The sequence below is a fragment of the Rhamphochromis longiceps genome, linkage group LG17, assembly GCF_057381845.1.
Source record: "Rhamphochromis longiceps isolate RC_006_pf linkage group LG17, R_longiceps_female_GT1.1, whole genome shotgun sequence".
NCBI lineage: Eukaryota > Metazoa > Chordata > Actinopteri > Cichliformes > Cichlidae > Rhamphochromis > Rhamphochromis longiceps.
Window position 1 is genome coordinate 8,056,310 of NC_140573.1, and position 288,358 is coordinate 8,344,667.

General features: G+C 41.3%; 2 protein-coding genes and 1 long non-coding RNA gene across 26 annotated transcripts; 1 reads left to right on the forward strand and 2 right to left on the reverse strand.

Moving 5' to 3' along the window:
• Positions 1-10,216: 10,216 nt before the first annotated feature.
• Positions 10,217-16,817, forward strand: LOC146649252 (uncharacterized). Of its 20 annotated transcripts, none has more exons than XR_014908155.1 (9): positions 10,843-11,109; positions 11,757-11,859; positions 12,503-12,583; positions 13,300-13,375; positions 14,288-15,059; positions 15,540-15,665; positions 15,917-15,955; positions 16,131-16,252; positions 16,395-16,817. XR_014908155.1 is itself a non-coding variant. In XM_085386677.1 (8 exons), the coding sequence occupies exons 1-4, from the start codon at positions 10,845-10,847 to the stop codon at positions 14,426-14,428; spliced, it is 543 nt and encodes a 180-aa protein (XP_085242803.1). In that variant the 5' UTR covers positions 10,702-10,844; the 3' UTR covers positions 14,429-15,059; positions 15,540-15,665; positions 15,917-15,955; positions 16,131-16,252; positions 16,395-16,817. The 20 variants fall into 20 exon arrangements, 4 of the variants coding, with proteins under 4 accessions (XP_085242803.1, XP_085242805.1, XP_085242806.1 ...); XR_014908152.1 differs by having other exon boundaries at positions 10,844-11,109; positions 13,315-13,375; XR_014908158.1 differs by lacking the exons at positions 10,843-11,109; positions 11,757-11,859 and adding an exon at positions 10,217-10,315.
• A 31,923-nt stretch (positions 16,818-48,740) lies between these two features.
• lrp8 (low density lipoprotein receptor-related protein 8, apolipoprotein e receptor) lies at positions 48,741-223,274 on the reverse strand. Of its 4 annotated transcripts, XM_085386766.1 has the most exons (19): positions 222,695-223,264; positions 221,790-221,915; positions 138,346-138,468; positions 117,631-117,759; positions 94,610-94,984; positions 91,137-91,259; positions 89,858-89,977; positions 87,528-87,647; positions 85,240-85,365; positions 77,593-77,764; positions 74,115-74,339; positions 72,418-72,536; positions 70,924-71,063; positions 64,034-64,175; positions 61,575-61,727; positions 59,038-59,412; positions 55,372-55,440; positions 52,666-52,856; positions 48,741-50,976 (listed from the first exon to the last, which is right to left on the reverse strand). In XM_085386766.1, exons 1-19 carry the CDS (start codon positions 222,759-222,761, stop codon positions 50,938-50,940), a joined length of 2,934 nt encoding a protein of 977 aa, XP_085242892.1. In that variant the 5' UTR covers positions 222,762-223,264; the 3' UTR covers positions 48,741-50,937. The 4 variants fall into 4 exon arrangements, with proteins under 4 accessions (XP_085242892.1, XP_085242891.1, XP_085242890.1 ...); XM_085386765.1 differs by having other exon boundaries at positions 48,741-52,838; positions 222,695-223,270; XM_085386764.1 differs by having other exon boundaries at positions 48,741-52,856; positions 222,695-223,267.
• Positions 168,570-173,669, reverse strand: LOC146649254 (uncharacterized). 2 transcript variants are annotated; one of them, XR_014908177.1, is made up of 4 exons: positions 170,865-173,669; positions 169,905-170,060; positions 169,728-169,820; positions 168,570-168,936 (listed from the first exon to the last, which is right to left on the reverse strand). It is a non-coding gene; the product is annotated as an uncharacterized LOC146649254 (long non-coding RNA). The 2 variants fall into 2 exon arrangements; XR_014908176.1 differs by lacking the exon at positions 170,865-173,669 and having other exon boundaries at positions 169,905-170,265.
• Positions 223,275-288,358: the final 65,084 nt, after the last annotated feature.

Here is a 288,358-nt window from a genome sequence, read left to right on the forward strand (position 1 = left end):
CCTGTTTGAAAGAGACAAATACACACAAACACACACAACAACAGACGAGAAACAAACACAGAGAGAGGAAAAAGTGGTTATACAGAACTTGAGGACATTACCTACATGTAAATATATAAAAATAATTATAAATTTGTTGGTTTTTTTTTAACAATGTCAGAAGGAGAGAGGCACTGAGGCACCGTCTTCCGCCCCCCGACGCTCCTGCTGTGCCTCCTCCTTCTGACAGGAACTGCCTACAGAACAAGTATGAATGATGCCTGAGTGGACACACACAACTCACAAGTTCCTGGCTCTGTCAGCTCCTCTGCAGAGGGTTTCCCTAAGAAGGTGGACCTAGCAGGGTCACCGGGGGACGGGGAGCTGTGCCTCACGGCCCTCACTTCGTCGGAGAAACCCTCATGCAGAGTTCAGAAACTTGTGTGTTGAGTATGTCTTTGTGAGCCTCCACCATTTACTGGCGGGTGCAGTCTGAACTGTCTAGAGACAGACCAGACCAGCTGCACAACACAGACACTTCAAACCTGAGGACAAATCTAAGAGAACAGAAAAAGGAAAGGAAACTTAGCTTAGAACCATGCAGCGCTACAGGAGACGGCAGCACTGCAGAGGTGAGGACCGGCACCTGTTTGAAAGAGACAAATACACACAAACACACACAACAACAGACGAGAAACAAACACAGAGAGAGGAAAAAGTAGTTATACAGAACTTGAGGACATTACCTACATGTAAATATATAAAAATAATTATAAATTTGTTGGTTTTTTTTTAACAATGTCAGAAGGAGAGAGGCACTGAGGCACCGTCTTCCGCCCCCCGACGCTCCTGCTGTGCCTCCTCCTTCTGACAGGAACTGCCTACAGAACAAGTATGAATGATGCCTGAGTGGACACACACAACTCACAAGTTCCTGGCTCTGTCGGCTCCTCTGCAGAGGGTTTCCCTAAGAAGGTGGACCTAGCAGGGTCACCGGGGGACGGGGAGCTGTGCCTCACGGCCCTCACTTCGTCGGAGAAACCCTCATGCAGAGTTCAGAAACTTGTGTGTTGAGTATGTCGCTGTGAGCCTCCACCATTTACTGGCGGGTGCAGTCTGAACTGTCTAGAGACAGACCAGACCAGCTGCACAACACAGACACTTCAAACCTGAGGACAAAAACTAAGAGAACAGAAAAAGGAAAGGAAACTTAGCTTAGAACCATGCAGCGCTACAGGAGACGGCAGCACTGCAGAGGTGAGGACCGGCACCTGTTTGAAAGAGACAAATACACACAAACACACACAACAACAGACGAGAAACAAACACAGAGAGAGGAAAAAGTGGTTATACAGAACTTGAGGACATTACCTACATGTAAATATATAAAAATAATTATAAATTTGTTGGGTTTTTTTTAACAATGTCAGAAGGAGAGAGGCACTGAGGCACCGTCTTCCGCCCCCCGACGCTCCTGCTGTGCCTCCTCCTTCTGACAGGAACTGCCTACAGAACAAGTATGAATGATGCCTGAGTGGACACACACAACTCACAAGTTCCTGGCTCTGTCGGCTCCTCTGCAGAGGGTTTCCCTAAGAAGGTGGACCTAGCAGGGTCACCGGGGGACGGGGAGCTGTGCCTCACGGCCCTCACTTCGTCGGAGAAACCCTCATGCAGAGTTCAGAAACTTGTGTGTTGAGTATGTCTTTGTGAGCCTCCACCATTTACTGGCGGGTGCAGTCTGAACTGTCTAGAGACAGACCAGACCAGCTGCACAACACAGACACTTCAAACCTGAGGACAAAAACTAAGAGAACAGAAAAAGGAAAGGAAACTTAGCTTAGAACCATGCAGCGCTACAGGAGACGGCAGCACTGCAGAGGTGAGGACCGGCACCTGTTTGAAAGAGACAAATACACACAAACACACACAACAACAGACGAGAAACAAACACAGAGAGAGGAAAAAGTGGTTATACAGAACTTGAGGACATTACCTACATGTAAATATATAAAAATAATTATAAATTTGTTGGTTTTTTTTTTAACAATGTCAGAAGGAGAGAGGCACTGAGGCACCGTCTTCCGCCCCCCGACGCTCCTGCTGTGCCTCCTCCTTCTGACAGGAACTGCCTACAGAACAAGTATGAATGATGCCTGAGTGGACACACACAACTCACAAGTTCCTGGCTCTGTCGGCTCCTCTGCAGAGGGTTTCCCTAAGAAGGTGGACCTAGCAGGGTCACCGGGGGACGGGGAGCTGTGCCTCACGGCCCTCACTTCGTCGGAGAAACCCTCATGCAGAGTTCAGAAACTTGTGTGTTGAGTATGTCGCTGTGAGCCTCCACCATTTACTAGTGGGTGCAGTCTGAACTGTCTAGAGACAGACCAGACCAGCTGCACAACACAGACACTTCAAACCTGAGGACAAATCTAAGAGAACAGAAAAAGGAAAGGAAACTTAGCTTAGAACCATGCAGCGCTACAGGAGACGGCAGCACTGCAGAGGTGAGGACCGGCACCTGTTTGAAAGAGACAAATACACACAAACACACACAACAACAGACGAGAAACAAACACAGAGAGAGGAAAAAGTGGTTATACAGAACTTGAGGACATTACCTACATGTAAATATATAAAAATAATTATAAATTTGTTGGGGTTTTTTTTAACAATGTCAGAAGGAGAGAGGCACTGAGGCACCGTCTTCCGCCCCCCGACGCTCCTGCTGTGCCTCCTCCTTCTGACAGGAACTGCCTACAGAACAAGTATGAATGATGCCTGAGTGGACACACACAACTCACAAGTTCCTGGCTCTGTCAGCTCCTCTGCAGAGGGTTTCCCTAAGAAGGTGGACCTAGCAGGGTCACCGGGGGACGGGGAGCTGTGCCTCACGGCCCTCACTTCGTCGGAGAAACCCTCATGCAGAGTTCAGAAACTTGTGTGTTGAGTATGTCTTTGTGAGCCTCCACCATTTACTGGCGGGTGCAGTCTGAACTGTCTAGAGACAGACCAGACCAGCTGCACAACACAGACACTTCAAACCTGAGGACAAATCTAAGAGAACAGAAAAAGGAAAGGAAACTTAGCTTAGAACCATGCAGCGCTACAGGAGACGGCAGCACTGCAGAGGTGAGGACCGGCACCTGTTTGAAAGAGACAAATACACACAAACACACACAACAACAGACGAGAAACAAACACAGAGAGAGGAAAAAGTGGTTATACAGAACTTGAGGACATTACCTACATGTAAATATATAAAAATAATTATAAATTTGTTGGTTTTTTTTTAACAATGTCAGAAGGAGAGAGGCACTGAGGCACCGTCTTCCGCCCCCCGACGCTCCTGCTGTGCCTCCTCCTTCTGACAGGAACTGCCTACAGAACAAGTATGAATGATGCCTGAGTGGACACACACAACTCACAAGTTCCTGGCTCTGTCAGCTCCTCTGCAGAGGGTTTCCCTAAGAAGGTGGACCTAGCAGGGTCACCGGGGGACGGGGAGCTGTGCCTCACGGCCCTCACTTCGTCGGAGAAACCCTCATGCAGAGTTCAGAAACTTGTGTGTTGAGTATGTCTTTGTGAGCCTCCACCATTTACTGGCGGGTGCAGTCTGAACTGTCTAGAGACAGACCAGACCAGCTGCACAACACAGACACTTCAAACCTGAGGACAAATCTAAGAGAACAGAAAAAGGAAAGGAAACTTAGCTTAGAACCATGCAGCGCTACAGGAGACGGCAGCACTGCAGAGGTGAGGACCGGCACCTGTTTGAAAGAGACAAATACACACAAACACACACAACAACAGACGAGAAACAAACACAGAGAGAGGAAAAAGTGGTTATACAGAACTTGAGGACATTACCTACATGTAAATATATAAAAATAATTATAAATTTGTTGGGTTTTTTTTAACAATGTCAGAAGGAGAGAGGCACTGAGGCACCGTCTTCCGCCCCCCGACGCTCCTGCTGTGCCTCCTCCTTCTGACAGGAACTGCCTACAGAACAAGTATGAATGATGCCTGAGTGGACACACACAACTCACAAGTTCCTGGCTCTGTCGGCTCCTCTGCAGAGGGTTTCCCTAAGAAGGTGGACCTAGCAGGGTCACCGGGGGACGGGGAGCTGTGCCTCACGGCCCTCACTTCGTCGGAGAAACCCTCATGCAGAGTTCAGAAACTTGTGTGTTGAGTATGTCGCTGTGAGCCTCCACCATTTACTGGCGGGTGCAGTCTGAACTGTCTAGAGACAGACCAGACCAGCTGCACAACACAGACACTTCAAACCTGAGGACAAAAACTAAGAGAACAGAAAAAGGAAAGGAAACTTAGCTTAGAACCATGCAGCGCTACAGGAGACGGCAGCACTGCAGAGGTGAGGACCGGCACCTGTTTGAAAGAGACAAATACACACAAACACACACAACAACAGACGAGAAACAAACACAGAGAGAGGAAAAAGTGGTTATACAGAACTTGAGGACATTACCTACATGTAAATATATAAAAATAATTATAAATTTGTTGGTTTTTTTTTAACAATGTCAGAAGGAGAGAGGCACTGAGGCACCGTCTTCCGCCCCCCGACGCTCCTGCTGTGCCTCCTCCTTCTGACAGGAACTGCCTACAGAACAAGTATGAATGATGCCTGAGTGGACACACACAACTCACAAGTTCCTGGCTCTGTCGGCTCCTCTGCAGAGGGTTTCCCTAAGAAGGTGGACCTAGCAGGGTCACCGGGGGACGGGGAGCTGTGCCTCACGGCCCTCACTTCGTCGGAGAAACCCTCATGCAGAGTTCAGAAACTTGCGTGTTGAGTATGTCGCTGTGAGCCTCCACCATTTACTAGTGGGTGCAGTCTGAACTGTCTAGAGACAGACCAGACCAGCTGCACAACACAGACACTTCAAACCTGAAGACAAAAACTAAGAGAACAGAAAAAGGAAAGGAAACTTAGCTTAGAACCATGCAGCGCTACAGGAGACGGCAGCACTGCAGAGGTGAGGACCGGCACCTGTTTGAAAGAGACAAATACACACAAACACACACAACAACAGACGAGAAACAAACACAGAGAGAGGAAAAAGTGGTTATACAGAACTTGAGGACATTACCTACATGTAAATATATAAAAATAATTATAAATTTGTTGGGTTTTTTTTTAACAATGTCAGAAGGAGAGAGGCACTGAGGCACCGTCTTCCGCCCCCCGACGCTCCTGCTGTGCCTCCTCCTTCTGACAGGAACTGCCTACAGAACAAGTATGAATGATGCCTGAGTGGACACACACAACTCACAAGTTCCTGGCTCTGTCGGCTCCTCTGCAGAGGGTTTCCCTAAGAAGGTGGACCTAGCAGGGTCACCGGGGGACGGGGAGCTGTGCCTCACGGCCCTCACTTCGTCGGAGAAACCCTCATGCAGAGTTCAGAAACTTGTGTGTTGAGTATGTCGCTGTGAGCCTCCACCATTTACTGGCGGGTGCAGTCTGAACTGTCTAGAGACAGACCAGACCAGCTGCACAACACAGACACTTCAAACCTGAGGACAAATCTAAGAGAACAGAAAAAGGAAAGGAAACTTAGCTTAGAACCATGCAGCGCTACAGGAGACGGCAGCACTGCAGAGGTGAGGACCGGCACCTGTTTGAAAGAGACAAATACACACAAACACACACAACAACAGACGAGAAACAAACACAGAGAGAGGAAAAAGTGGTTATACAGAACTTGAGGACATTACCTACATGTAAATATATAAAAATAATTATAAATTTGTTGGGTTTTTTTTTAACAATGTCAGAAGGAGAGAGGCACTGAGGCACCGTCTTCCGCCCCCCGACGCTCCTGCTGTGCCTCCTCCTTCTGACAGGAACTGCCTACAGAACAAGTATGAATGATGCCTGAGTGGACACACACAACTCACAAGTTCCTGGCTCTGTCGGCTCCTCTGCAGAGGGTTTCCCTAAGAAGGTGGACCTAGCAGGGTCACCGGGGGACGGGGAGCTGTGCCTCACGGCCCTCACTTCGTCGGAGAAACCCTCATGCAGAGTTCAGAAACTTGCGTGTTGAGTATGTCGCTGTGAGCCTCCACCATTTACTAGTGGGTGCAGTCTGAACTGTCTAGAGACAGACCAGACCAGCTGCACAAGACAGACACTTCAAACCTGAAGACAAAAACTAAGAGAACAGAAAAAGGAAAGGAAACTTAGCTTAGAACCATGCAGCGCTACAGGAGACGGCAGCACTGCAGAGGTGAGGACCGGCACCTGTTTGAAAGAGACAAATACACACAAACACACACAACAACAGACGAGAAACAAACACAGAGAGAGGAAAAAGTGGTTATACAGAACTTGAGGACATTACCTACATGTAAATATATAAAAATAATTATAAATTTGTTGGGTTTTTTTTAACAATTTCAGAAGGAGAGAGGCACTGAGGCACCGTCTTCCGCCCCCCGACGCTCCTGCTGTGCCTCCTCCTTCTGACAGGAACTGCCTACAGAACAAGTATGAATGATGCCTGAGTGGACACACACAACTCACAAGTTCCTGGCTCTGTCGGCTCCTCTGCAGAGGGTTTCCCTAAGAAGGTGGACCTAGCAGGGTCACCGGGGGACGGGGAGCTGTGCCTCACGGCCCTCACTTCGTCGGAGAAACCCTCGTGCAGAGTTCAGAAACTTGCGTGTTGAGTATGTCGCTGTGAGCCTCCACCATTTACTAGTGGGTGCAGTCTGAACTGTCTAGAGACAGACCAGACCAGCTGCACAACACAGACACTTCAAACCTGAGGACAAATCTAAGAGAACAGAAAAAGGAAAGGAAACTTAGCTTAGAACCATGCAGCGCTACAGGAGACGGCAGCACTGCAGAGGTGAGGACCGGCACCTGTTTGAAAGAGACAAATACACACAAACACACACAACAACAGACGAGAAACAAACACAGAGAGAGGAAAAAGTGGTTATACAGAACTTGAGGACATTACCTACATGTAAATATATAAAAATAATTATAAATTTGTTGGGTTTTTTTTAACAATGTCAGAAGGAGAGAGGCACTGAGGCACCGTCTTCCGCCCCCCGACGCTCCTGCTGTGCCTCCTCCTTCTGACAGGAACTGCCTACAGAACAAGTATGAATGATGCCTGAGTGGACACACACAACTCACAAGTTCCTGGCTCTGTCGGCTCCTCTGCAGAGGGTTTCCCTAAGAAGGTGGACCTAGCAGGGTCACCGGGGGACGGGGAGCTGTGCCTCACGGCCCTCACTTCGTCGGAGAAACCCTCATGCAGAGTTCAGAAACTTGTGTGTTGAGTATGTCGCTGTGAGCCTCCACCATTTACTGGCGGGTGCAGTCTGAACTGTCTAGAGACAGACCAGACCAGCTGCACAACACAGACACTTCAAACCTGAGGACAAAAACTAAGAGAACAGAAAAAGGAAAGGAAACTTAGCTTAGAACCATGCAGCGCTACAGGAGACGGCAGCACTGCAGAGGTGAGGACCGGCACCTGTTTGAAAGAGACAAATACACACAAACACACACAACAACAGACGAGAAACAAACACAGAGAGAGGAAAAAGTGGTTATACAGAACTTGAGGACATTACCTACATGTAAATATATAAAAATAATTATAAATTTGTTGGTTTTTTTTTAACAATGTCAGAAGGAGAGAGGCACTGAGGCACCGTCTTCCGCCCCCCGACGCTCCTGCTGTGCCTCCTCCTTCTGACAGGAACTGCCTACAGAACAAGTATGAATGATGCCTGAGTGGACACACACAACTCACAAGTTCCTGGCTCTGTCGGCTCCTCTGCAGAGGGTTTCCCTAAGAAGGTGGACCTAGCAGGGTCACCGGGGGACGGGGAGCTGTGCCTCACGGCCCTCACTTCGTCGGAGAAACCCTCATGCAGAGTTCAGAAACTTGCGTGTTGAGTATGTCGCTGTGAGCCTCCACCATTTACTAGTGGGTGCAGTCTGAACTGTCTAGAGACAGACCAGACCAGCTGCACAACACAGACACTTCAAACCTGAAGACAAAAACTAAGAGAACAGAAAAAGGAAAGGAAACTTAGCTTAGAACCATGCAGCGCTACAGGAGACGGCAGCACTGCAGAGGTGAGGACCGGCACCTGTTTGAAAGAGACAAATACACACAAACACACACAACAACAGACGAGAAACAAACACAGAGAGAGGAAAAAGTGGTTATACAGAACTTGAGGACATTACCTACATGTAAATATATAAAAATAATTATAAATTTGTTGGGTTTTTTTTTAACAATGTCAGAAGGAGAGAGGCACTGAGGCACCGTCTTCCGCCCCCCGACGCTCCTGCTGTGCCTCCTCCTTCTGACAGGAACTGCCTACAGAACAAGTATGAATGATGCCTGAGTGGACACACACAACTCACAAGTTCCTGGCTCTGTCGGCTCCTCTGCAGAGGGTTTCCCTAAGAAGGTGGACCTAGCAGGGTCACCGGGGGACGGGGAGCTGTGCCTCACGGCCCTCACTTCGTCGGAGAAACCCTCATGCAGAGTTCAGAAACTTGTGTGTTGAGTATGTCGCTGTGAGCCTCCACCATTTACTGGCGGGTGCAGTCTGAACTGTCTAGAGACAGACCAGACCAGCTGCACAACACAGACACTTCAAACCTGAGGACAAATCTAAGAGAACAGAAAAAGGAAAGGAAACTTAGCTTAGAACCATGCAGCGCTACAGGAGACGGCAGCACTGCAGAGGTGAGGACCGGCACCTGTTTGAAAGAGACAAATACACACAAACACACACAACAACAGACGAGAAACAAACACAGAGAGAGGAAAAAGTGGTTATACAGAACTTGAGGACATTACCTACATGTAAATATATAAAAATAATTATAAATTTGTTGGTTTTTTTTTTAACAATGTCAGAAGGAGAGAGGCACTGAGGCACCGTCTTCCGCCCCCCGACGCTCCTGCTGTGCCTCCTCCTTCTGACAGGAACTGCCTACAGAACAAGTATGAATGATGCCTGAGTGGACACACACAACTCACAAGTTCCTGGCTCTGTCGGCTCCTCTGCAGAGGGTTTCCCTAAGAAGGTGGACCTAGCAGGGTCACCGGGGGACGGGGAGCTGTGCCTCACGGCCCTCACTTCGTCGGAGAAACCCTCATGCAGAGTTCAGAAACTTGCGTGTTGAGTATGTCGCTGTGAGCCTCCACCATTTACTAGTGGGTGCAGTCTGAACTGTCTAGAGACAGACCAGACCAGCTGCACAAGACAGACACTTCAAACCTGAAGACAAAAACTAAGAGAACAGAAAAAGGAAAGGAAACTTAGCTTAGAACCATGCAGCGCTACAGGAGACGGCAGCACTGCAGAGGTGAGGACCGGCACCTGTTTGAAAGAGACAAATACACACAAACACACACAACAACAGACGAGAAACAAACACAGAGAGAGGAAAAAGTGGTTATACAGAACTTGAGGACATTACCTACATGTAAATATATAAAAATAATTATAAATTTGTTGGGTTTTTTTTAACAATTTCAGAAGGAGAGAGGCACTGAGGCACCGTCTTCCGCCCCCCGACGCTCCTGCTGTGCCTCCTCCTTCTGACAGGAACTGCCTACAGAACAAGTATGAATGATGCCTGAGTGGACACACACAACTCACAAGTTCCTGGCTCTGTCGGCTCCTCTGCAGAGGGTTTCCCTAAGAAGGTGGACCTAGCAGGGTCACCGGGGGACGGGGAGCTGTGCCTCACGGCCCTCACTTCGTCGGAGAAACCCTCGTGCAGAGTTCAGAAACTTGCGTGTTGAGTATGTCGCTGTGAGCCTCCACCATTTACTAGTGGGTGCAGTCTGAACTGTCTAGAGACAGACCAGACCAGCTGCACAACACAGACACTTCAAACCTGAGGACAAATCTAAGAGAACAGAAAAAGGAAAGGAAACTTAGCTTAGAACCATGCAGCGCTACAGGAGACGGCAGCACTGCAGAGGTGAGGACCGGCACCTGTTTGAAAGAGACAAATACACACAAACACACACAACAACAGACGAGAAACAAACACAGAGAGAGGAAAAAGTGGTTATACAGAACTTGAGGACATTACCTACATGTAAATATATAAAAATAATTATAAATTTGTTGGGGTTTTTTTTAACAATGTCAGAAGGAGAGAGGCACTGTCTTCCGCCCCCCGACGCTCCTGCTGTGCCTCCTCCTTCTGACAGGAACTGCCTACAGAACAAGCATGAATGATGCCTGAGTGGACACACACAACTCACAAGTTCCTGGCTCTCTCGGCCCAGGCAGAAATCTTCTTACCGTAAGGACAAAGTTTTGCAACTTCGTTGGCCGCCGTAGCCATGGTTAGCTAGAGGGTTGCGCATGTTAGCGAGACTGACACAGAGTGCGGAGAATATTGCTATTCCTCGCTAACGTGGGGTGAAAAGTGTTGCTACAGTTGTCTAGAGGTGAGCTTGTGTGATTCTTAATCTGTCAGTGAACAACCTAAAAACAGAAAAAAAGAAAGAAAACTTACCTTTAGAAATCTGTAGGGTTGTTTCCTCTGAGACATGTTGGAATCTGTAAACAGCTACTCCAAAAAGGATCCAGGTGTTTCAAAATACCTCTTTGGTGGACGTTTCAATTCTGCTAACATAAATGCTGCAATTAATTAACTAAAAGTCATTGCTCTTCACCCCTATTTATAGACTTTTGCGGATCAACGGATTTAAGCATCATAGGACCAAATTTGTTGTAAGATTCTAAATATATGTGACGTCGTCATCCTGTAAGCCGAATAGGGCTTTGGACCTTGATGTCACAGGAGGTGGGCCACGCCCCCCGCCGCCATGACAGTAGGCCAGACAATGGATACAGCTTCAGCTATGGTTCGTACGTGTTTTGTAGTTGGTTGCAACGTTAGATCTCACGATCGTGAAGGCAAGAACCTGGATAATGGGCTATCTTTTCATCGTTTTCCATCCTGGCGGCAACGTGTATCCGATATCACCAAACAAAGACGCCAGGCATGGATTGCAGCGGTGAGACGAGCAGATATCGAGTTCCGTGCAATCCCCAGCTTTTTGTTGATTTGCTCGCGGCATTTTCTCTCCGGTGAGTTCTAAATTAATTCATGAAAGGCATCCATGAAAACGGAATTTATGACATTTAACGGAGTTAGAAGTTAGCAGGGAGTTAGCTCGCTAGCTTCTATCTAAATACAATATAGCATGTCTTGACTGCGGGGTTTTGGAAACAAATTAAAACGTACAACTCTGTTATCACTTCCAGCATAAATGAAGACAGAAAACTAAACAGCAGTGACGTTTGTAGGGTTACTGAAGTTGGGCTAGCTGGTATATAATGATGTGCTACGTGACCGCTAGCGACACAGCTATGTTAGCATAATATAAACAAGCTAACTTTTTCCCCACTCGATAAAAGTTAATGTGAGTGTTCTCGGTGGTCAGGAACAAATGTAATCGCATGGCAGGATGCTGTAAAACATAGGTGTCAAACTCTGGCCCGCGGGCCTAATTACATTTGGCCCGTGAAGCCATACCAAATTACTATTAGAGCTGGCCTACTGGTATTATACAGCTAATATATATATTGTTTAGTATTAAGCTTTGCTTGTTCCATATTCAGTTTTCCAGTAAAACTTATTTGAGTCCATAAGAAAAGATTCATTCTTATATCTGGAGGAAGATTTTTTTTATTTTTTTAATAAATATTAATGTTAGCCCGCGACTTTGTTCCAGTTTTGAATTTTGGCCCACTGTGTATTTGAGTTTGACACCCCTGCTGTAAAAGGACCAAACTTCAGCCAGGAGAACAACTGAGATAATCCATCCACAATACGAGGTTAGTCATTCATATACTGCTGCATGGGCTGGGTTGTAGTTACATCCTAAGGTTTTAAAAACTGAGCTTAAATAAATGATAAGTGGTAATAAAAGCCGAGGGAGGTCAACAGTGATCACTGACTGTTTTAGGAGCTTTTTGAGATCAAATAGAAGAAAATACATAACATTAAACCAACACGTTCTCACTCCCAACTCGTCAAACGTGTGACGCATGGTCAGGCTCCGTCTGCTTCACTTATGGACGCGCAGGGTACCCCCCTCGCGTCGGGAATTGACGTGAAGGGTCCTCCGATTGAAGAGATTGCCGCGGAAGTGCCTGTTGTCGGTATATTTAGACATTTTCCAAATCACATTGTAGTGACGTATATAGAACACAATAAATTATATAATGTAAACAACTACCTGAGAAACAGCAGATACAGCAGAGGAATTAATTATAGGCTATTACTTTTGTATCGGTTATTGCATTTATGGAGGGAGTGATGTATGCTGGGTAATGGCACAGCTAGCTACTGGGTGACTTTATTCACCCGCTTCGGCTGTTATCAGTCCATACAATGGGCGTTATTAGCACAAATCAGTCCCATAGATATGGGCCATCTCCTGCTAGATTGTTCAGAAGGTTGTTCTCATCCATCCAGATGGAGGATCACTAACAGGAGCGTGGGAAGACTCCAGAATCCACTCTGGCTGGAATCCGGTGGATACAGCAGTGTTTACAGGTAAGACCATTTAAACGGACAGCATTTATAGAATGACTATTAAAAGTCAGCGAGTGTCAGTAATGTTAATGTGGTTATGTTAGTAATACACCGAGTGCTAATATAACAGCTTTAAGATGCATTTGTAGATATTATTACGTGTTTTACCGTCTTTATGGTGCTAGCTTAAAGTTACGGTGTAAACGTTAGCTTATATTGGAGTAAAGCTGTTACTGTTTAAACGATGTTAGCACAGAAATATTAGCTTCTGTCATGACTGATGAAGTTACTAGTTGATAAAGTTTCCAGTAAAGTGTTTAATCGCAGCCACAGATTGACAGCAAATATCTCGATTAGCTTCAGTGCATCTATAATAAATATGTGCAAGTTTCAGTGCTTTGTTTAAACTGTATGATACTTATACTGACCCAGGGTCAGTGTAAAATACAATCCTAGCTGTGTGAACAAAGCCTGGCTTCTTTAATCCTGCATGACAAACCTCAGGATGCAGGTTATTATTACTCTTTCCTGCTGGCACACCTGTCACACCTGAGAGTCAGCTAGAAACTTACAGTGACGTGGACATCATGCAAAGACTGCCAGACTCTGTAATACTGCAAATGATCAGTGACTCAGGTTAACACTAAACTTTAAACGGTACCTCTGTGTCTCTGTGTGCTGAACATTTAGGATTGAGTCAGGCTGCATGAGCTGAAGCTCTTATTTGTATATATCAGTATTTTTTTATTCAGGTGTGGGGAAAATACGTAAGACTGCAGTGAAGCGATGCACCAGAGTAATCCCTGGCCAAAGGTATCGTACTCAAATCAGACTACTGATCTAGCCACATCAGCCTTTTGTGAGGTCTGTTTAAAGTAGACTTAAAGTGAACTGCAGGTTCCTGAGTGGTGGACTGTGAGCACAGAAACACATCTTCATACACACAGCTGCAGCAAACTTACATTAATTTTAAATAGATTTGTTACTCTGGTGTCTGTCTCTGTGTTAGTCCTCTGACAGACTGGTGACCTGTCCAGGTGTGCTCTACCTATGACTACTGGGACAGGCTCTAGCCTCTGTAATAGAAATTTTCTGTTATTCTCATTTAAAGTATTTAAGTGCTTATGCATATGCTTAGTTGTGACACTGTTACTGTTCAGTGAAAGTTTCTAAAACTAGATTAACTTACTTCAGCGTCAGCAGTTTGAGAGAACAACTCCCTTTACAGGTGCTGATAAGGCCACAAAACAGCATAACCATTGATCCGTTGAAGTGTGGTAGGATCCGTTTGTAACTTCCTCCCTCTTCCTTGGAATGCATAAAGGAGCAGGAGCACCACTTCTGTGGCAGCGCTGACATGACTGAACTGTGATGTTTGATGTGTGTTGGCGCAGTAATAAATAGCTTGAGCACAGCTCTTTCTGTGTTGCAGACTTTATTTAAAAAATTCCACAACACCTCCCACTGTGAACCTGAATTGAATATTCAGAAGACATTTGTTTAAATAGTTCTACAAATCGGAGCTGTTGGTGTGTCCTTGGATTGTGTGGTAATAATATTAGAGCCTGCAATCTTTCTTACTGAATCTCTACTATGAGTCATGTTACCTGAGATTAATTCTATGTTTACCTGTCAGCCTGGACGAATGTGCTGTGTGAATTAAATTAAATCAGATCTGAACTGCTGCTACTTTTTGTTATTTTAATTCTCTTCTCTGTTTTCCAGAACAGTTCTCCACAGTCGCTGTCCACATGGGTCAGTGGGACCAAGAAGCACTCTGCTAATGTGTGGACTCTGACCAGCAACATCCAGCAGGACCCAGACAGCGTTTTCTATCTCCCAGCTGGAGTTTTTGTTTGTCTGTGACTGGAGAGTCAGATTTTTGTTGAGCTTCACACTTGCAGACCTAAGTCAGTTTGCAGAGATCCCTCCCACCCTGGCTTTTATGTCCTAGATTTCTTATCTGAAACAGTAATATTTAAGTGACTGCTGCTTGTACCACAGGTTAATACACGCTACTGATCCCTGATAGGAGAATCATCAATTTTGGCAACAAAGAAGCCTGGTGGATGTTTGTTTACAGTCTGATGATGGGACATCATGCTCTGCATCGTCAAAGTTTGCCTCCTCATTATTATTCATACCCAGTAATGTGAAGTATGCTTATATCTACTATAACTGAACCAACCTGGTGCTCTTCATTTATGGAGGCTGCTGAGTCTGAATGTTGGATGTTGTGTATCTCGTGTTCTCTGGGTTTTGTTGTCCTCAGTCTTTTCGCAGGATCAGAAAACAAAACCAGGAGGCGCGTAAATGTTTCTTCTCCATGATGTTTCTTCAAATGTTTCTTCTGGATGATGATAAGACTATGACACAGGATGCCACCTTTGGTCTTATGGTGAAGCAAAGCTCAGGAAGAAGTGGGATTAAATGGTACCCACATGTGTGCTGCTGAGAAGGATGTACAGGGGCACCTGCAGCCAAATCCAAGCCTCAGGTTAGTTGTAGTTGCAGAACGCTATAGGACTGAGACAGCTGAGGCATCAAATGTTTGATTAAACGGATGAAAAAGAGAAGTTTCTTCCCTATAATTATCACTTCTTAAAATCTGTAGCAACTTCAAGTCTGTCAGCATGCTGAGCATGCTCAGAATGTGACAATATATTTTTGTTCAATATTTAATTTCTTTTAGTTGCAATTGTTAAATGAAAAAAATATATATATCCTTATAATTTAGCAAACTAATTTATCAAAAAAATATACATATATCTGTATTAGTTTTAATAAATTAATTTGACACCTGTATTGAAAATACCATATTGTATTCATACAGAATCAGTTTGGTATCATTGGTTGTCTGTTCACTGATTGTTGAAACTAAGAGCTACTTTGATCTGTTTAGATCTAAAGTATCCTAAGTTGAGCTCTGATGTTTCTTCACCCCTGTGTGTGATATGTGATTCCTACATGCTGGCAGAGCGGCAGTTTGTGCTCACAGATGGTGACGGTGTGGAGAGACGGTGGTGTTTCCTCAGAAGAACCAGCAGAGTCACTCGCTGACTGATGCTCATCTGCACTGCACAGAGGAAATCAACTGACCGAGGTTTGTCCAGTGACGTGTTATGAATGTATATTTGTTTTATGCTTACAGATGTGTTTTTCTTGACAGAGGCTCTGCAGAGGTTAGACAAAGCAGAGAAAACATGTGCTTTACATTTTACTGTGATTTATTGAGATATTTGTTGCCTGATGTTCAGCAGGAATGGAGAAATAGAATCAAAGGGAGATGTTTTTGATGTTTTTGTAATGATGTAAGTAAATCTTCAATATTATTTATTTGCTTGGTTATATTAGGAGTGTTTCTGAGTGAGGCGGAGAGGAGTCATCATCCAGGTAAAGTGACGTAGATCAGTGGATACACTTGTCTCCCCTTTAAAGGAGACGATCCAAGTCATCCTTAAATGTTAGTGCTTTCAAATACACAAACATTTTTAAAGGACAAAAATGAACATCCAACTTTGACTGTAACACAAAATAAATCTTTGCATGTGTGTTTTCAAACTCTCAGATGGGCAGCATATCAGTCTTGGACTGTCTAACCTGCCGGAGCAGCACTGAATGACCACCACACATGAGCATGTTCCTGCAACATTCAGCATCTGATCCTTCATCTGTGTGCTTCTGCTTTTGGTAAGTAGAGTTACCCAACTCCAGTAACTCTAAACACATGCCATCCATTTCTGACGGCCTGGTTACTTCCTGTCAGTTACTTTAGAAACCATGTGGTCACCTGACCTAACACTGTTTCTTCTTCTTCCCCTTAATGTTCAAGTGTCACATGTCAAACAGCTGGAGAGGAAACTACACCAGCGTACTGGGATGTTTCAGCAACACGTGCCAGATGCTGTTCCTTCATGGTGACATCACCAGAGACAGCCCCACCCACCTCAGGACCTCGCCATTGATCATGATGATTATAATGATGACAGCGAGCGGAACTAAGACTGTAAAAATCCACGACCAGAATTTTTCTTTCTAATTATTAATGAATACTGAGAGCCTCTTTCTGTGTTTTGTATGTTTTGGGGTTGTTTTTTTTTACCTCATTTGTTACTAACAAAGTTCACCAAACTCACACAGTTTACATTCTGTATGTTTCCATCTTTACCAGCCACACTCTAATTGCATTTAAGAAAATAATCCTTAGAAATTGTCGTTTTTCTCTTTTGTAATTGATGATAATTCAGTGAATATACTGCACTGCTTCCTTCTATTGCGTCACACATTGCTTTAAGTTTTTCAGTGTCCAGTTATTTTTTACTGCTGTTTGAATTCTCTGTATGTTTGACCCTGTAGACTGTTTGATGGACTGCTTGTCTGCCTGTTTGTAACCGCCGCCTGTTTTTTAATAAAGATTTGGATTTCTGACTTCAACACAGCCTCTGCGTGTCCTCCCTTTGTGTCCTCTTCCTCTGTGAACGTGTTGCATGTGTCACAGATTCATTTTATCAACAGCTTTCCCACAGTGAGTTGCATCAGCATTCATTCACAGCACATTTCAGAAGGATTCAGATTAATACAGTGATCTTATAGTCAGAATGATCCTGACAGTGCCACTGTAAACTCTTTCATCAGGTAAACTTTAAAGTTCAGTATTTCAAAGCAGGAGTTATGAAGACTTATACTGGCATTAGAACTAATAATATGTACTTACAAAGTCAAAGTTTTTTAATTATGCTAGAATATTGGAAGACAATCAACTTTGTGTTTTCCGCATATTAATTATTCTGAAATAGAGACGTGACCCTAACTGTACAGAAGCACTAAACAACTGACAATCTAAAAGACATCATTGGCCCGAGCTGTCATGCACAGTGAGTCTGATCCTTTGCTGTGAGAGTCTGACAAGCATGTTTCTGGTCAGTTTGGAACAAATAATATCACAATGTTGATCTTTTTTTCAATATTCCTTCTCTTTTACAACATAAACTGTGATCAAAGGTACTTATGTTCACAGCATGTAATAATACTGACAGTCCAGGGCATTGTGGTCTGTTGAGCTAGGGTTAGGGTTAGCAATTCAGACATATGTAATCAATATTAAACGTCTCTGACGTGGGCCACTGTCCACAGTGTTGGGAAATCCATACCAGGCTGGAATGAGTCAAGGTAGGTGAGCATCCACGAGAAGACACAGCAGATGCATCCTACTAATACTGACAGGACCAGGAGACTCCAGAAACTGAGCATCTTCTCTTCAGTGCCATCCTCGCCTGTCACCCTCTCTGCCCGCAGCTGAGTATGGAGTAGATAAGGGCGCAGAGAAACCCTTATTACTAATTTGTATTATAATTCAATTTTCATGAAATATTCATATTCAGTATTGGTCCTTTTATATTAATAACCACGTATCCACCCAGGCTCATGGTGGGGCAGGGCTCTGTCCTGGGATACAGTGGTGTGTCCAGCGGGGTGGCCTGGGGGGGCACAGGCCACCCCCCCAACCAGACTGGCCACCCCAGGTGCCACCCCAAAGGCAAAACAATAAAATTCAATCAAATATCAAATGTCCGATTATGTTTTCACGGTGAAGCTCAGATATCCGAGTGTAAGTGAATGCAGCATCGGCTTCTGCGCTATGCGCTTCACGTTAGCAAAGGTAGGAGAGCCAAGCACGAAAGACGGCACTGCAGGAAACAATTTTTCGGTGAAAGAAAATGAGGACAGAATCAGTGGCGTGTCTAGAAAATTTTTGTTGGGGGGGCCAGGTAGGGGCACAGATTTGGAGAAGGGTGGCAGATGTAATTGGCAGATAAAGTTTAAAAAAATTCTACCAACCGTTAACCATAATTCAATAATCCTGTAAACCTAATAACCGAATGCGCTTTTAACTCTTATTAGAATGAGATTTTAACCACTACGGTGCAAAGTTTTTAGATACTGCGTTGATAAAGTACCAGAGATACAATCAGTGCTTTGTCAGTGTTTACTCAGCATTCAAGGACAGCAATATTTGCATAGTATTTTTACTGACATATAGTGCACATATGTTTTGGGCAAAAACATTTTTGAATAAATACGAACATTTGTAACAAACAATTGACAAATTAGCCAATGCCAATGTAAAACTTTATCTGCCTGTTAAAAAAAGAAGATAATCTTCTCACAAACTGGTGTTTGATTTTGAAACAGGAAAAAAGTGGGGAAACAACTGAAAAGACTAACATTTGAATAAAACCTGAAAGCAAGTAAATACTTTCTATGCTGCCTTATGGTAAACTTTGGTAATATTGATGTATAAAGAGCAACACTGGCTGATGATGAAATACAGTCAGCTGGCATGGTGACACTGCCAGTATTAACCTGCAGGGCTGGACTGGGACAGAAAATCGGGCATTTTGACTACAGACCGGCCCACCAGGTATTAAAGCCATAAAGACTTTGAATGAAAACAAATGCTGTTGTTGTGACAGTCCCATATGGAAAAGAAATAGTAAAAACTTACATGATTTACTCATGAAAGTGGCCACTTTCTCATTACTTTCATATATTGTTTTAGTATCCAAAACATACAAGATTCATTATATAATCTTTCAAGGGATCTTATATCTGTTTTTACTCTTGTATGCTTTTCATACAAGTTTCACACAAGACAGATACAAACTTTATAAGATTTATTTATATCTTTTCCATATGCACACTGTCTTGTTGGTATATGTATGATTTCTATACATTTTACGTCAGATAAAAACTTTGGTTGTAAGATTTAGATAATTATTTAATAAAAGCTAGACATTTTAAATGAGAATAAGAAAGAAAAGTATTTCTTTGTGCCCACCTTTCCCTGTTAATGCCCTACCTGGCCCCCTGGCAAAACTTTCCTAGATCCGCCCCTGCACAGTTACCAGCTGTCAGATACCTAAAAAAGGATCCTGGTGTTATTTGTCTCTCAGAAACAGTTCATAACTTCAACTTATTCATGTCACCTAAAAGGTAAACCTGTTTCTCCATCACCTGTTCAGCTCTGATGATTCAGTAAGGACATCTCCTGGTTTCATCTTCATGTTTCCCTCTCACCACATATCCAAACCGACATCATGACCAGCAGCTTTACAGCTGTTGCTCCAGCCAACATCAGCTGATACTAGAAATTAATATTAAATAAATTCTAACAACAGCTGATCAAGCTTAAACGTGCTGCTGTTGTTTAGCGCGACATCCGCTGGTTTCCTCTTTCTGGCACAAAGTGGGCGATAAACAAGAGAGAAAAGCCGATCAGCTGATCATTGATCAGTTTCATGATTGAAGTAGCAACAGGAGAGGCAGGGGGAGAGAATGAGAGAAGAGGCAGCTGTGCAGCGTAAAGACAGAATAAATCCAGCTTTGTGTCTTTTTCCATTCTAGCTAAAGGAAGCTTTAAAGCTTTAAGGAGTCGTTGGCAAGTCTACTAACTAATCTTATGAATAAAAAAAAGTTCACTATCAGTAACATCATAGCACCCACCCAGCTGTATAAAAACTCTGTCAAGCTGGCTAGAACGCAGTATGAGTTATTGCAACTGACAGTAAAAAGTCAGCATAACGAAAATAAACTCCACCTAAACTTGGTTTATATCTGACCCAGATAGACTGCAGGTCATAACTTCTTACCTGAAGTTCAGTTCACCTGACACTCGGCGGCTGCCTCGAGGCTCTCCTCCTGCCTCCCCTTCCCTCATCCACCTGTTGCCTCTGTGGAAGCCCCGCCATAGCGCCATAGCCACCACCAAACAACTGAGTTATTTTTACACATCGACCTGCATCTGGCCAATCCACCACCTCTCATTGTTCATGCCATTACAAAAATAAATAAATAAAAATAAGTCACCGGGCATATGCTCAGGGTATACTTACTCAGAGTTTGCACTAAACCGGCTTCCTGAAATAGGGCCCTGGGCCGGCTTCCTGAAATAGGGCCCTGGGCCCTGTTTCAGGAAGCCGGTTTAGTGCAAACTCTGAGTAAGTATACCCTGAGTTAACGAAAACTCTGGGTTTTCGGTTTCACAAAGCGAGTTTAGATTAATTCTGAGTGAGTTACTATGACGACACACACACAGCTAACCTGCCCCCTAGCAGGTTTACTTCAACTAACCCTGACCTTCTCCGCCTCTTTGTCAGAAACCTGACTGTAGGAAGTGTCAGACATGGCGTGTTCCTTCAGGTCAGTAGAAGTGTCAGTAGATGTTGAAGCCCAAATTCTCCACAGAGCTCTCCGCCGGGAGAGAGTGATTAGAGCGCGTTTGGACATTTTATCATTTCCTGATGATTTCCTGTGTGAACGTTACCGTTTTTCAGCACAATCTATAATTGATTTGAATAACATCCTCAGGCCTAATATTGCTCATGTGACACATCGCGGACATCCTCTCAGTTCTGTACATATTATTTGTATTGCACTTCGGTTTTTTGCAAACGGGAGCTTTCTGTATAATATTGGTGACGCTGAGCACGTTTCCAAGGCTACCGTCTGTCGGGCAGTCAGGAATGTTACAGTTGCACTGAAACGTCTCCTGTACTCGTTTGTGGTGTTCCCCGGTCATAGACCCACAAGATTTATCAAAGAGGGATGCCACCCTTCTCCAAATCTGTGCCCCTACCTGGCCCCCCCAACAAAAATTTTCTAGACACGCCACTGTATATATACCCGTCTAGCGGTTAATTGCATAAGTGCATGGAGGCAGGACCTCACAGCAGAAGCATACTCCATAATGTGTTGTACATTATCATATGTATATTATATGTAATGTGGTATTTTTCAATTATTGTATTTACCAACATCAAGAAGTCACAAGCAAAGAAAGACCACACAATGGTGCATGTTTAAACAAGAAGAGTTTACTGGTCAAAATTATTTATTAAACAAATAAACCACATTTTTTTAACCACCAAAAAATACACGTTCAAAGCAACACAACGGCGGCCCAATATCAGACAGAATTCCACTCTGTACAGTGGGCAATCTTAATGAAGCAGTTGGTTCTATTTTGTGGATTCAAGCGGCTCTTCATATTTTTGGCCACCAGATGTCACCAGAGAGGACTGTGTTGAAAAGCTTCGAGTAACGAACCGTTTTTCAATACAAGCTTCAGTGCTTCAGAAAGCTTCATTTGGCCATCACTAACACAAAGCAAACTGAGAATCAAACAGAAAAGACTCAACACAGAAAAAGCCCTCACAGATTGAAAACCTCCACCAATCCAGCGCACTGTCTGTGCAGTATTGTCAGGCTCCTGGGTCTGAGCGACCCAGGGACCCTGAGCAGTTATGAACTAGTATTACAATATATGTGTTTTGGAATTGCTGTCCCTCGTTCTCCCTGCTTGTAGATATATGTGTGTGGATGCAGGTGTTTCTGTAAGCACTGTTTACAGGCATGTTCAGGCCTGGTGGGTGTGGCCCTGGGAGGTGGTTTGCCACACCTAAAGACCGTGACACACCTGTAGCTGATCAAGCCTCGTCGGAGGAGCTACTTGAGAGTGTGGTGGAGCTTTCTCTGACGTGGGATTATTGTGTGGCTTCATGTTAGTCTCTCGACCAGTTCCTAGTTTAAAGTCTGCTGCATTATGGTGTGTTTGACGGCTGCCTCTCTCTTATGTTCCCAGGAGTAGCGGGGAGACGAGAGGACAGCGAGCACGGGGTGCTCATCACGGAGAAGCGGAGACAGAAACACTAGCACTGGGAAGAGGACACGTCACGGGAGTCGGGAGAGCACGGGGATTTATTGTCATGTTTTTCCATCACTGTAAATAAACGCACTGCTAAGCACACAGAACTCTGGCTGATTGGGACCCACACCCAGTTTCACACCTTGGCTCAGGCAATTAGAGGATCATCAGGGGGTCCTTTTGTCCCTTTGTGGGGGGATACTCCCACTAGGTTTATATCTGGGACTCTCCACCATTTGACCTTAGAACTGAAGAAGCTTCTCGGATGAGAGGTGAAACGTCTTCAAGTAACTTAAAGAAGTCCAGACGCTTTTCTTTGCAAGCTCCTTTGACTAAACACACAGAGCTCCGCGCCTGGGTCCTCCTTCCCTACCACTTAAACCCCCGCGGAGCCATCATTTTGCGTTTCTACCTTTAAAAGCCGGAGAGCAGTCAAATGCTGGAAGTGGAAGCTAAATTGGCTAGTCATTCATATGTATATTAGGTTGTTACCTAGGAATTTTGGAGGGAGGGGAGTGGGGGTGTGTGAGCTAAAAGCTGTGAACTTCCCTTTTGTGTTTCATCTTGATGCATTCTCAATCATCCAGGGAAATAAATCTCCAAAAGTCACCAACTTGGAGTGTTTCAGTTTGCCATCTTAGGGAGAAATCAACACACATGGGTGTATTTCCTTTGTTGCTGAGATTTATTGATAAAAACAGTACAAAAAACCAACCATTTGTACACATATTTACAAATAATAATAAAAAGCGAGTGAGTACATTACAACATTTTCAGCAATCACTCACAATCCTGGCATCCATCACATCCACGCCACACTTTGTTTTGTTGTAAAGGGTGACAGTGTTTGGCTTCCTTTTGGTAGTGTTATCAGTCTGAACCACGCTGTGCATGCTGCTTGACCTTCCCATTGCTCACAATTTGAATTTGTTCACACTGCAGATGAGGAGACTGCTTCTCCACCGAAAAAGAGAGCTTGTTTGGGGACTGAGACAGCGAAAGATGGCACAGTGTGGCGTGAAGAACAGGTGATTTCTCCCTAAGATGGCAAACTGAAACACTCCAAGTTGGTGACTTTTGGAGATTTATTTCCCTGGATGATTGAGAATGCATCAAGATGAAACACAGAAGGGAAGTTCACAGCTTTTAGCAGCTCCCCCACCCCCTCAATCACACACCCCCACTCCCCTCCCTCCAGAATTCCTAGGTAACAACCTAATATACATATCTTCCACTTCCAGCATTTGACTGCTCTCCGGCTTTTAAAGGTAGAACGGTAGAAGCCTGGGACTCCAGGTGCTACACCCCCACAGTTTGCCCTGCCAAACCGTGACAAGTATTTACTTTTAATATTGTATATTATATAATATTGTATTTTGTATCATCACAACACAGCTGTATGTGATATAAAGAGGGAGATGACACACAGGCTGCATTTAAATAAAATAAAATAAAGAAACCCAAATAGTATAAACAGTTGTCAGCATATCAGTATTCAGCCATGGCTGAATGCTATATATTGCGCCTGGCCTGCTCAGGTGTGCTGCAGCTACTCCCAGAAAGAGACACAGGCAATTATGAAGATAATCTATAATCATCTGGTCTAGATGACTTACCTATTTGCTCTTCCCATGGTTTGGTTTTTCAGCCCATTTAACTTTTTATGGGCTGAAAAAATATTTTCAATCAACTGAGAAAACAGCTCCAACACTTTGGTTGCTATTTAACTAAAATATGTATCTGTTCGTGATTTAAAAATAATAATTGAACAGTGCATAAAAACTTTAAAATAGGATTTTTAAGATATGCATATTTTAGTGGTACACCCATTCTTATTTTTTCCCCCTTTTTCCCGAAACACAATGTGCTCATATTCCCGTCTGTTTTTCGAATGTAGGGGCTCAGCACCAACAGCGTTGGACTGTGAAATAAAAGCAGTGGCCAGCAGATGGCGGTATAACCCCACAGTACACTCACACAGGACGAAGAAGAGCAAGCTGAGACGTTCATTTCCCAGTGTTTCATTGCTCAGCCACAAACAGTTTTTCTTATTGATCTCTTAAAGATAATTTGCATCTCATTTTTCAAAAATATGATTGGCTTTTTTAATTAATTAATTAATTTGGTGTTCGATGTCTGAATTAGTTAGCTTTCTTATGACCTTCATGATTGAAAATTACGTCATATTTCCCTTGCAGTTTTAGTGTTAGCATAGTATTATTACTACCTGCTGCCCACACCTTATGTTTGTGAGGTGCAGCCAATCAGAGGAAAATGTTGGATGGTTTTAGACAGTGGACAACATCAGGGGCTTCACAAATGATTTGAAGAAGCTAAATAATGAATATGTTTTAACTGTGTGTTACATCCTGTGAGGCTGTGGGAGTGTGTGGGCGTGGTGTTGTCTTCTCCCTCTCCTCCTCCTTCTTTCTTGCCCCTCCCCTTGTCTCTCTCTGCCCCTGCCTTCTCCTTTAGGACACACCTGCTGCTCATCTGCCCTCGTTTACCACCAATTACCCTCAGAGGTGATATAAGCTGGAGAAGAGCAGTGTGGAGGTGTGGGAGAGGCTTCTGGTGGAGTTCTTTTGTGCTGGTCAGTGTGTGATATTGGTTTAGGTATGGAAAAGGTCTGCTGTGTGTGACCAGCCCCACCGTGCGTGGCTCTTTGTGAGTAGTTCTTAGCTGAGTGGTGTTTTCCCTTAAGTGACGGCGACCTCCATTAGTTTGTTTGGCCTGCTTGGGTATTGTTACTAGCAGTGTTGCTGTCTTTTTCTGTTGAAGCCTTGTTGTTTTCTTTTGTCGAAGTGGTCACTATCTCTTTGGGTTGACCTGTCTGATTTATCATTAAAGCAGCGGTGTTGTCTCTTTTTGTTGTTACTATTTATATGATTGTTGAGTTAATTGATTATAATAAAGATATATTTTGTGTTAACTACCTCTGCCTGGTGTTCTTTTTGTTTCACCCGGATCCAACTGTTACTGTCCCCCACCCTCTTCGCCTAGCTTTCATGTGGGGACGTAACAAAGTGGGGGCTCATCCGAGATCGGAATGAAAGGAATTGAGTTTATTACGAGTGTGAACAGGTGTTTGTGTGTTGTGTGAGGGTCATTTGACTAGCTGCTGCTCTCCCCGGCTAGCACAGGGAGTGTCTAGCTGAGCATTTGCTCTTTCAATTCAATTCAATTTTATTTATATAGCGCCAAATCACAACAAAAGTCGCCTCAAGGCGCTTCATAGATACAGAGAAAACCCCAACAATCATATGGCCCCCTATGAGCAAGCACTTTGGCGACAGTGGGAAGGAAAAACTCCCTTTTAACAGGAAGAAACCTCTGGCAGAACCAGGCTCAGGGAGGGGCGGCCATCTGCTGCGACCGGTTGGGGTGAGAGAAGGAAGACAGGATAAAAGACATGCTGTGGAAGAGAGACAGAGGTTTTTTTGTTTTTTTTTGTTTTTTTTTTTTTTTTGGCCTGTCCCGTTTGGCTCTTTTGCCATCAGAATTGTTGTCTAAAGGCAAAGAAAGATGCCCAACGGATTTACTTTACCAAACTGACCATCCCAGCCTTGCCGTAATGGTCCATTTGATTCACCTTTTATTGTTTATTTTATTTTCACTTACTGAATACGGGACAGACTTGACTGGGGGAAAGAAGGGGAGAAAGAAAGAGGGAAAGAGAAACAGCTGAGAAGAGGGATGGGGGAGAAGGGCAAAAGACAAAAACCAACAGAACGGGCAGAGAAAAAAAATGCATATATCAATCACCTGGATCACCTGCTGAGAAAGAAAAAAGAAAGCAAGCAGAAGAGAACAAGAGTAATAGAATAAACAACATCACAATGATATATGGGAATATGACAGTAAATACTAAATGTTAAACATTATTGTGCAGCACATAAGATCAACAGAACACAGTGTGCTTTGAGGTAGGAGCCAAAAAGGGTGTAGTTTGTGGGTGTGATCACCCGTGTGTACACCTGTGAGCATGGACGCGCTTGTTTTTTGTTTTTTTTTAAAAGGTTCCTTCATGTAATAATCTGCTAGAGGGTGTGGGGGGGCCACAGCCCCGTCCTCCAGGGCGTGAAGCAGGTGTGGAGGAGATCAAAACTCCAGACATCCAGAGGCCCCCAGAACACAAGAGACCAAGGAAGACCAACAGAGGGGCAGCTGCGCCACTGTCCCGGAAAGAGCTGAGGAGAGTCCCAGATGAGGGCTCACTCAGCAGCCGCGGAGCAGAAGCCAGGGGGAGTTGCAGTGACGCGCCCGTGAGCTCCGCCGGCAGCCAGCTGCGCCTGAGTGACCGAGCCCCAGGCCGAGAGGCCGGGGGCACCCCACCTCCGAAGTGGCCCGAGCGAGCCCCAGGCTCCAGGCCCCGATAAGCGGCCGCCAAGGAGTGAGCCGGTGTGTACCTGGACGCCCATCCCCGGACACAAAGAACCACCAACGCACCGATGTCTGAGGGGGTCCGCCACTGGCAGGGGAAGTGGTGGTAGGGGGAGATAGGCCTCCAAACCTTGGAGGGCCTGAGATGTCCCCAGAGAGGTGGCGCCTGACACCCAACCTGACATATAGACACAGACATACAGGCACACACAGATACAAACATCCATTCCCACCCTCATGCTCTCATATGCACTTACTCCACACTCAACCAACGTGGAGACAGACATAAAGAGACGCTGTACACACGATCACACTCCCCAAGCGTACTCTACAAACCGGGTCTAGGTGCCCCCGCCCCTGGAGGGGGGAACTGCACCCAGACCCAGGTGGTGTTTCCCTTTTCCCTGCGGTGGGGGGAGGCAGACCGCCCCGACTCCGCAGCAGCAGGAAGGCTCCACACTCCAGACCGCAGTCGGACGGCCAACTCCTCCTCCTAGTCCTAGCCCCCCTGCTCCAGCAGGTCGCAGAGAACGGGGGTGAGAGAAGACTCCGAACCTCCCTCCACCCGCTCATTGTAATGTTGATGCATGTGTGTTCTAAGGTGCATTTAAAACCCAGGAGGGCTTGGAGCTACCTGCCAGAGAGCAGCAGGTAAGCGCATGGTCCCTCCTGCTAGCCCTCAATGTCTACGTGTATTTAAAATTGAGAGGTGGGCAACGATGCCAGGGGTGGGGTGTACACCCTGATGGTACTTTGGACTCCGTGTATCGTGCCCACCCCCAAGATCCTATATGTATGTGTAATGAGAGTGTGAGTAATGTGAATGTCTAAGTTGTGGGATAAAATTGAGGCAGAGGCAGCCAGAAGGGGACAGAGGGGGGGGTAGCCTCCTCTGCACCCTGGTGACATACCCCTACTCCAAGGCCCTGCATGTGTGGGTGGTTGTGGTGGAGCGGGAAGAGGGAGGCAGCTGGAGATGGGGAGGGAAGGACAGAGAGACAGAGGTTAATAACAGATATGATTCAATGCAGAGTGGTCTATTAATACATAGTGAGTGAGAAAGGTGACTGGAAAGGAAAAACTCAATGCATCATGGGAATCCCCCGGCAGCCTACGTCTATTGCAGCATAACTAAGGGAGGATTCAGGATCACCTGGTCCAGCCCTAACTATATGCTTTAGCAAAAAGGAAAGTTTTAAGCCTAATCTTGAAAGTAGAGATAGTGTCTGTCTCCCGAATCCAAACTGGAAGCTGGTTCCACAGAAGAGGGGCCTGAAAACTGAAGGCTCTCCCTCCCATTCTACTTTTAAATACTCTAGGAACAACAAGTAGGCCTGCAGAGCGAGAGCGAAGTGCTCTAATAGGGTGATATGGTACTACAAGGTCATTAAGATAAGATGGGGCCTGATTATTTAAGACCTTGTATGTGAGGAGCAGGATTTTGAATTCAATTCTGGATTTAACAGGAAGCCAATGAAGGGAAGCCAAAACAGGAGAAATATGCTCTCTCTTTCTAGTCCCTGTCAGGACTCTTGCTGCAGCATTTTGGATTAGTTGAAGGCTTTTCAGCGAGTTTTTTGGACATCCTGATAATAATGAGTTACAGTAGTCCAGCCTGGAAGTAATAAATGCATGAACTAGTTTTTCAGCGTCACTCTGAGACAGGATATTTCTAATTTTAGAGATGTTGCGCAAATGGAAGAAAGCAGTCTTACATATTTGTTTAATATGTGCGTTGAAGGACATGTCCTGGTCAAAAATGACTCCAAGGTTCCTCACAGTGTTACTGGAGGCCAAGGTAATGCCATCCAGAGTAAGAATCTGGTTAGATACCATATTTCTAAGATTTTCAGGGCCGAGTACAATAACCTCAGTTTCATCTGAATTAAGAAGCAGAAAGTTAGCGGCCATCCAGGTCTTTATGTCTTTAAGACATTCCTGCAGTCTAACTAATTGGTGTGTGCTATCTGGCTTCATGGACAGATAGAGCTGGGTGTCATCGGCATAACAGTGAAAATGTATGCTATGTCTTCTAATGATGCTGCCTAAGGGAAGCATGTATAATGTAAACAGAATTGGTCCTAGCACTGAACCCTGTGGAACTCCATAATTAACCTCAGTGTGTGAAGAGGACTCTCCATTTACATGCACAAATTGGAGTCTATTAGATAGATATGATACAAACCACTGCAGTGCAGTACCTGTAATACCTACAGCATGTTCTAATCGCTCTAATAGGATATTATGGTCAACAGTATCGAACGCTGCACTGAGGTCTAGCAGGACAAGCACAGAGATGAGTCCACTGTCAGAGGCCATAAGAAGATCATTTGTAACCTTCACTAAAGCTGTTTCTGTGCTGTGATGAGCTCTGAAACCTGACTGAAACTCTTCAAATAAACCATTCCTCTGCAGATGATCTGTTAGCTGTTTGACAACTACTCTTTCAAGGATTTTTGATATGAAAGGAAGGTTGGAGATTGGCCTATAATTAGCTAAGACTGCTGGGTCTAGAGATGGCTTTTTGAGTAAAGGTTTAACTACAGCCAGCTTGAAGGCCTGTGGTACATAGCCGATTATTAGAGATAGGTTGATCATATTTAAGATTGAAGAATTAATTAATGGCAGGACTTCTTTGAGCAGTTTTGTAGGAATGGGGTCTAAAAGACACGTTGAAGGTTTGGAGGAAGTAATTATTGAAGTTAACTCAGAAAGATCAATTGGAGAAAAAGAGTCTAACTTAACATCAATGGTACTAAGAGTAGCTGTAGATAATATTACATCTGTGGGATGATTACTGGTAATTTTTTCTCTAATGATAAAAATTTTATTTGTGAAGAAGTTCATGAAGTCATTACTAGTTAACGTTAAAGGGATGGTTGGCTCAAAAGAGCTCTGACTTTTTGTCAGCCTGGCTACATTGCTGAAGAGAAACCTGGGGTTGTTCTTATTTTCTTCAATCAGTGATGAATAGTAAGATGTTCTGGCTTTGCGGAGGGCTTTCTTATAAAGCAGCAAACTTTTTCTCCAGGCTAAATGATGATCCTCTAAATTTGTGACACGCCATTTCCTCTCCAGATTACGAGTCATCTGCTTTAGGCTACGTGTTTGAGAATTATACCACGGAGTCAGGTACTTCTGATTAGAGACCTTAGTTTTCACAGGAGCTACAGTATCCAGAGTCGTACGTAGTGAGGAGGTGAAATTATTAACAAGATAATCGACCTCTGTTGGGGTAGCGTTCAGATAGCTGCTCTGCTCTGTGTTGGTACAGGGCATTGAAGATGATAACAGTGGGTGGATTATATTCTTAAACTTAGTTACAGCGCTTTCAGAAAGACATCTACTTTGATAAAGTCTACTCTCCACCGCTGTGTAATCAATTATTGTAAATGTAAATGTTATCAGGAAATGATCAGACAGGAGAGGGTTTTTAGGAAACACTGTTAAATGTTCAGTTTCTATGCCATATGTTAAAACAAGATCTAGAGTGTGATTAAAGTGGTGGGTGGGTTCTTTTACATTTTGAGAGAAGCCAATTGAGTCTAATAACAGATTAAATGCCATGTTGAGGCTGTCATTTTTAGCATCTACATGGATGTTAAAATCACCCACAATAATTATTTTATCTGAGCTCAGAACTAAATTAGATATAAAGTCTGAGAAATCAGACAGAAACTCTGTGTAAGGCCCAGGTGGACGATAGATGATAACAAGTAAGACTGGTTTCTGAGTTTCACAGCTGGGGTGGAGAATGTTAAGCATCAGGCTTTCAAATGAATTAAAAGTCTGTCTTGGTCTTTCATTAATTAACAGGCTGGTGTGAAAAATTGGCCTGTGCTTCGAGGTTTCTGGTAGTTAGAATGACTCGGGGGTGTTGATTCATTTAAACTAACATAATCATCCTGCTGCAACCAGGTTTCTGTAAGGCAGAGTAAATCAATTTGTTGATCAATTATTAAGTCATGTACTAACAGAGACTTGGAGGAGAGAGACCTAATATTTAATAATCCACATTTCACTGTTTTACTCTTTGGTTCAGATGTGGATACTTTATTGTTCTTTCTTTGTAATTGTTTATGTTTAAGTTGTTTGTTGCTGGTTTTTAGTTTGTTTTTTGTCTGTTTGGGAGCTGACACAGTCTCTATGGAGATGGGTTTTTGGGGGGGTAGCAGAAGGAGAGAAGCTGCAGAGAGGCGTGTAAGACTGCAAGTCTGCTTCCTGGTCCCAACTCTGGATAGTCATATTTTGGGGGGTTTAATAAATTTGTCCATATTTCTAGAAATGAGAGCTGCTCCATCCAAAGTGGGATGGATGCCGTCTCTCCTAACAAGACCAGGTTTCCTCCAGAAGGTTTGCCAATTATCTATGAAGCCCACATCATTTCTGGGACACCACTCAGACAGCCAGCAATTTAAGGAGAACATGCGGCTAAACATGTCACTCCTGGTCTGATTGGGGAGGGGACCAGAGAAAACTACAGAGTCCGACATTGTTTTAGCAAAGTTGCACACCGATTCAATATTGATTTTAGTGACCTCCGATTGGCGTAACCGGGTGTCATTACTGCCGACGTGAATTATGATTTTACAGAATTTACGTTTACCCTTAGCCAGCAGTTTTAAATTTCCTTCAATGTCGCCTGCTCTGGCCCCTGGAAGACAATTGACTATGGTTGCCGGTGTCTCTAGCTTCACATGTCTGAGAACAGAATCACCAATTACCAGAGTTTGACCCCCGGCGGGTGTGTCACCGAGTGGGGAAAAACGGTTAGACACATGAACGGGTTGGTGGTGTACCTGGGGCTTCTGTTTAGGACTATGCTTCCTCCTCACCGTGACCCAGCCGCCCTCTTTCCCCAGCTGCTTGGGGTCTGCCGGGGAACAGCTAGCGGGGCCTATGCTATCTTCGGCTGTGTTGTGATATTTTGATACCACGGTAGCATTTACAGGATATTGCTTTGTAGTGAAAACTGTTACTCAATAAGGCCCATTTACTAGTTGTTTTTCTCTTTCTCTCTGACCCAAGAATTGATGTGTAAGACTCACAGGCTGGTACCCCAAGGTCGAAAATACCACAGAGACGAGACCACTTCCTTACTCCCATCCTCCCTTCTTTATCTCTTAGAAAAAGGCTCGTTAAAGGCCAGGTGGTTTGTTTCAGAATTCACTAATGAAAGAACTCTGTATTCTATGTCTAGGAGTGTATTTTGCTGGGATGATCATAAATTGTAGCTGAACTGATAAACTACACACAGGATACTTCTTTGCTCACAAGGCAGGAAGACGTTTCCTTATTTGGTCTGTACCGGTTTGAACTGAGAACTTGCTGACACACGAACCTTTTTTTCCTCTATATAAGCTGTTATGTACTAAATAAACCTTTGAGTCGATTGGGAAGGCAACCTAAAGCAGTCTCTGTTTTCTTGTTCTCCCAAGCTGCTCCCGAGCTCGTACTAACACGCTGAATGGCATACCTGAGTGTTACTTTAAATAATTAGGAATCTTAGAAGGAAAGGACAGAACTCTGCTTATCGCTCGTGCCTTGGAGGGAAAACCGGGATGGACATTTTTTTCCTTCAGGCTGCACCAGCTACAGGGGCCTGGCTAGCTACAGGTGAATGAAGGGTGCGAAGCCGAGTCTCCAATTCAGTAATCCTGGCCTCCAGAGCTGCAAATATGCTACATTTGTTACAGATATCATTACTGCTAAAGGAGGCCGAGGAGTAACTAAACATCTGACACAATGAGCAAGAAAGTGCAGGAGGGACAGGTGAAGTAGCCATGGTGCTAACGAGTCGGCTACAAGCTAAGCTAAGCCAGCGAAACAGTACAGAGACTGTGAGTGAATACTTTGGCTATAAATTAGGTAGTGAGTACACAGAAAGTGTGCTTCGGATGAAGCACGTGAAAATTATACTATGAAAGAAGAATGTATTTAAAAGTTGTTAATTAAATTGCTAAGCAAATAAGCTACTCAGAAACACCACTGTGTTTGAGCAGGAACAGGAAGTGATACTCTACCGCAGAGCGCTTCCTTCGGACATTCGTTTTTTTGTTTTGCCTTTGTTATTTTCGGAGCAAACCCGGGTGGGGATTAATTCTCTGAGGGTAGGCTTTTCGGTGCCTTTGACACTTGATGATTTGCCTTTAAAGTGGCCTCGAGCCTGGTACGCTCCAGAAGCTAGGTCAGGCTAAATTCTGAGTAGGCAGGACTGGGGGGAGTGTGGGCAGAATTTTAGTTAATGGTTGACTTGACACAACACATTTTATTTTGCCTGTTTTTGGTTCTGTGGTGAAGGTGTTGTGTGGCCCTTTAGTGGTTAGCTTGTGTTTTGCAGGTTGTTTTGAGTTTTCATGGCCACTTTTGATATTTCTGGGTTTACGGCAGAGCCGTCGCTTGCCCTGCTGGATGTTTGTAGGAAGAGGGATCCACATGAGGTGGCAACATATTACGGGATCAGTGTCTCCACTGGTCTACGCAAAGCGGAGCTGAAGGCCGCTCTGGTGTCTGGGTTGTTGGAGAAGGTGGTTGTAAGGCGAGAACCCCCGAGCGCACCTGGTCCGGCTGGACAGGTGCGCTCCTTCCTGGATTTCGCGAGGGAAAAGAGTGTCCTCTTTGACCGATGGTGTATGGCCTGTAAAGCTGCAGACCTAGTTTCGGTACGGGAGTTAATTCTCATTGAGGAATTTAAAAACTGCATCTCCGAGCGATGGCAGTATATCTGAACGAACAGAAGGTCTCCACGTTGCAGCAGGCCGCGACACTGGCTGACGAGTTCGCACTCGTCCATGTTAAGCATGAGCGATGCGACACACTAGTGAAGGCTAGTGGTGAGCAAGACACAAGGGGAGAGGTACCTGTGCCTCGTCCCAGGTCAGACCGGAAATGTTTCTACTGTTTTAAATCTGGCGCTTCAATAGCAGACTGCGAGGCCTACAGGCGAAGACAGCCAGCTTTAACACCACGTAAGCCAAAAGGGATAGGGCTGATTAAAATCACTTCTCCTGTTAGCAGACCCCTTAGCACTGAAACTCCTGATGAATGTTTTAAACCCTTCATTTTCAAAGGAGCGGTGTCACTCTCTGGTGAGCCTGAAGATGAGCGTATTGTGACCATTTTACGTGACACAGGTGGCTCACAGTCCCTCATACTGGCCAGTGCACTTGCCTTTGATGAAAAGACTGCCAGCGGCACTGATGTTGTTGTTAGAGGCGTTGGAATGACTTATGTGCCTGCCCCCCTCCATCGAATTTGGGTGCAGAGTGACCTAGTAAGTGGTATTTTTCCTGTAGCTGTGTGTCCTTGCTTCCCAATTGATGGTGTGGATTTCATAATAGGCAATGACATTGCAGGCGGGAAGGTTTATCCTACCCCAGAGGTCACAAAGACTCCTGACCCAAGTCCTTTGTCAGATGTTTTAAGCCGGCAGCACCCGGATGTATTTCCTGTAGGTGTTCTTACCCGGTCACACGCCCATCGGCAGGGAGAAGTGGTTGACTTGTCAGAGTCAGTGGTCGGCTCTATTTTGGAAAAGGATGTGATGCCCTCCGAGGAGGAGGTGGGTCCTGACGCCAAGGAACTGGCTCAAGAAGTAGCTGAGCCTGCTCCTGAACCCGCAGCCCCCCTCTCCTCACACGGGAGGCCCTTATTATCGCTCAGAAAGAGTACCCGTCGTTAGCCAAATGTTTTGCCGCCATAGATGAGAGTGATTGTCCGACAGGAGACAGGAAGCAGACGTTTGTTGTTTGTGATGGATTGTTAATGCGCAGGTGGACCTCAAGTCCAGGGGAGGACTGGAGTGTAGCCCAACAAATAGTGGTCCCGGCTAGTTTGCGTCAGCACGTGCTACAATTAGCCCATGACCATTCATGGTCAGGACATTTGGGGATAACTAAAACATATCACCGTATTCTGCAGCACTTCTTCTGGCCGGCAATGAAGGAAGATGTTGCGAAGTATTGTAATACTTGTCATACGTGTCAACTGGTGGGCAAACCAAACTGTGCCCCCCGCCCCACTATGTCCAATACCTGCTGTTGGTGAGCCATTTGAACACGTTTTGGTCGATTGTGTTGGTCCGTTGCCAAGAACACGGGCAGGTAATCAGTTTTTATTGACCATAATGTGCTTGTCCACGCGGTTCCCCGAAGCAATTCCTCTTCAGAGGATCACCACTGCAAACATCACTAAGGCGCTAATCAAGTTTTTTATCACCTTTGGTCTCCCAAAAACAGTGCAAACAGACCAGGGAACTATCTTCTTATCCCGAGCATTTAAACAGACTTTAATCTCTCTTGGTATTTCTCATTCTGTGTCCAGTGCTTATCACCCAGAGTCGCAGGGCCTGCTGTGTGTGACCAGCCCCACCGTGCGTGGCTCTTTGTGAGTAGTTCTTAGCTGAGTGGTGTTTTCCCTTAAGTGACGGCGGCCTCCATTAGTTTGTTTGGCCTGCCTGGGTATTGTTACTAGCAGCGTTGCTGTCTTTTTCCGTTGAAGCCTTGTTGTTTTCTTTTGTCGAAGTGGTCACTATCTCTTTGGGTTGACCTGTCTGATTTATCATTAAAGCAGCGGTGCTGTCTCCTTTTGTTGTTACTATTTATATGATTGTTGAGTTAATTGATTATAATAAAGATATATTTTGTGTTAACTACCTCTGCCTGGTGTTCTTTTTGTTTCACCCGGATCCAACTGTTACTGTCCCCCACCCTCTTCGCCTAGCTTTCATGTGGGGACGTAACAAAGTGAATGATGCAAAGCTACTTTAATAGAGTCTAGAAATAAATAAAGGAATAGCCATGACTGTTAAAACTAATATTCACATCGGAACTTCAGCTGCAGCATTATTACAGCACAGCAACAGTGCAGTAGATGCGCTGTTTATAACAGGCAACACAAATTTCTGATATTAATCCTGTGCATCCGTCAGAGTAAGATCAGCTGATGATTTTGATGGGACAAAATGTCAAATGCTTCAGGATATTCCACAGCAATCAGTCTCCTCTGAAGAGCGGAGTTCTTTTCTTCCACTTGTGGAAGCAAACATAATGAACAATTAGGAGTGCCAATCATCGGATAACCTTGATGATAAGCCATGTTAACCACTTGATTTCCTCAGGGGCAACGCCTGTGTGAAAACACCTGCTATCAATCAGCATTGTATTCTTCTTTTCTTAAAAAAAATAAAAATTCCTTTGTTCGCGCTGTTGCCTGAGATTACTGTAGACTCGGTTTTCCCTCGTCTTTGATTCCATTAATGCTGTAAATGTTCTCCCTTATTGATTCGTTAGATTATCAAGTCACTCTAGGCAAAACATTTTTATGAAAAATACAGCTATTATAATCACTCTATATTACAAGTGAGGGCACAGTACAGAAAATGATCTAATTTGTACTAATGGAGGAAGCAGTGTGCTCTTTTAAAGTGTCGGTTTCATGGATATTAAAAGAAATGAAAATCAAACAAGTGATAAACTCATTTAAAGTGCATTTCCCTTCGATGGCTTAATGTTGACATTAAAACAAGGCAGCTACAAAGCATAATAAATTAAAGACTGACTTTCAAACCCTAAAAGCTCTTTATTTCATCTTCTTTACCGTTCACATTCACCCAAATACAGCTGCAGCAAACAAACAATGAGACAGCAAGTGAATAAAGCTGAGCTGGACCGACTATTATATGCTAGTGTAAAAATTACATCAAATCTATTGCTATTAGTTTTCTTATCATACCAACAATTGACACATGAAAAAAAAATCACATCAATAAAAATACTTAGTTGGGTTGATTTGATTACATCAGGCTGGAGATTGGTTTTTACAGGAGACAAATGGCTGTTTTACAAACAGAGAGGCGGGGAGTGATGAAGCTTTTAGCTGTAGTGGATGATGTACTGTTGTGTTTGAGTTGTTCCGCTTGCAATCATTTTACACAAACATCTTTTGCCCGTGTGCACAAATATACGCACAATAGTCCACGATTTTAAAGAACATTATATTAATTTAGTTTCATTTCCTGCTGACTTATTCTAACCCTAACCCTAGCATAACCATAACATCACCCTTAATCCCGTCCCCATACATCAATCCGTCCATCCATCCTCTTCCGGTTGTCTGGGACCTGGTCTTAGACTAGCAGCCTAAGCAGAGAAGTCCAGACCTTCCTTTCCCCAGGCTAACGGAGGGACGTAATCTCTCCAGCATGTCCTAGGTCTGCCCTGGAGCCTCCTCCTGGTGGGACATGCCCAGAACATCTCACCCAGGAGGTGCCTAGGAGGCATCCTACTCAGAAGCCCAAACTACCTCAAGTGGCTTCTTTTGATGTGGAGGAGCAGTGGCTCTAATCTAAGCCGCCATTGAATGACTGAACTCATCACCCTATCTCTAGGGGACATACTGCATTGTGCCATATGTCCATATTTTAACACCTGCTAAAGATTAGATCAGTGGTTCTCAAACTTTTCACGACGAGTACCACCTCATAAAATATATGGCTCTTAATGTACCACCCTTATGACCGACATTAAAGTACAGTAGTATAGGCCTGTTTAACAACATATAGTTTATATGAGGCAATTTTATTTCTTATATAAATGTTATCTATTTTAACTGTCATAAACAGGATGTGACAAGTTATAATAATAACAATTGTACTGCACTAAAACATTCACAGCAGGTGGGAAATCTGGTCTTTAAGTGGTGACGTATGAACAAACTACTCTGTGTTTATTAAGGCTGTTGTGTTTTTAACATGTTTTAATGCTTTGTATCTTGTTCTAGTTAATCTAAACAAGAAAATAAAAAAGGCATTGATCACTGTCACCCTCTCTCGGTTTTTATTACCACTTTTCATTTTAAAACTCAGTTTTTCAAACATTACGATGTAACTACAGCCCAGCCCATGCAGCAGTAAGTTAATGACTAACCTCATATTGTGGATGGATCTCAGTTGTTCTCCTGACTGAAGTTTGGTCCGTTTACAGCATCCTGCGATTGCATTTATCCCTAAGCCTTGGGAACCCTCACGTTAACGTTTACTGAGTGGAAAAGTTAGTGTTCATCCTCCAGCTTCACTGTGTTTATGTTATGCTAACATAGCTGTGTAGCTAGCCACCACATTGCACATCATTATATACCAGCTAGCCCAACTCCAGTAACCCTACAAACGTCACTGCTGTTTAGTTTTCCGTCTTAATTTATGTTGGAAGTGATAGCAGAGCTGTACATTTTAATTTTTCATAAAAAAAAAAGTTCCCTCAGTCCGAACATGGTATATTATTTAATCTGGAGACTTCCCGCGTACCACTAGAAGGAGCCCAAGTACCACCAGTGGTACGCGTACCACAGTTTGTGAACCACTGGAGTAGTAATAAAGGATAATAAAGGATAATGAATAAAAACAATCATCAGCAACTATTTAGAGGTCTGTGGATTGCAAAGATAAGGCTTAAGAGATAAACCTTTGTTATCAGGATCTGAACCTCCTCGCCTTTCCCAGCAGGCAAAAAATAATAATTAGATTAATTTTTCACAATTATGCAAAATATAATATCTGTAGGACAAAAGGGTAAAATATTAGCTTTGTTCTTTTTATGTACCCCCATCTTACACATGCGCTTGTTCCTGCTGCTGACTGCGGGTGTGCACCACAGATCACATTTAGGAGGAGGATAAGCCCCTCACAGAGAGTGAAGAGTGAGCCCATTACAGACATCGCTGTGTAGAGTAAGGATGCCCTCAAACTCAACTCACACAGAGGCCCCTTACCAGCCAATTAAACTGATGTACAATGTTCATATTTGTGTGTGTGTGCACCCTCACACATGCAAATGCTCTCTAAGAGGCTGTTTTTTTTCCTTTCTTTTTTAAATTTCAAATGTGAATCTGTCGCATGGACAGGACAAGAGGAAGAGAGGAACAACAAGGGAGGCACATAGTGAATGCACACACATAAAGCGAACATGCAAGTGCTCCTAATCTGAATTGCAGATGTTTTTTGTGGCCTCTCTGTCTGCCAGCACCATAATGATGAGCCGTCCTCGTTAGAGACTTTTAGCTGTAATTATCTGGTAATGGCACTTAGCCCATCAACTCCTCCTCTCGCGTGTCCCACTGCAGGCACGGTAGCTCTCTCTTCTCTCTCTCTCTCTCTCACACACACACACACACACACACGCACACACACACACACACACACACGCACACACACACGCACACTCACATTCACACTCAGACAGAAACACACATACTTGCATGTAGTTAGACAGAGAGACACATGTACACATCCAGCTGGGAGGACATCCATGAACACAGAGATGGAAAAGACAAATACTGAGAGCTGCACAAGCGGTTAATCAGAAATCCACAAATACAATCACAAAAAACACACACACAAATGCACACACGTGCTATGCCATATCCCCGCTCCCCTGTCTGCCCGCATGGCTAATCTGTGCAACTTATTGTCCGGGAGATAATAGAAACTGTCATCCATGAGGCAGAGGGAGGAGGGAGACAGTGGCAGAGGGGCGGCTGTGTGTTCACTGCATTTTTAAACAGAGACAGACTTCATCGCAACAACTTTATGAGGCCAGATGTGGCATATTAAAAGCAAGCTTCCCAAAGCAGAAACACCTTACCACTGCAACAAATGATGCCACGGCGGGAAAGTAGGAAGCAGCAAAAACGCTGATGGAGGTAAAATGAAATGGACCAAGAGAGACCAGGGTGAAAGACGGTGCAAGAGGGAAAGCATGGGGAAGGATATGAGGGGATAAACTGAAGCAAATTGAAAGGGCTGAAAAGCATGATTCTTTACAATTAAGTTTTAATGCGATGGCTGTGAAACACTTCAATTGTTAATCCTGTGAAATTATTCTCACGCAGGAGCACCATAAACCTGCTTCTCAGTGGCAGAAACAATGGAAGACAGGATGATAATTAGAGGAGAAGAAATAAGGGAGCTGAGCAAGAGCAGGCAGTAACGTAGAATAATCAAAAGAGAGTTACTAGTGAAATGTAAGCACACAGATCCAGCAGTGTGTCACTATGTTTCCAAGTGTGTGATCTGAAAATAAAAGAGCAGATTAGTTGGTCTTTGGTTGGAAAGAGGCAATCAGATTAGCAGCCTGGGTCTTGTTGTGTTCCTGCCATCTGTGCCAGATGCTGCTGTTGAGTCAAAACCTTAGCCAAAGTATGCACAGGGTACCTTTTGGGGTCAGACATTAGCAGAGTGCCAGTAGGGGCAGCAAAGCATACAGCCTGCCTAAAGAAATAATGGCTAACTTAAGCTCATAAACATGCTTTTTCTTGCTGTCATACTTATACAGGTTGTTTTGTCTGTCCAAAGAAAGCAGGTCCAGGGTTTTAAAGATGTTTCTGGGATTTTAATTCGTGAAGCCTTTGAAGACTTGTTGTTGTTGTGAACCCTCTTTATTTGCACTTCTTCACTGAGTCTTCTCTTCATTGAAGATATAGATAATGCTATGACTAACTGCTGGAGAGAAAAAGGATTTCTTTGCATCTTCCATGGATGTCTAGGTCTTTATGACAAGGTGTGCGTTTCATTTTGTCGCGTATGTGCTCATTCAGACACTCCAAATGTTTCCACTGTCTCTCTGATGTTTTGTTTTTGCAGTATATCTTTGTCATTTACATTAACAGGTCCTTTGACTGCCTCATATGGTTTAACAGCTGCAGTTTCAAATCTGGAATTGACTCCACAATCAGATTCATTGTATTTGTCTGCAATAATTCATAAACAGTCACTAAGTGGGGCACTCCCGTTCATAAAAGCATCTTTTGACTGAACTGTCCTCAGTGTGGAAACATGGCTGTAATTCCTCACCAGTTAGCAATGAAATTAAGGTGGAACATTTAAAAAATATCGTCATTGTTTCATTTTAAATGTACTGTGCAGGCACACAGAGTACTAGCACAACTACATAATGATTTGATGTTAAAGAATTCAGTTTGAAAAGATACTTCAGGAAATCTGTACCTAAAATTTTGCCAAAATTTCAGACAAAACAGTTTTCCAGAGAGAGCAAGGGAGGTTAGACATTGAGGTCAGCTGTGCTACTTCATTTTCATAAGTACAGGTGTCACTCCAGGCACCCCAAATATTTTATTCATTTTAAGTGACAGGTGGAGAGAGGAGATTTTTGCACTCAGACACCTGGATGCCCTACTAACTCCGAATGGTAGCTAATAGAGTCCGACATGAGCTCCATTTAGCAGAGGAGAGGGAAATAGTTGAAGAGAGAGAGAGGGAAAATGAGAGCGGTAGCTTGCAGGTGTGGAGTGAGGCTGGATTGCCACCACAGTGCTGTGAAAGTCGACTGCTCGAGGGATTCTAGCAGGTCAAACAGAGAAAATTAATATGTTCTTTAGTAGTGTGGATAGTGTTGAAAAATCTGGATTTTCTACCTCTTTCCACCATGAAAGTAGACGGACTGCTTTTAGGTGGATGAATATAAAAGGTTTAAATTTCCCACATGCATTAATGTGTCAATTTGTGACAGACTGGCTAATTGTTTGAGGCTTCTTCCCACTTTCTGGCCCTTACTGGAATCAGCGCCAATCCCCAGGGGACCACAGAAAGCTTTAGCTGTGTAATGATTGTTTTATCTTAGCAATGCGCCTCTGGAATTTTATATAATAAAATAAAGGCCTTAGAGACACCAGGTGCATTAGTAACAAAAAGATCAATGGAAAAATCCTGTTTGTGTTCCTGGATCAGTTTTGCGTGGCCTCTTCTCTCTTTATTTAAGAGTGTGAGAATTTTGAGATAAACTAATGAGAAGCAAAGACAGCGCCCACTCCAGCAAGGGGAGTAATCACAAAACCCAAAGAAGGGAAAGCAGGAAAGTCATAATGTTACTGTTTCCTGCCAAATTGATATCTAGCCATGGAAAGTCTCAGCATGTTGTGGTTTTCAAGGTGGCGGTCAACAATCCTGACTAATGTTATGCCAAGGACACTTGTTTTTAAATCAAAGTCTTCTCGAGGCCAAGAGCTGATTTAAAACACACATTTCAAACACAGGTTGAATCCTCAATGAAGAGCAACAGCAATGCCGGAACAACTCTTAGGCCAAATAGTGCCAACTCTTTTTGCTGGCTCATCCATCAAACTCCGAGTGAAATGTCACTCCACAAATGTCTCCATAGACTAGAAAAGTCCCCTATCTCCTTTCCTTCCCCCCATTACACAGTCAAGTCCATTTTACCCGATCATTCCTGCTAACCTTTAGAAAAACTTGTCTTTTTCTTTTCTCTGTGAGCCCGACAACATGGACAAAGAGCAAGTATCTCCAGTGTCCATGTATCATATATATTTTAGCACATAGAAAAGAAAGGAGAAAAAAGATGTTTGGAGGTTTTAACACCCTTTAGGACACACAAAACCCCTTCTTTCAAGCTTATTTCATTTTGTTTTATTTTAGGTGGCCATAGGCAATACTATTTATCTCTAAACATTCCTTTTTGCTAAAGCATATAGTGCTGGATCAGGAGACTGAATCCTCTCTTAGTTATGCTGCAATAGGTGTAGAGTGCCGGGGGGATTCCCATGATGCACTGAGTGTTTCTTCTTCATTCACCTTTCTCACTCACTATGTGTTAACAGACCACTCTGCATTGAATCATACTTGTTATGAATCTCTGTCTCTCTTCCACAGCATGTCTTTATCCTGTCTTCCTTCTCTCACCCCATCAGGTCACAGCAGATGGCCCCGCCCCTCCCTGAGCCTGGTTCTGCCGGAGGTTTCTTCCTATTAAAAGGGAATTTTTCCTTCCCACTGTCGCCAAAGTGCTTGCTCATAGGGGGTCATATGATTGTTGGGGTTTTCTCTGTATGTATTATTGTAGGGTCTACCTTACAATATAAAGCGCCTTGAGGCGACTGTTGTTGTGATTTGGTGCTGTATAAATGATATTGAATTAATCACTAACTCATACCTATGCTGGAAGTGAAGTGGTCTTTGATATCAAAGGCATCCTGATGGGAGTGCTGGTTAGACAACAAAAGAAGTGAAGTGAAAGAGCATGGAATTCATTTCTCAAATGAGTTTTCAAAGTAAATATATCAAATGCAAAGCATCTGCACTGAGTGAACTCAATGCCCTAAAAGAAAACGCCAAAAACACAAAACGTCTCATTGCTTTTGGCTCAGTTTGAGACAACATGTTTTGACCATAAAGGTCTGCACATAATCGTTGATCACAGCGCATTATTTTCTGTTCTGGACAATAAAATTTAATAGAAGTCATAAAAGCACACCCTGAGGACACTGATGTAAACCCTTTCTAAAGAATCTGCTTATTTAGCTCAGAATTGCATTCAATTTTATTCAATTCAGTCGACCAAATTTCTGTCTTTGACTTATACAACTCCTGGTGTACACTGTACACTCTTTATGTGAATGAAGAATAAATGTTACTTAGCACAGTTAAAAAAACCTCACTACTCAGTTTTCCTGAACAAGCTGGCAGGAGCCAGAAACACATTTTGGGTGGGCGGGTTGGGGAGTTCTGCCATGACTCAAAGCTGTAACTTCTTTACTACACCCGTACTGTATAATCAACAGAGTACATCCAAATGACCTGTGTATGTGAATTCACTGTAGTGTCTGTCTATATACTCTCGCAGTCCTACTATACCTGGTGGTTAGAAAAACATCTTTGATTATAAGCACTTAAATTTTCTGGCAAGTGCTGTTTTTGCAGAAAGATGATTTATTGTCCTAAAACCACAGGGTCATTTTAAAATTTGTTTCAGTTGCTTTGTTGTTATTGAAATTAAAAACAGGTGCACTAGAGGGGCAACAATGAGACAACCCCCAAAACAGGAATTGTTTTACAGGTGGAGGTCACTGAGATTTTGTCCCTAATGATTGTTTCTGGCTGTTTTTTCACAAGTTTTGCATTTGGCTAGGGTCACTGTCTCTGTTGGGAGGATGAGGCAATATCTGAACCCTGCTGAGGTTGCACACGTAGTCCGACTCCCAACATAGTCTCAAGAGCATGGAGGAGATTCCAGGAGACAGACAGTTACTCTAGGAGAGCTGGAACAGGCTTCAGAAGATCCTTAACCCCTTAGCAGGAGCGGTATTTGGACCTTTGTTCAAGGAGGAACAAAATGAGCACTACTAGTGTGACAAAATGACCTCCAGCAGGTCACTGGTGTGAAAAAAAAAAGTTTTAGGAGGCCCTGTGCAGAATTGTCAGGTCTACCACTGACGCCCTGTACTATTCAAACACTACTCTGTTCCAATTGATTCCTCCTGTACAACAATACCTGTCCCCGTGTGGCGAGAGCATGCATGCAGTTACTGCAGGAAGGGTATTAATACCACTGACTGGGATGTTTCGATCCATCCAACATTGCCAGGTTGCACTGCGGACTATCCAAGAGGTTGGCGATACCCTGGTCACGATCTGGGAGGAGATCCTCCAGGACACCAGCATTGTCAGGCATGCATACAAGCATGTGAGGGCCAAAAAACCCACAAAAACCAAAAAAGAATCACCTGGGATGCCATTAAACCATGTGGCATCCTTTGATTCCTAACACATTACGCAGTTCACGTCAGTATAGACATCCAGCATGATCTGATGTGTTTCTAAGTGTTCCTTTATTTACTTTTTGGAGCTGCACATTAATCCTCAGTAAAGTTTTCTAATCCTAGAGTCAAGATGTTTTAAGACATTTACTTTTGAATGAGTGAATGTGAGTGCGAATGGTTGCCTGTCTCTGTGTGTTAGCCCTGCGACAGACCGGCGACCTGTCCAGGGAGTACTCCGCCTCTCGCCCTATGACAGCTGGGATAAGCTCCAGCGCCCCCCGCGATCCTGAGAAGGATAAGCGGAAGCGAATGGATGGATGAAACTAGTGTTAGGAAAAGTTGCAAAGAAGAGTGAGAGTAATAAATTTGATTAATAAATTATGCTGCAACCTACAGTAGCTTTCACAGCCTGCACAAGTTGTCAGCCCATACAGAAAGACAAACAAATACAAATGAAAACAGTATTCACACTAAAGGGTTGGACAGTTTTTATAAATTTAATATATCAATATATAGAGATATTTATCAACAGCTTGATTTCATAGAAACGTGAGTGAGACCATTTTGGCATACAGTACAGATATTCAATGTAAGTACAGAAGTTGCTAAGTTGTCAACACTCCCCCCCCCCTCAACAACCCGCCCCAGTTAACCACCCAGCCCCCACCCCCTCCCTCAAACAGACACAGAAGACAGAAAAACAGAGTAGAAGTTTACAGGAGCACAAAACAAGGCACCAATAAATTAAAATGATTCCTCCTCCTTCCCCCCCCACCCCCACTTTAAAAAACCCCAAAATACCCCCCCCCCCCAAAAAAAAAAAAAAACTAACTAACAATGACGAATTAAATTTAAACAGAATTAAATACAGTGGAAACTCTAAAAATCCGCATTGCTGTTAAAAAGCAGGAGAGTAAAACAGAAACGAACAAATGGAAGTGAAAGTAATACAGGAACACTTTGGCAGATTATTAAATTTTAGTTACAATCAAGTAGTAAAGAAATCCAGTGCTCGTGTGTACAAATAAATTCATACATCGTCTACACTCCTTTTACCCCAGAAGTTTATGTACATCTTTTTTCTCCGTTTTTTTGCCGCTGTTGTTGTTTTTACAGATACATTTAAAACATTATCAAAAGATTTCTGCAGTATGAAAACGTATTATTTACAAGTCAGGATTCAAAACCACTGGACTGTACCACTCACTGGACACCCCCCTTGAGCCCCAACCCCACCACACTTTTATTTCCTCCCTTACAAAGAACGTTATTTCTTTACACAGTGCAGAAGGCTTTTTGAAAAGTTTTGTGCAACAAACAGCATAAAGAAAAAATGCCTGTCTTATGGCTGAGGAATGGTTAGAGGCCCGAATGTTTTTTTTTCCCTTTTCTTTTTCTTTTTTTTTTTTTTTATCTTTCCTTGCAGACAAAGACATATCAGCAAGATTTCTGAGAAAATGTAGGTGGACAGTTTTGCAAAAAAAAAAAAAAAAAAATCTGGAGCCTTAGATTTTATTTCAATTTCTTCATCTTGTTTGACTGTGGAAGGACCATAAAAACGTATCAAAACATTCCCCCTGTACATATCATCATCATCATCATCCCGAGCCATGAAAAGATTTACACAAAGATCACCTTCTTTCCCGAAAGCCTTCATTTTACACAGAGTGCTCGAAAAATCTAGGCAACTGAACGCTGCCCCTTCAAGTAATCAAACATCAAGTAGATTACACATGAAACTAGAAATAGTCTGATGAGGAGATAGAGAGGGAGAGACAGAGAAAGGAGGAGAGCAACAACTACAACTCACTTACACAGTCCAAAAAAAACCTCCCCACATAACAAAAAGAGGAGTCAGTGTATCGAGGAAAGTCACTGGGTCAACAAAAGCTAAGTGCCATCCAAGTAGAGTCACTGAGGGTTCCTTCCACAGTCCAAAACTGTAGCTCAAGGGGGAGGCCGCTTCTCCAAGCTGAGTGTGATTGTTCACCGGTTTGCTGGTTCACATTTTTCTTTCTATCTCTGGGGACTTCCTTATTATTTTTGTTGTTGTTTCAGGTTATTTCCTCCAGTGTTTTCTTTTTCTTTAATTCTTCCACTGTGTGCCTGTCTACCCAAAGACTGAGAGCCCTTGCCAAAGGAAAGATGTTCATGGGTGAGATGAAGATGAGAGGGTTGCAAGCGAATGAGAGTGCACAGAAACAACAGCGTGGACTTTGCCCTCGAAGCTAAAATTCAACAGTGCGACAGCCAAAGAAACACTTTAAAACTCACAGTTGGAATTACATTTGATACAGTGCTCGAGGAGATGAAGCGGTGGAGCGATGTGAGAAGAGCATTGTGGTTAAAGCAACGTAAGGTCTCCGCTCAGAAAAGGAAAAGACAAGCAACAGTACGATAAAATGGAGAGCACAGATCAGGAAGACTGTATCGGGGTTATCAGGACTGTTAGTATTTACTATTTACGCTGATAACAAGCAACAACTTCCTCCCTCGATTTAGTAACAATTTGCACAGTTTATGCACTTAAGATGTCCATTGGGATTGTTCTGAATATTTGTTTTCTCAATCAGTGAACGAGTTAAATAGAGTTAAATATCAAGGAGTTAAATATTATAAATATGCCTATACATATGCTTTTGCTGGTGTAAACAGTATGCATTCTACATAGTTAAAATAACAACATATATTTATTTCAATCCTGTCACCTAGAAACTACACTGAAGCAAAACACAGTCTCTAGCAACACATTTTATATGTAGTAGCTGTAGGCGTCTATACATATAAAGGGACCATATTAGTCCTTTTATATAGTTCTGATATGATATATGTAAATATTAGCTCTGGTTTCTATTTGGACTGTAGGTGAGAGCTGTTTGAGCAGCAGTCAACTAAAAGCTCTAAAACAGAAAGGAAAATAGCTCTTCTGTTGTTTTGTATGCCATCTGTTCACCTTGAACATCTGATTGCCAATTCTAGTATATAACCATAATGTATTCTCCTTCAAAGACAAACAAAACAAAAAGACAAAACAACCTAGCATCTACAAGCGTCTGAACGATATAGAATTCTTAATTCTTAAAACCAATAGTCAAAATTGCTGATTTAAATTTGATAAACTCATATCAGCTGATATGTAGTTGTTTACTCATTTACACACTGCCTGATGTTGTTTGGATCTGCTGCTTGTTGCGTGTGTGGCAGTACCGCCAACAGGGAAGTTGCGACGCGCCCTCTAGTGGACAAACTATGCAACATCAACCAATAAAATCGGCCTTTCAGATAACATTTTAGTATTAAGTACCATATAAATGTCATTTCTAGGTGACAGCATTGATTCTGTGTTAAAAGTAAAATAGCAAAGCGTTCACTTCACCAGAACAAATGTACCCTGTTTTCTTCCTTCAACAAAAGGTAGTGAGTTCCAGTAACTCAGAAATCCATACAACACAACAATGCCAAGACCAACTCATTTAATTAACTCATTTTTCTCAAAGATTTCAAGTTTACTAGCAAGACATTTTTAGACGTACATCAACATTTTCAATTCAGTAAACACAGTCTACAAGGAAAAAGTTCATTTTAGTGCAGTATATTTCCCCATTAATTGTTAAAGAACTCACAGTATCGTTTATAATGTTGCACTTTGTTCTCTAAAGCAGCGATTACTAGATCAACACTGAACTAAAAAACAAATAGTGACCCAGTGCACTCTAAGCTTATCTGACCTAGAGGAAAAAAGCTGTTATAGCCGACATCACACCAGTGGTTAGTCCCTTAATAGTCTTGTAAATATGGAACAACAGTGAAGCAGATGTCTAGAGAGCCTATGGTCACAGTAAGCCCTCCATTGCCACTACAATTACTACCTTGAATAGTTACAGACAAAGAACTGTTCCGGACTTCTTTCAATGTCCTTCAGAATAGACGAATGTTCTTGAGGTGACCACACAGTGGACCAGCCAATCTGTCTTCACACTGTAGCCATAATAAGTTTCCTACACCTCAATAAATAAGCAATTTATTCTCCTACCTGCACCCCCCACCTCCAGCATGGAACTCGATTAGACCTGAAGCAAACATGGACATGAAGGAAAGTGTTGGCACGCAGAGCTGACTCAGCTCAGGGAGCTGTGATTTATTTAATCTTAAATTCACAAAGATAGCTTACATCCAGATTTTTCCATCACTACCTAATCTCTCCTTTGGGAACTGGATCCTATACGCATGAAAACTGCAGTGGCTAATCTACATCATTGTTTTCAGTGTTTAGTCAAATCTGTTCAATATATGTCAATTCTTAAAGGCCTAAAAAGCAGTCACTGGTGGAAACTAACAAACCAGTCTAACGTCATGCTGAGTGGAGTCCCAATCTTCCCCACTGTGCAGTGCATTACATTTTTCTTCATCTGTACAAGGTGAAGATGAAGGGAGATGGCCTCCCCCTTGCGCTCGATCCTCCTCCGTTAGATGGATGTAGGGGGAGCGCGCTGCTGGAGAGGACTACGATTTACCTGTCTAGCTTGCTACTTGTCACACACAGTTCACACAACTGTGCTTCATAAACTGAGAGGAGAGAGTGCCATCCTTTCGAGGGAGGCGAGAGGAGCGACTGTCAGAATACGGCGATGCCAACACTGGCAGAAATCCGGGAAAACAAACGACCCACCGTTCATCTTCCAAGTACAAACCTGCTCACATATGGCGGCGTATAAATTCTGGCAGTCAAGCCCTACACCACCTTTCATCTTTGTTTTCCTTGCCTTTCTGTTCCTCCCTCGTGGTTATCTGAGCTTCTACGCTGAAGCTAAGCCTTCCAAGAAATAGTGAAATCCATGAATAATAACCGTCATTAATCAACTGTTGCATGAATACATAATCTGAGACCGTACTGAGTCTAGGATGGAAGACTTTAACATTTGCATTGGGAACTTGTGTGTGTGTGTGTTATTTAGTCATATTGGATTTACTAGTCCAATATGTAGGATCTTACATGCAGCATTGATCAGATTCATTAGGCAAGAATGGAAGACGAGTGTTTCATGTATTTATAGTTTAGACCATCCAAAACTGCCTTACAGAGTATATAATGTGTTTTAACTGTGCTTAAAACTGTCAAATTTTCAATTAGGACACTAAACGATGTCCTGAATAAGAACGCTGGCAATTTGCCTCGACTACTTGTAACAGTTCTGCTATTCTGTCATCGCGGCCTCTAGTGATTCCCTATTCCAGCACAAGATGAGCAATTATTACAATATTCATTGGCATGAATCGCAACTGATTCAATAGGCTGGAAGCTGGTTCGAAGCAAGCCAAGGAAGATCAGGTCCCATTTTTCAAATCAGCGCTCAGCTCAGTCGGCCTCGGTGTGTTACTCATCTGCGCACCGCACAGAGACTGTGACAAGACATAAGAAATACAGCATCACATCCAGAAAACACACAGCTGCATTGTTAAAAAGGGGGAGTAAAGGTAGCCCCCCACCCCACCTCATCCCAAAAAACAAACAAACAAAAAACTCCAGCTGGGACTGATGTTTAAGGGGTCACTCAAAGTCAAACACCTCTGTGTTTTCTTGCTGTGATGAGCTTGTCATCTCACTCTTCATTTCCTCCAGGATTCCCATACAGCAAGTGCAGCATGCACTTACATGTTTTTAAATCCGATCACTAAACAACTATTTAACATCCAATTCCCTGCATCAATTCAAAAGAATATGTTCTCGCTGCTAGAATATTGACGCTGGCAGATGCAAATGAAGACTCAGAAACACATGTGGGATTCTTGCTACTCAGTGCAAACAGGAAAACAATCCCAAGTTCATTATTGACTGTATGTACACCTCTGATGGCAGAGGCCAGGGGATTACCCATAATCCTTTGCCTTTTCTACCCTGCTGCTTTCAGCCTTGAGGCACTACCCTCTGGTAGCACAAACCCTCCAATTGCAAAGGGGAAAAAAAAAAGAAAGAAAAAAGTCTCCTTTATCCCCAAAATCACCTCTAAATGTACGACGACCCCATCAGTTTTCCTCTCCTTGGCTATATTTAGCTTTACAGTAAGTGAAAGGGCAAATTTGAGGGACTAGGTGTGAAAAAGGATGACACCCCCCTGCAACAAACCCCTTCAAAAAGGTCTCTTTACATGACAATGAAGAAATACAGCGTCCTTGCTTGCCACTGTACTGCACCATCCTTCCAAACTTGTCTTTCGTGCTGTGCACTGAGAGGTGCTGGTCACATATTTACAACAGCAAACGCAACAGAAATAAATACAGTGAAAGCACGAGGAATTTAAAATGATGCACGCCGCCTTCTCCTGCTTGCACGGCAGCCAGAAATCCTTTTATTTACAAAGTGCACTGAGACAGCTGAATGAGGTTAGTATGGACAATATCATCATCAAGCAGCATTTTGAGTAGCACTGGTGCTAACAAGAGGCAGAGAGAAGAGAGGAGTGGAGCAGAGGCTACTAAACTAATAGTAGTAGTAGTAGCTAATAATGGTAGTAGTGTTACTCCAGTGGAGACGGTAGGAGATGGAGGTGGGCTTTAACAGGTGTACATGTCATCCCTGCTCTTTAAAAACAGGGAGGCAAAATGAGGTCTCCTTTTCTTTTCTCCTCTGCGTTGTACTGGCCTCATTGTAGTGGTCTAGAGGCTGTGGTGAGAGGAGGGGGCCAGTATGGGAGCGCAGGGGTGCAGGCTGCATCCCCCTCCTCCCTCAGGGATAGCCATCATCCTCCAGACTGAGTGCCACGCGCTGCAAACAGCAGATAAAAAGACCGTTACCACAACAGGCTGGTTAAGGAGAAGGAAGTGAGATAGAACAGCGGGGAATGAAAATAGAGAAGCTCAGTGGAAAAAGAGGAGAAAGGGAGACAAGATTCCAGTCTAGGTGGAACCCAGAAGAAAAATGGCAGCTTTGTTATGTGATGCCCTCTCACTATTCTGCCTCCTCTCCCCAACCTTCGTCTTCGTTTCTTTCCAATTCAGCCCCCCCCAACGTGTTGTTTGTCCCCTCCTTCCCTGGCTGCTCGTAGCGAGGAATGCAGGCTGCCTGCCTACGGTTGCGAAAGTCTGGCCCACATAATGCAAGCCTGATTTCTCTGGCTGCCCGAGCTGCCACACTGAGACAAAGGGCAAGAAAAAGTTAGGACGAGAAAAGAAGAGGAAGAAAACCACTAAAGAGATAAAAGGCAATACATAAGATTTGTACAAATGTTTGTAATAAAACTGGGAAAACGAGAGAGAAGGAGTAAAGCCCCCTCTCTCGTTCCGCGAGGGTAGGTTGTTACTTCGACAGGTGCACGACTCAGTCGTGCACCTGTTTCAGTGTCTGTCTGAGCGTGCTTCCCGCCTGTCATCATGCCAGTGATACCCAGAATTCTTTGCCTTCTTTCTCTCCGGGGTGACACAAAGAAATCTGTGTTACCATGCCAACAGATCAAAGCGCTAGACTCCCGTCTCACCCTCCCTCCTTTATGCTTTTTGGCTGCCCTTCGCCGCTTGCTCTCTGACACCCAAAACAAGAAGCATATTCGGTAAATGTCATAAACTCCTAATGACGCACAGTCTGGATTTAAGGGCATTTTACTTTACTGCTACGTGTTGCAGCTGCCACTGTATCCAGGGTTTGTAGAAAATGCCGCTTCCAGTGACTTTTAAAACTGCATATACATCAATGGGAAGTCATCAGGGTAATCCTGAAATTGCGTTGCTGAGATTTATGGTTTCTGCAAGATAAATTGTATTTCGAGAGAGTCCTTCATCCTGATTTGTGCTCCTTTTTTCAAATTTTGTGTGACCTCAAAACAAAATCGCATTAGTTCAATGCTATGACGCAACTATCTACTCTACATGTCCAATTTATTTGTGAGCAGTGGCTATAGAGCAACTCCTCTTTCACCTCTCTTTTTTTGCATCTCATCTGCACTAATCATGATTTCTTGGCTGCTGAACCTTTCTGAAGCAAAGGAATAATGCTTTGCCTGTGCACAAGGGTTTTGTCAGGAAATGGGGATCACTCACTTCAACAACCAAAAACACTAACACGATGCACAAATAAATGGGATGGCGGGTCGGCAGCAGGGATGTATCGCATGAATATGGTCGCTGAAGGTGAACGAAATGTGTGTCGAGGGTTTACGTGTACGCGTGACAGGTGTGTTCGGTAATTACTTCAAAAACATAAAGAAATAAAATGATATGTGAACGTGTGCGAGCCTGTTCTTTCTTTCCACCAGGCTGACATGTACAAGAAAACGGGCTTTTCCAAACCCTCGTGCCAACTCCCATTTTCCAAATATTTCACACCTCTTCCTTTCCTCCGCAGTACCTCTCACTTAGCGTTCGAGAGCATCGGCGCCCCCGAATACCAGTGAGAGTTGTTGTCTGTGACGCCGCCCCCTAGAGGAAGCGCTATGAATGGCTGACTGTGGCTGCCACTCACTGCTGGGTAGACGTGACCGATGGACTCGCTCTGACGCCCGATGTGGATTTCGTCGTCGTCATCCTCTGTGGTTTTGCGGTACACTGGGTTGTCGAAGTTCATGCTCTTGGTGTTCTTGCGCCGCCAGTTGCGCCAGACCAGGTATCCACCGGTGCAGAGCAATCCGATGACCACTGTGGCAAGGATAGGGACTGCATGTGTTTAACACACACACAACAACAACACACGGCGGGAGCGTTAACACAGCCCGGGGGACACAGAGCGGCGCTTTAAGCACTCACGCACAAACACACGTTGCACTGTTCACCTGAAGGCTCATTATTTTTCAGTTTTGGTTTTTGAAATGTTGTTTGCATAACAGCTTCTCAAAAATTTTAAAAACAAAACAAAACAAACAACAAAAAAAACATGGAAATATTCGCCTTCTGGAAAACGTCCAGAGGTGCACAAGGAGATGAACCTGAAGGGGAAGCAGTCCACTTTTCTGAAACTGTTAGAAAAACTGGTGGCACTTTATGCATCTGTTTCTATAAATTTAGTGGGCTGAGCTTTTTATGTTTCATCCCCCGTATGTCTTCTGTATCTGCATTTTAAAAAAATCTAAGCATTTATTAGAGAAACAATGAGCCTTCAAAGAGGAACTAATCATTCATTGCATTATATCCCCCCCTCAGTGTCACGAAACAATCAAAAACATGCACACACAATATGCAACATAAATGTCTGCATGGTACACATGCACATAAACATCATTCCAACACACACACACACGTGGGCACACTGAACCAAACTGGCATTTTATATTAAATCTGTAACCATTCAAGCCCTGAAGACACTGATTATGACCTTGTTTTTGAATAAAAGCCCCACAAGGTTGCTTAATTGTCATCAGCATATAATCCTGGTGCGCATTGCTCAAAAAACAGAATTTTGGGCAATGATTTATAATTTTGTATTTTATTGCACCGAAAAATTAATATCTGGAGTGTCCGGATGGGGTTATGGGAGGAGAATAAGAAGAGGGTAAGAGGAGGAGAGAAGACGGGGAAAGGGTTGGGATTTGGAGGATTTGAGATAAGCGCCGTCTCTCCTCTTTCATTACCATATCAGCATAACTGCCCTGCAAGGACCTGTGTGTGTGTGTACAGTGCATGCTTTAGAGTTTTTGTATAATGAAAGCGCAAACACCCAAATCAGAGGTAAGTCAAGGAGGTTTGGATATGTGTGCCTGCATTCATAGATGTGTTTTCCTACGCTACAGTACGCCTGTCTAATTGCGACTTTATTAGATAGACACTTGAGATTCCTTCGTGGCTGGGTTGGAAACCCCAGCTCCTCCTTTGTTCTTCTCTAAATGCTCAATGGTTTAAAGGGAAAAAAACCAAAAAAACCCATCAGCTTTCCTCTCATTTAGAAAATTTATCTCCAATGAGCGAGTGGCAAAACAGCCTGTCTTTGGCTAAAACTGATAATCACTGCTGGGCTGCTTCCCCTTATGGAGCTGTGGGTGGGTGTGGTGCATTGCTGGGTATGAGCGGAGAGCTGGGGTGCAGAAATCCAGCCCGTGTGGACCTCCAACATTAATGTTTCAAAGCTGCTAAAAAAAAAAAGATTTGTGGTGGCAATAAATGGGAGAAGGACAAAAAAAGGATAAAGCGGAAAGGGTTAATAGTCTCCAGGGTTATTTTAATGAGCTGATATTTCAACTATAGAGACTGGAAAGAGAAAAAAAAATAGCTTTACAATCTTTTAGCGCTCCCCTGAATTATCAAACTTGTTAATATTAGGGATGAAAGAGATCTCAATTAGTGGCATATGCTGCCACTATAAGGCCATTTGCACATTCAGCTGATTTCCCAGTCACGTTGGGCATGAAAGTATGAAATATTTCCATAAAATTCGATTTTCATTTTAATCGGAGCTAATAGAGTAGATTAACTTTTCTAAGCCGGTTTGATTGAAAGAACTACAATTGCCTTTTTCTGCCTTTTAAGAGGCAGCTTGATGGTTTTCTCTTTATGTTTCATTGCCTAAACAGACAACAGCATTATGTCTGAGGTCATTAGCTTCCTGCTCCAGGCCAAAAACACAATTTCATGGCATTAATCCACTTTTCTCTCCCCTCGTCTCCCGTATAACCCACTCTTAGTCCGCTCGGTCACAGAAATAGGTCAGAACATTGGCCTGATTGATACGATCTGATCAGAGCGGTGAACACGAGCAAAATGTACTAACAGCTGGTCGTGTGATGACAAAACCTGAATTGAATTTCACATTTGCTCAAATGTCATTAATAATGACATAATGTGCATATTACAGCGACCTGGCCATTTACTGACAGAGGGGCTCACTTCCATGTAATGGCTTTTTCTAGCCATAGGCCACGAGGATGTTGCTGGATAATACCATACCTCAGTACATTTTTTCAATAGATGCGATACAATTTTATGCCTGAATCTCACTATTGAACCAGATATAATGTGTTGAATTGTTATTATTTTAATGAGAATGTTTTAGATTTAATCAGCCAGGTGGAAACGCAAACATCCTAAAACCCAGGCACACGCACACAAACACATAACCTCATACTCACATTAACAACAAAACGCACGCAACATGCAGTTAAGCAGACTTGAAGGAGCGAGGAGGGAGAGGCAGGCAAGCAGAAAGCAAAGACAACACAGTGAGGGAGTCAACAGTACTCACCGATAGGAATGACTATCCCCAGAACAGCTACTGTGATGTTGTTACCTATGAGGTAGTGATCACTCGCAGCTGAGATGAACAGAAAGATGGAAGACAAGAAAAAAAGAGAATCAAACCAAGAAAAAGTTTTGCTTCAAACCCCACCAAGTGCCCTCCTAGAGAGCAAGAGAGATTTCAACACGGGAACATCAAAAGAAAGGCTGGAAAAGGATATTTGCATAATATAAGGGCAGAGAATCCATCTGATTTCAGTTTGGACTGCTGACTTTGTCTTCCCCAGCAGCATGTGTAAATGAAAAAGCCAATGAATCACACAGGGATGGCATAAAAATGCAGTGAGATGCCTTTTAATACACGAAGGAAGAAATGCGTTTCCAGAAACCAATGCATCAGAATTTGTATGAATATAAGCAACGAGCACATGATCTCGCATTACTCCATTCTTTTTCTACAAGACGTTTCAAAACTGTGTCACAATGCAATGCAGAAGACATTTATTCTGGACATGCTTTGCATCCTTACTCCCCTTCAGCTCTCACCCCAACAGGTCGGCGGGGGAGCTTTTGACATTAATCTCGCTCCCAACCCTCGTATTAGCAGCAGGCTAGCTGTTAGCCAAAAGTGTGATCAGATGGCTATAATGAAGTCTGGTAAGGAAGATTAACACAAGAGAGCACAGTGCTGGCCCTGCATACTGATTGGCTCATTCGACAAAGTGACTGTTCCAGTTCTATGGCTGGCAAAAAGAGACAGATGGCATGTGATGGATGTGACAGACAATGCAGATGCAAATCATTCTTCATAAATTAAATCATATAGTGAATGAAATGCAAATAAATGCACACACGTGCGCACACACGAGAGCCACAAAAGGTGAAGCGACTTCAGACAGCGAGTTCTGAGTCAGCAGAAGCGAATTTTGGCTTTTCTTAAGTGTGAGTGACGTCCAGTGGGTCCTACAGTAAGACTCAAAAAGGCAGATTAACTGAATCTCATTAAAGAAACTGCTCTGGAAGGAGGCTGTTCTGGAAAGGGAGGGCACTGAGAAAGGGAGAAGAAGAAGAAAAGGGGACAAAAGTCTCAATTTCATGAGGGTCATTCTTACTGGAGGGATTTTAATATCAAAACGTTTACTGCCACTTATTATTTAAATATAACTGTCAGGGTTAGAATGCTATATCCAGTACAATTAACAATGATTAATAAAACAGTATATCGTAAATATACTGCTCAAAAATATACTTTAAAAACACATCAGATCAATATCTGTACTGATATGGACTGGGTAATGTGTTAGGAATGAGAAGATGCCACATCGAAATGAAAATGATCAACCCACAGACGGCTGAATTCAAAGAGACCCTGAAAATCAAAGTGAAAAATGATGCAGCATGCTATTGCTGTTTTGTGGAAATTTCATTGCAGCATCTCAAAATGGTATGTGCTTGTACACATCCCTGACCAAGATGGGGCACACTCGTAACAGGACGACGGATGGCGTCCTGGGAGATCTGAACCAGGGCTTCACTGAACTCCTGGACAGTCTGAGGTGTGACCATACAGGATCGGATGAACCAAAACATAACATCCCAGAGGTCTTTTAGTGGATTTGGAACTGCCTGCACACTTTTATCACATGAGGTCAGGCACTGTCGCACACCAGAAGGAACCCAGGAACAAGAGCACCAGTGTAGGGTCTGACATTGGCTCCAAGGATTTCATCCTGGGAGCTAATAGCAGTCAGGGTGCCATTGCCTAGCCTGTAGAGGTCTGTGCCCCCCAGACCATTACTAACCCACCACCAAACCTGTCATCTGGACGTTGTTACGGGCAGCATCATGGCTTCTACAGACTCTTTCATATCTGTCACACGTCTGTTTTTTTTGTTTTTTTCCCCCAAAATCTTGAAATTAATTTTCTTTAATGTCGCTGAAAGATGTGCAAAATTACTACCGATATCAAAAGAAAACATTGGTTACCAGCTGTGTTTAATCTTTGCCCTCCCCAATCAGACTCCTGGTTCTCCCTCGCCCCACCATGCCCTCCCTCCCTCCCCCCAGCAGCGCACATGTGTAACAGCTGATGCCGGCAAACTTGACAGTGTGCACTGAGTTGAAAATTATAACACATGGCCCGTGGGTTTGGAGACTCGTCTTGTTCATGCCCCATTTTTCTCATCTGTGTCTGCTCCACCTCTCATCTGGAGCACTTGTGGTGTGCTGAGGAGGGCTGACAACTTCAGAGACCGGAAGAAACGTGCCTCTCGCCTCTTAGTAACTCTGAAGTACCGCGACCCCTAAAGTAATACAGCAGGCAACCTCTTTAATTCCCAGAAAATCACTTTCTCTCCCGCCTCTTTTTCCATCCCGTCGTTTCATATCCATGTAAATGCCGCCTTTCCTCCCAACAGTGTGTCATCTACAACTCCCATCCTCCCCGTTAAAGTGCTGGACTGTCATGTTCTTTTTCGCTCTCTGTTCACTCTTCGTTCTCTGTGGCTTTACTGTCTCACACTGCACGTTTTTGTTTTTTTCATTTAACATTCCTTCGTTTTACTCCTTGCTCCGTTTCTCATTCATTTCCCTGTCCTCCAACTCCCACTTAAAACTTTCATCATCTTTCCCTGTTTCTCTCCATCTGTACAGCTTTTTTTCATCCTCAACACCTGCTCTTTTAATTCTTTTTTTCTCTCCTCTAAATTACTTGTTAGAATGACATAAAGATATACAAGTATTACGATAAGTGTTTTAGTGTTAATCTTTCTTTTAGGGCATTTAAATAGTGCACAGGCCCATTATCTGACATAAATATATATTCATCTAAAGAGTCAGTATTAAAAAGGGAACCTTTTTCATTTTCTTAGAAACAAAAGACAAAATAAAAAGCTGCCTCGGCAGGTTGACTGTCTCAATTTAATATTGCCATGCAGTAAAAAAGCTAAGAAGACTTTCAAAACAACTGCTGAAAAATACTGATCTCACAATTTGGTGGCTTCATCAATTTTGCTGCGTGGTGCTATCAAGGATTCTCGTCCGCTTCCAAGTACAATTTAATTCTTAGCGTGGCTTTGTAAACCATTGTTACGGCTGTTAGTCTGCTGTCACTGTTTGTCTGGGCTGCAAAGTGGTATTTTTCTTGCGAGCCAGTGAAGCGTGATTGGCGCGAGAATGAAGAACACTGCCAGTTATAGAAAGAGAGCGAGCGAGAGCTAAAGAGAGAAGGGGAGAGAGGTACAGAGGGAGAGACCAAGACAGAGATAAAGACAAAGAGAGTAAGAGAGAGGCTGTCAGAAAGTGAGGATGAGTGATGAGTAGTTTTATGCGAGAATGGAGGGGACTGTCATTTCTTAGCTCTGACACTTCTGTTAAGACGCTGGTCGCGAGGGATCAACAGTAAGCAGACCGAGACATAGTGCAGGCCTGTGAAGCGTTCGGACGGGTGTGTGAGCAGATGAGAAAAGGAATAGAGGAGGAGGTCGTAGGGCCAGTAAAGCAAATGATCAGAGGGAAAAGTGGAGGGGAGGAGAAGCTAGAGAAAGGAGGGATAAAAGTATTGGTTTTTAGCTTCCTGCTGATTTAATGATGGTGGTAACAGCAGTGATGGTAGCAGAGCAGAAGAAAACACTCGCTTTACACACATCCACATTCCTGTCATCATGTCACTTACCTCTGTGGGAGAGGTTGGCATTGCTCTCTTTCTGAATGCTGTTGGGAGCCACGGCAGCCAATAAGGGGGTGTGTGTGGACGTGGACTTCTGACTAGTGCTGCTCAAACTGGTCGTCTCTGTACTGGTAGCGGCGGGAGTCCGAGGGTGCTCTGTGATTCTGCCGCTCCTGGTGGTCTGAGGAGGGGCTGGTGTTGTAGTCTTGGCTGTGGGTGGTAATGTGGTAGTAGCAGAGGTGGTGGTGGTGGTGGTGGTGGTAGAGGGCGTTGTGGTCGTGGCAACGGTTGTGGGAGTTGTTGTTGTTGTGCTTGTTGTGGTGGTCGTCGTGGAAGTTGTGGTTGCGGTGGAGGCAGATGTCGTGGTTGCTCGGGGTCGAACTGCGCAACAGAAAAACAACCAGTAGGATTTGAGATTTCTCTCCAGACTGCTCAGCTGTTGCAGCCATTTCCACTTGTAAGCTCTGCATCAATATTCAGCATACAACTGCAGTCAACAGCAATGCCTCCATTGTCTTATAAGATGAGATCTATAATCTCTTCTGAGGGTTCTGGGTCTACCATGGGGTCTCCTACCAGGAGCGCGCCTGCAAAACCTCCAAAAGGAGGCATCCATGAGGCATCCAAAATAGATGCTCAGCTGGTGTGTTTGATACGCAGGAGCAGCGGCTCTACTCTAAGGTCCCTCCAGAAGTCCAAGCTCCTCAGTGTCTCATCTCTAAAGCTGAGCCCAACCACCTTATAGAGGAAATTCATTTTAGGTGCTTGTATTCATGATCTTACTCAGATTTCATGACCATAATCTCATAATTATTTATTTATAGGCTTTGAACTGAAGTCTGTAGATCTTACATCACACCACAGGTTTGGATTGAGACATAAATGGATCAGTAAATGAAAAGCTTCACGTTTCAGCTTTCAGCTGCACCACAGCAGTCCGGTATAACACCTGTGTTACTGCTAATCAGAAGTGTGACACTTTAAAGTCCTGTACAGCACCACATAGGTACCGTGACAGGTACTGTGATATTTCTATGTACATACTGTGCTAAAGTGCATTCACACATTCATAAGTAACAAGTTGCCAGATGGATAAGTTGCACAAGCGCATAATAAGCAGAATTTAGTGCAAGCGTTGCAGTCAGTTGTTGCAAACATCATATCACATCACAAGAAATGATCTGAGAAAACACTACGTTGTTAAAGCAGATGTACTACACCAGTACGTTTGGTTCATAGTGTACTACATGTACTAAAAGAAGTATTCAAGTCAGGGATTTTAGCTGAAGCTAAATTACACCACATGTCACCCCAGGCTCTTCCTCTGATCACTGTTTTTTTTTTTTTTTGGTGTATCAGATTTACACAAATCCCAGTGCACACACTGCTGCTGATATAACATTCGGGTTTGTGTTTTCTAAACATTATTTTTAATATAAGTGATATGCGTTTCTTTGTGGTTGTAAAACTGAAATTTTGATCCAATACAGTCACAATTAAACCAGTGAGTTTTTCCACCAGAAATGTTTGTGTTACAGTAAGAATCCAAAAAGCTTTGGTACAAATGCACTCACTGCCCCTGCACCTACTCCCAGCCTCTCTCACAGGGATTCTTTGAAATATTGCCTCAATACATCTTCATCGTCTCTTTCCCCCCGTTTCTCTGTGTCAGCTCCTCCTAGCTCACCTATATAGACATTAGGTGTAGGTCTAGTAAAAATAGCAACGTTACAAATGTAGTGACTCTATAAGGGCAGGGGGACAAGCTGACTGATGAAATAAGGTCAGCGAGGTAGGTTAGAAGTGCAGGGAAGAGTCCCTGACCTAGTTCCCAAGATAGTTTTACACAACACTTAAGGTTCAGATTCTCTGAAGGATCCAGGGCACTTTTAGCTTTGTAAACATTGTACTGTTAAATTGCAGACATTGAAAAATACTGTATTTGGAGTATCCAAAGTATTATGACTTAAAACAAATAGAAACAGTATAAATAGAAACGCTTTATATTTAGAATTTTAAATATTTGTGCTTAAATATGACCTAAAAGATGATCAGACTTTAACACTAGTCACACAGACGAACATAACTCAAATAAATAAATGAGACAAAAATATTCTTGGTAATTTAATCCAGTATTACACGGCTTGCATGTTTGTGGGTTTATTCAAATGAACTTCAGGTCTTTCCAAAATATTTCTGTCAGGTTAAGTTTGACTTAGAAACAAGCTCATTCCAAATAATTTTACTTATACATAGAATGACTTGTGTGCTTCGTTCTTGCAGCCTTGCTGTGCACCACTGCTGTTCTATGTTGTACTGATGGAGTAGCTGAGAAGTTAGCCTGGATTCTTTGTGCTTGTAAAAGAATTTAGGAACCGGAGAAAATTCAGGCCTTACTATTGGACTGATCACTGTTAGCCAATGACCCCTGAGAATGGCAACAATGCTCCTGAATTTCACTGTGATCCTAGCAGCGTGAATCTCATGTGACATTTATCCACACGAATCATTCATTCAGGTGTGCCTGTGGAATGTAGACTTACTGATCGCGCAGCGTCTCATGTCTGGTCCTAGCTCCATGCCGTCAGGACAGGCGCAGGTGTACTTGGGGGAGTGGTCTGTGATCTGAGGCGCCTTCAGGCAGAGGTACTCGCAGCCACCATTAGGCAGTGTGCCCATATTACAGGTATCAGGACCTTTGGGAACACAGGCAGAAATGTAAAAATATTAAAAAAGACTTTTGGCAACACATTTATCTCTTGGAAAACAATAAAACCCCAAATGTTTTATTAACGAGCTGTACTGGAAAAGGAAAAAAAAACTTGCACAAAGCCCAAATCTCAACAGCCCAAATTTTATTCAAATTAGAACAAAGAAAATATATCAAAGGTTTAAAATTACAGAATGTACAATTGTAACAAAAAAATAAGGCCACTTTGAATTTGATGGCAATAACTAGTCTTAAAAAAAGTTGGGACACGGGTAAGAAAAGGCTGCAAAAGTAAGTGCTAATGAAAAAGAACCAGCTGGAGAAACATTTTGCAACTAATTATGTTAACTGGAAACATGTCAGTAACACGACTGGGGATAATCATGTTATATTATATCATCTCGCAGATGCTGAGGTTCATCAATCTGCAGAAAAAAACACATGAAAAACTGGATGAACCTAAGAAAAAGAAAAACCAGCATCAAATTTGACACGTAGGCGCCGGTATCTCATCAGTAAAAAGTTTCTGCTGCCATCAAACTATTAACTAGTTTGATGCTAGATTTAGGAATCTAATCTTTATTCCACACACTTCCTCTTGCTGACTTTAGAGATGCGTAGGTGAATGCAGGAGAGTCTCAACTGCTTTTAATCTCTGTAACCCAAATAAAAAATTTACATGTAGTTTCTTAAGCACAGTTGCAGACTCATGGAAAAACACTGCAGTTTTGTGTCATGTGGGGAAGCGCGAGAATTAGGTCAGGTCGCAATCTTTCCTGATTTCTTATGTAGCTTTGGAGAGCAGCACGCCATCAGCTGTCAGGAAAAACAGCAATATCACTTGCTACACAGAGTGAGATTTTAATAAGCTGGGAATACATTTATACTTGATGTACAGTATCTCAGCATAATGACTATGTAATGAGAACAGCTGTCTAAGTTCTCAAAGCTCCAAATGTGGTAAAAGGTTTGGGAAGGAGTCATCAAACTGGGGAGGATGGGAAAAAAAGGTTAAGGAAGAGTGTAGGAAGGAAAGACGAAAACAGAGGAGGAGAGAGAGGGAGGCAAGAGAAAAGTGAACGAAAATGATGAGGATGAGGATGAAGAAGGAAAAAAGAAGGACCGAGATGATAACAACAACAAAATTATGTTGGTTTTAAGCCATAAAAGCGTCACTTTCTCCTCCTGCGCTGCCTCTCTTTGGTCTCCAACTAAGAAGAGTGAACCTAGGCTTCAAAGACCCACTGAGCGCACAAAAAATTAATAATAAAACAGACACAACTTGGGAAGGATCGGACGAAAGCCTCTTTTAAGGAAGTGTGTCGATAAACATGAAAGACATCTGAGCGTCTCGCAATATGTGGAGACGCACAGTACTGTACCAAACCACACTTACAGATAATATTCCTCACTGGGGTTTTCCTTAGGTGCAGTACACTAACAAATAAGAAATGATACAAAAATGCAAGAGAAACAAAGATAAATCGGTAAAAGACAGGGCAGAGAGGAGTCTGAACTCACCAAGCGTTGCAGTCGAGGTCACATTTTACCAAATACTTTGCTTATCAATGCTACTCGTGTGCTTGGGGGGGCTACTCGGTGCACCTTCACTTAGCCTTGCAGTGTTTTGTCTTGCTTTTGTTGGCATTTGGGAGAAAACATTTTCCAATTCTGTGATTTCTTTTTTTGACCAGGACTCTTGATTTATTAATGAGGGAATGCAATTAGCTGCCTGCTGGCGCACAGACAAGATTGCTTCTGAGCGCTCAGTGAGTGAGGAGAGAAAACAAAGCATGAAAACACTCGCACAAACACATTTCTGGCACGCAGTGTCAAACACACCCAGGTATTCACAAGCAGAGGTGTTGACAGGCACACACGCGTGCGTGCAGTCACACACATCGAGAGTGCAAAAAAAAAAAAAAAAGACAAACACATCGTTTTGACGTGCCCGTCACATCCACAGGTCTAATCACACTCATCAGATTATCTGTTTATTGTTTCAGACCGTTTCACTAAGTGGATCCTCGTGTCTATGTGCTGATAATGCAATGCTTTGTACTCAGGAAGGAGGTTAGATTTTGTGTATCCTGTGTGCACATACGCCCCAAAATCCTGCTCATTATACCGAACAAGATCCTGCACGCTTACGAGTGGCAAACAGCACCTAGACAGAGACTGGGCAGTATGACAGACTGAAAACGAAACGGACATTTTGACTTATTTGAGGTCATCTGGGACAGCCCCACTTAGATCACCTGTGCTAAGCTTCTATAAGTTTCTTCTTCTTACCCTTGGGCTGCCTCTGTTCATGAAACACCACCAGGTCCAGGGGGTTGTTAAGGTCCTCTGCGACCTTGGCCACATCGTGTCCCGTCAGTCGGTTGGCGCTGTATATCGCTTCATCTTCCAAGTCTGTCCAATACACGCGATCCTGGGTTAAAATAAAGCAAAGTCAGCTTGAGAAATACACAAATAAATAAAAAGCCCTAAACCAGCCTTGATGATTAACGATCAACCTATTAAAAAAAAAAGAAGAATAAATGAAAGATATCTCAGCTAATGCCACAGATAATGTTATAAAGCCACATGCATGTTGCAGATCCAGAACTGCTTGCGCTGTACCACTTGAGATCGGACACTTTCCTAATCAAATGGCAGTGATGACGAGATATATTTCATATTTCAGTAACAGAACACTTACAAAAATGTTTTCTCTAAAGAGGGCGTCATTCTAGGGTTTTATAAAGCTGTTGTTGCTTATCATTTTCAGAGTCCAGTGATTCTGTAATTCAGAACCGTGAGACCTCAAGTATGGAGCAAACATGCTGCAAATGAGCATAATCTGCATACAACTTTAGAATAAATGGCTTTTCATAAACACCATTTGTCTCTGCTTAGAAGCTGTGCACTGATATTCATTGTAGTCACCGTTCATTTAAAAAAAAAAAAAAAAAGGAAGAAAAAAAGCCAGTCTGCTGCAAAGAAATGTCCTCATCCCAACAATGGCTATTTGATTAAATTTACGATTACATTTGAGGATGTGTTGTGGTTTACTTGAATAGAGAGGTGTTTTATATCCAAGGTAACTGGTTAATTTTTCAAAAATGCAATAAACCCCCCCCCCAAAACATGCCATTTAGCCCCCATTCTACCATCTTTACCCTCCAGCACTCCAGGTATTTAAAATTATAGCCAGTCTCTCTCTTCTCTGGTAAAAATAATCAGCCCCAAATAAACTTAAAAACAGAGTCACATTACTCCAATTTGCCAGAGAAGAAAGCCCAGGTGGCACTCTTTGCTAATTTCTATTTTTAACCACCCTAATTATAACAGCTACTTAACAAATACAAGGACACAGAGGAGGCGTGGCATCTCTTGGAGACGGTTTAGTTCAAATAAGCCACCTACTCTGTGCTCGGTGGGTGAAAAGGGGAGCAGTGTTTACTTAAAAAAAACAACAAAAAACAGTAAAAACACAGTTTTAAGTCTGTAAGGAAGTTGCATGCTTGATAAGAAAAAAACAGCCCCGGTGTTTTATTGGAAAAACGTCTGTACCTTTGACTCTCTGTTTAAGCTTTGTGCCAAAGCAGAAGGTAGTGACTGCTTTGGCGGAGCGTACGGTGTCTTTGTAGTCCTAGCTCAGCTTCCTTCTCAATTTCCCTTCCGCTCTTTCACACCTGCTCATTATTCTCTTTAATGATACTACACGATATAACCGCACAAGTGCTCACGGCACTTGGTTTCCACAGCAACCCCAGACGGCTTTGTCTTTGCAAGCACACATCAATTAAGAAAAAACAGAAAAATAGAGCAAATGACTGCACGAGAAAACACAGACAGGCTGATATCATGGAAAGCTCGATAAAACAATGAAGAGACGATTTAGGAGGTGAGTGTGAGACGGAGAGACCAATCAGGAAGAGTGTCTGCAGGTTTTTTCGTCGTTACAGGGAGGATGTATTTTTATCATCTTTTTAAAGGCAAAGACCTGCAAGACTTGTATGGTGTGCGGGTATGTGTGTGTCCGTGTGTGTCCGTGTGTGGGGCTTAGTCACAGCAGCCATCCATGCTTTTTGTGCCGTATTATCAGTGGACTTGACCTCTCTCTCACCTTCCCCCCCCCATCTTTCAGTGAGCTCTCTATCACTCAATCTCTCCCTCACTTAGGTTCTGATAACCTTTACTCATATGACAGTAGTTCTGAAACAATGAAAGACAAATATCAGCCACGCTGATAAAACACTACTCAAATCTATTATTCCATCTCTTCTTTTTGCTTCTCTCGCTCTCTGTCTTGATTTCCACCTCAGCAGTCAGTCTCTGACATTGTTTTCCCCTTTTTACTTTCTCCACTGTCAATCTTTCCGCGCGCCGCTTGTGACCTTGAAGCTTCAAACAGCAGCACAAAACCTGAGAAGGGCAGTGCTCTTCAATTGTAGGATCAAGGTACATCTTTTATGTTTTGAAGGATAGGCCAGAAGTTATACACAAAGCGCACGCAGACTTGCTCCCATGAACACATGGCGCCACGTCACATCAGATGGAGCTGCAACTCGGGGGGAGTGAGAGCACGTCTAAATTTATATGGAGCCATTTTTGAGTCGAGGGAAAGCAGCCCTTTATGATTTTGCTGCGATTCTATCCCAGAAGAATATGCGTCGGGGCTGTCTGACACATCTGTCTGATGAGCTTCAGGTGCCTACTGGATACCTGGATGTTATGCATGAAAACTACAAATGAAAGCTCAAACAAAGCCAACCCACTCGCCTGTTGAGGATTTGATTTGATTTTTTTTTTTATGGGTTTGATCTGCATTCTTTGGCATAATTAGCCAAGTTCTGAAAAAATAATGTGGGGGCTTTTTCGGTAAATCATTTAATCTCCAATAAGCTGCAAAAGAGAATTTTTTCTCATGTGCACGTTACAACGTGTCTCTAGTTATGTGAGCTGACTAGTTTTCTTATTTGGGCTGTAGATGTGGACAGAGAGGGCCTGACGGACGTCTTTGTCAGGTTTTTAGAAATTAAAGCTTTGATCACGTCATTTGACTGCCCCTGTTTTCACATAGAGCCTTTAAAATTTAAATCTTTACATATTACTCCAGTTTTTATTTCTTTCAACCACTACTTCTCTTCTCAATCCCATCCCACCTTCTCTTCTATCTCCTTCCTGTCAAGAGCTGAAAAAGAGACAACATTACTCTCTGCAAGCTTCTGCGATCTACATCTCCTCAGGGCTTGGCATGTAGGCAGGCGGTCGGCACTAACTGGTAGAGTTTACATGCGTGTGTCTGTTCAGGATTTGATACAGAGGCCCCGCATCTTTCTCTGCAGTGCTGAGAAAACCCGTTCGCTCATCAGCATCAAAACGAAGTCTGCAGATGACACACTCGAGTGTAATGACTTGTAGCGTTCACTGTATCGCTCAGGAATATGAGGAGCTGGAATAAACCGTACGCCGCACATGAGTTGACAACTCATATCTCACATGCTCAGAAGAGCAGCTATATGGATGTGCATGTGAAAGAAATGGATGCTTAAGAGCTGTGGGCTTGTGGTTTTTGTTATGCTTGTGCATAATCAAATGTGGCTAAATGTCAGAAACATTTTCTCTGCATGCGAGAAAACATGTGAGGATGACTGATTTGGGGTTACACAGTCCCCACAACAATTCCCGCTCACAATAAGTTTCTACAGTTTTCACAAAGTTTTACATGTGATCCCCCAGGTCTTATTATTGTGGATTTGTCTTAACTGAAACTTACCGAACAGTGTATGAGCTAAATGTGAACATTTTACAGTTACTTTGTTTTTAACTAAAGAATAGGAAGAGTTAAACTAACGTTTGCTTAATTTATACTATTTAAGAATCAGCTGCAACACAAGTAAGTGCACTCTTTGTTAGCATGGCTCCAATATTTGATTCACCAGTCCACTTTCTTCCACTCAGGGACAGACACTATGGGCAGAGAACCATTCGTGCTCACATTCACACCTACAACCAATTAAAATCACCAACCTAAGCTTCACCCAACCCCATACATGACTGTGAACTGTGGGAGGAAGCTGGAGTATGTGGAGGGAATCGACACAGCCACAGGTAGATCGTGCAAATTCCACACAGAAAGGCCTCAGCCTAGATTTAAACCCAAGACCAACTAAAGCGAGGCGACAGTCCTACCACAGCAACACCGTGCAACTCGTGCATGCTGTAATATTTTTTACTCTCTCTTCTTTTACGTTTAATAAAACTCAAACTTCCTGGGCATGGATGACACCAGTTTTAAATATTTTGCATGAGTGACTCTGTGGAAATGTGTTCTGCCATTCTCGACACAGATGATTCTTTGCAGGTGCTCTTTGCTGGAGGTGTTGTTTTTCTTGCTCCACAGTCCACCTTAAAATACTCCAACTGTTCTGCTGAATTTGAGGCAGGACACACAGGCCACAGCTTTCACTTTTTTCATTCTATAAAAACTTGTGTTTGAAATTGCTATGTTTCGGCTGGAGAAAATGTTGTCCCTGCAAAGCATCTTCACACTAGGAGTCTGTTCATTCAGTGTAAACTTGGGTATAGACTTGCCTTTGCTATCCATCTACAAATGGCTACAAATGGTAGATTCATTTTAAAGAGAGCGACGTAACATCAACCAAAAATACAGAAAAAACACATCACATAAAAGTTCTAAACTGATTAGTATGTAATTGAGTATTTGATCCCCAAGCAAAACATGACTTAGTTCCTGTCTTGTTGTTTCATGGAGTTGGTTTGCACACATCTCAGGAGGGATTTTGGCCAGAAACTCTCTAAAGTCTTTAGGCTTCTTGGGAACTTTTCTATAGGACTTTATTCTGTCTCTCTCCATTAAAATGAATTATATCAGTACACTGCACTCCATATTTTCTGCACTGTGCAGTAAGTGTGCTTGTCCTGGTCAGGTCTATGCTGCAGGCTTACCTTGTATCACATCTGCAGGACGGGCACTGTGCCTTCTGTTATTGGGAGTATGCCCCATCCTGTCCCTCCTTACTGATGCTGCAAGCGTGTTTCTGTTTCTGTTCAGTAGCCTAGAACAGTAGCTCTTTTATCCTATCCTATCTTTATGAAGTATCACAGCTGGTGCCTTACTTGTTAGAGCATTTCCTTAAAGCCAGAATGATCAAAAACGTTCAGTGTTTTAGTTCAAAATTTGAACGATGCAATTCTAAAAGTAACAAACTTCCCATTATCGGTCTGTAGGCACCGTGACATCCTCCTGTGCTGCTAAAGGTTTTTAATTTGGTCTATATCATAACCAGAGCAGAAGAAAGACCAGAAGAGCCGAGAGCTATTAATCTCCTGGGGTGAACTTTCACTGCTGCTCGAAACATCGGTTTTCTTTCTCTCTTTTGCACGCAAACACACAGACGCGCACACACTCACGCGCTCTCAGCTGGGCATGATGGATGTCCCTTCTTCCCTTTGCTTTCCCATCATCACACACAGTGTGTGCAGCAAAGAGGGGAATGGAGCAAAAACTACTTACTGATCACATTTTCACCTACCACTTTCCCCACCTTCATCCTTGCTCTCTCCTCCCTCCTCCAGTTGTTTTCCACCTTCCACACCATCATCTATGCTTGATGGGCCCTAACGTACCGATTCACTCCCACCTCAATAAATACACCCAAATTAGTTTTATTGATTGATGCACTCTATTGTGACTCTACACTCGTCAGCAAACAAACAACAATTCCTTCTCTGGATTTATCCTGCTTCTATACTTCTATAACATCTCCATTTCTTTTCAGTCAGTCAGCCATGTCCCTGCACTGACTCATCTCTCCCCCTCTAGTTCTCGCACGTCTTTTACCGCTAGTACACTTTGAAAATGTGTGTCAGTCCTCCACTTATGACGATGAACAAGCATAGTAATAAATGGCATCAAAACAGTATACTTAAAAACCCACTGCTAAAATTTTGCTCACTGCAAGTCTAGAAATACGCAACCATGTTGGGAATCAACAGACAAGATATGATTGTCACTTACAAGGCAGCGATAACTGATCTGAGACCCCTTTGGTGTGTGTGTGTGTGTTTACATTTATTTTGGGAGTGAAATAAGAACTTCTGGATCTTGTTTACCTTCCAGGTAAAGCCTCCCACTAACTCTATTAGGAAATAAAGAAAAAGCGTGCTGTGTATGTCCATATATACTTAAAAAGAGTTCTGCATTCTTCACATTTATTTAAGAAACTTTAAGCAAACTGATTTCAAATTAAACCCAACCCTAAACCAAAATTATATAAGACATACACTGAGAAATTTAATCTAACCAAGGACATTAACCAAGACAGAAACCCTACGCATGAACATATTTTACTGTCAGCTAAGAACAGGAAACTGAGGCTACAGCGTACACAGGCTCACCAAAACTGGACAACACAAGATTAGGATAATGATCCCCGATCTGATGAGTCTTAGTTTCTGCTGCTACATTCGGATTGTAAAGTCAGAATTTGGCATAAATAAAATGAAAGCAAGAATCCATCCCGCCTTATATCAACAGTTCAGTCTGGTGGTGATGAAATAGTGCAGGGGAAAGTTCTTGGCATTCGTTGGTCCCTACCCTCTACTAACTTATGAGTATTGTTGGTGACCATATCCATCCCTTTACGACCACAGTGTACTCATCTTCTGATGGCTGCTTCCAGCAGCATAATTCTCCATACCATGCCACTCAAATAATCTCAAACTGGTTTCTTGAAAATGACAGGGAGTTCGCCATACAAAAATGGCTTCCACGGTCACCAGACCAAAAAAGGACCTTTGGGATGTGGTAGCACAAAAGATTCACATCTAACTGTTTGATGCCTTCATGCCAATATGGACCAAAATCGTAGGAATGTTTCCAGCTCCAACCCTTAGTGGCAAGGTGTACCTAATAAACTGTTCAGCATATATTTCAATAGGTATACAGCTAGAGCAGAAACTATATCCCTGTATGATGATATAGTCTAATGATGAATTATTACATTAGCATAAACTAAAATTTGCCCAAAAGGTTGGAAACGAAACAAAACACTGCACACTTTCAAAAATGCATATTACAGAAACAGCTGTATGCACCAGACCAGAGCTCTGGCATTACCGCCTGGTCTGATTCTTTGCATTTGAATCTCAATTCTCAACTGCTGTACCTCAAAGACAGTGAGGGCAAAGGGATGGCCCAGGTGGTGATGCGAGGAGAGCAGCACTTTGCGGTTGTCACCATTGAAATCCACACTGGACAGCAGGTGCAGCTTGGAGTCCACCCAGTAAAGTCGTCTGTTGGACAAGTCTGAGAACATGCAGGGAAGGGGGGAGAGCGAGAGAGAACAAAATCAAGAGGGGGTAGGGGAGAAGGTGAATGGAGAGAGAGAGAGGTCACTCAGAGTGAAACGGCCCAGGGTGAGGGGTATATGGATGTAATGGCCCAGTAGCTACACAATCAATCTTCTTTGACATGACGACCTCAGCCCCGTACTAAGAAAACACAGATGTGATTGTAATATTGCCGCTTGACTTCTTTGCTGGAGAAAATATATATGCCCTTGAACAGATTCATTAGTCTTGCTGGACCTATTTTAAAGACAAACTTTGCTGTTTCGCAAATCTCAAATAACTCCACATTTCAGCCACTGCTATATTATTTATATTAGGCCCAAATCATTGTTGTGTCCTTGCTACGAGCGGCAAAGTGTTGTGGTGTTTACTTTGAAATCGAAACACCACATTGAATTTAAACAGCAAAGGAAATAATCCCTGTATTACTCTTTTTTTCACCAGACTCTAAGATTATGCTTTTAAGAAAAACATTTAAAAAACAGAAAGCAAGAATTTAATTAGTAATTAATAAAGAATTAAGCTTTTGTGTGCAATAAGCAATTCGAAATTGGTAAAACACTGGAAGTATATGAAAAAAAAGCATCCAATAAAAGCACCAAAGTAAACTGAAGGGGGAAGAGAATTAACACGATTCTCTGTCCCCATTCACCTCTCCTGACTCAATCACCTGCACTGTTCGGTGGTCTCTATGAAATCAATGACCAGGGGAACACAATTCACCCTTTCTCCCACAGCCGCCTGGCGCCAAACCTCTCATTCGCCTTATTCCAAAAAATAATTTGTTTTCATACAGATGCGGCGACACCTCAATTCCACAGAGTGTGGCGACTGTGTGCTTCTATTTCTCCTCAGGCAAGGGCAGCTGAGAGGAATTGGCTGGTGCTTCGGAGGGAGTTGAAAGGGATGAGGGGAGGTATCGACAGCAGAGCGTCTGGCTTATTAATTCGGAGCCTCATACTCACTGGCTTGATTGATGAGAGCCAGACACAAACTGAGGTATATAACAATAAGAGCTACTTGGGTTTCAGCACCCATAGACTATTTTCTTCTCTCAACTTGTGCTGTTTGTCTCTCTCTGGCTTTCCTCCATGTGTTGTTTTTTTTCTTTGTGTTGAATTCACTCGAGACACTTTTTTCTCTCTCTCTCTAAAAGCAATGTCAGCATAATAACCTTTTTTTTTTAAATTTTTTTTTAACAAAACTGCTGTCAGAACTGATTGATTTTTTCTATCTGGGCATCATCTTCTAGCTTTTCATCCTTCTTCCGTGGGCTTTGAATGTTCAAAGCTACATGTTTTTTTCCTTACCTAGAGTTATTCCATTGGGCCATTCAATGTGTTCAGACACCAAAATTTGTCTATCCACTCCATTCATCCCAGCCTTCTCAATTTTGGCCTGACCTCCCCAGTCTGACCAGTACATAAACCTGCGGGAAGATACACAAGTTAGATTAAATTGAAGCAGCAACCTCGGAGGCTGAGAAATCAAGCCAACGTGACCTGCCTGCATTCTCTCTGAGGGCCACCAGATGGTGATAGCTGTGGTTGTAAAAGAGACCTGAAGTCTTACAGAAGGCTACGAGAAATGGCTTTCTGATTTTACTCATTTGTTTTGGGTTATACTGAATAAAATATCAACTGAAATATTTTGTAACCATGTTACAAAATGATATAAAAACCGCACACTTGATGGCTAATAGCTGTCCATCAGAAGTCATTAGCCAATGATTGTGCGGTTTCACACTTGACTTCTTGTCAACTCGGGTTTTTTGCCAACCAAGCTGGTGATGGCAAAAGCTTCAATACAATATGGCACTTCAGAAACCAATGTGTGGCTATCTGTGGCTGAGTGCCTAGCTTTAGAGCAGGGGTGAAAAAAGTTTCTAGCTTGGTATAAAAAGTAATTTTCCACCTTTGTGACATCTTTACATTTCATCCCTTTATAGGGGCTTAAAGTATTAATACTTAAAGTTGTGAATTATTAGTGCTGTGGAGCGTGACGCTTGAATGCAGGCGGTTGTAGCACCAACTCGCGGCAAGGCTTCAACTTCCGCTACTTCAAGTCATTGAACTGGACCTTTTTGTTTCTGCGTTTGTGACCTTTTGAACTTTTAATACAATCATCTAACAAATAATATGGCTTCCTGTGTGCTCTACTTTTGGTGAGTGAAAGCTAGTATTTTATTTGTCTGTTACTTAATAACTAGCAGCTTATCTGTGTGTCTAGCTAGCATTAGCTGATAACTTAACATACAGCTTATCACCCAAATACAGTCCAAAACCAGTGAGAGATGCCATTGTTCATCTTTATATACATGTTGTATCATTAAGGCACGGCCAGTTCAGTGTCAGAAATGAAAGGAGTAACTTTGCTAGGACCAGTGAAGAGAGGTTAATATGCAATGTCAATTGTTCTGAAAAACTCTTAACTGACAAAATCAACTGTACTCCGTCACACGATGTTCCACAGACATCTTCTCTCATTTTCTTTGCAAAATGACTGTATTATTAGTAAGACAGGCATTGAAAACATAAAAGGGAAAGCACTGTGCAAAACAACAGGTACTGGAAACTTGGACCTTATCTGAATATGTGTGTCCATGATAAAACTGAAATCGTGGCTTCATTTGCATGTATTTCATGCTAGTCTAGCTTTGTAGAGCTGTGAAAAGACGTCTTTGGGGAGCTCAAGGCACCCGAGACAAATGGAAAGAGTTAGAAAGGGAAGACAAAGTGTTACATCCCATCTCAAGAAAACTGTTAAAGTGCTTAATCTAACAGATGGGCTCAGTGCTACAAATAGCCTTTACTGACTTTAGGCCAACTTCTACACCCAATCTCTTTCTACTATAACAACACTGGCTTTTACAGACACACACACAATGACAGTAGGACCTCTTACTCGCCCTCCCTCCTTCCTGCCTTTTTGCTCAACTCCTTTGCAATCTTTTGCTCCTTTGTGCATCTTTTCAAAATCCCTTTACCCTAAAACTAACCCAACTCACCCTTGGTGCGGATCCACAGCGATGGCTCGTGGCTCGTTCAGCTCGGTGGTTATGAGCATTTTCCTTTTCCTGCCATCTCCCGTAGCGACAGATATGCTCTTATTGCCTGAGTCCGTCCAGTAGATGTTCTTGTGGACCCAGTCGACAGCAAGGCCCTCCGGGGAGTGGAGCGAATCGATGAGCGTCACCTGCTGTGATGAGTCACTGGCCTTGTTGATGTAAGCGCTGGTGGGCGGATGGAAAGGAAATGTATCAGTAAGTAATCTGGAAATTATAAAAGCCTAATCCATCACAGAGGTGCTGGCACGATGGATTTACTACCGTCTGGCTTCCTTTCCTTGGGAGGAATGACTTGATTGTGAGTGGCTTAGATATCTTGTTGGGAACATAGATTCTTCACTCTATTCAGGTGTGAGGGGCACCCAATCCTGACACCTTTATAACAACTTCAGCCTTCACACCAAACACAGCCTCCCAGGGAGAATGAGTCTGTCTTTTTCTATCAGCACCACATGCCTATATCTCCCCTTTAACCGAGTGTCCCTTTCTTGTCTTCAGTTTCTTTGATTTTCCTCCTCCGTCCACTTACTCTGTCAACTCTTCTATCCCCATTCCCCACTGACATTTCCTTTACTGGTGAAAAATGTTAAAACTTAATAGATTACTGCCTCGACAATATATGAATGCAAGAGCAAGATGGAAGAAAAAATGCTTGATAAAAGGTTGGGACAAGCAATGTCCCAAGTTGCACAGTGCCTTCACATTTTAGCAACGCCTACAGGAGTAAGAGGAGACGGGAGGTGCATCTTAACTAAAGAAGAAGGTTGACTGGTAGTCAGAGCTTGGAGATGCTCACTGTTACATTTTGCCAACCCAAATGTCTTCATCTTTACAGTCAGGTGAGTGTGGGATGTTATTGTGTGTGTGATAGATAATCTATGGGTTCTCAAGAGTGCCTCAGGGTTTGCAACATGGATCCAACGCCACACTGTTTCACCCTCGAGGGTAAAACGGCTCAAGCATTGTGGACATGAAGGAAACCCATCGTGTTATTGATGCAGCATGCAGCTACTGAACTCTACTGAAAACGCCAGAACAAAAATTACATTTGACACAAATTCAATTTGAAACAATTTTCTTTTGCATTACATTCTGTTCTTTGATACTGAGTAATCGCGAGTTCCACTAAAACATATTTTCTGTTTAATCTCTTGTTCAATTTCTCCAATATTTAATTTTTTACGAACACAGCAGATATAAAAATTCAACACGTCAGGTTTTCATGATGTATAAAAATGAAGAAAATGAGATCAAGGTAAACGATTTAAGAAAATCATTTCCACCTTTAAAGTTTAACCTGCACAATTCACAGTCACTCTTCAATTCTATTTGGGTGGGGGACAATCACTGAAAAACTTACTATTACCTGGCTGCACAAATGTGCGCAGCCTTAGACTAAAATACTGTTAAATACCTCTTTTGATTTTACTACACCGTTCAGTCTTTTTGGCTAGGAGTTTGCCACAGCACTGAGTCTCTTGATTTGGCAATACTTAACAGTCTTCTTTGCAAAAGTACCACAAATCATCGTCAGGTCACCCCACAGGTTTTGATTTGGATTCAGGTCTAAGTCTTTCCAAAACTTTAATCATCAGGTGAAGACATTCTTTTGTAGAATTGGATGATTTGGGTCATTGTTGTGCTAAAGGGTGAAATTCCTCATCATTTTCATCTAGCAGCTGCTTTAAGTTTTTGTGCCAAATTGGTATCAGTATTGGAACTGCTCATATTTCCGTCCATTTTGAGTAAAACACAATGTATTTTATGGTATATTTTACAGCTTGGACATTCTTGTGTACCCTTCTCCTGACTGATACCTTTAAATCATGAGATCTCTTTAACGCTTTATAAGCTCTTTCTGGACCATGGCTTTTAATTTATGCATGTCACATTAAAAATGGACAAAGTTCTGAAGTCATTTTTCTTGGGGTCATATTTTCTCAACATCACAAATCCAGATATTTTGACAGTGCTATGAAGATGTTTTATATCCACTTTATATTCTTTTACTCACTCTAATTTCACTATGTCCTTAATTTGAGTTAGAAAATCTTCACATAGACTTAGGTTGAACAGGTTGGTGGGCTGAACAGAGGCTTCGGGCACAGTGAAGAATAAGACAGAGACAGATGAGTCCAAGTCCACTGAGCAGATTGCATGTTTAATTGGTTGAACCATTGTTTGCAACAGACATCTCCATCATTGGGAGAAGGTAACAAGTCATCGACCCGTGGCATGCTAATCACTATGAATTAGTCTGGAAAACCACATTATCACATTGAGGGTGAATGAGTAGTGCAGACTTTAATAAGCCTAACTATTTCGTATATCACCTTATCAGGGAACAAAACAAAATAAATAAAAAAAAACCCACAATTTACTGATAGTAGTCCAACCTAATAAGCTCCGATTTCTAATTTCATCTCTACCTGGGGTTAAGATCTGTCACCAAGGCAACTTGGACAATTTGCTTACATATATTCTACTGTGGCGTTACAGGAGAAAAGAAAACATATGGTAATGTCAAAAAGAGCAGATATTCTAAACAGCAGGAAAACTTGATTCTGATGCTATGCACTTGGGTGCAAGTGCAGAAGATTTTGCTTTGAAAGATTAGAGAAAAGAAAACACCATCAAGGACAACGCCAAGTAGATTAAGCTGTATAACTTCCCTTGCTGTTTGCTACTTAAAGCAACTTTTGATATGTGAGTTTATTTACGGCATCGAAAAATAGGCTTCGCTGTGAAAAATGAGTTCATTTGTCCGTTCCCTGTCACAAGCCCTTGACTGTGTTACCAAGTTTGTGTGGGAGAATGTCTGCGTGTGAATGTGTGTGTATGGAGATGAATAATGGCAGCGATTATTGAGGCAGTGAAATTAGTGAGAGCATATGGCTCAGCTGAGATGATAGAAAGCCCCTCCCACAACCTGTCAGCCATCAGGGTGACACAAACACACACACAAATGTATGTGCAAAGCTATGATATGTGCACACACACAGACTCACACAGTGTGTGTGAAGGACAAACAGGTGCGGCTGACTCACTACCAGAAGGTGTGACAGGTTGAAGCACACAAGATGGATGGATAGAGGAGAAAGATAATGAACATGTTGGCTGAAGAATGACAAAAGTGAGTTATCTAACTTTAAGGTCCTGCGTCTATACAGTGGCTTTCATCGTTTTATATGGGCTTCCTCTGCCTTTATAGACAGAATATATACACATCATTAACAGCATTTCAATAATTACACTGAAATATACAATTATAGATCATTTTTCTGTCGATTAAACAGAATGATCCAGCAAAATCTAGTGCGTTTTCAGTTCTGTGTAGCAGTACCTGATAGGGTTAAATAAATAATTTAAAAAATAAATATAACTTGTCATTGTGTGTGCGTGCTGTATGTGTGTGTACCTGTATATTTTCTGATGATACAGATCACACCAGAACATCTTGTTGGTGGACACGTCCACATCCAGGGCCACGGCATTCTTCAGTGTAGGGACCACTTGTGTGTACTCACTCTTCAGCAGGTGAATACGACGGATTTCATGACGGTTAGTGAACAGCAGGTACGGACTCTTTCCTGTTGGAAAAGGAAAGATGTTTATGTTACCATCAATGAAACCACTGGACAGAGAAGTTATACAGAACAGCTCATCTGCCCTGTAACCCACTGCTGTGACTCTAAATTAGGAACCTACCAAATATGGGCCGTTTGTACTGCTTTTGCTCTTGGTATGTCACAGGGAAATATTTGTTACCCTTGCAAAATACCTGTACGTGAAAGCTGAACTTGTGAATCTGTACTGTTATAGGCATTTGCAGCTAGACTGCTGACTAGAACCGAAAGTATGAGCACATCACTCCAGTCCTGGCCTCTCTGCATTGGCATCGTGCCTCATTTTAGAATTCAGTTTATGATTGTTTGATCAAGGCTCTTAATGGGCGGCCCCTAGCTTGTATTACCAGTCTTATTCATTTATATTCACCAATATTTCCCAGTCTCACAGACCCACTGGTGAAGGCCTCTTACTGTACATGTCTCAAGGTCATGCCTCAAGCAAAGAGGTGACAGAGCCTTTGCAGTCGTTGCTCCACAGTTTTCAAATCTACACAATCACACGAAAGCCGAAGTTCTGATAGGACTCTATGCAGTCCTCTGAGAAACTAAGTACTCTTCATGATTCAGTAGCTTGTAGAATCACCTTCGCAATAACTTGAAGCTACTGAAGAACTTTGGTTGACTGTTCACAACGTTGGTTGAGTTTTGGCAGGATGATGCATAACTCGGGTGTAGGTCTGGATGACCTTAATTGGACCTTTGCAACACCTTCATTCTTTTCTTTTTCATTCTGTTATAGATTTGCTGCTGTGTTTGACATCATTGTCTTGTAGCATGACTGAATTTGGGTAAAGCTTTAGCTGTCAGTCAGATGGCCTCATATTTGATTCTAAAATACTTTGGTATACAGCATCGTGCTTGACAGTTGGTATGAAGTGTTTGTGTTGATTATGTCGTGTTTGGGTTTTGCCAAACGTGGGGCTGTGCATTATGGCCAAACATTTCCACTTTGTTCTCATCTGTCCACAGGACATGGTTCCAGAAGTCTTGTGGTTTCCTCAGATGAACTCTGTAAAGCTAAGGTGTGTTTGCCGCTGTCTTTCTTAAGAGAAGAGGCTATCGCCACACTTGTTCAATCTTTTTGTGGCATCATGAACTGTCATGAACTTTGACATTTAACACCCTAATAGGGTTTTTTAAAGTCTGAGATGTAGCTCTTGGGGTTTTAAGCAATTTCTCTGGGCATTGCATGGCCTGACCTTAAGAGGAATTTATTGGGACGCCCATTCCTGGGAACATTGTGACATTTTGTTAACACACATACATACAAAATAGGCTGTTCTAGTGTTTCCCTTTGCTATTCTTCACCAGTCTAATAACCTACATACTGTTGTGTACAAAGATACCGTGGGTAGTGCTGAGTGTTTAGCCTTATTCCCAAAAGGGAACATAATGTAAGCCAACTGTACTCTTGTTTTGCATTTGTACTATTTAGGTCTTTAAAGCATGTATTTTTGATGATGTGAACATAAATTATGTATCCAAACAACCCCTTTAAAATAATAATGTTTCCCATCTACACACAGATTTTAGAACAACATCATATTATTGAGTGAGTTTTTCACACAATTATGCACAACAGGGAAAATGATGTATGTGGTATGATTCAGTCCACATGGAAAACACACACCCCTTTTTAAAGACTATTGTTTTGGAATAAACATGCAAGTGTGGTGTCCTACTGTTGGAAAAAGTTACATTACTCTTGTTAGTGAAGTGACCCAACAAGAGCCATGCCACAGTCTATTTTAAGTACAACAGTGCATTGCTGGGGTTTTTTTTCAGGGGCATTCAGGATGTGGCGTTCGCTGGCACATTAGTTACCTGGTAGCGGACACACTTCAGCTGACTGAAGGTGAGGATGGCTCAAGCATTTGAATAATTCTAGGTAGGTGACAAGGTCAACTCTAGCACACAGAGATACCTTAGTTTGTGAGCATGGGAGCATTGCTGTGACATCTATATTTTTGTCATCAAGCACTTTCAACCTAAAATACAAGAAATGTAGTCCTGGACTCTCACTACAGTGCAGCTAATAAGACATCAATGTTTCTTTTAATTTAGCAGCACTGATGTGTCCTGGATTGCCACTCCCATTACATTTTCCAGCACGTTTTTTCACGTTTGTTCTCTGTCCTAGCTGTCACGTCATCTTTATTCTCCACTGTCCACAAAAATCAAAACAGCATTCAAACAAGACAAAGCCGGCCGGAAGCAACGTTCGAGCGTGCACAGACAGCACAAACTCCTACTTTCACACAGACTCAACCGTGCTTTGACAGGTTTCCTCAGCCCTGGTTTATTACAGGCCACTGCACAAGGAGAAAATATTACAGTTCTACTACTGCTAGGATCCAATCATTTTTCTCTTACTGCTGGTTTGTAATCATCAATTTCCCCTGCTGAGAGGGCGAGTGAGCGAGAAAGCGAGAGAGAGACAAAGGAACAGGCAAGCGCAAGTAAATCTGACAAATGCAGGTAAAGTCAGGGAGAAAAGATCATTAAGAGGATGTAATTAAGGAAGGACGAAGGAAAAAGCCATCAACAAAACAAGTGAAAACATGGGAAAGTGGGAAAAAGAGAGAGAAAAGTAAGAACATTTTGAAGCCTGTATAATGAGGACATGGATAACTCCGACATGTCTTTCATCAATCCCCACAGACTCACTTTTTCACGACAATATCTCTTATCCCTCATCGGTGTTGTCACAGCAATATGTCCTTCTGAAGTTTATTTTTTTTAAAAAGAAAAAAAGAAGCTGAGTCACTGTTTTCCAAAAGGCCCCAGCACTACAGATGTCATCAAAAAGTGCAAGATTATCTCTTCTACAAGATACTGCAAAGCTACAGTCAGCTATCTGAACAGCAACATGGTTCCGTAAATATATTTTAATCTGCAGTGCTCGTTCAGGGCTGCTCTGCCCCATCAGCCAATTAAGATAAAGCTGCAAAAGGATAAGTGCAGCCTGGGAAACACTGTTAGATGCTGCAGGAGCACTGATTTCCAGGTGTTTATGTTGTGAGCTTCACAAAGTAAGAGGTAAATAAAAAAAGAAATCCCCCCCAAAAAAAGACAGACAGAAAGGTCAGAAATAATGGTGAGAAATTCTGCAGGCTGACAACGATGTTTAGCTGCAGCTTTTGTGAACTGGCCAGCACTAGAGGAGGTAAATAGGATGATGGTATGTCTGGAAAAATGCACGCACGTCAAGGTCAGAAGTGCTTGTTAAGACTTGTTGTTAAGACTTACAAACCGTGCTACATAATGACGAACAGATGCGACAGCGGAGAACAGAAATGAACTTCCCATCGACAGCTGTGTCAAAAGTCATTCAACTTTCCTGTCATTCGTTAACACAAAGCCGCTTACATAACACTTTGTTATTCTTGTGGTTAAAGGCCACATGTGCTTATATTTTATATTTTATTTATATTTTATATATAAAAAATTGTCGGTGCCTGGACTTTCATGATGAGAACACTGATGTGCTTAATAGATCAGTTAAAGTAGGAGAATAAAGATGTGTAAATTTGAACCTTAATTCTGGTTTAATTTGACCAGTTTTCTTCCAGACAAACAGAATTAAATGCTAAATAACATCATAATTGAAGACAAGACACAACTTTTGATGAGTTTTGACATTATTCAGCAACATTTTTGGTCCTGTGGCAAAATCTTCTGACAATGGGGGGAAAAAGAATTTGTCCAGTCCTTTAAAACCTTTCTGAGAAGTGTGTAATCAAACTGTCAAGAAAGGTACAAATTGTTCTCAGCTCTGAGGTGAAGCCTGCAGTACACTACAGATGAGAGAGATGACGAGACACAAGTGAACGAAACAAGAGAACAGAAAAATAACACAACACTTTGGACCAAAGGCAGTTTGTAACTTTCCTCTGCATCACTGCCGCAGCCTGTCGTGCATTTATCGAGTGTACCTGTTATGTAGTCCCACAGCTGTTACACCCTTCGCCATTGTATTCATTTATATTTCTTTTAATTTCACAGACTTTAATTGAAGTATTTTAAATAGGGTTTTTTTTAATACAGCCAATAAGCCTGTGTTAATTAGTACGAAGTTAATTTTATTGTTACAACTTAGATTTGCTAATTGTAGTGAACAAGTGACAAACTCCGGAGGATAAAATATCAAATTCAATTCAGTTTTATTTATAGCTCCGGCAGAACCAGGGAGGGACAGCCGTCTGCCATGACTGGCCTAATTTGCAAGTATGCACGCATGTATGGTTCACCCCGTCAGTGTGTACATCCTGCTTTGCTGCCATTAGCTAAAAACGTGACTATCTGGTCAATTTCCTGGATTCTGCCATATAATGCTCACACACACAGAGCTGAGAAAAGAAGTCACATCATGACTCCAGCCTGAGATGTTACTTTGAATTAGCACTGCTGGTGTAACACTTGTGTATTACTCTGAAATGAATCTGCAGAGACAGAAAGCGCATTCTAGGATTATAAATGAAACGCAGTTACTGTACACCAAACACATCGTAGCGTTTTCACAATTACCTACACAGACTCAACTCACAGCAACAGCATATCTAAAAATGGACTTATATGCAACTTTAATAACCTTCAGATGATATGAGTATGACAGCTTCTGAACTTCAATATGTGCATATGATATTGGCACCGGGTTCGTTTCCTATCTCATCGCAGAACGTGACATTCCTCCTAACCAGTCAGTCGCAGGGGAATTGCATTTGTGTAGAAATCATGACGTGACTCCTCAAAATAACTACTTATGCGCTGTGTACATGTACGGTGATTTCTGTTGCTGCGCACGTGCGAGTCTAGAAATGAGTTCATAAGCAAAATGAAGCTTCATTAAATCCAAATTACCTCAGCTTCACAAAACAGGCATCCCTGTACTTATGGTCCCAACCCGATTTGTTCCTCTGAATAAACAATCCTCAACTTAAACAGGAATCCATCCAGTCACATTTCAGACTTCTTTTTTTGTCTCCTTTGGCTATGCTATGTAATGATGAACAGTATGTATACACGAGCAGAGAAATAAGTCATATACCGCGTAAGTATCTATCTCATTTCTCTTCTGCTTCTCCATGCTGCCATCTTATAAATGGCCTGGCCTCCAATAAGGATGTTTGGTCTACCTAACAGTAATAAAGATTCCCACACAGAGACACAAAGCAATCAATGCTGTTTTTTATGCCACTTAGGTTAGAAGTGAAGGTCTGTTTTCTGCTTTAAGCACTCATTATCAGACCAGTTTACCCTGTAATGACTTAACCTCAGACCGTAATTACTAATAACACTCCTTTCTCTCTCGCCGAAAAGTAATTTGCTGTGTAAGTCAATCAGTTAAAAGTTCCATTCTCAATGTATGTAAATAGAGAGTAGAAAGGAATTAACATCACCAGAACATGAGGTAATTTCTAGCCTAGAAATATAATGTATACATATTTTAAATCGTTAGCACATGTAGCAAGATAGCAGGTACCTATCCGTAAAAGTTAAAATTGAAAACTAAAATTGCATATTTAGAAGTTTGTTTGTTTTTTTGTAAAGGCAATCCCTTAATGTCTTCATATGGCTCAGATGTACGGTGGCCCTGAGAGGCAAAACAGACTGCAACTTAAGAAAACACCAGCAATAAGAAAAACGCTGCAAAGGCACACAAAACACAACAGAAATAGGAAACATGAAAACAGAAATAGGAAAAAGCTGATTTCCAAACGCACAAGAGAAGTGTTTCTGTGATCTTGCCTCCAGTATTGGGAAGTGTTTCTGGGGAGACAATACCCCGACGGACCAGTTGCAGGAACCCAAAACATGGTAGGCGTGTTTTATCATGATTCATATAATACTGATGACGGATTATTAGGCTAATAGTTAGACTAACACACTTACCTCTCATCTTTTCTTTCCTCACAAAACCAATAGATCCTCCACTTCTGTCTCCCAGCGCAGTTCTTAGCATATTTTGGTTCCTGCAACTGGTCCGTCGGGTTATTGTCTCCCCAGAAACACTTCCCTTGTGTTTTTTCCTATTTCCGTTGTGTTTTGTGTGCTTTTGCAACGTTTTTCTTACTGCTGGTGTTTTCTTAAGTTGTAGTCCGTTTGACTCTCAGGGCCACCGTACAGATGCAACTTTGCATGTTCACTTCTTTGAATATTCATGCATATATAAGAGATGCATACTAGCCACCCACGTCTGCTTCTGTGTCTCTACTCTAAATAAGTTGCAATATTGGACTAATTCGGCCATGCCTCAGCCATCCGTGTTTGAGCTGTTAACTGATTTTGGAAAATAGGAAGAAGAAGAAAAGTGAACTTTACAGTGGCAACATAGGCAACATGTTGTTCTGGTTTGTTCAGTCAGGCTAGTCACCTACTGTGTTGCCTGCTTATTTCACCGATATGTCTTCGAACACAGAAACAACACATCGTAGGGACATGCTAATAAGGTTAAAAACTTGAAAGCATGCACTGTTAACACATTCTAGACCAGGGGTCGGCAACTCCAGGCCTTGAGTAACGGTGTCCTGCAGGACTAGATGTGTCCTTAGTCAATTACAGCTGATTCAAATTGCTAAATGACCTCCTCAACATGTCTTGAAGTTCTCCAGAGGCCTGGTTATGAACTAACCATTTAATTCAGGTGTGCTGACCCAGGGTGATATCTAAAGTGCAGGACAACAGCACTTGAGGCCTGGAGTTGCCTACCCCTGTTCTAGACCGTCTGTTTCCTGTACTTCTTAAAGTAAAATATATAGAAACATTATCTGCAGGTACTTAAAGGCTTGGTAACCACAGGATTGTTATCTTTAAGGTCAGCTCTAACAGACTGAAAACTGTGCGAACTGATTAGAAGAACCCAAATTGTGCTTTCAAACAAGTCTCATGTATACCTAATGGGCTCATGTACAGTTGTGTTTTGAATAGCATTAAGGAAGACTTCTTTTCAGTTGCAAACTTGCCAAGTGCAGCTTAGAGGACAAGATTTTATTTTCATTCAAACTGCTGTTCAGTGTATTTGCTGTAGCCAACAATGGGTAGAGACCCTGCCTGTGTCCTGCATTGAGTGGGCAGACCTTTTCCCCAAATAACACCCTTCCCTTAACACTCTGGGGAGAGCAAAAGCAGCTGGCTGCAAACTTTCATTAGTGAGAGCTGCAGAAAAAAGATGGCAAATATTTATCTTTGCACAGATTGCTGTGCAAGAACTGCACACAAAGCAATACTCTCCTTTCACGGAGTGCCACTGTGTGAGAACTGCGTAGGATGTGACTGGGTAGTCGGCGCTAGAGTCGGAGCGCCGTTGCTGAATATGTGAGAGTTGGTTTCTATGTGTGATTCCTCATATGTATGTGCGACTGTATTTTGGTGGGAGCTTCCATCAATGACAGTGTGTGTATTCACTTCCAAAAATGTGTGTGTGATAAATGCCCTACCTACGGCTTTGCAGGTCTTAGAGGCAGGGTCCATCTCATAACCTTCATAGCACTCACACTTGTAATCCCCTTTGTAGTTGATGCAGATCTGACTGCAGGCATCTGGGTTCTCACATTCGTCTATGTCTGCAGAGAGAAACATGGCACAAAGACATAAAGATCAAGACACACACAGTCCTATTTGTCTGGAGACTGAGACATAAAAGAGCTAATATTTTCTGTTTCTAGCATGTTAACAACCTTTCTCAGCAGGATCCTCACTTCAAAAAAAAAGAGAGATCTTTTGTTGAGAAATTTGAATGTTGTAACACTAATATTTTTGAGAAACAGACTAACACTGTTTTAACTGGATAATAGAAATGATGTTAAACACGTTTGTATATGGAAACAGCTTAAACCAAATAAATTAGGAAAAATGGAAAATCTGACATTTCTGAACGCATTCAGGGTCATATTTAAAGCTACAGGTCAAGGTCCTCCAAGGTCAGCGTAACCAGAATCTGGGGACAAAGGGGATGAACCTCCCAATACTGGAGGCAAGATCACTGAAGTAGTTAAACAACTCCACGGTGGAAGGTCCCCAGGGTGGATGAGACTGGACTCGAGTTTGTAAGCCTCTGGATGTTCTGAACTGTTTCAACTGACATACCTCTGCAAAATTGGATAGAACTTGGGGAGAGTGCCTCTAGACTGCCCTCTAGGATGGTGGTTCCCCTCTTCAAGAAAGGGCACCAGAGGGTATGTTACAACTTCAGGGGGATCCGATTTTCTCAGCCTACCTAGGATGGTCTGTGCTGGGATACTGGAGAGGAGAGTCCATCCAGTAGTCGGCCCCTAACTTAAGGAGAAACAATGCAGCTTTTGTCCTGGTTGTGGAACACGGGACAAGCTCTGCATCCCATTAAGCATATTTAAGGGGACGTGGGATTTTGCTCAACTATTGTCTTATTAACTTAGAGAGGGCATTCAATGGCATTGCTTGCTGTGTCCGCAGGGGCTGCTTCTGGAGTATGTGGTATTAGCCCCTTTGTTAAGGGCTATCTGGTCCCTGTACAACTGTAATGAGAGCTTGAGTCACATAGCTAGCAGTAAGTTGAACTGATTCTCGGTTTCTAGAGCTGAACTTTGTTTCCGCATCATTTCACAAGCCATTTACAAGCAAAATAATCAGAAACCAAATGCTAACAATTCCAAAACTCCCATTTTCAGCGATCCCGGACAAGCCCCCTCTTGGTCCCCTAAAAAGGTCCAGTGGTTGAGGGAAAGTAACAAAGGTGTCCGGGTTGAAAAAAGGAGGCAGAGAGGCAAAATGATTACATTAACAGATTTTATTAATGTTTCTATTAATAACTAAACTAAAAGAGACAGACCAGCCACTATTACCTTTTGAAGAAAGAAAACAACAAAACTCAGGTGATCATCACTAAACTAAAAATAAGTCAAAGGGGGTTAGTACCAAAACACACTCCTCTCCACAGAGTAGGAGCAATAGACCACCATACTCACAGCTCACCAGCAACAACCCAACAAAGCTCTCTCTGGCCCTAGAGCTCAATTTTCTCTGGATTTAAGCATTCTTAATTGCTGATGGGAGTCAGCCGTACAAAAACGGTGGCACCAAAGGCAGGAGATATGGCAGGACACATCCAAACAAGAACGATTTCAGGAGGAGGTCCTGCTAGGGCTGTAACAATGGGTGGGCGGACCCATTAGGTAATCAGTGAAAATGTAATTAGTACTGAATAGGGAGTAGCAGTTTTTGTGAACTGATGTTTTGTTGTTTTGTTCTTCTGTACATCATTTATCTGTTTTTTATGGTGGAACACTTTCTGATCATCAGCATCCCAACATTTTACAAATGCCTCATCTTACATTCTGGACCTGGCAACCTCGCTAAGGAGACTGGTTGTTAAAATAACTTATTCATGCTCCCAAATCCAGAATGTCTGCATGCAATTAATAACTTGCAACATGCATAAAAGACAAGCTTTAGATGAGGCAGTTTACTCCAGAGTGCTAACCCCATTTTTTGCATTTAAGTTAGTTATCATACTAGATTTTTGTCTCAACCGGGTAAAGCAAATGCAACTAATCTTAAACAGCAGTGTTTAATGAATCATGTTAATGTTTTCCTTGGACCTGAAAATGGCCATAGTTAAAAGTACCCTCGAACAAAACAACCACAGAATAGCACAGATAAAGTTCAGCTGATTAATGTCACTGCCCTTTGGTCGTGCTTCTCTGGACCAAGGTATGAGGAGCTCTGCTGCACTTTTTTTTCTCTTTACCTCCACACGTCTTTTTATCCAGGAGTTTGTAGCCAGAGGGGCAGTCACACTCATAACCAATTCTCTGGTCCTTGCAGATGTGGGAGCAGCCACCGTTGTTGTCTGCACACTCATTCAGGCCTGCAGAGACAGAGTGGCAGCAGAGGAAAGGGCAGGGATGGCAGAGAGGAAACAGTGAAAAATAAAACAAAGAGTTGAGTATTGTTCCAATAAATTCCAGCAGGTTTTTAGACAGAATAACTTTGGCAACACAAGAACAAGATGGACAGGAAGACAATCCCACGGGTTGGTCTGTATGGACAGTTTAAATCATCCTGCCAGTAAAGATATTTTTGTCCTGTCTGTATACATCAACAATTCAAGTTTGTGTGTGATTCTTGTGTGCTCTACTACCGGTAGTCTTAGCTAGTAGTTCCTGGAACGGATCCATTTTCCAACAGGAACCTTTGCTTATCCCAGGTGCTACTGCACTATATTGCCTATTGTAACACAAGCACGTGCTCTCCTTCATCCTCTAATCCAATTCTCTCCATTTCCTCTGTTTTTTTTTTCCTTTTAACAGAACATATTGGACTGAGTCATCCTTCCTTTCCCTTTTGTATCAGTTTCTGTGCCTCCATTTATCCCTTTTTTTCTTTCAACTACCCTCCAGGGAGTGAAGAGGGATCTCTGCAGAAAGCTAAAGCTGGTACTTCATTACCGGTTTACATTAAAGATTTAAGCTTCAAGGCTACAGGTACTGCTGTGAGACTAAGACACTACTAGAGATAGAAAAAGAGAGGCAGCAAGACATTAAGGGAGACTCACAGGAAGAGGAAAAGAGTAGTATGGACTTTCACAGATTTGCATTTAATCAAAATTAGACTGGTAATTTATAGTAGAACGGAACAGCAACTGAGTATCAGCCTTATTTTAAACTAAAATAAGGCAAAAACATGAAAACCTGCTTAAAGCAGTTTAAGCAGGTTGTAGCAGAAGCACTAGAAAACAAAAAACAAAGTATGTGGACACTCATATCCATATTTCTATTCTCTTGTAATGTTGTATAGTTTGTACTGAGGTTTAGTTAAAATCTTTGAAAATCACATAAACTATAATGACTATAGCATGGGTAAAACATGCAGGTGGCTGGCAGGAGGTTCTTTTCAGATACCAATAAACTCTTTCTAACATCTTAATTCTAGCGCCAGACAGACACTGAACTGTATGAGATGATGTCTGCAGCAATGTTGGAGTAAAATTCTTATATTTCTGTGTCTATACACATCGATTTATGGATCAATTTGTGGATCGATGTACATAGACACACATATACACAGAATGAGTGAGTAAGATTCAGAGTTTTACTAAATACCAAAAATAATCCGGCAATGTCATTCACAAATAAGATAAAGCTATATTACTGCTAATAAGTGATATTACTGTGTAGGCTCGGCTTAACTCAGCGCCATCTTCTTGGCTGTGATGTGTGCTAACTTCCAGTTCACAGATCATCATATTTAATTCTTATCATGGGAATCATGGCAGATTCTTCTCTCACCCCAACCGGTCGCGGCAGATGGCCGCCCCTCCCTGAGCCAGGTTCTGCCGGAGGTTTCTTCCAGTTTTCCTTCCCACTGTCGCCAAAGTGCTTGCTCGTAAGGGGTCATATGACTGTTGGGTTTTTATCTGTATGTATTATTTGTAGGGTCTACCTTACAATATAAAGCCTTGACTGTTGCTGTGATTTTGCGCCGTAAAAATAAAATCGAATTGAATATATCCATCAGCTGTGAGGTTAGAGGAGGATGCAAAGGCAGTGCGCACACATATAATTTTATACTGACACAACAGATGTCAGCCCACTCCAATTCAGAGAGGCTATGGGTCAAGTGCAGCGTCTCTTAATAACCTCAGACACTTTAACGTGTACATAAAGTAAAATCTCAGGCTTCAATTCCCTTTGTTTCATTAATTTGATACGATTCTATTAATAAGTATACTTTTCTCAGCCGCTTACATCTGATTGCGGATGAACTGCACTGCTTGTGGTGTCAAATGTGTGACCAAAGCTGAGGAAGCAGTAATTATCTGTGCTGTTTGGATAATCTCTGTGGATAATCTACGTTATGGGTAACGTAGTCGTGTCACGCTCTCTCGGCTAAGATCGCACCGGAGGGCAGAGTCGTTTGGGTCTTTCATCATAACAAGGTAGTTGAGAAATATCCTGATTTACTCAGCCTTGATCAAATGAATCTCCTTTACATAGAGAAGAGTGACCACCCACATTTGAACAAGCTAATGTTCTCACATTAATGTGTGTGTGTGTAAAGAAACACGAAGAATCTTACCACACTCCACAGGTTCATCTGACCAGTCCTTGCAGTCTTTCACGTTATCGCACACCTTGCTGCTGTCGATACACTCCCCGTTCTTACAGCGGAACTTTTTGGGCCCGTCGCATTTTGTAACTGTAGTGAAGACATCAGATGACTTAAAAGCCTAGACTCTTAGCAAGTGTTTTAATCACATTGAGCACCAAATTAGTGTTTGGCAACACAATAATTCAACCCTACTGTGATGAAAGCCTCTGGCGCGTCAGATTTTGTAGAGTACAAGATTCTAATGCAGATACAGTAAATGTCAGCAAAGCAATGCTGTCGATGTTTCTTGTGGTCTGTGGAGATAATTAGCCCAAAGGTTGACTCTTTTGACTCTCAGTGAGAAGCTTTAGGCAAAGCTTGATCATTAAATTGCTTAGTTCTATAAATAAGACAGGCTACAGGGAGTTAAGTGGAGGTTAACAAATGTTTGTCGCTATTCTAATTAGGGAAGCTTACTGAGAAAGACATATCATATGTATGGTAACTAATAGTAAACACAAGCTCAAAAAAAGAGAAAGGCTTCATGGATAACATATGCATTATACGGTTTGAACTACAGATGAGCCAGAGGCAGCTGAGCTCCCATCAAAGAGGCCCTTTAACTCTCTTGAAAGTAGAAGCTAAATAAAATGTAGAAGAGTAGCAGATGTGACATCCAGTGCCTATTAAATGCACGAAGCAACTCAGCTGCTACATATCTGTTCTGTGCAAGTTATACGCAGCTGAGTTGTTACAGTAAATAAAAATATCGCTGTAGCTTCTTTGCAATTCTTTGAATCATCACCTCCGTCTTCGACCACTCAGGAGATTTAAGTGGAGGGAACACAGGGGAGATTTAAGGCAGTGGAGATTCACAGCCTCTTATCCTCCCATGCCTCTAAGCCTATCTTTTGGTGGACATTTTTCTGATTAAAGTTTCTCATGGGGCCGAACTCACCAGAGAGGCCAACTGTGCTACTCTTCGTTATAGCTCCTGTGAAGCTAGTTCAAAGTATTAAAGTTGTAATTGGCCACTTTTTTTTTTGAGTAAATGAAGTTAAAGAAAGGAGGCAGAAGCGAGAAGCAGAAGTCCTGAAAACATAAACTGAAACTTTAAATAAAATCTGGAATTTTGACTCTGCATTTAGAAGAAAAGCCAACATTATTGGGAGGAAAACAAAATAGAACAATATGTTCTTCTAATAATAATCGGGATGTTTGCTTGTTTCATGGCCGTCCTCCTTTTCCGTACTCGCGAGACGCTTACCGTTGACACAACCTGCTTCATCACTGTAGTCCGGACAGTCGTGAACTTTATTACACTGCTTGGTGCCGTGAATACAGGAGCCATCGCCACACTGGAACTCATCAGGTCTGCACGTAAGCAGTGCTGAGGAACACAAAACACACAGAGTTAAGAATTAGCTGAGTATTCCCATTAGTCTAATCCACGAAAAGACAATGATAAAGTTCCACAATGAAAATTCAGAGCATTTTAAATTGTTCACAAAGTCAAATTCAGCCCTTTTCCTCTCAAATTGCATTCCAGTATTCAGCTCTAATCTATCATACGCACCTCTTGATAGGGCATAAATCCTCATAAACTGCTATGCCGAAAAGAAAAGCATTCATGTATTCATCCAGCATCTGAAGCAAACCCACATCTAGTGACCTATTGAGAAGGTGTGTGCATGTAAATGTGCATATAGACATTTGTGCTTGCTCTAACGTGGAGGGACGGTTTATTTAACTCATTTGTCTTTTTAACTGGCTATTTAATTATTCATGTGTTGTGTTTTGGACTGGCTCCGCCAACGGAGCAGAGGCAGACATGATCAATGACTGTGGAGCCGATAAAAAACACACGGCAGACAATCTTCGCATCAGGAAATATGGTATTAACACAGCCACACACAACGGTTTGGGCACATTTGGGTTTTCGGGCTCACAGAGGCATTATTAAATGAGCAAAATTAAATGCAAGCTTGCAGCAGGACATGTGAATGCCAGGAAAAGGGGAAGCTGAGACATACTTTGAAACACTCAGACAAAAAATAAATAAAATAAAGACAAACAGATGTTCATGCTAAAGCCTGGACCATCGCAAAATGTGCCGATTCCTTCATCCAAATTATTGGGATGTTAGCTCAGCTAATAATGATAAATCCCCGGGATGAATAGTTATAATAATGGATTGCCATCTGCGGAAACGTTGACAGGACGGAAAGAAGGAAAGTTGCGATACGATGTGACCATTTCAAATCAAATCAAATCAAATCACTTTTTATTGTCACATCACATGTGCAGGCACACTGGCACAGCACATGCGAGTGAAATTCTTGTGTGCGAGCCCCACAAGCAACAGAGATGTGCAAACACAACAACACAAACGAGCAAAATACAAGAATGGCCAACCTGAAACTAATAAATATATGTACAATATATAATAGTGTATGCATTTCTGGATGTGTATACTAAATATTTTCCTACGTGTGTGTGTGTGTGTGTGTGTGTGTGTGTATACACATTTTTACAAATTAAATAGTAAAAAAATAAAATAATAATAATAATAATAATAAAATATATAAAATATACAGAGTTGAATATGTGCAAAACAAGTGGCATTTATATACAGTGTGGAGTGCATAATGTCTCATTTCCATTAACCTTCTGTCACTCTGCTCACAGTCGCTTGTCTCGGTGTGTCCGCGAAGAAGCTCGAGGTTATTGAGACAGATGTTTCGAATAAGATGGCAAATGATACGTAAGGAGCGCGTGTGTGGGAATGAGCAGAGCCTGATGGAAACGAGGCGAACGAGGAAAGAACAAACTGGAGGTATAGTATGCAGTTATTGTCACAATCCTCATTTACACTGAAACGGTGCTAAGCTGTCTTCTATGTTCTCGTTTAAATTGCCATCCCTCCATTCTCTTCTGCTTAACCTTATCACGGTCGCTGTGGGGGCTTCAGCCTATCCCAGTTATCACGGGGTGAGATGCAGGGTACACCCAGGACAGATTCCCTTTTTTTTTTTGGTTAATAGAGAGATTTTTGGTCTATTTTTAAATGTTTTTTAGGCAGTTAGCAACCGTTTGAAATGTTTTGGAAAAGATATCAGTTGGTAGCAAGGATATTTACGTTAATTATTTTAGGAAAATAGTCTGTTTTAATAAAATATACTCTAAGCTGTCGGCTGTTCTGTTTACATGTTTAGTGAATTTTATTTTCAGCTTCCAATTCTCCAAGCTAGCAGTTAATAACTCAGTGAATAATGCATTGAACTTCCAAACAAAGCCGGTGTTAGCATTAGCTAATCAAGTCAAAGCTCTCATTAAAACATGCTCAGGTCCAGTCAAAGAGACTAAAGTGGGTCTGATTGAAACACCAATATCAAGGTCATAGTTCTCAAACCAATACATGACATATCATCGTCCATGTTTGACTTTTATTTACATTTATGGCTGAGACAAGTCATGATTATACTCCGCTGTGGAGACATGAAGGGTTAGTAGTCATTTCCTGTTATATATATTTCCTTTAGGTCTTTTGTGGTGCATGCATAGTTGGTGCACACTCGTGTCAATTCTCCACAGACAACTCTGCACAATAACACGCACAGGCAGGCACACGGGCATCCTCAAAGATCGATGCTCAAAGTCTGATAATGAAATTTGTGTCATTCAGACCTGAGTGGATTTTAGCATACCTGCAGAAAGCAGATTCGAGGCTTTAGAGTGAAGTTTCGACCATGTCACAGATTTAGACATTGTTGTCAAAATATAACCACATAAAAGTGACCAATCGTGTAGTGCTTACCTACATAATTATTCCAATCTCGTAAAAGACGACTCCACAGACCCATGTAATTCTGTCTGGAGTGCAGCAGCCATTAATTTAAGGATAAGGAGGGTGTGTACTGTGATAAAGGGCAAGCCGTGATCTAAACACTGAAACAACATGTACTCTGTGATTTCTGCTTTATTTTTTGTACTAACACCTTATTATTGTGGGTGCATGTGTGTGTTAGAGCTTGCACCTGGCTGCGCGTGCGGCTGCGCACTGTGCTTGTATCATGTCTTATGTGTGAAGTTGCTGTCATCTCTCTAAGTGGTGTGTGGGCATGTGAAGAGGAGACCACATGGGGGTCACGCTTGATGAAGGACCTTCACCTTACACAGGCTCAGATGGGTTTGTCTCTTCTTGCACAGGTCACATGGTTGCATGGCAACACATTTGTGGATCGTCACGATAAAATTAGAATTGATCTTCCTTTAGTCATTTGGTGACACATTTGTCACACAGTCTTTGTTCAGAGCAGAGCCGGTCTTCAAAGCATAGTCCTCCAGTACATTTAAGCTGCTGCTCTACAAAACAACTGATTACTTTTTGGTATCCATCCGTAACTTTCATTAAAGGCGATAGTTGGCATTAGCTTCAAGTAAAGATAAATGACACAATATCCAAAAGTACTAATACAAACCATTCATCCTAATTTCTAAAATTAATAAAACTGGATTCTTTAGGCTGATCAGTTACTTCACTACCACTCTCCTCAGACTGATCAGAGTTGAATTGTGCCCGTTGTTATGGAATAATCAAAGATAATTTAAAAAGATGTTTTGATTAAGGAGCATGCCAGTGGTGTGACTCGTTCCTATGTTTTCTAATTGCTTTGAACAACAATAAAGCGAACGGCACAGGGGGAGCACATGGTGGCAAAAAGAAAAAAGCTGACTTACGACAGTTTGCTTCATCTGATTTATCCTTGCAGTCGGGGTCGCCGTCACACTTCCAGTTCAAATGGACACACTCGCCGCTCCCGCACTGGAACTCGCTCACCAGACAGCGGGGTTTCTGGGGCTCCGTCCTCCGGCTGCAGCGCTCCATGGACTCGTCTGACTTGTCCTTGCAGTCGGGGTCGCCGTCACAGCTCCACAGGGCAGGGATGCACTCCGAGTCGTTGCAGCGGAATTCATGCTGCCCACAGGTGGGAGCCGAACATTTCTCCTCATCGCTGGCGTCCCCGCAGTCGTCGTCTCCGTCACACACAAAGATCGGTGCCACACATTTCCCGTTACGACACTGGAAGTCTTTGGAGGGGCAGGCCTTGCCATCTGCAGGAGGAAAAGTACATTAAATTATAATTGTATATGTATTTTATTTAATTCTCATTGATTATTATAACCTGTAATATTTAGCAAATTAATATCAGTCTAATAATTACAGAATATCTTTAGTAAATAGCCATTTTTCAAGTCATTAAGAAACATCCATTCAGAGTGGGAGTAGATCAGGGGAAATACGAGTTAAAGGACGGCTATAGTTCAACTTATCTCTGCATTTAATCAAACCCAATCAGAGGTGGGAATATGCACACCAATATGTCTTTTTACGCCTTCTCAACAGATGGTAGTAATGTTAATGTTAAAATTTAGAGTTAACAAGAAGAGAGTCGTTCCACAGTTTCCTTTTTAGCCCTGGAGCTTTTAGTGATTGGCAAGAATAAAAGGAAAGATTGATCAAACTGTCGACAGTTGCGTGGCGCTGAAGAATACCAGCACAGCTTCCTTGAAAGTCTGACAAGACAAAATGCGGCAGGTGCAAGAACAAAGCGAAGGGATAAAGAACCAGGAAGAAAACATAAACTTGCCCTGTAGAAAAAGTATAAATGATGAAATATTTAAAAAACGTAAACACCACCTCAAGAGACTCCAAATACTTTCAACATATAAAGATGCTGCTGACCATGTATGGGACGAGGTCGAGGGCAGCAGAAGTCCAGCGTATATGGATGGCTGTATGATGAGCACAGCTGTAGAAATGTCACTCCTAGAGTGTGTGTGTGTTTATACATGTGTGTGAATGTTTGGACAGAAACACCTGTCAGGAATGAATATTCATGTCCATGTCTGCATTTAGATTTTTTCCAGGCTGGTAACTAAAGACCTGCGACGAAAAGTATGATGCCATTTCAGCTTTTAATGTGTTGTATTTCAGTGTGGATGTGGTTGTTCTGTTGGTGTTGTTTTATATTACTGTGCTTATGTTTCCTTTCAGCTGTGGCATTATCAAATTCCAGACAGGGTGGACAAATCAATTTGAATCATATAATCTCCTCAAAAAAAGGGGGGGAAAAATCAAAACAAACCACTTCACTGATGCAACGCTCCTCTCTGGGCGACCGGCATAACTTCTTCATTTTCTCTCTCTCTTTTTTTTTTACCAACCCACACAGTACGCCAAAGGGACTCATTATGATAATAGGCTATCGGATTCCCTGTTAGCTATTACTACTAGCATGCTAATCATCCCCACTCAGATCTAAGTAATTAACATGAGCACAAAAACAACATCAGCAGTACCCCAGCAGAAAGTACGGTTGCGCAAGATGCATAAAGTTACAAACGGACTGTTTTCAAACTTTCTGCATCAACAGCGAGACACACTTTCTTTATGAACATTTCAAACAGATTTTTGCTAGATCCCCGAGGACGATTATGTGTTTCTAGTTAGATTAAACACCTTTTATGCTCTAAAGAGTCCATCATTATAGCAGAAGGCTTGGTCAGCCAGGTGTGTGGGATATAAACAGCAAGGCTGGGATAAGAAGCTTGTTAGTATGGTTCCCACTGGGAGACTGAATGACAAAAGACACAGTTGGCTCATAATAGTTCTTCCTTCTACTACAAAAATAAGTAGGCAGTTTTTTTTGTCTTAACACTATAATGAAGTTTAGGTTTTCCCTAGCATTTTTCCCTAGATGCTAAAGTGACATCAAAACAATAGAAGCTATTTTGTAAGGACTAATGAGTCGCAATATACACCCGCACCTAAAGTACACTGTGTATATGAGCTACCCCTTGTTTTTCTGTAAGTGCAAACATATCTGAAAATACAGTAAGGCAAACATTTAGTTTCTACAATTCTAAAAAGTTTGAAAATCAACATTTGGTTTTTGACCACCTTTATTCTTCAACACGACCTGAACTTTCTTGGGTAAATTTTACTTGTAATTCTTTAATTAGCCTTCAGGAACAGTTCTCCAGGCTTCTTGAAGGACATTCAAAGCTTCTCTGTGGAAGTTGGCTACCGTTTGTTCTGTTCTCTGTCGAGATGATCAAACATTGCTTAAATCAGAGGCTCCCAAAGTGTGGGGCAGAGCCATTGCAGGGGGGGCGTGGTATGAAAAGAAAGAGAAAAAAAAGGATGCTTGGACGCTGTTGGCATAATTGACAGGTTTTTGACGGGGCTTCCACACAAACGCAAAGCAGGAGATGAAGCATCGCCAAATATGTTTCCAAACCAACTTCATTCTAAGCCAAAGACTAGAAAATATGGTGAAGCAAATCTTCCCTTTGGCTTCATCTGCACAAGTGCCGAGGTAGGTCTCCCCCGCAGAATTGGTTTTCCCTGTGTTGGGAGCAGCGCTGGGCTCTCCAAATCATGGACAAACAGTATCCCACATTCTTGATTTTTAGTTCACAAACACTTCTTGTAGTAACTAACTACTCCTGACATTTTGGCGATGTTAGCTCTTTATACAGTAAAGTTACTGGGGAAAGATTTTTCTTGTAATTGATGATTTGAACCAAAAATACTACTACTACTTCTTTTATTCTTGTTTTGATCCTTATTAACGACTTCTTGAACAGTAGTTTGGCGGGATGCATTTCTTAGGTCACGTGTCAGGTCTTTGCTAGATTTCTTCCCATTTCTGTCAGACATTACATTCAAATACTGTTCATCTGCTCAAAGTCTTTAAGGATGCACTGCACACCATGCCCTAATGTGCCAGGTTTTTAGCCAATAGCTATTTGAGTGATGGCACCTTTGGAGGGAAACTATTAGGAGGTGGCTCAAGACTTCTGCACAGTACCGTACGACACAAGCAGCAATAACTATCTGGCAGCACTGCTGCATATCAGGGCCTGGGATATAAACTGGAAATTAAATATAGAAAATAAACAGCCTATTCTCACAGTCAGCCACCCAAGTGACTCTGACATTCTTGTGTCTCACACCTCAAAAAAGTGATAAACCATGAATCTGTTATTTTCAAAGGAGTCCTGTCCTCAGGGAGTTTGGAGCCCTGTCAATATGTGAAGGACCAACAGTACATTAGGCAGGGTTGGTCATATGTAATGAGTATATAGATATGATCAGTCGCATAAATTCAATAACGTCATATTTGGATTCCACATTGGTAGAGCACAAATGATCCAAATTGACACTGCGTAACATTAAAACCATTTTTGTCCCTTTTCCTTTTTTTAAACCACACCAGTTAACACAGAAAAAGAATTTCATCTTTCAAACCTTTAAATAGGTGCACAGTTCTTTCCAAAGAGGGAATTAAAGTATTCAAACACAGGCGTTCTTAAAAGCACTTCAAACAAATTAGCTTATAAAATTAGACTCTTGCAAAGCCATTTTCTTTTGCCTCTTAGGTCACAGGAATTGTAAGTGAAAATGTCGCCTAATATGACCAAAACTACTGAAGTAGAAAGTAGCAGGTTTGTCTCAGATAACCCCAGTTCTATCTCTGTTTCTTCTGGCTTCACATAACCAGCTCTAAGAACACCCTACAGAGATCTTTAGACTGTTATTTTTTGCATCACTGACTGCCCACTCTGTGAATGACAATTTAAAGTTATTGCACTTATAATTAACACAATTTGCTGATGCTGAAAAGCCATATTTGCCCGTGTCAGCGTGATGCAGTGATTAGTGCTGTCAATAACAGCAAGACTAAAAGTTCGAACCTTTTGGCCGGCCTTTCTCTGACGAGTTTGAATAATAATAATTAAGGAAGAAGGACGGTATGACCTGCACAGAGCTTTCATCTCAACATCATCCACCGAGGCTGGAAGTACATGATAAGATATCGAGGCATCCTACATTCACAACGGAACATTGACGAGTTGCTCTAAACAACCCTTTTGAAGTGTTTTGCTTTGGTGTTCTTTGCATGAAGGAAATTTTCAAAAACAAAAAAAATGGTAGTGATTAACTTACTAACCTAGCAGGCAAAACACGTTACTCCATCCTGACGTCCGACGCTGGACGTTGGTATTACTGCAGGACAAAAGTGTTGTTTTGTTTACCTGTGTTGGGCCAAGACTACTTAGATAATCTATCAATGGGAGAAAAGTGAAGATATGAAGAGACATTTTGCAATGAGTTTTACAATGTAACACCAGAAAAATTTTGGTATTCTAATTAATTTGTCACATAAATTGTGTCATTACAAAAAGCTGATCTACAGCTGAAATGAGCCGACACAGACAGTCTGGGTTTCTGCGGAGAAGCAGGGACTGGGAGGCAGGGTTAGGAGAGGCGTGCTCACATGTTGGTGTCATAATCTCAAAGATTAGTGTACCCGGTGATTATTGTACCCGATAGCAGAGCAGAAGACCTCAGTACTGTTTTTGCCCACCAGGTGGGTGTGTCCCGGTAGCTCGAACATCAGATGAAAACTATAGATTGCTGTCAGTTTTAAAACTTGATAAATTCCCAAAATCACTTTGGTCTTTGGTTGATTACTGTTGGTGGCCTCTGCATTCATTCAGGCTTAAACGAACCCTTAGAAATGGATACACTGATAGATCTGAGAATAGAAATATTGGATGTTGTAGTCTGAAAGAGTTAAGACTCCTGACTGTTAATTAAACACACCCATCGAACAGATTAGTGGACCAATTACAATTTTAAAAAGGTAATCAGTAAGCTGTACTCAATTCCATCTTGACGGTTACTTTCCCCTGTAGGTGACTGTGCTTAACATGGGGTCAAAGCTTTTACTCCATCCATCCATAGACCCACCAGTTAACAGCTAATAGATGAACCAATAAGATAGGGCACAGCTCGTTGACCTTGATCTAAAGGACAACTGAACTCTCTTTCAGCATGGAGCAGAACATAGCAAACAGCTATGCATACACGCACACGCAGAGATTAAAAGATAAAGAATCTTTAATAAAACACAAACAGCCACAAATATACAAATGGACAATAAAAGAGCCCAAAAAAATATTGGGCACACACCCACACACACACACACACACACACACATCTCTCAGCTTTTGTCCACGAGTCAGTGAGTTTAATGTTTCTGGAGCGAGGAATCCAATCAGACTGCGGTCTAACATGTCAGGCACTGAGCCGCGGTGTGTATGCACATACGTGCACGCACACATACACACGATCTTGTCCACATACGTACATTTGTCTGATCACTTCAGTTCACCAGGTGCACTAGCAGTAAAGCAAGCTGAAGATCACAGATCAGCTCCTAACAACCAGAAATGGAGATAAAATATTTACTTCACAGTGATGTGTAAAATGCTGCATTTAACTAAACTGCAGCTCTGCTGGAACAAAAAAAGAAGAAAACAGCAACACCTGAAAGCATTTTAACACTGAGCAGACTTAATGGGCCGTATAGAAGACAAGCAACATGATCATCTTCTCTATGGAATATCAATATGTATGGCTTATCTTTCACACGAGAGCGTCAATAAAAAAAACACATCCGTGTCAATTCAAGCATACCTTGTACCATCAGATACACGAGGGTAATTGTAAACAAACTGCCATCTATATTCATGAGGATTGATGCTAGGGGAGCAAAAAAAAAAACAAAAAACCTCAAACAGCAGGATTTTTTTTTTTGGCTTAATTATTCAATATTTATTAAAAAGTTAGAAAGTGCAGATGAAACTAAAACAAAGGCATTCTTATCCAACATCAGAAAAGCATTTTGATAGGTCCAAAATGTAATCTCTGCTTTGGACTTTGGACCGATGTTGCATGAACTGTCACTTTGCCTACAGTCTTCACTGCTGAAAACCTAACCTGCAAAAGCAGGAATCCCCCTCACCAAAACAAAGGCAAATGTCATATACTCAGGAAAAAAAAAAGCAAATGCCCTTTTCAAAGAAACGGTGCTTTATAATAAAGGGACCGCAGAGGAGTGATGGTAATGCATCGCACACTATACTTACCATATTTGTACAAATGACACCAAGAGAGAGCAAAAGAGCTCTCCCTCCATCTCTCACTGACATATCTGACCTACTTTTACTGGAGCTCAGGAGAAAGTACAGTATTAAAAGTTAAAATCAGTGTGGAATTACATGACCTCTGTTTTTTTTTTTTTTTTTTGGGGGGGGGGGGGGGGGTTTGGCCCACCAATAAGAAAATTCACGAATTTCACAGTTTTCTTGCTCTCCACAACTTAAAAGCATTCAAGAAATATCTTCAAACATTGTGTGAGAACATTTCTGAGAACAGGTACCTAATGTACCATTTGCTGTGTGTCAGGGAACATTACCCTTGGAATCATTAAAACAGCAAACTGTCAGAGAAAGAACAAGCCAGAGGCGTCGACTTCCCAGCATCGCCCTGCAACAACATGGCTGCGTGTCACCGGCGTTTTGAAACGTTAACCTGATGCCACTCTGAATCTAAACACTGAGAAGTAGACAGAGGGAGAGGCAGCTTTTGATCATAATTTTAAATTACGCAGTTTAATGTCTCCTTGCACTTTGAAATGAAAGCATAGTACAAATTAAGTAATTGGAGTTAAAAAAAGAAATCATGGAATGATATATTATAGACCAAAATGTATTCTAAATTTTTGACTCATCTTTCTCCAACAGAAATCAAATATTCTTCAGAAAGTTCTTCGCACAGTGGTTGCAGAAGTTTGCATAAATGTTCAGCACTTTAAGTCTAGAGTGTAAATGTTACACCCCTGGAAATGGGGGAAAGAATCATAAGAGTGCTTTTCAGTTGCTTCTCATGTAATAGTTTAATGCAATCAAAATTGAACATAAGTATTTTACATTCTGCACCGCTCAATGTGAGGGAAAGAGCTAATTAATAAACCAAAATAATAATAAACTGCTGACTATTTGTATGTTTTCTAGATACAGATATGTTTACTAGCTCCTGCTGTTAGGTACTATATAATTGCTGTTAAGCTAACTGAAGTTCGTTATGTCCAAGTATTCAAAACTATCATAAAATGCTGATGGTGTCCTGGGGCATCTCCTCCCCGATCTGGACCAGGATATCACTGAGCTCCTGGACAGTATGAAGTGCATCCCAATTGCTAAATTGAAAACCTTACCAAGTTTGAGTTTGACATAGCAAACCTGGCACTGACAAGTATTGATGTCCCATGCTGGAGGAGTTGAACTACCTGTGCAACCTCTGTAGGGTATCAGTAGTAGCATTGACCCTACTAGCGAAAAAACAGTCTGAAAAGATGAGGAGGGAAAGCTGCTATTAGCCTCCACCTAGTGTGTCTCATTGTTGCCCCTCTGGTGCATCTGTTGTTAATTTCATTAACACCAAAATAGCTGAATTAACAACCTCCCAATTCTACTTGACTGACCAGATCAATATTCCAGGAATTGACTTGATGGTACACTTTAATTAAAAAGTTTTCCTTTCAGCTTAAGATTTCTCCAGTAATTGGACAAAAATGTTACATGTTTAAATACAGCTATATTGAAAACAAACACAGAGGTTCTGTAGTGTAGTCAGACTAAGTTCCACGAGGAGACCCAAAACCAGGTGGTGTAATAATCCACCAAATCAAACATGCGGAGCTACCTGCTGTGGTGAATAAGGCAAGGCAAGGCAAGTTTATTTGTATAGCACAATTCAACAACAAGGTGATTCAAAGTGCTTTACAGAGACATTAGAAACAAGAACAAATAAAAAGCATGATTTAAAATTGATTAAAACAAGCAAATAAACTAACTAACTAATTAACAAACAAACAAACAAACAACAGTATATAAAATCAAAACAGATAAAATCAGAACAGTAGATAAAATCAGTAGTTAAATGTAAGTTTTGAAATTTAAGCTTAAAGTGTGGATTTGGTGCTTTATTCAAATGCAGCTGAGAACAGGTGAGTCTTCAACCTGGATTTAAATAAACTGAGTGTTTCAGCTGATCTGAGGCTTTCTGGGAGTTTGTTCCAGATATAAGGAGCATAAAAGCTGAATGCAGCTTCTCCGTGTCTGGTTCTGACTCTGGGAACTGATAAAAGACCGGATCCAGATGACCTGAGGGATCTGGATGGTTCATACTGGGTCAGGAGGTCATTGATGTATTTTGGTCCTAAACCATTCAGAGCTTTATAGGCCAGCATCAGAACTTTAAAGTCTATCCTCTGACGGACAGGCAGCCAGTGTAAGGACCTCAGAGCTGGACTGATGTGGTCCACTTTTTTGGTCTTAGTGAGGACTCGAGCAGCAGAGTTCTGAATGAGCTGTAGTTGTCTGACTGATTTTTTAGGTAGACCTGTAAAGATGCTGTTACAGTAATCAAGCCTACTAAAGATGAATGCATGGACTAGTTTTTCCAGGTCCTGTTGAGACATCAGATCTTTTATCCTTGATATATTCTTGAGGTGATAGTAAGCTGACTTTGTTATTGTCTTAATGTGTTTTTCTAAGTTTAGGTCTGCATCCATCACTACACCCAAATTTCTCGCCTGGTTTGTGGTTTTTAGATGTATAGATTGAAGTTCTCTGGTGACCTGTAATCGTTTTTCTTTGGCGCCAAAGACTATTACCTCAGTTTTGTTTTTGTTTAGCTGGAGAAAATTGTGGCACAACCAGTCATTGATTTCCTCAATGCATTTACCAAGAGCCTGTACAGGGCCTCGGTCTCCTGGTGACATTGTGATATATATTTGTGTGTCATCTGCATAGCTGTGATAGTTTATTTTGTTGTTGTTTATAATCTGTGCCAGTGGGAGCATGTAGATGTTAAACAGAAGGGGTCCCAAGATGGAACCTTGGGGAACTCCACATGTGATACTTGTCTGCTCAGATGTGAAGTTACCTATTGATACAAAGTATTTCCTGTTTTCTACGTATGTTTTGAACCAGTTTAGTACAGTTCCTGAAAGACCTGTCCAGTTCTCCAGTCGTTTGAGTAATATGTTGTGGTCAACTGTATCAAATGCTGCACTGAGATCCAGTAAAACTAGGACTGACATTTTTCCACTGTCTGTATTCAGACATATGTCATTAAACACTTTGGTCAGAGCGGTTTCAGTGCTGTGGTTCTGTCTAAAACCTGACTGGAAGGCATCGTAGCAATTATTCTGTTTTAAGAAGTAACTGAGCTGTTGAGAAACTGCTTTTTCAATGATCTTACTTAAAAACGGGAGATTTGAGATCGGCCTGTAGTTGTTCATTTGTGTCTTGTCAAGATTGTCCTTTTTCAGTATAGGTTTGATTACAGCAGTTTTTAGTGATTCTGGAAACACACCTGATAATAAAGAAAAGTTGACGATCTGTAACAGGTCTGACTCTAAAGTCTTTGAGACCTTTTTGAAAAAACTTGTTGGCAGGACATCTAAACAGCAGGGGGAGGAGTTCAGTTGACCTAAGATGTCCTCCAGGTCTTTGCTGTTAATAGGTTGAAACTGTTTCATGGTGTTTAAACAGTTTTTTGGTGGACACAGTACATATCCTGGATCTGCTGTTGATGTACCAATTGCTTGTCTAATTTTTTGGATTTTTTCAGTGAAGAATTTGGCAAAGTCATTGCAGGCCATGGTCGAATGAAGTTCAGCTGCCACTGACACAGGAGGGTTTGTTAGCCTGTCAACTGTAGAAAATAAGACCCGAGCATTATGGCTGTTTTTAGTGATAATGTCAGAGAAGTAGGACCTCCTTGCATTCCTCAGTTGTAAATTATAATTGTGAAGTTTCTCTTTATAAATGTCATAATGAACCTGGAGGTTTGTTTTTCTCCATCTGCGCTCAGCTTTCCTACACTCTCTTTTTTCATTTTTCACCAGTGTGGAGTTTCTCCATGGAGGCTTTTTCCTTCCAGAGATAACCTTCACCTTAATGGGAGCAATAGTGTCCATTACATTTAACATGTTAGCATTGAAGCTATTGACGAGCTCATTGACTGACCCTCTGGGCAGGTCAGGTGTTAATGGGAAGACCTGGTTAAAAATTGCACTACTGTGGAATAAGGAAGCTGACAGTGGCCTTCATGTTGACAACAAACACAAATGAGTCTAATTAAAACACAATCTGATCAATTCGTATCAAAATCAGTTCTATACCATTTAATACAGTGAAGCAACAAATGCAATCGATTTTTTTAAAATCACAAAATAAATGTAAGCATTCCAATTTTGGCTTCCTTGCTCTGCCTTTCAAAGCTTTCAATCACCTGGGGTTAGACTGTCATTGCTCAGAGTAAAAACATGTCAAACTAAGTGTGAAAAGCCAGTGAGAATAAAGCCTTGATGCAGCGTGGCAGCTGAGCCTGAGGAATCCGACTGAAATGGCAGCTTAGACGAAGAGAAAAATGGCACAAAACTTATTGAGACTCTGAAAGTCTCTAAGCAACCTGATTAGCATACTCTAGGGAAAGACTTCTCTTAACCACCTTCATGATGAGCTGGGACTATAGGGACTGTGCGCACACACACACTGAACACAAACGCAGCCCAACACGGCCGGTATACTGAATAGAACAGGATATTTCAACAGCTCAATCATTATGCCATCTGACAGCAGCTTAGAACTGAATATTAACAGCCTCACAAGCAATCACTGCAGACTGAAAATATGTGTGTATGTCTGTATACAGCTCCTGTATGATGAATGTCCCGGTGGTCTAGATATACAGTACACATAGACGTCCATTTGCACAAAGAGCACTCTGGGCATGTAAGATTTCAGCCACTGAACGTTAAAACTGACATGCCCGTTACTCCCTTCTCTTCCTCAGTGTTAACTCTTATCACTGTCGTCAAAGGAGCTTGCAAAGAAAAGCGTCTGGACTTCTTTAAGTTACTTGAAGACGTTTCACCTCTCATCCGAGAAGCTTCTTCAGTTTTAAGGTCAAATGGTGGAGAGTCCCAGATATAAACCTAGTGGGAGTATCCCCCCACAGAGGGACAAAAGGACCCCTGATGATCCTCTAATCGCCTGAGCCAAGGTGTGAAACTGGGTGTGGGTCCCAATCAGCCAGAGTTTCGGGTGAGTTCATTGTGAAACCTGGCCCCACCTTATCATGCGAATTCCTGAGATCAGATGGCCCAGGATGTGAGTGGGCGTTAAGGCGTCTGGGAAGGGATCTCAAAACTGGATTATAGATGGCAGAGAGTTGGTGTCGTAAATTATTCCTTCTCTCAGCTACATAGTGTGTAAGCCACATAGCCATGCTCGTCTGCTTGCCTGTCCGAAAATAATTGTATTATTATTGTCAGAAGATTGAATTTATTATAGGCTGGTCATTAATTGTGGTGCTTGACATGACAGCACAATGACCAAATTACAATTTTGGATGACTTGAATTATATGACTGTCATGGTGCTGGGTCTTTGACCCAGTATTTAGAGTTGTGGTTCTGGACTTGTTATTGGTTGATAGTTTATGTTCTAGCTCATGAATGTTATTTTCCAATGCCTCCTAGTTTGTTATTTATAAGTCTTGATTTCTGGTTTGTTTATGTTTGTTTCCCTTCGTGCCCAGTCTGTCTCTGAGTCCTGTCATCAATGTCCCCACGTTTGTGTACCTTTGATTATTCCTTCTTAGTGTCCGGTCTCTCTGGGCTCTGTCTCCGTGAATATGTTTGGATATCCCCAGTATATCGTGTCATAGTGGCCTTGCCCCGAGTCCCAGTTTTGAGGTCACGTCTCTGAATCTGAGTGTCTGTGTGTGTTACTTCTTGTTTTATTGTCTCCTCTCTCGTCTGTGTGATGTTCAGTTTTAGACGCTCTCAGAATTGCTGTAATGCAACATTGTGTAGCACTGGACATGATCCTGGCTGAGAAAGGAGGATTGTGTGTCTTATTCAACACCACACGCTGCACCTACATGCCAGATAATGTACATTCTTTAAACATGGCTTCAGATTCTAAAGAGACTGTTGATCGGCGTTGGAGTTTTCCTGGTTTTATTTTATTTTTCTTTACTTGTGTTATTCCTTGTTTAAAAGCTGTAATTTCACAGATGTACCGAAAACGATGAAGATCATGAAGACTTCTTTTCCTATTTGTAAGATGAAGATGAAGTGCAACTAATGATGTAGTAACTAATAATGTGAAAGACAAGTAGTTACTTACTGATAACATGTACATTTCATTTTGTGATAAACAGGAGGGAATGTCAGAAGAAAATTGTATATAGTGTGATCAGCTACATGAAATGTATTCTCTTATTGATCACTAAGCAAATGTCTACGTGACTTTTGACATGTACTTTTGAGTGATAAACAACTAACAGCTACCTCTTTCTGTAAGAACATACAGATTTAGAAAAAGGGGAACCTGTACACACACACACACACACACACACAGACACACACACACACACACACACACACAGAAAAGTATAAATAAAGCACGCGGACAGTGATGAGACGCAGGTCGTGCGTCCATGACGGGCGATCGTGGCTCAAGAGTTGGGCGTTCGCCTTGTAATCGGAAGGTTGCCTGTTCGAGCCCCGGCTTTGACAGTCTCGGTCGTTGTGTCCTTGGGCAAGACACTTCACCCGTTGCCTACTGGTGGTGGTCAGAGGGCCCGGTGGCGCCAGTGTCCAGCAGCCTCACCTCTGTCAGTGCGCCCCAGGGTGGCTGTGGCTACAATGTAGCTGCCATCACCAGTGTGTGAATGTGTGTGTGAATGGGTGGATGACTGGATATGTAAAGCGCTTTGGGGTCCTTAGGGACTAGTAAAGCGCTATATAAATACAGGCAATTTACCATTTACCATGACTGCCCTCGCGAGTGAAAGACAACTGCAGTGTTTGTGTTTTCTAACTCAGGTGTCTCAAGCTGAAGAACTACGGGGTGATTTAAAGACATCCCCTGTCAGCTACCCTTGTCTCGTTAGTTATGATTCTCTTCAGCTGTGTTCCCCAGGTGTGTCCACTTCCCTTAATCACCCTCTTGTGTATATGTTGTCTGCATCGCTCTCTATTTGTTGACACATACTCTGTCATTGACGGTGACGTTTTCTAAATGTCAAGTTAGCTTGTTGTCAGTTAGTCAATTCATAGTATGCCCTGTTATTGCAGAGTTGTTTTTTTTGGGATTTTTTGCTTTTTTCCCCCCCATTAAAAAAGTCTGTAGTTAAGAGTTTAGTTTGCCAAGTCCACTCTGTTCACCTCATACCTGCTCACATGACAACCATTGACTTTACTTAGTGCCTGGTTTTAGTCTGACAAAAACTATTAAGTCATAACTGCTTTAATAATTTGAATGTGGCTCATTGTTGCTTTAAATTCTTTGCTAATGGCTTTTAGTAGAGCAAGACAATCACATAATGTGATTATGTATTAGCAAATTACTGACCACTGCGTTAGCAGCAGCCATTTAGGTGACAAATAAATCATTAAGTTAAAAATAAAAATAGCAATAGGGCTTTGAAAACATTTGCTTGCCTGGAAAGTGTGGTGGGTCCTTCAGCTGTCTAGAGCTCGCTGGGCAGGAAAAGCAGTAAAGTGAAAAGATCCTAGATCTGACTCGAGCTAAGCGGTGTTTGCACCTTGATCGATTTTCAGACAAACAGGCTTCACTGTCATCTCCAAGTAATACTGAGAGGGTGTGTGTGTGTGTGTGCTTGGCTGGAGTTGGGGGGTGAAAGAGGAATTGAGTAATGTTCTTAAAACCATCAATGGAAGAAAACAGTCTGCTCGAAACTGAAGTGCAACCGCCTCTGGGTGCCTAGTGAGCCTGTTTGTGTGCTGGCGCTCCATTACATTACACCTACGCGCACAGTGAGAGCAGTCAAAGGATTATAAATGAAGGAGAACATAATGGGAAGAAACTCTGAGACAACTGCTAACACTCTGTATCTATGCAGCCACCTCTTGTAGTGTAAATGTGGGTGAAGCAAGATTAAAGAGGGAAAAATGCATTACGACGACTAGACTTTTTTTTTTATGTCAGTGCACTCTTCTTCGTCTTCTTTGATCTGTTATCAAATAATGGAGTCCATGTTTTCTTCTATAGCTTCCTATAATAAAGAAGCTACATATTGCATGTGTGTAGATGCATAGGAAAAGGGGATGTGCAGGAATATGTTTTCATTTGTGTAGTTTTTATCTGTGTTTTTCATTAGGATACTTACTCTGTGCAGAAAGCACCTGAGCTTTCTGATAAACGTGTTTATTAAGATGTGCAACTTTTCCCCCCCACTTGCTTCTTTTTATTTTCCATCAGAAAAACACACATCTACAGTACACAATAATCTCTCCCTCTGCTCGGCTCCTCTCTGCCCTGCTATAAAACACCATCTAACATATCCCTGGGCATCCATTCGGCAGCAACTTGCTGTAATGTAACGCAGCAGCACTGGCTGATGTGAAAAGAGCAACAGGTCCTCGGGGCCTGCGGGAGCTTTCACACTACTGTCTTTCTCCCTTTCTGCAGATGAGGACAGAGAGGGGAACAACACACAGAGAAACAGTCTGCTGGAAATATCTGGAGCGAGTATTAGCATTGCAGAGAGATGAAACTAAAGCAAAGACAAAAAGAGGCATATGCACTGGGCATAGATAGAGATGCCTTCACTGACTGGAGACTATAAAACCATCACATTAGAGTGTGAAGAGGAGAACTAAAAACACCAAAGATGTGGTAATGCTATGTTTAAGTGGAAAACTTTAAGGTTCAAAAATAAAGCAAATGCAGATTTCCTCAAATGGCCAAAAGACAAAAACATGTTCAGGACCATGTTTTCCCAAGGAAAATGGGAAATAACTGCACTAATTTACTGAAATGTGTGCAAACATACATGGAATTCCATCACAAGGGAAAGGACTGGGTTTGTACAATTCTATTAAGCTTGAATTTTAAAAACAATTGGTATGACCACCTTTATTCTTCAACAAATCTCTTTGCGAAGCTTTCTTTAAGTAGTCTTCAGGAACAATTAAGCCTACATGAAGGACATATAAAGCTCTTTCTTGGATGATGGCTGCCTTTTTTGGTCCTCTCTGTCAAGATGATCCCACACTCCTTCAACAATGTTGAGGTCTCTGGGGAGGCCAGTCAATGACTGACAGTGTTTCATTGTGTTCTTATCCAGTTATGATTTTTATTGCATTGGCATTGCCTTCGGGATCATTGTTATACTAAAAAATAAAGATGTTGCCAATTGGACATTTCCATAAAGCACTGGTGGATCAAAACCTAATGGTACTTTCCTGCTGTCACAATTCCATCAAATCTGAAAAGAGCGCCAACATCCCTGGCTAAAATGAAGCCCAAAACCATGACAGAGCATCCACCGTGTTTTACAGATGGCTAGAGGCACTCACTGTACCTCTATCCTGACCTCCTCTGCACATTTCGATGATTTGAGATAGGTTTTGATGAAACTTGAACAAGAAATCCTTGTTATAAGCAAGCACACAATGTCTTTGAGGTACATGAAATAAGACTAATCAGGATAGCCTACTTCTACATAGACTTGCTCCTTGACAATTTTAAATGACAAAAATACAGAACAATCAAGAATAAGAGTGTGACAGGCCCAACTGGACAAGCTTATCATTCCCAATAGACTAGGTGTGGGTTAGGGTGTCTGTATGAAAAGGCTTATGTTGGAGCTATGTAACTGTAATCTTTTTGTTTGTTTGTTTGTTTGAATACATACATTAGCATGAATGCAGCATTTTTATTGCTGTAAAGATAAAGTAGCCTGGCTCACTGTGATACAGTTGTGCTGCTTCTACAGAAGGGTTAGTACACTTAGAAGAAAGTAACAGAGAGGAAGAGGATGTGTCAAGCAAGATGGATTTAAAAAAAGATCTTTTACAAAAATCGACTTTCTACTTTCTCCAGGTAGAAACGACAGAAGCACATTCAGTCACTCAACTGATATGTTGAAGAATTCAAAATGTCAGTTTATTGTTGTACGAGGAAATTAGGACCAGTGTGTAAGATTGAACTGCCTCTATTAGCATAAATATCATATGTTATTCATAATTCTGTTTTCATTTGGGTATTGTTGACTACACATGGTATATGAATCATGTTATTGTTAGGTCGGAATGAGCCCCTTGTATCTAGAGCTCTAGAGAACAGCTCAATGTATTAAAATTATAAGTTGAGGTAGCAAAGGACACTTTTCTGGCATTTGTTGGTTGAATTCTTCACCTAATAAAACAGAAATTGGAAAAAAGGGAGTTCATCCATCTTGAAAATACTCTATCAGTGTTGAAAAACCCCCAAAACGTTTTAGCATCTGCACACTATGAAGCATGCAAACACATAGCTTGCAGCAGATGTGTGCCTAAACACATGCAATTTCACATTAACATAAATTAAAGGCTTATAAACTTTCTTCAGAGGCCTCCTCTTAATGTAACAGATATCCTCTCTTCCTGGACCCATGTTTTATTCAACATTTGGATATGCTCAATTAGCGGCCCAAATTAACATTAGCTGTACAACTGTAGCTGCTGACGGAGGGCGGGAAAGAGAGATGGGAGATCAAAGGTGCAGGAGGTGGTGACGGCAGCAGTAAGGATAGGGGATAGGGCTGTGTGATATGACCAAAATCTCATATCCCGATATAAGACATCTATCGTCTGATAACGATATAAATCACAAAAATGTAACATTTTCTGTAAATTCTGTTGCGTTAAGTGTTTCCAGCTGCGCGTCATGTAGCTGGAGTCGAGTGTTTTAACCGATGCATGAAACGATACATTTTTAGACATAGGTTGTAATGGCGTGAGTATTTATCACACGGCGTGCTGCGGGGAAAAGCCTGTTCTAACGTTTGAGTCTAAGGTTTATTTTTTAGCACCTGGCGGCTCTTTTTTGCTTCTCATCCGTAAACACTCTGCATCTTACACGTGATTTAGTTTATTTTGAAGTCTCAACAGGATCTTGAGCTTTATTGTGAAAGGTTTATGTGGAACATAAACAAGCGGACACACGATGGTTTTACCGTCGTTGTTGCTAACGACAACGCATAAAAACAAATGTTTGTTTGTCTGTAGTCTGGTTATATTGAATATAAGAGAAAGAGAGAACTTTAAGAAATAAATATAGCCACTACAGTGACCATCAAAACGATGAAAAAATATTACCGTAAACGGTTTATTTTACGACATCACGAAACAAACGATTGCGTAAAATGAAATGATAGACGTTTTTATATCGTCATCCGATATATATCGTTATATCGAACAGCCCTAATAGGGGATGGATGAAAGTAACAGATTTCAAAAAGGAACTATGTTTTCAGACACACCATCGATGAACTAATTTGTGTTTGTGGGTGGTATAGCGCTCTCTCTCTCTGTGCAGCCATTTCTATAGTTTTACCAAAGATCTTGATGAGTACGCTCCCACAAGCATAACATTGTAAGAAAGTCAGGCAGGGCTATTGGTCCGTTATTCTGCTTCCAAATGTTTATCACGTAACTGAACTTCATTGTTTGTGTGGCAAACACTCATTTGATGTTCCAGCTGTGTCTGGTACATCAATTAAAGATTATTTTTCCAAGAACAACAAATGGAAGAGCGGGAAAAAATTAGGTTACCAGATACCCAAAGGGAGTGCTGGTCTCATTAGTCTTTGCAAATGTTTTATCTTTATCTGTTTAAAGGACGAGAAGGAGGTGGGCTGACACATGCATATACTTTTATTTTTTTTTTTGTGCTGCAGCACCAGTGACAGTATTGAGATACTCGCTTAGTAATAGGTAAATAATGACACCAACAACGCATCGCTTTCCCCCCTCTCATACCTGTGTGCATTCAAGGTGCAGATGTAAATAAAGTTCACTGTACTTAATAGCATCTAGCCAGCGCTACAAACGAAGAGTGCACAGAAATGGACTAGTACTTCTTTTTTTTTTTTTTGTGGTTGGTAATTTTAAATGTAGCTCCACAAACATCAAACACACAAACTGTTTCTGTGAAATCTTTCACAAAATGTGTCTGCTACATGAATGAACAGTTAGTGCATTTCCCAGGGAGGGAAAAAAACCTAAATGCATGATGGAAAAAGATGTAAGAAAGAGAGAGGGCAGATGAGAGATCATTTTAATATAACTGCTCTGCAGATGAAATTTAAATCTTATATGTAATGTCCTAATTCATTTTAGAGTTTTTAAATCAACAAACTGTGAGTATACCAATTTTGTTTTATTCCCAGTTTTCATGAAACTACTGTGCAGTTTAGTCTAGTCTAAACTGGTTAGTTTGTTGTGAACATTACAGTGATGTTGCACTGCTGTAGAGCGGCTGTGGTGTTCATGGTTAAAGTTAGTTAACATCAAATTAAATTCACTTGCTCAATTCTACATTTCATACAAGCTTTATTAGGTTTAGAAAAATCAGCTATCGAGTCATTTGCTTATATCTTACTGAATTTAACTGACTAAATCTCCCAAGAGCAGTGATTTTCTGAGAAGCAGTGCTGGTCACAGCCTGCACACAAAGAAATCCCTTCTGTCGCTCACAAAACAAGTTACTGTGTGAAGCATTTCTAAGCGATACTTTTCCCCACATTACACTACTACGCTCCATCTTAGGGTTCTCCCACCTGCCAAATCCCACTTCGACCCCTGCATGGACTACAGCAGCATTAAGCTACGGTAACATTATATTATATAATATATATATTCTGTAAAGTCTACTCAGACAGAAACCCTCTTCAGAGATGTTATATGACTTGCCCCATAAACACACAAGGGTGTGTGTATGTGTGCGTGTGTGTTATAGGGGCAAATGCAAACTTCAATCTTGTGCCACACTGAAAGTGACACATGAGTATTGCTAGATATGACCTGCAAATATTTCCATCACAGATTTCATGACAAAGTAATGAGAGTGCTTATTTAGACATGAAACCGATATGATCACATGTCCTCAGATTAATGGAAAGGAGTGTTTGTAGAGGAGGTGTATTCAGGAACATGCATTCCCACGATGATGCACACAGACTCAGAATGTAGAAACAGTACCTGTTTTGCTGCTACTACCACACTGTGACTAAAGTGACAGAGTAAGCTGAGGAGTCTTTGTGACTACAGCTCTTTTAATACTTTAACCAACAATGAATCCTCTTTTGTGACTTCCCACATAATATGATGAAGAGCTGACATTTTCTATTAAAAAAATAAAAATAAAATGTCAAATCTCGGCAGACCTGCAAGTAAACTGTACCTTCAGAGGCTGGTGGAGGTGTAAAACTGCAAGGTGGTGCTTTTAAACGCTGTAATGTTCTTAATTTGTGTTCCTCCACTTATTGAATTTGTTATCTGCATCTGTAATAAGGCGATATCTGCACTCTGTGTTTAACTGATGGATATGAAATTTGAATTTCAGATACTCTGAATGGTTTTGTGAAATTTTGTGTTTTGGAAAAAGAGTTAAGTTTTCATGAAAATAAAGACTAGCGTTAATGGATCCATTGTGCTGTTGGGCTTTAAGTCAGCTTTAATGTGTGATCTCTAAATGTCCGGTCAACTTTTTAATATTCATCAAAGGCTGATCTCTGCAGCAGAACGCCTATAACACCCACCTATATAATCAAACCACTTCAGACAGTAAATCAATTACCATCAAGGGCCCTATGAATTTCTTTTTTTTTTTTTTTTTCCCCACAGGCGCATTAACCACTTTATTTTCTACTGAAAAAGGTGATGAAGAGTTGGCCAGGCCAGGCAGATGAAAGGCAATGGAAGACTATCAATACACAGAAATACAATGGAAAATTACAGGTGCTAAGTAAGCATGGGAAGAAAACTTATACACGAGATACAGACGGTATGTGAACAGTGCAGCTTGGGTTACATGACTAAATCAACAGTGCCTGCTGTTTTCATTAGGTCATGGTCATAGACGCCCTATAGAGATCTCCGTGTGCTACCGTCAACCTAAAGCGCACACACAAAATAAAAACAGATGAACTGGGACAAACACAGAAAAGACTAGAAGGAAGGTGTGGGAAAGAAGATGAGTTAGGACATCCTGCTAACCATGAGAAAAACAAACAAACCCCAAACAGTTATCACAACTTCTAAAATGTGGAAAAATTGTAACAAATTCCAGATTTCATGTGTTTTACACTAAGAAAATTCTGGATTAGCACGCAGCTGATGTGTGAAAGCTTTTTTTTCTCCATATAGACAATAGAGAGGTGGGAATCAGCAGACGGCCCACAATATGGTATTTTCACAATACTTCACTCATGATGCGATATTGTTACGATTTTTAACATTTTGCAATATGCTGTGCAATAACAAATCAGAGTTTATCACCTTATGATGCAATCTGTTTCTCATAAAACAACAGTTAAGTGTGATAAAGACAAGAATTCACATTTAAATTCACACTTGCTATAAGGCGACCCTGCAGTCCCTCTTGTTCACAAAATTCACAGAGTACTTGAATTTATGTAATAAAGCATCAATATTTGGGTCTCTATATCAATAAAATATCGGCATGCAAAGTATCACTATACTATGCTATATCGATTTTTTTGTGGATGGCAATTAACGTGAATTATTACACTGAACAAAAAAGAAGATGCGCACAGAACACAAAGAAATCAAAGAGGAGAGTTCGCAGAAGAGACTTTAAGGAGAAAGAGATTCATGCTGGTGCAAACCACAGGATCACTCTGTGGAAGCAAACAATAGCTGCAAACCGATACTTTTAACTGTGATGAAGAGGCATGTGATGCACTCGCAGTGTGCAGATGCCCCCGTGACTTATGTGGTGAGACAATATCCATGGTTTGAAGGCAGCATGTTACAGCTAACAGCAACACTGTATTAATAATAATACATGAGGAGGCATTTGTAGAGTTTTGTTGACTGCCAAATTGGGGAGTCTGCACATCTTTGCGCCTCATCTTCAGCATGAGAATATATGAATGTCAAAGTTTCTGAAGGACAATGCCAGCATTATGGGAATAATCTGAAATGCATCACGCAGATAATCTTGTAGTTTCCTAGTGAGGACACTTGGTACATACTCTCTCTGCTTTAGGCCCCTGCATACAAAAACTGGTCTAAAATGACCCCACTTTGTCTCCATTAAAACATAATGACTGTGACAGTAAAAAAGCCATTTTTCATTTGGACAAAGGCACCAACATTATATTAGAGATATTAGAGAAATTCAGAACATAAAGGGCAAACTGTACATGCAATCTATAGTCTTCAAAAAAATATGCTGTGGGTGCATGTGTTTGTTTCAGGTTTAAAATCAATAATGCTGCAGGCCAGATGTTTATGCTGATGAAAATCAATACCCCTTTTTCCTACAGCTTTGATATCAGCTGGGAGGATGTATGCTACAAAGTGTGACAGCAGTCAATGTATGCGTAATTACTAAAAACATGTGAGGGCATTGCTGATCAAACAAGTGTGTGCTTTCTGAAGAGACAGACTTGGGCTTGATTTCCATCATGACTGTAAAGTAGATGACAAGAAATTTAGCAGTCAATTCCAAAAGCGTTAGGATGCTTTGAAGTAACGATGGGCAGAGGTTCAACAATCTGCAAAAAAAAGTGCATTTACAAATTGTGGAACGATTTCAGAATAATGTTCCTCAACATAAAATTTCAAAGACTTTGGGTGTCTTATCATTTACGCTTTATAATATAAAGGCTGAAAGTCAATATTGGATGCCTGTGATCTCTAGCACTGCGTTAACAACAGGCATGATTCTGTCATGGAAAGTGCATGGACTCAGTGCCATTCACAAATGCAGGTTAAAGCTCTATCAGACAAACAAGATGCAAGCATGAGATGAAAGCATGCATAAATGCTGCCATCTTTGCTGAGTAACATCTGAATTAAAATGAACTATGGTAAAATGACTAAAGATGGCTAAAAGATGGACGCCGCACAATCTGGACTAAAGAGGAGAGGGACAGTCGGGCTTGTTATCAGCCCTACAGTTTTGGCAGATTACACATCTGGAAAGGAACCATGAATACAGGTATACATACAGGTTTTAGAGCAACATATGTTTCCATCAAGATGATGTCTTTTTCACGACACTATACTAAACTGCATCCTGTGTCTATTGCAACATCTGGATGCTCCACTGGCCTAAGTGTAGTCCAGACTTTCACCGACTGAAAACATTGGGAGCATTGCAAAAAGAAAAACATCACAAGAAAGATTCAGGACTGTTGAGCAGCCAGAATCTTATATGAGACAAGATAGAGACAGTCATTTTCTTCCACCAGTCCAGCAGCTGCTCTCCTCAGTTCCCAGATGTTTACAGACAGTTGTTAAAAGAACAGCAGATGCTACACAGTGGAAACCACGGCCCTGCCCCAACTTTTTTGAGACATCAAAGTCAAAGCGCGCCGCAAGATGGCGGCGCGCACAGACGCAGCGGCCCGGAGCGGCCCGGAGCTCCTACACTTTTGCACTTTTTATTATTTTCTTCTTTTTTTTTTTGGGTTGTATGGAAGCCCCAAACGCAATTTCATTGTTCTTGACAATGACAATAAATAAATAAATACTAAATACTAAAAAAAAAGAGACAATATTTTTCTTAGAATGGTGCATTTGATGTGTTCTATTATAAGTAAAATAACTGCATTCAGTTTATATTTATGTTTTACACAGTGTCCCCACTTTTATGGAATTGGGGTTACACGTTACATTATTCCCAACTGGAATACAACAGACTGACTGCACTGTAACATGAAAAGTGTGCCGCGTGTTTAACTATGTGCTTCTTCCTTCACCATTTCCACCACAAACTTACCCGCGGCGCACTGCTCCTCATCTGCCCCGTTCTCGCAGTCCCTCTCTCCGTCGCATCGCCATGACAATGAAACACATTTGCTGGCAGCCCCTCCGCAATCAAACTTCTCTGGAGGACAGGTCTGTCGGCCTGTGGTTGCAGGGCAAGGGTGAAAGACAGCAAAGGAGAAAAGGCGGAGGGTGGGGGATGGGAAGAAGAGGAATGAGTGGAAGAAAATTGGCGTAAAAAGGGGGGAGAGAATGAAGTCAGGGAGAGTAAGATGGGACAAGAAAGGGAAGGAGGCAAAAAGATGGAGAGAGAAAAGAGAGCCAGTCAATGAAGCAGTTTGATAACTTAGTTATCTTCTCTCTCAAATCGATCCCTCTTCAAAGGTCTGCAATTAAATTAGACACACAGCTACAGTGGAACAAAGGAGTGGGAACACTGTCACACAAGACACAGAGCTGGGGGAAAAACAATGTAGACAAACAAACAAATAAAGAAACAGAAGGAAGCCAAACAAGAAAAAAGTGCCCAAGTCTGTGTGTGAACAACTGTTTCAACCAGGGCTCGTTTTTCCATGAATATTTAGCCTTAAGCGCTAGATAACAATGTGCCAATATAAATGTTAAAAAGCCCAAGTCAAGACCCCACAGCTCATTTCCAAATTATTTATAAATGGAGCTACTCAACATCTTTCCAAAATGCGCCTAATTCACCTCTTAGCTTAAACTCGGACACATATCGCAACAAACTGCCGTGAAAAAGGACACTTGGTGTATAGAATACTATATTGGTTGTTATTTTGAGTGTAAATCAGAGAAAGCAAAAGAAGTGGAAAGCTGCACATCGCAGACAGTGAAACACACTCCTTTACACACTGTGTGTGACTGAGAAAGTAGTCCCTCTAGATAAAAGCCTATTACAGTAGTCAAGGCCATTGTTCCTGCGTGTGTAACCCATGAGGTTGCTAGAGGGAGGAGGAGGGAAACACTCCGTTCTAATACATCAAATTTACACAGCCCACAGTCCCTGCAGCAAATCCCCGTGCCTTTTTCCGGCAACCCACTATACACCCTCACCCTGCCTCATTTTCCCCTCACCTCTCTCTTTAATGTCTCTCACTCCCACTCTAACGCCACAGAGACTCGAGCCCCAGATTACATTACAGCACTGTGTCAAACTCAACTCCATCAATTACACACATCTGACCACCAGCATGCTCGCTGGCAACAAGCCTATGTTTGTTGCAGCCGCAGATCAATAGTACCTATGGGATTCGCCCATTCCGGCTTCACTCTCCATTTTATTCTTCTCACATTCCGCCTCCTTGTTTTGATTTTTTTTAAACAACACTCTGATATTCAAACACTGCCCCTGATGGTGGGACGTTGGGACTAGTTTAGCCAAGAGCGACTGCAAGAATCCTCTCCAGCTGTGCACTTTTGGTTGATGTGATCACCTTTGAAGTCATCCACTTGAATTTTCAGTCTTCTCTAAAACTGGGTTTAAGGTTAGACTTGGGCCCTGGTGCCGGGCTGGATCTTTTGGGTGACCACTTTCCTCTCACCTCCATCTTTCTTCCTCTCACTGAATATCGAGCTCTTGCGCGAGCATCTTTTCAAACCGTCATCCCCTAAATGAGGTTTCTCCTTCCCTTTAAAGAAATAAAAAGCCTCCTGCAAATCCGCTTTAAAAGACCCAACGAGTAAGCGCCATATCAGCGCAGTGTAGCTATTACTGCCAAAAGGGACTGAATGGTCTGCGTGTACAATAAGAGCGCGTGCGGGTGAGTGCACGTGCCCATGTTCTTGTGCCTTTGATGCAAAGAACGCAGCTCTTCTGGATGATGTGAAGGTGTGAATGTGATGTGGGTTATGTGGAGGTGTCTTAATATGTGAATTGTCTCAGCAATCTAAATGTGGGCCTCAGAGATCTGGTACTATACAGACAATAGTGTTCCTGGCCTCCACATTATCTGGCTTTTCTAAGAGAGTGTGTGTGTATATTAGTGTGTGTGTGTGTGGCAGTGTAATACTACTGTGGGAGACTTCGTCAGTTTCATACAAAGCCTAACATGGAAACATCACCTAAGGGCTTCAGTCCACCAAGTGTCTGACTGACAGTTGGGTTAAAAGGATGTAATTTGTCTGACTGACCATTTCTGGCCCCTGAGAGCCAGAATGGTCGTCTCACGGATAAACTGCCAATCACGAGGCTGAATACAGATGAGCAAGGGGAAAAAAAAAAAAAAAAAAGAGCTAACACTGATTATGACAAAACGAATTAGAGGATTCTCACCCCAAGGGTAATCATTTTCCATAAATACAAAGAAGTACGATTCCTGCTGATGTACAATCAAACAGTAACCTATAACTATTAAAAAGTCAATTCTTCTGCTCTCTATTAGAATTTGATAGACCATAATAACAGTTTCATCCCCACCAATAGCTTCTACATAAGGTCTCTCTATTTGCTGCCTCAGTTACTGTGCAGCCCATTCCCAGACAAAATTGGGTTGTGCAAGCTAAGAAATCTGTTTTTACGCTGCATGCGGAAGCAACAGGAGTTTGTGTGGACTAAGCTGAAGCGGGTAGCACATGGAGCAATTGGCATGATCAACATCGGTCGCCGTGCCTGTACAGGCCAAAATAAGAAAAACAAAAACATGCCTGCTCTATCAAGTCTGCATCTCAGATTGCGTCAACTAAAGGACATGGAAACACGAGCGTGGAACAATCTGATCAGCATGTAATCAAAAGGAAAACAAACATCGTATCATGTATTTTTTAATCTAGGGTGTATTTTTGTTTTTTCCTTTGCCAGTCCAGATGGTGTTGATAATGAAGTCACAGTTAAAGTTGCTTTCCCCTGTCTTTCAAAAAATTGGTGCTGAGAGCAAATTTGCCCTCTGTCTATCTCTCCTTGTTCCTTCTCTCACTAAATGCTGACAAGGTGGACAAAAGTGGTAAAGCAGGCACTAAAGAGAACTGCAGGACTTCCTGAGGGAGAGATACTGCAGACTCTGATCGTGTTACATGCAGAGTGCAATATCTGACTCCTGCTCCCACCTTCTCAGGAAAAAGATGTACACAAGTCCATAAAAGCATCCTAATGCAAATAAAGACGCACGTAACTCTAAACTACAAATGCAGTGTTTGTGGAGACCGCATGTACACCAAAACAGCTGTGAATCATCGCCTCAGCTGCCAGTCAAAGGCATGTAAGTGAATTCACCTTTGTACTGAATGAATATTTCAAGAGCTGTGAAACTGCTGTGGCACAGATATAAACACTTGGCCGTTAGCTCCCAGTTACCTTTGCTTATTGCCAAGGCTTAGAGCAAATAATAGGCGAGGCACTGATACTAGCCATGCTCCAGTGGAGCTGCTTGGTGATGAGCAGTAAGACACTGAGGGCTCAATACAGCAGCTCCCTGGTGGGTGTAGGCATTATCGAATAAGTGTAAAAACGGGTTGGGAAACAAGCATGTACTCTTAGTGAATATAACAGGATACATCAGTGTAAAGGAAACAAACAAGTGCAAATTGGCTGGATGACCAGGTCAGAGCCTTTCCCTCAACTTTCATTTCTGTGACACAAACAAAGCACGCGAGGCTCAACAGATTCAGCCTTGAGCCTCTCTATTCACACCGTAACCCCATTTATACATTTATTCACAGGCCGACTCCGGGTAAGGGGTAATTTTACTTTGAGAGCATGAGCCTGATTTCATTAATATGGCAGTGCTATTAGAGAATAGCAGGTACTATGAGAAAACACAGGAAATTATGATGAGGGAAAACCAATGTACCCAGTTAAATTCCTTAACAGTCTTGTGTGCGTAGAATAAGTTAAAAATTCACTGCTTAGTGTTAGCAATACAGCCTGTGAAGGGATGCAGTAGCGAAATGCTGCAAGCCAAACTAAATTTATGAGTGACCTCTGTGGCCTCCTGTGCAGATTGCATTAATAGAAGCTTGCGCTGCAGTGTGAAAGTGAACTAGGACGAGATAGCTGGCTCCAGGAGGAAAAAAAAAATATTTACACAGCAGCTCTAGCTTTGTGAATTTATTGGTAGGAAGCATATTATCACATGAGAAAATATTCAATGAATGTTTGACTTATTAGGATAGACTGGGATTTTGATGATTGGAAGAAATGCATTCAGTGTCAACTTTATTTTAACTACATAAATCCACTGTATATTTTAAGGGAAAAATGGCTTTAATCATTTTTAATGTGTTGGTTTAGTATTTTGTACATTCTGGATATGAAATAGGTTTTTGCTCATCCTGGGGTCAGAAAACTCATTTGGCACACAGAACACGATGCAGTCTTTTAATTCAAACACGTCCACAACCAGAAGTAGTACACACTTGTTATTCTCCTCACATGGCCCGTCTAAGTGTCTATTATGAGGAGGGTATAGGGGTGGATGGAGCAAGGAGCTGTATGCTAATGAACTTTTGATGAACTACCTTTTTAATTTCCCTTCACAAGGAGGGAGGGATTGGAGCATTGTGGCGCGGCACCACGTCCACTATACAGCTCCATGCTTAGCATCGAGGCGAGCCTCGTAGTTGATTGATGTAGAAGTCCCCAAGCCCCGTAGGCTAATGCTAAGATAATTATTTATTACGAGTTGCGTGTGTGAGGCCAGGTAATAGAAGCAGTCCTTAAGTCACTGTCCATCACAATGAGACACAACGTCAAAACAAAAGCCACTTGGGAGAGTATGTGGTAATATGGCACATGATAAATGAGGAGGAACGGAGGCTTGTAGATGATTTACCCTGTATCGACACGAAGCATTGTACCTGCATGAATTTAAAATGCTTTAAGGTACACCGCAGACGGCACAGCATTGATTGATGAGGTACCCCGTTTTAATGTCTTTTTATGCAAAAAACACAGAAGAAACATGACATGTCTCACTACATTGGTGGCATATTATGAATGCCCAGATACTCTGCAATGCTTTGAATGTCAATTGAGTCAGCAAGCAAGCAGTACAAAGCAAAAAACAAAACAAAACTGTGTGCCATATGAAAGGCATTAAGTTCTTTGTAGCCACTTGCTTTTTATTGTGTCACTTTATTTTTCCTGGTCTTTTTTAACTTTAGAGGACACAACATAGTTTGTAGTTCCTTCTGGTACCTATGTTCATCAGAGCTGTGAAAAAAGAGAAAATAAACATATTTCTTGCATGTGTTTGACAGATCATTGATTGATTGATTGATTGAATCTTTATTTTGAACATGTTGAAAAAGTATTAAAAAAAATAGAATTAAAAGAGACAAATGAACAAAGCAAACAAAAGGAAAACGAGCAACCACAACTCCAAATAACGTCCATGTTCAAAAAGGAGCAGGAAGAAGCATAAGCTTATTTAATCCCACCCCTTTTCCACTATCTAGTATCAATAGACTACAGAAATACCTCCTTGCAATTACATTATAATCATCAATTGAGTCCAGCAGGAGGGAGTCCATAACAGTTGATCGTCTGTGAAACTGAATCATTAAACTCAAGTTTCAGCCGTGAGGTGGCATCATAAATTGGCGACTGCCTGCTTGAGAACAGTAAACCTTTACTGCTTGGCTACTCTGTGTGGTATAAAATCTGGGCCGAAGCATGTCTTGAATCAATACACAGTGAGGTACTGCACCTTACTGGAAAGCTTGGTCTGTATATTTAAAGGTCATATTAAATTTTATCCATGTATTTTGAGACCATTAAGTACACGCCACACCACAAACACTTAAATGTCTCTGCCTAATGTCTTTATATTTATCTTCAAGTATACAAGACAAGAAATAAGGGCGAAAAGAAGGGAGGTGGGATGTAAGGTGGGAGAAAGCGGTCAGATATTGGTCACAACATTGGAGAACATCAATACAAGGACAAACTGGAATCGAGGCAATTAGAGGAAGCTACTAGAAAGAAAGAGAAAGGCATCGAGCTGGAATTGGATCGGAATGGGGCTTCTTGTGAGTGCAGGGCCAAATTTACACAGATAAGAAATAAATAAATAAATCTTTGGCCACTCACTCATTTACGCTGGAAACATTTTTACAAGATAACACTCTACAAATTGATCGACCTGCACATTAAGACCCAATCACAAATGTAAAATTCCACTCCACGCTGCGTTTCAAGCCGAATTACATCTTAATGTAGAATCGAATTGGAGAAGCAGTCCATGACGCAGTATGGAATAGGGCTGGGCCATATTATACCGTTCACGGTAATACCGGTATAATGTTAGGCAACGATAGGAAAATGAAATATCGCGATAGAATGGGAGTAAAACGCGCATGCGCAGTGCCTTTGTTTTCATACGCACATGGCCGATTGTTGAGTGAAACAGATGAACCAGAATTGGTTTGTAAAAATGGTGCAACTTCCGTGATGTGGAACTGGTTTGGTGTTTGTCCGTCAGATACACGACAAAGCACATTTTTTTTGCAGAACATGCAAGCGGCCGTTGTTATTGTCATATTTGTCGGACTAAGATGCTCTTAAATCTGGGAGTAATCTGGGTCCTAAACTCCGTATTCTTCAGGTCAAACAACACTGCAGCGTCACTTAGAGTTAAAAACTGTCTAAATTCTTTCATCTTTAATAAAACGATCAGCATTGCTGCTTTACCAGGTGTAACTATAAAGTTTAACTTCCAGGCATCCATGAAAACAAAAGTTATTACATTTAACGGAGTTAGACGTTAGCAGGAAGCTAGCGGAAGTTAGCTCGCTAGTTTCGCTAGTTACCTAAGCATGATATAGCATGTTCTGACTGAGAGATTTCTGAAAAAAAATCAAACGTACAGTTCTGCTATCACTTCCAACATAAATGAAGACGGGAAACTAAACAGCAGTGACGTTTGTAGGGTTACTGAAGTTGGGCTAGCTGGTATATAATGATGTGCTACGTGATCGCTAGCGACACAGCTATGTTAGCATAACATAAACAGTGAAGCTGGAGGACGAACACTAACACTTTTCCACTTATAAAAGTTAACGTGAAGGTTCTTCATGGTTAGAGACAAATGCAATCGCATGGCAGGATGCTGTAAACGGACCAAACTTCAGTCAGGAGAACAACTGAGATAATCCATCCACAATACGAGGTTAGTCATTAATATACTGCAACAACATGGGAATAGAGCAGCTGCCAGAGAATTCAACATTAATGAATCAATGGTACAGAAGTGGTGGAAGCAAGAAGAATGAGTTTAATAAAGTTTGATTTATCTGACTGCTTTGTTTCGCTTAATGTGCCTTATAATCCCGTGCACCTTATGGTCCGAAAAATACATACTGCACACTGCAGTTTAATGTTGCAAAGCACCTCTTTTTAACTTCAGTGGATATTATACATGGTTATGCTCAGGATATGTCAGCCCATTTCTACTGGAAATGCCTTTTGGTTAAACTTTCAGCAAGGAATTTGCATTTGCACTGTTACATTTTTATAAAGCTTTAATGTACATAAAAACCAGCTTCTTGTTTAAGTGAAAATAAATGGAAGGTTGTCTTTTTGCGCTAGTAATGTTGTGGAGTTGTATTTTGTCTCGCATCAATTATATCGTCGGTTATATCGTTATCGCAAATTTTCAAATATATATCGTGATAAATATTTTTGGCCATATCGCCCTGCTCTAGTATGGAATAATTACTTTTGTTTTAAAGCTGTAACCTTAGTGAGAGGAGAAGAGCGGCAGTCGACAAAGGACGGGAAGGCGAGACCTCGCAGATGATCAATGATTCATTCAAGACCTGGGATGTAGGGATCAGCCAATTATTCGGCGTGTAAGGACTTTTTAAATCTAATGGTTTGATCGTTTGTAGTGGGTCGTGTCATCGTGTGGACACTCATTAACCTCATTCCAAGCAGCAGTCTTTTTTGTCCTCCCTGAGGCGCCCAATGCTTTCATTAGTGGCGCGTAAGGTGCCTCCAAGGGGCAGACACTTTGAACTGCAGGTACCATTTATCTTTGTTTCGTAACCATTGACTAAAGCTTTCAGCTAGTACCTGCTCAGGTCTGAGCAGTGATATTTAATGTGGTTATTAGAGGCAAAACAATTAGTCAGTTCATTAACTGCATGATTGACAGGAAGATAGCTTATTGAAAAAAAAGGTGGGGGAAAAGTGAGATATTCTTTGGCTGCACATCCCAAATGTGGTTTTCTGTCTCATATGTCACTTTTAACTAAATATTATTAGGTTTTGGACTTTTGTTTTGGACAAGATATTTGAATAAGTCAGCTTGAGCTCTGGGAAGTTGTGACAGCATTTTTTCACTATTTGTCTGGCATTTCATAGACTTTAGATCAATCTATGATGAAAAGGCTGGCAACCTGTCCATGGTGTGTCATGTGTCTATGGTAGGCTAGGCTCCAGCTCCCCCCCCCCCCCAACCCTGAAATGGAAAAGTATGGGTGGATGGATGAATCAGTGCATGCATTATATCCTTGCGGTCAGTTTTTTTTCTCCCCCCTTTCGCATCATACAGAAATTTAGTAAATATACAGAATTTGTCCTGCATATTTACTCACATTTGTGCAAATTTGACAGACAAGATCAGCAAAAGAATTGAAGGATTCAAATGACATGTAAATCTTACTTCAGGTTCAGTGACAGTTAGCTTTGTTCGTGGTGTTGAATTAGCCTACAAAGCACTGCATTACTCACAGAAGAAAATCATGCTTTATCGGGCACGAATAGCTCACATGGATTATTTTGTAGACAGATTAAGTGTGCCTAGGCATGTACAACAGGCAGAATTACTACATGTACGAGTTAAAAAGGGGTTGCATGTGCTCTAAATATATGGACTGTTACATATATTTGTTAATGCATGACTGAGTACATCTTTGGTTACCTTTATATATCTTTCCATGTATGTGTGAATGCTTGAGCATGAAGAACACTGCACATTGAGAACTGGAGCATAATATTTCATGGCAATGGGGAATTGTATTTGGCAAAAATGACAATGGAAAGACAACGGAGCTCGATTTAGAAATCAAACAAGAGCGTCACGTTAGAATTTTTACTAAGGTCATCTAATTTCACAATTTAACGTCCTTAACTAAGTGAGACCATAAACTGGAGATTTTAGCATAGGAGTACACAGGAATTGACCCGTATTTTGAAGCTTTACATGAGCGTATACGCCATTGCCATCTGGGTTACCAAAAAATAGATGCGATGGGGAGTAATGAGTATGACTATGTTTCATTCCATAATTATATAATCCCCTATTTTCAGACATAGTATGGTCAAGATTTACAAAATACTTATTTTTTTCTTTTTTGGCCCCAAATCAAAGACCGAGGCCATAAACAGCAGAAAAGTGCTTACAGAGTTCAAGAAATAAAGTTATTTTCCGGACGTCTCTTTGTAACGACAGCTATTGCCATTTTGTGGTCTTTGGATAGAAACCAAGTTAAAGGCACTTCAATATTGGCTTCATTTTTCTAACCTGTAAGCTACAACCATGTTTTATACAGTCTATGATTTCATGCAAGTTTCAAGCGGTGTTCCGGGGTACTGCTAGTAGCTAGTAACAATTAAACGTTAAATGTTTGGATGGATCCAACATAACAGATGTCTCCTTTCACAAATTTTGTTTACCTATCAACTCAAGTTTGGTTGAGTTGGTTGACCCTTTGGTGCGGAATGTAAATGACGTAGAGTTTGGAAGCAGTGGGAAAAGCCAGCCCAGCTAAGTATGTATCGCCAACTCCACCGGCCATTGTCCTTCAGATGTGAAATCCAATTTAGGGAAAGGGCGTATGCAGTTAATATCAGATTACATTGTAAATGAAGGTTAGTGTTGATTAGTGCCTTTCATTGGAACGTTGATCTCCAATTATTGTAGCCCTGATGTAAGGAGTGGAGGGAGAATGTTGGAGAGAGAAAGATCAAAGTCAAGGGAAAGAAGAGGGGGAAAAAAAAACTGATCAGAGAGAGCAGGTGCAGAGAAAGGAGAAAGAAGCGGGATTCCAATAATACAGGAAAACAAGGGGGGCTGGGAGGTCATGCAGTGAGAACAACAAAACAAAACTGTGAACCTATGACAATAACAAAACAGTAGGGGTGCAACCATACTCGTATTGATATTTAACGTTCGATACAGTGCTTTCGGTTTGGTACGCATATGTATCAAACAATACAAAATTTTTAATTTATTTTATCAACTTTTCTTCTGACGATGCTGTCTGTGTTGAGCGCTCAGTGGATCTGAGTTTGACTACTCCGCCTAGGCTGCACTGTCGAGTGCAGATCCACTGAGCGCAGCACAAGCTAGCAAGACAGAAGCTAAGCTCGTTGCAACATGGCAACTGCCTCAACGCTACCAAACTGAGCCTCCCCCACCCTCATTCAGATCTGGCGTTTGGAACTATTTTGGTTTTCATGTGACGTATGACCCTGATGGTAAGCGCGTCATGGACAAAAGTAAAACAGTATGTCCGATGTGCCACGCAACGCTCAATTGATGGGAACTAGTGCGTTAACGCAGTTAGCTTGTTAACGTGTTGACGCCGTCCAGCCCCACGCACGGGGCGATCCGCGGTAACTCGTTAACGGAGATTTGCGGCATTATGGTGTTAAAGTCATTTTAACGAGAGTGGGAACACAACGAATATGACTGCACATTTACGCCGACATCATCCTAGTGCAAAGACAAGTGGAAGCAGACAAAAACAATCGTTGCACACCTATAAAACAGCCACAAGTCCAAAGTAAGATCTGAAAAGCCTATGGGGATAGATAACCAACAGCGGCCCCCGCCATCAGGATGCGAACCAGTGTCACTGCAGCTATATACAACCATGGCAACAAAGTTTCTCTAGATGTGAATTTTTGAGCTGTGTGTTTGAAAGCATGTAACAGTGAGTGACAACATGCCTAATAGAATTCAAAAGTCTTGCACTCAGTTCTGTGCAAACCTCTTAAATTCCCAGCCGAACTATTTAATTTTTTTCTGCAAATGAAAATGTGAATAAGGGCGGGTAGATTTCTCCTGCGGGTTTAGCTCACATGTATTTCTCGTAGGTGACGCTGAAAGTTTCCACTGAAAATTGTTCTCTCTCCCTCGTGCTCCCTCTCTCTATTTTTCCCCTAACTCTATCCGGTGTGAAGGAGCAGGAGAACACGGTTGTTAAATGTGGAACCATTAGCACAGTCTAGACCTATGTGTCTGGCAGTGCCATGGGGGGAAGAAATACAGCGCAACACCAGCGCTTTCATAGGAAATTGCCACTTTCTTCCAACGGGGCCCTCTAAATTGTTGTTTAGTAGACGACGCATTGGGAATTAAAAATATTGCCAGTGGCTAGTGCCACATCTCTCAGCTGATGACAGAATGCAGGAAAGGGAGGTACACAAAAAGGAAGGCAAACGAGGGAAAAAAGGCAGTCAGGACTCTATTGAGGGATGCAGAGCGTCGCGCTGAACTTGATGGGGAAACTGAGCTCATTTCCTCCGAGGCACTTTATTGAAATGCAAGGGCAATGCACAAAAACAGATCTATAAAGAGAAACAAAGGCAGGTAAAATTACTTCTAAAGACTTCTCTGTGGAATTTTGAAAGAAAAATATTTCTGGCTCTGTGAAACTGCCTCTCGCACGCGCCCACACACACACGCACACGCACACGCACACACTCTAAATCTAGGCAATGGAAAACGGGTTCGGTCGAATTATAAATTTAACCAATTTTTGTGGTCTTAAAAACAAGAGAAATAAATAAATAATTTCCTGGATAATTAATTTGAGTCACAACGAGAAAATGGAACCCCACGGAGAATGTTTGAAAACGACAGCTCTGCGGGTATCATCCCCAAAGAACATCTGCATGAATCACACTTTATTACTGTAATTATCAAATGCAAAAAAAGGCAAGCTTTATATCCAGTCGCGCTTCTGCCATGTCGGCAAATTGTTATGTCCACACGCTCACGTTATACTGTTACCACACAGCTATTTAAGTCACAAAACACCAGTTAAGTTATGCTGTATCAGCTTTAAGATTACTTGTGTTATGCATGCTTTGGTCATGGAGACGGCAGCTTCTCTTTATTTGCTGTTCTTCTTCTAGCTCCTATCACTAATTTTTCCACTGTAGACATTTTTGACAAATCAAAATTAGATGCATTTAAATATCTATATGAAACTCATCTTTAAAAAAAAAAAATCACTATTATCACTTCCTACATGCAAACCTATCATGAACTCCTCTGTATACCAAAGTATTCAAGAGTCAAATGTGAGGCCACCTCCCTGAAATCCTAAAGACTGGCCACAAATTGGGTCATGCAACAGCACAATAATCTCAAACACAGCAGCCAATCTATAACAGAATGGCTGAAAAAAGAAAACAATCAAGGTGTTGCAATGGTCCGAAGTCCAAACCTCAACCCAGCTGGAATGCTGTGGAAAGATCTCAGAGCTCTGCGTAAACGAATTCCCGCAAACCTCAATGAATTAAGCAACGCTTTAAAGAACGTGAACAATGTAAAGACTGATTCTAAATGTAAAATCAGGTGGTTCTAGAAGCTACTGAATCAATGGGTGTGCTTGATTTCTCACAGAACTGCATAGAGTCCCTCTTTCATAAACCCCGCCCCATGGAATAAGTCAGCTTAAAGCCCTTTTCCACTAGTACCTACCTAGATTGGCTTGACGTGACTCGACTCGGATCACCTAATGTGTGTGGGGTCATTATAGCAACACGGTTGAACGTCCTGTGACGTCATTGGTATGCAACATATATACATCACAACAAAGGAGGACGTCGAGGCGATGGTATACCAGCTGCTCGGCAACGAAGAACATGGCTGGATAAAAACAGCACTGTGTCTGACCAAAAGCCACAGACCAAGTTAAAAAAAAAAAAAAAAATGGCGGTTTTCATTTTTCGTGAAGGAGCTCTCCTCCGATTGCTTGGAACCACGGCCAAGTAGGTACCTAGTACCAGGTACTACAACCTAATGGAAAACCCTAAAAGCGTTGTCATACCGTCCCGAGCCGACCTGAGTAGGTACCAGTGGAACAACGCTATTACTGTATAGACATGACATGGGGAGTGCTCAATTTTGTAAGCTCATCCTTGGGTTATGCATATATCCTCCTGAGAAGCAGCCGATTCAATGATATCCTCTTTAAGTGATATTTGTTTTTTGTCTATATCTTGTGACTTATTTGAGCTACCCTACTAAGTCCTGACGAACTAAATAAAGGACATCCTGGGCTTTCCACTGATATCTCATGTGTTTGGATAGCCTTTCTACAAAAAAAAGATTCTTTTTTGCTTGGTTCTTTGGAGGATGAATCTCATTTTTACTGATAAATGTGTTATTCAGACCTGAAGTGTGGTACAATAGAGTCACAAAACTCATGTTAGTCTTCTGTGGTTACATAATGGTGGGTTGTAGATTCAATCACAATAAACACAGCGATAGGCAAAAAGAAAGTGGTGAACTTTGGTGGCATTTAATTTTTTGCATGTTGCAGTCTGTGAATGACATTGAGCTCATAGCAACTAAAAGAACATGCAGCAAGACACTAGACTTCATCGTCTCTGAAGTAGCTAGGTGACCTAACATTCACTCATATATTTCCAGTGTTCATAACCATATAACAGCTTTTGATTTTCTTTTGCACAGTTCTTAAATTTGCATGTTATTAGTGTGTCCTTTAATGACAGGTCACTTGCTTTCTCCCAGACTGAAAGAACAAGGAAGGCAGACAGGTAGAGAGAGTTGGATAAAAGAGAGGGAGAGGCCACCTGGGAAATTATGGCAGGTGCTGCCGCCGCCTCAAGCATGAAAGTGAAGCTGTCCGACAGTGCAACTGACTGGATCCTTCCCTTCCACGTTCCAAAATAATTAACTCGCACAACCGCCTGCCTCCTCGCTATAATACGCTAACCTGCCTATTGTCTCAGCACACAGAGACAAGGCAAAGCCTACCTCATGACACAGAAGGAGGTGAAACTGATGACAGAGAGGACAGAGACGATGACCGAATAGGAGAAGCTGGCAATTAGGGCAATGCTGTATAGTTAAACATTAGATGACACTTATTGTATTTTCACCTGAGACATTGTGAGTGTCAGTTTTGAATTCAAAATTCTCAATGTCTTCATCTTGACTTAATATCACTGAGATATTATGATCAGCTCTTCATCGTGACCGATAAAGACTCTAAACTTCCTCTTTAATATAAAAGCATTGCAACTTTAGCCAACTAAATATCTATTAGAGTAAGAAAAATAGCACCCGTCCTCCATCTGCCTTGCCCGACAATTTCAATATTTTTTGCTAAAGTTGTTTCCTCAGACGTGCCATAATTACCAGGTCAAAAAAAAAAAAAAAAAAAAGAATCTGAAGAGTGGCGACTGGATATAAGCGCTATAAATCATCGCTACTAGAAATTGGGAAAGACGTCCTGCTGTGATGAGAGACTCTGCTTTGACAGTTTGTGTCTTTAGATGTATGAGTTTCATCAGATGGAATGAAATCATGGCACTTTTAAAGCCCGGTGGGGTTGGGTAAGTTGATAAAAAAATGATCTAATGAGATTATAAATATAAAAAAAGGACTAAACAGAGACACAGTTTTCAAAGTGTGACCCTATATTCATGGCCTTTAATGACACATTGGAACTCAATATTGTAATCTTGAGAAGAATTTTAGGGAAAATATCCCGAGTTCAAGGCCCTGGAATGGAGTTGTATTTGAAGCAAAGAAACAAATGCTGCCAAATCCTTTATAGTTTCTTCTGAGTAAATTAAGGAATAATTGCTTTCTTATCATATCAAAGAGCTAAAGGGAATAATAAGACTGTTGCTTTCTCGGTTTTATCCCGCTGTGTTTATCCTATCCTATCATGAATGATGATTTGAGATGACTCGACTTATAAAGTTATCACAATTCTCGTTTCTGTTTGTCTAATTTTCTCTCATTATGCTTCACAATAAGAGGCTTTTCAGAACACTCTTTATCATCATGCCTCCGAGTGTGAAAAATGCCTGAGTAGACTTAGACTACTTCTACTGATAATAAGTCTTTTGTACTATGAATATAAAATATCCTCCACAACTTCCAAAACACACAAAGCCTAAGCACTCTTGAACAGTTTTTTGCTTTTTATACAAAGTTTTCAAGCATCACTTGGACTGACGGGGCCACTGGAAAGGTTAGACGTTGCTCCATATGCAATTAAATAAGGGGTGCAGAGTGTCTCGTGTTTGGTAACTTATCTACATGGGGACACTTAAACGGTGAGGAGTCCTCACTTTCATCCCAGAACTATAGATATGCACCAGCAGAGACAGAATGCACATACAGATGGGGTTTTAAATAATACTTGAGAGACACTACACAGCTCCTTTAATCAGCCCTGATTGTCAAACTGCAGGATCTTGTTGATGCCACTCAGTAAATGGATGCTGTAATGTCTAGACCCCAGAAATTCAGGGCTTTGATGTCTAGTAAATGGACTGGGTTCCCAGTAGCATGGAACATTATGAAAATTTAAAAGAGAGGTCATCTGTCTGGTCATTTTCACATGACTGTAGTGCATAATGAGTCTATTTTTCTAAACTGGTAACTGCAGTTGATGCAGGAACCCTAACATGGTGCCAAAATGCAATAAAGATGCTTAAGGTATTTATCTAGTATTTCAAGGCTAATTACCTCAAGAGTTTTTCTGTTATACTTACATCAGACTCATAATAATAATATTAATAATAATAATTGAGTAAAACAACTTAAAATAAAACTATTAAAACAGAAAATCATTACTTTTATTTTATTGCCTTCATGTGTTATTCTACATCTGTTCTTCTTGATTTCTTCCTCACCACCAGCTGGTTGCAGCAGGTGACTGTCCTTCCCTGAGCCTGTTTCTGCAGGAGGTTCCATCCTGTTAAAAGGGAGTTTTTCCTTCTTTTAGTTTGTGCCTTGTGAGCAAAATATAATATGAACATATTTAAGAAATTAAATTAAAAACACTTTTTACTAAACTTTATGTTTCAGTATGTAGGATGATCATTGAGAATCATGTAAATCAACTGGTATTGGTACTACTTGATTTCTGGTATTGTGACCTCCTTCATTTCTTGTGTGGACTACAAAGTGCAGCAACGTTTGCAGCAAAAATGCATGTAAAACTAATTTATATTTAGAAATGTATTTAAACATGGTTCTTAAACACTGAAGTATTTAGCTTAGTTTGTTACACCAATTTGCATAACTAATTATTAAAAAGGTGTTTTTGTTAAAGTGCCACTTTGATTAAACTTTTCAAGCGCTTTAAGTGGAAAGCAACTGATTCAAATATATATGTTGTAGTTTGATGTTTGATGTTACTTTAAATAAATGTTGCTGTTGAGCAATGTGAATTTATGATACTTCAATCACAATTTATGATGCAGCTATTAAACAAAAATGTGTGCACGGTAATAAATGGTTAGCACGGTCTCTGTTTGAATTTGCTTGGACCTGGCGTGTCCTCCGTATGCCTGTGTAGGTTTTCTCTGGAGAAAACGTTCAGTGCAGAACACTGTGCACACTCTTTCATGCATCAACCAGCACTCGTCTGATTGAACATTTTCTCCAGAATCCCCTCCAGGCCCAGGTTCATTTTCAGACGTATAATTACAGACAGCTACAGAGAGGCCTGCCTGCCTGTGTGTGTGTGTGTGTGTGTGTGTGTGTGTGTGTGTGTGTGTGTGTGTGTGTGTGTGTGTGTGTGTGTGTGTGTGTGTGCGTGTGTGGAGAGAGAGTGTGAGAGTGTGCGTGTGTGGTTTCAGAGGCGTCATCGGAGATCCATAGTTAATCAGCAGGCGACCTGAAGTCTCGGGGATCAACTCATCGATTCCCTCCTGGGGCAATCAATTCTATCAAAGGCATTACTTAAACTGAACTCAGATCAGAAAGTGGGAGACAAACTGCCCAGAAGAAGTCACAAGGACAAAGTAAAGAATGTGACACAAGGCGGTAGAAGGCTGTAAGAAAGGGGGGTATATTCAGTCTATACTTTAGGACAAAGACAAGTGTTCTGAGTGAGAGACAGAAAAAAAAGGAAGATCTTAGTGAAGGAAGATCTTGTTTCTATAGACTGTATCACTCAATTAATGGTAGATCTTTTCGAGATTTTTTTAATTGTCATATTAAATGCTTTTCTCCAAGACTATCTTCAAAACAGTACGTGAAGTAGATTCATGTATGAAATAGAGTAGGGCGATATGACCAAAAATATTTATCACGATATACATTTGAAAATTTGCGATAACGATATAACTGACGATATAATTGACACTAGACAAAATACTTTACAACTCCACAACTTTATTGGTGCAAAAAAACCCCAAAACAGCTGCTTGTTTAAATGAAAATACGTTGATGTTTTTTATGTGCATTAAAGTTATATAAAAATTTAACAGTGCAAATGCAAATTCCTTGCTGACAGTTTAACCAAAAAGCATTTCCAGTGGGAATTGGCCGACATATCCTCAGCATAACCATGTATAATATCCACAAAACTTAAAAAGAGGTTATACACACACAATACGGTAATATTATGTTGAAGCACAGTACGCATCACTCCGCGAGGCTCTTGCCTACAACAGCCGTGATGCTCCAACAATCCATCAAGCGGTGCGGCTTTGTAGCTTAACAAAGTCGTACTAAAACATTTGACAGATTTTCCAGCGCCGTGTACGACATAAAATCGTTTCCAGGTCAGTAAACGCAACCAGAATTCATACATAAGGCACACGGGATTATAAGGGGCACTGGCGATTTTCAGAAAAATCAAAGGATTGATTTTAAGTGTGCCGTATTTTCCAAAAAACACAGTAATAACGACGGCCTGCTAGCATGTGCTACCAAAAATAGTGCTTTGTTGTGTATCTAACGGAAGAAAGCTAAACCAGTTCCACACCACTGAAGTTGCAGCATTTTTACAAACCAATTCTGGTTCATCCGTTTTATTTAATGATCTGCTTTCGCCGCCATGCGTATGAAAACAAAGGCACTGCGCATGCGCGTTTTACCCATATTCTATCGCGATATTTCCTTTTTCTATCGTTGCCCAACATTAAACCGGTATTACCGTGAACGGTATGATATGGCCCAGCCCTAGTATGAAATATGGTTGCTTGTGTAGTCAAGCACTAAAAGAAAACTAGATTAGTCAGAAACACACATTAACGTTTCCAGAAAAATGTTAATACTATTCTGATGTTTGCAAGAAAGCGTATACAGCAAACTTAGACGTTCTATTACTTGCACATAAACTCATCTGGACACACACAGCCATGAGGATCAATGGCTGGGAAAGTTACAGAAGCTCTGACAGTGTCTGACCTTGATTGGATGTAATGAGACTTAACCACAAGTCCACTAATCTGATGAAATGACCTACCGATTCACCTCGTGATGAATACTAAATAAGAGCATCGACGCTAGTTTTGTTCACATGCTTATGCCAGTGCGTGCACTTGGATCACTCATAGGCACGTGCATGAATGCACGCACCCACACACATGTCCTTGGCCTATCCCAATCATACTTATTACTTTAAGGATCTTCAAAGAGTCCTTTGATCACCTCTTTGAAAATCATCTTTTAAAAAAAACTGCAAATAGGTGTTAGCCTTTTTGAAAAAGAAGGAAGTGGGAAGTCAAGGCACCACTAGCTAAGATGAATTTCTGTAAAATGCCAGTGATCGCTACTAATAAACAGATAATTCATCTACGTCAAAACTGAAAGCCATCATGCTTTCATGTTGACTACACCCCTTATGCTCTTTTCTTCCAAAACTATCTTAGAGCACGCTTACTATAATAATTTGATACAAATATTTCTCAAGTTTATTTTTTCCCCCACAGATTTATTGAAAGTTACTGACAACTCCAAGACTCAATCTTTGAGGACTCCTGGTCTGTGTTATAAACAACAAATTTCCCACACGTGGGACTAATAAAGGTTATCTTATCTTAAACAGCTTGAACATGTAGTTAACAAACAAGAAAAAGAAAAGTATTCATAAAGTTTAAAGCTATATATAGTAAAAGCCTCTTATATCAAAGAAGTACTTTAACGTCTACCAATTTTACCACAGGCCATTAGCCTCCCATCCAAAAACAAAAAGTAAAGTCTTTAAACACTTGAGCTTCAGTGAGCTTCTGTTTCCACCACACTAACACATACACTATGTAAAGTACTGTGGCTTGTTGGAGGTTGCTGAAGTAACTCTCTTTTTAGGTGTGAAATTGAAGCACACTGTGTTGTTCTCAGACATGCCCGGATTAGTGTTGTTGTTCCGGACAATATGATTTGGCACAAGCATTCCCACTACTATCTTGACGACATCTAGCTTTAGATATACTGAGCCCAGCCCCAGTACTCATGAAGCTCCTTAAGTTTTGGAATCAATGTTTTCAGACATTTACTCTCAGGATTTTTCCTACCATGCTTTTCCCTTCTAGTCAAATTTCCATTGATATGTTTCAATACAGCACTTTGTGAACAACCAGCCTTTCTGGAATTAACTTCTATGGTTTACCCCACACGTCATTTGAACAAGTTTCAAGTTAACGGTCTTGTCCATGATTGAGGTCACATGTACTGAACTAAACTGAGTGATACTCTGTATTTACGTTGTATGAATAGCTGTTTATGCAAACCCAAATTAGATCATTTGAGACACTTGATTACTGATTTTCAGGAATCTGTTATTTTGGCTATATTGATATATATGATGAATATGATGAATGGAGAACTGATGATAGTTTACATTTTTTAATTCAAAGAAACGTATTACTTTTTTAAAAATTGACAATATTCAAACTTTTGAGATGTACTAATTTGTGCAGAGGAACATTTCTCATTATGTTTATTATTATGTGTATTATAAGCATGTTTTGCAACATTATGGCATCACTAATTTGAAGTGAGAAACAAAAATGTTGACATGGACAGCTTATGGTTAACAGTTAAAAAACCTTTGAAATAATATAACATGTATTAAGGAGAGAAGTACAGAATAATGTATTTCATTGTTTATGAGCTGCTGCATTTCCAGAACAGACTCAAATTCAACTGTAGTCATTTTAATAATTACAGGAACACTAATAAAACCTTACATTACATTTGTCTGTGTAAAATATAACTACATTAGCTGCAATGCACCGTAACTATCAAACAGCTTTACAGTTTCCATTAGGGTTAAAGTGATAATATGTGAACTTGGACAAGATGGGAAAAAAAAGTTTCTAAAATGCACTGCGTGACTGAATATGTAATTTAGAGAAATTTTCTCTCGTGTCATGAGCTACTTAATGAGAACGAGATGAATTTAGGGCTCAGTAATTATTTCTAATTCTCCCTTTGAGGATGCTCAGCAGACATCTTGTCCACTCTTCTGCCATCGAGGGCCTTGATCAAACCTTGTACAAAGGTTCTGAGTCTGCTGCTGAAGCAGACAACAAAAAAGCCACTAAAAGCTATTTTCTGAGGCAATGTGCGAGAAACAGAAGGTTAGCACGGCGGCGTGCAGCAAAATATGACACACTGAAAATGAGTGACCTTGGGAGTATTTTATGCGTGTGTGTGTGTGTGTGTGTGCGCGCGCGCGTGTGTGTGCATATGTGCTGACAAAACTGACTTTGCTCACAGTTTTGCCCAGTCAGTGTGGCTGTGCTGCTACTTACTGCAGATTGAATCGGCTTCATCTGAACCGTCTGCGCACTCTACTTCTCCGTCACAGCGCCACCTAGCAGGAAGACACTGTCCATTCTTACAGGTGAAGTCTGTGGCTGCGCACGTCTTCTTCGCTGTGTAGAGAAGAGAAACATTCAACATTATCATATGGCCTCAAGAAAGCATTGTGTCTGCTGATACTCTGATAGTCATCACCACAGTGAATGATTGAACCATCCATTTTCTTAACTGCTTATCCAATTCAGGGTTGCAGGCAAGAGACAGGGTACACTCTGGACAGGTTACCAGTATAACACAGGGCTAAGAGGGAGACAACCATTCATACCTACAGCAAAGTCTGAATAAGCAGTTAACCAAACAATCAAGTCTTTGGACTGTGGGAGGAAGACCGAATATCTGCAGAGAACAAACTCTACACAGAAAGCCCCAGTCACCCGGCAGATCCGATACCACTATTAGACAATATAATTGATATTTATTTGGACATAGTCTCTTAAGCACAGCAAACAATATCTGATTAAAGCTAAAAAAAAAGGGAAAAAAAAAACAATACTTTAGGAAAGATGTGATGTAGAAGTACGCACCAAGAAAACATGTCAAATGTTTTCACTTAACAAGTCAACAAGGTAATTAAAATTGAACTTTAGTTGAGAGCAATTCTGAGCACCAACTTGAAACCAATTTTCCAGTCCAATTTTAATTTAACCTACAGCAGGCAATGTTTCTACTTAGGCAGTCAGAGCATCAAAGGTGTGTTCAAGTGCAACTTACACATCCCGGTTTACACTGGATACAGGTTTTTTTTTTTTTTTTTTAACCCCCCCACAAAGAAATGTGTTTTGTAGAGAATACTGGACATTTTAATTGTTCTGGGGGAAGAAAGTCAGCAACTAATCTTCAGAAAGGGGTTGTGAAAACATAGAAACTTCAATAAAATATATCATAACTAGACAATACCATTCATCTTGACATTTAAGGTTCTAAATAAAATTTCACACGCACAGGTCTACGGCAGAACAGTCAGAAAACTGTAACAAAATAAAAATTCAAATTAAAAACTCCGTTTTCAGCAACAGGCTCAAAAACTGACACTAAGAATAAAAAAATACCACTACACATCAAAAAGACTTTTGAATTTCACTTCTTCCATTACACACAGTAGAACTCCTTTAGTTAATGACTATGGAAGGAGCTTAATAGCTGTAAAAGCATGCATATATTATTTTAGAACCAACTAGGAAAACATCTACACATCCTCCTAAGAGTTGCTGATACACACACAAACTGCTGCTTACATTTACATTCTGATGCGCCAAGACCTGTCATATACAGATGCCATCCATATGGAACAGCCTAAACCTGCCTTATGATAAGGTTATTTTGAGAGAGTGAATAATGTGCAGTGGAAAACTACTACAGACATATTATGCAAATATACCCATGCATACCTACCAACAAACCCTCATCCTAGATGTCAAAAATCTGATTTTAGTTTACTGTCAAAAACAAAAACACACCAATAACTCACACATAATAGGATTTAATTAAAAAACTATAAATACATCAAGGATGTTCTATGTTGTATCAACATACTGCTTTTGGGAACAACTTTTTAATCCTCTGAGATCCCCCAAAAATGTATGGTGTGAAGTAAAAACCTATTAACATTGAACGGTCACACTTGAATGATCAGTATTAGGAGGCCTTACATTAATACTGTTAGAGCCCAACCAATACAGGATTTTGAAATTGTTGAGCAGTAAAGACTCCAACAACCCCTTCCCTTGTTATTTTGGTTCCCACATTTAAGAGAGCAATGGTGAATGAATGTGCAATTTCCACACTGAAGTAAGGCGGTTAGGGCAGTGATCTTATAAAGAAACTAGAGTTTCTTCATAATGACAGTAGACTAGTAAATGAATGCCAATTAATTGAGACATATTTCAGAAAACACATGTATGTTTCTTAAGACCTCTCAGGCTAACCATTTCCTTTTTTTGTGGAGAAAAAGAAAAAAGGTGTTTCTGATTTTACTGGGCTGGCCTCATCCACATTTAACCTGGGTACATGTGTCCCATAACTTAAATTACTTGGACGCCCCAATGTACATGGTACCAGAAAAACTGCTCAAGGATGCAGCTACTGCACAAGCTATGGCATTCAACTAACGGCACACTCTGGAGACCTCCATGATCAATGAGTGACTAAGCTGCCCTATCGACATTCATACAGTCTACATTCTGTCCATACAAAGCACATACAACGGATTCCTCTCCATATACTCCTGACAACATGGTTTGAGACACTATAGTTTGCCCTGAGAAAAGGTAAAGGTCAGCTCCTGCCTTGAAGTAATTCAAATAACAGACTCCATTACACACACACAAACACAAAGAGGGACAGCAGAATGTAAATTAAACATCCAGCAGCTACAACAGAGGCATAGCTGTGTCACCTCTAATAAGGACCTGTTGACTCCATCCCTGAAATGTTGATTTGCAATGGCAACAATGGCATGAAACAGACAACAGCGCTGTGGTGAGATAACTTTCCATCCTTTAATTAGAGGTAGTGACAGTTTTGAATCGGGTTTTAAGCACCCTGAATAAACTAGCTTTGGACTTCTACACTGCTTTGCCATTCGGTAGTCCTTAAAGTTAAAGCTTCAGTCTTTAAAAATGTGAAGCAATTTTCACGTTACTATTTTTTTATTGCTATAAATGAAGCTTTTTTTTTTTTTTTTTTTTTAAATTCTCCCTCATGAACACGTGCTCATGATTAGAAAGATACCAATGTCATGATAGCAGAAATTTGTAGTTGGCAACAATATCAGTAGAATTTTTTATTATCATGAATTTGTTTTGTTTTTTTATTTAAAATGATTGTGTATTTAAATTGTTAACTTGATATTTTGTTGATAGGACACAAACGAAAATATGAAGGACGGTTGCCAAGTAACCTACAAGCTATAACCTTATTACAGTACATGCTAGCATAAGCATTTGTACAACTTTAGACAAACAAATAAATTAACCTATGGGACATAGCTGGTTTTGCAGTGGCAGTGCCAGCTGTCTCAAAAAACCTGCAACTTGCATTTCACGATAAAATAAGATACTTTAGATACATTTAATTGAAACTCATTCACCTTTAATTCTTTAAAACGATCTGGATGCCGGTCTCCCTAACCCTTGTCACAATCTTCCACATCTAATTTCTGTTGTGCCGTGTACAGTTCTTCCAGCGTATTACAAGCATCGGTTCTGTTGACTTCCCTACACATTACAAATGGACCAAGCAAGCAACTGCACTATTTCCAATGGACATCTATATCATGACTATTAATCCTGCAGATTATTTTAAAGAATGATACGAAGAACTGGCTTCATTGTTTAGAGTCAGATATGTCCCTTTTTTTTTTTACGCTGATGCCTATGGTTATTTCATAAAGTTGGGATAATAATGTGTTTGAAAGTAGCAACCATCTGGATTGGCCCTGCGAGTTGCAGTAAATTAACTGATATTAGTGAATCATTAGGTATCTCCAGTACCAGGGTCAATATCGGTATAGCAGTGCACTCATGGAGGGACCTTTCTTTGGTTTTAGGGCTCAGCATCAGCCTAACATGGGTTTCTACTGGCTTAGCTACACTTTTCCTTTCCTCCAAGGCTATTTGTGTGGAGTGCACAGTATTTCATCACACATTAAGCAGCTCATTCAGAGAACCGTCGTTGGGAAAATTTTCCAGAAAGAAGTTCCTGCAGGTAATCTCTTTTGATCTCTTTTTTTATGCATAAAGTCACACAACACAGTCTTTGCCCTGCACCTTGTGCCTGAGCTTTCTCCAAATCCTGCTTTTATTTAGCTGGACCTGATATTTAAGCTAGTGCTTAATTATGTGAACAAATAAATAAATAAATTACATTTGATGTTGAGACAAATTCGGTTTAAAATATCCCAGTAAGAATTTACCAAACCCACTCAGTCTGTTCTTCTAGCGAGGAAGGCCAGACTAAATACCAGGGTAACCATGTTGCATCATCAGTCATTCTATTACAGAGACTCAGCTCAAACTGTGTGCAGATAATTTGCATGTTACACAAAAGCTCATTTGAATAACTAAACCGACAAGAAATGTGTGACAGACGTAGACACAGAACTTCACCACTAAGTGTTTGAAGCAGCTTGTGCAGTCATCGCAGCAGTGTAAAAGAAAAATCCTGGGAAACGTCGAACAAAGAACGGCTGTGTAAACTGATGATTAGCCTATGAAAATTAACTCGCTTCCCCCGCAACCTGTTAGTTGGAGTTAATTTCTTGCTCACTGTATTTACTTGCCACATTATTCATTTTCTTAACTTAAAATTCTACAATAGGAAAGTTTCTGCCCGCCCCTGTTTTTTTTCCCTTTCTTTTTTTTAATCCCTGGCTGTCCCAGAGATAATCTTAAAGCACAACCTATGTACTACGCAGTAGAGTACAAACCCTCTTGTAAAAGGACAGAAGGGAGGAAAAAAAATTAGAGACAAAAGGAGCAAGAGGAGCGAGATGAAGTGTGGGAGAAAGAGGAGAGGAAATGGATGGTCCTCTACATTGTTGTGATCGGCTAAAGAGCTAAAGAACGGAGCATGTCAGGAGAGCGAGAGAGGCTCTAAATCAGTGAGCGGAGGTGAAAACCACAAACGTAAGGGAGCGCACATTACTCAAAGAAATATATGTGAGTGTGTGAGCAAGAAACAAAGACGGCAATGGAGTAAAGCAGAAAAATGTTGGTCTTTTGAGGAGATTAAAGGCCTATCAAGCTTCCCTAAGCTGCAGACAGAGATGTAGCGGCGAAAATACCAGGATAAAATGGCAACCATTTTTAAATTATCCTACTTATTAAAAACTAAAAAGGAAACTCAACTGGAAGCAACACCTTTAGGTATAACTGCAAAATTGAAGTATTGAAAAAGTATATCAATGCTAAACCACATTAACTCTAGTTTCAAACAGCAGCCACAATTTGCAGCAATCATCACCGTTACCAAAAATGCTGCGAGTGTAACACTCTAAAGCCTAAAGGCAAGGCCAATAATCTAAGGAAGTGCGCTTGCATGTGTGCATGTGTGTGTGTACATGGCCATGAGACTGATGCACGCACTACAAAGGCCAGAGATGTGAAGAGAACTCATGGACAGGCAACTCAGACAGCTGGCCAGATCAAATACACCATATATTATGCTCCTCTCACCACATCAAATACCACCTACCAGTTGAAAGAAGCTTGTTACAATTTTTATGATCTCCCTCTCTGGACACAGGAGAGTCGGGCCTATAGGGCAAGACGTTGGCTCTGGATTTATTTATTTTTTTTGGGGGGGTACAAAAACAAGAGAATAAATAATGCAGAACACCAGAGGTGAGAAGAGTTGGGCAGGGTACCTGGGTGACACTTGCACTGTGTGGTATTAAGAAAGCCTCTGAAGTTGAGCGTGGTAAAGATGAAAGAGACCGCTGCAGCAGCGGACAGTTGGAGAGCATTTCCCAGTGACCTGAGGTGCATGCATGCGCTGTTATCTTCATCATATGCAACACCTAGCTGCTTCTCTGTAAAACAGGTTTATATATGTAGGTGAACATATTTTTAAAATGAAATGAAAAAAGAAAGAGGCACACCTAACTACCCAGACCTCTTATGAGATTTTAACAGATAGTTTCTATTTTACCCTGCACAACTTTTCTGATATTTACGGTAAGGTTATTTTAACCTGGGCTGCCTTTTCCTTTGTCTTTACGGTAGTCCAAGTATGTACACAGGACGCACAGTTGTTTGCATTGTAACTTTACACGTCAAATGTAGCTGAGGAAAAACAAGAAGAGGAGAAACTCAAACTACACCATTTTCAAAAGCTCTATTTTTTATTTTACTTTTTAGATTTTATTATTTAAATGTATAATAAACATTGTTGAATTACTGCTGAATTGTACTTTCTTTGTTTTATTTGACAGCCAGCTGTTGACTATATACAGACACTGATACAAATTCAAGATGTAGTGCATATTGTGTGAGGTTTTCTTTGTTTGTTTGTTTTTTTTTAACTGGACATCATATTTTAGTTGAATACCTCTGCCGCTGCTTGTAATGTAGCCTAGAAATTACACTATAAATATATATTAGTGTCACAAGCATCATATAGGATATGTTCAAGGACCAATTCCAAAATAGGAAGCAATAATGTCAGGAAAGCTAAGGCGCATTATAGAAGAAACGCCAGTGCAGTTTCCCCTCATATTCAACTGCTTCCCAGAGGTTAATCTCTCATCGGTGTTTGTCTGCATGAGCGTGTGTGCCCATGAATCTGTTTATACCTCTACTTAAGGCTGTACCTGTGTACTTATTTTAAGACAAAAGCTTGGACCGCATTCTCTCTGTTCAAAGCTTCCAGAGAAATATGAAGAGTCTTTTATGAGAATCGCTTTGCTGTGACGAGGATTAGCATTAAAAGGAGCTCATGAAGAGAGGCTGTGGTGCGGAATAATGACGCAACTTTTACTATTTAGTTTTAAGGCAGTGTGAAAGCAGAATTACCTTAGTGTGAACAAATGCACAAAGCATCGCCACAGGAAACACACTCTCACACGCGCACACACTTCAAGGATCCTCTTTGTCTAGTAGCGGTCTCTTTGCTTACATTGACAAGCACAATTAAAGTTGTGTTTTTGGCATTGAGCATGTTTGCCTAACATCTTCAGCAAATATTAATGCTATCAAATTACTACTAAAGTCCAGTTTCTGTTTTTCCACCCGTTTGACATTGAGTGAAAATGTTGCATATAAACAGGTCTTTAAACTCAAGAAACCAATTATAAGAATTCTCTTACTGACTGGTTTTATGCGTCCACTTTATTTGATCTAACAGAGTAATCCTTCCTCCTTGTATGCACAACACAAGCCTGTGTCTCCCATCTAGAAAAAAGCAGCAACTTTATCACGTTTTCTCCCGTCTCCCTGCTACTTGACCTTGGCTAACGCTAATGCGTGCCTGAGCCAATAAGTGTGTTAATATGCATACAGGTGTGTGGTCCACTTTAGTCTTAAATCATGCTAAAATGATGCTAGTGGCCACTCCAGCCCCAAGATGTCTAGCTCAACTTTTACTCTCCCCCAAATAGAGGGACTATGTAATCAGTTCCTTTGTTTGTTAGCAGTCTAGTGTCCATAGTTTTCAACATATCACTTTTTAAATTTTGTGTGATTGTAGACACCGTTAACCACAAAACTGTACAACAAATGTTTACATTTTTTCCAATACAATGCACTACAGCAGCACAACGATGCCTTAAAGTTTGGCAAAAATCACACACTACAGGACACACTATGGCTTATAAAAGCCAAAGATTTCAGCCCATTCTGCTACAATCATATGGGTAAAGATAATAAAATACATCCTTTTAATATGGAAGGCTTCAAGGTCATAGGTCAAAGGTCAGGGTCACTTGAATTAGGAAAAAGCTTTACTTTCCATTAGATCATCTCCTAACTTTAAAGCAATATATTAGTCACTGGGGCAACATAACATTGAGCTCTTTGTAACATTTTTTGTTTCGATAAAAATTTGAGGACACAAAAAGAATACACTACACTCGATCTGAAACTGAGGGTCCTTACTCTGATATTATCCAGTATTGTGTGCCTAAAATGGTAGACATCACACACACTTTTACAGCATTACAGCTTTAACAATTACCAATCATCTGGTCTGTATTTTCTCCATCTGGCTAAAGAGAAGGAAAAAAAAATATCTGTGTTTTATGTTGTTTTTGTCATTGTGGCTCTGTGTTGTTCTCAGATCCTGGGATTTAACTCCCAGAACACCAGCCTTATGCCAAAACCCAAGACCTCCCAAATTCTGTCACATCCTAGCCCCCCCCCCCCCCTTCCCTTACATAAGTGGGGCATTACAGCTCTGCAAAGCAGCTTAGAAGTGAAGGGCATGAAGCAAGACAACAAAAAGAAAATGGGAAAAAAAAGAAAAGAATTAAAGACGCAAGATCTGATGGGATGACATTACAGGAAAAGTATCGGTCTACTTTATGCTGTGCTTCTCTACGCACATACTGTCGTGTTTTTCTAACCTTTCCCCCTCCTCTCCAAACCTCATCCTTTTTTTTCTTTTTTTCTTTTTTTGGGGGGGTCATATGTCCAAAAGACTTTTTTGCTTCCTCTTTGAGACGAACAAATCCAAGTGTTTTTGTCGTTGTGCCGGTGAGTGGAGCATCTTGTATGAGCGACCTGAGAGCGGTGGCTTTGTGCGCCGCACTGTTTTATGTTCAGAGACTGCTAATTAAGTAGGATCACAAAAGGGGCCACTGTGGGAGCGCACGGTGAGAAACAAACGAGGCCGCGCTTGTTTTTGTTTTGTTTACGCCACGATGCCCCGCTAGTCCTTCAAACCATTATGCGGGATGAGAGGCGTGAGCAGCGCATCATCACCAGATCTGTCGAGCACGAGGAAGCAGAAGAGGTCGCGAAAAGTGTGTGTGAGCAGAGGCCTTTAACAGGTGTGAGTAAACATTGTGTGTGTGTGTGTGTGTGTGTGTGTGTGTGTGTGTGTGTGTGTGTGTGTGTGTGTGTGTGTGTGTAGAGAGACGGTACTCTTTTCCAAGAAGTCAGGAGACTATGAGGTCATATCTTTGTGTTCTAATACCGCTCATTAGAAATGACATATGCATAGAGCAACCTCGCTGCTCCTGTATTCTCAACTACCTCTATATCGGTGACATCGAGCTCTCAGACTTGACCTGCATTGATTTATTAAACACAGGCACTGATACCGACCCCGTTACTCGCATACATACTAGCATTCATGCACACGCACAGACACACATGCTTGCACACACTTCCTCCCCTCTACCTCCACACGCCAATCTCATCAGAATATCAGGCGATCAATTGTTGAGACAGTGCCATCGAGTCAATATAAAACCCCATAAGGCTTTGCATTCATGAAGGATCCATATTCAACACACTGTATCATAATGTGAAACTATGAAGATGCCATTGCAAATACAACTTTTTATTTCCCCCCCCTCAAAAACTCAAATATTGTATTTTCAAAGGGAAGATCTGTCCTGCTGTGTTAGTCAAGAAACAGTTTCAATCACGCCAGCTTCCAGCCGGACTCCAGAGGTCAGAACACATGCGCACATACATGCAAACACACACACACACACACACACACACACACACACACACACACACACACACACACACACACACAAGCCTACTCACTTGTTCACTCAGACGTATAGTGTAAATCCCCCACTGGGGCCATAAAATTGTTGTGATGCATGGGGGGAGGATGGGATGTACAGTGCTATATGAAACCCTAGTTTGTCAAGCAAACACACACATAGTCACACACAATACACAATAGTGTTTGCTCTTTATGCGCACTCCTATACTGCTTATATTTGCACAACCCAACAGGAAGAGCAGTAAACTCCGACCTCTGCGTTTTAAGCCTATATCTGCCCGCTGACGTGCTGAATAGTCAAATATTCATCAGCTCTCTTTATCGATGCATAATTGCTAAATAATGAATAACCTTGATGACTTATAGCAATTAAATTTTCAATTGCAAAATAGTGGAAACCCCAAATTTAAAAGCCAAACTGCCACGTGTGTGACAGCCACAGTCGAGTGGCAAAATAAAAATTGATAAAAGCTCTCCTGTAATTACTCTTCGAGCGAGCGACTGACTGACAAGCAGGAACGGGTGAGGTTTCAGCAGCCCGATCCCCAAAAACGAAAAAGAAAAGCCTTGTACCAACAAACAATGTCCCCGCTGGCTCTATGAATCGACGCTCGCTGTGAGCCTCGTAATTTCCCTCTCGCGGCCCTGCACTTCCAACCATTGCCATTCAAGTCCCAAACCGCTCACATGCCGCGCGCTGCTGGTCGGGCCACATGACAAATTACTGCTGGGCTTATTATCAAAAATCAGCACTCGCCAGAGGGAGTGGCCGGGGAGGAGGAGGGTTACAACGGAGGGGGGATTCCAATAAAGCCTACTGAGCGTCCACAGACAAAGGAGAGGGACGAATTCCTCCTCCTCCTGCTGCTGCTGCTGCTGCTGCTGACGACAAGCAAGAAGAATTCATTTCAATTACAAATGGCCGCTTTTTGGAGGGGAAAAAAAACTCATAAAAAGGTCAACAGGAATTGCAGCATGTGTGCATCTGTTTGTACAGCACCATACATTATCTGCATTCCTATCTATTTATGGTTCAAAAAAGAAGCTGGAAGAACAGAGCGTCAACCTGCAGAGCGATGGAGGACGGCGATTGTTTTGTTGTCGTGTGCGTCTGTGACACGCTGACCCGCCTCCATGTTGTGCTGCGCTCTCAGCAAAACAAAACCACTGTACACAGCCTCCCATCCTTTGTCTTTCTCGCCACACTTATTCGTTTTGCATTACTTATGCCCTTCTTCTCCACCCTTCCCCTCCTTCCTCCGCCCCCACCCCCTACATTTATTTTTTTTTTCCCCTTTGGCAAACAGCCAGTTGTCTTTTCTCCTTTGTCTGCTCTGTTTGTGATCGCTGATTAGAAAAATAAATGATTTTGTAAAATGCAGATCAGCTGCAGGGATGTCCTGCGAGATGCGACGAAACACCTGCATGTGAAATATTTCACAATGAACGATGTCTGTGTGTCTACAACTGTATGTCCTTAATTACTCTCATTAAACCGAAGGAACCCAGAATCGCCACTATTGCTGAGCACAGTTAGCACATTTAAAATGTTCCCGGGTAAGAACCCTCTGCTTACCCTCCCAGGACCTGGCATCCACATGTGTGGACATCACATTTTGGCTTGTCTAGAACACAATACTAAATTTTGCTCTACAAGGGCCTGATATCCACTTATTATATTATGCCGCCACTGTTCTATCGAAATTTAAAACGAATGTCCTCATATGTGGATATCAGGCCCCTGTAGAGCATAATCAAGTAAAAAGATAATTCTTTGCTTTACATTCATCAGGTCACAATCAGCCCAAATAGCAAAGAGAAATTAAAAATGCATACCATGAAAGAGTTTGGGTCTTAGGAGGTTAAACTACACCATCACCACCCACCCTACCTGCCCGCTGCTGTGGGGGCTGATCTAAACTGCACAAAGTTTGTTGCCTACCAGTTTTAAGGGTCAGTTTATAGCCATCATTGCAGTTTGTTCAACACTCCACGAGCGTCACATCCATTTCTATTTCCTGTCATAGCTACTGCCATTTTAATTTTAAAATTCACTTTTAGGTTTGTTTTTCCTCCTTTAATACACATACCTACAACTTGCTTATAGTAAGGAATTTCAAGCTAATGAGGAGACTTGTCCACACAGCGGCCAAAGGAAGCTCGGTCAGTGCCATGACTCGCTAACTTCCTCTTTAGAGTGCCGAGACTGTCTCGAGCAAGTTAAAAAACTTAAAGTAAGCATGTATTCTACGCTAATCCCTTTAAGGCCTACATGTCCCATCATCATCAGCTGCATGAATGAAACTGCACAATGACTAAGCTCTTTTTGTTGGCCCCCTCAAAGCTTCTTGATTTGGGAACATTAGGAGGGGAAGAAAAGAAAAGCATGCGGTGGGAACCATTTGGCACAGCCTTTGTTGCAGCTTATGAATCATCCCGCTCCGTAAGCCGACCAAATGAGCTCGTCTGTCTGGTGTAATCTCGTGACATCTCAACTTTAAATGGAGGAGCTGCCGGGAGCCGTGTTGACATTTCGTAATGACGACAACTGATCACTGTGACTAAATTTTCATTTAAGTCGGTTAAGAGGTGACCTCATCCGAGTTCGCTTTTAAAGCTGGGAACACACTAAGACACTGGGATTTTTTGATAATCTTAAACAACATGGGACGTGTTTTAATTGGCCAGAAAACCCTCCCTCAGCTACGCTGCTGACAAAGTACTGCTTAACTGGCCCACAATCAGATGAGGCTTACACTGAACTTAAGCCCAAATCCTCCAGTCTATGTAGCCCACTGACATATCTATTAAAGTTTGTTTCAACTGCAGAGCAGCATTACTGTTACAATTATGTTAAATGATTTTACATAATATATTCATTCAAGTTTTATTTCAGTTATCTTATACAGTCTTCTTGCTTTCTGCTATTCAACGGTTGTTTTTTGGCTTGTTTATTGTTACAGTGACTTGGAAGTGCTTTGCAACTGCTGTGAATTGCAGCCAGCGAATGACAATCAACTGCTTAAATTTCCCAAAATGGCAAAAACTGACGTCTCTTTTTACATACATCTACTATACAGGCAAAAGTATTGAGGCACACCTTTTAATCTTTGACTTTGTGCTGTTTCAGTCCCACAGCCACAGGTGTATGAAGTCAACCACCTTACAGTATGAAAGAATGAGCGGTCCTAAAGAGCTCACTGATTCACAGTGAGTTCTTCCTTTCTAGATATTCCACAATCAACTGTAAGTGTTATTACTGTGTTATTACAACTCAGACATGAAGTGGTAGACCACACAAAGTTACAGAGGGAGGTTTGGAGACACCAACGCTCCGCTGATTCAATAAGTTCAAAACGTCTTCTGGCATTAATAACAGCTCAAAAACTGCTCTGGGAGCTTCGTCACTGCATGGGTTTCTATGGCTGAGCAGCTCCAGTAATTTTGCTGTAATTTTGAGTTTAATACAAGGCAACCAGACAAATTCCTCAAACCTTGGTTCCACACTTCTTGTTTAATGAGTATCACGTTCAGTATTTCATATACTGCATGTATTCAATCACTGCATGAAAAAGGTGTCAAACAAAAGTTCTTTCAAATCATTTTGCAATGGGTAACGTTTTTTTTTTTTTTCCCCCTGCATATTCATCTCAATATTCTGTTAAAATTGGCAATATCATGGTTCAGCAAATATAGTACCAACTGTGCCTCTGTACTCAATTGCTACTTAAACAGTGGTTTGCTGGTGCTTTGGAGACAGTAACCGTGTCCCGACACCTTCCTTTTTTGTCCTACTCACAAAATCATCTGCAATCAGTCACGGTCAAATGAAATAAATAAGTGAGGATGTGGCCACAGATGAGCATGTTTTCCAAAGGAATGACCTAAAGTTACCTCACACTGTGTGGCTCTTTTTAATCATCGTGGGTATCAGAGGCACGTTGGAGAAATAACTGCTCTCCCACTTCCTCCTTCTGCATGCTTCCCAGTCACCTAGGTGTATCCACGGATACCCTGGGCCACTGGAATACAAATACAACCCAAACGCTCGCCTCTCAGCCCCATTACCACGCGCACACACACACACACACACACAAATCCCAAACCACCCCGTCTTCACTCCTGTTCCACTGTCTCTCACACCATCCCCCTTCATTAACCGTTCTTCTGTTTCGAGACGGGCACAGGGGACTATTTGTTCAGTTTTAATAAACGGGACAGTGGGGAACCGCTCTTTCATTTGCTCTTCAGAGATTATGCAAAATTTAAAGTGGGATGCATTATGTACCTTTGAACTAAAGAAAGGGAGGTTTACTTTTAGCCTTTTACCCACTTTCCCTATTTACGCACATGGGTTAGAAGACTGATTGTGCAGTCAGCGTAACACAACTACCTTAGTCTCACATGAATGCAAATTTGCATCTGTACCTCCACCTCTCTGTCTGATTTCAGTCATGTGCAGAGGTTGTGGGGGTGCCCTTGGATCACTTTGAAAAAAAAAAAAAAATCCCATGGAAGGACGATGAACAGACTCCCAGCAGGTGCTCTTGGCCACACAACACAATACTAGAATAGCCACTGGCCGAAGTGGCAGGAAAGCGGTGCCAGGAGGGCTGATGGTGAAGGGCAGAGGGTGGGTGCCGTTGGGCGATAGGGTGGGCAGATTTTTTGGAGCCAGCAGTGCGCGGGCCCCGGCTTTTTCGGTGGCCCCGAACAAAGCAGACCTCTTCACAGCCATCCAGAGATGTAAATTGCTCTTCATCAAAGTTTCACACTCCGTTTCCAGCGAACAAAATGAAAATGCTGGCTCCTTGGCTAGAACTGTCAGTAACGCCCCCTCAGTCCTCTGTCCTCTTTCAGTGTTTGTAACTGGCAGTTCTTAGACGAACAGCCAGGTGAGTACACACATGCACTCGCACACTCACTACACAGTCACATTTACACACACGCACTGGGCATCAACAATAAAACTCTCATAGACACACAGACACACACACACACCCCTCCAGGCCCAGCTTGCTTTCCACTGGCTGTGTTTTGATCCAGTATCCCAATGGGAGGCTTACGATGAGCCCTGCTTCAAATTAGGCTGGGCAACAGCCATCAAAGACATCCCTGCCGGAGGGGTATTTAGACCCTGATCAGCCTCACCCAGAGGCACCTACAGGTAAGGGAGAAAAGTGTGTCTGTGTGGGAAAAGCAGACAAAGAGAAAAGGCAGTTTCATCGCTACATGTGCATATATATATGTCCAAGAAGGTGCCTTTAATATTTCAGGATAGTCTCCTCCGTCACTCCTTATTCTCTTTTTCCCCCTCATCTTCTCCTCTCTTTTTGCCGCCAGCTAAGGGGAAGATGACCTCAACTCCTGGCTTAATGTGATAACAGCAGCGCTTTAACCTAATGCAGAACTGTCTTCCAATATTCTGTTGAAGTCTGAATGCCTTTAAAAAATGTAGGCTGAGCAAACAGGTCAAATACGCCACATTAGCATTTTTGGAAAGAATCCCTGGATGGCAATGATGTTTTCTAATTCCTTTGTGTGTGTTTGTGTCAGTATGTGTGCGCTCTGTACAGCTTGTGCCAGGCACTTGGGGGGTGGGGGTTGAACCCGTATGACCACCCAAATCCACAGCTAGCCGGTAAGCTGATCTAAGCTTTACACATGGTTTCCGTCAGTGGTGAAGGAGAAAGTGCGCAGAATAAAAGTATCCTTACGCTACAAATTTATGTCGATTTTAAATAAAGGCTCTTTATTTCAAAATCTTAAAAATGCTTATGTTGAATATATGACAGATTGGTATGCAGTATAGTCCAGGTCACTAACATGAATCAGGTACTCTAAGATATTATAGTGGGAGTTTGACTGAGGGGATATTTTAGAAATGGACAAAAGAGTGGACAAATGGAGGCTCGGAAGCTAGGCGCATAGAGCTCTTAGGTTCTTAGAAGCTCACACGTGTGTAACTAATGGACCTTTTTCAATCAAACGGGCACAGCTTGAGTTTTGCCTGTAATTAAGCAACACTTTAAACAAAAGAATGCAGAAGCCAACCTGCGAGTTTCCTGATGTACTTTGGTAAATACTGAGGCTGATCATGAAAAAGCTTTAACCATTATAAAAGAAAAACAGCACAGAATTAACACGAAGGTTCTTCACGTTGTTTTCTTCCTTTGTATCCTAGTTCTGTGCGATACTCCAAATCGATCTGAAATCAATACCGTATTGGTATTTTGGTATTGATTTGAGATACTTTTAACTTATAACGACAGCTTATGTGAGGGGGAGAGCGTTTTGTCATGAATTATAAGATGAATCATTATAAACGTGCAAATATTGTACATACTTTAATGTCTCAGTGTGCTTTTTATTTTCCACAATAATTAGTTAACACAATAAAATACACATTTCAGCTTTTCATGCGTCTTAAACCTCCATTTTTAGAATCTTTTTTTGGAGACCTGAAATGCAACTGTACCTCTCTCTAAAGCATTTTGTGTCACCTTCTGTTGTTTACCTGTGTTACAGGATATAAATAAAATAGACGTGACAGTCTACACAAAACGGTTCAGACATTTTTCACGTTTTGTGGTATTTTTTTCTTTTTCCAAAGTAAATCATTTTTAATTGAACACAATTTATTGAGCTACATACTGAACTTAGTGGCTAGAAACAAAGTATTGATCACATAGTGCCAGCATTGATATGACACCAATACCAGTGATATTGAGCCACTCCGCTGTATGCTTTGGATCATTACATAGATATAAATAGCGCATAATGTCAAATTTCAAGTTTCCCAGTCACAGTTTTCTCTCTTTTTGTGCAGTTATTTGGTCTCCCTCTCTCTTTAGGCTTACACAAAAGGTAAACCAAACTCAGCCACACTCTTGACATTGACAGAACAATCTGCACAATCATTATACTGCTAATACTCGTCTTCCCCAGCGTTTCCACCGATTTTGAATAGGCAACACAGGAAAAGAAAGGCTGTGATGATTAAATTCCATGCAATCCAGTTTTAAAGAGCACTAGGTTCACCGGTAAGGCACCAAACCGTGTACGTAACAAAAGAGGTGCTGTAGCATTAAGTATTAGTAGTGTTGTGCGTGTGGCTCTCGGGACTTAAAAAAATAAATAAAAGCAACTATAAGAACAGCCATTTACTATACATCCCCTGTTATTTTCTACCATCGCCGAATGAATAGAGTTTGCTTTAGAGGCGGAGAAGGCCCTTCTGATTAGTATTCTTTAGAGTCTGTAAGAACAGACAGTCCCACGATCAGAATGCAAGGAAGTCCTCTTTCAGGCAGCGAAGGAGTGAGGGTGAGGGGGACGAGACAGCAGAGGCTTGTCTACCATGTAAACAAAGCTTTAAAGATCGCATTTACAATGCAGTACAGTCTTAAGCAAAGGAAAAAGCCTTCGTCGTCTTTAAGGTGTCTTTAAAGATCTTTGCAAATGGTTTTGGCGAGCAGAAATTAGTTTAAGGTACAGAATATCGAGTCAGCGTGTGCCTCGAGTACCCATTTTCCCCAAAACACCACGGCATCTGAACATGTCGGATAAAAGGACAGTGTTGTGACAAGAGGAACAAAGCGTGTGCAGCCATGAAAAAAAAAAAAAAAAAAGTGCTGCCAAAAAAGAAAAGAAATGCAGACGCTGGAGTCCTTGCAAGCTGAAACATTAGGATTCCTGAATAATCACAGACTGATCAAGGTGACACCTTCTTTCCCCCCTTTATTTGTCATGAATTAATGAATCATTTCAAATTCTTAAACACTTTGTTTTTTTTCTTTCTGACTATTAATAAATGTCTTAACAAACGTCCGACTCTAACCTCTGAGATTAATGTCTGAGTTATAGTGTTGAATTCACTCACTGAAGCCTCGAGTTTAAATGCAGCGCGTCTTGATTTTTGATTCCTTCAATCCAAAGAAACACCGCGAGCATAAAATGCCATCAAATATATAATGATAGAGTTGTTAACATTTTGAAAAGACAGATATATTTCAAAGAAAAAGACACAAAAACAAAACGTTTGATTTCATTGTGGGAATTAAATGATTCTGATTCTTCTCATCGCTGCCACTCCAACACCGTTAATTAGACTTAACACATAATAGCTCCACGATCCCACCAGGATATCTCTCCTCCCCCATCCTCTCTCACTGTTTTTCTATCCTTCTGTCCATCTTCTCTCTCTCACACACACAGCACACTAAACAACCTCTTTTTGTGGTCCGTGTCATTGATATTGCTTGGCTGGGGCCTTTCAGCCCTGACGGATAAGGAGCCCATAGGAACCGACTGAACTCTGATAAAGGTATAGCGAACGGAAGCGAGAGTGGGTTCAGGCCCCTTTAGCCCTCCAGAGGAATAATTTACAGCTCTGCCACAGTTGATTTCCCTCACTACGGCCAAAGGCAGTCAGAGACTGGCCATAGCGACATAGCTCACTTGCAGATAGCTGAGCATAGCAACATACAATCATACACAAAGGAGCTAGGAGGCGGCAAAGACGGGAGAGAATGGTTTGAATTATTAAAGAGAAGAAAAAATAACATCACTAATGACACAAGTGGGGATATCGGTCATGTGCGAATGTGCAACATTCCCATTTTGTTTGTTTGCAGTACTGAACAACCGTATAGTACTTTTTAGTTCACCTTTTAGTGTCCTTTCCTTCCTAAATCCTTGATTTATCGACTGTGTCAAAGAGAAATCAAAGTTATTGACTGAAAACAAAGAGGAACAAATTCACAAGGTTGATTCTCAGTATCGTCTTGCACCGTGCTTCGAGTCCACTTTGTTGTCATCGAGATACTTCAGTTGAACCATACAACCTCGGCGAAATGAAATACAGGAGAGGTGGCAAAGAGTACACATTTGCGACTTAAATAGAAATAGATATGCTTGTGTTAAAAAAAACACTGAAGCACTGATTCAGCTTCTTTACTCAAGTGACAGTGAAAAAGTACAGCCTCTGAAATGTACTCTTTCAAAAAAATTAGCTCTTTGAAGGACAATTCTACCTGCTGATTTTGTACTAAGCTGACCGGACATCCCACGGCAACAATTTACTGACATCTACACCTTGAACACCGTTCCAGATCATTGTGGCGCACTTTAACCCCTGAGTAAAGTGCAATAAAGGATCTATAAATTACATGTTTGTGTCTCTTTCATGTGTGTCATGTGTGATAAGAAACAATGATGAACCCCCCCCAATAGGATTGTCTATAAGGCTTTGTTGTTCCTTCCACTGAAGTTCAAATCAGTATAAAGTATAAATTAGAGATATCTGTGGAAAAAATGCAGGAAATAAAAGAAAAGTACTTGAAAATCCTCTTAAGTGCAGTACTTCCCACTTTTGATATACAGGCAATATAATGGTGGGTTCACACAAAAATGTCACCCTTAGTCAAATTGGAAACCCATGCATCAGTTTGTAGGCAATCACGAGTCTTCTATAAAGACTTGTGTGGAAGATGATATGTAAATCAATAACCATTTATTATTTTATTACGTAAAATGTGTTATTAGATTAAAAGTTTCACATTCAGTTCGGTTTTTTTCCTCTAAGTAGTTACTTTTTTCCTCAAATTGCTTTTTTTAATTTCAAAGATGAACTTTAAAACAAATCCACCTGATTGTCCAGAGAATACAAAAACCCTTTCAGCAGTGAGAAATCAGGAAAAAGCAATAAAACACAAAGGAGGGTGGAGCAACTTAGAGATCAGTACTTTAGCTTCATCAATCACAGTTTTTGTAGACGTATCTGTTTATTCAGCCCCTTTGGGTATGTGCATGTAACATTTGCTTCTGTGCCTGCCAGCAAATGCAAGTGGTCAGAAGTGTGCAATCAAGCTGCTTTTATTTATTTATTTTTATCTGTATGCAGCTGCAATACACTTAACACCCTCTGACTTTTTCATTTGTTCCACGTAAAAGAAGATCCAACTCTCTCAGCAGAGTACACAAACCTCTGAGCCGCACAGACACACATTCCCTCTGGTTAGGCCAAAAGAAGAGATTGGCTTTGACATCTGCCTCAGTGTGTATTGTCCTGTTCTCATTTGTATGGGGCCTAATATCGCCCTAACCTTTCCGCCACACAGCGGTTCAATTGCATCAGCATAAAACTGCTTCAGTGAAAAGCCAATTATCGTCTCAATTGCGCCACAATACAGCTTAGGCACTGCCCACGCCACTGCTGAACGTACAAAACAGCCAACAATGCTGGCAAAGTGACAAAACTGGGGCAGGGCATGCAACAGTGACAGAAAGGAGGAAAACTCGATTGCATTCCTAATCAAAAACTCATTGTGCAGAGGTTTTTTAACGCATCTTCTAACAACCTCTTAACCGCATTAATTTATGATCTTTAAGGCATAAGCTGCATCTTGCTTTATTTTTTTCCCTCATAATGTATGGAAACAAGGCAGAGGATGATGAAAATTGTGGCTGTAATCTAGTTTGCTTTAGGTGAGATATACAGTTGGAAAATATATAGTGTTATACAGAAATTATATTGCTTAGGTGCCAGTGTTTACATCTCTCTGTATAGATGCTATGACACTAAATGAAATACAGGGAATCTGTTTTAATCATAAAACCTAAAACGTAAAAAAAACAAATAGAGCAGGCACTACAGGTGGTAATAAATGCACAATTAAGATCTGAAACGGTAATTTGCCTGTAGCACTTGAATGTGAAAAGGCATCAAATGATTCTCTTAATTTCGTGAGCAAGCTACAGCGAGAAGATTGTGTAAAGGTAAAATATGAATGCATGAGATGAGGCATCTGACGCTATCTGTAAACCCCTCTCCCTACTGATTCATGTTCAATTACCACAAAATGCAGTGGAATACTCAGCTTAGGGTAAAACATGAGCAAACAGCACACTGCCGATCTGCAACAAACATGCTTAACATGCTTAATGTGTTTTTGCTTTTCTTTTTTTGCTTAAATAAGTAACAAGTAATCTGCTGCACTGGCAGCAATGGCCGCTTTGAAATGGCTGGGAGAGAAAAGCTTGAATGGTTCAAGTTTTGTTCAAAAAGTCACGCCGACACTATGGTGACACAATAGAATTTCATTGGGAATGGAGGTAACAAAGGGAGAGAAATGACTGCTTCCATCCCGTGCGCGTGTGTTTGTGCATGCGCGCGCTCGATTGGGGCGAATACAACTCCAAGCCTTTCTCCATGTCTGTTAGTGGGAAACAGTTGAATGGCATGGAGCAGGGATACAATGTTATTACCTTCTGTAGCTCCACCCCTCTATCAATCCATCTTTGCAAACACACAGATTTGCCCAACTTCAGTGAAGCATGGAACAATCCGTCTTTCAGTGCCTTTATTCCTGGGAAAAGCTTATAGACCCTAATTGCATTACTGGGAGGCGTAAAGGGCTAGAGGGAGCGTCCAAACCCGGTGAAGGAAACCAGAAATGGAATTCTGATTTAAGTGAAAGATAAATAATCCGTTGCCGACACTCTAGAGGTGTTCTTTGCCTTTTTCTTTCACTTTATGACTCTGACGCAACCACAACTGTTTTTTATTCTCCCCATCAGAACTTACACATCTCTAACAGCACCACTGTGCAAATTACACCAAATCATAATGGTTAGATATAAACAACAAATCTGATTAAATTGCTCCCGAACTGACACATTTATACTCTCCTGAAGTGGAAAATCTTTTAGTCAATGAAGAAATTATACGAAAAATGGGAGTGGAAGTGAATTTTATTTAATTAATAATGACCCAAATGGAATGAAATTGAAACTTAATAATAAATCCAATCATTTCTGTATGTGTATTATAGAGTGGGTGTGTCTGTTCTTTACCTAACTTGACAGTAAGAAATAAGTAAGTGCAATGCCAAGTTTGGATGAGAGTTGAGCCCAACTGATTTATTAGGAAGCTGATTTTCCCCATTTGCCAATCTTTAGGCTTTGGCATTTATTTAAAAGATGAGAGAAACACCCTTCGACAATGTAAAAAAAAATGTTGATGTTGCACAGTTTGCTCACCAGAGGGCACTCTGCAACATTCTTGTTGGGAACAAGTCCTGCAAACACAACAACTATCTGATCCAAGCACACATATCAAATGTTAAGAAAATCTGCTTGTTTCATGTATCTGAATAGTACAGAAAAATATATATTTCTCAATCACGAAATATCAATATCGCTCCATCTGTTTTATTTGCCTTCCAATAACAATTAAGATTTTTGAGTACTCCTGTTAAACTCTATATAGGAGTCCTGTACTGTACGACATTCCTATGCACAAAAACAAATCTGTGTTGGTAGGGAAACATGACTCTTTTATTCACATTGTAAATTTGAGGCTACACTTTATACACAGCTTCCAACTTTATTTACATTTTTGTGGCTTTTTAAAATGTCACTTTCAGTCTTTTAAAAAAAGCTGGCTCTTTCAGTAAAACAATGTTGTGTTGCTCAGAAATTGGCCCCATGCGTTGAAGCTGCCAATGTCATATTTCATCTGTTTTTTGTTTGTCGTCCCCCCCATCAGCGTTACATATCAAGCTGTCAGCCTGCCAAAGCTGATTTGCTTGCGCGTCGAGGCAGCTTATTCAAACATGGCATCTAAACAGAATACTTGCTATGAAACACAGAAAAGGCTGCATGTGTGAAAAAGTCCTCTGTAAGAGAAGAGATGTGAAAAACCGAGTGAGAGAACAGCATGTGCCATTAGAGGAATGGAAAAAAGAAAAGGCATAAAAGGCAGATTGGGAATTAAAAAAAAAGAAAAAAAGTTGACAGTTTGAACTTTAAACTTTTCGCTTTCTCTCTGCCAAAACACAAGGTATCTATAGTTCAAACTAAAGGCCCTAAAGTCAGTGTCAGGGCCTTCCGAGCCCACACGAGGGTGACAACTATAGGCTTGAACTCTTAGATTAATGCTGTCCCCCTTTCTGTCTCCAACATGGACCCTAGACTTCTATAAATGCCTCCTCCCCATCATTTAGACTAGACATCCACACATACACCACCTCCACCCCCAACAACTCTTTGGCAGGCTAGCACAAACAAGGGCGTGAGGAATGTGGCTTCAATCGCTGGACGGGCCATGAAGGAACATTAACTGCAGACGCCGAACAAAAGCTGCTTTTCCAGACTACTCAGAAATTTCTAAATATCTAAAGGTGTATAAACCTCTGCACAAAACAAGTTTGTGGAACAAAACGATTTTTTCCCCTCAAGAGAAGTCTCCTTGGTTAAGGCATTATCCAATTACCTGCAGATCAGATGTGAACAGCAACAGGGCAATTTGCACAGCAGGAGGAGAGGACAATGAAACTCTTCATCCATGCATTTGTCCTGACCTCAACCACTAAAAGGGCGGGAGACTGTTGTGAAACGACAGTTAAGAGGACGAAATCGAAAAAGCAAGAAGAGACGAGGACAAGTCAGAAGCAGATCACACATGAACATCAATTTAGACATTGCGGTGAAAGCGTCTGCTTGATATCAATTATTGAGAGCCTTCATGCAAGCAAAGTGGCCGGGCCACCTTTTGATTTACCCTCCCTCACAATGTAAAGAAAAAGAGCAGAGTGGCAGTCACCAAAACTTTGTATAGCTGTGCGACAAGTATTAATGATAGTGTACTAATGATAGCTGGCTGTTCTTGGGGCAATAAGCACCTCTAATGGCAAACACAGAGATAAGCTCTATTCCTATGCAGCACTGTGAGACAGATGGTCTCATTACTCCTGATTGAGAATAGGGAGAGTAGTTTATCCCGAGAAATGGGCAAGAAGAATCGCAGTAGAGACGAGGAAAAAAAGAGCTACAGTAAGTCAATAAATTCATTTGTTTCCAGATTCCAGAGAGCATTTTGATACACTTTTTGTTTTAATCCTTTCAGAATTTATTTTGGATTAGGCTTTCGCCGACGCTGCTGTTCAAATATACATAATCTAGTCTGTATATATAACTCGTGGAGGAATCCAGGGTAGCCAGCTGAGCTGGTCGGATGTTTCGGTATAGCTGCTCGAATAGCTTGTTTTGCTTTGTAAATATATTTGTGCAATTAAATCGATCGAGGGGCAAACAGAGACGGTGGAATGCGAATGCCCGAGGCAGCTGAAGAAGTATCTGCCCATACTGTACACAAACAAAATACACAGTACACAAAAGCTGAGAGGCAAAGACAAATATTACCAACGTCTCGTCAAACACTCGAGAGATAAACACTTCGTGCCGCAGATATAAAACACTCAAGTGGAAAATTGATTTAAACTTTAAGATTAAAAAGGAATCGAGGCGAGAGAGTGTATAGATTGGTCTAAATGGAGACCAATCAAATGTCACCTGCAAACTTCGGATGCAATGCATGCAGTCCTGCTTTTAGTCGATACCCCTAACCCTTTATCTGTCACCAGTATTGCAGAAGGCCAGACTTGCTGCGTTAAACTGACATTGACACATTGCAACAAAAGGAGGAACTGTCTTCATCTACATTGGTTCAAATCAAAGATGATAGCTTTAACACTGCGAGTCAACTGAAGCTGGTTGGGGTTGTTTCCGTCCAAGGCCACTAAAAATTACTGAGTTTAAACTGCTGTCAAACCCCTGTCAGCTGGGGTATAGAACATCATCTTTATGACAGCATGTAATGAATTTTATATCACTACCAATTTTTTCCCACATTGGACCACTCTAGATGGCTCCAATTTAAATCAGTTAAAAGTTTTCAAATTTCATATGTAGAAACAACGTTAAGGAAAGATCCAGCTGATTGCATTTGTCTGTAACAAGTTTTTATAAAGAAGATTTGTTTCTTTTTTTGGCTCAAAAGGGAAACTAAATTCTTCTATGTCCATCCAGAATCTCATATTCTGTGGATCCCACTGACTTACTAATTGCTGAACGGGTTTGATGTGTATCCATAAATATTTCATTATTACTATACCTTTTGTGTGTAATATTGGTCCACTCCTTCAGCCTCACTACAAAGAGCTCTAACCACCTTAAACATCAATGAATTTGAGAAAAAAAAAAAAACACAGCTCTGTTCAGTATAGCAGTCTCTTAGAAAATGTACTGCTTTGCTTCTTGAATGCATGTTATCTTATTACAGAATATTGCTTTATTATGAGTATTAATCAGAGGTCTGGAGTGATTTCAGAAAAACAGCAGTGCCACTTTACCATAAGGAAACAGTGTTTCCATGCAAATAATTTTCTTCTACAAGTGCTCACTTCTGAGCGCTTGTACTTTGAAGCACTTCATTGTTTGTTTCTTTCCACTTTGCATTTTTGATGTTTCGTATTTAATCCTATGAAGTTTAAATGCATTTGTCATAAGCTGCTTCAGGCAAAGCAGTCTGTCAGATGAATGCAAAGTAACGCGAGGCATCATCATCAATTTTAAAATGAGGAAAATCAAATCTGCAAGCATAGATCAGTTGTGACTTTGAAACACCTGGTGGAAATCTTTAAAAGTCCTCTGAGACACTAGTTTCTAGATCTAAGGCTTGTTTGGGGCAAATTTTAATTAGTCCTCTGTATAATGGATTGCTATTATCAACTGATTTTATCAGTTCAAAAAAGTATCTAACAATCCAAAAAAAAAAAAAAAAAAAAAAAAAAAAAAGAGGTAGCAGATGTGGCTGTGGCATAAATCAGATACCTCTCAGCTGTGGGCCTTGAGCAAGTGTTTTGGACTTACAATTTAAAATGGAACTTCACTTTCTATTTAAAATCAGTTTAGGCAGAAAAAACTACTTTGTTAGGATCTAGACAAGAGCATGTGTTGCATTAAAAAAAACCTTTTTACCCCAACATTAACTATTATATTAGGAAGCTCTTTACTGGACTACCAGATTGAAGACTTCACCAAAGATTACTCTACTACACACACTTACTCAGACCATTACTGGCAGTACTACACAGTCTGGGTTTCTTCAGGACTCATAGTATATACAGTAGAGCACCTAAAGTTAATTTCTGAGGTAAATTAAAACTGATAATGGCCATTTAATTGAGAACACTCTAAGCGGGTGCAAATTTCACAATCTCTGACAAACGAAAGCAAGTTTAATCAGGGCCTGTCTGGCCAGTGCCATCCTCCTGAAAGGCCAATTCATAAAGCCCATGTGAGCCCTTAATGAGTCAACCTCTCCAAAAAGCTCCAGAGCTACTGTTAATTACATAAAGACCAATTCACCATGGACAATCATCCTCAGGCAAAATACTGGGAGCCCAGGTTAGAGGCAACAGCGCTGCATAGCTTGGCATGCTACAGCCCTCTATTATGCAGAAGCAACAGGAAGTGCCTGGCACCACCCTGACAGCGAGTACACCGACCTCTACAGCAGCCAAGACGGTATCAGCCCTGCTGAAATGTAAACACCTTGAGGAGCTGGATGTATTTGAATGGGAGCACACTTCTGTTGTTTTTTTTTTTTGAACCATTATCTATTTAAATGAAACAAAAAGCTCAACAGATACACACCGAGCCCAGCACAAATTAAAAGTGTATATCAAACTACTGGATTCTTATTTTGATTGAAGAAAAGAATCGATGCTTTTGCTGTTTAAAGAAGACTGCTCTCTAACAAGCAGACTGCGTGGCCTTTATAGACCTTGGATAGTCAGGAAAGTGGCAAACGGTCTCCAAATGTTACACTCGATCTTTGATCAAGTCTTGGAAGTCATTCAATTCACAGTCATCTGCCATCACTATAAACCCTTCAAGGCTGACAGCTGGCCCTTTGATGTCAAAACATGCCCTTTGGCAAATATATGAGTATATGGGCAACACTGCTAAATTATCAAAAATAAAAGAAAAAAGATATACTTTCATCCTCCTCTAAAAAAAAAAAGTAAGGTGAGCTTGATTTGTTCAAAGATCTTTGGTGATGCTCTGATGTGATATTCCGTTGATTGAGATGTAGCTTCAAAAGAATTTCTACCCTTGGCAAAACAGTGTTTTTACTGTTTCACACAGGGATCCAACAGAATCATTTATAGCTGATTCAATGCCGAACGTCAAACAAGACTCCCTTCATCGCTGCGCATTTCTGCTTATAACACTGTGCGAAAGAAGAAAAAAAAAAAAAAACACTTGGTGATGCCCCATAAATCATGTTTTTCACGTATGCGTGTGCAATAAATACCGCAAATGACTGCCTGAGACTCACTGAACAGAGAAAATAATTCTATTTACATGTGCCATGCATTCACGCTCAGCATGTGAACATCTGACCTGTCAGAAGAAGCTCTGGATGGATCAGATTAATGGTAGGGTTGTCCCTACGATTATTATAGGCTTTTCACAGTTGGTTTTTCATCACTCGGAAACATAATTTCCAGAGGCTTGCGCTATGCAGCGACTGTGATGAATGTCTATGTGGCCTGCAAAAACGAGGCATCCAGCCAAGCTGCAGGTAGAGAAGGCAAAGGATCTACAGTGAATGTCAACTCTGAAGTAGAGGAAATAGTTAAGTCTGTGTGCCATATTGTTTTACTAGATTAAATTTAGTATTATGTCATATTTAGAGCCACAGTTAGCTAGTTCCCACACCCTACTATGGGAAGCATAAGAAAAGCCACCTAACCACTAAGGAGTGCCTAAGCCATTGAGCATTTCACAATGCACAAAGAGATCAATCACACAGTGTGAAAACAATGGAACTCAATATCCGGGCTGCAATGTCAGATCAGCAGAAATCTTGTGAACTCTTAGCTCCCAAAACAATACAGGAGGGAGAGATACGGCCTCCTGTGTTTTATTCTGCCTGGCAGCCCCTTAAGGAGATCAAAGACTCTCGTGTTAAAAAACTTATGCAAACCAATCCTTTTTTTTCCCCAAATACGCTAATCACATCTTGCTACTGCTTAGCTAAAACCATCCTCTTTAACTGCTTAATATCCCCATCCCATTACAGCATACAGTATTCCCTGTATTGGCAGCAGGCAGCTTACAGAGCTCAGCTCTATCGATCCGTCTTAGTGATGGTTAGACATGCCTGTGCTGCGAGCAGGCAAAGGGGAAAAGCAGTGGGGCATTCAGTCCGACTCAGATGTGGCATTCCTTCTCGGTCCATCAATGATAGCAGAGAAATCTCATTTCACGACTCACTGACATGTTTGCAAAGCCACATCAGCGAAGGCACAACCTGAACAAAGCTCTAAGGAGGCTCTAGCGCCAAGTTCAACCTGTCTGGGTCCAGGACACATCCACACAAGAGGTGAGAGAGTTAACAAAATGAAAACCTAACAGCTGAGGTGAGTGTGATGCCTCGAGGACAAACATTGACAACATCTGCTTCTTTGGTTGCTAATGGCTTATTGATTCAAGAGGCAAACACCAGCCTTCTTTTCCATGAAAACCGTCACCATCACAATCGAATCAAAGCGGCTGAGCAGACATTGCTTCACCTCAGAGCTGCTGGGCAGGTACCAATAATAGCTGTGTTAAAAATGCATTTCCTCTGAATCTACAGTTGTTGCCATCCAGATCAAATACTTTGCAGACCGCATGCATTTACGCTCCAGCAATCATGTCCAATGGGTCCTTCAAATCAACTGATAAAAAAGGCATTTTATAGTAAGAAAACCTGGATTTCCCCCCCCCCCCCCCCCCCTCCCAAGATCAAGAAGCCCCCATGTCTCAAAAACTGCCCTTATACACATGTACATAGTGCCAAACTGAATAACAAGAGGTCAAAGGTGGAAAATGACTTTAAACTGACTAAACAGTGCTGTGTGAAACCACCCTAAAACCTAAATATGAAAGTTTCATGTGGAACTTTCATATTTGCTTTGTATTCTGTATGCAGCAAGGTGCTATAGATGTGCAAAAGTCTGTACGGGCTAGCAGCTAGCCGTGAAATGAAAGTAAATTCTCCGTGTTCTCCAGCAGTCTAGAACACAACACCTTCTTCCTGGCTTTATTTTTGTTGCCCTGCCCCAGACAGATCTGGCAAATAAGTGGACTGAATATTGTCACGTGGTACAGACCACATTCTGGTTTGCCTGGAGTTTACTTGGATTTTCCTGTGTGTGAAAAAATAAACCCATGGGAAACAGCCACATGTCGACACACTCAGACCAGGGTAAACAAACCAATGGTGTGAAACGCCCTTAAGCAATTTATGGGTTAATAGCTAGCCTACATTAAAATATGTACATCAGCCAATAAAGTTTACTTTCAAATATTTTATTATGTCTTTCATTTAAAGGCACAACATCCCTAAGACCCTAGAATTAAGGTGTAGTGCTCTGCAAACATACAACCTACATTCAAGAATTAGTCCACCATTTCAGCTTTTTTTTTTTTTCCAAAAAGTAACGCTGGTCTCTTTTGATAGAAACCTTGAGTCGATCGAGTGAACTCATTATCATTTAAATCCAGGCTATAATGAGCACACAGTATGTGCCTTAACCTGTTCAGGCACTAGAACGCTCCAGCAGTACTCTGCGGTAATGCCCTTCCTCTGGGGTGATTTAATAGCTACCCTTACTTGTTGCTTGGTACCTCTGTGCATTTTGTTCGCCTGTGGACTGAGATTAATGTGAGCAGGCCAGTGGGGAACCGGTGCTCAGAAATAAACTTGCTACTTGGCAATAAACTAGATGGCCTACACTCAAAAAAATAAGTCATTGGATGAACTCAATTGGACTGATGGAAGGTTTTCCACGTAATACATCTATTTTGGTCCAACCTAATCGACATACATCATGACAATTCAATTAAATTGAGTCAGTAGAACACAATTTCGTAAATACTGCTAAAATGAAAAAAAGTACATTAAAATGATGTGAAAGGTTTTGGTTGGTCCAACTCAATACAATGTCATTCACTTGAGCTAGATTTTCATTGCATTGAAATCATTATTTTGAGTTCAACTAAATCATAATTTTCATTACCAGAAAACTAATTTAATTATTAAAATAATGACAAAATGAATTTGTTTTTACAACTCAGGTTTATTCACTTGAATTAAAAGCAGAAACAGAATATTTTGTAAATAAACATACATGTCACATGGTCAAATCAACCTTAACAAAAATCAAAGTGCTCACAAAAAAGTGCTGACGTACATTTGTAATGAATGTCAAATCTGAATAGCACACACCTCTGTACTACTAGGCAATACTGAAAACAAACTGGAATCTGTAAAATCAGATTTCACTTCAGAATCATTGTATATATTTATAGTGACACTTGCAAATTCACAATGATAACCTACTAAACATTGCAATTCACACCATAGTATGGCAGTCACTGAAGATTTGAAACAACCCAACAATACATAAATACACACACACACATGTGTGTATATATATATATATATATATATATATATATATATATATATATATATATATATATATATATATATATATATATATATATATATATATATATATATATATATATATATATATATACATATACATATACATATATATGTGTATATGTATATGTATATATGTATATGTATATATATATATATACACATATATAGTGAGAGTGTGTGTGTGTGTGTGTGTGTGTGTGTGTGTGTGTGTGTGTGTGTGTGTGTGTGTGTGTGTGTGTGTGTGTGTGTGTGTGTTTTCATGACGAACATTTTTCTGTTACCAAGGGGGAGGTATTTTAATAAAAAAAAAATCTTTCAACTTTACTTCTCCAAAACCAATTACATGTAAACATTTACAAGCTTATAAGAACGGGAAGACCAACTTTAAAACACTGGAAGACACAAAACTTGCCAACATTTTTCTATTACCTTTGCAAATCCCAAAAGCAATCAAAAAGAAAATGGTGGTTACAACCATGAAACTTTTTCTGAGCTAAATCCCCAGTCTTTTCATCCATCTATAGTAGTACAGATTAAAGGTCACATCACTCACAACATAACAGCAGACAAAAATAGACAACTTCCATTTGGCCAAAAAAAAGAAAGAAAAAAAGGTCACAGTTTGAACAAAAGATATAAAAAGGCCAAAATCAACTTTTGTGCTGGGTCTTGTTTGCCTAAGCAAACATCTTCATTTTCATTTGCTGCATCTTTGTACTGAGCCTTTGTCCATCCAGATTCATCAAAATCTTCTGACAGAACTCAAAAGTGTACTTGTGGTCATTTGGATAGCTCAGATCAAGTGCATAAATCAGTCCAAAGAGGACGATGAATGCCATGATGACACTACCGAGGTTGTTCATAACTGTAGTACCTTCAATGACAACTCCAACATCCTCTGGCTCCTGAATCCCTTCTCTTCTGATGGTGTAAATACAGTGACAGTTGCTGCAGTGGACCTCAACCGTTCATCCTCAGTGGAGGAGGTCTGAAAAACAGGTTGTTTCAGGTTTAAGGGCTCTGTCACTTGGAAGGGGACATATTATGCAAAACTCAGCTTTTGTATCCTTTTGTGCTGAAACATAGGTCTCTACCGCCTCTATAAACACTCCAAACATAAATAAAACCCGTCAATCTGTTTCCTATCAATAGTTTGGGTTCAGGTATTATGTACCTCCCTTTGGGAGGGGCTTGATATAGAGCAGGAGCTCCTCCAGTGTCTATCAGTGTGTGTGTGTGTGTGTGTGGGCTGGGTCAATTTCCCTTATTTCATCACAATTGGGAACCTTTTGAAACAGCTTGTTTTATGCACATTATTCCTGAAACCAGGAGATTGCTGTAATGGCAGTGACACTAGTTAGTGTCTTGATGCAATCTGCTGTGTTCCTTATAATGAAGACTTTTTACTAATTGGCATAATAAACTGAACTCCACTGGAGTGTTTACTTTCTGAAGTGCCTTGAGATGACTGTTGTTGTGATATACCGCTATATAAATAAACTGAATTGAAACACTGACAGAAAATGGATGAATGTTTTGTCCACATTTACTGTGTTTATAGAGGCAGTAGATACCTACATGGCAGCACCAAAAGAATGAACAATTGAATTTTTGCTGAAACTATCCCCTTAAAAAGTGCTCTCCAGTGCAAGTTTCAACAATGACTATTAAGAATAATACTATTTCACAATTATATTGTCTCTTTTGAATATATGAGGATTTTGTGTGCGATGAACCTAACTCAAATTGAATCTAGAAAAGAAGGTGTGATAAGCGTACCAGATACTCCTTGAACAGTAGGTCTGGATCTTCATTAAAGTAGATCACCAGGCTTTTAAGAGTATGCTCCCTCTTTATGTCGATGTCATCATACTAATGCAAGGGTGGAAAAAAAATGGTGAAAAAAATGGAATTGATTGATTGCATTTAATTGATGGGTTTATCATTAGTACCGACCAAACTACTGATCGCCATGATATCCTTGATCTTTTGGCCCTTTGCTCCTTTGCTCCCCTGAAAATTTTGCATCAGCTTGTCTGTTAAATTGTCCAGCTGAGCCAAGAACTTCGCCTGCAGGGGTTTTGTAGTGATCTGCAGGAACTCTGCATTCACCTGGAAATAAAACATACACAAATATAATAAACTAGAAGTTTAAATACAGACTGCTGAATCAACACACTGAAAGTTGCTAAACATTTGAACCATCAGTGAAGTTTGTCAAGACCTAAACTGTTTTTAGCTGAGTTTAGGAATATATCGCCACCTGTTGCTTTGGCATGTTCCTAGCAGCGTTTTCCTTCATTTTTGCGTTTACCTGTGGACGGGATTATTTTTTAAAACGAAAACGGAAAATCTCCGTTTTCAAAAATACCTGTGTAAGTGTGGACGTAGCCGAAATCTTTTATAATAATAAATAGGTTTGAACGTCATGGGAGTGCGCATTGTGCTGCCTGCAGTTACTCTTCCGGCCACATGGTTCGCTTTTGGTAGCACCCTCAGTAAACTATGTAGTGCTTTTAAAGACACCTCAAAATGATACTTTCTACTAGAAAATGGCATATAATAATAAACACAGAATACCATATTTTTAGATTATAAAAAGAAAACAGTAAGAAAGAAGTTAGCTATAGGACATCATCTTTCATTGAGCACAATGGCTAGCTGCTAATAAGCTAGCACACACTCCGACTTAAAAGTTGGCAGCTACACAATTTCTCCTCTAAAACAAGGCACTTTTGAAAAGACCTGGCTATATTGTCAAAAAAAAAAAATAGTATTCAAGCAGAGAAGAGAATGGTAGCACCACCAAAAGTTCAAAAAACAACTGTTACAAGCTTCTATGATAAATAGCATTATAGATTTAGCTGATAAAGAAATACACAATTGGATATATGGAAAAATAATATGTTACCTTACCTGAAGGTGTAGTTTTATCCAAAAAGTACAGAGAGGCCAAGAGCAGCTGGATTCATTTAGGTGATCCTGAAAGAGCGCAAAATTTTCAAAGAAGGCGGACCGTTGTGTAACTCAGTAACTTTGTGTTCTTGTGACAAAGACTGCTTTGAGAGAAAATAATTTAGGTTCACCACACGAATAATAATTGCAGTAACGCTGGAGTGCTACATTTGCGTTGAATGAGATTAAAAATAATGTTTAAGCTTAAAGAGGGGCTTGAATTTATTTCTTTGAGTTTACAAATACTTAAGTGCAAAAATGTACTCCTCCTACCCCCAGTGCCCCAACAAACTCATTCATTTTGTGTTCAGAATCAGCCTCTGCTGGTTTTGAATAATTTTAGGTTTACACAAAGAAAATCAAATTAATTTGGTATTTTTTAATTGCATTTGTGAACAACTAACATAATTTGCATGTGTTCTTTGAAAGGAGGACCTGAATCTGTTTTTTGAGTGTAGGTATTCATGAAATCAATGGCCCATCCTATTTATGTCACGTATCTTTGCCATGTGTTGGGCAGGGAAAATTCACATCGAAATGATATGAGGTAGCGTCCTTTTTCTGCTTTCTAAAACAGAAAGCAGAAGCACACTTGGAGCCGTTTACCATTTGCACACAGATTATTTGTGTACGAAGAACGCGGGGCAAAAACGTCCATATATGGAAACCAGCAGAATACCGGTAGTCTCCTATGCCTACAATTCTACTGCGACATATTGCACGCGCACACACAGACACACAAGGATCACATAAACATGTATATATGCATGCACACGCCCAGCTGGTGTCCAAGTAATTTTGGCCTGTTACAATGGGAATCCTGAAGGCTTCAATTTTCACAGTGACTAAAGCCAGGAACCAGACTCAGGAGTCCAATCTGTGTGTGAGCAGATTTACAAAGAGGGAGGTTATTAGAGAGCACACATTTTGTTCGGGTGTGTGTTCATGTGAGCGTGCGTTAACTTCAGTTCTTGCCAGTACTGGGGCAGGGGATGAATAGCAGCCCACCATAACAGCTTCTCCTCCCTCTGTACTATATATGTATGTGTCTGGGGATATGTATTAACCTCCAACCTTTTTCTTTTTCTTTCCCGTGGGCCACTGCTGTGCCATTCCTATTTCATACCGCTGAATATGCAGCAGTCTTTTCTGATGACGATCCACGTCAAGGCTACAGAGATAGCTGCTGATCTCAAAGGCAGCTTTGACCGCTCTTGTACACAAGCACCACAATCAAATGCAGATCAAAGATATTTTATGTCCTTCTAATGTGCATTAGAGTCTGCAACGTCTCATTAATTACTGAACATGGACTACTTGGCAGACATAACTGCACATGCAGATCTGTCAGTGGACATGGTAACACTTTTTGAAAATTAAAATATTAAAGTACTTGGATTTTAGTTGAATTACATCTAAATATTACACTTCACTTGGATCAAGAAAAACAAAATCCACCAAAGATTTCAAAAAACTGTTCTTCAAACTGCCCGAACCACTCAGCAAAAGGAGTAAATAAAGCTTTAAAGGATTCTTTTAAAAGATGTCCAAAGGTGCCTCTCTCTGCTTCTGCTCAGGGCGCCGAGGGAATCAACTGGCAATTTCTGATCAGTCAAAAGGAAGATGTTTCACTCCTTTTACACTTGTGCACAATCACTGGACTTGAAAGTCTAGAGTGCTTGAGAAATGATTCCACAATAAACTTGCTGTCTTTGCAAAACAATAAGAAGTTCAGCAGAAACTTTGAACTTCTTTAACTCCATGGCCTATTTTTAAACAGCAAACATCACAAACATCCTCTTTTCATTTCCCAAACACTTATTTTTTCAACTTTACTATAAAAAGCAGATAATATTTTCATGAATTTCACACATAATACTAGCTTAAACCCGACATTTCTGCAGCTTTTCTTTGTAGCCAAGGACTTATTTCTCTGTCCATCAGCAGGCCTTGTAAAACTAAAAAGATTCCCAGTGTTCCTTACAATCCCTCATTTGCTTCCCATCTTTGTCTAGAGTGAATGGTAATCTTCCAACATCTCTGATGGGATGATCTCAAGGTGGAAGTCCAATTATTTCTGAGGTGAGGAGATTACATGTGTAATGCAAATCCCCCTTCCATTCCTGTGACAAAGTACATTATAGGATAATTCCTCCATTATTTCCCGTAATGTGGTGTTTAGATGGTTCTCCAGCCCGACAGCGCTCTGAATGGGGCTGTAGGTTTTGGTTTGAAGGGGATTTTCGAGGGAGGTGGAAATGACTGATTTCTGAGATTCTGGACAGCTAACATATCACACGTGCCAAAACCACACAAGAATACAAGGACGCTTGTCAAGGCTGCACAGACAAAGCCGGTGTTCTGACACATGCCTGTAACTCGTAGCAACCCAGAACAAGGTCAGAACAGCCGTGTGATACACCAGTTTAAGAAAAGGTGATTTTTTCCCCCCACCTTTTCACCATGACAGTGTTCGGATGCTTAAGCGTGTGCGCGTAGGCAGCTGTTACTAGGCCACTAGGTCCCTCGGGACTAGTTGGAGTCATAGCCACCATCATCCCTCTTTTAATAAATACACACCTGGACCAACCTGGAATGAATTCCTACAGAGGAGCTTACACTAGCCTTATTTTTGACCGCGCGGATCGGGACATTTAGAGCTTCGTCACCACCAGCAAGAGCTGCTGGTCAGCACTTAGTCACCACTTCATCTGAGACTATTATGAAACACAATTTTGTAATATTCAAAACTTTTTTTTGTTTTGTTTACGTCTCCGGCATAAAGTGGTACAGTCGGAAGACAGCCAACGAAAGAGACAGTGAGAGAAGCCTTTGAACTCAGCGTGCTCGAGAGGCTAACGGCGGGACAGTGACCTGCTGCGACCTTGCCTTGGCATTGTGGTGCCTGTCTGCAGCTATCAGTGTCTGTGTACGTATACGTTTGTGTGCGTTTGTGTGTGTGTCTTTACCTCCAGTCATCACAAAGCCCTTCTCACCTAGTCGTTTCCTTGTTTGTGTGTGTGCAGAAAGATACCTGCCCCTTACACACCCATCTGTTTTAATAAAACACATTTACACAAAGAATACATCAAGTCGTCGTGCAGAATGAGAGGCATCCGTCCGAAGTGACTAACCGACAGAAAAATTTCACCAGGGTAAGCAGGTCACCTCAGCTCATTTCTTCGGCGCGCTCTGCCTTCCCCGCAATAAAAGGCAAGCAGAAAAAAACTTAACGACCAGATGGTAAGCACTGTGACGCATTAGCAGCTAAAGAGCCAGGTGGAGGTGTAATGACTTCATGGACACAGACACACACACACAAAATCTCCAACATTGTTCTGTGTTTACAATAATGTGTATAAAAGAAGCCTCGTGCATGACAGTAGCGTCACAAGGAGATAATGTAAGAGGGTTCTTTACACCTCCCCAACGGCCAGAAATCAATGAACACAGATTTTAATTCAACACTTTGAAAGGGTAATATGCTGCTGTTTTGCTTTTTTGGGGGTTGTTGGGATTTTTTTTTAGTTATGAAGTGGTGAAATTTTTCATCAACAAGGTCATACAGTAGCTGCAGTTTGTAGATGTAAAAAAGAAAAAGAAAAAAAAGAAGAATACCAGTGGGAGGAGGAGGAGAGCGGTAAGTCTTTAGTTGTAGTACAGACTGAAAATGCAATTTTTAAAAAAAAATTGTCAGCATCATTCAAACAGATCTATCTAAAAGCTAATTTAAGGAGTTGATGTGAGTATTTATAAACAGAAGTCAAACAAGAGGCGTCCACATGTATTGAACAAGATGTCCTCATTGTGATGGTTTAATCACAGAAATGTCTGACTGAAAGCACCCTGGGATTTTTTTTTTTCTGCTCTACAGTTTAGCTCATCTTTTTTCCCCAACTTTGGTGCAGGCTGTTCTACCCTGTATTCAAAATGTTACACAAAGCATTTCTCATTCTACCCCCTTTGTTAGCTTGATTCAGGCTATTTAGCCATACAAACTGCTAGCTATCCCTCTCACCTCATTTACAGCGTTAATGTGGCAACGTTTCAACAATCAAGTCTAAAAAAAAAAAAAAAAAAGAAAAGAAAAAAGAGCAGTATCTGTTCCAGGTAGAAATGAACACATGAATGAAGACGATGTTATGTTGCAGTGAAACGAATGAGCCTGATAAATGAGAAGTGACAGCGATATGTGCCCCGTGTTTATGGATGTCTCACACGAGATGTGGGGGGTGGGGGCTGGATGTGGGGGAGAGAGGAGAGAAAAGAGAAAGAGAGATGCACTACAAAAAGGGAGGGGCTCATAGGAGGGTGAAAGGGAAGAGAGCCGTGGTATATTGCAGGTATCCTTGCAAAAGCAATTTTTATTGTATCAAGATAGGTAGGTGATAACGTCTCCTCATTTCCGTTCTGCCAGATTTGTACTGTACAACCTAAACATCTCAGTTCCTTCATCACAATAGAGGGAAGGGGGCCGGGCGGGGTGGGGGGGTGGGGGGGGCAAACAAGGATTGCTTCTGATCTCTTCTTTGATCCCTACAGCAAGATTACAGCTAATAACAGTGAGCCGTGGCAGCATTGGAGGACAAGAATAACCTCACCAGGGTGTGGAAAAGAGAAAAAAAATCTCACTGTAGCACAAATAAATGATGTAAATCAGTATTCATCAAGAAAAAAGAAAAAAAAAAAACTGGTTTATAAATGCAAGGTTGAATGCTCACAGGAAACATAATGTAGGATGAAACAAAAGCCAAGTGCAGCATCTCATGTCAGTGGGTTAGAATCTGAGTGTTACTGCAATACATTGTCCGATATCACGGTCAGTGATGCTACGATACGCAATAATCATGATGTCATAACACGTAATAAATATTATTCTTGCATACATGCAATGCAATGCATGTACTGTCTCATCCGCAGTAGTAATTTTAATGCAAATTTGTCCAGTATTCTTCCAAAAATAATCTTAAAGCAAAAAAAAGATAAAGATGAACTCAAACAATACACACAGTCCCTCCATATGCAAGTGAAAATGTTCTTAGTGCTCTGCCTCTGCCTAAGGGCACTTCACTCTAGTGGAAATGAGACTGCATAAACACATTCCTCATTACAACACGGGGTCGCCTGGCAAAAATAGTCCACTGGAATGCAAGGGAGAGCGCTCAAGGCACGGCACGAGTCTTTTCCATATGCTAATTCAACATCATTAAATATCATCAATAATGCATTTACCTGGAGTTGGTATTACAATGACTTTCATAACTGCTGTGTACAGTAGAAATGAATAATGCATATACATGATGAGTTGCAGTGGCCTTTTATTTTTAGAGGCATGAAATGACACTGAGCACAAGAAAGCTGATTTTGACAATCTTAAGAAGTTGTTTTGTTTTTCTTAAAATGTGGCCACATTTTTTAAAGTTACAGGGTGTTAAATATCACCACTAGATAACTAGTTTTATTACTGAGTCACCTCAATAACTCACTGTTCATCTGCAGATAGAAAAAAGTGACTCCAGACCAGTTCCATCGCAAGGTCTTTCACTATCCGGGTAGGCTGTCAGTCCAGTGACACGTAATAAAAATTATTCTTGCGTACATGCAACACCTGTTGATATGCGAGCTTGTCTATTTACTCTGGAGCAGGCTAACTTTATGGAGTACATTATGAGTTAATAACTTTGTGAAGCTCTTCTGACTGATGACACCCATACCCCGGTGAGCTGTTGAGGACATGCTGAACCTTTCTAACAATAAGTGACGCCATTTTTGCCGCTGTTAGCCTCCGTTAGCTGCTGTTACCCAGTGTTAATGAAACCGTCTTTGAAGTGGATCTAATATTGTTGGACTTCGACATTTAGTGAATAAATTCTCATAAAACCTGAGAATGTAATCAAACTGTTTATTAAAGGCCAAGTATGATTTTGAGGACACTTGAGCCTAACATCAGGTTGCCTAATCTTATCTTATAACCAGCTGTTGCTTTGTCTAGCTAGCTCGTGAGCTGTCCAGAGACGGGAAGGTCGCATGTCTAATCTGCTGATAATAAGTAATTGCAATAATATTGTGAATGAGTAATCATGTTTCGTTAGAGTCCTAACTTCTGTTCAAGATATTAGGATTGAGGTGAGGAGAAAGAAGATGAGATTTTATCAAGATTCTTGTGGTGTTATGCCTTTTTCTTCACATTTTCACTTCTTTGGTGAAGCTGACTCCTCCTCCAGAAAAAACAAAAACAAAAAACACAGGTATAATGTTCCATACGAAACACGGGGCTGGTCTCTAGCCACATACGTAAAATGCAATCAGTTGGAAGGTAAATGTCCTTCCCGTCTACTGAATTTAGATATGCATACTTATACCTGTATTCACAAATCTTCTAAAGAAAATTAGCTTAAAAGAAATGCAGTAGAGGGCAACAAATCCTTTTCCAATCATGCTTCATGTGCATCTAAAAATAGAACGGACAGATCATTTATTCACAAACTGAAAATGCTTCTTCCTACCGTACATAGCGTTTACAGAAAATGACCTTCTTGTCGAGCAGTAACACACACTGTAATGGGTCTGGTTTTGGTTGGATATAACCATTAAACACTCATATTAAGCCATTTGTCTTAATCTCAATGCTAAAAGCATTTTTGCTTACAGAAAATAAAGTCACTAACAGAAGGGAGGCCCTTCAAAACCGATTCCAACCAGACAAATCAATAGTGAGGAGATTTTCTCCTGTTCTTGAGGCTTGTCCCACAGAGCTCAGCCCCATATGTAACTGTCAGTGCCATGCCTCTATATCATAACTCCACACTGTGGCTGGGATGCAGTAATCCCGTTTTTATTAAAAAGGCAAATAAAAGGAAACCATCTGAAACAGGTTTAAGCCTTTCTGACAGCCAAGCATTTCATTACCACGGCTCACAGTTTGTGTGTGCATGTATGTATATGTGAAAGAGAGAGCACACATTCTGCACATTACAAATAATACGAACAAGAACAAGGGTCATTTTTAAACAAGCTAAATCCCATATATGGAATATTTTATCCAATTACTTCCTTTAAGATCTTGCAACTAATTTTCCTTTTTTTCCCCCCTGCCTTTTCTCCATCACTAAAAATAAGATGGTGTTTAAACACTCTGCCAAGTACAAAGTTGAAGGGTACAAGGGCTACGCAGCTAAAGCCTCTCCTTTTCAGGCAAATTGAGAATAACACTCCTTTCTTTGTTCTCAGATTTTGCTTTAGCTACTTTGATCTTTTTAAGGAATCACACCACCACCACCACCTACACTCATCCTCAAATTGTGCAAGTGGGAGTGAGATTAAAGCCACAATGTGGGACTGTGAGGTCTAGGTGACTGTTCGTACAAGTACAGGTGGACCATCTGACGAGTCTGCTTTTTGAGGAGTCATACAGATAAACAAATAAGTTAACCACATTTTTACACATAAACTAGGCAAATGCATGACTGGTTGTGGAACAATTACAATGATGCTCAAATTTTTCTTTTTGCAGAAAAACAACATATTGGACGAAGATTGGCAATAGCCTTAGCAAGGCTATCATTGTTTCAGTGTTGGAGGGGGTTAATTAGTAGCTGTGGAGGCAACAACCACCTGGGATCAAATAATGTTCCTCTTTCCCTTGAGTGAAGAAGTTTAACAGCATTTTGTGACTCTGTGCTCTCAGGCACGAGCTGTGCTGTGGTCAATGCCAATTATCCCGCTAGACTTTTAGAATGGAATTTTACCAAGTGTCAGGACAGTCCACAGAGATATCCCTGAGCAACTAATTTACTGGTTTAAATAAGAGAATCAAAATCAGACCAATTTGAAAGTTAAAAAGCACTAAGAAAACAGTCCGAATTGAGCACAGTCTAATGAACGACAACAAATACCATCTATCCACACACTGCACGTGTCTTCTAAGAGCTATTTGAAACATTTAATCACATTATTTAATAAGCACTCTATTTTAAACCTCTTCATGAATGACACAGTGGCAGATTGGTTTGCTAACTTCAGATTTGTTAAAGTTAAATTTTATTATATATAAAGTCAAATCACAGCTGTCACCTCAAGGCACGATATGTTGTAAGGTCAAAGCCCTAGTAAGTGTAGCCTTCGTTAGCAGTGCTAGCCTAAATAGCCTTGTTTCGTAGCAGCCAACTGCCACCAGATGGAGCTGCTGCCCAGACATCGTCATGGAAAAACGCTGTGACTCTGTTCATCTAGGCCTGACCTTTTTGTTAGGGCTACTATTATTATATTTTGAAGGTGAAAGAATAAGATTGTGGTTACAAGCAGCGGAAATGAGCTTTCTCAGAAGGGTAGAGGTCCTCTCAATTACAGATGGGGTAAGGAGTTTGGCCGTTTGGGAGGTGCTGCTACACCTCCACATCGAAAGGAGTCAGGTGAGGTGGTCACCTTCTGGGTAAGATGTTCTAGGTATGTACTACTAGAAGGAGGACATGCTGGAGAGGTTGCATGTCTCGGCTGGCCTGGGAATATCTTGGTATCTTTTGTACCCTCTATGGTGATTTCTTCAGCTTTGTCAGGATAATGAGTAAAGTCAATTAAAGATGCAATAAAGTAAAATAAAATTGAAACAAAGTCAGGAAGAAGACATCTGGAAGTTACACTTTTGTGTCAAGTTGAAAAGACTTTGTTTCCACTCTGGGCACAACCAGTCATGCCATCACGAGTTCATGTAAATCTGTGAGGGGATTTGTGAGTCTGATCACGTAGCATAATTCTTCTACAAAGGATCTTGATTATTGCAGATTTTTCAAGGAAAGATGAAGGTGAAGTTATCTTAAAATGATTTGCACCATACAACCAGATTGTTACAGGTTTTTAAAACTCCTTTAAAGCAAACCTGCTGTGCAAAAAAGGAGCAATCAGTCATATACATAACCACCCCCCCCCACACACACACACATAAGCCAGTATATCAATGATAATGACATGTGTTCTCATATAAAAATCTGTAAGTAAAAAGCCCCAGACAGACATTGGCCTTTAAAAGAGAACTTCAGTGTGTGGAAGATGTAAAACTGTCTGAAAGTTCATCCTGTGTTCTAGTGCGTGTGTGGCTTCAGCTGAGTAAGGGAGGTCTTTGTGTTTCATTTTCTTTCATTCAACTCTTCATCCTCAGCAAACTGGTATTGGGGTCAGTGCCTTCATAAGCCTCTGTTCCCAGATAAAAAGGGAGGGGGAAAATAGGAGGAGGTGGCAAAAGGAAGAGGAAAGGAGAAAAAAAAAAAAAAGAGTGACTGAATGTAACTAGAGAGCAAGAAAGACATTCAAGAAAAAAAAAAAAAAAAAAGAAAGGAGTCCTTGATTGTCCTGCATGCCAAAGTCATTGTGGCCTGCCCATAGAACAGCAGGACTGCCCACCACTTCAGCTGCTCTTGCACTGTGTACAGATCCCTAAAGGCCTGGGAAAAGCCGTCAACTCGGAAGAATTTCTTGTAGAAGCAGATGAAAGCCTGTTCCTAAAAAGTCTTCTTAAGAAACAACACATGACAGGATCATGCGGCACAGTCAGTGCAGAAGAAACAAACACTGGAATGGAAGCGTTTTGAGCGGAGGAGGAGGAAGACGCCAGCACATCCACGGTGATGAAAATGCAGAAAGCTGGGGGGGGGGGGGGGGGGGGGGTAATGATGTATGAAAATCATGAGTCAGCATTCTTGCCAGAAAGGGGGATGAGGTAGAGGTGTAGGTGGATGGAAGGAGAAATTATAATTTCATCGACTGCCAATCAAGCAGAAAAGGCTGTGACAGTCACAGGTCTACATTGTCGAGCTGTAAGCAGTAAATTACAGATGTGCCACATTTAGATGAGCAAAGACAGCCTCGGGTTTTTACTGTCAAGGGTCAGTTGCACTTACATCAGGAAAGGAAAGCAAAGGAAAAAACCCCGATGGGTAAGCCTGCACATTAAACCTCCAGGCATCACAGCACTGTAATACACAGCCTGCTATACAACTACAGATTCAGCTTTGTTATTTATGCATGTATGTATTCAGTTGCTCTAATGACATATTTGGGTAACATAGTTGAGAACCTTTGACGTTCAATTCATTCAAATCACTTTATTTTTTCCACCCGTCTAGTAAGTATCCTGACTGCACCCAGTCAAGCTACAGGGAAATAAGACTTCTTCTACGAACTACCTTTGCATAGAACCCGAACGTTTCTATTGCTTGACAGAACATCAGGATCTATTTTTGACTAAACCTTATACTTTGTGCTTCTAAGCTGGAGTATTTCATGGCACATATAGGGAAGGAAGCTCGATTTAATGAGGAAACAAGACCAGGAAACAAACATGTAAATGGCCAAAAAAAACCTGATACTCATGCATGAGGAAAATGGGAAAGTACATGCAAAACTCAAACACCACAGCAGCTCAACAGTTCAACTGTGAGGATCCAGCATCTCGTGTGGCAACACTGAGCCACCCATGATAATGCCTGTTATGATAATCAGGGATGGGATTAGGGACCGGGTGTTAGGTGATGAATAAGCAATTAATCCATCCTTATTACTTGGATATTGATTATGAGGACAGAATACAAATAAATGTTCCTCAGTGTAAGTTGTTCTGGGAGAGAAGTTTTTATTTAAGTCAGACTGTAATTTTTATTAAAGCTTTTACTTTTGAAACCTTCCTTAACCACCGCCATTGGAAAGAGATTGGTGGCTCATTTTTTCCAAATTAACAAGTGCTTTTAAGCACAAATCTAGAACATGACTAACACCTCTATTTCATGGCCGCACACCAGGAGAAATATATGCTAATATTTTAACACAGTCCCCCTCCAAATAAATGAATCCATGCATGGATGAGCACAGACTGACACCCTGAATATCATCGCATTAGATAGCAGGGACTAAGTGACAACTCATGTGTAAGTATATGGACGCTGCCGGGTGTGTGCTTTAATAGAGACCAAAAGGCCAGTTTAGGTGCATCGTTCATCATTATTATAGCGACATCTCGTCAGGCTCCATCTTGGAGTGACAGCTCTCTTTAACGGGTTTCCAAAGAGCTATTCCTCCAAGGTGGTAATGTTCAGGCACCCAATAACAGGAGCTATTAAGGGGCCTGAAACACTCTTGTTACATCTATAAACACATTCATGTTCACAGACTGCCAGTGGAAAGGAAGATGCCAACTTGGGAAAACAATTTCTCTTTACAGAAATTATGTATCTGCAATATATTCCTCCTAATAGGAAAGGCACAAGGTGTGTTTATTAAACGTGACACAAGAAACATTGGATTGATATATAAAGTGCATCTTTCAGTGAGTGTCTTAAACCATCCCCTGCCTGACACATAGCATCGTGCAAGCACTTGGCAACAGTGGGAAAGAAAAACACCCTTTTAACAGGAAGTAACCTCGTGCAGAACCATGTTTGGTTGGTTGGGGGCCAAAACAAATAAGTTGACAAAAAGAAAGATTTACTTTACAGCGGTACAGCGACAGAGTACTCCAGGGAATTATCCTTCAATGCCTTTGGAAACTCTGGGCACGTATGCATTTCATATTCAACATCTGACACTTTAAATCTAAATGACACATTACCATCAGTGTACAAGTCATGGGAAGTGTTTGCCCTGTGAAAACAGTTGTATAATGGCTTCTGCTGCTACAGAGGGAGCTGTTCAAAGTCTATATTCTAGAGAGTTCTCTGTGCTTTGAGGCTATAGACCTTTTTGGACAAAGAAAGTATTGCCCAGAAGGAAAATTGAGTTTTACAGTGCTGGTGGCTGATAAAGAAAACATGTTATCGAGATGCAATCGTTTGTGTAAAACTCAACTGCAAATAAATGTCAGGATTATGATTACCCTATTTTGTAATCTCCCTCCTGTGAATCATTCCCCAGGCAATATAACACAATGCACAACAACATATAATGATTTTCAGGACAGGGAAAAAAATAAGTGGTAATGTTGGTAAAGGAAAACTGCAATACTCTGCAAGAACAGAATTTCTTTGTAAAGCTTTTGGTCAGACTTGACAATAAGAGGTATGCCTTTACTTTCCCTGCTGAGGGGAGCCGAATAATTCAATTGATCCCCTTTTCATAATTAACTGCTGCTGAACAAAGGAGCACTTTAGCCAACAAATGGTAGTAATCCACAGGAGACAAGGAGTTAAATTATGGCTATAAGTGGGTCCAGAGTGGGTCATTAACATTGTGGTGTGGTGTTATATCAAAGACTTAAGCCATATGAGGAAAATAAACTTCCAGTTTCCCCTATGTACAAGTCTAGCATGGCATATCCATATCTCGTATGGTGATTTCATACACATTTGACATAAAAAGAGATAGGCACCACTTTCATAAATAAACCACATGATGAAACATTTCTTATGAGATATAAACACATCTAAAAGCATAAATCATCGCTTTTCTTTCAGTGGGAATGCAGTGGAGTGGTTCCTGCTTCTGTTCAAACCCTCCAAATAAATCTATGGCAGCAGGTGAAAAAAGACAGGTGGTTTTCTAACTCTGTGTGATCCTGTCTAAGGCAAAGCAGACAACAGGGGCAAAGTAAGGAAAAGAAAAGCAAGGGTGAAGACTAGAGCGAGGTCCAAAGTCCACCCCAAAGCCTAGAAGGGCAGAAAGGAAAAACAGGATCACGCGAGGGTAACGACAGTGGTAGGAGGTGAGCTTTCACATTAGATCCTAGGAAGGAGAGGTGTCAACTCCTGAGATTCAACTAATGCAAAGTCTGTGGATGTGTTGCATCTCAAGAAGCAAATGTGGGCTCAAGCAGCGAATGAAAACCCCCTCACCACCACCACCGAGACTGCAGGCACGTAAGCGGTATGAAAATCGAGATAGGATGGGGAAACAAGCAGCACAGCAGTGGGATGGAGATCATTTACACCTCATCACCCTTTCATGCTTTCTCTCTCCAACACTTCTTGTTCTCATACACCCTCCCCTCCTCTCTACACAAATGGCGACAAGTCATTATGGCGGACCGCACTCGGGTAATTGGAGCAAAGAGTAGAGGAATCTCTACGAGGGGAGGGTGACGCTTGGACCAACATTTCTTTATGTGCCTTGAAAGCTATTAGCAAGCATAAGATTTTAACTGAATGCTGCACATGCTGCAATTAGAGCAAGCTTTTTGTTTAGAAATGCAGACAGTTAAATTATTATCTAATCTGCCAGAATGTCATCCTCAGAGTTGAATTCTCAGTACTCAGAGCGCACAAATGTATGCAACATTATTGCATGACATTTCAGAAGAGTATTTACTGAACTGCTTTCAGGTATTTTGATTGCTCTTGCTCAAGAGATATAGAATTTTATCCATAACAAATCATTATCTGATAATTATCCATCACCTTCTACTGTTTTGATCCACATTGTGCCCAACACAAAATGTTAGCCTAGAAAAGTAATTTTGGTGTATGTTGGCTCATTTTGGGGGGAAATAACTTGAAATTAAACATTACTGTTTACATAGTCTATATATAAAACACTTACCTGGAGTAAAGCAGAAAGTGACAGTCACAGTCTATAGCCAGCAGTGGATGTTTTAAAGACTTTAGTTATTAAGAATTCCCAAAGGCTGTATTGCCTTCCAAAAAAATGTGGAAAGTCACCAATCATGGCTGGACCTGAAAAGGTTTTAACACCATCACAGCCATATCCGAGCTCATCAGTTGCTTGCTACCTTAGCTTTTGGGGACAGCGATCAATATTTCAGTGCTTGTGGTGCAGCTAGCAGATGTCATTATTTACATCTGCAGATCAATTGCTAGAAAACCAAATTGTCCCCAGATGATAGCCAGTGGTTTCGAGATTGCATTTCGGGAAATGCAATCTGACTTTTCTTCGCCACATTTACCGCTTTCCTTGCCTGGAACCAGTATCTTCGCAAACCTCATTCATCAACAGACCTGAGACTATGCCCAAAGTAGAAAAGGAAACTAAAAATAGAGTCTATGACCCAAAAGCCTGTCCCTAGATCTATTTTATAGTATATTACCAGTTTGCCCTGAATGAGTGGCTGAAAATGGATGGCTCATTCCTATATAGCACTTTTCCAATCTCCCAGAGTACTCGAAGAACTTTGCCACATTCACCCAATCACACAAGCACTTTATTCTAAGTTTTTTAGTGCTTGCTAACATTCATACTCTGATGGATGCATGGATGAACTTGGGGTAAGTATCTTGCCCAAGGATACCTGGCATGCAGACTGGAGGAGCCAGGGATCGAACCACCAACCTTCTGATCAGTAGATGACTGTACCTCCTGAGCTACAGCCACCCCCTGTATTACAGTAACTACACTTTCTTTATCGGTGGAAAGAAACTGTTTCTTATCCTGCTGAATAAAGATCACAGCATGTTCCAAAAAAATTCCTTCTATGAATTTTAAACATATTTCCCATTTTTAAAAACAAGATCACTAGTATCGGGTCATTGCTGACAGACTGATCGGTATCAGAGAAGATAAAGTTATAGAAATACTATAGTGACGATCCCACTGAGATTCTTTTCCTGTAAAATCTTCGGCTAGCTTTAAGGTATACTTGGGTACTTGTTATATGACTGCTTGTGTTCGCCAAACAGCCATGCTACTGTTCACATGACATAGAGAAAGCTTTAAAACCACAACCCTTCCACTTGCTGGAGTAGGCATCAACATTGGATTGTTGGTATCAGGACATGCCAGTGTGATTTGACGCACTTAACTTGCTGAGTGTAATGTTGGTATTACTGATAGAAAGTATGGCTAAAAACCCCAAAGCTGATCACAGAAGTTGGCAGAAATCTAGACAAAGCGAGAGCCCAGAGGATGTGCAGGAGTCTTGTTCCCTCTCAGGCTGCTTGAATTACAAAATGCCGAAAGATTAGTATAGATTTTTTTTGTCTAATGCTGCAAAAGATACACGTTGCCTCCCCACCTCCCCCCACTTTAATAAAGCACAATTATTCTTTCAAATATAGTGATTTTTTTATATCACACAACATTGATTAACTAACAGAGAGTGACAGAGAAACACCACAGGCAATGACGAGGAGGAGGATGAAGTGATGGAGGGAAGGAGGAAGAGAAGAGATGAGCCCCACAGCAAGTCACAACTCCAGGGCATCCTCTCTTTCACTTTCTCCAACTCTCTGATACACACACACACACACACCTACTGTAACAGTGGCTAACAAAGACTGTCATGCATAAAGCCTTCCTCACTGTTCTGACCTCCAGTTTCTGAGGACTGTCGATGCCGTCATGTCTAAATTGCCTGAGGAGTCTTTGCCTCGAGGAAAAAAAAAAAAGAAAAAAAAAAAAAGAGAAGGTATGAAGGGAGGTACTGCGCTCCAGATGGGTTTATAATACTTCTGCTCATAATGTTGTGATTTTAAGTCTGGTTCACGGTCCATTATGCTCCCGTCTACTCCATTTCTCCCCGTGTTATCTGTTACGCTCGGCTGTACAATGGCCTCTTATGAAACTCAACTTAAGTGAAAACTGATTTTGAAATCTAGACAGCACATGAGAACATCAGGCATCATCAGATTGAAACGAGCCCTAGGGTTAGTAGATGGAAACTGCACTGCTCACATTTAACTTTAATTAAACTATTAAGTTTTTATAAGCTTGTTTGCTGTCATAGGAAATGGGTTTGAAGTGGGGCCTACAGGGTAAACAGGGACGACTCTGTCAAGAGCTTAGAGACTGTTGATCGATCTTCTCGTCAGGTCAGGTCTTCAGGCCGAACAAAGTACATTTTACCCAAAAATGCTGTTATGCTGCTTCCTGAAATGAATCAAATTTGGTTCTACTGATTATTACTGCAGGAGTGTTTCTTTACAGTGAAATTCATCATCCCCAAAAACACAGAGCTTGACGTGGCAGATCACACAGCCAAAATACCGCACCACAATTTCATATAAAGCCAGCGTAACATCCTACTCATCCTATTCACACTCATACTTAGTCAGACAAAATCCCTTACAGAGAACGCTTACACAGTTTATGTATTCTGTTTTTTTAGGCCTTGTAATAAAGTAGTACATACAAAGAGATTAATATCATTGTTAAAAGATGCCCTGAATCTCTTGAACAATTTTCGACATTGACGTTGCACGCGTCAAAATTCTGCCAAAAATTCTGGGTTGCTGAATTTTCCCCCCCCCCTCTCTCACATCTAATTAATGCAGATTTATTGCACATGCATGCATACAGACCCCCTTTTACACGCACGCACACACACACACACACACACACTCTGGGGAAATAAAATGCTTACAAACACAATCTCTCACTCGGCTCCACCCCGTCCCATCCCAGCAGACATGCATGCAGTACATGCATATCACCCCAGCTTAATCTAATCCATTAGTCATATTAAGCAGATGTGGTAGCTTGTGGTAGGCCAGACATCTCTATCTACCAGCAGCAGATGCAGAGTTCCCCAACTGAAACTGAAATATAAGAATATATTATTACATTATTATATATTATTTGTCATTATGGCTGCACTTACTATAGATGGGAATATCAGCATAACATCTTATTAGGAATCCTCCGACGATGCAGCGTTATGTCATTTTCTGTGTGTTTCTGTGAGTTTCAGCAGCCAGTCGAGTGGCTGCGGTGGGCATCGGGCCTGAGACAGCTGGTGTAATGACATTTTCCCAGCGAGCGACAGAACAGCATGTTTTTTTCTTCCACGGATGGCGAGCGCACAGATTTAGAAAGGCTTGAACAGGCATTCCCATTCAAATCAATATTCCTAACAGAGGTCATTTGGCCGGTACAATCGAAATGAGATGGAGGGAAAGAGGGCATTATCAGCGAGTTATAAAACTGAGTATAAGCAAAGTGTGTGAGAGCCATGTTTAAAGCATTACTAAGGAAAAGTTGCATTTGGTTTCACCGACCCTGCCGGAGGTGGGGGTGGGGCGCCTGGGCTCAAACCTTGCGTCTTAATCTGTCTCGAGTGGCAAACAATCCTGTTTCCAGTTATGTTTGGAAGATTACGTTCTACAACACTAACTTCAGATGTACCGTACAGCAGAACCCATCAGGGAGAGTGATACAGACTGAGTTTAGCCGTGTGAAGGTGGCACAAGCGGGTCCTGTGGTTTTGTTTCTATGGATCAGTGCACTGAGATTTAGCAACCCACCGCTTTCACAAACGCAAGCTCACATGTGCTGGTCTGCACCTGGACCACATTTTGGACTTGCACAACCGTTTAATTCAGCAGTCTGATGCAAACACTTGCAATATAATTGCACCGTCAAAATAACATTTATTTTTTAAAAGCACTGCCTGAGGAGCTAAATAGACACTAAATAACAAGGCAGTGGTCCTCTAACTTATTCTGTCTATACAGACTCTGGGTTACACTGGGACAAGTGTATCACATGAACATAATTCCCAGTCAGGGAGCAGAGTACAGATTAGATGGATATGTAATATCTTGCGTTTGAGTCCTGGCTATGACCTTTCCATTCATTCAGTCTGTGGCTGCCACATTAATTAAACTGATAGTGATATAAAGAGAGATGGAACACATCAGTCATCGCAGGTCTACAGTTACACCATGAAGAAACAAAAATCCAAACTATTAGTAATTAATCTGAAGACTAAAAAGAAAAAAGAAATAAACAGTAACTAACTTTATTCTTACTGACAGGCAGCTGTTAACAGTGTGTGCTTACGAAAAGCTAGGTTTAAAACCAGTACTTAACTCATAAAATCGAGTGGTAATTAAAACAGATTAAATTTTCTCTTGATACAAGGGTCAATAATCATTTTAGAAAATGAACATTATTTGAATTGGCAAGCTTTTAGTGGCTAACTTGTTTATGGCTTTTCCTATTTTTCCCGGCTTTGGTAAATATCAATCAGAATCATTGTGAAAAATGGTTTTAGATTCAAAAGAATCATGAAGAGATGTTTTGTTATAATTCACACAAGTGTGAAAGAAAAGAAAAAAAAAAAAAAAAAAAAAAAAAAAAAAAAAAACACAGCTTGCCTTTACCCAGATTGTGCAGTTTGAATAGTCCTAAGTATATTTCTTATGTTTGTCTCAGTGGCATGGAGATTATAATGTTCCAGCAACTATGTGTCATGTTAGAGATCGTTTATTCATGAACTAGCTGTAAGAAATCACAGGGACATGTTTTACCGAGTCATGTGCCATTAGTAGAAGCCCGACGCCTCAATCTGTTCCACTCGTTGCTCATCTACGACTTTTACATACGGGGTTTTCTGTCGTGTTCTGTTTTTGCTTCAATTTTGCCTTCTGTTGTAATTTTGTATGAGCAACTCCTTTGTGTTTTGCAGTCACCTTGTGTACTTCTGTTGGTATGACTTCCTGTCTTTGTGTTTGTGCCTGGTTATTCATTTAGTTTCCAGTATTTGTTTACAAGGGACTTGTACTACGAAGCAGGATACTGGCTTAATCAGGTAACTTTTGGGCTAATCCAGGGTTTTCTGTGCTGCTTACTTAAAAATCACTGACTGAAGGTGTGTCAGTAACGTTAAATGTCAAATGTATCCATTTGTAAGTTTCAGAGCTCCAACGTGCACTCATCACCACAGAAATAACCAGCAGCATCGAAAGCGCATTCAGTGATAAAATAATCAACTGGAATTAAAATTTCTATTTTACCACTCTGACTTATTTTTTTATTTTCTTTATAGATTTTTAATCACCATTTGATAAGGTTTCTGGAGTAGGTGGCACTCATAGGGATCATTTTCTGGGGAAGAAAAGTCACGACCCATGAAATGCTGTTTTTTGATTGGTCAAATGCTGCCAACACCATCCCTTCCATGTGAACACGCAGGGGAAACCATGTTAACTTAGCGCATTGATAAACATTTGTCTGGATAAGCGATTCCAGGTAACTGAAAGATTTCTGGATTCACTGTATTATGAAGCAGGATTTTGACTCATCTGGGTAACTGAACTTGCGTGGTAAGGCAGGGCCAGGTGTTCCCTTGTTTAGCTCTTGGTCCATCTAATTGTCCAACACATGCAGTTAACAGTAGATGATACATTAAAAGTGGATTACAATTCGTTTTGAGACAGCAGAAGATGTTGATCAGAGTACAGCTTTGACAGAGTTACATTTTTATACTGATATTAATATTCAAATATGCAACTGCATATTTCCTCAGGTTTGGAAAAAATTTGGTTTGTCATCGCAACAAACTTCTGTTTACCTTTAGCCATTCTGCATTATGAAATGAAGTCACGTTTGCTTTTTCTTCTCTCTCTGCAGCCATCTGAAGTATTAAAGCTTAAAGAGTCATAAAAGCCTTGACCCAAGAAGAAGAGGAAAAGTGGGAAACTGAAAAGCTTAAGAGAGGAACACTTCTCCTTTCTCTCTCTCTCTCTCTCGCCACGATGTTGAATTGTGGTTCAACAACAAGCTACACAAGGATGGCTGACATTTTCACTCGACACGGAGCTCCATCTCTCTCCGTCTCCATCAAACACACACTTTTATTTGCAATTCCTCCTCCAACCTGTCCTAGCAGTATTATCAGCAGCTTCTGAGCATACACAGAAGTGGTTTGCCTATAGGGGCCTCTGTGTATATCACCACCTGTGTGCAATACTGTACGCCTGTCTGCTGTCTTTCTCCCCGTTTCTTATGCTGACATTTTAGCAGCTGGCCTCAGTTTTCCCCATTCACAAAGGAGAAATTCTCACTTCATTATTATTCACATTTTCCCCAATAATCTTCCAGTAACACAGGAAAGCTAAAACAAACGTGGGAGGTTTATAAAAACTGGCCATTTGGTTTCACTGGAACACAACAGCTTTTTAATATGAAAAGGGGAGCAAGGGCAAAGGAAAAACATCCAGAGAGCGACTTTTGACAGCTTCCTATATAATGAAAAATATCTGATTAGCGCATATATCTATTCATTAAAATGTTGCAATAAGGCACAGCGAAATTGAACAATATTTATGTTTCGGTGGTGCTGTTCTTTGGAATGAGAGAAGTGTTATGCATGGATGTGGAGTTATTAAGTTACTAAATCTGAATGTGGGGTGGATCCCCAGGCCCTGAATCCTCCATCCATTCATCAAGGATAAGAATAATTGGATTTTCAAGAGGCTGGGGACAAATATGAGCCAAACACAGAGGGCTTGGGTGTTTATCCATGCAGGAGAAGTATAGGAGCTCACACTATGACCTTGACTGATCACCTCCACTGAACAGCAGAGGAGGAAAACAAACTGGTTCTGCAGGAGTCAGCACTAGAGACCATGCAGGTGTAAGATTTGAAAGAAGATTCATGGGATTCAATTTTAGTCGCACAAATCTAAGCAAAATGTTATTGACAAAACTTACAAAAAATATATTAAAACATGTTTATATAATATATTTTAGCAATTCAGTACAGCCTGTTCAAGTGACCCCATCCTTTTGTGGAGGACGGCAGTTTCACAGGAATCAGCATTAAAAGGAGTCCTGGTGTATAAATTATATAGCAAAGAGTAGGAGAAAAAAAGCGTTGGCCACAGTCAAGCCTGTGTTCAGCAGTTCATTGCATAATTGCTATTAGATGAAAGATTTCCCCAATAATATTTCTATAAAAATAATAATACAAAGGCATGCAGATAATGCAAGATCAAAGATATGTACACTCAAATGATGAACTTGGAAAAAAATCACAAGACATCTATTTGTACAGCAGAAGGTTGTAGAGGCCATTATACACCGAGCGCGCTGCGATAAAACATGAAATTCTGATGTTTTTGGATGGAAACGCATCGTGTAACGTATACAGACACGCTGAAAGCGTTGCCATTTTGCAAAGAGATTATCTTTTAAAAAAAATGCACTGCCACAAAAAAATGTAGTCGACATCAGGCAATCATGAGCTGATGTTTCTAAACAAGAAAAGGAAGAAACAAAAGATTCTGGGTTTATCAAAAAGTTTCACGAGACGGCAGCAGCAGCAGGGAGACTTTCTTGATCTGATCCAGGAGTTGAAGCTGTATCTCGGCCGCTTTCGTACATATGTCAGGATTGTCAGCAGGGCAAGTTGAGCTCCTGCTGTTAGAGTTGGGACCACATCTGAGGAGGCAGGGAAATCCTTTCAGAGACACGACTGACCCAGAACAGCATTTAGCTGTGTGTCTGAGGTATATACAGTTTCATTTTACTACTTGTGTATTCAGTACTGGCGCGCTATTTGTGCCCCTGTGAACAAATGCTGTGGTCTGATTGGTCAGATCTGTTTATTTAGATCAAATTAATCGACTGTGTTAGGAATAGGCAAGTACAAAAAATAGTTTTAAACCACGAAATAGTCACAGCGTTAAATCTGTAAAGGACTTAAGACTGCTGATGTTCTATTTCTCTTTTCCATTATTGTTGAAATAATACACACAAAGAAATATATGCACAGTTCAGTTTTAAAATCCATCATCACACCACAGTTTCCTGGGATAGCACGCTGAGGAGCTCACTCTCTGAGGCACGTCTAACCTTTCTGCTGAGCCCTGTAGGGGCACCTATAAAAGGAAGCATCATAAATTATCAACTACTGCAATTAAGCAGTTAAAGAAGGGTGTACAGCAGCAAAACGAGAGGAAAAACAGTGCTGATTTTTCTGACCTTCAGGTTACAGGACAAAAACTTGCTGAGCGGTAAAGTCAGACGGTATAATTGGAGGGGAGAGTGGATTAACTTGTTGAGGGGCATAATCAAAAGTTACAGAGCAAGAAATGGATGTGATACCAGGAGCAGAGGAAGTGAAAAGGAACATAAAGGACATAAAGCACTGAGATTCAACCTCACTTTTAATACTCACGTTGAAAGCACTACACTAAACTTGAAAGATTTGTCAGAAAGGAGCCGATCCTCCGCCCCACACAGCTTCTTATAACGTCATTATCTTCAAAGTGTTTTGCTAGTTCCCATCTAATCTCTTCTAAAATCATTCACAGATCATCACTGACTGACATCCGAGGATCAGCGAGTGACAGAGATGGAGAAGGAGACCCCACGTAGACCATCTGACACCCCACGATTAGTGTGCGCGAGTGTCCTAATCTCTGCAGAATGATACCCCGTGATTAAACACAGTGGGGATCAATGAAAAGCCAGAACGCGTGTGTATGTGCCGCGGATGGGGTGGTGAGGTGAAGATTAACAATCACCATTAACACAACACATGTCCATTAATCTTCATCGTAAAGCCTGCTATTATTACTACACTGAAAAGTTCAGCTGTTTGTCAGTGACTGAGCTGCACAGTGCTGTACTCCTATTGCACAGTGCAGGAAACACGTTGTGCATATAAATTTTAATGGACAGACTGATGCGCGTTTGATACGAGTCCAGGGCAAAATGACTCACGCAGCCTTTTGTGCCTCATTCAATTCACTACTATTTAAGTGGTTCCATAAGCTGCGTGCTGAGACCTTGCACAAAGCACCGCTGAGTCAATCTGTAACTCTGTCACAATATACAATATGTGTGAACACAAAAAATACCCAACACCAGTCTATCACTGAAACATATGGTTAGTTTTATACATTTGCTCATTAATTGTATAAGCCATTTGGATAAATATTACTTGGTTCAAGATTTTCGGATGTCAGGATATGCCCCTTTATTTGTCAGCTACTCCATCATGTTCAAGAAACAGAAAATGATAAAGTGTAGGTTTAAAATTAAATCTTTTTTGAGCTAGGGTGGGCTAAGGAAGCATATCAACAACTCTTTAAGCATCTGGGAAAAAAAACAAAAAACCGACCAAAAAAAAGTCATATATTGATTTTTGAATTTGAAAACAAACTTCACCAGCAAAAGCTTGACAAGTAAAAACACCATGCACATGACATTCAAATATTCAACCAAAGAACAACCACAGCTGGGGTCGGAAATTCAGATTCCTTTCAAATGACCCTCATTTGCAAAAGGTTCAGATTTGTTCTCCCTTCACGCTGCCATAACCTCTATACACTTACTATCGACTATGCTCCATTACCTTGTCCAGTCTATAGATATTTTCTTTTGTATCCGTCCTCAAGTAACACCAAGGCATTTATGTTAGCCAGAGCTACACATGATGAGTACTTCCTGCTGATTCACGCAAAAACAAGAGACACTTCAAGTGCTTCGTCATTACGTAAATTATTCATAACAAATAATTCAATGATCTAGTCACACTAATTTTTTTAATGAATAATTGGCAACATTATCAAAAAGTCAAATAGATTTTTGTTCCTATTGAGAGAAGAGAGCGGCAAACTTGTTTTTCTTAAATAAAATAATCAGTTTAAAAGCACTGATGGTTTTCAGTGTCAGCTAAGCAGTTGCTTAGATGCAGGTAGGTGGGTGTGGGTGTGGGCTGGTTATCGGCTTCATTTGTCCATTTTTAGATTTTCTTTCAGATGCTCCTCAAGCCCCTACTGAGTATGGTTGGCTTTAATCTACTGGGAACTAGTTACATTTCCAACATCATTATCAAAAGGCATCTTTGCTCTCCTTAATTACAAATCTCAGGAAACTCTTAAGAAAAGTGTTAAGAAAGCCAGGCTTTTTTAACACTTGAATATATTCAATAGCGATCAGCTTTGAAATGCACTCCTAATTGCAACTGAAGGCAACATTTCATACCAACCACACAAATCTGTGAACCTGGATACAGATTAGAGCAAAGAGCTTAAAGTTTCCACAAACGAATGAATCATACAACTCTTTCTAACACAAACAGTTATCATATTTAAACACTGGTTAAAGCATCTCAAGGATACCTTAGGCACCTGCTGGGTACGCCTCGACATTTTCACTGTTGAATTTGTTCCCATCAGATTTCATCACACTGGGAGAAACAGTTCTCCCCCCCCCCCCCCCCGAGTCATCTTAAGTAAAGTCTTGTTAGCAATATGAGTGAAGCTACCCGACACACCTTTTCCTCCCCGAGGTGCAAGTGCTTTATTGAGTTGGATGGCAAACAATGAGCCGAATTCCAATCGGCTCTAGCTGCTGTTGAATTAGCATGGAAAGAAGGGCAGCCTTGATTAGGGGCCTTGTGGTTTGTCTGGGCTGATAAGGGTCCGACCGGGAAGGAGACGAGCGACACATCGATCCTACACAATGAGCACTGGAGCCCCAACATAGATTAAGACTTAATGAAAACCAAATCAGATGAGGAAGAGGAAGAAAGGGAGAAACGGAGGGGAGATAACGCGGGGAGGACGAGCAGGGCAGGCAGACAGGGAGTCCTGCCTCAATGTGGGACACAGTTAGGCAAACAGGAATACTCTGTATTGTGCAGCCAACCCTCAAGAATCTATCTGTATTTATTATTGTGAAAGAAATAAGATGCAAAAGTACCAAAATGTTATAAAGATATAGCCTTCTTGAACACCAGTCTTCCCAAAGTCAGCTGACAGCACAACCACCCACCAGGATTGTGATCCTGTGTGTCCTGTGGGTTTTGGGGCGGGGTCTTGAGGAGTTGGCTCCTTTTAGTGCATCCTGCAGAAAACTAATTGTGGTTGGGGGAATTTGGAGGCCAGGCCACTGCCCCAGGCGTGAATTTTTCAACAGTACATTGCAGTGTAACAAGAAAATAAAAGTAATTCACTTCCTGTATCCATGGTTTTAAAGTTGCAGTCGATTCGTTTTTTGAAATTGTGTTTTCACAGTGCCAACTACTCTTTGACTGCTATAAAAATCAAGTGTGAAGTACTGGAGTCAATATATCCCTCTTGTGAAGAGCATGACGGACACCGTCACCATTTAATGACCTGCAGGCCTGAACTCTGCCCACATGTAGCACCAGCACAGCTCGAATGAGTGTCTACCCGCTGCCAACTTGAGCCATAACAAGCTGCAAGGCGTAGGAGAGGAAGGCAGATGGGTGATGATAACTGGTGGGTGAGCATGAATTGCAAAAATGTGAAGGTGTCGGTGAAGAGGGTGACTCAGTGGTGAGCCTCACACCGTTAACAGACACAGAAAGGTGTGTGCGTGTCTTCATGTCAGAAACACTTATAAAACTCAAAGACAGAATTAAAAATTTGTGACTGCCAGCACTTGAGTGCTGTTTTTACCTTCATTCATTAGCCACTAGCAAAAGCACACAGACAGATCTCTTGTGGTTTCATATGGTTTTTATTGGACAAGATACTCTACCCTCAATTTAGAGGAAATCAAAAAGACCAAGAATAGCAAGAGCACCAGTAATTCATTTAAAACCCTCTGAACCTTTTACTGATAATATCGTATGAACAGTGAAGTCGTGCAGTGAATTTTGTAGTGAAAGTCCAAGGGTGTAGGTCAATGTGGAAGGTTGGCCATACAAAGCCCACGACATCAATATATTTGGGCCTAATGTTTCCAAAAAGGCATCCAAGTGCATGCAAAATGAAAAATCGAAAAATTACATCATGATGGAAATTGTTTATTATAGCTCAGGACCAGTGACCATTGACCTTATCATCATCCCACCAATGCCATTTGAATACGTGCACATGCATGCTCATTAACTGTGCTTCATCATACTATCAATTCAGTGTGAAATAACAAGGTTGCTGTGCTTCAACGTCCTGCAAATACTAGGTTCTTAATGTGCATTTAGGCTTAAAACACTAAGTTGGTTAAAGAGTAGGTACAATTTGGTTGACCACAGCCTCAGAGTATCATGACATTTCATTACCCAATATTCCACAGGAGCACGTGCATGACGCCTCAGAGATAATAAGAGAAGCTGACTGGGATCTCTCCTCATTTAATGAGGTGACATACACACAGTGAAGGATGAGTGTTTTCTAATCAGCACTATAATTCAGATTTAGGTCTGTTTAGGTGGAGGTCACTGGGTATTTAATAATAAGCTACATGGTCTGCTAGTTTTAGTGTGCGCGCGTGCATGTGTGCGTGTGGGTATGAGGATGGTGCCGAAATGAGCACTGGGGTTGCTTGTAATTTTAATATCTTAAGAGATTACCATCTTTTGCAGTGTACTCACTCACCACTTACACAGTTTGTTACATGTGAGGAGCCTAATTGGCAAACCTAAAGATCTATATGTATTTAAGACAAATCCTAGTGCGCAGTGAAAAATTGTCCACTGTGCAAGACAATTCCAGCCAAACCACAAAGCCAACGAGGAGCAGATACAATCTGCTTGCACAAAGGTGTGCACTGGCCTTTTGGTTTGTGCACAAAAAAAAAGAGAAGCTGCTTAGATATGCAGACTGAAATACACCTCTATATATTGTATATGATGACAGCCATTATGCTACTTTTTCCTACATTCAGACAAAGCTGGAGGCTCGGCCACACGCTATGACCTTGCATTGCTTCACTGCATAAACACTCCCACTCGCACAGGGGATAGTCAGCCATTTCCCCTACCTCAGCATAACACCGTGTGTACGTCCATGTTGCTCTGTGTGTTCTCCATGTGACAGATGGGCCCCCCCACTCACAGTAGCAGTAAGTCACTTTTGGATGCAGTAACCTTCACACCTCCCAAGAATTTTTGGATTGGGGTGGGGGGCTATGTGTGTGTGTGTGTGTGTGTGTGTGTGTGTGTGTACACAACTCCTGTTGAACTGGACAGACTTAAGATCTGTGCATTGGCGGGATCTGTCAGTGTGTTAGAGGACCAAAGTGAGCCAAATGAGGCCAAGGCGAGCCAAGGCTTTGGACCAAAAGCCTGTGCAAGAATTAGGTTTTAATATTGTGTAAAATACTTTGGTAAATGAGGCTTCTAACAATGCAACTGTCAGACGTATAAATTGCAGAATTAGCAATTCATGTAAATTATAAATTGAATTGTAAATCACGAAGGAGGGAAACAGATGGCAGCCAGAAGGTAAGGGCAGGGCAAACGGACACCCTCGTCTGTGACGTTTCTGCATTTCTGCTAGAAGGCAGTTTGCCTTTGTCCAACTGTCGGAAAGTCAGTGAAGAAATGTTGCTCTGTGGCTGCTCAAACCAAGTCTGATGTATAAAAAAATGCTGCCTACAACTGTGAGGTAGCCATATAGTGTTATCACAATTACTGTGACAGTTGAGCCCAAAAACAACTTTTTTTTTTAATCCATCGGAAGAGTTCAGCTGTGAGTTAAGTTTTAGAAACTGTCTGTAAATCTATCACCTTATGCACTCAAAGCCCACAAAGAAAAAACAAAACACAAATACATCTGAAAAACTACATCGACCAGCTGAAAGGAGAATACAGCTAGCTAGCATAGCAGTTTGGCTAAAGGATGCACCAATAATGTTTACTTCCTGTCAAACTGTCAATACCATCAGGCTCTGGAGGCGTTCTTTTACACAAGGGATACAGACCACAGATTTAGTTCCACAGAAATAAAATATTAAACATTTACCACATTAATCTGCTCACAATGACAATTTCAAGGCCAGTAAGCAAGTCGTAAATTTCGGTAAAAAAATAAAAATAAAATAAAATTGCTGATGACTATTTTTTCCACCTGCTGCGAATCACCCAGCAGGCCAAATCAAAGTCTCCTTCTTGGAGTTAAAAAAAAAACCAAAAAACAAAGAAACAACCCCCCCCCCCCCCCCCCCCAAAAAAAACCCCTCAAACACCTTGGAAAATCTCACTCCGTCCCCAGAACCCTTTATGACATCACAAAGAAGATCTGAATAAACAACAGTGACCATAGCAGGTAGTGGAGCGCTGGTACCTGGAGCATGTGTGCCTGCAGCCTACTCTCAGAAGCAACAAGGGAGGAAGCAAAGCAGCTAGAGGATGTTTGTAATTATAATTAGCATATTACATAACGGCAGCATGTTTGTTAAATACCCTTTCTCCTGGGTGATGCAGTTCTGTCTCCATCACTTTACAACAAACTTCAGCTATATTTCTTTTGTCACTCACTTTGGAATTAGTCCAACTTACAGTACACAAACAAAGGAATGGAAGTATCTCAGACTCTCCATCCTGATATATTCTTTATATGCACAAAGGGCTCTCATGAGCACTCAGGTGTAATTCATAAAATGCCCTCACAATAAGCCTCGTATTTCCATTCTTCTCTGCTTCTCACTCTTTTTTTTTTTCCCCTTATCAGCAAAGATCCAACACCGTCTCCTTTGCCTTCCTCTTCCACCCATTCTCTTTCATCTGTCCTTTTCTGTCTCTCCCTCCATCTGATGTTACGCCACTTTGCCAGTGAGGAGGAGCAGAGGAGAAAAGAGGAATGAATCTGGGTCACAGGAGGCCATGCATCTCAAGTCTCCGCTCTGCCACAATAAAAAGGAAATTGATCTGTTCCTCGCCCGCTCTCCCACTCCCTTAGCCTTGAGCCTAGAGACACGCACACACACAAAGGCAGACACACACAGCTGAGTCAGTCCATGGAAACAGCGTTCATCCGCTTCTTGGATCCATCCTTTTTCCAAAGCAGCAGGTGCGCTCACACTGGGAGAACAGCAGGACACACACACATGACACACACATGATCTCCTCCCTCCAAGCCACCCTGTTCGCACAAGTTCATGTGTGTCAGTAATTCTATTTCACAATTCAAATGAAAGCAATTAACAGAAGAACTTTCCTGCACTTTACAGAAGTATCCATCAGTAAAATTCAAACTTGGGCCAAAGACGATCATTTTCCCCCATTTATAGTTTTCATAATATCATTTGGTAAATAACGTTTCAGAAGACCGTGTACACACTCCCATCACTCATCCCCCAAAGCCTGTAGTTAATCCTAAAATCAGCCATTTGCATTTAAAATTTATGCTGCTGCACACCAGATCTGATAAGCCTTGCAGTTGAATTCCTGAAACTTTAAGTTAAGAGATCAACCCTCCTGAAAAAAAAAAAAAGAAAAGAAAAAGAGGGATGGGGACAGACAGATCTTCCCTAGCCATAGAGCAAAAGAAAATACAATCATTTTCTCATTACTACGCTTCCTCGGTTAGTTGGGCTAATTTGGAGAAAACAGATTACCTTCTTCGACTCGAAGTCACCCCCACGAGTCCCGGACATCTTTATACTATTATTCCTGGTGTTCCCTGCCCTGCATGCATGTGCTCTGCTTATGGAGCTGAGAAAAAAAAAATCAGTTAATTTATGGTTTTTGTCCACTGCAAAACACAATTTGCTCACTTCAAAATGCAACCATTGCTCATGGAGGAAGTTGGTTACTGATCTCACTGTCAAGTCTGAGGGAAAGATGATGGTTTGTCAATATAAGTGTTTCAGCAGAGTTTTGTTTCTAGGAATGTGTGTGTGTGTGTGTGTGTGTGTGTGTGTGTGTGTGTGTGTGTGTGTACTGCTTCTATATTAGATCTTTATTTTCTGACCTTGAAGCCTCATTGTGGAAAGCTTCCTAAATCAGCGTGCTGTGGGTTTTTGCGTTTGTGTTGGTCTTTCTGTGCAGTGTACTCGTGTGTATCTGCTGCCCCCATCGATGCTTGGCTTAATCAATTAGTAGAGAAGTCTGGGGTCTATAGGGGGAAACGGGGAATGGTCAGGCTCCTCCATTTCCAGCTGGGGTCACTGGCTTTACAATCCTTCAAAGTTAATGACCATCTCTGGGAACACACTCTGTAATGTGCTCTCCATTATAGACACACAAACGCACACACAGGAGGTGCAAAACTCTTCATCACCAGGACATTTCGGAAGCATATGCAGGCACACAGAGAGAGAGAGACTCATTATCCGACACACCAATCCATAGTCTCTTCATCACGGTGACACTAACAGTAGGAAGCAGGCGCGCACACACAGAAATGCAAAGTTACAAAGGATCCTACGGTATGAAAAGGCTCATAGAGATATACACACTGTCACTGTGTGCACAGCATTTTTATTACTCCCTCTGCCACCAAGGTTATGAAAATAATGAAAACTTTACTGGAGGTGGGTCTCCAACCTAGAAGAGATTAACTTTTGCTGAAAAATGAAGCTGGTGCCAGTCAGGTGATTTCCAGATGACGCCACTCTCCTGTGTGAAAGATTCCTTCAATTTTCCCAAGATCCCCAACACCACTGGTTTGAAGTCTGCTCCAAACCATGACAGAGCCTCCACCGTGCTTTACAGATGGCTGCAGACACTTAGTGCTGTACCTCTCTCCTCCTTTGTATACATCTTGACGTAGGAAGGAAGTGAAAATGTCAAATTTGGATTCATCACTCCATGAGACCTGCTGCCACTGATATTAGGCCCACTTATGTAATTTGGCATAATTCATCCTTTTCCCTTGAGTAAGCGGCTTTTTTTTACACTTGAATGATTCATAAGTCTTAAGTGGCTTACCAAAAAACATTAATTTCCATGAAAATGGGTGAAAAATGTCCAAAGAAAACCATTTAAAGACCTTCAAAAAAAAAAAAAAAACAACCTAGAGAACCTACTGAACTAGTGATGACTCAAGACCTCTGCCCAACACAGAGCTGATGAGCAAACAAAACAAGAATATTGAAATCTTACTCGTAAAACATGTAAATTCAGAGCTACATAAAATGGGACAGAGTGCTTGCTGCATGCAAATGTCACACACTGCTTGCTGCAAAAACTGTAGTGATAGAAGTTTTCACAGACGACCGATGGTTGTCCAAAGGAGAACGGCCTCCTTCGTTCATTTGGTTCAAAATAGTCAAATATCAGAAGCATGAAGCTCTCAAAATGCCATTTCACGCTTCTTTAAAATTCCCTTGCAGCTCCTCCTGCTGACTCCCTTGTGGTGAGCGTGAACATCTGTGCTGGAAAATTAAAACTTAAGAAGCAAGCTTGGCTGCAATTCATACATCTATTTTTTCTTTTTTCTTTCCTCCCACACTGCATAGAAAGATGGATCGTGAGACACAGACACAAACACCTAGATTGTGATTACTGAGAAAGGCAAGGAGCCCCTTTTATCAGTTTAATCACTCAGTGTATTTATTTATATCATTGCACAAACATTTAAAGGATTTTAAGGAAAGTGGTTGAATATGTTGCAAAAAACAAGATAAACCACACATGCAAAGATGCATACAGACAACCGCGCGCACACACACACGCGCACATTTAGTCAAACCTATACAGACATCTGTTTGTCTCTTTCCTTGCCCCAAAAGAAACAACGCAATCACAGCACTTGCACACATGAACAGCTTTACCCCCTCTGCACAGCTCTTCCTGTTGATTAAAAGGCTTGCATCAGGGACAGAGGGAGAAAACAGTGAAGGGTTTAAAACTGAGGAAAAGGAAAGAGAGTGAGGGAGAGACTTCTTGAGGAAAGTCTTGTATCTCTCTTTTTCCAAAAGCTACATACAGGTGCATATAGTCTGTGCAAAGTCAATACAAACATTAACAGGTTTAAATTAGCTCTCCTTTATGTTACTAGGGGTCGGAGGGAAAAAGTTGATACAGCAGAGTATCGCAATATTTTGCTTGTGATATTGTGCCTATGCACGAACACCAAATATCAATATTTTATTAAACAAATTTAAATACTCTGGAAATACTACAAACTCGTCTCATCCCCATCCTGAGATGATGTTAGTTGAGCAGACTTACATTAAATTGACTCATATGAAAAATAATGCAATAATTCAGAGCAAGCAAATAGATTTACTTATGTAACTAAGCTAAAACCTCCATTTATGGCAGGTTTTAGTGCCAGTGTTGGCATTTTTTGACAAATTTTACCTCTGGAGACGTCATTTACCATAAAAAGGGTGAGAAATCACATGTGTTACAGTAATGCTCAGCATATGGCAAAATGTTAAAAATCACAATAATTTTGTATTGTGAGTAAAATATTGTGAGTATATATCTACAGCAAATAAAGTATGTTCAGTCTTCAGTCACTAGATTAAACATGACCAAGGCATGAGAATAAAGGCATGTTATAACTGTGTTTTTGAAAACAGTGTCTCTGAGATATTTTGGTTGGTTTGTTTTTAAATATAATCATATCTCTAGTGCTACTTTAAGCACTAAGACACACAAACAAACATGCACACACACAGACAACTTGCTAGTAAACTATTATGCCTCGATCCTTTTATGGATTTAAGGGACCAATTAAATCAAACATGAGAGCAAGCACATGATTAAAGATTTATCTGCCCAAGGTCCCTGCAGCCCCTTCCCTTTTCACCCACACACTCTGACACGCACATACGTACACACACCTTCTAGCACTCTGACCATCTGGGGATGTGGGAAGGAAAGCATTGATCTCATTAAAAAACAGACTTTACAGATTGCTGCTCTCTCTCTCACACACAGACACAGACACACACAGACACAGACACACACACACACACAGACAAAAACATGCATACATTTGCCTTTTGGTGTAATTCACTAACTGAAGTATAAACATGCCATTCACTGAAATCAATTAGCCGCGAGTTGCTAACTTTAAACACATCTACATAGACTCTAGAGACATGGTACTAATATGATAAATTAAGGTCAACCACACAGAGTTAAACTTTCATTATAAAACACACACCTTGCGCGCACACACACACACACACACACACACACCATGTGATTTGTGACCACTGCTTTCAGCACTGACATATTTTAGATCTCACCCATTATTTAAACTTCTAGCTGTAGATGTACCATAGTGACTACAACAGCCCACATCTGATTCAGTCAAATTACTGATAAATGCATGTTGCAACTTTGGTTACTGACCTAAGATCATTTTTTTGTATGACACATCCAATTATGCCAAATATTTTGGGCAACTTTTAGTTTTTCCTCTGCTAAATGATGATAAATTGCTCACATATAAAAACACACATACACAACATAACTTTACAGAATACTTTGACAATGATTTTGATTATGAATCAATCATTTAAGTATATTTTCAACCAAAATATGAACGCCCTGGGCACCACTATAGCTTAGGGCAGCTCAATTAATCGAAATTTTAATCACGATTACGATCTGGGCTTTCAACGATCATTAAAAATGACTGAGCCGATTATTAGCCCCTCCCTCATGCTTTACTCTCGCGCTGCTCCGTGTGGCAAATCGAGCGCACCTCTCTGCATTTCGAACACTCGTCACAACAATTAAGAGGACCCGAGGGAAGCTCGGAAAGTTAAGCAGAAGTTATTTGGAGAGGAGAGTGACTGTCTGCCGTTGGTTGAAAAGAGAGGTTAGAAAAAAAAAACCAAAAAAAAAAAAAAAAAAAAAAAAAAAAAACCTTCGGTGGTGTGGAAACATTATGGGTTCGTGGAGTCAGACGTGGATCAAGTAGACATAGTTTGTAAACTTTGCTATGGTGTCGTAGCTGCACCACAGAGCAACACTGCAAAGTTCACTAAACATGGATGTTTACATTTTTCATTTATTTCTTATATTGCAAACATTTGCACTGTTATCAGTATTTGCACACTATTTTATATTATTTTTTAAAGTCATTATTCAATACATTGTTATTGTTAAGCCGGTCAGGGCAGCAAGCTCCGTTTTGTGTAACTATTTTTAAATCCCTGTAGAACCTGAACCACGTAAGCTAGCGCAATAATTTCTTTTGCATATGAAACCAGAGTTGTACTTACATCTGATGCTATCAGCTTGTCCTCGGTCACTGTTTCCTTCCACATATAGCTTTGCAAAAATTGCATAAAAAGCGCTTGCAGGAACAAAAACATAATATTCCACAAACAGGCTTTGACGATCCGATCAGCTGTTCGTAACACTTCGCACATTGAAACAGATAGTTTGCATGTCCGCCATTTCCTGCCCAAAACCGGAAGTGACGTCATTTTCGCGGAAAATGTAGTTTTTTACTTGTAGGTGTTAAAAGCCTATACTGGTGCTTTTATAAGTCATGTTTGACTTTTCTGAATAGTTTCTGGGATGCTTAGAACTGGAATTGCACTGTTGGAAATATTTTATTTTGATGCACCTGCTGTTTTCTTTGCAAATTTGCATCATAGGATTGTTTTTTTGTTTTTCCTGCAGTATATAAAAATTGCTGTATCTCCAAAATAAAACTATGAAGACACTCAAACTAAATTTCCTGTTGTTGTAAACTATTTTTTGCAACTTTTTTGTAATTAAACTTTTAACCTAAACCTCTTACATTTCTCCAAGTAGAAATATATGTAAAAAACAAAAAAACAAAAACGATTTTCAATTTTTTTGTAGTTTATTGCACTTTTTTTGCAATTAATGTAGTTACTATGGACTTAATTCATACATATTATTAAAATATGGGCTATAACAGTTGTATTGATGAATAGCAACTTGAAATGTTCCCACAAATGGCACTACAACATGTAAAAAAAATTAATATAAGCTCTGGCAGACTTGGTTCTATAGTAGGTCCTAAAGGGTTAAATAAATATCGTCAAATGATCGAGATCTCAATTTCAGTGAAAATAATCGTGATTATCATTTTTGCCATAATCGAGCAGCCCTACTATAGCTCACTGGCTTTTTTGCTTACTGTTAGTATTTTATCTTTCATTTTAAAGATTGTATTTTGTTTTCAAAAAAGCAACACTAAGAAGGCATCTGAAATCATAACGTATTTGATGATAAATGCAGTGTAACACTTGAGCTGAAATGAAACCATAAAAATACTCTTTGTTTGATTGCACATATACACTAGTAAGACCATCAATGATCTACAAACATATTGATGTGTCCTACTATTATACTTCTTTTAAACACTTCTTCAATGTATAGGAAATAATGTGCGTGCAAGCTGTCCGTCTTCCCTCTGGACTCTATCAGGTGCAAGGTGTGAACGGTTCGATTAGAAATTGATCGAACCATCTCGAGCGTGTTGAGCTGAAAGCATGCCGTTACTCTTTGAAGTTTATAAAACAGACACGCTCACATGCACAAATACACTCGCGCAAGAAATGTACTTTGCAAACAAATCCTTGCTTGAACCCCTCCTCGCAACGCTTTCTGAATGAATCTGTGATCTGAAATTTGTAAACAAATATAGAACCGTGTCAATGCAAGAACAAAGAGCCAGCTGTCTAAGAAAGTGCAAAGGCACATCTTTTACCACTTTCAGCCTCATTACTTGTGAACATCCCACTTATGGATGTTTGTCTAATAACAATATTAGCTATGTGGAGAAATTGTGGCACTGTGCAATTCCAATAGCAAATAGCACTTCGTTCCTGTTTGACTAACAAACACAACAAATGTGCCTCATCAACAAATTATTAAGAAGTAAGAAAAGTTTGAATGCACTTAATTAGTGAATGAGGCCCAATGTCTCCTAAAAAGCCAAAAAACCGTGGCGTCTAATAAATGCACGTTGAAGTAAATGATGTCTGGCCAATTTTAATATTTCATTAAGACATTTCAATATTGCAGACTTTAAGCAGACGACAGGAATGAATAGAATTAATCAGGGAAGCTGTGAAGCAGTCTTAATTATAGACGGCAACTTGAGACTGCCTCTTTATATCGCTCCATGACTCGCACAACTGAAAGGGAAATAGCAATATATGGCTGATTATTCAGCGATTACCATGAGATTTGAACTCCCGCACAGTTAAGTCCAAAGACAGGAGTGATGCTCAATAGAAAGTAAGGAGATGCTGGAAAAAAAAATAAAAAATTGCTTTTGAACAACTTCAAAAGGGGCATTAATTTCATTTAACTTACCACAGCAGAATATGGATGCTGACGCAATAATTTGTTACTTCCATTTATCGCAGGATCTTCCAGGTGAGAGAAACAGATGTCCAAGAAGCCTCAGTAGTAACAAACAAATGCCCAGCTTTGAATGCCCATCAACTATACAGCCTTTACCAAAAAAATCTGGTTAACAGTCTAGGATTATGTTAATAATACTACATACTCTACACATATAACTGCTGGCTAACCAGCAGTGTCCATCATTCAATAGTGCAATGAAGGTTAAATTCAAACTACAAAGTACAGGTACACACCAAAAGGTGTTTCATCCAAAGAGTGTCAGGGTTTAATTAACCTCTATGATCACTTATGAACACATCAACACACAAGAAACGGGACCAAGTGGTCTTGTCTGGGCCTAAAGAGGTGGAATAAAACCATTACATGGAGGAAAAAAAAAAACATCACTGTAACAACACTGCGGGCCAATTATGTTTAACTACTGCCTGTGGTCTGTCACAACTGGGTCACTCCATGCTGAGTGAGATAGATGCATGTGTGTGTGTGTTATAGAAGGTCTGCTTTGCACATGTGTTGTTATGTGATGACAATATTTCCAGAAGATATCTTTCTAATATACACATTTGTTCTGGAAATTTGGGTTTGCAACTCAGACTTGTATAAAGGCTTTATTTTTTGCTTTGTTTGTTTTTTAATTAAATTTTACTCTGAGTTTTAATAATTTATTGTCTGGAACAGTTTCCAAAGCTGGGAAGGCAAATATAAAAACAAAAACACCCCCCCCCCCCCGAAACATTAAAACTATAACAATAAAAAGTAAGTAAGGTTTCCATGCTCAAAATGCTTTATTTTTTGGCTTTGGGAATCGGAGTGTCAGGTTTTTCTTTCTAAGTCTGCTGAAAAGTACTTCGAACACTTCGTACTTCCAGCCTCCAATCTTCCCCTGGCCTTTTACTTTAAGAAGGAACTGGGAATTTATCTTGGAAGACTTCTTTTGGATGTTTACTTGTGGGGATTAAATGTTGGCTTCTTAAATATGGCTGTGGGATTTAGTGGTGGTTGCACCTGAGCGCAGCAGGCACTGCAAAGTGTAAATTCATGGGCAACAAGGCATGAAAACTTGCAGATGGGCCATGGCAGTTGGGGAGTCCCCCCTCCTCCTCCCCAAGCATTTCTTGCTAAACAGACTCGGCATTTATGGTGTGACGGCCAGGGCTTCACTATTAATCCTCTCCGAGAACAGCTAATCATACTACCGCATAATCTTTACGTTCCAACTCATCTAAAAGTATTGTGTGTTCCCACAGTTCTATTATTTGAGAAAATACAGTAAAAACAGATGTATGGATTCAGCATTAAGGGCCTAGAAGCTGTGGGGTGTTGGATAAGCCTCACAGAAAATGAGGAGGGGAAAAAAGTTCTGAATACAGGCAGCAATAGGAAGACGAGATGGAAGTGTTGAAATTGTGATGCCACATATAACGTGACGAAGTGGAGGGCATAGGCAATGACAGAACACAGCAGAGAAGAAGCTTGCAGATAAATGTGAACTGCTCATCGGTAATGGCGTTTAAACTCCCCGAAGTAAATGGTTTTCTGAAGTGATGCAACAACATAAAAAGAAATGTCTCACATCAAAAGAATTAAAACCCACGGGTCAGGTAAGATTCAATATTCCAAGCGAAAGCACAACATTAGCAAGCCGGGGCCACATAGATGGCATCAAGCAACATTTAAAAATTTGAAACCAAACAAAGGCAAAATCGCTCTTGTGCAAAGCAGCAGTTCATGGTATTCAGTCTCTTCATGCAAAACTGTGTGTGCACATGAGTGTGTACACCAGAGAGACTACAGGTACAGATCAGATTTTTGCATACGCTACATGCAGGTCTGTCATGCTACTATGGCTATTTTCATCTGTTAATTCGATGGGTAGGTGTATGTGAGTAACTGGAATTTCAGTTTTCCTCCCACAAATCCCTGAAAAATGTTTTGGCTGATCATGTTTCTGCTTCGTTTAATTATGCTAAACCTCAGAGACCTGTCCAAATCAAACAAAAATTGTCAACAACAACAACAACAACAACAACAGGAGCTGACACGCAAAAAGGCTTCTGGACTCACTTTGTATCCCATCCTGGAAAATATACATAAACACATGCTTATGTAAATGTAGACACTGATTTCGAAAAGCTAAAGGGAACAAAAAGAGCTGTTTGGAAAAGCAGATATATAAAATAACACTGCAGATGCTGCAGGCACCATACGGTCCACTCTAAACCACACACAGTTCTCAATGCACACTGTTTTTAGTGATTTATATGGTTAGTATGGAGCCTAGAGAGCCTGACCAATATTAGCTATTTGCAATCTTATCAGTTTTAGCATTTATAACAGTTGATAAAGTAAATAAGATACAGGAGAAACACCCTTCAACCATGTCAACACGGTTATGCTAACATAATAACATAACGTGATGGTAAACTTGACCATTCTCAACATTATATAGCTTGTCCGCTGCAGGGCACTCTGCAACCTTCCCGTCGGTAACGCCAAGTTAGTCGAACAACTTGTTTTATTATGTTTTTCCTCCATCTCTTTTTAAGCCATACACTTATGGCTTAAATTTCTAAATCTTAGGGGACATCTTTCAATTTAGCATGTTTTCAACATTTTCAAAAAACTTGACTTCTGACCTTGACTTTGAGGTCAAGATTACGAGATTTAAACTCATCTGAGATTTTTAGTAGATGCACCAATGGTATCAATTTGAAAATCCACATATTCAGAAGGTTGGTTCTCCATGCCGCTAGGCAGGCAGACGACAATAACACATCCACTGTTACTCTGTCCAATAGGAAGTGGACAGAGTAACAGTCTTGCTTTTCCCAGAATCTCTGAACATGTGGAGGAATGTTACATATCAACACTTCACATCCAATGAAAGACAAGACTGCTCAGTAGACCATTTCACACTTTATTCTCTTACACAATTACTTCTGGAAGGGAGATGTGTCCTGCATGAAATGTTGCCACGGATCTCAAAATGGTGATGGGCACCCTATTCTAGTCTAAACAACAGCAATTCAGTAAGTTTCCACTAGAAGATGGTTCCCTGTTATCTACTGTTCTGCAGGCAAATGTGGGGGAGTGTCTACAACTGAAGGACACCTATTATAAGGCCTTTATTATTCAGGGCTGTGTCCACTTAATACTACACTATATGATTATATGGCATTTTGATTAATATGAGGATTATTATAAAGGCACAGTATTAAAGCACTTCAGGTAATATCATTCTAACAGGAACCAGGATGTAAATGAAGTTCCACTGAACTATCCAAAAAGTTCTAATAAAGAAAAATGTTTTCCCCCTACATACATAAATGTACAAATTTACATTAGCATACATTCTGCAGTTTAAACACAGACAAACATCTAAAAGGAACCTTTGAGTACCCTGAACAACGTTCCTGGGACTAAATGCATTGGACAGTTTAGGTGAAAATGTGTGTGTGAGAGACAGAGGGCCTCTCAGGGCCCATTCAGAAGGCATCACCCTGCTTCCAAACATTCAGGAATTATTTTCAATGATGCACAATAGGACGTGGGGGTGGAGGGGACACGGCAAAAGAAGAGAAAGAACTGTCATTGCTTAAAACACTTCATTGATGGCGGGAAAGAAATCAAATAAAAAGGGAAACCTGATCCAAACTACAATCTGCTTTAAGATTTGGCTCCTCCATTGAAAACAGCATCTTTTAACAACAAGTCACAATCTTTGCAAAGCAGCGAACAATCCAAAAAGCCAAGGACAGTCCGCATGTCAATACATCCCATGAGTATCCTGATGTCGCTCTAGCAACTACAGCGCATTCGCTTTTTATGTTTTACTTCAAACACACTTCTAATAATCCCCACATTGTAACTCCGATAGGAAGTACTTTTTAATCTGATTTTGAGTGGAAGATCAGAAAAGTGCTTTAATTAAAAAAATTAATAAATAATTTTTTCTCCTTAATCAATGGAGAAAAAACAGTGCTTGCTGTTGATTCCCTCCCCATTTCCTCACCCTTTAATCTCCCCTCGCTCTCTTTATGTTGACACAGTGTGAGCGCTAGGCGATAATGAAGTATCCTGCAGGTAAAACATTAGTAATGTGTGTATCCCCAAAACATAGCCTCTGCGTGCATGTAAGATTATGCTTTGCAACAGAATTTCTCCTGATAACCAGCATTACTGTGCAGTGGGTATATCATCAAAGAGTGCCTTATCCCTCCACCACCTCACCCCCATCATTCTGCGACACATGACAAGCAAAATCCCCTCAAGGTAAAAGACCCGTTTCACAGGCTTAAGAGCTGGCGAGGTGTGTGTGTGTGAAGAAGATGCGTTGTGTGTATGAGTTTGTGTGTAATCTACATGAACAGATTCATTCAAAACAGATGGAGGGAAGATGACAAAGAAAGAAAGAAGAGAAACCCCCAAAAAGCACAAGTAGAAAACCAAGCACCAACCAGCTGATTAATAGTTTTTTTCCATTCATTGCGAATAATTCAAACAACTGATCAATTATCCACAATGTTCATGGCAATTATTTTGCCATCCACAAGACTTAGAACCTTGAAACAGGAGGAATTACATCCTGGATGAAACATACATATACAGTAGATTTGGTATTTAGATGCAACACAAGCTACTTCATGGATAAAAATTTAATTTGTGTCATGGAAACAGTAGCTAACATTTTTACAGTTCTTTGTGCAACTATTCAAGAATTTTAGCATCTGTATCAGTTGGTGTTTTCCTCTTGCTAATGATGCTGAGATGTAAAGTTGGTTTACCAGAGGCTTTCTGAGAGTTTTGCCTTTTTTTACCCCCGACATCTTCAAAGGCTTTACCCATCTGCTTTCTTACAGCAGGTGCTGGGCCAGAAACTCGAGTTTCTCAGATGACAAAAAAAACCAAAACAAAACAAAACAAAACAAAACAAAACAAACAAACAAACAACAAAAACCTACATTTCAACACTATGCAAAAATACACAGGTTTACTCATCAAACTGGAGTCACCAACAGTTCCTACTTTAATCAAACTAAACTTTCTGTTTCAACGATCAAACACAACAGACACTTGAGTCGCAGAAAAAGATGGAACAAAAAGAAAGAAAGAAAAAAAACATCACAATGGAGCAAAATCCAAACACGAAATATCGTCTGTCTGTGCGTTTACCTCTTTGTCCGCTCAACTCTTCCTAGACGATTAAGAGTATGGTGACCAAACTTTGTGCACAGGTATAACATAGGCCCCTAAGGGTTTTTAATCTATATCAGATATTACAATGTCATTATTTTGCCTAGCAACCAAATTTTAGCATTTATGAATCAATTACATCTTGTAAAAGCATTCTATCATTTGAATTTCATGATAACATCTTGCTTATATCCACATAGATGGAGTTACACATGAAATATTAAATATGCATAAGCTAAAAAGGCTAATTTTTAGCATATAAACAACATTTACCATCCTTTTGCCAACAGCATGAACGGGCTAAACAACAGAGCATTGACAAGTACTCATGAAGCATAAGTCAGAAATTAAAGTAGGAGCATTGTTAGAGAGTTCTTCCCCCCACTACTTAAATTCTGTGTAAAAACTTATGATGAAAACTTTTGACATGCTGCACTTAAGTGCCCTATCTTGGTGTCAGCTGAGCAGACTGGTATTAGCGGCCATGTTTTATTCATCAGCATTCTTAGTTGTCATTGCATATGCCTTATCCTGACTGCATGTACAAGGCAAGAGAGCACACGGTGAAAAACAGGATTACAGCAAATGTAAATAATAAACTGGAAGCACATGAAGATATTCGCTTAATCTGAGTTGGGGATTAATGTCATGATACCCTGTCAGACATGGCTAGGTTGGGGGGGGGGGGAGCGCATAATAACTACAACACAGTCAATGCATAGCTAAATATAAGCACGCACACACACACAAGCGGTGGGGAATTAGGATTGTAGTGTTATCGGGGTTTGACTTTGAACAATATGTGACTTTGCAGTCGAGCGGGCAAACAAAAACAGGTAATCTTTCGGAAATGGCACAAGCTAATTCTGACAAACCAGACACAAGGGAGAGGGAGAGTGTAAACACAATGAAATAAGTGTAATGATACCACCAGAACTCACAAACTACTGCAAGAGAGTCACTTTGCAGAGGAGCAGGAACCAATTTTGGATTTCCAAAATATGTAAATACCTTATACTAAGCACAGGGATCAGCCATGTGTGACTGGTATCAGGTCCTAAAGCTAACGATGAAGGTGTAGTCTCACACTAATAATAACACTAACTAATAGGATTGTAAGTACTGCAGACAGACAGTAAAGTCTCAATTTATTACACACACACACTATTTTTTTTTAAGCGTGTTTGTAGGCTACATTTCCTTCATGTCAATACAAAGTCATTATTTCATACACTCAGAGCCCTAACGTGCAGGAAACGATGGAGGCAGCGAGGTGTAAAAAATGTCCACAAATGAGCAAGAAAGAGCAGACCAACAGATGGACACACAGGCAGAGCGAAAGAAAAAGAAGGCAGAGTTAGCGCCTCAGGCCAGCACTGACCCCAGCTAAAATTACCCTGCTGCTGTTTTGCACCACTGCACCCAACACTTATTCAACACGCCAGGTACTGTTATAGTGTAGAACATGATACAGGCTCTGACAAAGGTGGCGCCCTGGCAAATTCTGGGGGTTGTCATCTGTCAGGTGAGCAAAGCTGCATGGGAGAAACTGTCCATCTGATTAAGTTTCATATTTATAATCTTAACAGAAATTTTTTTTGTATTAGGATTAGCCAGGCAGAATTCTTAACCTTTAATGTGTTTTTTAAAAAAGCAGGATAGGGGCAGTTTTTCATATCAATAGTGGATAAGGACACTGCTTTACTTTAGATCTGAATAAATTACCTTTTTCATTGATACAAATACTGGCAATCAATACATTTCATACATTTCTTCTGAAAACTGCTACACAGAACTGCCATCACTGTGAAATGCAGCTTCACAGATTCTCACCGTTTAGCTTCAAGACTGATAGAATTTGAAGACATTAATCTGCAGTCTGTAGTGGCAGTTAAAAATTACAGTCATATACATGGTGTCTGAGTGCAGAATACAAAGGGAGTAATGTGCAACTTTATAATAAAATAAAAATACATGAGACTCAAATTGCAGTAAAAGCAAAAAATAAACAGTTTCTAAAGGACAGCCTTATCTTTTTACTGACAAGCTTTTTCTTCAGTATGCAATAGGGCTGAACGATATATCGCATTTGCGATAATATCGCGACATGATCAAGTGCAATTTTCTAACCGCAAAGGCTGCGATTATACTCTGGACATGTCCAAATTCATGGGCTGCATCCTCCTGAGGCCGCATTTGTAGACCGATTACGTCACAGCGACGCGCCGAAGGCTGTCCAAATTACTACCATATCCCAGAATTCATAGCGCGGCCCAGCCAAACTCCAGTTTCCAGCAATGGCGGCCGCTGCTAAGTTTTAAAATTACTCATACTAATCTTTCAGGGTCACAAAATAAACTTTTAACATATTTTCAGGCGAGAAAGTAGTTGTGTAAACATCAAATATCTGCTCGGTTTATCAAGATATCCCATATTTGCAAAAGTGCTTCGACGTTTTCAGAGGCGTCTGCTACCCACCAGCTCGACAGCTCGAGGGTTACTGATGCGGCCGAGAACGGCACAACTCCCGGCACATCATTTTCAGATCACCGCGGAGTTTCGCTGCTCGGGTTAAACGTAATATATAAGTCACTTAGACAACCTAAAAATGTTATTGTTGGGCTTTTTTCAGTGTTTTGTTTGTTCGTGAGTAAATCGGTTTGGCTGAGATTAAAGTTATTAGATTAGATAAAATAAAACTTTATTAATCCCCCGGGTGGGTTCCTCCTTGGTTTTCACACAGCTGACTAAACGTCAAACAGAAAACTTATTAAACAGAAGTATGAGACAGTCGAGAATTTACACCAGTGTCTGGTTATATTTTAGATAGCAAGAAGCAGACGGCCGAGTTTATTAAACTCCACCGAGACAGCGGTGACGCTAATCAGAACTAGACCGTCCAATTTCACGCCTTTAAATTTTAAAGGCGTGTTTGTGTGTGTGTTTATACAATTGCTATTATGTTTGCACTTTATGTGTAATGTTACTGACTGCAGAGATCAGTAAGATGTGTGTATTTTTTATTTATTAGTTTTATTTATTTAATATTATTTTTTAATTGAATGACTGTCTAGTAGTTCACAGATGTCGAAAAACTGAGTGTGGTAAAGCCACTGATTTTTTTTATGTATATTTCTGCAATCTGCACATTGTACTGACTTTCATTTTAATGTTTACACCAGGGTTCCTTGTCAGCACTTTATGCTCAGATGTTTGTAAGCTAAAAATAAACTATTGTGTATGTTCAAATATACTGTTGTGATTGAAGAAGTTAAATAAAAATGTCAGTCATCAATTCATGCATCACCTCATGTCATCATAACAGAGGTCTGTCTTCCAGGAAAGAACAGTTTAAAATTAATGTAATATAGTATTGGCCATACTATATGATGTATTGCTTGTCTTTGTTTAATAATACAGAAGACAAAGACCTTAAAAAATAATCGCATATCGCATCGCAATCGCAATATTGGGGCAAAAAAAATCGCAATTAGATTATTTTCCATAATCGTTCAGCCCTAGTATGCAATACTTATCCGTTTCACAAACACAAAATTAGAGAGCTCCACAGGGCCTCAATAGTCACACCGCACAGCAGTGGGGTTCCTTTTCTAAAGATTAGTGCAACACTCCATAATCGTATGCACACACAGCTATAGGTCCTCGGTGCCAGCACAGGAAACTAAAAGATGACGTGACGTGTCACTCACACCCCATGTGTGGTAGTGTGTGGTTGACCTGCTAAGAAGCTGGACTAGAAACACGTTCAGTGGTGGAGTTAACCCTGATATCAGATCGGTGGATTTCTGCTGTTTTAACCTAGACAAGTGCAGAGTCTGTGTGTGTGTGTCTCTGTGTGTGTGTGTAATGTATTAAGCTACTGGTGCCTGCAAACTCATATTCCCATTAAAAGTCTGACCCCAGCTGTGAGAGAAAGCCATGTGTGTGCGTTCATGTGTGTGTTTGGGTCAGCAGGTGACCAAATGTGTTTTGGTGAGCCTATCAGTACAATGCCTTTTATGCCTGAAGCGTTTCTCTGCAGTCTCTTATTACAGTGTCATGTGTGTCTGAGTGTGTGTGCCTGTTTGTGTGTGTGAGACAGAGAGAGGCTGATTCCACACACACCCACAGAAGCAGCGTGAAATGTGTTGTGATGTCTCCGCTATGGGAAGCTGTTTTGAGACCACAGAGGAGACGCTCCCCTTCTCTGACCTGCTCAAACTCATTGTCTTGCTGTGACACACGAGCGCGCGCACACACACACGCACACACACACTGATTGCTAATTTTTTTTACCTCCATCCTTATGTCTTCTGTCTTCCAGCCGCTGCTTGTAAATGTTCTGAAACATTAGGTCCTCTGAGTTCATTGGTGGTTTACGATTTTGAATCAGTGCCTATCCTCTGGCTGAACGTGTTCCAGCAGCGTGTGAATCATTAGTAAAGGCTGCAGAAAATGCTTTCAGATCAGCAGTGAGTACGCCCCTGCATATCGCTTGATGTTGAATAAGTCACACCTGTATCACTTCTCAAAACTTGCTGTTTTTTAGTTGATCAGCAGACATTTCCTCCAATGAACAGTCACTGAAACTCTGAACTTACTAAGAACATGAAACCACATCCTTTAGTCAAATAAATATTTTTTGGGTTCACATGGGTTTAAGCAGGTTAGCCACAAGCTTTAAACTATGAATCCAAATGCATGAATGCAAAGTCCCAAAAGTGAAGTACAGAAGCAGCGTGAGTGTGATGATACAGGGATCCATTAGTGCAAGAAGTGTTGGGGAGATAACATTTATAAATGGCACAATGAATATCTGTGGATATACCAAAATAATGACTGAGGGGGTGACTTCCACTCTAGAAAAACCAGGCAAAGGAGGGTTTTTAAATGCTTGGACTGTTTCCCTATTGGACGCCTACTAGGGGTTTCTTTTCTGATGTGAGTGGCTTCTGTCATATTTTGGGCCTGCTTCCTGAACAAAATGACTTTGTGTGCATCAGAAGTTAGTGAGGTTGATCTCCTACACAGTTTACTGGGACTAAAACCCAAAACCTGTTCTAATGTCTGTCAAAGCACATCTTTTCTACTTTAGTTGAGCACTCAAAGCTATTTATACAACATTCCCCCAATAACAAAAGCACTTTTTTCTACCCCAGAGCTTCCTACCTAACATTCACACACATTTATGCTCTGATGGTATTGGAGAGGAACTTGGGGTTCAGTATCTTGCCCAAGGATAGTTTGGCACATAGGCTAATCAAATCAAATAACCAAACTTAAAACCTTAGTAAATGACCTGCTCTACTTCCTGAGCTGCAGCCACCCCAGTTGAGCGACCTCTGTAGTACGAACCTGTTGCAGTGCTGCATCTCATAGTACCATCCACATACAAGTAACTCTCAAAAGTTCTAATCTTGATTTTGTGGCTGATTAGAAACGTACTAATATTAATATCGTCAATCCTTAAACCTGTGAACTTTTAATATTAGGCTTAACTTCAAAGTAACTGACAGACCATCACAGTGCCACGTGATTAAGACAGTTTGGAAGAGAGGAATCTACAGTAATGCAAAAGAGGAAGAACAATTGAAATCTAACACAGAGTCCTGATGTGGAATGATTGTACAGTAGCACTTGGGATTAGACGTGATTAAATCCACTTAAATCCGCTTTTAAAACGATAAGGGCTTTTTTCTGTATGTTCCACAGCTGAAATATAGGTCACACAGAGCCAAGCAGAGATACAGAGTTGATGCACACACATGTGCAGCAGTGTTCTGTTCCCTACAAAGAAAGCGCGTGCACAAAATCCAACTACCACCACCACCTCCATCACCACTTTACCCGTCTCCCAGGGCAACAAGAGCAGAATCTACCAAGAGGCATGTTGAGAATGAAGGAGAGGAGAGGGGAGGAGAGGAGCAGGAGGAGGAAGGAAAAGAGAGAATGAAAGAACAGGGAGACGGACACAAAAGACAACCCAATCTACCAAGACTTATTCTAATAAGCTGCTAGGAGGAGGATACTATAGGGGTAATCCCTGCTGTGGGACACCCGTCTATGGGCGAGTGTGGATAATATGGCTACCGTCTGATGGATACAGATAATGGAGTACATGCTCAGACAGTCATATCTGGCCTTGGCATGTGTAAAAGAATGATGTCTGGTTTATTTACATACAAACTACTGCCTAAACTCTATGTGACAAACGCATGTTCGCATGTAGGTTTTCATGCAGTGTCCTCCTTCAGTGTTGCACACATGAAATTTAAGTAATTCCTGCTTCCAATTTGTTCAGAAACCAAATTATACAATCGACTTAGCCAATAACCCTCCAAGCTCGAGGAAACATTGATGTTTGGGATAAGTTCTCCATAATAAACTGTTTAAATCTCATGCAGGGAAACTGAGAATAACTAGTCCCATGTAGGGCTGAACGATATATCGCATTTGCGATAATATCGCGACATGATCAAGTGCAATTTTCTAACCGCAAAGGCTGCGATTATACTGCGATTATATTATACAATTCATGGGCTGCATCCTCCTGAGGCCGCATTTGTAGACCGATTACGTCACAGCGACGCGCCGAAGGCTGTCCAAATTACTACCATATCCCAGAATTCATAGCGCGGCCCAGCCAAACTCCAGTTTCCAGCAATGGCGGCCGCTACTAAGTTTTAAAATTACTCATACTAATCTTTCTGGGTCACAAAATAAACTTTTAACATATTTTCAGGCAAGAAAGTAGTTGTGTAAACATCAAATATCTGCTCGGTTTATCAAGATATCCCATATTTGCAAAAGTGCTTCGACGTTTTCAGAGGCGTCTGCTACCCACCAGCTCGACAGCTAGCCGGGAGCTCGAGGGTTACTGATGCGGCCGAGAACGGCACAACTCCCGGCACATCATTTTCAGATCACCGCGGAGTTTCGCTGCTCGGGTTAAACGTAATATATAAGTCACTTAGACAACCTAAAAATGTTATTGTTGGGCTTTTTTCAGTGTTTTGTTTGTTCGTGAGTAAATCGGTTTGGCTGAGATTAAAGTTATTAGATTAGATAAAATAAAACTTTATTAATCCCCCGGGTGGGTTCCTCCTTGGTTTTCACACAGCTGACTAAACGTCAAACAGAAAACTTATTAAACAGAAGTATGAGACAGTCGAGAATTTACACCAGTGTCTGGTTATATTTTAGATAGCAAGAAGCAGACGGCCGAGTTTTTTTAAACTCCACCGAGACAGCGGTGACGCTAATCAGAACTAGACCGTCCAATTTCACGCCTTTAAATTTTAAAGGCGTGTTTGTGTGTGTGTTTATACAATTGCTATTATGTTTGCACTTTATGTGTAATGTTACTGACTGCAGAGATCAGTAAGATGTGTGTATTTTTTATTTATTAGTTTTATTTATTTTATATTATTTTTTAATTGAATGACTGTCTAGTAGTTCACAGATGTCGAAAAACTGAGTGTGGTAAAGCCACTGATTTTTTTTTATGTATATTTCTGCAATCTGCACATTGTACTGACTTTCATTTTAATGTTTACACCAGGGTTCCTTGTCAGCACTTTATGCTCAGATGTTTGTAAGCTAAAAATAAACTATTGTGTATGTTCAAATATACTGTTGTGATTGAAGAAGTTAAATAAAAATGTCAGTCATCAATTCATGCATCACCTCATGTCATCATAACAGAGGTCTGTCTTCCAGGAAAGAACAGTTTAAAATTAATGTAATATAGTATTGGCCATACTATATGATGTATTGCTTGTCTTTGTTTAATAATACAGAAGACAAATACCTTAAAAAATAATCGCATATCGCATCGCAATCGCAATATTGGGGCAAAAAATCGCAATTAGATTATTTTCCATAATCGTTCAGCCCTAGTCCCATGTCCACACAATTTTACACAGTATCATTTTTTTTGTATTCTTTGGCTAATTTGCCATAAAAGAAATCATGTTAAATTACCAAAGAGCACTAAAAGGGTTCTTTGTGAATAAAAGTGTGTTAAAAGATGCCTGTACCCTGTTTAGCCTATCCCACCATCATAAGTGACAGAAAAGTTTATTATTTGGCTTCGCTGGGTTTATTCTTCCCACAATTGTGCTGTAGACCTTCTCCATGCTGCCCCCCACTCTACAAAATTACTTGCTTCTATTTTCCTTATCATAGCTGCCCTACAGCATCCTGTTCCTCCCAATCATATCTGCCCCTCCTCCTCCCCTTCAACCACCACCTCCCTCTCTATATAGGGCTCATGCTGGGTGGGGTGGCAGCAGTGGCAGTGCTGGCATCTGTTCGAAGGGCTGGTGCGTTGCCAGCCACCGAGCATCACTCTGGCAGCCAGAGTCACACTGTTGGATTTATCTCCAACCTGTCAGCTGATGCTTTTTGTGGGCGTTAAGCTGGGCGGGCATAACCTTTTTTCTTTTCTTTTTTTTTGGGTGGGATGGGGCATTCACACTGCCAAAGTGGCCACAAGAGACTTGGGGGGGGTGCAGAAGTGAGAGAAGTGAGTGGCTTTTTATTAAAAAAAAAAAAAAAAAAAAAATCACTTCCAGCACAAGCTGAGGGCTGAAGCTCTCAAAGAATAGAGCATAAAGCTGTTAGGAAGGGAGAGCGCAAGCAAGGGATGAAGAGTATATAAGGCACAGTGACAGGGGCTTGAAAAAGTAGATAAAAGGTAGAGTCTGAGCAGGAGAACAGATCAAGAGAGTGACAGGGAGCCCAGGAGGAAATCAAACCCACATCTGAAGCTTACAGGAGCACATTTCTGGTGCAGACAGAGCAGCTCAGTTGAAAGGTCATTCTGTCACCTTGTGGCTTAAGTACCATTCTAATGCTTTTTAAAAAAAAACAAAACCCAACCCATACTCAATTAAAAAGTAAACCCAACCTGTTAGACTGAAGCGGAGCTCATTAAAATCCAATTCAGCTACTGTCGAGTATTGCCCACTAAATGTCCAATAATACCAATCAGTCTCCGCAGTCAGCGACACGCGCCTGTAAATGTCACGGCATTCCTGCATGAAACTCTCGAGACAATCAGCAGCAACCGGCGTGCCAGAGGACGGAGTCATGCGCTCGGTGTGCTGGTCCCTGCCATCAGTGAAGAATCAATTGGCCGCTAATGGAACCATTCGAGCAATTAGTACCATGACAAATTCATAAGCGATGATTAGTAAAGTTGGTTGTCAGTGCAATTTCCTGATAGGATCCAGTTCAGAAGCATAAGCTACCAACCCCCATTCCCCTTCCCTAACATAACACTAATACAATAACCGAAGGCCAGAAAAGCAGAAAATTAGTGGTTAGCCCCATCAAAGAGCCCGAGTACTTCAGAAGAGTTGGCATTACTCAGCATTTAGATGTCATGTAACATAACCCTGAAATGCTATCGCTCCCTTTCACATAGGACTCCATCTGTGAAACCATGCTAGATGAATTATGAGACTGTAAAACGCTGAGAACTGATAACCAGACTGACATTATCTCCACACAGCCAGAGAAAAATTAAAAAAAGAAATCATCTTTTGAAAAAAAGAAAATCTGCTCATGTCAGAGGTTTGCTTAGTAAAAAAATTCCTGTGGCCATGTGACTTTGATCCAGGATCAACAGTTTCTGCGCTCTATTGTGTAGAACAACTGAATGGGAGATTCCAGAGGGGCCCCAAGCAAAATGATTAGGAGCCAACTCTTAGTATAACTTCATTCATTCCAAAGTTATATTTGGAATTTAATCGGTTATCTACAGCATCCACCATTATCCATTCATGTGCATGTCTTGTTCTGGAAAAAACAAGACATGCACTCCAGACTGCAGTATTTAGACACTGAAGCCTGCCGCTGAAAATCCAGAGTTCATCCAAAGGCGCCTGCTCCTATGGAAGCAGGAACGCAACTATATGTCACGGCAGGTTCAAACTCCAGGAAGCAGCGAGCAAAGGAATTATTGTGTTTAGTCAGCCAACACAAAAGACTCTGTACGGGCTACTTACGACAATTCTCCTCATCGCTGCTGTCGGGGCAGTCATCATCTCCATCACATCTCCACACGATCGGGATGCACGCTCCGCTCTTGCATTGAAACTGCCCGGTCTCACACTCTGACTGCGTGTGAGTTCCTGTGTTTTGAGGGAAATATTTTTTAAAAAAAGAAAGAAAGAAAGACAAACTGTCTGTCACTTTCATTTCTCATTTAGAGATCACATTATGAATTTCACAGGAGTGAATCAGAGAAACAAAAATGCAACAAATTACAAACAAGTTTGGGAGGTTAACTGACAAACTTTCATTTGTGACTAATGAAAGTGGGAAATTGGTAAAGTTGCCCCAATTAATAATGTTGCTGCTGTAATCAAGTAATAATTCAAGTGTTTTTTAAATGCCAACTATCCCTTTTTCCACCATGACTGTAATGGGCATGCTGTTGTTTATGTACCACTATGCCACCTTTGGTTAACTTAGGTTGCTGCCGAAGTTCCTGCTGGCACTTAAACATTCAGACCAATTTCAGGCTATTTCATCTGTTCAAAATGTTAGCTCCAATTACAAAGAATGCATCCAATGCACACCATTACAATCTCCACTCAGCGACCACATCACCACTGACAGCCTTTTTCCATCTTCCAGCATCAGCTAGAGAGCATGTGCTGCCCTTTATTTCATTCATTGTCACCTCCTACCGCCGTTAATAGCAGTCCAAATGCGGACATAAGTATGTACGCACGATGCACACAGCACATTATCTCGGCACTTAAGAAGACGCCGATCGCACTGACAGACAACTCGTTTGTTTTGTTTTGTTTTTCAAACAGGCAACCCAGATCCCCTGAGAAAGCGTTGCCAGTGTCCGCGCTGCGATGCAAATTCACCCCTCTATACCTCGAAACAAGTCCCCTACCTTTAGCGCAATGGAGGTCCAGGAGTAACAGATGTAATAGCACGAGCTTTCCGACCTCTGTCCACATCGTTAGATCCTGGGGGGCTCCGCGGTTGTCCGCATGTAAGTAAAATTTCCTCCCCACCCACCCCCCAAAAAAAAAAAAAAAAAAAAAAAAGACAGTGTGAAGAATCTCCAGCGAGTGACTCGCTCCGTGCTGCTCTGCCAGCCTGTCTGCTCGGAGTGTGTGAGTGTGCTCAGCCCGGCTTGCTGCTTTCTCTCCCTCTGCCTCGGCTGCAATTTGAATCAGTGACGCTTATGGGCGGGATAGTTTCAGCGTGTGATGGTGCCTGCGGTTAAAGTAGTAGGTAGGAAAAAAAACTACGTGGTTGGCTGCTAGCCAGAGGAGACACATCTGCAGAAAGAGCTGAGTCACAGTCATTTTTCTTTTATTTCCTGTTGAGCATTTTAGTAGCAAACCGAAAGTAAACTGCTAAATAAATAGTTCTGACTTCCTCATCTTGAGTTAGCTGGAATGATATATTTGCCGGTAAGCTAGTCAAAGGCTTAAAAATGTAGCCAAAATTAAGGAAATGTAACAAGCAAGAGGAAGTTGCCCACCTCCGTGAAACAACGGAAACCCCAGACAGGTTCTCTGAAACGTGGTTCACTTTTTCTGGAAGTGGGTGTGTACTGTAATGCAGACCGTCTTTTTTCACTAGTCCTAACCCGGTAGTTTTGTGGTCTTAACCTAGCGGTTTTTTCATTGGTGTATCAGCAGGTGAAAATACAAAGGTGGCTGAATATAAGAGTTTAAGGGCTGCTGCGCAAAAACTGGAAACAAAGAACGTTCCTCAGTGACTATATAAATCCCTGTAAAATGATAATGTCCTTAAAGGTACAAAAAGGCATTTTATTTATGTTGTTCAACAGAAAAAAATGATGTTGTGCTCATAAATATTCACTGTTTAGTGTGTAATTATGTCTTCCAGTCACTTGATGTGTTCTCATGAACTTAGAATTTAATCCATTAAACAGAAGCGGGCGCCAGTTTGTGAAAGCCGCTCTGTTGTCACACCATCTTCAATACAGTGGCTGAGATGGACGTTGAAATTCTGCCTAATCACGTTTAATGTATGTGGCTAGAAAATACTCGTAACTTGTCCACATTTACTGATATCCTCTTCCTACTCACCTCAAACCTCATCTCCTGACTGAAGTCAGGGCTCTAACACACACTTACTGTCAATTATTTTCAGCACTTATTGTCAGAAGTTGCTGTTTATGAGATTATAACATTATGCCAATTTACGCAGGGTTTGAGGTTCTAAAAAAATACATCACACAGTCGAAATAGTTTGAATGAATGTTTATTCTCTAAGTGTTCAAGTCCAAAATGTTAGATCCATCTCAAAGAAAGTTTCACATCAGTTTCAGATCCGAGGTCACATTATTTTTTAGGCCGGACTCGTTGTCTTTTGTTCTTCACTAGTCCTATTTCGTCAGATGTTTTAAGGACATGCTAAACACCATGTCACATAGCTCTTTAGGACTTACTCTGTAAGTGCAAAAATACTATTTTATACCAGTCAAACTGTGTTATCCTTGGCATTTTTCATAGGTGCCACCAACAAAAATGGGGGGGAAAAAGTATATGTTTTAGCAACAGGCGCTTAGTAACAAAGTGCTTAAACAAAAAGTGTCTTAAAAAACATACATCTCAAAATGGTCAGGTACAAGGACTGGACCAGAAATGAGTGAAAAAGCAGATAATGTCCAAAGAAAAACGTTGAAAGACCTTCAGAAAGCTTAGAGAACTGTTGCAACCTCTTCAAAAATACAAAGGAGTGACTCAAAACATTTGCACAGTACTATATTTATTACTTTCTACTTCACTTGAAGGACACATAAGCAGTTGGCGGCCTTGTAGCTTAGCGGTGTAAAAGTCTGTATAGTCACAACTAAATGGAGGGCACATGGACGGTGGTTCAAAGACTTTAAACAGATGATAGCATTGGGTTGTATACTCACAGATACAGAAACCAGTGTAACGCTTGGCAAATACGTTTATTACCAAAGATGCCATAATATTCTTTTAAGACAACCTTGAATCACACAGTTGCTGATAGCTGCTCATGGCCATTTTTGGCTCTCCAAATCCCCTTAAATGTTCACTTTGTGCAGAGCCTCACCTCTTTATATCATTTATAATTGAGGGGATCAGTTGTTATTCCTAGAATTTGGCTCAACCTGAATACACAGTGCAGAGCAACATGCTGACAACATAATAAGTACCTGACAGCTAAATGAGAAGGCATATTGGTAATGTAAATCACACTGTTGTCCCAAACAGTCATGAGGTTGTCTTGAAAAACTGACCTTTGGCTAAATAACTGGAGAAACTGAGACCTTTTTCAGGAATAAGGACTCCCGTGTGCTCAAATCATATTCTGCTCCTACAAGCCAGAAACTGGTCACAATGAAATGTTCACTGAGCAGCACTCATTATTTGTTTTGTTCTCCATCAAGTTTTTCTTTTCAGTGTACTACCACATGGCGGGACTCGAGTGAGCACCAGATGAAAATTCATGTGAAAGCAAGCATGTTCAGTGGAATCACCACGTATTCATATAGTCTTCTCTCCAACACGGTGTGAAATAAAGCCGTGTTGTCTTTGCTCTGTAAATGTCCTTTTTAAAGTTTGTCAGCAGCATCCGAAATGGCCATTGTAATCCAGTGATAAATGTAAAAGATAACATTAGAAGTCCTCGTGTAATTTTCCCACATACATCTAATTTTCATGCATTGTGTTGCTATGGGAAACAATATAAGCTAGCTAATAAATGGGAACACCACTGGCAAATAATGTTTTATTCACTGGCAAATGCCGCAAGCTGGAGCTGTTTTTTAATGCTTTCCAGTGCATTTAGCAAGGTTTATTTTGGTTCCTCATCTTCTAAAGTAAGCTTGTTAAACAGTTGAGTAACTGCCGTGCTTTCATTTAAAAAAATTGTAAGCGATATGTGTCATATGTTTTGTTGAAATATGAGGCTGGTGGATTTTTAGCTGTCTGGAAGAATCATAGTGAATAGTTTAAGAATAAAACAAAGTTTGGGGTATGTAGAGTCATATCAGTAGAGATACTTAAAGCCAGAAAAGTGACCTTAAATCTTGAACTGAATGAAAAGTGTGTGCATTGAAAGGGAACAGCTGGGTCTGCACTGCTGTTCTATGCAGCAAGAGTTCCGTTTTGATTTTCTGCAGTTCAGCATGGCTCATGTGCATGAAATGACTTTAACACATGAATCAACACATGAATAATGAATAAAACTACTGTATAAATAGAAGGGGAGGAAAAAAATACAACTCGTGCCTCTTATACATTATTCAATAAAAAAAAGAGTGTGAATGAAACATTAAAAAGCTAGCACAGGTGCAGAAAATGGTTAAAAGGGGGGGTGGATGTTTGGCATCACTTTCACATTAACTCCTTGCGGTGTTTGTTGTTCCTCGGGGGAAAGAGTACACCACAAAAGCAAATGCATATGTTATTGCTACAGGAGACATACCAGAACAGCTAGAGAAACTCAAGAAAACTTAAACTCTTATAGTATACAAATTGGGGTTTTTTAAACTGTGCGTGTCTGGTTTTAGATCCTCTGAGTTTTTTGCACATGTTTGACTTTTCATGTACATGTGATGCCATTTTGAAACTCAGAGGATAACACCGTGTCTGCTGCACCTGTGGCATAGCCCCACAGTACTGGTGAACGTGAATATCAGCGAATTAAAAGGTCACATGCATAAAATAACCAACTTCATGAATTATTGCAAGTGAGCAGCAATCTGCAGGAAGAAAAATCAGCTGCATTAGAGGGAGAGGCTTTGAGATTGGCTAAAAGTACATAAAAAACTTTCTGCCAGTAGTATCTCATTGGAATCGGTTAAAATCGTATTTTTTGTGCATTGCCAACAGTGAGCTCAAGCTAATAATAATTCTTGGCATTTGACGATACAGTCTGCAGCCTAGTTGATTTTTTTTTCTTTATATGAACAATTGATCAAATGAGTGCATTCGCTCCGCTGTGCTGTGAAAGTTCTCACCACTGTAACACCTGCAGATTATTATTACTCAGCTCTGTAGTTTCATTCAACTCTACAAAAGCTTTTCGCTGGTTTCATAGCTTTACTGTTTTGAGTTATTCTCTCCACTCTCATTAGTGCCATTTTTCAGATGTAGCTGCCAAAAGCCTTCTTCACAAAATCCCCCCAAAATCCCACGTTCAAAACCAACAACAGAGGATTTAGCATTCAAAGAGGCAGATAATATTTTCTCTCAAGTTAGTAGAGTCCACACAAAGTTAAAGGTGAGTATTGGCTATTTCGTCTGCAGGCCTTTAAAATGATCCCAGAGATTCCAGGTATGTCTGTGCAGTGGGAACTTGGACATCATTTTCAGAAAAATGAATTAAATTCTTTGAACTGCTCAACTGGGATAAACGCTGATTAATGAAAGAGGTTCTCAGACATTGTGATGAGATTCCTTTGCGTCGAGTCACATTCACCCGCTGAAGTGGAGAAGGTCGTTGATTTCATCGGGCAGCAGCAGGTCTACCTTAATGAAGAGAGAGTGCGATACGGAGGGCATGCTAGCAGCCTGCCATTGAATGTCTGAGGTGAGACCATGCAGCAGGGCAGTTCCACTGCAGTATCATGCTGTCATGTTTCGACACTATATTTAACAATTTCGGATTTCTTCACCCCCCCTTGAGGTCGATGCTGAAATCGTGTTCATCTTTCATCCCTGCACACACAGCTGGAGCTAACGTGTGCATTCATCTTTGCCAGAGGGTGGTGAGTGAGTCCGACTCAGACCTTCAGACCTTTAAGAAGATTGCTTTCCTCCTCTGTCTCTTTGCCCATCTCTCTGCCTCTCTTTGCCTGCGCTCACTCTAACCATGCTCGCTTTCTCTTCCTCTGTTTTTCGTTCCCACCGTTCTTCTTTCATTTTCTGTCCTTTCTTTCTTCCCTTTTTCTCTTTTCTACACTGCGCCCACTCTCTGGCACGAGACAGATAGTGCTGTCGGAGGAAGCCAACAGATCCGGTGGTCAGCAAATCTTGTGTGTTTCCCGCGGAGCATCAATGTGTGTGCTTGCATGTGTGTGTGTGTGTGTGTGGCACAGTACTGGATATGGGACAGGAGAGTCATCTGCTTTCCTGTCACAGCTTGTGACCCAAAAACCACAAGTGAGGTCTGGTCGATAGCTGGCCAGGTGCCTGCTGCAGGCGGAGAGGCGAGAGATGAGATTTTGACGTCATTTCATCATCAGACAATATAGCAGAAAAGGTTAGGAAGCTTGCTTTAATGTGCTCTGTTAGAGGATATGTATTATTGATTTTTGAATCCATATTTATGATGCTGTTTCTATGTATTTTCTTGGATTTAAAAAAATGAAATCAAGAACTAGCTTCTTTCAGTGATATCAAACTTAAAGCACTGTTTTTCCCTTTATCCTCTACAAATTTCTCAACGTCAATATTACTATTACTATTTAAATATCTATATTTCTAAACCATGCTATTTGAAAATGGAATGAAAAGCACTGTTTAAAAGTGATGTGCATCACCAGAGACAGTTAAAAAAAAAAAGAGACCATTTTAAAAAGGCATTCAGTATTTTTGTAAATTACTGCCACTGTGCAATTTGTGTTATTTGGCCATTTGGGTCCTTTATATGTGAAGTTTGGATGTTCTCCCTGTGCCTCTGCGGGCTCTCTCCAGGACACTCCCACTTCCTCCCACAGTCCAAAGACGTGCTCGTTGGTGATTCTAAATTGGCCGTAGGTGTGAATGTGAGCACGAATGGTTGTGTATCTCTCTGTGCTGGCCCTGCGATAGAATGGCAACCAGTCAAAGATGCAGCCTTTCAGTTTGTAGCAGGTGGGATGGCCTTCAGCCCACTGATCAGAAACCGAGGGTAGTGCCTGCTCACATCGGCCCGTTGACTTTGTTTTCAAAACTGGAGCCTGCCATCAATCCTTTTTTATAGGTGAGGAAAAAATAGATTGTCTTTAAAAATGGACATAACCGTCACAAGTCCTGTTATGAAGGCTCAACTGACACGTGGCTCTCGCTAATAAGCAACACACTATCATGAGGCTAAAGTGACTTATCAGATGCATACAATGCTTTATCCCATTCTACTGGGAGCGATAATTGTCAGAAATGAGCATGATGCTGTATTTAGTTTGACATTAATGTAGTGACAGGACATCTTATTATACAGACTGTGGACTGGAATAAACACCATGTTCACATCACTTGATCTAGAAAGCCTCTTGATTTGCAGGTCTTGAGTTGTGTTTTGGATTCACAACCCTTTCATCCCCTGACATCTGACCTTATTCTTTCTTCCACAAAAGTTGGTACTGAGCCACGGGGATAAGGGCATCCACTGAGCTAGGCTACACCTGGAGCTGCCAAAAACCAGCATTTCTATCTAATGCTGAAGAGTTAACAGCTATATGTAGACACAGGAAAGAGGAGAGAAGACACCAGTGTCACGGCTGTTTGATGGAGAATTGTCCTGCTTTTGTTGCTTGAGAGCTGATGTTGATTTATGAACGGATAGTGCAAATTTTGTAGAAAAATAAAATCATTTGGCAGGTAACTTCATCTGGGTCAAACCTATTGGTGGCACTTCTTTCCAAACAGCTTGTAGTGGTTAAAAGACAAGTGGGGTTGAATGAACCTCACTGCCAAAAAGCCTTCATGTTTCTGGCAGCATGACCTCTGTTTTTCAATAAAATTGCCAGGATGTTCTTTGTTTCAGAGCTTGGTATTTGCCAAGTACATAAAATTCTTACTCCAAGCTTGTTTTGGCTTTCAACTACAGCCACTGTTGACATGTTTAATATATAATTGCATCTCAGATATGTTTAATGCAAGATGTCAAGCTGTTTGGAAGACCTGCACTTTAATTTATCATCAACACAAGTAGACAGAAATGAAAATTTGTATTTGTGTGCTCTCCCGTCCTTCACCTGCATTTTGAAATCATTCACAGACCATCTCCCACTGCAGAATGTTTCTGGCTTTAGTGGGGCATAATCACACTGACACTGGAACTCATATCCTGCTACATACCCCCCCCCCACCCCCCGCACATACATAATTCAAAGGCAGAATTTTTCTCATGCTCTAGTAATCTGGTTAAATAATTTGGGATTACATTGCCTCAGCTGCACACCAGTAAGGGGATCAGCGCTCTGCCCATGAAATGCCCTCTGTTGTATGGTACAAAGGGCATCTCAGTCGCCCATGTATTTGCAGTCTGGATAATCTCCCACTGGCTTTAGCACCGAATGCAGGCATGGTTTCATATCTGAGAAGCTTTGTTAACAGCTAATAGGCCTGTTTACTCCACCCCCCAGGCTGAGCTGTGACTTTGACGCAGACAATTTAATCAGGACCAATCAAGTCGTGGTGCAAACATAGGTTGGTTATTAAAGGGAAAAGCATGGCGATTCTTTAACTTTTAATTTGTGGCTTGAAATGGCTTGAGTAATATTGGATGTAAATATGAAGCCTCTATGTTACTAGTTTAGTTCTCTCCCTCAACTGCCATCATTATTCCCGCAACATAACCTGCTCCAGCGGGTCCCAGCTTACACATTAGTGTAAAGAGTGAGAGGCACAGCTTATTCGGATTGGCCTCTTTGGTAGATGTAGGGAAGCAAAAAGCAGATTTGTCAATGATAGAGAGAAGGCAGATAGAAAAGAGAGTGGGAGAGAGGAAAGGGGGACAGAGGTGAAGGTGAAGGAGGACAAAGCATCCGGAAAGAGCAGACCCAGTCTGCCCTCTTCCCTCTGATTCCTCACTTACTAGGTCCCATGGGAGAGCAGAGAGAGGGCTGAAGAGATGGTGCAGAGAGAGGTAAAAAGAGAGGTCAGATCATTAGGCAGACAGAGGTGAAAGGTCAGGTCTCTTTCTGGAGAGGAGAGGAGAGGAGAGGAGAGGAGAGGAGAGGAGAGGAGAGGAGAGGAGAAAGCCAGATCCGTCAAAAATTCCCACAGCCTGAGATGGCTTACCAAATATTGATTTGTACATCCATGTTGTACATCCGTGTAGTGTCTAATAGGACTTAAACTCTTAATCTTAGAGATACAACAAGATGATTAGGATTTCTGAAGAGGAAATGCAGGATAGGAGTCAGATGACTTAAGATTTACTGAAGCAAAGAATCTGCAGACATTTCCCTTGACAGCCATAAACATTTACACTACGAGTGAATTGTCTGTACTGTTTGTTACTCAACAGAAGTGCTTAATGTGACTTTGACACTTGCTTATCACTTAGTTTCTTTCTTTCTTTCTTTGAAAAGGCTCCAATAATAGCTCCAATATTCCAACCAACTCATTTTTATAATAATCATTTACTTAATAAACATAAAAAAAATATTAGAAAAAGGATTTAAGGATTTAGATGTTTCTTGAAAGAGAGTCATGCATATATATATCAATTCCAACATTGCCAGCACACATCAGAATTCATAATAAGTTACTGCACTCTGTTCTTTTGCTACAAGCATCTATTCCCATATGAACCCCCATTCCCTCACCATTGCCATTTAACTAACAATAGCACCTCATAAATAGCCATTTATTTTCTTGGAGTCTCTGTGTGAGACTGTGACTGTGCGGGATATGTATAAATGGACGAGGTCTTATTTATGTCGCAGTGAACCTTGCTCCGTCAGCAGTGGCGGCGCTCTCTCTCACCTCTGCTATTATTTCCCCACATGGCTGATAATAACAATATCAGTACAGGATGAAAATCTGCTCATCTAAATGCAAATCACCAATGTCATTTCCAGTTATTTACTTAATGCATTGTGTCTAATTTTCATGTACGCAGATGAAAGTGTTTCCATCCAAATAAACATGCTGCTGTGGAATTTTAATACTGAAATTTCTCCCTACATCTTTGCTGCCTCAGTCTTTTATTTGGAAAAGAAGTTTACACTGAGATTTTTAATGCATCTTAACATTATGAAAAATCCTTAATGTCAACCTGGTATTCTCCCCCAAGATCCTTGAGGTCTGCAGACTAAATGCTTTTGGTTGCCCATAGGTCCAGATTGAAACACAGAGGAGACCAGGCATTTGCTGTGACTGCCCCCAAACTTTGGAAAACATTGCCTTTGCATGTCAGGTCCTCCCAAACACTGGATACTTTTAAAATTCATCTAAAGACCCATTTTTATTCTCTGGCTTTTGATTAATCATGCTATATTCTTTTTATGATTTTATTCTCTTCTAAAACACTATTCTGTTTTTCTTTTATGTTTACTGCCTTGTCCATTTTATTGTACAGTACTTTGATCAACACCTGTTGTTTTTAAAAGTGCTATATGAATAAATTTGAACTTGAACTTGTTCTTCACTTACGTTTTTCACACACTATGTGTTTACACACCACTCTGCATTTAATCATTAGTTATTATTAATCCCTCTTCCACAGCATGTCTTTGTCTTCTTCCCTCACCCCCAGCCAGTTGCAGATGGCCGCCCATCCCTGAGCTTGGTTCTGCTGTAGGTTTTTTCCTGTTAAAGGGGAGTTTTTCCTTCCCACTGTAGCCAAAGTGCATTTTCATTTGGGGGGGGGAGACATACAGTTGGATGTCTCGAGACCAGTCTTTTATGTGGTCTTGGTCTTGTCTTGGTCTCGCTGTCTCGGTCTTGCTGTCTTAGATCAACATTGGTCGGGAGATTTGGAGTCAACAGTATCCATGACACACAACGTAATGTTCGATAATGTGTCATGCGCAAAAGCATCAGCTCTAAGAGCCCTACTTAGAGAGTACTTTGTAGTGAATCAGAAGAGTCGGCTCCTCACTTAATTTCCTTTAGCTGCTCAGCTCTCACACAGTGGCTCATCTATGCTCCAATCATAGCTGGACTGGCCATTGGGCATACCGGGCATTTGCCTGGTGGGCCGATGGTGATTTTTCATTTTTATTGGCCGATGGGTTTTTAAAAAAAAAAAATTTATAATGGTATAGGCCGTTTTTACACATCGGCGTGTTAAAAATAACTCAGTTGTTTGGTGGTGGCTATGGCGGAGCTTCCACAGAGGCCAGCAGGTGGATGAGGGAAAGGGGAGGCAGGAAGAGGAGAGGCCCGAGACAGCCGCTGATCCGAGTGTCAGGTGAACTGAACTTCCGGTAAGAAGTTATGACCTGCAGTCTATCTGGTTCAGATATAAACCAAGTTTAGGTGGAGTTTATTTTCATTGTACTGACTTTTTACAGTCAGTTACAATAACTCATACTGCGTACTAGCTAGCATGACGGAGTTTCTATACAGCTGGGTGGGTGCTATGATGTTACTGATAGTGAACTTTATTTTATTCATAAGGTTAGTTAGTAGAGTATACAAATATGAGACGAATCCGTATTCAAAGAAAATATTACGCATTTCGTATTGAGCTGAAAAGAAACACAGTTTGTCCCGGACTTCAGCTAGAATGAAAAAAAAAAAACACAAGCTGGATTTATTCTGCGTCTTTACGCTGCACAGCTGCCTCTTCTTCTCTTCTTCTCTCCCCTCCCTCTCCTGTTGCTACTTCAATCATGAAACTGATCAATGATCAGCTGATTGGCTTTTCTGACACAAGTCCCGTCTCTCTTGTTTGTTTATAACTTTGCGCCAGAAAGAGGAAACCAGCGGATGTCGCGCTAAACAACAGCAGCACGTTTAAGCTTGATAGGCTGTTGGTAGAATTTATTTAATATTACTTTCTAGTATCAGCTGATGTTTGCTGGAGCCACAGACGTAAAGCTGCTGGTTCTGATATCAGTTTGGATATGTGGTGAGAGGAAAACATGAATATGAAACCAGGAAATGTCCTTACTGAATCATCAGAGCTGAACAGGTGATGGAACTGAACTGAACGGTTTCTGAGAGACAAGTAACACCAGGATCCTTTTCTAAGTAGCTGACAGCTGGTAACTGTGCAGGGGCGGGTCTAACAAAGTTTTGCCAGGGGGCCAGGTAGGGCATTAACAGGGAAAGTGGGGGCACAGACAAATACTTTTCTTTCTTATTCTCATTTAAAATGTCTAGCTTTTAATAAAGAATTATCTGTATCTTACAACCAAAGTTTCTATCTGATGTAAAATGTATAGAAATCACACATATACCAACAAGACAGCATACACCACTGTCACAACAGTGTTTGTTTTCATTCAAAGGCTTCATGGCTTTTCCTATAATATCTGGTGGGCCGGTCCCTAGTCAAAATGCCTGGGCCGGTTTTTTGTCCCAGTCCAGCCCTGGCTCCAATCCCTCCATATTGTGGCCAATCACATGCGAGGATATAGGATAATATCATTATGTGAAAAACAGAGAGGGTGAGAGACGCAACAGTCAAGTGGAGTGTGCGTCTGTCCTTTTAGTAAGTAAGTGGTGGTGGTCAGAGGGCCCGGTGGCGCCTGTGTCCGGCAGCCTCGCCTCTGTCAGTGCGCCCCAGGGCAGCTGTGGCTACAATGTAGCTTGCTATCGCCAGTGTGTGAATGTGTGTGTGAATGGGTGAATGACTGAATGTAGTGTAAAGCGCTTTGGGGTCCTATGGACTAGAAAAGCGCTATACAAATGCAGGCCATTTACCATTTAAGTGAGACAGTAGACAGTGGTGAGGAGGGCTGTGCAAGTGCATCGCAAAACACATAAAGATGCCTGACACCCATAAACAAAGCAGCATCTGGCTGCAGTTTAAAGACTTTTTTGTCTTGGTCTCGTCTCGACTTTGTCTTGTCTTGACTCGGTCTGTCTTGGTCTTGGTCGTGTCTTGGTCTTGATACCCTCTGGTATTGTCTTGGTCTTGGTTTAGGTGGTCTTGACTACAAGTTTATCGTTACCTTACAATATAAGCACCTTGAGGCAACTGTTGTTGTGATTTGATGCTATATAAATAAAATTGAATTGAACTGAAAAATCATTAAATGCAACAGTGCTGAAACTGGGCTGTTACCTTTTTTGTGTGGTTAGGGAAAAATATAATGTAAATTAATCTTCTGTACTTCTACTTAACACTATACTGACTGAAGATATCAGAATGTTATACACTGTTATACCACTGTTCTTGGCTGTACAGCTGCTGTAAATGTAGTTTAAACTTATGAAGTATACCTTCCCCCATGTGTGTTTGTACTGGCAGAAGGGGATCTGTCCATGAGCAACTGGATCACTGTATGATGACTTTATGGCTACTTTGTCATTCTGGTAATTGACCATTTGCTAAATCAGATATAGTGGGACATGTTGCAAAATGCATTTTTTGTAGATGTGCTAGGGGCAGACTGGAGAAGCACAGTGGAGCTCAAAACTAGCAAAACTGAAAAAGAAAAAACCTCTATGGCATTACTTTTTCTCTAAAAGGTATCAGCATCAGCGGTGTTAATAATATTCACAAAGAACAGCACATTACTGTAAATAAATCCTCTGGACTGTCACAGCACTATGTTACTGTAATGTTGACTCCTTCATTGGGTATGATTGCATTTTTGTTTTTCAGCGTGAGAAGACAAAAGGAGGGGAAAATGCAGCAGAGGTCAGAAGTCATGACGGCATGAGAGCACGATGCGTCTTCACCCATGAAAACACAGAGGATGCCCAATTATTTGCTATTCAGCGGGGATTTGACTTAAGGGCTGCAGCACTGTTAATGAAGTGAGATGGAAAGTAGGCTATAGGGATGACCTGGCTTGTGTTCAGACGAGCATTTAAGTGGAATTAAGAACAAGGGGATGAAGACAGAATATTGAGATCGGGTCTAATCCTTCTGTTCAAGCAGTAAACAACATAGTAGAAGAGCAATAAACAAAAGAAGTAATAGTACATGTTCTGTCAGTACACCAAAGAAAGTCCAGGAGCACAGTCTTATGCAATGTCATGCAATTACTGTTTGAATATTTAATTTTTACCTCTCATAAGGTTACCCGTATGAAACCATCAGTTGTACGACTACATCTGATATTTTCTTAGCAGTACAAAGCAACCTCCCCCAGCTTAAAAGAAAAACTGATCACCAAAGCTTAGGGCTGCCAAAAAACAGACATAACCTGAACCCTCCAGCATTTGTACTGTACCTACAGAGGTGACCTTTTCAGATCTTATATTATATTTCACAATTGGGCTAAATGACAATTGGCAATAGTAAATCGAATCAATTCTAGATGGCGTAGGAGAGAAGAATGGGAGAGAGAATAAGAATGATTAATGTCGAGTTGGACTGGAGAAAAGAAATCGCAGACTGCCTCTGGTTGAACACATGCCGGAGTGAAAGAGCGAGCTGCTGACTCAGGAGCCATATAAAAGTGAGTGATGCCACTTACCAGGATTTGGCAGGTGGCTGCATGTGCTTGTGTTTCCCTATGGGCCTGTGTGTTTTGGTCCAGGAGGGAGCAATGAGGCAGACATAAAGGCTACATGGAAAGACGTGGATGTAGATTGATAGCAAGCTGTGTGCGCTTTCGCTCAGGCACATGTATTTGTGATTTAATAAGTGAGTGAGGTATGTTCGATGGGAAAAGAAAAAACAAAAGAAAAGAGAAAAGCTGAGAAAGTCAGAAAATAGAAAAGGAAGATAGCTCCAGAGCTGGCGACACACTTGCGTTTGGTTTTCTCCGCAGCAGGAGGAGGGAAGTGGTTTAGGGGGTTGCTATACTCTTAAGAGTGATATTGCTCACAAACAACCTCCCTGGGGGATTAAGTGTAAGGATTTATACTCTGAGAACAGGGATCTGGTCTGTTCTTCTGCTGAGTCCCTCCTGCGCTCTAAGATTGGGGGGGGGGGGGGGGGGGGTCAGCTTAGACCACCGCATGCTGGCAATGCCCAACAAGAGGCGATTAAAATAGGTCAAGTGGAGCTTTGTGGAGGGGCCTTTGTCAACCTGTAAACCCAGGCTGAGTACCTTAAAGAATAGAGATTGGTGGGAAAAGAACGCAGCAAACATCCACTTGTTCGCTGAAGCCAAAAATGTTTTAAGGCCTTTTTTAAAAAATTGTTTCCTTTTGGGAATTGTAACCTTCATATCTGAGCATGCTACTGCTTTACAGATTAAAAATACACACAATATGAATAGCAAATCTGTTTATCTTACGTTGTTTTAGCAACAGAAGCAGCTGTTTTGGGTACTAACAGCGTCAAATCACACGTGCTGGCTTATGTCTGCCTTAACAATTTCATTTTGAGAGGAAGGGGTTGGTTGGTTGGTTTCACACAGGGAGTTATCGCTCCGGGCTACAAAACGACAACACACATGTGCCTCTAAAGAAAAACTATTTAACTCACTTTCCCCCTTTTTCCCAGCTCAAAGACAATGTTGGCAAAATACAAGCAACACCATATGCCCCGATTTCTTAACCTAATGGACTAGAGTAAAAAAAATAAAAAATTGGTCAGAGGCATATTCCTCTAGAGCCGCCCACATGAGCGCAGAGCTATTTGTTTCATTAGATTAGTTCCCAGGATGACTGACTGGTTTGAAAAAAATCCTGACCATATGGTGTTTGCACAGCACAGAGAATCCAAAAACACACAAAGCATGTCAAGGTGAGGGAGCTGCTATCTGCTCACGCTTCTCTTCACAAACAAGTCCTTTATTAATAATTGCATTTGCAAAGACGACATGATTCTTGTTCGCTGTAGCGGGTTTCTTTATTTGCAACAACTGTAACAGCAGGAGAGCTGCACATGGCAACTATTTTACCTCTAAAGCAATTTCACTTTTTTTTTTGCCATTAAAGACTGCTTAAAAGTGTATGTTGACATTATAAATGTGCTGCATTTTAACCTCAGTGTTTCACAGTGGTATTCGGCCCGTTTATAACAGTTCCCTTAAATGTTAAAGGCTTTATCCTCTTTACTTTTAACCAGGTACTGCATGTCTCCTGCATGACCTTTATTGCTTCCGCTGCCCATCTGTCCAGGCATCCATTCAGCCATCATCCATTAATTTAATCAGTCAATAAATCAATCAGCCAGTATGCTGGATTTCATCTACTGCTTCTGAAAAAGAAAGGAAAATCACTTTACTAAAAACATTAGCGCTCTAATGTGCCCAAATGTTGTAGATGAATGGAAAGGCTGTGAAAATTTTAGAGCACGCTGGAATGACAGGGCGATGCAGTGCAAGTGACAGATGGAGGCCGAACAGAGACAGATTCATTGCAGGGAGCTTTGATGTACGACTGGCTGAGCGGTACCTGTTGATCTCGCTCTCAGATGAGCTTCTTTGAAAGCTCATTCTGTGAGTGAAATACAATTTAGCGAGGTTATGAATACATTACAGCTACACTAACTGTTTTTTTTTTTTTGCATCATGCACATCCTGAAATACGCTGGGGGTCTTTGTCTGCTCTCTCGGTCGCTCTGTACTTCTCCCTCCTCAATAACAACCGTCATTACAAACGTGTTAGACAGCTGTGAAGACATCAGTCAGGCTTATCTCATGCTGAAAGTGAGACAAAAATCATACGCGGCAGGGCATGTAAACATGCATAAACACTTTCTTCTCCCTCTTTCCACCTCTTGCACACGCACACACACGCAGTGTAACACATCACGCTCCTCCTTGTCCTCCCTCGGCTCCTTTCATAACCCTCCTCTTCATGGGGCTGCTTTAAAATGATGTCACTCACAGTCCCAGCCAATTCTGCCCATGTCACTGTTAAATCCCACTTGACAGAGGCTTTGTCTGTAGGTTGGAGCTCTCTGAGTAAACAGGCACGAGTTTGTGAAGAAGTGAGCAGAAAAGAGAGAACAAGATGGAGGTGCTTTAATACATGGAAACCGGATTTTTCTTAAAGCATTTTCTTTCCCTCTAAATCTGTATCCAGTGTTGGGAAAATGTGTAGCACACTTCTTGGGTCCATAGATCTAAGGTGTTTTAACTGTCAAAACCAATCGCGTTTACTTTTAAAGTTCACTCTGCAGCAGGACACAGAGCACAGTGCTTTGGGATTCTGGTGGGAGTTCTTACTTGGATCCCTTTTCCAGAATCCAGAATGAATGATGCTCAAGAGATAGAGTGGGCTGTTGACTGCTTGGAAGGTTAGAGGTTTGATCATTGTGTTGAAGCGTCCTTGGGCCAGATACTGAACCCCGATTGCATGAGTGTGTGAAGTTAAACTGGAAGCGGTGGAGGATGTGCAGGTAGATGAGGCACAGGTAAGTGACATTTTTCTGATTAGCTCAGGATTCCAGGTAAGTAATCCTTTTGGGAAAGAAGCTTCGGCTGGCCAAGAACTAGCAGGTTTCCTAAGAGCGACGTTAGCAAGGAAATCTGATGTGTCTGATCACCATCACTCTCCAATGACAATCTGGCAAGAAGTATAGCTTTGAACTGGTCCTTAGATATAGAACAGAATTAACATTTGTGTCGGCTAAAGACTGGGAAACAGACTCGCAGAGAGCAAGCTGGGTCCGACCAAAACTCCACCCGAGATTAGAGAGAAACAAGTAGACTGGAGAGGGAGAAAAAACCTGACCAGCCCTGGACCATGACATCAACAAGTCATCCCAGAGGACAACAGAAAAAGACAACGTTCTAGCGATCAATAGTAGAATAGAACAGAATAACCACTTTCTTGTCATTCAGAACATACACCAGTTAGTGCACAATAGAATAAATTTTTTGTGCATTCTTTCACCATCGGACTGTACAACACAAGTAATAAATAAACCTAAATGTACAAGAATCTTAGAGAAATCTGCAGCAAGTCATATACATGTACAAACCTGCACAGAATATTAGGGAAAAAAATTGCACAGCAATAATAGCAGCAGAAAACATACGTTTTCCTACAAATGATCAATGTGCATGATCGTGTGCAAAGCCAGCAGTACCAAAAGTTGCTGCAGATGTGTCATATTTGGCTCGTGCAGCCAGCAGCCTTGTTAAGGAAAAAAGAAATACAAGCTATAAATAGCCCTGTCACCTAAAAAAAAAATCGATGCTTTTTATACAGCGCAGGTGTCAGAAACATGTGCATGTGTATCTCTGCCGAGCATGATGCAAATGATTGAAGCGGTGCAATGTTCTATCAGCCGCGTTAACTCCAAATGTGTGTGCATGCGTGCTGGATGATTGGAAGGGTTTGGGGAGGTAGACTGATAATGCATCTTTCCTGCAATGTCACCCACAGAATGATACAAATGTCTGAATATATAAAATAGACTCCATGCAACATATTCATGGAGAAAGTTTCTAAAGTTTCTTATCGCGGGCCGTGATCGTGCATGCTGTACCTCTGAACATTTCCACTGAATGACAAGAAAAAATGGAAATGATGGTTTCTAGCATTGAATTATGATGTAATCCACTGCAACGCTGCCTTTCTAATAATGAGCTCCAACTTCAAACATATTTGCGTCAAATTCATTTTATGTTGCATTTTAAGGGTGTATTGTGTTGAAGTTAAAAAAAAAAAAACTTTTGACCTTTTTTTTTTTAACTAAAGAGTGTCTCTAATATTTTGTCCAGCCACAACAGCTGACAACTAACCAAGTAAGTAAAAAATAAATAATCTTACACAGTGCTCCTACATAAGTGGTTTCAAATTCGGGGTTGTATCTTGCCCAAAGATATCTGGCATGCAGACTAGAGCAGCCAGGGATCAAACCACCAATCTTCTGATTAGTAGATGACCTGCTCTACCTCCTGAGCTGCATCCACCACACAAACAACCCTACAATATACAATATATACACTGGATGTGCTTACAAACTTGACTGCTGGGTGAAAAAAATCTTTTCATAAGCAGTATTTACAATGATCACCAACTTATAGTGATGACTAGAAAAAAAATAAATCTGAATGATATATCAGGTGAGAAATCACTGAGAATATCACCATGGGATTTCTACAATCATCTGCAGCATTTAATCTGTCTCCGTCACACTTTGTTTTGGCCTCAGCTGGCCCGAACAGAGCCAAATAAAGCTGCTTTACCGGATATATGGCCCAGATAGAGTTCCAGATCTACTACATGGCCTGCTTTGGTATTTTCATCATGCTGCTGCTGCATGAACGCCTCCCAAGTTCAGGTCTTTCCCCCCTCCCTTCTCATTTACTGAAGGTGTAACACAAAATGTAGGTTCTGGGTTTGCAACTGGAGGACTTTGTTAAATTTAAGCTGCAGATGTTTTCCTGTTTCTATTCTTGTGTTTTGGGTTCTAGAAAAACTATTTTGACTATCTGAATATGGCAACAACTGATGTACCTGTAATTTTAAAAACTGTAAAGATTCAAAGTGCTCTAGGAAAAGAAAGGTCAGCTCTTATTGGTGCAAATAGATGGGGAGTGGAAAAGTGGGACGGAAGAGATGGAGGGTGCAGTGGCATGGGGAGAGGGAACAAATTAGCAAAGGAGTGTCAGGTGCAAGAAGGGGATGGTCCTCCTGCTGTTAGTTGAATGGAGGACTGCTGAGATACAGGTCACGGGATGGCATTCAGTTGCCATAGGCAACCATGGCACATCCGCTAATGAGACAGATATGAACACATGCAGAAAAAAGAAACAGAAAGATGAGAGCCAGTCAGAAGCAAATGGTGCCAAAGGGGGAAAAGGAATATAGAAATGACCAGCAAATATCCTTAACTGTAGGTATCTGTTTAAAAACTGAGCATTTAGGTTGATGCCTGCTCAGAGCTCTCAGACGGTGGGAAAGGGAAAAGTGTGCAATTTGGATTGGAGTCAGAGATCAAGTTGGTGTTTAAATTCCCCCCTTTAGCATAAAACTGTAATATTACTCCTATACCACCAATATCCCCTCTGTCAAGCACAGCCTCTCTGTTAAACCATTTTTATTGAACTGGTTCATTAAAAGTTCATTTCCAGTTTAAACATTTAATTCTCACTTTGCTCAGTCGTTTTCTGAGCTGGAGGCTAAAGACCAGTTCTCATCTCTTTCATGCTGATAAGGATGAGTGATGGGATTTAGCACTGAGCCAGGGCACTGATCCAGGCATCTAGCCTCATGCCCTCTCCTAGTCCCAAATCCCACTCCAACACCACTGTAACAACAGCCCTGGAGTCGGAGCTTAATAATGTGACACTGGATTCAATCTATTTTTACTAATATTTTTCTACCAGAACAACTTCTATCACAACACCAAGGTATGACCTTGGTGTTGTGATAGAAGTTGTTCTGGTAGAATGAGCTTGAAACTGAGTTTCATGTCACTTTGTTTATGATTATGAGTGGATATTTCCTCTCTTTCAAAGTGGGTCACAGTACTGATTATATTGACAGCGAAAGCCAAAGAATTTACACAATACTTATGATCACCTGCTTAATATTGTGTTGGTCCCCCTTTGCTACCAAATCAGCCTGACCCATTGAAGCATGGACCCCACTCAATCTCTGAAGGTGTGCTGTGGTATCTGGCAACAAGATACTAGCAACAGATCCTTTAAGTCCTGTAAAATGCGAGATGTGGCCTCCATAGATGGACTTGTTTGTCCAGCTAGTCCAACAGATGCTTGATTGGACTGAGATATTAAATGTGGACTTTGACTGGGCCATTCTAACACATGGATATGTTTTGTTTTAAACCATTCCATTGTTGCCCTGGCTTTATGTTTAGGGTCGTTGTCCTGCTGGAAGGTGAACCTCCACCCCAGTATCAAGTCTTTTGCAGACTCCAAGAGGTTTTCTTCCAAGATTGCCCTCTATTTGGCTCCATCCATCTTCCCATCAACTCTGACCAGCTTCCCTGTCCCTGCTGAAGAGAAGCACCCCCAGAGCATGATGCTGCCACCACCATATTTGACAGTGGGGATGGTGTGTTCAGAGTGATGTGCAGTGTTAGTTTTCCGCCACACAGCGTTTTGCACTTTGGCCAAAAAGTTCCATGTTGGTCTCATCTGACCAGAGCACCTTCTTCCACATGTTTGCTGTGTCCCCCACATGGCTTGTGGCAAACTGCAAACGGGACTTCTTATGGTTTTCTGTTAACAATGGCTTTCTTCTTGCCACTCTTCCATAAAGGCCAACTTTGTGCAGCGCACGACTAATAGTTGTCCTGTGGACAGATTCCCCCACCTGAGCTGTAGATCTCTGCAGCTCGTCCACAGTCACCATGTCGCCTCTTGGCTGCATCTGTGATCAGTGCTCTCCTTGTTCGGCCTGTGAGTTTAGGTGGACGGCCTTGTCTTGGTAGGTTTACAGTTGTGCCGTACTCCTTCCATTTCTGGATGATCGCTTGAACAGTGCTCCGTGGGATGTTCAAGGCTTGGGAAATCTTTTTGCAGCCTAAGCCTGCTTTAAATTTCTCAATAACTTTATCCTTGACCTGTCTGGTGTGTTCTTTGGACTTCATGGTGTTGTTGCTCCCAATATTCTCTTAGACAACCTCTGAGGCCGTCACAGAGCAGCTGTATTTGTACTGACATTAGATTACACACAGGTGCACGCTATTTAGTCATTAGCACTCATCAGGCAACGTCTATGGGCAACTGACTGCACTCAGACCAAAGGGGGCTGAATAATTACGCACACCCCACTTTGCAGTTATTTATTTGTAAAAAATGTTTGGAATCATGTATGATTTTCGTTCCACTTCTCACGTGTGCACCACTTTGTGTTGGTCTTTCATGTGGAATTCCAATGAAATTGATTCATGTTTGTGGCTGCAATGTGACAAAATGTGGAAAGTTTCAAGGGGGCCGAATACTTTTGCAAGCCACTGTATGGCTGTACTGTAACCAAATAGACCCAATAGATCTAAAAGAAAACAAACAACCCCCCCCCCCCCCATCTCCTTCTGCTTCAGGTCCACAAATCACATGGACTGGCAAATTCCCCTCTCAGGTATCCTTGACAGGGTAAAGCACATCTAGCATTGTTATGTTTCTTTCATCATAATGGGTAAAATAATTTGAAAGAGGACACCAACAATTATTCCTCCTCTTCCATCAAAACCTTCATTAAGCAAGACAGAGAAGGTATGAGACAGTACTGTGTGCCCTTACCAGAAGATATAGCAGAGGGGTGGAAAGGCTGTAACCCTAAGAAAGAGAGATGGACTAAGAATAGACAGAGAAAGGACAGAGATTGCCAGTAAAAACTACCAGGGAAGAGAGAAAGGAGACAAAGGTGAGTCGACATGTGTAATTATTACTGTGACCAAAATGCTGGAAAATGCTCAATTATGCCTGAAGAGTAGATAGAGGGAATGTGTGACTATGTGACAGAGAAAGAGAAAATTTATGGGAAAGGGAAAGGAAAAGAGGAAAAACTGTGAGATGAATAAATGGAAGCAGTAGAAGCAGACAGACAGGAGGACAGAAATTAAGACAAAGAAAAATGATTCGAACTTTGAAACCCAAAGAGAAGCTTCAGAAAGGAAATGAGTTTTCAATGAAACAATTACTCTACAAGCAAACAGCTCAGTCTAAAGGTTATCTTCTTATAATGACTGAATTCTTTCTTCTTCCTGACTGCTACAATCTAGATAGAGGAGCGTAAATTAGCCCGTTTCTTCCCCTTTTTTACTTTGTTTCTGCACAGCCTTTGTGATGGCAAGATAAAAAGAAATGGACTGAGAAACTGCCAGGGGGGAATTTCTCAAAAGGTGATGAATTTTGATGATATCAAATCTTCATGAGAAAATAGGAGTTGCGAGGAAATGGAATCATTCAGGCCTTACCGAAAAATTGCATCATTTAAATGTCAGATTTACATTCCTTCTGAAAAGATCCGTTTTCTGAACTGATGATGGCCTTGATGCTTTGACACTTGGTGCTCATTTTGACGGATTTGGTTTGTTGACATAGATATGAAAAACTGTTTCAGTCATTAAAACAGCATGAGGTCACGTAAGGATGTAAGGAGATTAGAGCTTGAAAGTTTGAGTTTGATTTGAAGATGAAAATGCAGAAAATATTTCATCACACATGTACAGACTAAATAAATTTTGCACACGCATATACACAGGCCTACCTTCCCACTCTGGCCATCCATCCATGTCATATCCTACCCTGCTTTATTTTGCAGTACAGGTTGAGGCACTACAATAATCCATGTCTTAAATCTCTGTGAAGAGTAAAATTAAGATATCGTAATTAGAAACAAACCTACACACTGTGGGGGAAATAATTATTTGACCCCCTGCTACAAGACTGTAGACCTGCACAAGGGTGGAATGGCCTACAAGAGTATCGGCAAGAGGCTTGGTGAGAAGACTGTTGATGTGATTCTCAGTCGCCCTGAAGCTCAAAGCAAGATCTTGCCTCATGGTATGAGGATGGTCATGAGAAAGGTGGATCAGTCCCAAACTCCCTGGGAGGAGCTTGTTAATTACCTGAAGGCAGTTGGAACCACAGTCCACCAGAACACCATGGATAACACACTACACCATAAAAAGAACTTTGAAGTTGCTCTTTGGCATCGACATCATCCTTTGGGGCTGTTTTTCTGCAAAGGGTCCAGGACGACTTCATCGCATTTAGGGACCAATGAATGAAAACCTCCTCCCCTCCATGTGCAGTTCAGTCTCACAAAACTGTTAACTTCCACATGAAAAAGCAATGCCAACTTTATGATCTTTAGCTGAAAACAATTCAGTCAGTTCACTAATATCATAAGCATGTCCAGAAAACACACTTTTATAGCATTCAGTCACACAGGAAGGAATTTCCTTTGAGTTCAGTTAGTCACATTACAACAGTCTGTTGTTCAACATCAGTCTTATGTAATCCTGGGCAAAAGTCGAAATGCAGATATTTCAAAACCAATGTCAGAATTGTGTTTGCAGGGAAATCGAGGACATGATATAGAAAAACGTACTGCACACATTTAGAATAATACCTGGGAGAGAGGGGAAGGTGAGTGGAAACAGAAAAAAAAGAACAGTAGGTGTGACCTGGTGACAATTAAAGAAAAGGAGACAACAAAGGTGGATCTGGGACAGAAATAAATGTCACACCTGGGGGAACTGAACACGGAGCTTAAAGAAGACAAGCCACTGCAAGACTCTGTAATTGGACAAGGTGCTGGTCAGACAGAGGAACAGAAAGAACTGTACTGACACAGTGACAATCACAGGGACTCACTGACAGACACATGAAAGCACAGGTGTGCTCACACACACAGATGCCCCAGTGCACTGACACAGTTATTATAGAGGACACAGGGAGATGCAGGATTGTGACACGGTGAGGGTTTTGTACAAAAAGCTGCCTCTGCAAATAAAAAAAGCACCAAAATCCCATATGGGAGTAAATGCTGTGGTTTGTGCACCAGTTACAGCATTCATTTTGCACTGGAAACACTGGAAACAAAACTGCACTGCATGGAGTGCAGTTTTTGGTCAATTGTGGTCAATTATTCATTTAGAATAGAATAGAATAGAATAGAATTCAACTTTATTGTCATTGCACATGCACAGGTACAGGGCAACGAAATGCAGTTTGCATCCATCCAGAAGTGCTTTAGTGATATAGATATATTACAATATATATTAGCAATAGTATAGATATGTGAGTATATTACAGAAATGGGTCTATTATGGTATGTTATAATGTACACGGTATGAAGTATGTTGTGAATATTCTATAACTATAAGTATGTACAGGCTGTAGTGAGTACAAGCTATGTACAGGATATGAACAGGATATAAATATGAAAAACTATACAGAATATGAAATAAATAACTTTACAGAATCTGAGATATACAGCTATACAGAAATGGGAACTATGCAAGTTGTAAACAGTTGTAGGATTAAAAATTATCGAATGTACAGAATGATTATTTACACAGAGCTATACAGTAGTGCAGTTAAGATAAGTGAGGGTGTAGATAGTTTCTACAGAGGCTATATAAAGTGCTAGTGGTTGTGAGTGGTGGTTCAGTCCATGTTATTATTGTGTTTGAGGGTACAGTTGTCCATTGTGGGTGTGTGTATGTTCAGTCCATGAGTTTAACGTGGGTCAGATGTCAGGAGGCAGAGTTCAGGAGTCTGACAGCTGTGGGGAAGAAGCTGTTCCGGTACCTGGTGGTCTTAGTCCGGAGGCTCCTGTGGCGCCTCCCAGAGGGCAGGAGGGTGAAGAGTCCATGTGATGGGTGACTGGGGTCTTTGATGATTTTCCCAGCCCTTTTCAGACACCGCTTCCTGTAGATGTCTTTTATGGCAGGAAGTGGTGCTCCGGCGATGCGCTGGGCAGTTTTCACGACCCTCTGCAACGCCTTCCGGTCCGAGGCAGAGCAGTTCCCGTACCAGACTGTTATACAGTTGGTCAGGATGCTCTCGATGGTGCAGCGATAGAAGTTCACCAGGATGTCTGAGGACAGGTGGTTCTTCCTCAGAGTCCTCAAGAAGAAGAGGCGCTGGTGAGCCTTCTTGACCAGCTTGGAGCAGTTGGTCGTCCAGGTGAGATCCTCGGAGATGTGGACTCCCAGGAACTTGAAGCTGCTCACACGCTCCACAGCCGTCCCCTTAATGTGGATGGGTGGATGTGGGTCAGCATTCCTCCTGTAGTCCACGATGAGCTCCTTGGTCTTCTCGGTGTTAAGCAGCAGGTTGTTTCTGTCGCACCACTCAGCCAGATGATCCACCTCCTCCCTGTAGGCGGCCTCATCGTTGTCACTGATGAGGCCAATCACCGTAGTGTCCTCTTTCCAGGTGAAAATAATAAAGTAATTAGCTGAGACTAAAGAAGGTGTTCATGCCAAAGTCTAATAGTGACGTAAGGTCAAGGCAAAGTAATGTATGCAGGCTATCATAACATGTTGTAACATGAGTAAATTTGTCTTCAGGCATGAGTAGTTACTATGGTTTAAACATTTTTGGCTTGCTGTCCCTGTGGGAATATTTTTGGACCACTAATCACATCCATGTGGGTGAAAGGAAGATAATAAAAGAAACCACAGATTTTTCAACAGTAATCAACTTTTCATGCGGACAAAGATTATTTAAATTCCATTTCTAATGTGCAGAAATATGCAGAAAGTGTGAGTTTACAGATCGCTCTGTCATTTAAAATAATTATTGAAACAAGTCACTGAATCCGTTTCAACTGTAGAGTGAAGCTTACAATTCAATGAACAGTAACAATGTTTTGTGCTTGTCCTTGAGAAATATTTTAACAGCATCATTTTAAGGAAATAATCTGTTCCAAAAGGTCCAAAGTCAAGGAAATTTGCCTGTACAGTGCCTTTCAAAGTAATCTTCATAAAAGAAATTTCCCATGTGTGATTTCTCACTTTCTTTTTTCCTGTAGAAGTTATATTACAGGGGAATTTGTAGACAAAAAAAGGTTGTGATGCTGTCCAAAATGCAAATAATGGAATGGAAAACTAAGTGATCCTAAAAGAAATAGTTGCAAAAACATTTCACAGCTAATTTGATTAACTGGAAACAGGTTAGTAACATGACTGAACTTGATGATATTATATTCTTTAGATGATGCTTCCCTAATAGCATCTTAGAGAGGCAGTTTCTCAGGAGTAAAGATAGGCAGAGGTTCACCAGTCTGCAAAAACTGCTTTGAGAATGGCGTTTCTTAACATAAACTTGTGAAGACATTCAATATCTCACCATCTATATTACAAAATAACAGATTGAGAGAATCTGAAAAAGTCTCTGTGCACAAGGGACAATCAATATTTAATGACTATGATCAATTAAAAACACGATAATGATTCTGCTGTGGAAATTACTCAGTGGGCTCAGATACCCTTGCATAAATCACTGTCTGTGAACACAGTTTGCCGTGCCATCCAGCTTAATGCTCAGTCATGTAAAGAAGAAGCCATATGTGAACCTCTCTGTGCCAGTGCTCTTTTAAAACAGACTGAAACAAAGTGGAAACGTGTTCTGTGGTTAGATGAATCCAAATTTGAAATTCTTTTTAAAGAGTAGAGAGAACATCCCGCTTGTTATCAGTACTCAGCCAACATCTCTGGTTCTTTTGGGGTTCATTAGTGTCTATGGAATCAGCAGCTTGCACATCTGGAAAGGCGTCATCAGTGTTGAAAAATAAGTTTTAGAGCAACATATGCTTCCATCAGGCAATATCTTTTTCAGGGGAGGCTTTGTATATTGCAGTAAGACAATGGATCGACTGCATGCATATAACACAAAAGCAGGGCTTTTTTGTAAAAGACCTTTCACCAATTAAAAACATTTTAAGCATCATGGAACAAAAACATTTCTACAAAAAGATGCGGGACTGTTGAACAACTGGAATCCTCTATCACGCAAGAATGGGACAACATTTCTCTCCCAAAAAAATCTACCAACTCATCGCCTCTGTTTCCAGACGTGGAATGTTTAGAGTGGTAAACATGGCCATGTCCCAACATTTCTGAGATGTGTTGCCTCAAATTGAAATTCAAAATGATCAGATTTTGAATTTGGGATATTCCCATCAATGGGAGTTTTTTCAGTTTAAACATCTGATCTTTTCTGTGTTCCAGTGTTCTACAGTAACATGTCATTTTATGAGATTAGAGACTAGTAAAAAATTCCTACACTGTTAACTACACTGCCACTGTTAACTGACACAACTGTGCTGTGTTTACTAAGCTCCCAGAAGACATCTAGGAAGTCAGTACTTAGACAGTCCATCAGGTTGCAGACGCTGACCATGTCTCTCATCCCTGATGTCACACCTCGGTGTCAGTATTACAGACCCATGGGTGGACTGGCTTTTCAACTGTAAAGCCAGATCAATGAATACTAAGACTGCAGGTCTACGCTATAAGGAGGGGGACGTACACCCTCACCTTCTAACCCCTACCACATCATAACGAAACAGTACAAGTCAGAAGGGGAGAGGAGGCAGTAGAGGGAGGGAGACAGAGAGAAAGAATGTGTCAAGGTCGCTGGCCCAGGACCATGACAGAATGTTTGAAAAGATTGACATGAATGAATGACAGCAGCAGATAGATAGATAAAGAAGACCTTAGACCTCCGCTCATCTGCCAGCACAAACGCTCTCTCCATCCATCAGTCTGCTAGTGCAGAGACAACCCTGAGGTAATGTGGGAACACTGATGCCTCTCATTGATAGATGTTTGTAGAATGGAGAGAGGGAATGGATAGATAGATAGATAGATAGATAGATAGATAGATAGATAGATAGATAGATACCATGAGTTAAATGCTAACATTTTCACAGCGCCAACACCAAAACTGATGCTAATTAGCCGATTAGCACATATTTTCCATGTTAGCTATCTTAGTTCAGTTGATTAGCATACCAAGATTTGCAAGTTAGCTGTTAGTTGTGTAGATGCTTAGTTCTAATCATTAACAATGCATGATAACCTTGCTTCTGGCAAGGTTACAAGTTTTAGCTGAGATGAAAATCATCAAAGCATTAAAACAATATCTTGCATCCAAAATTTCAAATCCAGACATCCTTTTAAGCATATGCAAAAGTCAATATTTTGAATTTCTTAGTGGAAGTTGAACCCACCTCTCTCCTCGGGGTTCTTGAAAATCCCAAAATGAAGTTTTAATCAAAGGTCTATCTTGACAGGAAGAAAAGCAGGTTGAAACTCAAGTGATTTCTGAGGAGTACTTACTGGCGTCTTCTATTCATGGAATTAAATCTTAATTCTCATTTCAGTAAATCAACGCTGAAGAGGCTGACTGAGCTTAATTAAGGAGTCTGTGTTGTAGGGAAAAAAACATTAATTGACATCCTCCAGAGTGTTTTGTCTGTCTCTCAGTAGAAGCTAATCAGCATAAACTGCAGAAACCCAAGTAAACAGCTGCCAGAATATTATGACTGTTCATTCACAACTGTACATGGCTTTCTACTAATGAGGGAACATTCGTGAATGAAAACGCATGCAGTTTCAACTTTAAATCACTCACTGGCTCTGTGTGCAAACACAAAGCACTAAGACTTATTTTTGAGCACATTGCAGGGGGAATGAAGCAGTGAAGGGAAAACCGAGTGCAGAATGAGTGATTCATACTTCCCTTTGGCTTGAATGTGTCCAGCAAGTCACAATAGGTGAATGTCAGCTGAAAATGCCCGAAAACGCCATCATTTTGATCTTCAACAAATCTCTCCCTGGGCACTAAAAGAGCGCTGGCTGGTGGAAAAAGCCATGACTGGGTCACTTTGTGCTGAAACTATAGTTACTACACACTAAAAGCTTGTTTCTAGACTGTAGCATTTTTAAAATAGGTAATTGTTTTTCTGGTTGGTTACTTAATGTTGTTACTCGCAGGTGTGCATGTCTGTGTGTTTTATTGAGGCAATTTGTATATGCTTTAGGAAAGATTGTCAGATATTCTTTCTTTACAGTGGATTTAATAGTTCATTGTTCTCTCATGTCACTGTCGTGACATCATCGATATTGACATTGTTCTTACCACAAATATTAGGCACTATTACATGGGATCCCTGAAAGTACTGCATATTTATTGTTCCTTTGCTTCTGCTGCGTCAGTTTTTTCAGTATTTGCATACAGAATAGAGCCAAAATTAGACTAAAGCCGTTATAGTTGATTTTCTGACTAGACTCATATACTGTGTCTGCAGGGGAGATGACCCTGTGACCACTGTTGCTGTCTCATTAAAACATTATTACAGTTCATGTTTGTTGAGATTTGCTTCTTTTGGAAATTATGTCTCCTCTGAGCAAGTAGCACCAGTTACATACAAGCAACTGTGTAATTTGAATATACATGCAGGAGCATCATTTTCACACACAAGAACCATTTTGACTGTTAATGTTTTATTTTAACCTCCTAAGACCCGAACTCTTTCACGACATGCATTTTTAATTTCTCTTTGACATCTGGGCATATTGGGGCCCAATGAATGAAAAAACAAAGAATTACCAGATTTTTTTTAACCTTATTTTTGTTTTTAAGAAAAATAAGAGCCACAAATGAGGATATTTGTTTAAAGGTTTGATAGAACAGAAGCAATATAATGTCCTTGAAAGTGGATATCAGGCCCATGTAGAGCAAAATTGAGTATTTTAGTCTAAATAACCCAAAATTTGATGTCCACATATGTGGACACATAGGAGGTTAAAGAAATGGACTGCAGAACAACCTGAAGGTTTGGCACAGCAGTGCAGTACTTACCTCTGTTGCATTATAAGAAGAAGGTACAAATAAACCTTTTATTCAGCCAGGGCCTTTGAGTGGACTGTTCCGACTGTGTACAATGAATGATTTCTTCACTTTTTAAGCAGTTCCTTCGAACCTTCGAAGGATTGGGTCTGCCACCACTTTCAATCAGTTGCTGTGATTCAAAGTGACTTGTCTGCATACACAGGGAAATAAAATGTTAATAGGACAGAGTCAGTCTGCTGTCAAGCTGGCAGTTATATGCAATCTGTTTGTGATAATACAGCAATTAACTGTAATAAATTGGTGAAAATATGTTGCAAATCTGTTGCTGTCTGTATGAAACTCATATTAACTGGGACAGCAATTAAATAGTTTTAAACAGGAATAAAACTAGAACACAACCAGTTGACAACCCTTTCAGTCAAATCTCCTACTGCCAAAGAATGCGTTGCAGATAAGTTGCACTTATCAGACTGACTCACATTGACATGTTGGCAATCTGTCTGTTCTATAAAGGACATGGCCATTATTTGCAAACGTTTGCCAATCTGTCTGAGAGTTACAACAATCAGTTGTTGTAGATTTGAGGGAGTTTGGCAAGGACCAAATTGTGATGGCTAGAGGACTGGGTGCATATCCAAAACTGAAGCTCTTGTGGGGTGTTCCTTGTCTGCAGTGATCAGTATCTATGGAAAAGAGATCCAAGCGACAGGGCCATAGGCAGCCAAGGCTCCACTTGGGGAGCGAAGGCTGGTCCTTGTGATCCGAACCAACAGACAAAAAAGTTGCTGGTTCTAACAGAAAGGTGTGAGAATACTCAGTGCATTGTAGTTTGTTGTGTAAGGAGCGACATAGCCACAGACCAGTCAGGGTGCCCATGCTGACCCTCGTACACCACTGAAAGCGCCAACAATAGAGACATGAACATCAGAACTGGACCACAGAAGGATGAAGATGGTCGTCCGGTCTCATAAATGGCCTGTATTTATATAGCGCTTTTCTAGTCCCTAAGGACCCCAAAGCACTTTACACAACCAGTCATCCACCCATTCACACACACATTCACACACTGGTGATGGCAAGCTACATTGTAGCCACAGCCACCCTGGGGCGCACTGACAGAGGCGAGGCTGCCGGACACTGGCGCCACCGGGCCCTCTGACCACCACCAGTAGGCAACAGGTGATTCCCTGTTGGCTGTGGTCTCTTTCAGTAAGATAATGCGCCCTGCCACAGGAGGTAAAAATTCTTCAGGAATGGTTCGAGGGGCGCAAAAACAAGTCCGAGGTGTTGACTTTTCCTCCAAATTCCCCAGATCAAGCATCTCTAATATGTGCTGCACAAACGAGTCCGATCCATTGAGTTCCCACCTCACAACAGAACTTAAAGGATCTGTTGCTAACATCTTGGTGCCAGATACCAGAGCACACCTTCAGGTTCCTAATGGAGTCCATGCCATGAAGCAGCATTGGTCATTATCATACAGGGAAACCAAATTAACACGCACTACAAGAGCATAGTTAGTTAGGTCACCTACTGTGACTGTACGTCTTTTAAGATACCAGAAAGCTACATAAAACTGTGATGTCAAAAGAAAGTTGGAACATGTAGTTCTGAATTGCTCCTTTGAAGGGATTTGTCTCTCATCGCACTGTCTCGCTTTACGTAATAGAGATACCGTTGGCTGTCTGGTTAAGAAGGTAGCAGGATATCAATGCTGTTTTTTTCCCTTCTTTTTCAAACCTAATTTAATCCTTTCAAAGATTACACAGCAGCCTAAAAAACAATTTTAACAGGAGACGGATTACATGTTGAAAGAAGCCATCTCAGTTAGCATTATTTATTCTGGCTATAATCTCAAAGGACAGAAAGAAAATTAATTTCAGATGACCTGCTCGGTTTACATCTGTGTACAGACCACAGAGCTGCACCGTTGCACAGTATTGGGAGAGACAGAACCCTCTGGGTGATACACATCTGTATGTTACTGCCTGCATGAGTTTGAAATTTGAATTAAATGGCACACATCATGGGCCAACACACAGCACGCTGACAATGATAAATACATACGCATGCAAATGCATATTTTGGCCCCTTCAGCAAAGAAATATACATTTATATCACTGTCTGCATATGTTTTGGTTATCCATAAATACAGCATCAGAAAGAAGAAAAAAATAAAACGTACCCCCCACCCCCTTCCATACACACACTATACCTAGACACTAATCTACTCTCACTTGCTCACACGCAACTCCATGCAGTCCTACACTGACTCACTGACACAGTCATGCAAGGGGCGAGACTTCGAAAACCCAGAGGACTGAAGCCACAGGCCAAATGTGTTTAGTGACTCCTTTTTTACTCAGACGCCTTTCCGCGTGATATGGCGGCTAATGCGATATAATTAAGATTGCATTGCACAGACACATTCTGAGGGCTGACACACATCTAGAGGGCAAAAAGTCCTTTTGATAGGTTTGTAGCTTGAACCCATCCGCTGGAACGTTGAAGACAATATAATTACACTGCTAAGCAAGACACAAATAGGCAAAGTTCTTCATGTTACTCGTGCACGGGAGAGACCGGACAGAGCGCCGTCCCTTCGCTTGACCCCAGTCGCTCTCGTCCGTCCTCCCGTAACACTGTCCTTTTATTGAGGTTACATGAATATGCATAGGTTCATTAACATACGACGTCTACATACAAACAAAGAGTACCTTGCCTCTGTGTGTGTGTGTGTGTGTGTGTGTGTGTGTGTGTGTGTGTGTGTGTGTGTGTGTGTGTGTGTGTGTGTGGCTGATCAAAGGGTCAAACATCCTTGGTCAGGAAGAGGGTAGCCTCCCCCTCACCCTAGATGGTTCATCCTAGATAACACGGTGAGGAAGTCCTGCAGTTCATCTAAACAAAGAGCACTTAGACTAGAACAGACGTAGCTACGTTAATCCTACCATAAAACAATAAGACACGGTATGACCTCTCATGCTCCCAAAGTGCTGTCTAATACACACAAAGTTTGCAGACTATCAAGGATCAAAACCTCTACCAATCTACAACTAATTACAAAACTCTAAGCATATATAAGTAAATATTTCTAAGCATAAATGACAATCAACAATACAAATCTAACATTTCCCCCCTTTTTGACCTTTATGCTTGAAAAGTTCCCAGGTATGAATACCTCATGTCTGACAGTTTCAATGCAAACCTTTTTATACTCAGCATATGTCAAATCACCCTAAATTACTGAAAGGTACACAGTTTAATAAATGTATTAGCAGTTACCCCATTCATTGAGCTCATCTCATGGCAAACTGCATCTTACGAGCAACCAAAGAAATTGTTAATTTAATAGTGAAACTAAAAAAGTAACATTTTCAAAAACATCTCAGCTTGGTGGTGCTTCCTCCGGGTGTGCACATCACATGTCTCTCTGCAGAGTGGTTTAAGCTCTGCAGGGCGTCATGAATGTCTCTTCCAGTTGTTTCCATCACTGTCCATAGGACCAGAGTCCAAATGTATGTAGAATAGACATTCAAACATACCAGTTGGTTTTGTTGTTTGTCAACATGGGTCTCAGCTATTTCCAAAGCTGCAGACCTCTCAGCACTCTAGTTTTATGGCCTCTTACCAGCCCCCATCACCTGACTTCAGACCTTCGTCTTGTGAGGGGGATATTTATGACTCCTTAATTGTCCACGCTCTGCAGAAAAAGCTCTCTGTGGAAAGGGTGCTGGGTTCCGTCATCTTACTGCTGTTATGATCCCAGCAGCCTTCAGAGTGTCATCGTATGCACAGTATAGTGGCACAGCATTAGGTGATGTTCATAGGAAACTGCTGTCATCACCACCATAGCTTCTGGTTCCTGTGCTTTCACAGAATCATGATGTCATCCCCGAACTCCTTCTGCGCTGTCGATGGAGCTTGGCACGCTCCCCTCATCCCACGAGTTTTCATGTTCCAACGCTGCTGAAGGTTTAAGGCAGAGCACGTCGTACACCTTAGTTGTCTTCCTCAGCGTCAATATTGAATCTTTCATTTTATTTAAAATCTCCTGGAAACTCAGTAGCACAGCTCTCTGTGTGATGTCTGCTGTGCTGAAGATGATCTCTGATCCTCCTGAAGCCTCTCTCCTGGCCTCAGCTCCCATCTTGTGGACGATCCTCTCCTCTATTTTGCAGGCAGTTTCATGGTCCTTGCTGTGGCTCCAAGGTCTAATCTCATGATGGGCCCCAACCAGCTTGACCTTTGACCTCAACCACTGCCTGGCTGTCAGCTATGCCTGGAATGGTTCACGCTTCTCACTGGGCCTCTGAAGATTTCTCAGGAGATTACTGCTGCACCTGTATTTCCTTGCTAAGAAGAAAAACTTCTATTTGGAGAGCATGTCAACAATCATCAAACCACATTCTTTAGTTCAGTGAACTTCACTTATAGGCCATCAAAGCCTCATCTGAACATGGATGCACCACTTGCATAGGTTTAATATTTGTAAATAAAACGGCTAATCACACAAATCACTGCAACAATAATAGTAAACATTGTTTAATGTTAATCCTTGCACTCCACCTCTTGACGCATGGACATTCCCATGCGTCAACTCACCAAACCTGGATCCCTGTCTTAAAGAAAAAGATTAGCTAGATCATGTCCCAGGCAACATCAGGGCATCTCCTCTGGAGTAGCTCCGTAACCCTGCAATAAAAGATGTTAGCGTGTGTTGCATATTAAGTTTGCTTAACACCTGGCTCTCCCAGGAGCCTGCATACACACCATCACGGCCTGGAAAGCAAAATCTGGAAGTGAAATCAAACTTCATACCTGTAAACAATTGTATCATAAGAGTAATAAGCATTCAACATCAGCAAGACAAGTGTCATGTGCAGGTTTTCTCAAATCAGTAACTACAACTATTACCCTAATTCACCTCAGACATGGATTATCCCATGTACTCTGTTAACATTAATGTAATCAGTGACTTCTCTTAAGCAAAGTCACTCCACTCATATATTATTATTATGGGTTCAAAAGTGGCCAGCAAATGAGCCCATAATAAACTATTCCATAAATACCGTAATCTCTTATTTGTTTTACTCATGTCACTTGTCCGCTTCAGCTGAATCTACTACAGCATTCTCAAAGAAACAAACATTAGCAATACACATTGACTGTGGTCAGACGGAGGTCAGACACAGGTCAACAGATTCTAGAGGTGCCATAAAACACCATAAAGTTAACACTCGCTGTGGAAACAGTAACACTGGTCTCATCACAGTATGTCTCAAACTATATTAATTTCTCCATCAACATATGCCTGTAACTACAGTTTTCTTCACACATAAACCCAGAAATCTTGTAGTAGAGAAACATTAGCCAGTATTCCTATAAATCACATGATCAAACACATGAAGAACCGTAATGCTGTAAAAACGAAAATGCAAATGTTAGCGCTTGCGCAGGCGTATGCATACTTTGTCACAGATATCTCTGTGAGCACACAAGCTAGTGAATGACACACACATAGTAAATTCACAGACACAGAAAATGGCATTTAAAATGTTAAATCATCACGCAACCTCGAGTGTTGCTGTCATCTTTCTGCTTCTGTAAAGGGAAGCACACACAGACTCATCTGCACCCCTGCCAGGCGGGGGTCAACTTCACACAGTCGTGTTACATCAGTAAAGTCTTGTCAGCTTTTGTCAGCTTTTACCAGTCAGTCAGTTTGTTTTCCTTTCACTCACTCATTCATGCATTCATTCTTTCTTTCTTTGCTGATAGTGGAACCTATCGTCGCATTTAGTTTCCACTCTCAGCAAAATGACGTCATTTCAAAAAGAAAAAGAAGAACTTTAGTTTGGATTACATCGCTGAATCCTTTTGGACTGGGACTGTCATTTAATAATTGTCCCAAATAAGTGGCTTTCTCCAGAGTCCATTTAAATGTGGAGAACTCACTTGGCACAATTTTCTCGACGACGTGTAGCGCTTTTAATTCCCGACGTGCAGATCTGCTTAAAGAACAGAGATTATCAAACAAAACTTTCAGTGCACTGTGAAAGTATCAAAATAAAAAGGCCTTGTTAAGTCATGACACAAGCTCCTCATCTCAGGAGGGTAAATCATACCATTAGCATGGTTTATCATACCATCATACTAATCGGCAGGCTCAACTTCACAACAAAAGAAAAATCATCAGCTAGATTCACTCCAAATCAACCATCAGCTGCACAACACACAACATAATCCTAATGTCTTATTAGCTATGAGTTTAATTACCAGGTCTGTGCTCTTCACTCATTTAGGCCACAGATCTATTTTATTCAATTTTCCTTTTCCCTTCATCATAAAACATGTGACATGCTGTCATGCACTTCACAAAACAGTCTGTTCTGACGTATTCAGAGTTGTGTATCTAAATACAGGATTCACTCGCACATCAAAGCAGGAAACTCAGTGTTTTAGAGTCTCCACTCAACACACAACAACTCCAACACATCTCATTCACTCATACTAGAATTCAGTCACCTTTCATTAATCTAAAACCGATCAACTAATTTGCATATCAGCTATTAACCCACTAAGTTGACAGGACGACAGAAAAGCATGTTCAAAATAGTATCACAAAAGACAATTTCCCTCATACAGTAAATTACATGTGCTGCCTCAATCAAGCAGGAAGCTTCTCCCAATTTACCATTTTAACAACTAAATTTATTGTCTGATCACTGGTTGGTCAAACCAGGATCTTTTTTCCCACAAAAGTTAAACTGTTGTCCTGCAACCTGGAGAGTCAATTTTTTGCATTGGATACATTCAGTATTTAATAACAAGTGTCTGCTAAATTGACACTAATTTAACACTGATGAAAGATAACAAGCTAATTTTCATTACATGTGTTTGTGTTATTAGGCAGGTCTAATGCATGTCTGTGGAGCTGCATCTCCAGCAGAGCATGTTCTTAAAGCTGCCTTTCCTACACACTTCTCTGCTATTATTTAATCATTTCTTAACTAATGTGCTATGAGTCTTCATGAGTCATTTTGTGTTTGGAATTGTTAGTAGCGTTAATGCATGTTCTGCTTGTGTGTGTGTGATTTTGTATATGTTTCTATTTTCGCAATGTTTCAGACTCCGTCTCAATTTTCCAACTTAAGCAGTCAGTTTTCTTTTCCCCAGGTTTGCTAACCCAAATTTTGATTTCCCACATTAAATAATTCCTATGTGTTCTCACCTAGTCTTCTCACTCTGTTGTCCTCTCACTCTTTTGTCCTCTCCCACTTTAACAGTCCACAGCCGGCAGTTCTCCTTCAGCTTTGTCCTGTGTTCCACTGTCTCTTCTTGCCATTTTACTCCACAGGTGGCAAATGTCAAACTCCAACTGTTCAGTTCTCCTCAAACGTTTTCTTCACATGCACAGTGAAGTTTCAGCTTGTTGTAAACACAGTGCCATTCATCCGATCAGTCAGGATGATGGGTTTGCTCTTCTTCTTTGATGCTGTTTGTCCACATTGCTGCTGCTTTGCTGGGACTCTTTGCTCAGGACTTGCTGCTGTCTTTATCTGCCATGTTATTGCTCTTTGGAGCTGCATTCCTTGTCTTCAGGGAGGAGTGAGAGCTTGCTTGTGAGGTTGAGAGACACATGGCGCTGTAAATAAGTCAGCCAGAAACTTGGCCTGCATGTTTCCAATGATGTTAAAGTATAACTTTCTTCCGACCGCTGCATGTGGAAAATTGATTCAGGTCTGCTTTTCACCTGAAAGTGACAAACTAAGACATGTTCATTATTATCATCACTGCTTAACCAACACACATCTCTCTCTCTCTCTCGCTCTGTGTTTTTGTGAACAATCCTTTCTTAAAAGCAGAAAATGAAATTATAGTTGTTTTTTTGGTTGATCAACACAAAACCTTTTTCCTATGATTATTTTTTTCCTACAATATAAATTCTCCCTCTTATTCACTTTTTTTTTTTTTTTACAATAGCTGGTGACCTGCAAAATCACCGCTGTCACTCACAATCAAAGGCAATCACTCTTGCACAGTGCACAAAAACACTGTGATGTCAGACACATTCACACTCACTTTGTCATCTGCATAAATAAATCATATGGCTGGAGATATGTGCCATGGTGATCCATAGGCATGATCACACGTTTATTTAATTATTTTCAACCCAACAAAACAAATAAACAAACACATGATGCTGATGCTATGAACACTCCACACACAAGAGTCAAGATGCAGGAAAACTGCTCATGGAAACGCTGCACACTCCAGTTATCACAGCGCCGTTTCCCTCTCTTAGAGTAGTTCTCAGACAGCTCTCGATCTGATAATGTGTAGCCTGCTCATCAGCTCAGAAGAAAAAAAAAAAACTGCAACGCAACATCACACAGTAGTTGCTCTGCCCACAGCGGCAAAGTCTTACACTTTCATATTCAACTCAGCTTCTCCATCATGTACTTTTAGATGTTTCATACAGGGTTCAGCATATTAGTTGTTTTCACAGGTGTGCTCTACATCTCAACAATGGTTCATAATAAGACGACAGTCTTCCACACAGGTCAAGTGCCTCTATGCACTTCATTAGTTTAAATATTTACCTATATCACTTCACCTCACATGTCATCGTACTGAATTTAAGCAACCACAAGCGTAATGTAGATGACTTTTAACAACTATCCACCTCAATTACGTCTATGGTCTGGCACACAGGCTGAAGAGTTAACGTTTTGTGTCAGCAAGGGGTGGGGGGACAGCCACCCACCAGAGCATAGCTGCTGATGTGGGCTGGCCTTCTCCACACGCTCTTCAAGGCTGGTGTGTTTTCTGAAAACTTCTAACATTTTAATCTCTTCCATTTTTAAGCCTGCGATTAACCGCACGGCTCAGGTCCGCGTGAAACCCGCGTGACCGCGCTCGCGTGAACCCGCGCAGCTGTGGAGCCGTCGCTCTCTCTCTCTTTATTACATAAATACTTTGTGCTGCCAGGAGCAAAGTCCAGCACAAACGTCTGTCTCCCTCCGACTTACTCTTGGTTGCTTAGAAACCCATGATAACAACAACAGTCGGTGTCATAGACCACATGTTCTGCCCCGCACACACTCACACAACAACAACAACAACGACGACGACAATGACAACAACACAAAATAGGCCTACCGTCCAGCACAATCTGGACCCCGCGGAACTTCTCAACGCCCCACAAAGTGGCGGAGAACTCACCTCTCGCCACACAAAGTAGCGAGGAACCTCTTGCTCCACAAAGTAGCAAGGAACCCGGGTATCGCTCCACAAAGTAGCGAACTTCTCAACGCCTCACACAGTGGCGGAGACTGCACAACCACACGGTTATAGAGTCGGGCTCTTCTCAACGCCTCACACAGTGGCGGAGACTGCACAACCACACGGTTATAGAGTCGGGCTCTTCTCAACGCCTCACACAGTGGCGGAGACTGCACAACCACACGGTTATAGAGTCGGGCTCTTCTCAACGCCTCACACAGTGGCGGAGACTGCACAACCACACGGTTATAGAGTCGGGCTCTTTAAACTTACTTGGCGTTGCTTAGAGTGTAATATCAGCCCGAATCCCGCCGACCGTCATTCATCGAGGAGAAAAGACAGACCGCGAATCCACAGGAACTTCCTGGCTGACGTCAGTCTTTCAGCGTGCCTCTCCTCCCCTCGGTGAATGCGATTCCAGGGCTCCGGCATCGAAGGACCAATTAATGATAGGTTTGTAGCTTGAACCCATCCGCTGGAACGTTGAAGACAATATAATTACACTGCTAAGCAAGACACAAATAGGCAAAGTTCTTCATGTTACTCGTGCACGGGAGAGACCGGACAGAGCGCCGTCCCTTCGCTTGACCCCAGTCGCTCTCGTCTGTCCTCCCGTAACACTGTCCTTTTATTGAGGTTACATGAATATGCATAGGTTCATTAACATACGACGTCTACATACAAACAAAGAGTACCTTGCCTCTGTGTGTGTGTGTGTGTGTGTGTGTGTGTGTGTGTGTGTGTGTGTGTGTGTGTGTGTGTGTGTGTGGCTGATCAAAGGGTCAAACATCCTTGGTCAGGAAGAGGGTAGCCTCCCCCTCACCCTAGATGGTTCATCCTAGATAACACGGTGAGGAAGTCCTGCAGTTCATCTAAACAAAGAGCACTTAGACTAGAACAGACGTAGCTACGTTAATCCTACCATAAAACAATAAGACACGGTATGACCTCTCATGCTCCCAAAGTGCTGTCTAATACACACAAAGTTTGCAGACTATCAAGGATCAAAACCTCTACCAATCTACAACTAATTACAAAACTCTAAGCATATATAAGTAAATATTTCTAAGCATAAATGACAATCAACAATACAAATCTAACACCTTTTTATTCCGAGTGCCGAGAGAGGTTGAGGGGACCGAGGTAAAAATGGATGCGGAGTAGCAAGGAATATGCCGCTGATGCAAATCAGCAGTGGTATTCAGGCATGAGTGTGTAGGGGGAAAGTAATGTATGGAGCCTGAGTGCCTGCTTCACAGAGATAAAATAAAATCTCATCGTTAAACGATGTCACAGTTCAGCCCACTGCATTTTTGCCTAACAACTGTTTGCTGCTCTGGAATTAGAGACTCACTGGTTTGTCACAGCAAATGGTGACAAAATGCTTAGTAGATTAACTGATTTGTGGGGAAACTTAATGAACTATAGCCTTGAAGATTAGCTAATTGTAGGCTCGCAAATGTAAGATGCTCTGCTTCTCACTTGTCTATATTATCGTACATTTGGCTTCTTTGTTGTGTTCCTGCTGCAAGCTGAGTTAATATAAACATTTGTCAGTGTTGAAAATGGTCCATTTGGAGGCTCTAATATTAGTTAACTCGAGGCACAACTCTCAAACCCATGAAGGATAGGCTGGAGTGCTGCACAGAGAGCTATATCCGCATGTACAAGTGCCCACATGGAGATAAATATAAACCTGTGTAGTGCCGCTGTCGACTCCAACCAAAGCCTCTCATCTGAGTTGGCAACTTGCTGCGGATCCCATCAAGACACTTGTGACCTTGTTCATAATCCAGATCAGACTGCAGAACATGTAACATCTGGAAAATAACATGAAAAGTTCTTCTCAGTCCAACAGCAATGTTTTTATAGAGCGTGCGTCACAATATTCTTAAAACGTAACTCATAAACCTAGTGTAAATACATTTATTCCATCTCCACTTTGTGTCTTTGTGTATGACATGAAATGAAATCCAGTGCAAACTTTGCCTGGCATTTGCACAAGGGAATACAAAACTAGAAAATGGCTCTGATATGTAAATATGGTGCAGAGGAATTTTTAGATATGCAAAATGTGTCCCCGTGGTTTGATGCCGTGATCGACTGTGACAGCCTCCTGTCTCATCTCACTGTTGCCATGGGTCATAGCAAATGTGAGATGGATCTCTCTCTCCCAACGTCTCATATAGACACTTGGTCTCACTTTGAAATCCACTGGGCACATTTAATCTGTAATCTTTTAATAAGCAGGGTGTGGCAGGGCGCAGCAGTTCGTGGCGCAGCTGCGTGGGAGGCTGACACACCAGAGCTCAATCAGCTCATAACGCCTCCACTATATTAAAAGTGCCAGACCTGAGGTTAATGTTGTTGTTGTGTGTAGGAAACAACTGCAAAGCTGCTGCCGTGAGTTGTTGGATACAGCGACCGTGAATAAAAAGTGTTTAAAAGTGCGAGTATGTGGTCGGATCCGTCTTCACTGCCACACAGGGGTAATATTATGAAGAGGTTTGTTTTATCTAAACCACAATCTTTTCCAAAACCTAACCAAGGAGTTTTAGTGGCTAAAGAAAACTGTTTAGAGACTTTATTGGTTTCAGCCTGTGTTTTAAGGCAGCACACTTGAGAAAATAACATGATCTTTATTAAGATTAGGTCTAAACCGTGTGGGGAATTCAGTCTTAAAAAGACATAGTGAATAAAAAGAATTGGGAATTATGAGTTGTCCAACTAGATGCTCACATTAAAAACACACACACTCCATCTAGCAGGTAAATCTGTTCAACTGCTTCTTAATACAAAAATCTAATTAGCCAGTCACAGAGAGTGAGAGATCCTGTCCTACATTACTTTAAAAAAGAAGATATTTTCAGAGCTGTTGATATATGAAGCTCTGAGCATTGAGTGTTGCATTGTGAGAGTTTCAGTAAAAAGCCTGCAAATTATTGCATTTATACTGGAGAGCAAAGAAAAATTAAATTCTACTTGTACTATGGAAAATCAGTTTCATAAAAGCTACATAAACAGAGCTGAAGAAGACTGCGTTTGTAAAACTAGCGGTAACGTGTGAGAATTATAAGTTATAAGACTGTTTCTGCTATCGATACAATTTGTGTTGTTAATCCTAAATGATTCACGGTGACAACATCATAAGAACAAGGTCATTTTACTCCACACACACACATTTGGAAAATCACATAGTTTGACCATAAAAATTCCCAGAATAATTAGTATTTGAGATTGCTGAAGCAACATCACTAAAGAAAAATATCCTTGCATGTCACTTTCGTTTAAAAATATGAAAAATGTGAAGTTTTTTTTTTTGTAAAACATAAAAACAACAAAACTTAAGACCTTAAGAATCTCCTTATGAATGTTGTGAATATCTAGATCATTGGTGTTTGGATTTGAGGGTCAACAGGGCGAACACTGAGGCTGGGTATTAGAAATACAACATGGCAACATGAGACATGTTAACTCTGAGAACACTAACATCTAGATTAAGGTGTGAGAGGTAAATACATAACAGAAGCTAAAAAGGACTTGCTTGTCTCTAGATTAGTTAAAATAAATTGAAAATAAACTGATTTGAACACGTTTGATGCATTATACAAAAAAAGGTTCATGATGTAGTTCACATGATCTAAGCAAGAGTGACTCGGAATCTCAAATGTTAAAGTACACTTACTGATTGTACTTTTACTACATGAGCTAATGTAGATGCTCTAAAAGCACGCTGGCTGAAAAAGAACCACACGTTTGGAGAAACTGTGCTGTAACTTCTCATACTGTGAAGTTTTCTGACAAAAGTGAATTGAAAACTTATGCTGTACAGTTTACTAAGGGGTCCTTTGCTGGGCCATGAGCAATTACACAAAAGAACAAGTTAAATTTCACCATAACACTGACTGGAGAAAAGCCAAATTGGGATTCTAATTGACATTACAATTGAAATCAGTGCTGTGATAGTTAGTTTAAGATCACAACCTGATTTAAAACACAGTCTAACATCAACATTCTTGCCCCTGAAAATAGGTCAGGATGGCCGAAAAATGTACTTTAAAAATGAGATTTTCTTTTTGTTTCATTGGAACAGTAAAGTACCATTACAAAGAAATGAGTACACCTTTGTAGATATCACTGATATGGAGTTTTTCATGTTTTACATACAGACTTTCTCATTTAAACCATGGTGACTTAAAAGCTTAGCAGCAAGACACTTGTTTCCTTTGTTCCATCAAACATTTCTTTCAGCCATCTGTGTTTATCAGAGCGATATGTGACTAATTTTTTATTGAATCACCAGAAAGTACACAAATACAAGATTAAATATTTTATTTATTTATCAAAGATACATAATTACACATTGATACAATGAATAAGGTGTCTATAAAAATTACATATGGTGTAAGAAAAACATTATAACATACAAATAAGTGTTTTAAGATAATCTGACATACTTTAAAAGCATAAGAATAAAAGTTTTTTTTTTTAATCATGTTCTTTGATGATCACATTACATGTATCACATTTTTTAAAGCATAACGTAGGGTGTTCACAAAAACAGTTTTATGATTACTTTTTCCACAGTGCTTGTATGCCTCTTGCAAAACTATGTACTTATCACCATATGACATAATAACTCACGATTATGCAAGACCAGCCATGAAATGTCCGTCGCTTCATTACAATCATTTGTCCCCGCTGCTGCCCTCAGACCCAGTCTGTGGGGTAAAATTGCTTTTTTGGTGGTTCATAAAAAATATCTCAAAAAGCGATGTTAGTGAGGGGACCAGAAACACTGGGTTGCAGAGCAGTTGGTAAGGACTTGTATATTTCTGGAGAGTCTGCAAAAGCTGTCTTGCTCGTGCTCCTGATTGGATATGTGGAGCCCGGCTCTGATATCTCACTGGTGGCAGCTAAAGGTAGGCATGCCTTGGAGGCGGAGTTGGTCTCGGGCGCAATCTTTCAAACGAGCCTCACGGCATTTCAGGCAACCTCAGGCCGGAAACAACATCCGGTCACTCGCGGTCAAAATCCACGCAGAGCTGGTGTTTCGCAGGGATCAGGTTAACACATCTGGGTCTAAAAATGTAAAGAAAAACAAAAAGAGTTTTAAAACACGCAAACTAGCAAAATATCAAAGGAGCATAACATAACAATAACAAGATGATATGAGATACCCGATGAGGCCATGATAGGTGATGTAGACATGTAATGTATAAACTTTTACGGGAGTTAAAAGTGGAGCTTATATATATTTTAAAGTGTATTGTACGTGGGATAGGCTCCAGCGCACCGCGCGAGCCTGAGAAAAGGATAAGTGGAGGCGAATGGATGGATGGATGGTGTATTGTACCTGTTACAAACCATTGTGATATTTATTTATTTTTTTTAAATGAAAGGATTGACAGAATGGTAAAAAGGAAAATGCAAAAATGTAGTTAGAGAGGAAGATTAACACTTACCGAATGATATGCGGATAAGGAAAGAGACGCAAGTTGCTGTTGAAATCGGCCGCTCCCTATGCGAACTCGCAAGCAGTCTGAGCGGTTCCAGTTGTTGATATGGCTGAAGGCAGGGGTCTTCTGGGAGCTCGGGGGTAGTCTTAACCTGAGCGGGAGATCATAAAAATCGGACCTGGAGCGGATTGGCTAACCGGGGTGCGAAGGGAGCGGTGCAATAGTTATGTGATTGGCAGCGGGGCGAAGTAAGGGGGGGAGTTGGTCTCCGGCGCAAATTTCGAACGAGGTAAGCAGCGCATTCGGGAGCAGAGCGGGGAGCGAACAAGCAGGAAAAAATTGTGCTCTGCAAGAAGTTGTGGATCGGAGATTAAGAGCGAGGTAGAACTTAGAGTGTGCGTTGAATTTTAGAGCTTGCTAGTAAGAGGGAAGTTTTTGAAGAAAAAAGAATAAGGATTTTCCCTGTTATCGAATATAAGGTTTTGGGAATAGAGGGGTAGCTAACAAGTTATTCTAGGGTTTTGGAGAAATCGCGGAGAATTTTTTAAAAAGGAGTTTTGGCTTTGTTTGGCTGAGCATGAAGGGAGCCGCGGGGCGCTGAATTTGAGAAAAAAGACTAAGGATTTTTTCAGGATTTCCCCTGTTATCGAATATAAGGTTTTGGGAAAAGAGGGGGCACCCTAACAAGTTATTGTAGGGTTTTGGAGAAAACGCGGAGGGTTTTTTAAGGAGTTTTCCCTGCTTATGTTTCTAAGGAGGGTTAGGGTTAGGGGATCGCGAGTTTTTTCTGAGTATGAGTTTTATTCTAAATTTACAAATGCATATAAATCGAAATAAAGTTTTCCCCCAAGGCATGCAGCATGTGTTTGTGGCCATACTGGACGTTACAAAAGCACAAGTTTAACTAAACAATTTTAATATGGTTTAATACATTTTTAAACACATGAGCACGGAGCCCGAGAGAGCACGGTCCGGAGACACGGGCGCGCCCCCGCGCGCCCAGACACACAGCCTCGGGCGCGCGAGGGCGCGCGCACACACACACACTGACCCGCCACCAGATGGCGTTTTTTGAGCATAAAAAAATAAAAAATTTTTTTAATTGCTTAAAGAAATAAAAGAATGCTATTTTGATATATAAGAAACTTTCTAAATAATCAATTATATTTTTATGAATATCATATTTTTATGAATATCATATTTTTATGAATATCATATTTTTATTACTTAATTACTTCCTACTTCCGGAGCTCATGAATAATTTAATTACTTCCGGAGCTCCGGAAGTAATTAAATTATTCATGAGCTCCGGAAGTAATTACTTCCGGAGCTCATGAATAATTAATGACCTGTCAGTTTGACGAGAGGGGTATAATATCACTCTCTCTCATACCTAAACAACAAAAGTGGTCTTATGTTACCCTGTGATTCAGATTACAATTGCGCTTAATTACTCGACTAAAGCCATGGCAAAAGCAATTTTACAATATCTGTCTTGACTGAAAAGTTACAAAGGCTGATGGATATAATAACTATAATGATTTCATGGAGATAAAAATTTTTTCAAACCTCAGTTTCAATCACTTATTTGATGAAAACTAAACAGAAGTTTGTATGAATCACTCAGTCAGGCTTTTATTTTTTAGTCAACGACTGAAGCTCAAGGCTGTTAGATAAAAAAGCTGGAATTTGCATGTCTAAAAATTGTTTTTTATTCAAAAAAAGTGAATGTACTTTCCTGCATTAAATGAAAACAAAAAAAGAAACCAGCCTTTATGTTTTGTGTGTGAATGTGTGTGTGAATGGGTGGATGACTGGATATGTAAGCGCTTTGGGGTCCTTAGGGACTAGTAAAGCGCTATATAAATACAGGCCATTTACCATTTACCATTTTTTGGGTACACACACGTCCACTATCTCCAAAAACAAAAGAGAGAGGGGGTACTAGAAACCACCCAACCTAACCAGCCAACCATTATTACTTCTCTTTTCACCCTTTGCCTTTGTTCTCTGCTATATATTTGTTACTACTTTCCTTACCACATTCACCAAGTTTTCCTTTCTTTCCTCCAAACATTCTTATGAACACTCTTTAAATGTGTGTACCCCCTTTCAAGTCAATCCATACATCTTATTTTTCATTGATCTGTCTCACTATCCACATATATTTCTGTCTCTTGGCATCTGTCCCTGCATCCGTCCCTCCCACTTCACCTGCATCTGTTATTCAACATGGCCCTATTATCATTTCAAAGAGGGACAGTGAGCTCTGCCTCTGAGCAGCCCTTCCTTGAAGTATCACGTTGATTTTAAATGAGGGTCCTCATGAACAGTCAACAAGGAGTTCATCATGAAAGATACAACAGGAAAGGATTCATCTGTAACACAGACAGGCTGGCTTGGTAGAGAATATGATGGTGCCAGTGTGAGATCAAAGGCTCTCCAGCGCATAAACTCCACACATTCAGAAAATTGCAGACCCAATGGCAATTTTCACAGTAGATGTGGTGAGGATCATTGTTGGGAATTTGGTGTGCTGCACTGACTGTCAGTCTGAGATTATTTTTATTTCTCGGTAGTTTAGTTTTTGTGGTTGTCTGCATCTGATCCATCTGTGTGCTTGTTTGGGCTTGTTTTTTCTGATTTAACCACACTTCCCTCATTTGGCAGCATGGCTCCTAGAAGTCTAATTAGCTAGAATCAATGAAAGCACCTGTGAGAGGTTAGAGGTGCTCCAGCAGTGTAATGTTATTTTTTAAATAAGACTACAAGACTAGTGCCATTAAAAAGCAATCTTTTCCCTCACATCATTCCCTCCTGAGAACAGCAAGTAATGCTGAGTACATTTGCATTTATACAAATGAAGCACACCAGTTGCTGCTTAAGAGCTGTGGCAAAGTCTTCCTAAAGCTCTGAAAGTGATTCATTTGTCCCACATTACTTTTAAGCTAACGGCTGGTCGTTTGCCATTTTCCAGGCTCTGGTTGTCTAGGTAACCATCCAATGTCAGTCAGTGGTATCTTATGTTCTCATTGGTAGTTGCTTCAGTCGCTCACCCAGGATTTGGAAAAAGTTTATCTCAGGTCCCACCATCTTTGCGCCACCGGTAGTTGTCTTGAGTGTAGTCATTTGCAGTTGCTTCCTTGACGTTCTATGGTCTCTGGCCACCATGTTGCTGCAAATCGCTGCCAGTGTAGACACAGCTTAAGACACCTAGAGACAAACCTGGCAACCACCATGACTTACGAAAAATGAGTATTCTTCATTGGTTGGAAATGGTTGCTCAAAGTTGTTGGTTGTCACTGTAAAATCAACTGCTAATGCCCAAGAAGCACTAGCCTAGAGACTAGTCAGTGACCACCTGGCAGCTATTTGTCACCTGGCTCGCTGGCCAGGTGGTTGCTCACTGTTGCTGACCCAGGACCATGCAAAATACTCCAAATACTTGTTCAGAGTTAAAGCTTTCCTGTCTGCCATCATACTGGCTGACTTTAACATGCTCACAGACAAAATCATAGGATTTGATATATTCCACAAAGCATAAAAGAGTCAGAGATAGAAGAAAACACTGTCAATAAATTTGGGATATTTTTCTTTTTGTACAACAAAAGGAACAAGATCTTTTTTTTTTCAATGGTAACAAGTTTCTTATTGAAAAACTAATTTGTTTTGATATGCAATGAAAAAGTAATGTAATATCCTATTTCATAACTTGTTACCCTGGTCTTCTGGCCTATAATGCTCATGGCTAAGTATCTACAATATAAGCATCCATACAAATGAAAAAAAAAAAATCAGCTGTTGATCCATATGCCAAGACACCTATTTTAAGGTTATAATGTGATTCTACATGTCGCTGCCATTTTAGAAACCCAGCAACAAGGGAAATGGCTCCACACAAACCAACACCGTGTTCCAGCAAAGAGGTGCAGATGCTCACAGTTCAGCAGCAGGTATATCACCAATCTGCATTTTGTCGCATACAATTGACGTCATAGGCCTTTCAGATGCTTGCCAAAACAAGCCGAACCATGCTGAGGTGGTACTCATTTGTAATAGAGAAAGACCGAAACCGAGTAGAGCACAGTCAAGTCGGGCTGAGGAGGTACTAAGGAAAAGAGGCATTTGTTGTAACCACCCATTTGGTCTATTTGTCCACCCAGTAGATCTATAAAAATAATCATGAGCCTGTTCTGTTGCTGCATGACCTCTACAACCACTTTCCCTACTCACGCACCTTTTCTGTATTCTAATGGCAAAAATGCCAGGAAGTAAGTAAGAAATAAAAATAAAAAATTAGACTGAACTGATATTTATTGACATTTGAGACCTCAACAAACTAAAAAAAAAAGATTTAAAGCAAAGCCACACCACACTTTGTGCTTTCTGAGCCTTCAGTTAAGATTTCACAGCCTCGTGTTTCATATGCTGTTGTTCAGCCAGCTAGTGTCTTGGCGCTTAAATGTTTTGGAACTGCTGTTCAAGCACTGCCATCAGTATCACTTTGGCAGCATTAGTGGCTATTGTAGGCAGAGCTCGGGTTCCTGTCTTCTAGAGGGAAATCAATTGAGTTCTCTGGCAGAGTAGACATAATGCACACATGGGGCCATTAAAAACCTCCACACAAGCTCATGCACACCTAAACATGTACACAAATAAATGTATATTGATGACCCTTAGGACAGACCCTGACAACCTCAGAGCTTGTGTGCCTTTTTTTGCAGCATGTGTGTTTTTCCCCTGACACAAAGAAATGCACTTATGAGGGCATAGATGTTAACAATATATGTATGAAACCTAATAATTACATTTCTATGGAGCACAAAACATTGTGGAGGTCACATTGACAAATCATTTGACAACAAAATCTCTTTTGCAGACATTTTATATAATGTAAAGTGGGCAGGAAACACACACACACACACACACACACACACACACACACACACACACACACACACACACACACACACACACACACACACACACACACACACACACACACACATATACCCAAGCTGACAGATCTGCATCTTGGGGCTGCGTGACCCCCTTGTAGTATGTAGTAAGAGCCCGAGGTTAGCGGTACGACCTTGTCTTTCCTCGCATCTTTGTTGTCCCCGGCAGCGTGCTTGTTTGTGTGCATTCACATGTATGAAATGCCCCGGTGTCTCTGTGTACAGCTGGGAACATGACTCCCCTTCACTTTGTTTCAAACAAGCTGCACAAAAATGTTCAGGGACTTTGCCAGCGTGCACTTTCAGCTGGCAGAATAATAAAAGTAATACATGTTTGTTTCTGTTTTTACTGTTTTCTCTGTTGGCTTCACAACAAAATACAAGTGCTTGTGGAAGAAAGAGTCACATTTAAACACACAAAATTCAGTCAAACACGTACATGTTGCTGGGCAGGTATGGTGCAATGAGTAAAGATTGTGATGTTTCTATGTCACAACTGAGCGACAATCACAGAGGACATAGTGCCTGGACTTGTCAATGATTGACCTTTAAATGAGTAGGAATGAGATGACCCCCAATTTAACATACACAGCTTTGAAACTAATTATATTCACACATTCATCATCCTGGTATCATATTTTTTGTTTTTTTCATTTAACACCAACCTTTATTTAAACCATAATTCCAGCCTTTCTGTGTCTTAATTGTCTCTGTAAACATGCACATAAAATATTTGAAGAGAAGACAGGTGGTGTGAAATGCGTCTAACCTCAACTATTTATTTTTCATTCTGTTTTATTTATTTTGTGTCAAATTGCCTCAAGCCGCATTATGTTGTAAGTTAAAAACCGCACAATAATGCAACGGAAACAGACAAAACCCAACAATCAAATGACCCACTTTGAACAAGGACTTGGCAACAGTGGGAAGGAAAAAATCCCTATAACAGGAAGAAACCTGTGGCAGAACCAGCATCAAGGAGGGGCAGCCATGTGCTGTGATCAGTTGGGGGTGATGGGACAAGAGATACGGCGTGGAAGAGAGCCAGAGATTTATAATAACTAATGATTAAAAATCAGAGTTGTGTATAAACACATGGAGAGTTTAAAAAGGTGAGTGAAAAAGAAACTCTCAGTGCATCATGGGAAGCCCCCAGCAGCCTACACCTATTGCAACATAACTTAGGGAGGATTTGGGGTCACCTGATCCAGCCCTAACTATAAGCCTTGTCAAAAAGGAGCATTTTAAGTATAATCTTGAAAGAAGAGAAGGTGTCTGTCTCCTGAATCCAAACTTGGAGCTGGCTCCACAGAAGATGGCCTAAAAGCTGAAGGCTATACCTCTCGTCCTACTTTTAAATACTATAGGAACCACAAGTAAAACAGAAGCCTGAGGGCGAAGTACTCCACTGGGATCATACAGCACTATGATGCATCCAGTGTCTTCTGGTGTTTCTCTAGACTTTACATTTTCTTCCTCCATCAGCCCCTAAATTCTAGTTTCTTTTTCTCATTTGATAGCTCTAGTCTCTGCTTTTGTTGCTTTAACCACATATGTGTTTGTGGCTTAACAGTGTTGTCCTATGTGTGTGAGAAGTAAAATCAGTCAATCAAAACTGCTATGCCACCTTCTCCAATATCTTTGTAACCTTCACATTTGTTAGAATTGTTCTCGATTGTGGAGCGAGCAGGATGAGAAACCTGTTTCATCTATAAATATGAAGGACCACAAGCATTTTACACCAGAGTTCATGCACTTACCAGCTTTAAACATGGCTGTTATAAATTCTGGGATTTCCACACTTGCTGGTGTTATGTCTATCTGTTTTCATAATTTCATAGGATTTTCTTTCCATTAATAAAACCTGCTCATTAAATAATATTGGGCTGAGTGCATTACAGCGTAATATTCCCTTAAACCCCTGCTAGATATTAAATGGAGACGATACATCTTAAATTAGTTTCCCACTCTTTTTCAAGGATGCCTTATTTTATCTCATTTGTACTTTCTTTATCCTGTTCGCCACAATTTATTATCTTATGAAAATGAGATAAGTTGATAAAAAACAACAACAACAACCTAGTATTATCATCATTTTCAATGGGTAGTGCTGTAAAAGCTACCTGCCTTATGATCTTCAGGCAACAGTCCGATCGCGTCATCTGTTTGGAGGAGCTGGCTAAAGTGCTAAGCATGATGAGGCACTTGGAAACCAAACATCCAATCAAGAGAGACAACTGGCATAATTCTAATTTCTAAAGCACTGAACCAGAAGCCAAAAGGTGATTACTTGGGTTGATAGAGGCAAGGAAGCATGTTATAAAGTGGCAACAGTTTTCTGACAAAACAATCAAAAGAAGGAAACATATCAAAAATCATGAAAGGATGCAATGAGTAATAAAGTGATAACAACAGCATGTTTACATTTGACATTATATTTGACAAGAAAGAAGAAACAGATCAAACTCTATTGCACGTATACGTCTTCAAACTATGCTTCTTGCTAATATGTACAGTATTTTACAGCAGCCCTCATCACCATGATTTGGACTCTGAGAATCCCAAAAAACATATCTTTTGAGATTTCTCTAAATCCAATAGAACTGGCAATAGCAGAAACCAATCTTCAAAGTATAATTAAATCCCGCTACCTTTCATACTCTTGCCTTCCAGGGGTTCGATCCGTCTACAGACGATAAGAAATGCCACTCCCCTCCGTTCACTGGATAAGAAATGCAATAGCGTTTGAGCAGGAAGAGATCAGATTTACTGTGAGGGGACATTCGGACAAATTTGAAAAATACTGACAGCCTTCATCACAATCAGAGGTGTTTGGATGCATTTTTTTTAAAATATCCATTATATACATAATGGATAAAAATAGACATTTATGATAGATATGTATTATACACCATGAGAGAACAAATATTTTTTTCAATTTCTTTGTCTGTTATTTTTTTCTCATGTTTTCTTTTCCAAGAAATTGGTACAGCACAGATGTGCTACAGCAGCATTTCTGTAGCATGTGTGTTAAAAAAAAGGTGATAATCCGTCATCTACATGATAAAATTAAATTCAGTGTCAGTAACAAAGGATGTATTTGTCATTCAGGGAATAACAGCGGCAACAAAGACATACTGAGTCATCTCTATGCAGTCAAATCCCGTCATAGAACAACATGTTGTTGCGCACATGCACAGTCAAACAGCAAACAGTGCACTGTGTTAATCTGTCAAACACTATGAGAGATTAGTAGATGTTTTCTTAATTAGCCACTCAGTGCTTCTTTCTGAAGTGTGGGTGACATTTGTTTTTGCATCTTAAACAGATCTTTGTCCCGGTTGCTCCTCTGGCATCAGCAAGTCAGGCTGAACAAGTGGAAAACAGACTAACTAAAAGAGCAGCGGTATATTTTTACCATTAAGAAAACCTTACTGCCAAAACTTCTAAGAGGAGCAGTAATACTTTTCTGTTAAGTGCGGATTGACGTAACATGTAGAGGCACTAAAAATTGTAAACTGGTGAGATATAGGTAATGGGATAATGAAGTGATCTTTGCTGAGATATATTGAAAATGATTAGGAATCAGTTTTAAAAAAAGTTTTGTTTCCCATCTCCCTTGAGTGTGTAAGAGAGCAATGTGGAGAAGAGTAGGACACATAACTAACTAGAAATAAAATAGGCTCAGGGCGGAGAGCAGAGCACCCTATATGATAGTTATTTAAAATGACATGGCCATCACCACCACTGTCTGATAGAATTGATTTTCTCATTTTATTTCTCCATCTGTTCTGGCACTGCCCTCTCTGATATGTATGCACCAGTGCCTCCGGTCCATCTCCAACCTCAAGAAGTCCTAAATGAGCTGAATCTTTGGCTGATGTAGCTCGCAATCCGGCGTTTCTCTGTCTTTGCCAGACACAGTGTCATTCGCTCACTCATGTTCATTCTTTGTCTTGTGTTTGTAAATTCGAATATAGTTCATAGCAGAGCTAATCCAGCACCAGACAGATGACTTGTATCTGATTTATTGCTACACAGGACTGATTTTGCAGTGTAGTTGTATAAAACATGAGCACTCCTCCCAAATAGGCAAGGGCTATACTAATGATGTTTAATGATGTTTTTAATACCACATACTGACATCAACCTGCTTTTATTACACTCTGATGTCAGTATTTTCTAATTTGTGTGACCCTGACCTTTGACCTATGACTCTGAAGCATTGCATCTGAAAATTGTGCATTTTATTCTGATTACTCATATGACTGGAATTGTCGTGTTATTCAATTATACGCAGGTCCACTGTACGATTCATAACCACATTTTATTTACTTGTTCTTGCTCTGCCCCCATAACATAACATTCTATACAGAAACACACCGGTCTCGGCCTCTAGCTGCCATCAGCCTAACTACACTGACCGGCTGCATTAACATCTACTGTACAATGCAATTACACCACATCTCCCCTTTCTAGAATCAATGGGTAGACTACCATTGACTCACCAGACCTTAGAGGGTTATTCTGCCTCTGTGGCTGGAAAGTCTGGTCCTGCGCTTACCTGTAAGGAATACCATATAATGAAAATCTTAACTCTAATTAACCCGTTAAGTAATACAAATTCTTACATGCTAACTTGTCACACCCCCTGCATTTCCCAACTTCTGAACATGCATATTTGAAAATGACAACCTTTTAGCTTTTACACTTTTACCCATATTGTGCAAACAATACTACGAAAGAGGGGTATTCTTGTATAAAACAGTCCTTTCCATCTTATCCATTATAAGTCCAATCTGGTTGGTCTCTCAACCACTCTTCCGGATCTGGTTCTGGGTGTAGATGGAAGCTCTGGAGAAACTGTCTCTGGCATGTCCGTGGAGCACTGCTCCCCGGCTTCTGCAGATTCTGGCTCCCCATTATTGCTCTCAGTTTGGTCTGGAGAGTGTTTCATGGGAACAAGATGCCGACGATTCCGCCTAATTGTCCCACGAGGTCCCTCCACGAGATATGATCGTGGTGTGGAGTGGCTGCCAATAACGGTGCCGCTGGCTCTCTGGTCTGTTATCCACACTTCTTGGCCTGGAGTGAGCCTGTCGAGGCTGCGTGCGCGATGACGAAGGTTATATGACTGTGCCTCTTTAGTCCTCCTCTCCTTTTCCCTCCGGGTGACAACCACACTATCAGGAAGTGCGGGGTCTAGCAGAGATGGCAGTATTGGCACTGTGGTGCGAAGCCGTCTCCCCATCAAGAGTTGGGCTGGACTATAGCCATTCTGCAGTGGGGTGGCTCTGTAAGCGAGCAGAGCCAAGTGTGGATCAACAGCTTTCCGCAATAGATTCTTGACAGTCTTAACTGCTCGTTCGGCTTCGCCATTGCTTTGGGGATATTTCGGGCTGCTTGTAATGTGACAGAAGCCATACACTTTTGCAAATGTCTCAAAAGCTGCCCCTGAAAACTGTGGCCCATTATCTGTTACCAGCTGCTCGGGGATCCCATGTCGTGCAAAAATCCCTTTGAGATGATGGATCGCGTCCTCTGACCTTGAAGGTGTGAGAGGGGCAATCTCAACAAATCTTGAGGCATAATCCACGACAAGAAGGTAGGTTTTCCCTCTCAGCATAAACAAATCGGCTCCTAGCTTTTGCCACGGCCGCCCCGGATACTGTGATGGCATCAGCGGTTCTGTGTGGTTTTCTCTCACTTGGCAACATGTCCGACAGTTAAGGACAAGCTCATTTATCTGCTGGCTTAGCCCTGGCCACCAAACCGACTGTCGTGCTCGCTGTCTGCACTTAACCACTCCCTGGTGACCTTCGTGCAGTCTGGTGAGCACATAATTTCTCATAGTTGCAGGTATAACCAACCTGTCCCCTTTGATTAGCAGACCATCATGTACGGTGAGGAACGCCCGTTCTGCCCAGTACAGTCTTAGCGCTGGTTCGCTGTTGAAATGTGTGGGCCATCCTTCCTCGCACAGCTGCATCACGCGAGCACATACGCTGTCCCTCTTCAGCTCTTCTCTCAGCTGCTCCAAGAAATTGTTGCTAGCTGGCAGATTGTCCATCAACATGTCCACGTAAATATTTGTGCTCTCCAACAACTCCTTGTCTTGAAGTGTTTCTTTTGCTTTCACTGGAGATCGTGAGAGCGTGTCAGCTGTCCACAGGTGTTTGCCTGGTACATGCGAAATCGAGTAGGAATATCGCATGAGGCGCATCCTAAAGCGTTGAATTCTGGGAGGGAGCGCATCCAGAGTTTGTGCCCCCAGCAGACTTAGCAGCGGCTTATGGTCTGTCTCCATTTGAAAGTGTTTGCCAATAAGAAAGTTGCGGAACCGCTCACAAGCCCAGGTCAGACCTAAAGCCTCCTTTTCAACCTGAGCGTATCTCTGTTCTGTTGCAGTGAGGGAGCGTGACGCGTAGGCAACGGGTCTCCACTCCTCGTCCCATCTTTGAAGCAGCACACCCCCTAAGCCATACGATGATGCGTCCGCTGACACCTTGCAGTCACGGCTTGGGTCATACATGGCCAACACTGGCGGTGATGTGAGCGCATCTTTCAGGTTCTGAAATGCTCTAGCCTGGTCAATGTCCTATCTCCAGCAGTTTTTCTTAGACAGTAAGTCTCTTAGAGGTTTGTCCTTCTCTGCGAGCTGTGGGATAAACTTTCCAAGCTGGTTAACCATTCCCAGAAAGCTCCTTAACTCACTCACACTTTGTGGCTCCTTCATCTCCCTCACAGCCTGGGTCTTGCTTGGGTCAGGGCTGATACTGCTGGCTGAGAGAACATGCCCTAAAAACGTCACCTGCTGTTTCGCGATGTCGCACTTGTTAATGTTTAGGGTGATGCCAGCTTTTTGGATCCTGCCCAGCACAGCGTGTAGGCGAGAGTCATGCTCTTCCTGCGTTCTGCCCCAGACCAGCACGTCGTCCATGTGGCAAACCACCCCTTCCATACCATCTGTGACCTCTGTGACCATCCTGTTCTGGAAATGTTCCGGTGCTGAAGCAATCCCGAAGGGCAGTCTCTTGAAGTAATAACGCCCAAACGGTGTGATGAAAGTGGTGTATTTGGCTGAGTTTTCCGTCAGAGGTATCTGCCAAAACCCCATGTTAGCGTCCAGCTTGCTGAATATGCTGGCACCAGCCAATCTGCCCAATGTTTCCTCCACCGATGGCAGTATGTACTTCTCTCGACACACAGACTCATTGAGGTGTGTAAGGTCGACACATATGCGTACATCTTCTGTCTTCTTCGGTACCACCACCATGCCTGAGCACCAATCAGTTGGCTCCTCAATCCTGCTGATCACCCCTAGTTCTTCCATACGGGCCAGCTCCTGCTTAACTTTGTCCATCAGAGGCAACGGGATTCTCCGTGGCGTCTTCAAGGAAAAAGGTTGAGCTCCAGGTTTCAGTTTGATGTCGTACGGCTGACGTACTTCACCGAGACCACTGCACAGCTTTGGGTAGCACTTTTTAAGCGTCTCTATAGTTATGCTCTCCAGACGAGCCACAAGCTCCAGCTTGCTAATAGCAGGTCTCCCCAGCAAAGCAGTGTGCAGGTGTCTGATGACAAAGACATCCTCAAGTATTTCTTTGTCTCCCTTCCTCAGTGCAAGCTCACTGACACCAACGACATCCAAACGACTCCTCCCGGGACCCAGCAGAGCCTTGGTTGATCTATGGAGACTGGGGGGGTGGTTGTGTCTGTAGAGCTCCTTAAACACCTTAAGGGGTAGGACTGTCACATCGGCTCCTGTATCAATTTTAAATGACACGTTTTTGTTGTTTATGCTTAAGTCGACAGTCCACGGCTCACCCTCACACTTAACACTGCCCAGGAACAAACCATGTTCATCCTCTTCAACCTCATGCACTGTTTTTGGTGCCCTGCATACACGCCTGTAATGTCCTTTTTTTCCACATGCATGGCATTTCACTTCATTCGCTGGACAATCCTGCTTTGAATGGGATGGAGCGCCACCACATTTCTGACAGGTTGGCCCTTTTCTGCCGTCTTCTCGGAATCCACGTGTTTTAGCTTGACGACTATCAGTCTGGAGCAGTTTGGTTCTAACAGGCTTACGACTGATTTTATGCACTCTGTCTACTGACTTAGCATCGCTAGCCTCACCTCTAGAGTCACCTCGCAAGGAGGATTGTTGTCGCTTTACCTCTTCACTTTGCCTCGCCATGTTGATAGCCCTCTGCAAAGTCAAATCTGGGTCAAGCTGCATGCGTTCTGACAGCCGTTTGTCCGTGATACCGACAACGAGCCTATCACGTATCAGCTCATCATGTAGCACTCCATAGTTGCAATGTTCTGCTAGCGCATACAGTGCTGTCACAAAAGCATCCACTGTCTCATTGTCTCCCTGTCGGCGCATATTGAATTTGGCGCGCTCATAGATCACATTTTTCTTCACAATGAAAAAAGCCTGGAACAGCGCTTGTTGTAAGATGGCGGCGCGCACAGACGCAGCGGCCCGGAGCTCCTACACTTTTGCACTTTTGGTGGTACTGTGTATTATTTCACACAGTCTGGGGTTACTTCAATACAACAGAGATGATCTACTACAACTAAGCCATGGAGATCTTCAACTAACATCCGAGTATCTCATCCCCCCGGAGATCGTTAAGCAACCCCCGGGGCTACCCGCAACAGCAAGCCGCAGGAGGAGACGTTGCGAGCGGAGGCAGAAGAGAGGCAGGCGGGGAGGCCTGTGGGCACGGCTAAAGACTAGTCCGTTTAAACCACCACTCCCGATCATATTCCTCTCCAACGCCCGTTCAATCCGTTACAAACTGGATGAAATACGACTGCAGATCGCCACTCGACGGACTTTTAATAACTGTTCGTGCATGATTTTCACTGAAACCTGGCTGGACAGCGCCATTCCCGATGTGGCTATTGATCTAGCAGGCCGCACCGCCTATCGAGCCGACAGGTCTGCGGACTCGGGTAAGAAGACTGGCGGGGGGCTGTGCATCTATATTAACAACTTTTGGTGCACGAACGTCACGGTAACGGAAAGACTGTGCAGTACAGAGGTAGAACTGTTGGTGTTAAAGTGCCGTCCATTCTATCTCCCTCGGGAATTTTCTGCCGTTTACATCTGCGCTGTTTACATTCCACCAGATGCTAATGCTAAGCTAGCGTTAGCACAATTGAGCAGCAGCATCAATAACAGCCTGGTAGCACACCCGGACAGTGTCTTTATTGCGGCTGGGGATTTTAACCACGCGGACCTGAAATCTGTACTTCACAATTTCCACCGTAATGTGAAGTGTGCTACCAGAGGAGATAGAACGTTGGACCAGGTGTACACCAACATGGCGAATGCGTACAGAGCCCAGGCTTATCCCCACCTGGGTCTGTCAGACCATCTCTCCCTTCTGCTACACCCAATATACACACAAAAGATGAAGAGCACTGGGATTACAACCAAAACCGTGAGAACATGGCCGCAGGATGCTATTCCGATGCTTCAGGACTGTTTCCACTGCACAGACTGGGATGTATTCAAGGTGCAGGACACTGACAATCGTGTCGCATTGGACAGTTACACCTCCACTGTCTTGGACTACATCTGTTTCTGTGTGGACAATGTAACAACTTGGAAACGATTCCGTGTGTTCCCTAATAATCCACCCTGGATGACACACGGAGTTCGACAACTTATTCGAACAAGGAACAACGCTTTCAAATCCGGGGACCAGGAGGCATACAGTGCTGCCAGGGCCAACCTGAGAAGAGGCATCAAGACTGCCAAGCAGCAGCACAGGAGGCGTATCGAGGCCAGGTTTGAGAACAACACAAACCCAAGGCAGGTCTGGGAGGGCATCAGGGCTATCACGGACTACAAAAGAAGAACACCATCACCCTCAGCCGACAGTTCTACTCTGGCTGAGGATCTAAATCTCTTTTATGCCCGTTTTGATAGGGAGAACACCGACCCTGTCCTGTCCCCTCTCCCCTCAACCGATCCTGCTCCAGTCCTGAGCACTCATGAGCTGAGGCGTGTGTTCCGGAGCATTAACACCAGGAAGGCGGCCGGGCCAGATGGAGTGCTGGGCCGGGTGCTAAAAGACTGTGCTGCGGACCTGGCGGACGTCTTCACCTCTATATATAACACCTCGTTGTCCTGTTCACTGGTACCATCCTGTTTCAAAGCAGCAACCATCGTTCCCATCCCAAAACAGTCAAATGTCACATGTCTGAACGATTTCAGACCTGTGGCACTCACCCCCATTCCCGCCAAATGCCTGGAGAGACTGGTCATTAAACACATCAGAGCTGCTTTTCCACCATCCCTGGACTCGCACCAGTTTGCATACAGGGAGAACCGGTCAACCGAGGATGCGATCGCCACAGTGCTGCACACATTACTGAAGCACTTGGAACACAGGAACACCTATGCACGGCTCCTCTTTGTAGACTACAGCTCGGCTTTTAATACCATCCGGCCATACAAACTCCGTCCCAAACTCCACCAACTGGGACTTAACTCCTCTCTGTGCAACTGGATTGTGGACTTCCTCACTAACCGTAGACAGAGTGTCAGAGTGGGTAAGAACACCTCTTCCACCCTTGTGGTCAACACCGGTGCCCCTCAGGGGTGTGTTCTGAGCCCTCTGCTATACACTCTCTTCACCCATGACTGTATTTCCTCCTGCGCGTCCAATCTCATTGTTAAGTTTGCAGATGACACTACAGTGCTCGGACTTATATCCAACAATGATGAGACAAACTATAGGACAGAGGTGCAACAACTAGAGTCATGGTGCCACGACAATAACTTGGTCTTAAACACCAAAAAGACCAAGGAGATCATTGAAGATTTCCGGAAGAGGGGTCATAACAACCATCTGCCTCTCTTCATTGGCAGTGAGGCGGTGGAGAGGGTGAGCAGTTTTAAATTCTTGGGGGTAACTGTGACCGAGGACCTGTCCTGGGGCAACCATATCACCTCAGTTGCACGGAAGGCCCAACAGCGCCTCTACTACCTGAGGAGACTGCGGAGCGCACACATTCCCAGATCTCTGATGTTGAACTTCTACAACTGTGCCATCAGCAGCGTTCTGACGTATGGATTTCTAGTGTGGTTCCCCAGCTGCACCAAGGCCGATCAGCAAGCACTCCAGCGGGTGGTGAAAGAAGCTGGCAGAATTATTGGAACAAGTCTGCCAGAGATCAGTAATATCTTCCCCACTCGCTGTCTGAGGAGGGTGCACAGTATCCTGCGGGACCAACATCACCCTGCGCGCCACCTTTTCCATCTGCTGCCCTCAGGGAGAAGGTACAGGTCTATACAGGCCAGAACATCCAGACTGGCCAACAGCCTGTATCCACAGGCTGTGAGGCTCCTGAACTCTCTGCCCCCCTCTCACGGACAATAACCATATCCAACTTCTTAATAGCAATGAACTGGTCTGCATTGGTGCATCATATCTTTATTCTCTTCCCCCTCCTGCCCCCCCCCCCCCCCCCCCCCCCTCTTTCTTAAATAGATAACTATCATATCTGATATCATATCTCACAGTACAATAATACTGAATGGGTTGCATTGTTGTATTTCTGTCATGTTTCTCAGGTCTTTGTCTGAATTTCTACGAACATTATTGCTAAGGATTGTCTTATTGCATTGGAGTCACACTGGGTTAAATATGTACACTTGGGATAAGGGGTATTTATTATTTTCTTCTTTTTTTGGGTTGTATGGAAGCCCCAAACGCAATTTCATTGTTCTTGACAATGACAATAAATAAATACTACTACTACTGGAAACCATCACGTACCCCCTCGTACGTTGTCCTTTGCTCCGCTGTTAAACTCAGACCGCGAAGCACATCTCCCATGCAGTAAATCAACGTGTTGACTTGGTTTTCCTCCGAGCTGACGTTCAAATTACTGGCGAGACGGAATCTCTCGAACCTCCGTATCCATTTGGACCACTCCTGCGGTTTTGAAAAGTCGAAGGATTCCGGTGGCTGGATGCTGAATGTCGCGCTCGGCCCCGCCGGTGCTCTCTGTGCAGTCTCATCCGCCATATTCTCCCCTCGTTATTCCGCGAGCTCCGCCAGACACAGGTTCGTTCAGTCGAGGTTATATGGATCAGTACAGGACTTCTGACACCATGTCGTGTTATTCAATTATTCACTGTACGATTCATAACCACACTTTATTTACTTGTTCTTGCTCTGCCCCCATAACATAACATTCTATACAGAAACACACCGGTCTCGCCCTCTAGCTGCCATCAGCCTAACTACACTGACCGGCTGCATTAACATCTACTGTACAATGCAATTACACCACAGGAATCAGCTGAAATCTTTGGCTTCTGTAAGCCGTAAAAACTTGAGATTTTAAGATGCATTAATGCAGTGTGTGATTTTGCTAAACTTTATGACATCATTGTGACATCGTCACAGCCTTTCATATGCTATGTTACTCGATATGGTTTCTTAAAACTTTTGTTTCCACAGTCAACTTTGACCTTGTCACTAACAGTGAAGGTCTAGGTCAGATGTTTAGCTAAACTAGCTACTCATGCCCCCCAAGACCTAGTATGTTATTGTGAAGTTGTAACATAATCCATAAATAATTGTGAGTAATATAAAGTTTTCATTGATTTTCAGCAGACTTTACTCAGCTCAAGCTATTACTGGTATCAACCATCACACAAAATTTGAAAATGTGGATGCTGTACTGCTAATAAACAGACAGACAGACACGCAAACAGAACTGATTACATACTTACTCCTTTAGGGGGGAGAATCTGAAGCCTTGTTGATCAAAAGTGACCAATTATGTAATGTTTGGGTCAGAAAGCACTTCTGTATTTAATTTAAAATTGTGCCAAATAAAATAGTGCCAATGATAGTTATATATATGTGGAATGTAGTGTAATGTGTACCGCCATTGCTTTCTCTCCAGTAAACATTTAACTTCCCTCAATAACAACCATTTCCACTGAGGCATAGTGTTAGGGTTTTTTCTTCTACATTGCAATGATGATAAAATAAAATGACAGGGTGCAGGCTTAGATTTAGAGTATACTGCGGCTGGAACTGCATATCAACGCAAACATTTGCTCTGAATATTGGGGGATTTGACTGAAACGCCTGAGGAGATCCAGTGTATTTAATAAAAGTGGAAGTTTAAGCACACAGACTTTGGTGTGAAATTCATGCTCCCCATTCCCCACGAGGCAGATGGAAAGCAAAAATTAAAACATTTTCTTCTTCAAAAGCGATACGCGGCAGGGTTGTGTAACAGTGTGTTGGTTTAGAGAGTTAGAGCGTGAGGTAGAAGGGAAAGAAAAAAAATGATGCAGGCGCAAGATGAAAGAGCATCACAAATAGAAAAGGTTCTTTAAGAGTTATAGTTTTTCATTAATATGCCCATGAAATTATCCATTAAACACATCTGCAAACTTCCCATTCCAATTACGCCTGTATCTATAATGAAAAGTTTACTGTGTCCTTGGTTATGTTATGGGGGCGGCGGGTGCATGTCAGATACACTGGTTAATGTCATTAAAACACATAAAAGGCGCTACATTTATAATGAGTGCGACTTTAACTCAGATTATTACTAATTATGTTAATTTGTATTTTCCACTTGGAAACGATCAAATTCAGTGCGTTGCAATCTAACCTGGGGCCATAGCGATATAGCTCCATTGTCAGAAACAGAGAACACTGTTGTTCCCTTCATTAAGATGTTTGCTCACAGCAACACTGTACCAGCAAGTACAGCCATAAGAATAAGTGATTACTAACCCTAAGCACATTATTTGGTTTGCTCATTAAAATCGTGACTCGTTAGATGGCACTGATAAAATCCAGTGTTCCATAGGCAGGCCTAATCCTCCAATCTGCTTTCACTGCTGAGAAAGAAACACATCTGGATGTCTTTAAGCACCTTTTCATATCTTCCTATGGTCGTGTTGTGTCCTCCTCTTTTCTCATTTGTCCCTTCACTGTTTCGAAAGGGAATTAAATCATCTGCACTTATTTGATGTTCCAGTGAATAATCTAATCTAATCTAATCTATCTATCTATCTATCTATCTATCTATCTATCTATCTATCTATCTATCTATCTATCTATCTATCTATCTATCTATCTATCTATCTATCTATCTATCTATCTATCTATCTATCTATCTATCTATCTATCTATCTATCTATGATACACAAGCATTATGTTTAACCTAATGAACTGGGATGCTGATATCTGCATGTAATAGCAATTTATCATCTGTCCATATAAGCATACAGTATGCTACAAAAGCTTATGATTGCCAGTTTTGTTCCTGCCAATCTAACAGATTCTGTTCTGATGTGAAGGGAAAATTGTCCTCATCCTCTCTCTCATTCTATGTCCATATGCTTCTGTTGGGTTGGATAATCCATAAATACAGGGTTAATTTCCACAGTTATGTGGATGACATGCCACTATGTGTTCCAGTGACAGGTAATAATCTAAGTGCAGTCTCAGATCGTGTGGCTTGTCTCTCTGATGTTAAATGCTGTGTGTCATAAAAATTTCTTTAATTTAATTTTGGATCAAAACAAACAAAACAAACCCTGAAAACCCTGTTTTAAGTATCAGATGTCCACTTCCTATCTCCAGCTTATTCAAAGCTCAGGGTGCCGGACTGGGAACAAGACCACACCACTCTCATCCTTGCTGCAGTACATTGGCTACTGGTTATGATGGCTATACCCATTTACAGTTTTTCTCAGTCGCTTTGGTGCGTTTCTCAGATCAGAATTGAAATTCTCATAACTATTAGTTCAACCTCCACAACACTCAGTCATTTGTGCACATCATAGTAGCAATTTCTCCTCTCTCTGAACAAACTGCAAATGATTTTGGACATGAATCAGTTGCTTCCATACATTTCCCTGCTGCTTTCTGACATTTCCATTTGCTTATGTCATGTCAGTCAAAAGTAATCATACCTATAGATGCTGAATAGTCGTTCCCAATAAAACTAATAGTCATACATCCATTGCTTGAGTCATCACACACAAAATTGTTGAACTAGTTATCACATGCCAAATATTGGCCATCTGTCAAGCAAATCCTATACCTTTCTGTATCATTTTTCCTGGAAATGTCTCCGAAATTGAACAATTGATCTCAGGTGAATTACAGCTGTCACTCATGAGGAGGCGTGTGAAAGTTTAGTTGTAACCAATGACAAACAACTTGTTCACTGTCAATTATGGATGAATCCTGTGAATCCCCAATTGGCAAGCATATATAAACTGCGCAGGAGCTAGTGTGTACCATTTCTACACTTCTGTGACACAAAATGGAAGGTCAGCACCGTGGAAGAGGGGTGAGGATGCGGGGAGGAAGGGGAAGGGGAAGAGGGAGAAGAGGCAGATATAGGCGGATTCCTAATGAAATAAGGGCTACAATTGTGGACCATGTTGTCAATCACGGCCTCACCATGGAGGAGGCTGGTCGAAGGGTGCAACCCAATATTGGAAGAACTACTGTCAGTTCAATCATTCAAACATTCCGTAGGGAAAACAGGTATGCAAACAGTAATACACTGTACTGTACTGTGCCATCTCAGACACATCACATGTTACTGTACTGTATTTGCAATTTCACAAAAAGTTCACTCTGCACCACATAGGATTGTAAGACAACCTCGCGGAGGCGGAAGAGGGCCCCTTTTTACCCCACAGCAAGAAGAAGCCATTTCTGCAATGGTCATTGCAAACAATGCAATAAAGCTGAGAGAAATACAAAGCGCTGTCATAGAGAATTACATGGTATTTGGCAATATTGAATCTGTTTCAATTTCAACAATTGACAGAAGCAATTGTATAAAGTGCCATTTGAACGAAACAGTGACAGGGTGAAGGAGATCCGTCACCAGTATGTGCAGGTAAAGCTGGTCTTCTATGTTCTGCACTGCAAACTGTTTTACAGTACTTCGTAGTTTCATGCAGTACACTTGCAATTCCACAGCACATACTCTACAATGTGTTTTACCAAATGCATGCATTACTGTTTGTTACTGTACACAGGCATATTGTGACATTGCATTTCTGTCTCTCTCTAAAGCGTGTACTGGAGCTGGAAGCCAGGGAAACACTGCACACATTCATATATGTTGATGAGGCAGGTTTCAATCTGGCCAAAGGCAGAAGACGTGGAAGAAATTGCATTGGACAGAGGGCAACCACTGAAGTCCCTGGTCAGCGCGGAGGGAATATTACCATGTGTGCAGCCATCTCAGACAACGGCGTCCTCACCCATATCCCCCTTCTTGGTCCATACAATACCCAACATCTCCTGACATTTTTAGACACTCTTTACAGGGACCTAGTCCCTGAGAATGAGAGAGGTGGAGGCCAACTCAGCAAGTATGTTGTTGTCTGGGATAATGTCCGTTTTCACCACTCCCATCAGGTCAGAGAGTGGTTTGCAGCACATGACAGAATTCTGGTTGAATATCTCCCTCCATATTCCCCATTCCTTAATCCAATAGAGGAGTTTTTCTCTGCCTGGAGGTGGAAAGTTTATGACCGGCATCCACATGAGCAAATGGCCCTGCTAGCAGCCATGGATGCAGCATGTGACGACATCACAGCAGGGTCCTGCAGAGGATGGATTCGCCACTCCAGGAGATACTTTCCTCGCTGCATTGCGAGGGATAACATCTGTTGTGATGTAGATGAAAATATGTGGCCAGACAGACAGGAACGTCTGGATGTACCAGAATGATTTACTGTACTGTTACATGTGCTGTTTATTGTTCACATTAGTGCACAGCTCTACCAAATGGGTGATTTTATGTTTACATGTATTCTACAGTGAACA

Excerpts from the sequence above, each read along its gene's own strand:
- LOC146649252 (XM_085386677.1), top strand. The coding sequence starts at position 10,845 with ATGACAGTAGGCCAGACAATGGATACAGCTTCAGCTATGGTTCGTACG. Across the intron at positions 12,584-13,314 it reads GGATACAGCAGTGTTTACAG|GTGTGGGGAAAATACGTAAG; the intron begins GTAAGACCATTT and ends TTTTTTATTCAG. Across the intron at positions 13,376-14,292 it reads AGAGTAATCCCTGGCCAAAG|TTCTCCACAGTCGCTGTCCA; the intron begins GTATCGTACTCA and ends TTTCCAGAACAG.
- lrp8 (XM_085386764.1), bottom strand. The coding sequence starts at position 222,761 with ATGTGGACAGAGGTCGGAAAGCTCGTGCTATTACATCTGTTACTCCTG. Across the intron at positions 138,469-221,789 it reads CAGCGATGAGGAGAATTGTC|CGAAGAAGACGTGCGCAGCC; the intron begins GTAAGTAGCCCG and ends TTCTCTACACAG. Across the intron at positions 64,176-70,923 it reads TTGCCCTCACTGTCTTTGAG|GATCGCGTGTATTGGACAGA; the intron begins GTACAGCAGTTG and ends ATTTTAACCCAG.